The sequence below is a fragment of the Theobroma cacao genome, chromosome 2 (genome assembly GCF_053813885.1).
Source record: "Theobroma cacao isolate CCN51 chromosome 2, ASM5381388v1, whole genome shotgun sequence".
NCBI classification, from domain to species: domain Eukaryota; kingdom Viridiplantae; phylum Streptophyta; class Magnoliopsida; order Malvales; family Malvaceae; genus Theobroma; species Theobroma cacao.
Genome location: NC_142640.1, coordinates 7,787,895 through 8,064,173, shown reverse-complemented (window position 1 = coordinate 8,064,173; position 276,279 = coordinate 7,787,895). Strand labels below are relative to the sequence as shown.

Here is a 276,279-nt window from a genome sequence, read left to right as displayed (position 1 = left end):
TGAATTCTCTTCCTCATTTGAGACTATTAAACCTTTGTTTCTTTCATGATTCTCACGCTAATTGGATGAATACGTTTATCTGTTTCTTTTTAACTTTATTTTCAGAACTTCCACTTTATCTGTTGCTGGGTATACTTTGTGGCTTGGTTTCATTGACATTTTCCAAATTGACATCTTACCTGTTGGGTGTTGTGGACAATCTTAACAAGGATGTTGGGATACCAAAGCCCGTATTTCCTGTAGTAGGGGGACTAACTGTGGGTGTAATAGCGTTGGCATATCCTGAAATTCTATACTGGGGTTTTGAGAATGTGGACATTTTGTTAGAATCTCGGCCATTTGTTAAAGGTCTTTCAGGTGATCTCTTGTTTCAGCTGGTGGCAGTCAAGATTATTGCAACCTCTGTGTGCCGAGCCTCTGGGTTAGTAGGAGGGTATTATGCCCCATCCCTTTTTATTGGTGCAGCAACTGGAATGGCATATGGAAAATTCATTAGTTTTGCAATTGCTCAGTCTAATCCAGCTATTCACCTTTCCATCTTGGAAGTGGCATCACCACAAGCATATGGCCTGGTAATTTTCTGTAAAGATTGGTTGACGTATTTCTATTTGTAAATGCATTTATTATATTGAAATTCAAAGGTTGTTTGTTGAATGCGGAAATTATTCAGTTGTAAGTTGATTTTTTGTTATTCATTTGAATTTGAGTTCATACATGCTTGCGTTAGGGGTGCTTTAATTTTTCAAAAAGAAGTTTACTAAGAAATTTTCCTATTGCTCAGACTGAAAAAGTAAAAAATAGTACCAAAGGCCATAATTATGAAGATAACTGATAGATGATGGTTTTATGCGTCTTTGGTTGCAAACTATGAGTTTCACATGCTGTGGAAGTTCTCAAAATGATTTTATTTTTAAACTATAGCGCGGTTGATCATTATGGATCTCCTTGTGTAGGTTGGCATGGCTGCTACCCTTGCAGGGGTCTGTCAGGTACCTCTTACGGCGGTTCTGCTTCTTTTTGAACTGACGCAAGATTATCGGATTGTTTTACCTTTACTAGGAGCTGTTGGATTCTCTTCATGGATTACATCTGGAAGGATGAGAAGAAAGGATGTCCAAGGGAAAAAAGCACTCAAAGACGGAAACACTAGTACAAGTCAACAGCCCAAAGCATCAGACAGTGCTACTGGTCTATCTTCTATGGATGCACCACCTGAGACAGAACCTTATTTGAGAAACCTTTGTGAAGTTGAAAGTTCACTCTGCATTGATGATTCCAGTATTAGGACCAAGGAGTTAGATAAGAGAATTTTTGTTTCAGAAGCCATGAGGACAAGATATGTGACAGTTATGATGAGTACTTTGCTTACAGAAGCTGTGACTCTTATGCTTGTGGAGAAGCAATCTTGTGCAATCATTGTTGATGATGACAACCTTCTAATGGGTTTATTGACGCTTACAGATATTCATGAGTTCGGCAAATTTGTGAAAGACAAATGCTTAGAATCCAAGGTATGTTATAGATAGCTGGTTCAACTTTTCATGAATCAAATGCTTTAACAACTTATTGTCGGGGCATGTTGTCCATTATGCAAGGGGAAAGAAGGAAAAAAAAATCATAAAGATTTATTCAGTTCCTAGGATCTCATGGAAAATAAGGGTCGAGGAAAAGATGAAAAGCGAGAAAGTTGTCTCTTATCACGAAAATACTAAACAAGTGCCCCATTGCCATTTAAAATAGATTAATATTAACTTCAGTGTAGGATTTTATCTTTACAGTCATTTTTTCTTGGGATACAATAGTGAAGTTCTAAGGGTACATCTCTACCTCCGACTACTAGCCATTCCAACTGCTTCAGTTAATCCTGAGGACAATCTTTACAGTCGGCATTGTGAGATACATCTGAAGCTACATGCTTCACTATGTTTAGAAATCACCATGTTAGGTGTAGATTTATACCAAAGATATGTGTGTTGAAGGCACATTATTTCTGTATTTTGTAAGCCAGATGGCTTCCAGTTCATCTTTATGGTTCTTACACCACCAAGTGACTCCCCCTATTACCCTGCACATAAAGGTGAAACCATGCAATCTTTGACTAATTGGCAAGTCATGCTACAGGAGCTTTTGGTATCGGAAATATGTTCATTGGATAGTGCAAAATGTAAAGTGCCATGGACAGCTACACCAACTATGGATCTTCTATCTGCCGAAATTATCATGACTAAACATGGTTTGAGTCAAGTTCCAGTTATATCCGAGCATGTCAAAGACTGCCGAGGACGGCCAGTTGGCCTTTTGGACAGAGAATGTATCAGTCTAACTTGCAGGTTTGTTCTGATGCGTTTCTTTAACTATTACATGGATTTTAATGCTGTTCTTCTAATGGCAGTCCACTAATTCTTTAATAGGCTAAATCTTAGACATATGGTGAATTAGCATGTATGATCTGCATACCATGTTTTGCATCACATGCATAAGATAACCCTTTCTTTCCTATAATTTGACTTTTGGCAATGATAGAACTATGTTACAAACAAGGTGCAGAGTGGCAGCAGTATGAGAGAATTGCTAGCTTCAAATTTTATATTTAGATGGAATTAGAATCATGTGTAACAAAATCAAACTCTTTAAGGAAAGGAAAGTAGTTAAAGTCGGGGTTTGGAAACCTGTCTGTGTGCTAAAACTGCCAAAAATGATTCAGAGACATTATGCTTCCAATTTCAATTTCTTATATGTACTAACTTGGTTTTCATTTTTGACCGTGTTTATTCCTTTATGGGCTGCTGGCTGGCGGGTGGTTTTATCTTGTTGCAGAGCCTTAGCTACAAGAGAATCTCTTGATTTTGACGTGGTAAAGGGGATTATGGAATGAGGATGAAGCCTGCCATTACACATGATAGAAGACGAGAAAATAATTGACATGACAGATTTTGTACTATGATTTCCATTTTTGGTGACCCTACCCATTTAAGCCCAATCAAATGTAATTTGGCTATGCATGGACCTAGCTCCTTTGTTAAAGAGCCTCATCAGTTGCAGGGAAGCTACATTGCCCCGAAGAACCATTGGGAGCTGAGATTTTTGGTCCCATCTGTGCTGTGCATGGAACAACTGAAGGGCTATTTTATACTTTTTTTCTTTCAAGCAGGGAGAATTCTAGCTTGCATAGCTACCTTAGGATCGTCAGGGCTGCTCAACTGTTCACGGGTGAACGGCCCTGAAGATCGAAGGTTTCGAAAGCTGGTAACACAGACAAGAACAGGAAAAATAGAATTGTTCAAATAGGAGTGTCACACCAGGTGTCATAGTTTTGTTCCAAAGTTTTGATTCTTATATATATCTCTTCACTGGTGATTTCTCTACACTAGCCAGACTTCATAAAGGTAGGTACTTCAACAGGTATACATTTAGTCTTGCTTTTAATATTCTCTCAAGGGACTTACCAAAACTGGGGGGAGATATTCCAACATGATGTTCTATGGCTGTGCAAATTGGAGCAATTTGAGAACTAATCAAGCATTCAATTTTTGGGACAAGTATTGCGGCCATTTTACTGCCTCCAACAGCAGCATTATGAATCACTGTAATGCACGAGACATTCTCCTGTCCAATCCTTTGTACATGGCATTTTAACACGAAATCTAATTCGGTTTTACTATCACATCATCATTGTATTTTTTCCCTTTTTTCGTTTCTATTTTGGATGGATCACATGATCTTTGTTTTAATAGGAAGCAAAACAATTCAACATTTGTTGTATGTCTTATCGATGGTGATTATATAGATTATCCATTGTTACCTTTCTGGTTTGGACAAAGAGTAGAAGGGCAAGATGAGCTTTTCCAAAGTGAACACAAGTACGATTACCATAAATCGTTCAAATGCCATACCTTACAAGCTTTTTAATTTCGATCCACAATATCACCCTATTGGTAACAAGGAAAATGATCCAGCATTCACCATCTTTCTGCCATTGTTCTATAAATGAGAATGCTAGAAAAATTTCTTGGCTATATAAACTGCTACTAATAATCTTACACTGTTTTGAACTTCAAGTTCAAACTTGAAGACGCTACAATGTAAAGCAAAATCGTTCAGGTTTTCATGACTTGTACAAACTTAAACTCAATAAACATAGGGGCCAATAATGTTTGACAAAATGCTAATGCACAATTATAAATCTGAATTCACAGATAAACATCCAGTATCTATTTGAGAGATTGTTGCTTAGGACTTCGGGTACATCGGATCAGCTGCTTTGTTCAATGTTTCTTGCTCAACTTTCATAGTTGGTTCATCAATAGGCATAGGACTGACATCTACAGCCTGCAAGAACCAGCATCAAGACAACTTTTCAGAGCCGTGATATCATTTTGAGTATGGTCACATATGTTATATACAATACAAGAACAACCACTTTTATTTCATCCTGCTGCTTGTGTCTCAAAACTTCACCTTTGTACTTACAGTCTCATCTGTTGCAGTGTCAAAGCCTCTAGCTTGCTCAGCAGTTCCTTTTTGAGCCTCCTGAGAAGAATATAAGCCATAATGAAAATCTAGCACGAGCTTAACAAGAAAAAGAATCATACACAATCACAAAATCTAACATTTATAGCATAAAGCATACCGGATCTTTTGTCTCAGGTTCAACTGCTTCTCTCTTTACTCTGCTTGGGATTGGCTTGCTGCATAAATGTGATGAGTCAATGACAGATGAAAATAGAATGCAATGAAAAACAGTTAGGGGTTTAAAACCCAAAAAATTTCTAAAAATAGAAAAAGATTGAAAGATAAATACCGCTCCTCATCAACCTCCATGTCTGAATCTGGGTCCCATCTCTCATCTCCATCATCCTGATCTTCATCAGCCTGAACATTACAAATCAAAAAGCAACAAGTCTAAGAGTCGAGTAGCAGATATGAGGCTAAATGTAATTCCTAGTAAAATGAGGAAATCTATCAATGCAAACTACCACCAAGTTGCATTAAATTGGCAAAATAAAAGAGTAAAAAAGAGGATAAATCTAAAATAGATATCTTTAATTGCCTATTAGATTATTATTTAACAATCAAGGAACCTTAACACAAGATCTAAACAGTAAATGTGCAATGCCAAACATGGACACAAAAAAAGGACATGCACTCATGGAAAGGATTGAGAACAGAGAGTGAAACATGTGATAAATTTCCACTATTGATACCAGATGCAAAAGGATGCCAGGACAAAATTTCGGCAAATAAAATGAAGTAGCTGCAGAACACACCTCAGGAAGCTCAGTGTCAGGTGGTCTTTCTTGAAATTGGACACTTGGTGCATGCTGAAGCTTTGAGAGATTGTCAAGTAGCTGATTACGTATATCTTCAAGTAATGTCCGTGAATTCTTGTTTTCCATGTTACTAGGGGCAACATGAAGAGTATAGTCTGGACCAAAATATTCATAATACTCATGTTGAGGCATCTTGTCGTCAACTTCCATTCCAAGTGCAACCCCTGTCTGCTCATATAGATATCGCTATTAATAACGTAATCAAACACTAGCAAACTACAAATGGTTCTTCCAAGTTTCAGAGCAAATTATAATATGTACAAAGTAGAAAATAGAATCAACTTAAGTGTTGCGTCATGAAACATACAACACAGAGGCATTACCCAAAAAGAATAATAAGAAGAAGAGCATTTAGTGACACCAAATGCTGTGAAGAGTGTACATGACTTGAGCAGCAGAAAAGACCAATATATATTCAATTAATTTAACACAAGATTCTACACATTCCAATCAAATTACTAGTTCTTGCTTTATCATCTTGATAACCAAAAACTAGAGAGCTATTTTATGGGGATTAAAGATGAAGAAAAACAATTTAGCGCTATGATTTGGACATCTTCCAACATAAACAACATAAAAAGAGAAAGAGGGAAGGGGGAAGGGGAGACAAAAAGTTGACCAGAAAGTCAACTTTACCATATATTAACATTAGATAACAACTGTCAAGCCAATCAGGAAATATTAACCAATTGTAATAGTAATAGGCCAGTTACCTCATAGCACCAACAGCGAGCAACATTCCGAATGGTATAACCACCACCACCCAGTAGCAACAGCGGAACATTGAATGATCTCATAAATTTAACACACTCTGCGTGACCCTTGATTGAAAGATTAAAACATCCCAACCTATCTCCAGATAGGGAGTCAGCACCACATTGAAGGACCACAGCACCAGGCTTAAAAACTTCCATAACTTTACCAATAATTGGCTTAAACAAGTAATGGTAACTCTCATCATCGATACCATCATCCAAAGGAACATTAAGGGAATAATATTTCCCTTTTGAATATCCAATATCACGTACATCCCCTGTACCTGGAAAATAATCTCCAAATTTATGGAATGAAACAGTCATGACCCTGTCAGTTGTATAAAATGCCTCCTCCACACCATCTCCATGGTGGATATCAATATCAACATATAGAACACGCTGCAACAAGGAGAATGCAGAAGCATTATCAATGACAAACTACATAACATAAAGTTGGTACTGGTGCCAAAAGAAAAAATATCTTTACAGCCAAGGAGGAAATGCATGAATTGAAAAATTAAACAAGTCATTCAGGTGAAATAAATCAACATTTATATAATCCATTCATGCCTACTATAACAACCATTGTCAATGATCCATCTAATCTGTATTCAATAAAACATTGTAAGACAAATTGCAAACAAGCCATATCACATATCATTTTGGACCAAATAAGGTGATTATCGGAAGACGCAATTTAGATATAGCACTTGCATGAAGATTTCAGGGCTTCACTCATGCATAAAAACAATTAAATAATGCCCAAATTAGTGGAGAACAAGATAAGGAAAGCGAGATAGAAAGCTTATAAGGAATTAAGATATAAAGAACATACCTGATGCTGCTTAAGTAGTTCCAATATTGCAAGGACAATATCATTGACATAGCAAAACCCCGAAGCCTCACACTTCTTTGCATGATGCAGACCACCAGCCCAATTAATGGCAATGTCACAGAGACCATGATTTAATTTGACAGCACCACCTACAGATCCACCGGCATATGTTTGACAGAAGGAGTAAAGGCCATCAAAGACAGGACAATCTTCACCAACATTGAAGCGCTTGAGCTGCCTGAGCTGATCTTGTTGCGTTTCAGGGGTTATGCTGCGGAGGAAGTTCACGTAGTCATCAGCGTGGAAGCGGCAAAGATCCCTATCTCTGGCAGGGAAGGGCTTGTGAACCTGCATGTGCTGAAGCAACCCATAGTGTGCTAGAAGGGCATGGGTCATTCGAATTCGGTGAGGCTTCATAGGATGGCCTTGCCCATAATAGTAATTCCCCACCTCCGGGTCATAGAAATAGCAAACCTTCCTCTTCACCCCATCAGCCCCTGAAGGTAATGAATTCCCTCCGGTGTCCATTAAATACTAAGCTTAGGATCTCAGTTTCCTCGTTTTCCTGCTTTCATGAACAATTCTAATCAGATTAACTAATACAAGTAACAAAGCGTATTTAATCAACATCCCAAGGACAAGGAATTGAAGAGGAACAAGGCTCATTCCACTCGATGAGAGATTGTCAAAAATATATCATTTCACGCATACAAACATCTAAAGTTCACGGAGTAAGAACCCCTAACAACCCATTTACGAGATTTACCATGAGAAGATAAGAAGGGAACTTATTCACAATATTCTCAACAATAACATATTTACCCAGAAAAAAGCCAGAACTTTAGCCTACTACAATGGCCGTTGATGTGCAAAACAAGTATTCACAAATTGAAGAAAGGCAGGAAATGTGATTCAAAGTTTCCAAAAACCAAAGGTACATCTAATAGGGAAAGCAAACTGGGAAAACGGTTTAAAAAAAAAAAACAGAAATAATTGACAAGCTTTAACTATATAACTTCGAACGAAAGAAATCAAACCTCTTTAAACACAACCCAGAATAGAAACAAAATTATTTTACCCGTAAAAGAGAGCGGAGTAGGCTTTTTCCTTCTTTGCCTCAAAATCAAGTTCGCAATTGCTGAATGTTGTAATAAAAAAAAAAAGAAATGATAAACGAATCAAACGGCCTCGTCTCTTAGGAGTAAGGAGATTTGACAAAGGCAGCAGCGTTTTTAAGTTTAGAAAGTGGTTCCGTCTTTTATTACTACACTAGAATGGTGCCCTGCTTCTTACCCTTCCTTTTTCAAATATTTATAAAAAAAATTAAGGTCAAATAAAAATACGGTAAATAATGATAATAATAGAAGGGAAGAATAATTTTAAATTAAAAAAAATTAATAATAATAATAAATTAAAAATAATTATTTTAAAGTATTGATAATTTAAAAAAGGTAAAATACTTAAAGTATTGATAATTTAAAAAAGATAAAATATTCTTACTTTCTAAGTTTTAATTGAAATTTCAAACGAGTCCATTAATTTTTAAAATAGATACCTCACTCTAAAAACACAAACACAATCAACAAAAATTAAGAAAAGATTAAAATAACTTTTCTTTTTTATTAATTTTAAAATTATTATTATATTTTTTAAAAAAATTTTAAAAAAAGGGAGCACCAATCGATCCTCCCTAACTCCTAAAGAAAGTGGAGCTTCGATGCTCTCTCTGGAGCTTTTTTTTAATTAATAAAAAATTAATAAAATTATATAATATTAATTTTAAAAATTAATTAAAGATTAAATTATCTTTTTACCCTTATCACGTCATCAAATTGATGAAAACACTAATGGTTAACTAATGGCTGGATTTAAGTGTCCAGCGAAAAAATATTTTTTGAAATGAAGTGTTTATTTTGAAAATTAATAGATTTTCGTATAGTTTCGATCAAAACTTAAGAGGTAAGGGTATTTTACCCTTTAAAAAAAGTTTTGGTGTTCCAATTTTATAAACAAATTTTTATATTATATTTAAATTATTATTATTATTTTTATATATAGTGGGAAAATTATAAGAAAAATACTTATTATATCATTTTAGGCCAAGATATGCCTAGAATATTTGCAAATAAAATTGTTCTAATGTTAGCTGGTGGAGAATCGAAAATATGTAACCCTAGGGGTAAATCTTCATGGTAAGTGGCCATCCAATCAACATATTTATTCGCTTCACGATGGATTTAAGATATAGTGCAGTCCCAAGACTGATGCTGTAGCTCCATAATGCCCTTGATTAGCTCTAAGTTTGAATCTAACTGTGAACCTTGATTAAAAATCTTCTGAACTGCTAACAAAGAATTCGATTCCACCTGAACTTTCCTGAAACCTCTATCCTAGCACAATTTTAACCCCAGTATAATGCCCATAGTTCTGCATTAAGAGAAAAGGAATGCCAATTTTATATGTGAATCCTAGCTACCAATTTCCCATTTCATCTCCAATTACCCTGCTTGTTGCCGGCATACCTAGTTGACCTTTAGCTTTTCCATCCACATTGAGCTTGACATAAGAATGTTCTAGTGATTTCCAAGCTACTAAGGTCTCTTTCTTCATCGTGACTTGTTCTCTCTTCAAATTGTCCTAAACTTCTTTTGATTTGGTCCATATTTATTGCCATGCATTATTTGGCCAAACAAAAGAAGCATCAAGGATAAATTCCTCCAATACTATAGCAATCATGTAGGATGCATGAAAATAGTACACACGATATTCCTTCAACTACTTTATCACTCCTTATATTACCTACCACTCAACTTTGTAAATCAAAGGAGAAAAAATTACCCTATATGAGCTCAAGATCTATTTGTAGTCATAGCTTCCTGTTGAGAGAGCAATCCTTCATGGCATGAAACCGCGTTTCCATATGAATTGTACTATGAGAGCATGAAGCTAAGATGTCCACATTTCTCTTAGTTAGCCACTTGGCAGTTGGCAATGATTCATGCATTAATCTCCATAAATGGAACTATAAAATTTCCAGATCTGCTGCCAATAACTAGCTTTTTGGAAAATGTTATTTATTTGTAACTCATATATCGACTTGATAGAGAATATCCCATGGGTTGATGGAAGCCGGAGAGCTTTATCTTTTTCATCATTAGATGGGTTAATCATTACCGCTACTATCACCAACATGATGTTTCTAGGTAACTCTAGCTCAATTTGCTACAAATTTCAATTTCTAAACTCATCACAATAACTAGCTATAGGTAGATTTACTTTTATATCCGACAGGTCCTTGAGAGCATAGTTAAGCAATGGATCACAACTCAACAAGTATCTAACCAGAACTTTGTTCTATGACCGTTTACAATGCTCTTTCCCGAGTCTCTCTCAAGTATTGTTCTACTCTTCAAGATACTTTTCCACACATGTGAATCTGTTGGCTTAGCTGTTACTAACATAAAAACATTATCTCAAAGGTACTTTTCTTTCAAGATCTCAACCCAAAAGTTATATTTTTGTTGCCATATACTCCAACCAAGCTTCGTAAGTAAAGCTAAGTTGAATTTTCTAGTTTCACGAATATGCAATCCTCCTTCTTCTTTTTTCGCACAAAGCTTATCCCAATTAAGTGCATGGATTTTTCTTATATTCCCCATATGACCCCAAATGAAATTTCAATTCAAACAATCTATCTCTATAATAGTTTTTTCTGGTAATAAGAATGTTTACATTAGGTAGGTTGCCATCATACTAGTTATTGATTGAACTAGCGCGATTCTCGCTACCATTGAAAGATTCCTATTACTCCATCTCTCCAATCGTAACTTAATCTTTGAAACCAACTCAGAGTATATTTCTCTCTTGATTTTTCCATGTAACATTGGTGTACCAAGGTATTTCCTAAAGCCTTTGTTAAAGGTATTTCAGCAACCTCGCTTAATCTGTTGGCTCTTGTACTACTAATATTTGAAGAAATAAGGAACTTAGACTTTAAAAGGCTAACTTTTTGTCTTAAAACTTTGTAAAAATGAAGAAGAACCTACATCATTACTCTCACTTGATTTGTTGGGGCAATACCAAATAACATCAGGTCATCCATAAAACATATATGAGATAGCACAAGACTTCTTAACGGCTTTCAATCTCCTATATGTACTGCATTTTCAATTAAATGTGAAAGTTTTTCCCAACAAATAACAAACAAATAAGGTGAAAGAAGGTCACCTTGTTAGATGCCTCTTGTAAGTGATAAAGAATTTATTGTCTTGCCATTCTAAATAATGGAAAATGTGGGCATTTTCACAGTAAACATTATGAGGTTCACCCATTCGAATGGTAAGCCAATTTCTTCTAAAACCTCTTGTAGAAAGCTCCATTTCAGTTTGTTATAAGCTTTGTCAAGGTGAATTTTTATTGCTATTGCTCCTTCATTCCTTCTCATCATCCTCATTGTGTAGATTATTTCTTAAGCTATTATGATGTTATATGTGGCTTGCCTCCCAAGGATAAAGCTACATTGATTCTTGCTATATCAACCAATAAAGGTCTCAAACGGTCAACCAATACTTTATTGATTGTTTTCATCATGACTGAACATAAGCTAATTGGACGAAACTGAGTTATCCTCTTAGGATTGTCCACCTTAGAGATAAGAGTTATTAACATGTGATTCAAAGCAATTGGGAAAAAGCCAGAGTTATACGCAGATTAAAGTATCTTGAATACATTTAAACTTATGGTATCCCAATTTCTTTGAAAGAATGCTGTTAGAAATCCATCAAACCTAGAACTTTTGTTTGGATTTAAATCAAACGTAGCTTTCTTTACTTCTTCGTAAGTAATAAACTTCAATATATTTGCTTTTTTACTATCACATAACCTTCAGTTCAAAATTTTAAGGAGAAAAGCATGATCACCATCATTTTTATATAAGTTATGGTAAACCTATAAGACCAAATTCTCTTTATCTTTTTGGTTGTGGCACTAGTATCATTATCTTTTTTCAGAGTTAAGACCTTATTTCTTCTTTGTTTGCCCTTTTACCACTACGTGATAAAACTTTGTGTTGGCATCCCTATATTTCACCTAATCAAGTCTTGCTTTCTGCTACCACATAATTTCTTCTTGATATAGAATCAAGTTATATTTTTCCACCAATGATAATTCCAGATTTACGAAATTATTATGTTTTATATCAAGTTGGGTCTGGATTTCTTTAAGTCTGGCTAGTACCTTTCTTTTCCATTTATAAATATTGCCATATGTTTCATATTTCCAACTAATGAGTGAAGATGATAAGTCTTTCAAAGTTGCCACAACATCAACTCCTTCAACTCTTTAATTTCCTTTGATGAAATCTTTAAAACCTAGGTAAGACATCCAAGCAAGTTCAAATCCAAAACTTTTATCAAGTTGAGTTTCGTCTAGAAAGTTTTTACACTATACCAAAATTGAATAATAATCTGAGTAAGTCCTCGACAAATTCAGTACATTAGCATGAGAGTAAATATCATACCAGGCTTCATTTGTTAATGCTTTGTTTAATCGAACTATTGTATAATTTAGTTTGTCCCTTTTGTTGCACCAAGTGAACTTCGGACATGATGCTCTTAAGTTAGACAATTTGCAAAAGTTCATACAATCCCGCATTTGTTACATTGATTTACATTCACACTTCTCCTCTTTTTTTTTTCTCTTTTAGATACACTATTTGATTGAAGTCACCCATTACCAACCAAGGTAATTTATGAACTTCATTTGCCAGACTTAATGATTTCCATAAACATCCCCTTTCTTCTGTTACCAAGCTACCATATACTATTGTCAAGAACCAACTCACTTCTGCATTCTTCACCAAAGCATGTACCTGTTACGAAGAGTAGGCCATTACCTCTATATAGATTTTTCTTGCATCCCACAAGATCCAAATACCTCCCAAGAAACCATTTGTTTCTACTTGAAAGAAATTTGGAAACTCGATTTTTTAACATATTTTAGCAGCTTTTCTATCCAATGCTCTCGGCTCCAATATGATAACTATCTGCAACTGGTATAACTTTATCAAGTTTTTGATGTTTCAGACACATCTTCAAGAAACAGCTCTTCTCACATTCCAACTGAGTATGTTGTAATGCATAAGGTCATGAATAAAAGAAATAAAACTCAACTTTAAAAAAACAACCAACCTACTAAACAATTTGCACATTAGCAAGATTAATCTTGCATAATGTCCTCCCAAACTGTCTGCCATTCCATATCCACTAATGTGGTGATCTCACTTGTTCTAGGGATAGTTTTATAGTCCACCATATTGCCCCTTTTTTCCCTTGCAATGCCATTAATTCCAACTCCAATATTAACTACATTAACTCTTTTGGATGGTAGGAAGAGATAAGTAGTAGTCGGGGCTGTTTCTTGTCAAGGCAAGTTTTTCAAATCCATCTTTACTAATTCATGATGATTGCTTTGAGTATCTGGCACACTGTTCACATATGATACCTCATTTTTTCCCTAATCTATATCTCTTTCTTACTCGATATTTCAGGCTCTGATGATGGTATTTTAAGTACCCTTGGAGCTGTTTATTTTCCTTTAACTTTTGCAATGATGAGATCTCTATTCGAAGCACTGGTTGTTGCTTGTAGAGAATCTTTCAATGCTTCCTTATTTTTCCTCACAACAATGTTTTTCCCATGTCTAATATTTGCTCGCTCAAGGACTCCATTTTTCAAGAACAAATTTCTCATCACTAGAATTATATTCTTCATCTACTAAAATGTAAAATTTTGAGCCAGGTTTGGAAACCTTTTTGTAACTCTCTTCTTGTTGTGGAACCTTAAATTTTGGCTTACTCATTCCTTCTACTTTACCTTTAGTATTTTTCCTATAAGTTTTCTTAGTAATCATTCACAGGCCAAAGCGTGAAGATTCATAATCTCTCTCTAAAGTTTTCTTTTCCTCTGCTAGTTTATGCACTTATTCCTTTGAAAACCCCTTTTGTTCTTTTTGTCGGATTGGACATAATTCAACACCATGCCTAAACTTGCTACAATGGAAACATAGCATCCTTAGCCCTCTATTTTCTATCCCCTGCCATTTTTTTCCTATGTGAACCTTGGCCACCAAAGGTTTCGTTAAATCTAGTTCGACACAAATTTGAGCAAACTTCCCTTTTGTAGCATAGGAGGTGGTCCAATATATTTTCAACGTCTTCCTTAATAAGTTTCCAATTCTTGTCAACACTTATCTACTATAAAATTCTAAAGGCATTCTTGGTAACCTAACTAATATAGTGATTAAGTCAATTGGGGCCTCATTAGATCTAAATCCCAAAATCCATCCTCGGATGGTGAGATAATGACTCGTGATGATCCAAGGACCCTCTAACAAAACATAGTTATAATCCGATTTCTTTAAGAACTTAAAGCAATAGTAACCATTATCAAGATCTATTGCTTGAAACTCTCTTTCTAATGACCATAATTGCTTCACTTTATTACATAGATAAATGTAACTTATATCTCTTTCTAACAATTTCTCAATTAGAGTTCGTCTTCAAGGCTTTCTAATCATTTCTTTTTCTTATTTTGTTAGTCTAATATACAAACTTTCTATAACTAGTCCAATCTCGTCATCATCTGATTCAACATCCTGCATAAACTGGCCCTCTTCTTTAAAATCCTCATTTTTTAACATGGTACCTTTATTATCATGCATTAATATGTTTCGATATGATGACTTAGGAATCTCTCCTTGCACTAGTTGACTCTGGTTAATTACCTTATTTGAATCACCACACCTCTCATTGTTTTCTAACCTTATTCTCCCTCTTCTAAAACCTATTCTAATTGTTTCTCGTCCTTGGTTTCCATCCACATTAATTGGGAAGACTCCAAACGAGTCCGCCTCCTTGCGAAGCAACAACTAGGGTTTTCAAGGTTTAATGTAGGATAGCAAAGTTCTGTTAACATTATTTTTTGTTTTTTCATTTTTTATTATTTTGAGATGATTATAATGTTTATTATTATTTTGTTTTATTTTTAATTGTCTCTTCATTTCTTGGGTTTTGGAATTAAACCAATTAAGTCAAGAGAGAAAACAAATCTAAGTCGAATGGGCCTAAAGCTTCAGCGGTCCATTCCTTCCTTTTCTTTTTCTTTTTAACCCAAAACACACTATTTCAACTAAGTATAAACACAACATTTCGAATGGGCCTAAATACATTTTATATAAAAAACCTAGATAGTAAAATACCACAAAAACCCATATTTGAATATGAGAAATGACTTTAATACCCTATTTGACATGGCTAAACCTAAAAATATTTTTGTGCTGTCCTTTTATATATATATATATATATATGCAGCATTATCCAAACCATTTCAAAAAGACAATAATGTAAATTCTAAAAAGTTGATGTGTCGCAATGTAAATATGGAAGGATGATTTAGTTATTTGATTTTTTATTGGTCTCTTTGTTATAAATAGTAGGCATAATACTTAACAAAGTATCTAAACTATTTAAGAAAATTCAAATAAGTTTTTTTTTATTACGTTCAATCAAGCCTCTATATTTTTATTTTAGGTCAAATAAATCTTTATACTTTTATTTTGAGCCAAATTAACTCTTATAATTAATGATTAACTTAATCAAAATATCATTTGATATTTTATACCATGTGGTGCTGACGTGGTATATTTAAATATCATAATTAATGATTACATGACATATTAACATATCATAATCGATAATAACGTGATATATTAATGTGGCATGATGACATAACCATGAGTTCACATTAGTGACACATCAATGGCATAAATATGAAATGATAAGTGACATTTTGATTAATAAAAATTAGTTAACTAGTAGTCATAGGCATATTTAACTCAACATAAAAATACAAAGATTTAATTGAATATAGTAAAAAAATAAAAAATTATTTAAATTTTCTTAATTAATTTAAAAGTTTTTCAAACATTATGTTTATATAATATATATTTCCTTCTTCAGTAGAAAGCAGGCAACACAACAACGTTATTGAGCCAATCTAGTTTTTGGTGGATCCAAACCAAATCGAGTTTATTAGGCCATTGGACCATATTCCTGGTCCAGATAAGAACCGTCCACATTCTGGTCTCCCACTTATAGCAGCTGGTCATCCAAGGACTTGTACATCTAATTCCAAATGTTTACTTTTATCTAAAAAAAAAAAAAAAAACTCCATCCCCCTTAATAATTTAAATACCTTAATGCTTATAAGCTTTTTTTTCTTGTAAAACCATTGTTTACTAAACCTATATCTTATGTTTCTCAATGTTAAACTTGTTTTAAAACAAAAGAAATCAATATGTTGGCATTACATTTGTTTATGTGTCACAAATCCTATATCAGTAAGAGATGGGGTGGGTTTTGAGTATATAAACATGTATCTTCTACTACCTATCAAGTATGTCTGTTAGGTTGGGAACATGGACTCATAATTTATAGGCTTACTTAAACTCTATTTTCAGGGTTAAAGATTACATGAAGTTTGGCCTGTGATATTTGATATCAGAGCAGACTCAGATCTTCACTGATATGAGTCCCCATGAGAGATACCAGGGTCGAGTGTAAGAATCCTTCTCCTCTATGAGTAAAGAGCTAGTGCAACGTGGGTGTTACATAATTAGGTGAGGTAGAATGTCACGGATCTCGCATCAGTAAGAGATAGGGTGAGTCTTAAGTATATAAGCATGAGTCTTCTACTATTATGAAACATGTCTTTTAAGTTGAAAATATGAATTCATGATTTATAGATTTATTTAAGCTCTATTTTCAAAGTTTAAGACCATGTGAGATTGGGTTTAAATTTCAACTCATGACACCATAGGTGAAGCTGAGTTCAAGTCTATGTCTATGTCTATGTTTAATATTTATATGTTTAGGTCATGCTCAACGAAATTGGTTAAAAACTAATATTATCCTCCTTTTGTTTTCCAAAATAATAATAAAAAATGAAAATAATATGAAAAAAAAAAAAGAACTAAGCCTTTTTTTGTCTTTTGGGTGTGAACAAAGAACAACAAGTAGAAGTGGTGACTAATAAGAAGCAAAATGAAGAACTTGCAAAGTTTGAGAATGATATGATCAAAGGGGAAAAGGGACGAAATGGAATTCTTAATTAAGCCATGAAAAAGCAACGCCGTTAAGCCTGGCAAAAAAATAAAAAAATCTACTAAGACAGTTGCCCATATACATTTGACCTAACCTTTTCTTTTTAATTTGGCTATTCAACCATAAAATTAAGAGTAGGTAAGTCAATCAAAATTGTTGAATGCCAAGAATGATGTTCATAGCTCACGAGCATCGAGTGGCTTACCTTCTCCAAGTCTCAACTATTAAGAGAGAACATCCATGATGGGGTGCATTCGTGCATATATAAAAAGCGGGCTCTCCATCAAATTCGAGTATCGAAACTGCCAACTTTATTGAGCAGGAGATGGATCGGGTAAAAGGCAAAGTTTGCGTGACTGGGGCTTCCGGTTTCCTGGCTTCTTGGCTGGTTAAACGCCTTCTCCTGTCTGGTTATCATGTCATTGGAACAGTTAGAGATCCAGGTATGTTTCCATGCATCTTCGACTGATCAATCCCTCATTCATTTGCCTTCATTTTATTTTGTCTAGCTATAAATCGTCTGTGCATGGCGCGGGGCAGGAAATGAGAAGAAATTAGAGCACCTCTGGAGGCTGGAAGGAGCCAAGGAGAGACTCAGATTGGTGAGGGCTGAACTATTGGAAGAGGGCAGCTTTGACGATGCAATCATGGGCTGTCAGGGTGTCTTCCACACTGCTTCTCCCGTAATAAAACCTTCATTTGATCCAAAGGCATGCTCTTCGATTTTTGGCCTATTGAAGTTAGCAACCTGCTATAGTTACAATCAGTGAGACTTGAAGTTAAAAAGACTAGGGAACTAATTTTCCCAGCAGCATTGCTGATTTTTCCTATCCTGGAACTCTCTTGACTTCCACACCAGCAGTAATGTTGCATATATATTTACTACTATCACAGTATTTGCATGGTGTGTTGCTAGCTAGCCATAATTAGTTCTGCTCGCCTTCAAGGACTTATCAACATCAGGGATAGGCTATATTATTTACACGTATATACCGCCACTTCACAATATACATGTACCTAGGCCACTATCTCTAGTTTTCTACTTCACATGAGACGAAGAGAACCAAAGTGAACTAAACAAGCATGGTAGCAAAACAATTCACTATTTATGATCAAATGGCTTAATGGAAATCGAAAATCTTGAAATATTTTTTTTCCTGGATGGGATATTGTTTTCGTTTTCCACATCAGGCAGAAATCCTGGAACCGGCTGTGAAGGGCACAGTGAATGTGCTACGCTCATGTAAGAAGAACCCATCTCTGAGGCGTGTAGTTCTAACATCGTCTTCCGCAGCTGTGAGGGCTAGAAATGATATTGACCCAAAAGTACCCCTTGATGAGTCATCTTGGAGCTCTATCGAACTCTGTGAGATGTTGCAGGTATCATTAATTCATTTAAATTTGCTCAATTCTCAATGTGTAGTTCAATGAGTTTGCCTCAAATTACGAGTGCCTTGGGTCTGCCAGAATCAAATTTTGGTTGATGGCTTGACCGAAGAGCAAAGCAAGCCAATATGCAGCACAAAATTCTGTCCATTGTTTTCTCTATTTCACAGTTTCTGCTAACTTGACTTAAAATACATAAAAAGCTAACAGTTTCTTCCTGAACATGACAATGGGGGTGCATTACAAAAGATTTGGTACGCTCTATCAAAAACCCAAGCTGAGAAAGCTGCATGGGAGTTTTGCAATGAGAACAAGATTGATCTGGTTACCATCCTTCCCAGCTTCGTTCTTGGACCGAGTCTGCCACCTGATTTATGTTCCACTGCATCTGATGTCCTCGCCTTGCTGAAAGGTATTGTAACAAGACCTGGTGCATTTGGACCTTTCTGAAGCCTTACTTCAAAGAACGTTTCCTAATAGAATACAAGGGTTTCTTATAATTTATCTCATAATCATCAAGACTGGTTAACGTATTCATCTATACAAACAGGGGAAACAGAAATTAAGTGGCATGGAAGGATGGGATATGTTCACATTGATGATGTTGCACTTTGCCATATCCTTGTTTACGAGCATGAAGCTGCAAATGGGCGATACCTTTGCAGTTCAACCGTGATCGACAATGACGAATTAGCAGCAATTCTATCAGCGCGTTATCCATCACTCACTGTACCAAAGAGGTTTTGTCTTTCTCAACTCACCATTACCTGCAGAAAGCGACTAAGCATAAATAAATTGGATGTGGCTGAATTTCATCTAAAAACTGTTTTTCTTTTTAATGGAAGCATTTAATTAGTACCATTGGGCATATTTTAACGAGAGAAATATGCCTCAAATAATTAAAAAATGCTAAAAAGACTGGACTTTATTTTACTTGTGTAAGTGATAGAACAACCCCGAGATGATTTAATGTAAGACAAACTATGTATTTGAAAGCAAATTCATGGCCAATCTTATAGGATTTTGTATTTTACAATCTTTTACTACTACTACTACTACCACCTCCACTGCTTAACCTGTTGCTGATTATTCTAGTACTTGTAAAAATTTCAGATTTGAGGACGTAGACAGACCGTACTATGAATTCAATACCTCCAAGATAAGAAGTTTGGGGTTCAATTTCAGGCCCATTGAAGAAATGTTGGATGATTGCATCGAGTCACTGGTGGAGCAGGGCCATCTGTCTCTTCAGTCTGGCTACCAGAGTCCACTTTGTTAATCTCAATTAGCAATCTGCTACCACATGTCTGCCTGGCAGTTTGATGTTGTTCCAAGTCCTATGAAATAAAATGTTAGTGCTAAAGGGAAAAGGTTGGCATTCCACCGATTAAAAAGCCTTTCATTGGTAGAGGAAGAATAAGAGAAGTCCATTTTACTACGAGGAATGACATGAGCACTTTATCACTATATATTTTTTTTATTGGATAAAACTTTTTCACGAACACTCTTAAGTTGGCCAAAACCAAATAGTAGTAGCAGTAGTTGTGGCATTATTATTAACGTGCAAAAGGGAACAGACAAGGGTAGAGCAAGTGACAGCGAGAGGAAGGTTTCCTCTTCAAAAATTGTTGGAATATCACGTGGGCGATCCACAGCCACCACGAGGCCTTGAATACCCCCAAAAACACTTACATAAACGGGGCAACCATCCATGCGGCTTGCAAGTGCTCGTGTGGCTGAAACTTCTGCCACGTGTGCAACACTATTTTGGCTCAATGGAGACCCCATTTTTCTTTGGCTTGGCTTGCTTCTCTCCTGAAAATCACCACCAACACCCCCAAGCATCCTCGTCGTTTCCGTTTTAACATAAAGAAGGAAAGAGAGAGAGAGAAAGATCATAGAAAAGATTGATATATGGGTGATTTTCTTGACATCATAAAGCTGATTTCTTTTCTTTTTTGGCCAAACAACAGTATAAAGTTGGATTCAGGGACACTGAATCCCGCATATCTAATCTGTAATTCCCCTGTTTGTACGATCCCTCGTTCCAAGTCGGCATGATAAATGAAGTTGCAGGGGTACTTGCCCACGAAGTACTTCTAATGTTACTTAACATGCAATACCCTCGAAGTTGCAAGGCTTGTTTTTACCAAGGGTAACATCTACTAGTATATTAGGAATAAATTTAACCACCCAAAAGGAAGATCATCCACGAATCAAATCAAACAGTTTTCAAGAACATGACCCATAGTTGGGAACCGTGACTATGTTCTCATGTCTTACTTATTTCTGCATGTTCTGATGGCTATGGTTCTGGTTCTTTTTCTGTTGTTAGTGCAGGTTTTTTGGGTTCAATTGTATATCGGAAAGAGATCCTCTTATGTTTTTGCAGGACAGGAAGGGGATACTGGTGTTTTTGCTACCAGTTTGTGAAGAGAGGGTCAAAACTGATCTCCCATCAGTCTTCGACTCCCTTTGATTGTGTATGGATTCCCTCTTTGAAGTGAATGGTTCTTAATTAATTTTCCAAAAAAAAAAAAAGAAGAACATGACCCATAACGTAGGTCCTAGGATGGACATGGTTCCCATGTCAATTAGCTGGGAGGAATCTTGTGTGAGAAAATTAAATGGTGAGGGACAGCATTTTTGTGATCCTTGGACCGTTTATGAGTATTTAGATCAAGGAACAAAAGAATGGTTTAGGCTTTGGTGATGGGTTATGTCGCCAACGGTCTATTTGATTTTATGATGATGGGCTATCGAACGTGGATGCTAACAAAACCGTACCAGTTTCCACCATGCTGTGGTCCTTGATCTTGTGATGTGTTCATTTTTGCTGTCACTTCTATACAAAATAATTATATGCTCATATCCTCCTTAGGGGACAGAACAAAATTCTTTAAAAGTGAAAGCGAAATTTATCTTCAAAAATTGCCACATTCGGGACCTTTGCAGCCTCACAAAGCTGATAGTGTTTTCTTGTTTCTGTGACTGAGCTTGATGTTGGTAAATTTTTTCTTCCTGAAGCAATTGTGACGATGCGGAAATGAATTTGGATAAAATAAAAAAAAAGAAAGGATGGACATCAACGACTTTGATGCAACCGTACAAAACAGCATCTGTAAAATCTAAGGTCACGATGGAAATTGGAAAGCTATGGGACCTTTGGGGGTTTTATGTTATCTCATTTGGAACTTGGAAGTCCTATTTACGAAACGTTATCCTGCTATTGACCAGTTTCCTTTTCTTTACACCACATCCAGCAGAAACCGGAGCCAGAAACTTAGAAGGCATGTTTCTTCATGCTGTAATAGATGTATAGAAAAGAAACGTGTTAAAGGGATGACTTTTTATCAGGACCCTGGAAGCTTCTGGGTGCGTTCAATGCCATGGAAGAGAAGTGGCACTGGCCCCATTGCTGTTAAAGTGCTGCAACTTTGAACTCATTTTGATCAGAAACTGTTGGAGATTGCTTTCACCCTAAATTTCTGCTGCGCAGGTCCTTACCACAGTTTGTTTTTCTTCCTTGATTATCATCATCTGTATCTCTTTTTCCTGTTAACCTCAGGAGTTGAACATCTTTGATACCTAGTGCTTACTTTCCATATACTAGAACCTTTCTTGGTACTTACAAGGGTGCAAAGTCTTTTCAATTATTTAAAGTTCATACTGTACTGAATCTTTTTTTTCTATATTTAGATTCTGACAATTTCCGTTCAATCATTTGTTAGATTCGGAACGTGTTTTACTAGAATTCTACCTTCTACTTCTAGAGTTTGATGTTTATTATTGTTAAGTGTCAAAAAGTAGGTCGATTACGGATTGCAGAACACTTCACCAGACTTGATCTTTTCTGCATATCCTGTTAAAGATTTTGAAAGAAGTTCAGCTGCATTTTTCCTAGTAAAGTTTCTGTTTCTAGCTGTTCAAATCATGGTAGCTGTGTAATTCTTCATATGCGGTAGAATTTGTAAGCAAATACAAAAAACCATATAGAGATCATTTTTCAGCTCTGAATTCTAGTTGTGAGAGTCATTTATATTAATTCTCAGTAATATGATGGTAGATACAGAAGTACTTTGACATAAAGACCATTTCTAACTTGGTAATATATGCAGCCTCACCTGCATACACTGGAGAGAAGTTGGAAATGGAGAAACCAAAGGCCGGGGGCTTGCAGGGGTCATCTGCCTCTCATTTTAAATCCTCAACATCATCGGGAAATACTCAATCAACCAGTCGAGAACAACAGAGATCAATCGAGGTTTTTGAATCAGCAGGTACTCAAAATGTTGGACAATCTAATGATACAATTGAGGGTTCTAGTACACAAGCCCATGTGGAAGAGGAAGGATTATCAATGAATGTCACCTCTTCTGCAAGGAAGGAGCCTGTGGACAAGTGGATGGCTTTTGGAGGAGAGGCTGCCAACAATTCTCAGATCATAAGTTTTGATGACTCCATAAAAAACTTGAATGGGGCTAGCGCAGCAGAGAAAGATTCAAATGGACAGTCTTCTCGTAGAATTTTAACTGAAGCTAGCATAGCTAAAAGGACTGCAGAATGGGGTATTGCAGTGAAGTCAGATGTTGGAGAAGGTAGTTTCCAAGTGATTGGTAGAACAATAACACCGTCTGGAGAAGGTTATCATAACAAGAACTCATTAGAGAAATTTGCAATGGACTCCGAAAGGACATCAGGGGAATCATATCATGGATTGGAGGTCTTTCCCAGGGTGTCACAGGAGCTGAAGGATGCTCTGGCAACTCTGCAGCAGACTTTTGTTGTATCTGATGCCACCAGACCAGACTGCCCTATAATGTTTGCCAGCAGCGGATTTTTCAGCATGACTGGTTATTCGTCAAAGGAGGTCATAGGAAGAAACTGGTAAGTTCATGCTTTTAAATATGTAAGGAGGCTGTTGGGAGCCGTTCCTAAGGGACAAACTGCATCATTTTGCAGCCCAAAATCATTGCAATTTTCTATTTCTAGTCACAAGCAACAGCATACGGCCACACACTTGTCTGAATTCAGTTAATAAAAATAAGCCCATGTACATCCATCTCACATCACATGGTATTGTTTTCTTTCCTTTCTTTTTGCCGAAAATCACATGATAATCATCTTAATTGAACATAAAATTGGCATTTTTCCTTACTTTTTCAATACCACCCATGAGAATTAAGAATCCAAAAAGATAGTGAAGAACAATAATACAAGTATCCCATTTGAATTGACAATTGTTGTCTTCATCCAGCTATTTTCCTAGGGCAGTGTCAATGACAAATGATTGATTACAGATCATTTTTACTTTAGTAAAACTATCATCTCAAGTACCATACATCCTTAACTGATAGACATTTAGGTTTTCAATTTTGATGAATCTCTAAAAATTGAGTAATGCAATCATTATCGTCCCCATATTTTGTTTTTGGTTTTGCTGTTTCTTTAGGAAAAATACTAGTAATAAAATCTGAGAGTTGAGGGTGTTGTGCAGCCGCTTTCTACAAGGACCGGAAACAGACAGGACAGAGGTTGCCAAGATTAGAGATGCAGTTAAGAATGGAAAAAGCTATTGCGGCAGGCTCCTCAACTACAAGAAGGATGGAATTCCTTTCTGGAATCTTCTCACTGTCACCCCCATCAAAGATGATCATGGAAATACTATCAAATTCATTGGGTTAGTTTTCCTTTTATTTATTTTTTATTTCTTTTCTTCAAATTATCTTCATGTGGTATACTTAAACTGTATATTCTTTTTCCTAATGCATAGTATCTGAATGCTGTTTCTCCAGAATGCAGGTGGAGGTCAGCAAATACACAGAAGGTTTCAATGAAAAGGCCTTGCGGCCTAATGGACTGCCCAAGTCGTTGATTCGTTATGATGGTAAACTGTACTTAATTTGTTGGGGTATTTTATAGTGTCTTTAAGTTTTGTATGTAATAATTCTACATTTTGGAACAGTTCGTCAGAAGGATCAGGCTCTAGATTCCATCACAGAGGTTGTCCAAACTTTGAAACATCCTCAATCTCACACTCGGACAATAAGTAATGATGCCAGCAACAAGCTTGAAGACAAGTTCAACCTTGATTACCTTCTGCCTAAATCTGCTGAAACTGAAAACGTTAGTACCCCTGGGAGATACACTCCCCAGTCAGACTTCAGTACTGGTACTCCTATACAAGAATTTGGCAAGAAAACTAGAAAATCAGGACGCATTTCTTTAATGGGGTGAGTCTTTTTCACCTTTTTCTGTTTTTAGACTGATGCTAAGTGTACATTTCCAAGGACATTGGCAGTATCACACATAATCAGCATTATGCTGCCCCAATTATTTTTCTGATACATCACATTTTCCTCCAGGCTTAAAGGCAGGTCGTCCAGCTTTGCAGCCAAGCAGGAAACAGAACCAATTATTGAACCAGAGGAGTTAATGACCAGAGACATAGAACGCACCGACAGTTGGGAACGTGCTGAAAGAGACAGGGACATACGCCAAGGGATAGATCTAGCAACTACGTTGGAACGAATTGAAAAGAATTTTGTGATCACAGATCCTAGACTCCCTGATAATCCCATTGTAAGGAACAGTTGTCAGTATTTTTCTTTTATCACCAACTTAATTTTACTTCAGAAGACATAACTCCAGTAGTCTATTTTCATGAAAACCACAGAACATAATTTTTACGTTCCAAAGTCAAAGCTTACTGCCTTTTCTCTTAGAAAAAAAATTCCATGCTGCTCTACTTTTTACGCCAGAGCCTGCATAGCTTGATTGCACTAGCTTACTAGCATGGATTCATTCTGAAAAATTACTATAATGTTCAAATGTATGCAGATATTTGCATCTGATAGCTTTCTTGAACTGACGGAATATACACGAGAGGAAATCTTGGGAAGGAACTGTAGGTATGAACTTTGTACTACTTTTAATTTCAATATCCAACTACTTCAATGAACTTTCCAGTCCTATGGTTTTTTCCATCGGTTTGTCAGATGAATCATATTAAACCAGCATAGAATTTTCTTCACAGGTTTCTTCAAGGACCAGAAACTGATCAAGCAACTGTCTCAGAGATAAGAGATGCTATTAGAGAACAGAGGGAAATCACTGTTCAGTTGATCAACTACACAAAAAGCGGTTCGTTAAATAAATAAAAAAAAAGAAAAAAGAAGTAAAAAAAAAAAAACATGCATGCTTGCAGAAATTTTATATATTTCACTGAATTGTTAAAATTTTATGACTTGCAGGCAAGAAATTCTGGAATTTATTCCACTTGCAACCTATGCGTGACCAAAAGGTGGTTGCAGTACATTTTTCTTTCGATGCAGGAACAGTTACCATTTCAATTTTCAAGTGATTATCCTGCACATACTCTTTTGACCTATTCCTTGTTATTTTACAGGGTGAGCTTCAATACTTCATTGGTGTCCAACTTGATGGAAGTGATCATGTCGAACCCCTACGTAACCGCCTGTCTGAGAAAACAGAGCTAGATAGTGCTAAGTTGGTCTGTAATCATTCTCTTCTTCTAATTATATACAGAGCAAAAATGCAAGTACAGTTGCAATTTTTTAACTTCAGTGGGTTGTTATTTGACGTGTTGACATCTTTTTTATCAGGTAAAAGCCACAGCAGAAAATGTCGATGATGCTGTTCGGGAACTTCCTGATGCCAATTTGGTAAGGTATTCTTTCTTTCTCTTGGAATTATTAATAGCAATGTCTTAACCATTGATGTAAAAGATATTATAACTCAGTTCTTCCCATTGCAATTGAGATATCTATATCTCAATTTTACCTTGATAATGTTGTCTCAAGTTGCATGGACTCCTATAACTTTACACTTGAAATGGAGGAAAAGGATAGATAGAACAAAACATATGCTACTAAAAATACTTGAATATGAAACTAGTTCAGAATTCATTTGTTTTATATAATTCTACCATAAGACTTATCAGTATTTCATGAATGCATATAACAAATAATTATATGATTAAATTTGAAAACAATTAGCTTATGTTATAATAACGGTTATCCAAAATTTGACTTGATTTTTGCATTCTTCTGCTTTAGTTTGAACTCATTGCTATAACCAAAGTATCAAAATTGCCAATTTATAGAAGCCATGTGATGTTAGCTGATGTGACTTTTACATTGCCAAAAAATATTCAGAGACCAGAAGATTTGTGGGCAATCCATTCTCAACCTGTCTTCCCACGGCCTCACAAAAGAGATAGTTCTTCTTGGCTAGCAATACAGAAGGTATCCATCGTGATTAATGCCCTGTAAAACCATTTTCCAAACTGAAATTTTCTAAGTCGCTTAGTTAGACCTACTAGGTATGATACTATCCATTGTAGAGTTTGTTGTCTACCAGGTTCTGATAATGCATGCCTCTCGTTGCTCTCCCTCTTTCCCTGTCCTTTTCTATTTCATCCTTTTGGGTTTCTTATAGATCACTTCTCGTGGCGAAAAAATTGGTCTACATCATTTTAAGCCCATAAAACCCTTGGGCTGTGGTGATACTGGCAGGTACTGCTCTTTCCTAACTTTCTCGATGCTACTGTTAAAGTTGACTGTTCCAACATAGATGTTCTGTCAATATAACCACCATCTTCAGTCAAGTGACACTGAGGAAACAACTCATGCTTACCCCTTGAATTTACTTTTCACAAATGTTTTTCAGCTGCTAATTTATGGCTTCTCTACTGCTTCTGAAACTGTTCACAAATGCTTCCCCTAGCCAGTGCGGATGATGTTAAACCCCTAAACCGTTAATAATATACGATGATATGAATTCATAATTAGTTCTTTTCCATATCAAAATTATGGTGGTAATTCTTGCAGTGTTCATCTGGTGGAACTAAAAGACACAGGAGAATTATTTGCTATGAAGGCAATGGAGAAGTCAGTGATGTTGAATCGTAACAAGGTCTGCTTATTGCTTAAAATTGTTATGCTCGAAATGCATTTTCTATTTGATGTGATTTTATTTGACCCATGAATTGCTATATGCCTGCCTGAAGAAGTTGTGCTTCTCTTCTGTTTACCTTATGGATTATGTATCTGAATGTTCATATAAGCATTTGCATTTGTGATGGATTATTGTCTGATATAAACAACTCTTTTGTGACCAATAAGCGTTTTTCGAAATTTTGAAATTATAAGTAAACAGTTGAGTGGGTGCCTCACTTTGTTCCCTTTACAGGTTCATCGAGCATGCGTTGAAAGAGAAATCATCTCACTTCTGGATCATCCTTTCCTTCCCTCATTATACTCTTCTTTTCAGGTTTTCTCATTTTCATTCCTTGTTCCTCCAACTATTTCACAAGATTTCTGGATACTTAAGTGGGTATATAGAGGTGTTCATCTTATGTACAATTGATTGATGTGCGACTGCTATCACATTAAAGTTGCCATCCATAATTAGTAATCGTAATTATATATTCCTATTTCCCATTTTACGACATGTGCAACATGCTATGTTCTTCAACATGCTGTTAATTATGTTCTTCAACATGCTAAATTGATGCTACTACTAAAGATGTTTCTAGTTTGAAACCTTGAGTTAATTTACTAAATAAAATGAAGTGTACTAACCTTTTCTTATCTCCTCAGACTCCCACACATATTTGTTTGATAACAGACTTTTGCCCTGGTGGAGAGTTATTTGCCCTACTTGATAAGCAGCCAATGAAATTTTTCAAAGAAGAATCTGCAAGGTACACCACCAATTCCTTGCCTAAAAATCACAACAAACATAAATTACATTCTTCCTAGTGAACAGACCTGAATCTCTGCTTGCGGATTTTAATTACCACTTAACAGTGAGTATTGTAAAATGAATTTGGATGACTTGGCTGATGGCTATAGAATTTGATCACTTCACATTATACTCAGTATGGGCCTTGGGGCAGGAATTTTTTAATCACTGGGCTATTTTTTGATCCTAGCATCTTTCAAGTGCATGTTTCTTGTTAGTTTTATGACTGAATTACTGACATGTCTAAATGACCAGGATATCTGGACATTTCTTATGTGTGCAGTTCTTACTACTGTTTTATTGTTTTGCTTTTCCAGGTTCTATGCAGCAGAGGTTGTCATTGGTTTGGAATATCTTCATTGTCTAGGTACCTTGATAAACTAAGAACAGATACATTTGTCTGTATTATTTTCATTTCTTTTTTCAATAACAGAGAGAAAGAAACGTTTTTCTTCTTCTTCTTGTAGCATAAAGAGGAGGAAAATAACAGAAAGACAGAGAGAGAGTGTGTGGTTGCTTTCCATAATCTAAGGATTTCCTGCTTATGCCTCTTCGCTTAGATTTAGGCACCAGTGAACTAATTGAATGCAATATGGTTCAGCAAGCTTGAGTGATTTATGAGATTTAATCAAAAAGAGTTGCAAGAAAGATATCTACTGCTTTTCTGCTCACTGTGCTTTCATTTTTCATGGTTTATGACAGGAATAATATACCGAGACCTGAAGCCAGAAAATATTCTACTCCAGAAGGACGGGCACGTTGTATTAACCGACTTTGATTTATCATTTATGACATCCTGTAAACCCCAAGTATGTGAATTTTGATTTTGCTTGATATTTGGTTAGATGATTCATTTGATAACTAACGATTCTTTTGCATGAGATTAAAGTTTATAACGATTTACAGGTTTTAAAGCATCCCTTGCCTAGCAAGAGAAGGAGATCCAGGAGTCTACCACCTCCAACATTTGTTGCAGAACCAGCTGCACAGTCAAATTCATTTGTTGGAACTGAAGAATATATTGCTCCAGTACAGTGACTCTCTATTCATGCTTAATATTCAACTATTTAACTCAATTCATTACAAATATAACAAAAGAATATGTTTCCTTCCTGTATCTATTTAGATACTTACAGTTCACTTTGTTTCAGGAAATTATTATTGGTGCAGGACACAGTAGTGCAATTGACTGGTGGGCTCTTGGTATGTAAATGGTGAAGACATCATATTCTTTCACTTTTTTCTTTGCAAATGCATTTATCTGCCTAACTTTCTTTCACTGATTCTTTCCTAGCCTAGTTAATATTCTGTTAAACATAACATTCATGGATTTATTTTTGGAATTTTTAGGTATTTTGCTGTATGAGATGCTTTATGGCCGTACGCCTTTCAGGGGTAAAAACAGGCAGAAAACATTCTCCAATGTCTTGCACAAAAACCTCACCTTCCCAAGTAGCATTCCGGTATTTTTCTAATCATTGGTTCGAAGGTCAATCATTCTAATTATACGGTCAATTTCATGAGTACTGTATATCACCCAACACAACTGCTCAGCATGAATTTGAGCCATACATAATACATTCTTATGGATATTAAACTACAATCACTAAGGTCTACTTCACGCAACTTAAGTACTTAAATTTCTGTATTATTCTTTTAACAGAATAAAGTAGGCATCTCCGGATGAATCATGTGAAGTATAAGAACCAGCTTGTGCTGATGTAGTCATGCAGATATCCTCATTTATTTTCTAGCTGCTAACCTAAACATGTTTGGTATTGCAGGTTAGTCTTCCAGCGAGACAGTTAATTAACGCATTGTTGAACCGGGACCCTGCCAGCCGTTTGGGGTCAGCTAGCGGTGCCAATGAAATCAAACAACACCCTTTCTTCCGTGGCATAAATTGGCCTCTAATACGCTGCATGGTAATAGAACCTTTCCCCGACTCTCCTAATGGAGGCAGAACATATTCTGGCTCTTTAATTCTTAGAAACAACTTTGTTGCTGCTTACACTGTTACATATTTGGCTGTTGTTTTATATGCAGAGCCCACCGCCATTGGAGGTGCCTCTTCAATTAATCAAGAAAGATACTCACGCCAAAGATGTAAAGTGGGAAGATGATGGAGTGCTCCTTAGTTCTATCGACATGGATATTTTCTAAAGGTTCATACATATAATCTTTCCAGTTTTTAATTTGTGTGGTTATTGTCATGAGTATTGCTTCATAGTAGACTTACCTCACTACTTGCAATCTTTTGTGGACAGGATGATGTATGGATTATAGTCCACTTTTTCAATATTGATGTTCGTCGACTGAGCAGGTATACTCTTAAAATGGAACATATGCAGTGCATCTACAAACAAGATGACTTCCTAGTGCTGTTTGCAATGAAGCTACCTCTGCTTGGTAAGAGCCATAAATTGGTCCCTCGTGGGCATATAGACTACTTAGGCTGGGTTGATAGGGGGGTACAGCCAAATTGGATGAAAACAGTGTTGAGGGGAAGCGTCCTACCTTGAACTAGGTTACTTGGGTCCACTGTGTAACAGTCTATAGTGGAGCTGTAGGCATGAGTTTGACTCGATGTGTTCTAAATAAAAGTGTTATCAGTTTTTGATTAATGAAAAAGAAAAATCGATCAATCTTTGTTCATATGAATTGCAATTTGTCACGTTTCTTCCCCAATCTTACCCTCTTTTTTTCCAGTAAATAAAAAATAAGTATTACCCATACCTGACATGATTGCTTCGACAAGCCATCAAATGTCTCTCTTCAACAAATATGAAAGGAAAGACGATTCTTTGCACGATCACTCAAATATGAGGCACATCCTTCCTGTTTGACTTCCACAAGAAAGGGAAAGAGAAAAACGTATATTTAAGCCTGGTATGGTTAAAAAATATTGTCTACCCATAGTACAGGGCGAAGCGATGAAGACAACAATAAAAATATCAACTTAAAAATGAACAAAATCAATAGGGCCTGTTGCATTTTATCTACAGCCAATAAATCCACGCTTGAAACCCAAATGCATGACCATATACATAATATAACATGTGTGAGATGAAGAATTGTCAATTCTACAATCTCTCAAATCCTATATTCATTACATATAATTCAGTTCTTGAAATGAAATTCAAAGAGAATTTGGTACAGATGATACTCCAAAATCAACCAAGACAAATGACCATGACTCATCAGAATCTACTTCGTGGCCTGTGCAATTATATTGCTAATGGAGCTGGCCTGCTCTTTTGCAGTCTCCACCAGTGAATCCTACAACCAACAGAACAATTCACTCAGAAAATTGCAAATGATGACAACCAAAGACATTCAACAATGAAAAGATCCTACCTGTGCAGCTATTAAACGTGCCACAGTTTTCTTGCTTGGCTCTTGAAGTTCACCAGCAATCAGCAGTTCATCCAATATATAGTAGGCCTTCAACGTTCAACGGAAGCAGAGAGTTAAGCAAAGACCCTATTTTAACATCCATGATCTAGAATCCTTAACAACAATGCTATTTACTTACTAAACACATTTGGAATGACATTTTACGACATAAGTCATCTACAAGAAAAAGGGTAAACTACATAAAACAACACCCTCAAGTTTATATCGAAGTTACACCGTTACCCTCCTATTTTTAAAAACCACATTTTCACCTATAAATTGGATGCAATTAGTTGGATATTGATAATTTTCTAACATGATGATCAGAATTACCAAGCAAATATACCACAAACAATTTGTGGGGAAGAACAAAAAAACCCTCATGCAAGTAATTCTCCATTAGCAATATAATAGATGCCAAAACCAAAAGTATTACTATATTTTTCTAGAAAAAAAAGGAGAAGCCTTCTCTCAAAGATATGAGATATCAGACTCTGCAACACTCCCTAGAAGCAGCAAACCGATAACAATCTCAACTACATATTCCAGTTCTCGGCCACAAGATTAAAAATGCCATCAGCCCTTTTTTGGGATTTATTAGAAGTGGAGGAAAATTCACTGTGCCATACAGGAAAACAGAACACTTAAACCACTCAATTGACAGACATCAATTCAGCGAGGTGTAGTTTAAGAGCTTCTTCAGGATACAGGAGACTGGAGAACATCAAGAAATACTCTGCTATGGGAGCAAGTATGGAGAGTTTATGATTCAAAGAAACAAATGGAAGGAAAGGAGGATAGGGATGGGTATGTTAAGTAATGAGAAGAATGGTGCAGTAATGGAGTGGGAGGGTAAGTGCTGCTAAAGATTACATGGAGTGGGAGGGTAAGTGCTGCTAAAGATTACACGAACGAGAGAGCACAATTTCAACATAAACTCAAGGGGTGATGCATAATTTTCCATGGAAGAAAATCTCTAGAGAATCCCTAATCACAGGTACATGACAAGCATAACAAACATACCTTATGAAAGTTGAAGATCAAGTCCAATTCACAGACCTGCATATAAATTAATTCACAATCAGATGTAAATATAGTGGCGCCATTCACACTCCCGCATAAGGTCAAGATTAAGTTTCACTCACACTGCCAAAGTATCGGTCAAGAATCTCAACATAGTGATGAATAATTTCTAGAATCTCTAATTCATTGTCATCCTGGTCAATGCACATGCAAAAGTAAAGACTAGCATATCTGCATAATTAATATCCCACCTTAGTTGATAATCCTGAAATGGTCAAATAGATTCATAGTAAAAGAGGTCTCACTGTCATATTGTAGTGTTACCTTTTATAAACGACTTTAAATCCTCTCCACTCCACAAAATTACAGAGTTTGGGTCCCCTTGCAAGAATCACTCCACTGAGCTCACGGATAACCTTCTCAAAATGCATTATCATGAAGCATTAATACCATGAAGTGAGATCCAGCTTCAAAAGAGCATCAACAAAGTACTAAAGACAAAAGTTGAAAATGAAAATTGTGCCAGAACCTTGTAACTATTATGACTTCATCCTTTAAGGTGCACACTTTGCAAATAATCAATGAAGTTAATGAAATGTGCTGGTCATACCTTCGTCCTTTCTTTCTGAGAATAAGGTGAATACCATTTTGTCAACCTAACTTTCCCCTGTCGACTAATTAGAAGCACAAAGTGAATCTGAAACACACAAAGATCATAGATTACAGACAGAAGCAGAGTTGAAGCTTAATTTTAAGTTTCCAGCATAATGGAACAATACTAGAAGAAATATACATACATACATACATACATATAAAAGAGTGTGTGTGTGTATGTGTGTATAGATCACTGTGATAATCAGATCCCAAAACGAACGCAAATTTGCTTTTTTGCTAGCACTATGAGAGCCAAGAGTCATTCTATATAACATGTAACTTTTGCAATATTAACATAAAAGCCTTGTAGTCCTCGTCAATCTTTCATGAAGCCCTAAATTCCTGCACCAGATGTAACCTATAAGAATTTCCATTTCCTACACAGCATTTGAATTAATGACATGTGGCTCTGGCCAACCTCTTAGCTTGTGTCTTCATGGCCGGTTTTCTCTATAATTAACAAATACATCACGATGACATGTGATTCATATCTAAAATACCTTCATCCAAAACAATTACTACAAAAATTAAGAGCAAAATGATATCTTCAATATACATAATTAGTTAATGCCTCCCGAAATCATTGGAACAATAAGGCTACAGCAAACAGAAAATTTTCATAGAAATCACTAGAACTAAGTAGTCAACCTCTACTATTCAAAAGTTACCATTGAACTGAAATGTTTAAGTACGATCAGATTTGATTAGAAATCAGAATAAATTTCAAAGACATGAGCAGAAATAACGAAATAAGTGGGATCTAATAATAAATCAGAAGAACAAACAGCAATTGCAGTCAGCTATAGCAATAGATAACTTCCGATCAAAAAACAAACAGTAGAACCAAGTCGCAGATCCAAAGAGAAACGAGAAGGTGCAAAATGTAAACTCAATAACTAAAGCACAGGGGGAATTTTAAGATCACAAAAAAGATGATACACCAAATCATGAATCTAAACAGCGCAAAGAAGCAGCAAAAGCAGATCCATGTTTTGGATGAGAAAATGAAACGAAACACGATTATAATTCACCGAATAATGATAATAACACGATCAAAAATGAAAAGGAGGGGGCGAGGAGTTAGTTACCATCGTTGGCGTTGGCGTTGGCCGGGAAGTCAAAATGAAAATCGTGGCTGTCCTAAAGCTCAGAAACCGGTGTCCCGATTCTGAAGTTCCGCCGCTGCTACGGCTTTATGGTTATTTGAACAATTTAATTTCAAGAGGATCTGACTTGGGCCGTCCTCGCCGACAAAAATATCTACCTACAGGCATAGTTTTATGACCCATCCTACAATGAGAAACAACCGGTGGCCCATTATTTGTCTAGCCCAACTTTCCTTAGCCGCAAGGATAAACTAGTGCTTTCCTTTAGATAAATAGAACATAGAAACAATACTAAATCTATTAAGACATAATATTCGAAAAAAATTTAAATAAACTCCTATATTTTTATTTTGAGTCAAATAAATTTTTATAATTAATTATTAATTTAATTAAAATATTATTTATTATTATATACTACGTGGTACTGATGTTTCGTGTTAACATATGATAATTAATAATGATATGATATGTTTGTATATTATAATTGATGATAAATGTGACATGATAGTTTGATATGATAACATGAGCATGTGCCATTTTATACCATCCACATTAACATCATATTAGTGTTATATAGATATAAAATGATAAGTAATATTTTGATTAATAATAATTAATTAATCATTAATCATAAAGGTTCATTTGATTCAAAATATAAGTACAAAGACTTGATTGAATGTACTAAAAAATTAAAACTTATTTAAATTTTCTTCAATAATTTAAAGACTTATTTAAACATTATGCCATCTCTTAAAATCATTGTTAAGAACAAATCTCAAAATGCATGTTCACATGTGATAATTAGGACAGATAAAATTTAGAATATAATAATTAAATCATATTAAAATTCTTGACACAATGATAAGTTTATGGATTACACGACATTAGTTGAAAAGATTAACTTGTTTAGACATAATAAAGGTAATCATTTAAACACAATTAATTTGTGGAAATACAAATAATAAATTATTTTGTGTACTTTAAATATTAAAGATTTAATAAATTAATTTAAACAAAATATATTGATTAATTTTAATTAATTTATTAACATAATTAATTAAACGTACATCGAGTCAACCTACATCATACACAAATATTTTTGTATCATAAATGAATTGACACAATTATATAAAATTTAAATTCACTGATTCCATGTGACGATCTAATTGTTAGATCTAGAGACATAATTAATTGAGCTCAATACTTATTTTTTAAATATATATTTATATATATAGATATAGATATAATCTCATTATTATTACTGCACATACTTATATTTTGGAAATATGTCACAAATAATTTAGGTTAAATAAATATATCCTTCACAAATTTTTCCTTGATTATTTATAAATCAGCAGCGTTGAAACACTCCCATCATCATCAAATATATAATTCTAGGTCAACATGACCCATTTTGCTGCCCAAGGGACAGAATGTTGTTGGAGGGCAACCATCCCTCAATACACTCTAATATCTAATTTCCCATCTCTTTCTACATAAATAACAATAATAATAATAATAAAAGGAATAAAAAATCTAAGGTCCAACTCATTGCACTCACCTTTCGCTAACCATTCTTTTCATCTCTTCACCCCTCCCCCTCCTCTTGGCATACTTCTAGCTTTCATCAAATGAAATCCACCATCATTGGCGAGAGAATTCCCCAATTAATGCTGCTATATATATTAAGAGATTGGATCAGAAATTCCCATATCCATTGCGTGCTTAAATTTATATTCCAATGCTTTTGTTAATGGAATGAAGACATTAATTCCTGAATCAAAAGCAGGAGGGGTGTGGGAATGATATTGCAACCCTGATAAGACTATATTTGTTGACTTGTGCGTGTAATATAATGCCTACTGGGACGGTCCATAAATTTGGCAAACTGTTGCCATCATGCACCTGCCCATGCTAATTTTGGTTACGGAATAATGGTGAACCCACTCTCCCATGCCGCTCATTTGCTTTGCCCTCAATGAGAAAGAAGCGTCCATGACTAGGTGTTAGTTTAATTATTCGAAGTAAAGAAAGAGCAATGAAGCAGTCATATAGATTTATCAGTTGACATCGGCTGCTAATTGACCCTAGATTTGCAACAGAACTAGTATTTATTTAGTATTATATTGAATTCCTCTCCTTCGTTGACTTCAGATATTTAAAGCTATCATCAGAAGACATCCGTGGCCATAGCCTTTTGCCAAACGAAAATGAACTACAGCTTGGACATCAACACTTACTAGTAACTCTTTCGATTTACAGCAACGGTCTGCATAAAATGTACATATTTACTCTCAGCTATGATGTAAAAATAGTGCCTCCAAAAGGAAATTTAAAATGAAAGCCAGGAAGAAATTAGGTGGGAGGCTGTATGTGGAGTGGTTCCACATTTTGCATGAGAAGAATTTACATTATCAAACAAGAAAGACCGGCAAAGTGGGCAGGTAAACTGATCGTGGTCTAGCCATTTCTCAATGCAGTTCATATGGAAGACATGTCGGCATTTGCGGAGTTGGCTGACAACATCTTCCTTTTCGAACTCCACCAAGCAAATGGAGCACACTTCCTCTACTTCTCCATTGTCTGCTGTTCTTCCTCTGCTGCAGTTTGAAAGTTTCAAATCTTCAAACCTTGCCACCGCAAGGCAGACATTCACCTGGCAGCTCTCCTCTGCTCGATCCCATGGAAGGGCAAAGCCAAGTAACCTGAGAAGAGCTCTCTTGAGCTGAAGAAATGGAATCCATATGCAGGTGTAGAAAATAAGGGCAGCCGTGCATAAACGCGAGTGAGAACACATTAGAGAAATCATTTTCTGGTTTTTTTTTTCCTTTCGCTGTCAGAACTTTCCTACAAGCTTTTTCAAAGAGAAAAGGATGAAAGAAACAAACTCTGCAGTGGGTTTTCTTTCGTTTATCTGGAAGGCTAGTGGTGACTGAAGATGATAGTTTGACATGAAGAATGAGAGGGAGGCAACCCTTTATATAGGAAATGAAGCTCAAAGAGTCAGTGACTTCCTTTATGTTGGAGTGAAAATAACGTGCTAGTGTTCCCCAATACTCCAATTGTAGCAACGATTTGACTTTTTGGGAGGTTCGCTTCATCTTGCAGAGGAATATTAAAGTGTTTGAAAAAAACCTTTTAAAATGGAAGTCGTGTGTTTTTTATTGTATGGGTCGTTATCGAACTCTGAATTCGGCGAGGGTGCAGGGCCGGCGCCGACCCCACATCCCCTCAGTCTCCCCTTTTATTTTGGATAAAAACAATTCATGTTTAGCAGCCACGCTTCCAGCCAAAGCAACAAGCATGCTATTTCAGTGATTAATTATTACGTAAAAGATAAATTAATTCGTTAACCCAAAACTGCCCAAGGCATGAGACCTCTTGTTCTCTTAGACGAGTATCAAGGCTCATTTCCCACTCAAACCTACAATATTAAGCCTAAACTAAAGTTGGTTAGGCTTATAAACAAGACCAAGTTGCTAGAGATCTAATAGGCAGATTCCAGTCGTGTTTAAATAATCATTATAATTTATGAACAGTTGCTCGCATCAAGGTCGTCTTTCCTTTTAATCTACTGCTCAACTTGCAGATAATCGACAATCGGTTTGTCCTATCTTCAATTTGACCCTCCTTGACCCTAGCCGGAGTCAAATTGCTCCAGAATTGGCTCCTTAACTCAGGCTAAACCTGTTTGCATATTTCTTGTTTCCTCTTAAAGTGGTTTACATATGAATGAAAATTGTTAGTTACAAGGATATATGCACCATTAGAAACCAAAATATGCGTTAAAAATTTAATGGTAAACCATGTGTCACATGGCCCTTACTCCTGCAAAAGGTCTGCGTTTTTATCTTATGGGGAACAATGTTTAGATGCTCTTTGATTCTTATACGTAGCTTGGTTTCCCCAGTGTATCAAAAAGGCAACATGTGCAGAGTTATCAAACTCACGCTGGAGGGTTTGCGTATGCTTATCAAAACCACAACATGAATATTATCAATTTAATGGTCAACTTATTATGGGGACAACCAAAACAGGGAACACCCACAGATAAGTTGGTTGTAATCCTCTCCAGCCTAGGTTTGACAATCTTTCTATTACGAGGAAATAAATAAGACCGACCAAATCACAAAGATCTTATAGGGCATTGAGAAAACCTATTGGTGAGTTGCGCTTAGCATTTAACCTTTGGGGTACCTTGTGAATTGATTAAATATGCTATTCTTCTCTTCAAGAGGAGACGTATCTTCTTTCACTTGAAACCCTCTTCAAAATAAACAATGCCTGACCACGTGCTGTGCACAACCAGCGCAGGACATACCGGGGAGTATATATTCGACCATTTTTTCTGTTACTAACCGACTTCTGATGCGATGAGATCCATTTATCTTTGAAGGTTGTCAAACTCTCATCCTGCAACATAGATTTGGATGATGACCTTGCTGATTAAAGCATTCAACCGGCAGTGGTTGCATCTTGGTTCTTGACAGTAGGTGCCATCAAGGCAGGGGGATTTCACAGCAATTAGACCTTCAAGCTGGGGATCTTCCAAGATGCACCGAAATGCTAAGGCTTTTCACTCCTGAGAGATTCCTATTCATTCCAAGGTCAAAATTTTAACATTATCAGGACAGTGATCCCAGTAACATTAGAGGAGTCTCTTTTTATATTTAAGTATTTTCATCTAATAAAGCTAAGAATGATCCTGGAACTTAATTAAGAATATTAACTATATGTACTTGCACGTCCTTGTATCCACCAGATCTAAATTCAACATTTAGATAAGTGCAATGGATAAACCAGCTTGATATCAAATAGCCATTGCTAATTTGTGTCAATTTCAGTTTATATGAAACAGCAAAATTAGAACTTAGAAGTACTAGCATTCATGACAGAGCTACTAACCCCACCGCCACTGATGCCTGCTAATGCTTTAATCAATGCCTCCACTACTTCCTTTGCTTTCTCTACTTGACCGGACCCACTACTGTCACTAATCCACATCAACTTGTTTGACCATCTCCTTTCTTCCAAGGGATTACTTCCACCCCCAGAAAGGCCTTGTCGTGCTCCTCTGTTGAATCTTTACTTCTTATTGTTTAGATTTGCTAATAGCTAAGCCATCATCCCCTGGCCACGGCTACCTCTACCATTGCCCTCGTTTTTGTCATTCTACCCACAAAATCTTTAACATTGTTGTAGACTTGTAGCTATTTGCTATGCAACAACAAAATTGTATGAGAAAATTAGTTTATCTGAAATTAGTCAAGATATCGAATGCTCATTTGAAGTCTAAAGAAACAATATAAATACACATTAAGATACCACTTTACAAAGCCTCACATGAAAAATTGTCTTTAAACATTTTGTTAAAGCAGCAACTTGTGACAATCAACTTTTACACAATTGGATCAACAACACTTGCAAAACAGCAATAGCTGCTTATGCCGGTACAAGTTCTATTGCAAAGGTTTAGAAGCCAAAAGATCAGGATTTTTATTTCTAGTGGCTTGCATTGCTTAAACACAATTTCAAAATGAATGGCCATACTTAGGCATTCTTACCACTGGATCAGCTGATGCGAAGTGCAAGAATGCATGTACGTTTTCAATTGAAGTGAATTTGACAAATTGTGCGATTGCACATTTTGCTTTTCTAGAACTGGAGAGTTGGTTCCATCTTTGTCAACAGTTGTTCTGTACTAAAAGCAAAAGTAGCCAAAAATCAAACAAATTATGATGATTTTCACCTTTCCTCCTTTCCTTTTGTTTCCTTCTTGCATTTTAAGGCATCATTCTGCAATATATTTAATCTGATTTTAGTTTTTAGCCTCAAGGTATTGTGACACAATATACCAGCAAAATGTAGTAAGAGCTCCTGTATAAAAACTGGTATCCTTGCTAATTGGTTGATCAAACATACAGTGATAACAGTTGACAAAACATACCACCAACACATTCAACGGCAGCAAAATGCAAACCTAAGAAATTGAATAGAAAAGAAGAGGTAACTTTCATTCATAAAATCAACCATTTTCCAATATCGTCCCACATATGTGGAAAATAAATAACAGGAAACCAAGAAAAAAGGGCAGGGCAGAGAGACTTACAAAAGTTGTGAGCCTAACAGTAAGGAAAAAAAAGTTTAAAATGTTTTCTGAGAGGGTTTCTTCCCAAATATTGCTTCCCAAACCAAAGGTGAAAAAGGTGCCTTCTTGTCCAGAAATTGTCTAACAGCTTTATCATTAAGGACAAATCCCTTTTGTTTTAAAGTTCCAATAACACTCTGTGCTTCTTCCACACCCTTCTCCTTACACAATCCATCAACCAAGCCCACAAATGTGGTCACATTAGGGGAATGTCCCGCTTCAAGCATCTCCAAGCAAAACTCAATGGCATCATCCAATTTGTTACATCTATACAATCCTTGAATCAATACAATATAACTAAAGGAATTAGGAGTTACACCTTTAGACTGCATCTTCCTGAAAATTCTCTTTGCATCATCAAGCTTATGGGCTTTGCAGAAGCCATCAACAACAGCTGTGTATATAACAACTTCTGGGATTGTACCTTTCTCCCGCATTGATCCGAAAAGCTTCATTGCTTCTTGGATAAGACCATCTTTACAGAGCCCATCAAGCATGGCTACGGCATTGGGGATAAGACCAGTCTCCTTCATTTTCTTGAAGATCTCATCAGCATCCTGTGGCGGGGAAGGCTTTTCTTCTTGCTCTTTTCTACGTAACAGGGCTGCAGCTTCTGAATCTGAGGGCTGTTTTCCTCTCTTGTTGTCAAGCCCAAGCTTGAATTTTTCCAGGAAATTTTCATCAGATTGAGAATCCTCTCTCTTCCTGTTAGGATCAGAAGCAAATTTGGTATTGAAAGATTGAAAAGAGGAACCATTACTATTCAGGGTGGCTCCTTTGGTTTCTCTAAAAGAGGGATTGAAAGGCCTTTGACCTTCTAAGGGTCTGTTGGGAATAGGCTCTGGAGGCTTGTCACCATCTCCATTGCTGTTAAAACTGATAGGGTCGTTGTCTCTGAAGGGTCCTCTCATATCACTGAAAAGGCGCGTTTGCAGAAGAGAAAGTGAAGGCGGTGATCCTAAAATGGGGTGATGCGGCTTCAAAGTTAAAATCTTCATCAGCTTTGTAAAAACCCGAGCTTGCGATGATTCCATATTGTAGCACTAATTTTAGTATCAAAGGCTGTTGTTTCTTCTTCAATCCAAAACACCTGCTTTTGATTTTGACAGTAAGTAAGGGTTTAAGCTGAGGGAAGCTAGGGTTTTGAGGCCAAAAGAGAACAGAGGGAGAGGAAGAGTTAGAGGTAGAGAGAGGAAGGCGAATATTGTTGAGGGGTAAAATCGCCATTTAAGTACGAGCAGGAAGGGTAATAGAGGTAATTTCACGAGTAAAATTGAGCAAATCCCATTTTTCAGCGGTAAACCCAGTAGCGAGAGGACACTGGATATTGGATAAGGCTTTTACAATGCCCGGAAGCTCCACTTTATCCCAGTAGCTTATGCAGCTCTAATGCCCCACAATCCAATCACTTGCCGATAGCGGTCGGGCTTTGCCTTTGGTTTTCTCTAATTCAATTTCAATAGGTAATGTTGCCCCGTTCAATCACCCCAGTAATATTTCACGTGGTTCATCAACATCAATTCAATTGGAAAGAAACAGAATAAATTCTGAAATCTTTGCTTAGGTTTCCCGTTCTCTTTTGTTATAGAATTAATTTTTGTGTTGTGTCTTTTTTTTTTCTTAAAACACTCTCTTCGGAAATCTCTGCTTTGTTTCTTGGCATCATTTACTGATTTACTCTGCTTGGTCTTGAACTTCATCTTGATTAAGTTGTAATTTTCGGTCTTATGTCTTTTTTAGCCCCCTGAATTCGTCTTCTGTTAGTCTTTTTTGTTGGTGATTACTTGTAAGAGTCCACTTGAAGGAGCTTCATTTGCTCATTGCTTAGCTCTTTTGATAATGCCAGTGAAGCTAACAGGACTACATTCTCCCCCCCCCTCCCCCAGTTAAAGTAACTGTATTTGATAACCACTCGAAGTATAAACCTTGATGTGCCTTTCAGTTTCTTGACTATAGTGCCATTGCAACATATTTTACATGGTAGCCTTGACGTCAATGTGAATTTACAATTCTAGCTAGAGATTAAAGTTTTGCTCATCTTTGAAACAGATATGGAGGTTGCCAGCAGTCAAAATGGTAGTAGCATCATGTGGTTCTTCAGAGACAAAGGTTTTGATGATAAAAGTATCAACGAAATGTTCAGAAAGTGCAAGCGCCTTCAGGGTGTCCAGAAGGAAAGAGCCTCTGAAAACTGGGCTTACCTGAAAAGCATTGGTATTCAAGAGAGAAAGCTGCCTTCTGTTGTTTCCAGGTGCCCCAAAATTCTTACCCTTGGTCTAAATGAGAAGCTTGTCCCCATGGTAGAGTGCCTTGCTACCCTGGGAACTAAACGTCATGAAGTTGCTTCTGCGATTGCTAGATTCCCTCACATAATCTCTCACAGTGTGGAAGAGAAGCTTTGCCCACTCTTGGCTTTCTTTCAAGCATTAGGGGTCCCTGAAAAGCAACTGGGCAAAATGATATTGCTAAATCCAAGGCTCATCAGCTATAGCATTGAATCTAAACTCACAGAAATAGTTGATTTCCTTGCCACCCTTGGACTTACTAGAGAAGGGATGATTGGTAAAGTTCTGTCTAAATACCCATTTATAATGGGTTATAGCGTTGACAAAAGGCTACGCCCTACCTCTGAGTTTTTGAAATCAGTAGGTTTGTCTGAGACAGATCTTCAAACACTGGCCATGAACTTTCCTGAAGTGTTGTGTAGAGATGTGAGGAAGATTCTTAGACCTAATTTTGCATATCTAGAAAGATGTGGATTTGGGGATAGAGAGAAAGCAGCTTTGGTGGCTGGCTATCCCCCTATTCTTATCAAGAGCATCAAGAATTCTTTAGAACCTAGGATTAGGTTCTTGGTTGAGGTGATGGGGAGGCAAATTGAGGAAGTAGCTAATTACCCTGACTTTTTTCGGCATGGTTTAAAGAAGAGATTAGAGTTGCGGCACAGACTTTTGAAAGAGAAGGATGTCACTTGTAGTTTAAGTGAAATGCTGGACTGCAATCACAAGAAGTTTCTACTGAAGTTTGGATTGTTTAAAGGGTTTGCCTAAGGTATTAGAGCTACATTCCAATTCTCTTTGATCTATCATTTTTGTACCGTGGCTTGATTGTCACCTTGGTCCATGAAGTGAATTTTTGTATAGGTTTCTAAGCTTATCAATGAGAAATTAAGATCAGCAACTGCAGCTTTTGGCTGAGCATATAGTAATTCTGTATTTCAGTCTGACATAAAGGTTGTCTATGAAGCCTTACGTCCATGTGGTGTTTGCTAAGTAAGTGAGTTGCCATATCTAAGAGGTATCATAACTCATAGTTCAGCACTGACTGATGCAACATCACTTGTGACGTAGTTTAAGAGTCTGTCTGAATGTTGAATTCTAAGATTCGTAAAGATCATTAATGTCCATGTCTGTTGCTTTCAGAAAACAATCTTCTCTGTTAGATTTTCATGGTTTATTCAATCAATAAACAACATTTATCATTTTTGCTAGTTTGATTTTTTAGAACATTTTGACATACTGAAGATTAGTGCTTTTTGTACCAATATGGCTATACCATTACCTGGTAATAGTTTACAGGAATTTTCTGTCTTTGAATGAGGTTATGGTGGTGCGCCTGTATGGCATTGAGTACTTTACTATTACAGCATTAAGTTTAGAACCTCAAATGCAGTAATCATTTCTTAAGAGGTTGTAAATGTGAACAACTAATTCAGAACATCTAAGACAAGAATATCTGCTAGCTTCCATTTTGAACTTCATCTGTGTTTGAGCTATTCACAGTGTGATCAAGGACATTTATACTAGAATAAATGTTAGAAATCTTAATCCAAATTTAACTTTTGGTTCAAGTCATAGCACCCTCATCTTGTATAAAAAATTAATTAGTATTTCAAAATCAACCCACTATAAAGATGTTGCAGTGCGGGACCTTGATGCTGTTACCTCTGCAACGTAAAGCCTTGAGCACCACTGCCCTGAAGCCAAAAACATCAGATTCAGGGGACTGTGTGAGAGCACTTGGGGCAACATAACCCATTGTATCAGGGACTCCAAGTAATCGAAGCTCTGCATGGAGTTGCCTTCAATTTTCCAGGGCTCACCAAAGTCAGTACTTTTAGCCGATCATAGTGGCCTACACATTCTTGAAGCTGCAGAAGTTAAGCCTGGGGATGTGTTGAATTCCTCTGCGATGTTGTTTTTACACTCCGCCGTCCAACAACATCTTGTAAAGAAAATGCCGAGCTGGAAAGCGAATTGTCAATGGAGCTAAGAGGTGTAAGAATACCAGCAGGCCATTGAAAGACAGGCTTGAATGGAGGTACATGAGGGACCGGCAAAGTTCCATTCATAATTTGGAAGATGTCCTGAGTTTGAGGCCTTTCACTGGCAATAGGATGTGAACATGCCAACCCCAGTAGTAACAACCTCTTCGCTTCATCAACCACGAATTCGTTGTTGAGGCGTTCATCCACAGCTTCTACAATTCGCCTTTCACGATGTAACATCCAAACCCAATCAACTAAAGTATAAAGATCTTGCTGGTGTTGGATCTTGATTCCAGGCCTTCTGCCACAAACAACCTCAAGCACCACTGCCCCAAAGCCAAAAACATCAGATTCAGGGGTGGCACTCCCTGTATGAAAGCACTCTGGAGCAACATAACCCATTGTACCAGGGACTCCAGATAATGCTAGCTCAGCATAGGAATGCCCTTCATTTTCCAGTGCTCGGGCAAGGCCGAAGTCACCTAGCCGAGCATTGTAGTCTACATCAAGCAAGATGTTGCTAGCCTTGAGGTCACGATGCACCACCTTTTGATCATACTCGTTGTGGAGGTAATGCAAAGCTGATGCTATGCCGGTTAGTATCTTGTATCGATGGCTCCAATTCAGAGTGCCATGGTTGGAAGCGCCATAGAGGTGGCCGTCCAAGCTGCCGTTTGGCATGAAGTCATACACCAGTAGAAGCTTCCCTTTCTCGTAGCACCAACCTTAATACAGTCCACAATCCAATCCACATAAGATGAATGATTCAGGTTTGAGATGTTACAACTTTGGTTTTTGTGAAACATGGCATTGATATTTTTTGTTGTTGTTGTTTTCCTTTTTTCTTATTTTATTTTAAGCATTTTTCTACTAATCAAGAAGTTGACTTTATTGAATCATAACAAATTATAAAAGAGTACTTATGCCTAATGATCTGAAATCTACAATGTGTGTAAACAATATTAATTTTAAAAATAAAAGATACCATATATGTTATTCTATTGAAATCGTTAAAGATAAAAGTAAGAGATGGATCGGAGATATAGAGGGTGAATGTAAAATAATATCCCATATGTGTTTTTCTTTTTCAACGGACAGATATTGCTTATGGTGTCAGGATGTTAGTTTCTGCTAATGCCGTTTACTTTCTTTTCCATGGGGAGTGGTTGGGTAGAGGGATGAGCACGTAGCATGTATATAGCAGCCATAAGTCTTTGTAAGTGATGATTGCTTCTTGTAATGCTTTCTGAATCTAGCTGCTTAACTTTGATGAAATCAAAATATAGAAACCCAATAATCCAGAAGGGGAAAAAATGAAAAAAATAAATAAAGAAAAGGAAATAAATAGAATGAACGTTGACCATGTAATCTGAAAATGACTATTCCGAATTTGGGTTTTCCTAAAAGCCACATAAATTGGTTCAATTTTATTGCTCCACCACTAACATGATGGAAGCGCCTCCAAGTTGCAATTTTTAAAGCTATCTTCAAATTCCTTTCACATGCACAAAACCGAGATAAGATGGTTTTCCTCTCTGATCATTAGCCAAACATATGGAAACCCTTTTATCTAAAATTTATGCATAAAGTAAAAGAAATTTTAACAAGAACAAAAAGAAGACATTTACCTACTAAGCGGACGAGATTTTTATGGCGAAGACGATGAATGATGGCGAGCTCAGCCAGGAAATCATCCTTGCTTTTGATGCTGTCTCTTGAGAATTTCTTGACAGCCACTTGGTTGGCGTTGTGATTGTTACTGTTGACATGGTCCTTGTCATGGAGATGGACGACGCCTTTGTAGACTATTCCAAACCCACCTTCGCCAAGCTTCATACTCTCGTGAAAATTGTTGGTGGCGTTCTTCAATTCCTTGTACTTGAACTCTCTTGGCATTCCAGGCAGCCATTTCAACTTGCCAAACTGATCAGCAGCCTCATCCGAGCCTTTTCTTCTTCTCCGGTCCACAATAATTGCCCATAGGAGGACCACGAGCAATGTCGCCACTGGAACACCTACCCCAAGACCAATCCTCAACCATTTCCGGTCTTTTCCTCTGGGCAGAATATCTATGTCCAAGCTCCATTTCAAGACACAATTCAACTGGATCTGTGGGTCACCCGTTGAACCAGCAAAACCGAAGTAGGAATCTTGTTTCAGGTGTTCCTTCAGGTTAATGGGGGCGCTGAGAAGGGGTTTTGAGGGCTTATCTTGCCCTTCTTCCACCATGTACACCTCCATCAGCTGGGACGTACCATTGTAGTCAACCCAGACCATGTAATTGGTGCCTACTTCTGGTGATAATATTATATTATCATCATCGAGAGAAGCAAACTTCTCTGATTTGACTGAGTTGATGTCAAGCGCGATATGGTTATCGTCTGGGTCGAAATCTGGCTGCCTTACGGTATCAAATTCGATAGCTACAATTTGGTTGTCGACACTACCATCGGTGGAGGCATTGGTGAGACCAATCCATTGGCCGTAACTATTGGCCGGAACACTTGAAATATTGGGGGCTATGAGAAATGCAAGGCCATGACCAGCAGTCCAGTTTTTATTCCTGAAGATGTTGATAACAAAGGCTGAGCTGAAGGAGGCCAACGTGTCGTCTGACAACCAAAGCCTGAAGGGTTTGTTATACATAATGCGGCCAGACTTGTTGTAGTGGATTGCGATCATGTCGTCGTTGGTGGTGTCAGGAGTTAGCTGAAGAGCTCCACCATGAATGTTGGATGACTCCCTGTTTAACAGGGTGAGTACTGACCGATGACTATCATCGAATCCATCATATGAGAATACTCTTTTCTTCTTAAAAGAAGCTGCTGTCGCTGTGCTTAGTTGCAGAAGGGCGAAAAAGATCACGAAGACTCTGATGGAATTTCCATTTAACATGCTCATCTTATTAAGTGCTACCTATTTCATACAATCAAAGGGTTGTGCGCAAGAAAAGTTGCAGGAAAGGCAGAGGGGAAACAAGTCGAAAAGGTGATAAAATGGACTCTCTCTCTCTCTCTCTCTCTCTCCCTCTCCGATATATATAGATATACACACAAATCTTTGAAAGTGAGAATATGATAAACGAGGATAGTCTTTGACAGGAAAAATTCTCCTTTGTTGACAAAGTCCACCTTACCATATGCCTCACTTTTGTCCATGAACCCAGCCCCGAATTTTCTTATCAAATAAAAAAATTACAATATATACTAATGTCATAGTCCTTTCTTTGTTTTTTTCCCGAGAAAGAAAACGAGATGAAGAGAGAGTTGATGGTGGAACAACCGCTGAAGTCAATCTAAATTTGGGCAGAATAGTCAATCCATTCACGCCCCGACATGAGTTGAATCTTTCATTTGTTATTTTATTCAAAACGTTATACACTGCTACTGATATTGGAAAGAAGATTACGAATCTTCTTAGCAGGAGGATAGCTTAACTAATACATCGTAAATACGCGGAAATAACTTTTTTCAATTTTTTCTAGTTGAAGTTAATTCTGACCATACCATACCATACCATACGAGGACATAATTAAAGAAACGACATCGTATATATTGAATGAATTAGAGATAATTCCGCAGCCTTTTCTTACCTTCAAGCCCCTACGTCTTCTCTATCCTCTTCAGGCCTTTCTTCCACGACTAGTACGGATTGGAAGAATGGAACAATTCAAAGACGTATTAAATTTTGGTTCAAAGTACATCTACGCCCCTTTAATACAGAAAAATCAAGTCATTATCAAATTAACTTTGAAGGAAAAGACAAGTATATATTATTTTTATTCTTTCTTTTCTTTTTTTTTTGTCCAAGGCTTTTTGTTTACATTTACAAAATTGCAAGGTTTAATTAATTATAAATACAGTTGAAAATGTTTAAAGATAAATTACAAAAAAGACACCTTATGATTTGGAACGTGACGTTTAACTACCCTAAAGTTAAATTTGTCAAATCATATACTTATAAGAAAATGCTAATAGTCTTAATAATTTCTAACAAAGTAAAAGCTTAAGATGGTTAATTGTTAATATTTAAATCTCAGGGGCAATCTTTTTTTTAGGGAAGCCACAGGGTATTTTTTTTAATTTACCTAAGAGTTAATTAGTTTTAATGTCAATTGTCTTTAATTACTATCAAATTAAATAATTAAGTTAAATTATAATTCAATTATGCATTAAATATATTGATTTGCATATAATTTAATTAAGAAAAATTATCATCCGTGAGGGATCTTTGAAAATGAACTTACCCCATTAGTTTGAAAAATATTCTTTCATCTCTCTCGAAAAAATAACTAGCGTTAGGATTCCATTGGTCAAACTAATATTTGTTGAAAGATCACTTTAAATTCTAGAAATACCCTCATTTTATATATGTTTTAATTTTTTTTAACTCTTTTTTCATTTCTCTTATTTTTGTTTTAATCAAGAAAACCTTTTTTTTTCCATTAACCCTTAACACACGGATGTTGTTGTAGCTTTACGTTTTAAGATTTTACGGCTATAGTTGACTCATGTAAACAGAAGGGTCTGAGTATTAAAAAGTGACAATGACTCACGCAACAATCACGTATGGTTAATTAATTAGCAGCTAGCAATTTTGTCAAGATATCAAGTTTGGAATATATTAGGACCTGGACCGTTGTGCACGTTACACAAATGGACTTGTAATGGGGAAGAAACACATGAAATAAGAGCTGGACTTTGCCCTTTTTCTCACATTAATAAATGAAAAAGGTTGGGGTGGAGAAGAGAGAGAAGAAGTGGTCATGGTTGGATTTTGGAGTGAGGAAGATGGCCTGTGTGTGGTGAGATTTGAATGAGACAGTTTTTTCAGAAGAAAGATGACTTGTACTACACCTTTCTGATAATAAGTCTGCTTTTGTCGGACGGAGTGGAGACTTTTGTTTTTCTTTTTGCTGCTAGTTCTCTGGTTTATTTTTGTTTAATATCTCATTTCCTGTCAAACCAGAGTCACATGCGTGGCTTCCCATTAAGGACAGGTCCTCGAGGGCTGTTTTCTGTAGTTTGTACATGTGGACATTATTAAGATCGTCAAGAACAGATCATAGGTAAAGGTTCAACATGATATTCCTTCTTGTAGACTGTTCCAATTAAGAACAGACAGGGCAAGAATTCTAGCAAATGTTAATGATGCAGGGACAGTTCAGCTAGGCAATAATTTTATTATCATTAGTAAAAAGTCACACCAATTAAGACCTTATACACATGCATGTATCTGGGCCGAAATATTCATATACTTGAGACAGAATACAGTGACACCCTTTCAAACATATTAGAGCACCATTAATACGAAACTTCTTTCAGACTTAAGCTCATAATTACATGTAAAATAAAGCAATAACACGAGCTGTGTAGATGTAGTAAGCTTACTAGTAATTTCATCTTCTGACCCCTTTATTATTTGGACATAAAACCTGCCACAACTGCAGCAATTATAGCTGTAGGATCGCCAAGAATGGCAGAGACAATAAGACGAACAGCGCCACCAGCCATCTGACAACATTTCTTTATCGTTCCCCCTCTTCCCCCATGATGGTTTTTCAGTGTCCCCTTGAGGCTTGGAATCGTGGTCTGCATCTCTCTGACCTTGTTCTTGTCAGCATTTAAGTACATGGCTTGCCAACTTTCAACTAGCAACTCTTTAACACATGAGACATGAAGATTATAACTCTTGCATTGAGACCTGTAAGACCAACCAGGTCCTTTGCCACCACAGCGATGGCAGGATCTGGAAAGCTTGAGGCAGAGGTAAAGATTATGTTCTCCATCATCCAGGACTTGAGGGAGGTTTGCACAACAAGGATGAAGATCAAAATCGCATCCCTTGCAGTGGTAGACAAAGCCTAGAACATCATTCCTACACGCATCACATATCCTCATCTGTTCCCCTGGGGGTTTATAGTAGAATTGGAACTCACATTTTTTATAAAAGGGATGAGTAATGGTGGGGGATGGCATAGCACATGCCTTGTGCAAATCGAACTCACATTGCTGGCAACTATATTTGAGGCCAATGCCAGCTTCTTTACAGCCATCACAGTTGAATGGTATCTCTGTGTATTCAAGCTTTAGTTTGTGCTTTGGATGGATTGGATGGGGGATTTCTTTGTGGATCTTCATGGGATTTTTGTTTCTTCACTTTAATAAGCTGTGGTGAGACAGGCATTGCTTATATAAGGCGGCAGATAGCTTAATTTGTTTTGTCTTTGAATAGCTAAAAAGGGGTTTTTGAACAGTCTTCTCGATAGATACTTTGCTTAAGTTTCACAAGTTGAGAATAACTTAGTTAAGTTGATGCAATGATTACAATTCCTGATGAGGAGAGTTGAATGAGGAACCAAGAAAGGATTAGGTGGAATCTAGTACCTTTGGTTGAATAATAGTGTAAGCTATTGTCATAAGCATTCCTGTCTCAGAAGTTAAAAACTCAAAATTTGTAGTCATCCCCATCTAAATTAGACCATGCTGTCCTCCTCTTTCATGTCCAATTATTGATGTAAACAAAATCAGATTTCATCTCAATTTGGGAAACTTAAACTTGAAAAAGTTGGTAACAGGGCACACAGCCATAGCAAAACTAATGTAAGATGAAATATAACTCACAAGTTTTGAGGTTTGGGCTGGTATCTGATGTCAAATTTTTTTACAATTCATGAATGAATTCAAGTTTCTAATTTTGGAAAGTGATTCCTTTGATTAAATTCTCCTATACTCTTCTCCTATACTCTTCCGTCAAAACGTACTACAAGAGAATAAAGGAAGCAGTGTTCCAATAATTCAGCTGACCCCAACAACAGGAGTTTTATGAGTCAAATATTGTCCCACTCTCTTCTCTTTAAAGGTTAAAAGGGTATTCAACAAAATAAAAAGAAGCAGCCTGGATTATTCGGATGGCATCACCAGCTAGGGACTGGTCTGATCAGCTCTCTCAAACGCGTATGCCATCTGGCATCGAGTTTTCAGGTAGAATAAAATCCTTTTCTTTTTTTTTTTTTGATTTATTGCAAAAGCCACATCCATCAGTCTGGTTTTAATAATTAAATAGACGTTGTTTTTAGGCATTTTGGCCTTGCCTTGTCTGGTCTGTCCTGTTCGTGGTCTCATTTGCAAGACAATAAGCTACAACAAAAAGTGAGGTCAGTGGCCAATGGTCTAATGTTTAAGCGATGCATGCAGTCATACAATGCAAATGTGATTATCAAACTAGGAATGAAGCAGCATATAGCTAATAAATGGAGATTGAAGAATCAAAGGACGGTTGTCTAGTGTTGGAAATCCTCCTCCGTTCATAGACCTACACAATTTCTATCACACTTCCCTTTAATTTGTTTTCTCTTTTACTTTTCTCTTTTTTCCTTTTGTTTTATTTATTCTTGTTTTCTTTTGACTGTTTAATGATGGAATAAAGCAAAATTTGGTCTTGTAAGAAGGTAGCAACCAACAACCAAAGCATGACTGATCAAACTCCTTCTAGTTGTCTTCATGAGATTACAAAAAAGAAAGATCTTTGCTTTGTTAAAGTGGGTTTGCTTGCAACTTTTATGGTTAGCAAACTGCCATCAACAGCCACAGCAAAGTGACAAATTAGGATAATTTGAAACTAGTTTCTTAACAAGAAAGGCAGCATTAAGTGATAAAGGGATTTTTTTTTTTTTTGATTTAGGAAAGGGATTTGCATCTTGTTCATTAAATAAGAAGATTATGCACCAACCAATAAGCTAAATGCTCAAATACATAAAAAAAATTTGAATTGATGTCTTTTATTTGTTTTTAAGATATATATGATTTAACTAATACTATTAATTATTAATCTTTCGATGAGAATAGTCAAAGATCCACTATAACTTATTATACAAAAGAATTGGATCATATTTAGTTTAATTTTAAAAAAACTTTTATACTTTAATTTCTCAAAAAATGAATTTTGTTAAATAAATAATTGATTCTTCCTTTTTTTTAATGAGGAATATATATTTATTTTTGGAAGAGGTAAATATTTTTTATAAAAAGTTAGAATTGGAAAACTTTGTATTTATGGACAACTAAACTTATTTAAAATATAATATCTAAAAAAGTCTTTAAATTATTTTAAAAATTTTAAATAAACTTTCATATTTTTATTGTATTCAATTAAATCTTTATATTTTTATTTTAGCCAAATAAACCTTTAACTTTTATTTTAAGTTAAATAAACTCTTATGACTAATCAAAATACCATTTGTCTTTTTATGTCACGTAAAGCTAACGTGGTATATTAACATGTTATAATTGATGATAATTAGATATGTTGACATATTATAATTGATGATGATGTGATATGATAACACGACCAAGTGATATTTTTCACCTTTCACAACAATCTCATGTAGATATAAAATAACTAGTGTCATTTTGACTAATAGTAATTAATCAACTATTAGTCATAAGAGTTTATTTGATCCAAAATAAAAATTCAAAGTTTGATTGAACGTAATAAAAGAATAATGACTTATTTGAATTTTGTTGAATAATTTAGGTACTTTTTTTAGTATTATGCCTTATTTAAATACTTGAAAGCAAAATATTAAACTTGTCATAATCACTTGAATTTTCATGTATAATTATAAATTTGAAAAAAAATTAATTCAATGAAATATATTAATTTAGGAATACAATACTATAAACATTTCATAATTTCACTTTTTGTTTTATAAATGCTATATTAAATCAACCCTTTGAGCCATCTATTTATAATAGTGATTAGGAGACGGATTAATCAACAACTTAAAAACACTTAGTATATTTTGACACAAAAGAAAAATAAATATTTGCAATTTATTTAGTGCCTATTTGGTCTTTGAATTTATTTTTCTAGTGGTAAATATTCTGTAAAAGTTTTAGATTTAGTTTTATTTGCATATTTATCTAGATTTATAAATAATCTAGGATTAGTTGGTAATTGAATTTATTACTAACTCAAATATTAGGAATCTAGAGTAAGTTGTGTCAATTTTTTTTTTTTGATGATTTTGATGATTTCCCTATAAATTATAATAACTAATTGTCTTGAATTATTAGCTTTTGAGTAAAAAAGATTTTTGTTGGGATTCATTGTAAATTCTTTTGTTGAGTATCATTGTTAGGATGTGTTTTTCACAATTTTGAACACTTTATCTTTTGCTTTGAATTATTGTGCATATCTAGAAAAGGTTTATTAATATAAAATTTAAATTATGTCATGAATTCTAAAATTTACTTGATTCTCTCTCAAGGCGAAATCCTAAGTAATACTTAGTTAAATACATGATTTAGGCTATCTTAAGACCGTTTAAGCCTAAAAAGCCTACCCTGTTATATATTTATCCCCAGTATACTCCTTTGAGCCTAAGTTTCCTTTTCTTTGTTTAACTACATAATAAAAACCTTAGCTTTAGAATAAAATTTTCAATTTTACAACATTCACTCCTAAACATGTATATTTTTTTAGAAATATATATTGAGCTAAATGCATATGGTAGAAAGGTGATGTTGAAGTGAAAAAAGTTCAAAACACACCCCATTACCTACAATACAAAGAAAGTAAGTTTGGAGGTGTGTAATTGTGAGAAAAAAAAAAAGAGAAAAAAATGTGTTGAACAAAAGAAAAGTTCAAATGTAGAAGAAAATGTGTTCTTGGAGAAGGAAAATAGAGCTTTATATAGGTCCTAAAATAATTATGTGCTTGGGTGATTTGAGCCATATTATTATCATGTATCTTACTTGGATAAGCTTATTAAAGACCTATTGATTCCTAGCTCTGTGTTCATCTATATTAATGGAGAGAGAGATGAAAAGTAAATCTATGAAGTTCGAGTACTAATTTGAAATTTGTGTTGGCATAAACTGATTCGAATGTCATGATATTCTTAATAAAAGATTTCACACACACACATGGAAATCCATTCGAGAATGAGCTTGCATTGGAATTGAAACATGAATTTGAATAATGCCTATATTTTTCCTTAAGTTAATAATTGATAGACATACTTTTAAAGAAATTATAGGAAATCATTAAGTTGGTGCACTTTATCTCTAATAGTAACTATATTTATTTTGTTTCACTATTTGACATTGATTTTCATAAGTTAGTTTATTTTCTATGTTTTGGTCAAGAACTAGCAAAATATTAAGTTTAGAGGTGTGATAACGATATAGAGTTATTTGGATTTAATTTTAATAGTAATTTAGCTTAGTGCTTATGGTAATACATAAAAATTAATAGGTTTTATTTAAATTATTTTAAATTAAATAATTTAGATGAGTCAATCTAATCTTAATTAATTTTATGCTTAATTTGGTGTTAATGTGATTAAGATAAGTTGTTTTTGATTTATTTGTACTTTTGTAGGTGTTTAATGGAGGAAGAATTTTAATGGAAGAATGAGAGCAACTTCAAGGTGCAAACCTTCACTGCATATATTTTGATATTTCGATCATAACTCTCTTCACAAAACTCCAAATGAGATGATTCTTAAACCATTGGAAAGCTGAGACAAAAAGCTACAACTTTCATGTTTATTACTTTACCCATTTCAGCTTGAAAGATAGTCAAACATCTTATTGAAGTTGAAGTACTGTAGTAGTCCTAGAGTAATTACAATTTCTACTAATTAATTGGTCAAAGCCGTAGCTTTGGTGGAGGTAGGCCGTGGCTAATGTAGGCTGATGAGGAAATTCTAGTTGGAATTGAATTCATTCTTCACCTAACTTGGCCTAACTTCAAAGCCCTAAAAATAATCTTTTGGAAGACTTTTAGAGAGGAACGAAACACTAGATTAAAAGTTGAAAATCAAGCCACAAAGTCATTGCCTTATAAAAGCAACCTTTCGAAATTCTTTTAGAGAGGAACGAAACACAAGATTAAAAGCTGAAAATTGAGCCACAAAGTCATTGAAGCTGAGAAGAATTTGAAAGATTTAAGAAAATTTAGAAAATCAAGATTACAATTCTTGGATTCTATTATCTTTTTGTTATTCTTTTATTTTCTTCGTTTGATTTTATTGTTTAAATTTAATTTAATGATGATGTGTGTCACGACCCGGAACTCCCATCGAGCCCGTGACAACCGCCGCGACGTCTCAATTTACATTCATTACCCGGAATGTCAACCGAGACCCCGCAAGGCTTTAATATCAGCTTCTCATTTCCCCTGTGGGTAACTGTTTCCAAATACCACATTTTAAAAGATTTTAAACTGTTTCCAACTTAAACAAATGAAATAATAATTTCCGTCTCACAGGGGTATTTTTGTCATTTATCCCAAAAATCTCAAAAATCATCTAAAAATATAGTATGTAAGTGGAAAACACATATTTCTTAATCAAAAACAATTTTGGATGTCTAAAACATTCGTTTAAAATGAAATTATGACTGTTATAATAAAATAAAAATATTCAATAAAATATTCAATTTTCACATAAAACGATATTTTAAGAACACTGCATAAATAATTTTTATAGCGTAAAAGCAAAATAAATTCTTACATACCGTAATACAGATAACCAAAGTATAGAATTTAATTTACAGTGACACGTGGGCCCACGAATGACCAAAAGTATAAAAAGAAATGAACCTACAGTCTTTGGATGTGGCAAGTTCAACTGTAATCCTTGCCGATATCAGTTATCTACAATCTATTCTGAACCTGAAATGGGTGGAAATGAGGGTGGTGAGATTATAAAATCCCAGTGAGTAAACAAACATCACTCAAAATATCTAAAGTCGAGTAAAAGGAGACTATTAAAACATTTCATCAAACTGTAATTTATCATCTTTCAACTTATTTCAACCAAATGAAATCAATTTATTTAAAGCAAGTAATCAATATGGCTTATGAATTTCTTAAAAAGCTTGGCTCATGCCAAAAATTATTATCATACTCAGTTATTTGGGATACCTTGGCCGAGGGCTATCCCAACTGAGTCCGCCAAGGCTATTAGAAAGTCATGTTTTTATTTTGAAAACATAGCCATTCCTTGACGTTGGCCGAGTTCCCCTTCACGAGGTGGTTTGGCGTGAAGTGAACTCTAAAAGTTATACCTCAGGAGTTACCCTACTCGCCTCTCCAACCGAGGTAAAAATATAACAGGATTCCGTGCCCCTCTAATAGGCTAGTCCACAGAATCCAGCCCACTGCAGCAGGTCAAACCCACCATACAATAAAATTTTGACAGCATGACAGGGCTAATATATTACTACCCAACCTGCAGGGTAAAATAAAGCAATTCATATAATTCATAAAAACACAGCCCAGCCAGTCATGCCAATACAATAACATAAGCCATTAATTCAATTTTAAATTTACAACATATCAGTGGTCTCCAATTACTCTATTTTCAAAATCGTTATTTCGTTTCAAGACAATTTATAAAATATTTTCATTTAAACTCATTTTGTTTACAAAACATAAAAATTTACCATTTGAACTCATTTTCATAAAATTCACCAAAACCGAATAAAAACATACTTTAGATAATTAAAATGATGGTAAGGTTACTCACCGTGTCTAGAGTGAGGATTTTCGAAATACTCAGACTATTGGTCTTCGGGTGCAATTCTCTTGCCTTTATCAGAGGACTCACCACCTTGACACAGTACAAAATCGAGAAATTCACCACATTGGTACTAAATTGAAATTAAACTAATTTAGACTACTAATGCTTGATATGGAATGCAAAAATGTCTAAATTTTTGCCTAAATGCGGTGTTAGCCTATTTCGGTCTTTTACCCGATAAATTGATATACGCGTCCGTTTAAACTCCAAATTAATTTTTTTCAGTTTCTATACCTCAATTGCACCCAAATTGACTTAATGTCCCTCAGTGTGGTGCAAATTATCAGTCCCGATAATAAATTACGAAAATACCCCTAGTGGGTAAAAATTTGTATTTTTTTTGCTCCGAAAATTTCCATTATTTTTCTAGGCTCATAATTCATCATTATTCATCATAATTCCTCAAATAACCATCAAGATCAGCAGCCAATATTCCCCTAGAAAATTCAGCATAATGGGTTTCAATGGGAAAAATTAATATTTCTAGCTTATTTTTGCTATATTTCAATATAACTTAACTAAAATCACTTAATTCAATTAAAATCAACCAAAAATCAAGCTCAAAACTCATCCATGGAGGTTTGGCCAGCATGGGTGTCCATACCCACTTTCTAATTTTGCATGGAAATGAGAAAAAAATGCATGGGTAGTGAAAATCACAAGGAAAATCAATGAAATTTACCTTTTTAATGCTTGATTTCTTGATTTCTCTTGATTTTCTCCAAATTTTTCAGGTAGGATTCTTGTTTTTTTTTTTCCCTTTTCTCCCCTGGTTTGGACAGCTGAAGAAGATGAGAATTCCGGAATTTTTACCTTTTTAAAGGCTAAAATAATATAATATTATTTTATTCATTTTTTTAATGTTTTATTAATTCCTTAAATTCTAGCCATCCATTTGTTTCCAAATTTTCACCATACACTTGTCCCACATATCCATAGCTTAGGTAAAATTCTCAGACTTATCCAAAGTCTTGGTGGAGTAATTTTTGAAATTTACACTTTTACCCCCGTAAAAGTCAAAAATTACATTTTTGCCCCAAAAATTGAAAAATTGCCCATAGACATATTTTTCATCCCTTATACTCATACCATTCTCCAATTTGTCAAATTTGATCTAAATTCTCTCAAAATCTCAAATTTTGTTCGCGGGTGGCAAAATTACGATTTTACCCCTACACTCTAGAAATCACTGGAATTAAACTTTTTCACTGCCAAACCCTCAAATTATACTCCAATACTCAAATCATACTCCAATAAGTCAAATGGGGCTAAAAAATTTCTTTTCTAAAAATTCCCATTGTGTCCTTGGGTGGCAAATGACCATTTTGCCCCTAGATAGTAAAAATTTCGGTTTGACTCCAAATTGATCCTCGAACTCCAAATCACCATATTAAACCATTCTGGCACTTTAATATTCTTAATTTCATTTTAAATTCTCTATTTGATCTAGTTCGAGACTTAAATTAACTTAATTGTACCATTTGGTACATTGTCGTCTTTTAACGATTTTTCTTTCAAGGCTTTCCAAGTATGCAAGCATATTGTCAATCATATGAATGACATGGAAAGTATTTTATAAGGTCGGGCTTGACAACACTACCCCCCTTAAAATAAAATTTTGACCTCAAAATTTCATGTACTGAACTCAGAGAAAATGTGGGGGTATTGTTTTCTCATCTAATGCTCGACTTCTTATGTCCTCCCCTTTAGAGGGAATTTCGATTTGTTCACCTCATTTACCTCCAATTCAACTCAAGTACGTCGCTTATGTCTATTATTATCCTTTAAAATCATATCATAATAACCTTCACAATTATGATCTCTTATATTGAGACATTAAGCATGCTTCTATTACTATCATTAAGCTTGAACCATAACTCCATCTCAATCATACCAATTTCGATCGCATTTTACTCTTATTTAGGTATACCAATCACTATCTTATTACTTCATTCCATATCAAACTTCTCGACTTTCATTCATTCATCCTATCCTCATACACTATTGTGTAGTTTACAACATCATTAACACGCCATACTCATTCCTGTACATATACTCAGCGTTCAGGAAAATTAATGGCTTTAATTATTTCTACTTATTTCATGTTTACTTTGCATTTAGGAAATTTCAATCTTCTTAATCCTATTAATCCATCTCATATGGCTTAATCGTACTATAGATTATATTCCCTTAACTATTTCTCCAAAATTCCTTAGGTCACCATAAATCGTCTTCTGATAAGATTCTTAATCGTTACATTATCTATACAACTCATCAAATATATTGAGTTCAAATCTTGAACCACTAAAACCATTATTCATTTAGTTGGGTACATCACTACTCCACACATACATATACATATACATTCAAATGTCTATATTCCTCATTATGTATACGAGTCTCTGTTTTCAAATGCCTTCAGACTAATTTCTCTTAATTCATTCCCATCCACAATCAAGATTCAATAGAATAAGCTTCATAATTCATACAAATTCTCATCATGCCTGTGTATAGTTCCTCATCATTTATATACTTATATTCTCTTCTTATCGTTTCCAATTATATGCTTAAGTTTCCTTGTACTGTATATCATTGCATCACAATGTCATCTCCATTGAATTATAATCTATTATGCGTGTATGTTTTATAATCCCATTGGTATCTCAAAAATTTATCTTGACTTGATCATTGCATCTTATGCAATACTACAATTCCTAAAAGTCATCCTTATTCCTCGATTATCCTTCATGTCTCCTATATATTGTATCCTTATTGCATTTCGATATTGATTTGTCACTTAAAACTCATATTCATTTGAATAATGTATGCCTCACGCATTTTCGAATTCCAATTCCCATAATATATTAAGAAAGTTTCATTATCTGACTTCATTATCAAGGTTAACTTCTATCATCCTTTATTCCACTCTTTCATATGAATATAACATCATTCTTCCTTAACTAATTTACAAATTGTACTTGAAATTACAAGACTTGAAACTAAATTCTCCTCAATTACTTTTTAATGTTAATACTTATACCACTCTCAGCTTATAGCTTCCTTTTTATAACTACATAACTTAGTGCTTGCTTTCACAAGATCCATGGCAGAACTTCTCTTGAGTATTTCCTTAGGGATATTTATTTTAAATTTATGTCTCACAACATATAATCATTTAACCCGTAACTTAGCCATTTGGCTCCTTAGCAAGTTTCAAAGTCACGCATCTTATGCCCATCATGTATAACTTATAATTCTTTCTCAAGGGCGTGTAAACATTCTTGAAACACTTAATCACTTATTTACTCTTTTATACACCAAGTATATCATTTCCATAAAGGCATGCCCAACTACTCATGCTTCAATTTATCTCCATGGGTTTCTAGCATGTCACCTAGTTTACTTGTGTTGTTACTAATCCTTTCCTTTCAACAAGGTCAAGACAAGATCAGTATATTCTCATAACAATATTCTATATAAACTCATTTGCTATATCATTATTGAAATCTTTATTTACATTTTCCTCACTTGCTATTGACATCTCTTATCAGTATCTCATACATTCATCTAACCTTTCGCTCGCTTCCTCTTTAGTCTTTAACAAGACTTAATCTCTTGTCTTCTTTATTTCTTAAGATTTGACTTCAGTCATCATATTATTCATCTTAACACTCCACATGTTAATTTATTTTTATGTAGCCATCTCAAAAATTCTCTAACTTTTCTTTCTCTTACATGCCAATATATATAAGGCAATAATAAAAAAAAAACTTTGCAATTTCACTCATCATCTTTATCTTAATACCTCCCAATGCACTTAAGACTCCAAACAACAAAGCTTAGCATGAAAACCAATGACCATTCTTCAACTCGTGTGTTTCATCTTCATGCCACTCTCAATTTGCTCTGCTTTCTAGCCATTAGGGGTTCTTAACGTGACAGCGTTTGATAGTCAGTACTGTGGCGTTGCAACGGTTTGAATTCACTTTATCTTAGCAACTCTTCCACCTTTAAAGCTACTACCTCAATTATTCACAATCGTGTGGCTTCCCTTCGAGTCTATACCACAATTAGCAAGACTAACTTTCTATCACAAGTGTGAAATCAAAACATTGATTTAACGTATTTTTTTTTTGCCACTAGCATTCATATATCTTTACCATAACATTTAATACGAGTTTGCTTAAGCAAAGATCTCCAAATTTATTCATAGCTACATGTATCTCAAATTGCTCATCACTTATCATCAGTCAATAAATCCTACTCGAAAATACCCTTTCCATATTGTATAGTGATTTCACCATATAGCATCACTGCACGGTGTTCCTCCATTATACTATCATGGATACTCCATAGAAATTAATTAAAAGATTTACGTACCCTAACTAATGCTAATTCCATTTAATCATATCTTAAATACTTCAAACTTGTAAATTACAACTCCAAATGTATGTCCATATATTGATAATCTTCATACATTTCATGATCATGAAAACTACAACTTACAAACTAGCTTTCTATCATACGTACTTTATTAGAGCACTAATTTCAACTTATTTAATCTACCCTTGGTGGTATGTCAAAATCATCCCTGTCTCGGTTGCAATCCAGAGGAATCTCTCCTCTATATATCCGTATGAGCTGGTGGAGATGGAGCAGCTACCGTAGCCCGTCCTAACTGTGGACAATCTCTCCTAATGTGACCCAGTTGATCACAATGAAAACATCGTGCAGGCCCTCTGCACGGCCCAACATGATAATTCTCACAATTTCTGCATCTACGTGAACTTCCTGAAACAGAGGAGTTTTTGCCCCTGTTTGGTGGCTGACTAGAAGATACACTTAGACTTCTCCTTTTTGCTAACTCAGCTCGCAGACTCTTATTTTCATTCGCAAGCTTCTCGGCTCTTAAAGCCATTCGCACCACCTCTTTAGCCACGGTTGCGTCCGACTCACCCATAAAAGAAACACAACTATGTTGCCTAGCCTCTTTAAGCTTCTTAGAATCAGAAACATCCAGCACTGGTGGTGGGACAGGAGGTGGGGATAGTGGTACTGAAGGAGCAGCCAGAGGAACTGTAGGAAGAACTTGACCAGCCTGAGCCTGGCCAGCAATAGCAGTAAAGAAGGCTGCTAATGCTTGAACTGTCTCAAGAGGCATAGCAAGAATACTAGTAAGTGGCAGAGGAGGTGGAGGATGTGGAGGAGTCTCGATTTGTTCAGTAGCAGGTGCTGCCCGAATGGTGGATGCAGTCGATTCCTCCTCTATTGCACCTAACTGACGACGTTGAAAACAACCTCTTCCCCTCCCAGCTAATCTAGTCAAAGGTGGTTGTTTGCGTCGAGGAGACATAATAATCTATAAGAGGGAACAAAGTGAGTTTAGGCAACCTCAGGCTCTATATGCTTATGCATGTATTTTATTCAACCTAACCTAACTTAACTCGGGGCCACACTGACATTGTAAATTTTTTAAAACAGCTTTAAAATAACTTTAAACCCAAAACTCTAATCTTTCAAACCAACAGCTCTGATACCAACTTAATTGTCACGACCCGGAACTCCCATCGAGCCCGTGACAACCGCCGCGACGTCTCAATTTACATTCATTACCCGGAATGTCAACCGAGACCCCGCAAGGCTTTAATATCAGCTTCTCATTTCCCCTGTGGGTAACTGTTTCCAAATACCACATTTTAAAAGATTTTAAACTGTTTCCAACTTAAACAAATGAAATAATAATTTCCGTCTCACAGGGGTATTTTTGTCATTTATCCCAAAAATCTCAAAAATCATCTAAAAATATAGTATGTAAGTGGAAAACACATATTTCTTAATCAAAAATAATTTTGGATGTCTAAAACATTCGTTTAAAATGGAATTATGACTGTTATAATAAAATAAAAATATTCAATAAAATATTCAATTTTCACATAAAACGATATTTTAAGAACACTGCATAAATAATTTTTATAGCGTAAAAGCAAAATAAATTCTTACATACCGTAATACAGATAACCAAAGTATAGAATTTAATTTACAGTGACACGTGGGCCCACGAATGACCAAAAGTATAAAAAAAAATGAACCTACAGTCTTTGGATGTGGCAAGTTCAACTGTAATCCTTGCCGATATCAGTTATCTACAATCTATTCTGAACCTGAAATGGGTGGAAATGAGGGTGGTGAGATTATAAAATCCCAGTGAGTAAACAAACATCACTCAAAATATCTAAAGTCGAGTAAAAGGAGACTATTAAAACATTTCATCAAACTGTAATTTATCATCTTTCAACTTATTTCAACCAAATGAAATCAATTTATTTAAAGCAAGTAATCAATATGGCTTATGAATTTCTTAAAAAGCTTGGCTCATGCCAAAAATTATTATCATACTCAGTTATTTGGGATACCTTGGCCGAGGGCTATCCCAACTGAGTCCGCCAAGGCTATTAGAAAGTCATGTTTTTATTTTGAAAACATAGCCATTCCTTGACGTTGGCCGAGTTCCCCTTCACGAGGTGGTTTGGCGTGAAGTGAACTCTAAAAGTTATACCTCAGGAGTTACCCTACTCGCCTCTCCAACCGAGGTAAAAATATAACAGGATTCCGTGCCCCTCTAATAGGCTAGTCCACAGAATCCAGCCCACTGCAGCAGGTCAAACCCACCATACAATAAAATTTTGACAGCATGACAGGGCTAATATATTACTACCCAACCTGCAGGGTAAAATAAAGCAATTCATATAATTCATAAAAACACAGCCCAGCCAGTCATGCCAATACAATAACATAAGCCATTAATTCAATTTTAAATTTACAACATATCAGTGGTCTCCAATTACTCTATTTTCAAAATCGTTATTTCGTTTCAAGACAATTTATAAAATATTTTCATTTAAACTCATTTTGTTTACAAAACATAAAAATTTACCATTTGAACTCATTTTCATAAAATTCACCAAAACCGAATAAAAACATACTTTAGATAATTAAAATGATGGTAAGGTTACTCACCGTGTCTAGAGTGAGGATTTTCGAAATACTCAGACTATTGGTCTTCGGGTGCAATTCTCTTGCCTTTATCAGAGGACTCACCACCTTGACACAGTACAAAATCGAGAAATTCACCACATTGGTACTAAATTGAAATTAAACTAATTTAGACTACTAATGCTTGATATGGAATGCAAAAATGTCTAAATTTTTGCCTAAATGCGGTGTTAGCCTATTTCGGTCTTTTACCCGATAAATTGATATACGCGTCCGTTTAAACTCCAAATTAATTTTTTTCAGTTTCTATACCTCAATTGCACCCAAATTGACTTAATGTCCCTCAGTGTGGTGCAAATTATCAGTCCCGATAATAAATTACGAAAATACCCCTAGTGGGTAAAAATTTGTATTTTTTTTGCTCCGAAAATTTCCATTATTTTTCTAGGCTCATAATTCATCATTATTCATCATAATTCCTCAAATAACCATCAAGATCAGCAGCCAATATTCCCCTAGAAAATTCAGCATAATGGGTTTCAATGGGAAAAATTAATATTTCTAGCTTATTTTTGCTATATTTCAATATAACTTAACTAAAATCACTTAATTCAATTAAAATCAACCAAAAATCAAGCTCAAAACTCATCCATGGAGGTTTGGCCAGCATGGGTGTCCATACCCACTTTCTAATTTTGCATGGAAATGAGAAAAAAATGCATGGGTAGTGAAAATCACAAGGAAAATCAATGAAATTTACCTTTTTAATGCTTGATTTCTTGATTTCTCTTGATTTTCTCCAAATTTTTCAGGTAGGATTCTTGTTTTTTTTTTTCCCTTTTCTCCCCTGGTTTGGACAGCTGAAGAAGATGAGAATTCCGGAATTTTTACCTTTTTAAAGGCTAAAATAATATAATATTATTTTATTCATTTTTTTAATGTTTTATTAATTCCTTAAATTCTAGCCATCCATTTGTTTCCAAATTTTCACCATACACTTGTCCCACATATCCATAGCTTAGGTAAAATTCTCAGACTTATCCAAAGTCTTGGTGGAGTAATTTTTGAAATTTACACTTTTACCCCCGTAAAAGTCAAAAATTACATTTTTGCCCCAAAAATTGAAAAATTGCCCATAGACATATTTTTCATCCCTTATACTCATACCATTCTCCAATTTGTCAAATTTGATCTAAATTCTCTCAAAATCTCAAATTTTGTTCGCGGGTGGCAAAATTACGATTTTACCCCTACACTCTAGAAATCACTGGAATTAAACTTTTTCACTGCCAAACCCTCAAATTATACTCCAATACTCAAATCATACTCCAATAAGTCAAATGGGGCTAAAAAATTTCTTTTCTAAAAATTCCCATTGTGTCCTTGGGTGGCAAATGACCATTTTGCCCCTAGATAGTAAAAATTTCGGTTTGACTCCAAATTGATCCTCGAACTCCAAATCACCATATTAAACCATTCTGGCACTTTAATATTCTTAATTTCATTTTAAATTCTCTATTTGATCTAGTTCGAAACTTAAATTAACTTAATTGTACCATTTGGTACATTGTCGTCTTTTAACGATTTTTCTTTCAAGGCTTTCCAAGTATGCAAGCATATTGTCAATCATATGAATGACATGGAAAGTATTTTATAAGGTCGGGCTTGACAATGTGTGACTTGATGGGGAATAAAATTAATTGTCTAAGATTATGATTGAACTCAATATGTAGTTTGATTTATTTATCTCTCTTTTGCTTATGTTTGATAGGTTTAAGTTGTTTATTCTATTTTGTTCTTAATGCTTCTAGTTAATTGGTTACCAATTAAATTGAATTGGAAATATAAGATAAACTTTGACGAAAAAGATTTAGGTAGACTTTAAATAGAATAGCGTATAATTGAATGCACTTAGTTGATTAGGTGGTTTGATTTACATATAGGGTAAACATACATCTATAAGCCATACGTAGTTAGGATTAGAGTTTGAACTTAATGAATTTTTCTTCAATTTAATTTACATAAACATATATTAAGTTAATTGGGAGAACTATTTTTATAAGAAAATTGACAAAGACTTATAAATAATTTAGGACTATAGGTTAACAATTTAATCCATTAAACTAAGTTAAGAGAGAAACAATAATTAGATGAAGTATTGAGGGGCATCATAATCTTAAGTCTAAAAGTCAATCAAATCTTAAAAAGTAATTTTGCTGAATAAACTTAGATTAGTTTTAGTTTTTAAGTTTGATTTTATTTTGCTTTTTAATTCAAATTTTAGTATTTGGATAAAATTAAGGTGTATAATTTTAGTAATTAATAGTAAAAATTAATTTAATTCCCTATGGGATCGATACTCTACGCAAGTATACATATCATAAAGATAATATAATGATGGACTGAGTGTCAATCCCAAAGAGAATTGAATTAATTCTTACTATTAATTACTAAAATTACACACCCTAATTTTATCCAAACACTAAAATTTGAATTAAAAAACAAAATAAAATCAAACTTAAAACCTAAAACTAATCTAATTTACTCAACAAAATTACTTCTTTAGATTTGATTGACTTTTAGACCAAAGATTATGATGTCTCTCAATATTTCATCTGATTATTATTTCTCTCTTAACTTAACTTAATGGATTAAGTTGTTAACTTAGAATTCTAAATTATTTTCAAGTCTCTGTCGAGTTTTTTATAAAAATATCTCTTCCAATTAACTTACTATATGTTTATGCAAATTAAATTAAAGAAAATTCATTAAGTTTAGGCTCTAATATTGGCTACATATAGCTTATAAGTGTATGTATACCTTATATGCAAATCAAATCACCTAATCAATTAAGTGCATTCAATCATACTTTATTCTATTCAAGGTTTACCTAAATCTCCTTCGTTAAGGTTTAACTTAGATTTCCAATTCAATCTAATTGGTGGCCAATCAACTAAAAACATTAGGAACAAAATAGAATAAACAACTTAAACCCATCAAACATAAGTAAAAGAGAGATAAATAAGTTAGACTACGTATTGAGTTCAATCATAATCTTATATAATTAATTTAGTTTCCCATCAAATCACACATCATCATTAAATTAAATTTAAATAATAAAATTAAACTAAGAAAATAAAAGAATAATGAAAAGATAATATAAAATTTAAATTATGTCATGAATTCTAAAATTTACTTGATTCTCTCTCAAGGCGAAATCCTAAGTAATACTTAGTTAAATACATGATTTAGGCTATCTTAAGACCGTTTAAGCCTAAAAAGCCTACCCTGTTATATATTTATCCCCAGTATACTCCTTTGAGCCTAAGTTTCCTTTTCTTTGTTTAACTACATAATAAAAACCTTAGCTTTAGAATAAAATTTTCAATTTTACAACATTCACTCCTAAACATGTATATTTTTTTAGAAATATATATTGAGCTAAATGCATATGGTAGAAAGGTGATGTTGAAGTGAAAAAAGTTCAAAACACACCCCATTACCTACAATACAAAGAAAGTAAGTTTGGAGGTGTGTAATTGTGAGAAAAAAAAAAAGAGAAAAAAATGTGTTGAACAAAAGAAAAGTTCAAATGTAGAAGAAAATGTGTTCTTGGAGAAGGAAAATAGAGCTTTATATAGGTCCTAAAATAATTATGTGCTTGGGTGATTTGAGCCATATTATTATCATGTATCTTACTTGGATAAGCTTATTAAAGACCTATTGATTCCTAGCTCTGTGTTCATCTATATTAATGGAGAGAGAGATGAAAAGTAAATCTATGAAGTTCGAGTACTAATTTGAAATTTGTGTTGGCATAAACTGATTCGAATGTCATGATATTCTTAATAAAAGATTTCACACACACACATGGAAATCCATTCGAGAATGAGCTTGCATTGGAATTGAAACATGAATTTGAATAATGCCTATATTTTTCCTTAAGTTAATAATTGATAGACATACTTTTAAAGAAATTATAGGAAATCATTAAGTTGGTGCACTTTATCTCTAATAGTAACTATATTTATTTTGTTTCACTATTTGACATTGATTTTCATAAGTTAGTTTATTTTCTATGTTTTGGTCAAGAACTAGCAAAATATTAAGTTTAGAGGTGTGATAACGATATAGAGTTATTTGGATTTAATTTTAATAGTAATTTAGCTTAGTGCTTATGGTAATACATAAAAATTAATAGGTTTTATTTAAATTATTTTAAATTAAATAATTTAGATGAGTCAATCTAATCTTAATTAATTTTATGCTTAATTTGGTGTTAATGTGATTAAGATAAGTTGTTTTTGATTTATTTGTACTTTTGTAGGTGTTTAATGGAGGAAGAATTTTAATGGAAGAATGAGAGCAACTTCAAGGTGCAAACCTTCACTGCATATATTTTGATATTTCGATCATAACTCTCTTCACAAAACTCCAAATGAGATGATTCTTAAACCATTGGAAAGCTGAGACAAAAAGCTACAACTTTCATGTTTATTACTTTACCCATTTCAGCTTGAAAGATAGTCAAACATCTTATTGAAGTTGAAGTACTGTAGTAGTCCTAGAGTAATTACAATTTCTACTAATTAATTGGTCAAAGCCGTAGCTTTGGTGGAGGTAGGCCGTGGCTAATGTAGGCTGATGAGGAAATTCTAGTTGGAATTGAATTCATTCTTCACCTAACTTGGCCTAACTTCAAAGCCCTAAAAATAATCTTTTGGAAGACTTTTAGAGAGGAACGAAACACTAGATTAAAAGTTGAAAATCAAGCCACAAAGTCATTGCCTTATAAAAGCAACCTTTCGAAATTCTTTTAGAGAGGAACGAAACACAAGATTAAAAGCTGAAAATTGAGCCACAAAGTCATTGAAGCTGAGAAGAATTTGAAAGATTTAAGAAAATTTAGAAAATCAAGATTACAATTCTTGGATTCTATTATCTTTTTGTTATTCTTTTATTTTCTTCGTTTGATTTTATTGTTTAAATTTAATTTAATGATGATGTGTGACTTGATGGGGAATAAAATTAATTGTCTAAGATTATGATTGAACTCAATATGTAGTTTGATTTATTTATCTCTCTTTTGCTTATGTTTGATAGGTTTAAGTTGTTTATTCTATTTTGTTCTTAATGCTTCTAGTTAATTGGTCACCAATTAAATTGAATTGGAAATATAAGATAAACTTTGACGAAAAAGATTTAGGTAGACTTTAAATAGAATAGCGTATAATTGAATGCACTTAGTTGATTAGGTGGTTTGATTTACATATAGGGTAAACATATATCTATAAGCCATACGTAGTTAGGATTAGAGTTTGAACTTAATGAATTTTTCTTCAATTTAATTTACATAAACATATATTAAGTTAATTGGGAGAACTATTTTTATAAGAAAATTGACAAAGACTTATAAATAATTTAGGACTATAGGTTAACAATTTAATCCATTAAACTAAGTTAAGAGAGAAACAATAATTAGATGAAGTATTGAGGGGTATCATAATCTTAAGTCTAAAAGTCAATCAAATCTTAAAAAGTAATTTTGCTGAATAAACTTAGATTAGTTTTAGTTTTTAAGTTTGATTTTATTTTGCTTTTTAATTCAAATTTTAGTATTTGGATAAAATTAAGGTGTATAATTTTAGTAATTAATAGTAAAAATTAATTTAATTCCCTATGGGATCGATACTCTACGCAAGTATACATATCATAAAGATAATATAATGATGGACTGAGTGTCAATCCCAAAGAGAATTGAATTAATTCTTACTATTAATTACTAAAATTACACACCCTAATTTTATCCAAACACTAAAATTTGAATTAAAAAACAAAATAAAATCAAACTTAAAACCTAAAACTAATCTAATTTACTCAACAAAATTACTTCTTTAGATTTGATTGACTTTTAGACCAAAGATTATGATGTCTCTCAATATTTCATCTGATTATTATTTCTCTCTTAACTTAACTTAATGGATTAAGTTGTTAACTTAGAATTCTAAATTATTTTCAAGTCTCTGTCGAGTTTTTTATAAAAATATCTCTTCCAATTAACTTACTATATGTTTATGCAAATTAAATTGAAGAAAATTCATTAAGTTTAGGCTCTAATATTGGCTACATATAGCTTATAAGTGTATGTATACCTTATATGCAAATCAAATCACCTAATCAATTAAGTGCATTCAATCATACTTTATTCTATTTAAGGTTTACCTAAATCTCCTTCGTTAAGGTTTAACTTAGATTTCCAATTCAATCTAATTGGTGGCCAATCAACTAAAAACATTAGGAACAAAATAGAATAAACAACTTAAACCCATCAAACATAAGTAAAAGAGAGATAAATAAGTTAGACTACGTATTGAGTTCAATCATAATCTTATATAATTAATTTAGTTTCCCATCAAATCACACATCATCATTAAATTAAATTTAAATAATAAAATTAAACTAAGAAAATAAAAGAATAATGAAAAGATAATAGAACCCAATAACTGTAATCTTGATCTTCTAAATCTTCTTAAATCCTTCAAATTCTACTCAACTTTAATGACTTTGTGGCTTGTTTTTTAGCTTTTAATATGATATTTCGTTCTTCTCTAAAAGTCTTCCGAAAGGTTATTTTCATAGAACTTTAAAGTTAGGCCAAGTTGGGTGAAGAAAGAATTCAGTTTCAACTAGGATTTCTTCATCAGCCTATGTGACCTGCGGCCTACTTCCACCAAAGCTACGGCTTCGACCAATTAATTAGCAGAAATCGTAATTACTTTAAGACTGTTGTAGTGTTTCAACTTCGATAAGATTTTGACTATCTTTTAGGCCAAACTAGGTGAAGTGATAAACATGAAAGTTGTAGCTTTTTCTCTTAGCTTTTCAATGGTATTAAAATCATCTCATTTAGAGTTTTGTAAAAAAAGTTATGATTGAAATATTGAAACATATAAAGTGGAGGTCTACACCTTAAAATTGCTTTCCTTCTTTCATTAAACACGTACAAAAGCACGAATAAATCAATAACAATCTGTCTTAATCACATTAACACAAAATTAAGTAAAAAATTAACTAAGATTAGATTGACTCACCTAAATTAATTAATTTAAAATAATTTAAATAAAATTTACTAATTTCTATGTATTATCACAAGAATTAAGCTAAATTACTATCAAAATTAAACCCAAATAACTCTATATCGTAGAGTTATCAGTCTCATTTTTTTTCAGCTTATTTAGCTATTAAAAACAGAAGTCGGATCAAATAAGATTTTGAGAAGCTCTTAAAATCTTTAAAAAATAACACTTTTTTAAAGAACAAAATCTAAAAAAAAAACTTCAAAAAAAGATTTAAAGAGGAACTTTCTCTTCTCTTCTTTTAAAAACACGTTAACTTTTCAGAAAAATTTTTCTTCTTGCTTCAAAATTGTTTTCATCTATTAAAATAATCCTAAAATTACCCTCTCAAGAAATACCCATTCTCTTTCTCAATTGATCCCTCTCTCCTTTTCCTCTCTTTGCAAATCACCTATCTCTAATGCAATTAGCAATCTTCCTTTCTTCTAGCTTTCTCTACAAAGACTACTAAAAAAAAAAAAAAAAAAGCAAAGACCCAACACTGATAAATAATAGAAATCGATGATTTATGAATTATTTATGACTTATTTGTGAAATTATTTTCTATGATTTATTATTAATTATAAATTTTATGTTATACAAAATACTTTTTATATTTCTAAAAATTTGTTTTAAATAAAAAAATAAATTAACTTTATCCCATTGTGAATAAAGAAATTTGTAATTAATAGAAAGTCATTTATTAAATATCTTTTTATGATAATTTTAACTAAAATTAGAGCTTATATAAGTTATTTTGTCAAACAGATTATTTATAAAAAAATGCTTATAAAAGTAAATTTATTAAATAATTTTAACTTAATTTTAAAAGTTATTATTTTTAATAAAAATTTCATAGTAACTTTTAGGTTAAAAAAAAATCAAACATGCTCTTATTTTCATTCTCAATTTTAAATTTTGAAATTTAAAATGTAAATTAATTATAAGACACATGTAAGAAAAAGTTGTACTTTTATTTTTTATATACATTATTACTCTTAAATTACATATATTATTTATTAATTGACTTATATAAAAAGGAATTTTCACCAAAGCATTCACAACTTTAATTGTTACTTATGTCAAACAATTATCCAAAATGATATATATATATATATATATATATATATATATATATGTATATATATCATTTTATTCTGAGTATTTTATATTTGTATATTTGAAATAGTATATTTTCCTTTTCTCGTTATGAGTTTATCTTTAATATAGTTACATATTTATAAAATAACACTAATGATTTATATAGTAATGTACATCAAATATAAACTCTTTCATTATATATTTATTTATTTTTTGTAAAATAGATTCAAAAAAAATAAATACACTTCCAATCTTTCATAATCCAAAGCCTAATAAAAGAACCCAAACCATAAAAACTCTTTGGGCAGAGGGGCCTGGATTCAAGAGGCCTCAAGAAAATAATGGAGACGGGCGAAAAACCGTAAATGGATAAAAAGTAAAGGACAGGACAAAACTGGACAGCCGTGAGTGTGAGTTAACAGTTTTTGCGAAGTCGAGTTGTTGAAGAACAATAGCTGTAAAAAGTGTGGGCAAATCCCAACTGTCGTCTGAATCTGCCCGAACTGTGAACAGAAGAAGAAAGTAAATCTTGCCCATCTTGAAACTTCGGTTCAAGCTCATCAAGAACAAGTCAAATCCTTGCCTTCCAGTGAACATCCGAGATAATTTTCAGTTTTTATCTGAAGTGGGGGGGGTTCAAGGTCAGTTTCTCTTCTTCCCTTCTCATCATTTATCATTTTGTTATCTGGGTTCTTTTGATTTCTGTTCTTTTGCTATCTATGAATTGATATTTTTTTCCCAATTCATTCCATGCTCATAATTTGCAGTTACGCTGCTAAAGTTGCAGATATTTGGAGTATATTTTAGGTTCTGGATTAGGAAGATTTTATGTTTTGGGGCAAGGAACTTGTTTTTGTTGTTGTAGTAGAGTCTTTACATGAAATCCTTTATGTCCAAGCCAAGCCTGCCATTGTTTTGCAATGTCGTTATCCAAAAAAGAAAAGGAAAATTTAGAAATTGTTTCATGAAAGTAAAAGCTTGCTTCATTCTATTGCCTGTTGACAGCATTCTATCAAATCTATGTAGAAGTGGGGTACAGATTTTGCTAATTCTGAAAACTCTTATGTTCGTTTTTGATAAAATAAAGACAACTTATAGAATATTAGCGCTAGCAGACCGGAATTTATGGAGTTGACACCAGTGATGACCATATTAAATGGACCCCTTTGTTACATTGTAAAACTTTTCCAATAATTAGCACCAAGCGATACTTATAGGTCATGCCATCGTAACAAACAATATTTTGATGACATTTTAAAATAATCCACATTAGGCCATCGTAACAAACAATATTTTGATGACATTTTAAAATAATCCACATTACTATTTCTTCGTTCAGCGCGAAGAGTGGAAAACCTAAACCTTTCGGTAGGTGAGGACAGTGAACCACTGCTTAAGTCTATTGAAATGTGTGTTTATTTTTCTGTTCAGTCTGTTACCAAAGAACTTTAGTGAGGAATTGATCTCATTCCTTCTTTTTGCTTGCTACAATGGGATTTCAGAGATAGATGAGTGCCAGCAGACAAAGGACCCTAGGGGGTGGGGGTCAGCATGTATTGGACTATCTGAGACGAATGCAAGCAGAGAATCCTTCATTCTTTTATGCAATTCAAGGTGATAGTGACCACACTGGTGGAAGCATATTTTGGGCAGATGCAACATCAAGGATGAATTATACTTACTTTGGGGATACTGTTATTTTTGACACAACATATAGGACAAATCGCTATAGGGTGCCATTTGCCTCATTCACAGGACTAAACCACCATGGGCAGCCAGTGTTGTTTGGATGTGCTTTAATTCTCAATGAGTCCGAGTCCTCGTTTGTATGGCTATTACAAAGTTGGCTTCATGCAATGTCTGACCACCATCCTATCTCTATAACAACTGACCCTGATCGTCTCATACAGATGGCTGTTGCGCAAATTCTTCCAGAAACACGCCTTCGTTTCAATAAATCGAGCATTTTCAAAGAAACCCAAGAGAAACTAGCTCAACTATACCAATCACATCCTACTTTTGAAACAGAATTTGGGAAATGTATTAATGAGACTGAGACGATTCATGAGTTTGAATCATCCTGGGTATTGCTGCTGGAAAGGTACTTTGTCATGGATAATGAATGGCTTCAGTCAATGCACAATGCTCGGCAACAGTGGGTCCCTGTTTATATGCGAGATACCTTCTTTGGGGAGCTATCTGTAAGTGAGGGAAGTGGAGTTTTAAACTCATTCTTTGAAGGGTTTGTGAATCCATCAACCACCATACAGATGTTGATTAAACAGTATGAGAAAGCTGTAGCAACTTGGCATGAGAAAGAATTAAAGGCAGATTATGACACCTCTAACACTACACCAGTTCTTAAGACACCATCACCCATGGAAAAACAAGCAGCTAACCTCTTTACAAGAAGAATATTCATGAAGTTCCAAGAGGAGTTGGTAGAGACCCTTGCTAATCCTGCGACTAAAATTGATGACTCAGGAACTGTCACAACATATCGGGTGGCCAAATTTGGGGAAGACCACAAAGCGCACACTGTTAGCTTCAATTCTCTTGAGATGAAAGCTTGTTGCAGCTGCCAAATGTTTGAAAATTCTGGAATAATATGCAGGCATATATTAGCAGTTTTCAGAGCAAAAAATGTTCTTACACTTCCTTCGCAATATGTACTAAAACGATGGACAAGAAATGCCAAAAGTGGAGCTGTGTTGGAGGAACGTGCATCTGAATTGCCAAATAATTCTCGGGAGTCCTTAACAGTTCGGTATAACAGTCTACGCCAAGAAGCTATTAAGTATGTTGAAGAAGGGGCAAAATCTATTCACATTTACACTGTGGCAATGGATGCTTTACAAGAGGCAGTGAAAAAGGTTGCTGCTGCAAAAAACCAAAGCCCTGCAGCCGCAGAAGATGGAGCATTGAGCAATGGAGATAATCAAGAGTTGCATGCAGCTGGAGATACTCAGGCAGTGGCATGTCAATCTGCGGTTAGTGTCTCCTACCTCAGGACATTATCTAACTTGCTAAAGTCCCCTTGTTATTAAACTTCTAAATTGAATATATTGCAAATTCATTTCATTATTTGATGATTATTTATGCCTCTTTCGAGGGCCAACCAAGAATAGGAATCTGTGCGGTTTAAAGCTAATCTTGAAGCCACTAAATGTAGGCTTTAACCATTTAGAAACATGATTACTTATCTTTCCTATAGAGGTTCTGAATATTTTGTCTATTTTTTCCTAACAGTTTGTTTAATCAACAAATTAGGTAATTGCATTTAGGTGTATCAGCGCAAATAATACTATAAAAACCTCCCCTTTGGTCAGTCAATAGGCATGCATTGATTTGATCCTGTTCTTTTGTTGGTACATTCATCAAGTCATAACAACAATATTCATATGACAATAAAAGTGATACTTTCAAATGGTCTCTCACCAACCTTTATTACTCTGTTATTCTTTTCTTTTTCTTTCATTTATAGTTCATCATTGGAGTAAAATTTACTTAACACACAGATATAACTCTCATTGGTAGTAACTTTTTCACACAACTGCCACAATGATTCCAGTTAGCTTCATAACAGTTCAGTTTACCACTCTTTTGTTCTCTTTTTTTTAAGGTCTTTATTTAAAGAGGAAAAAAAGAATCCTTGGATGACCTTCTCCACTGATTGGGCCCCTTACCATCTAATGCTTATGTCCAAACCAAGGTCTTTTCCTTCCCACAAGGGTTTGAATATGTCCATTAATGCAGTGAGTCATTTAATGAGCTCTATAAGAAACTCTTGATCTTGAGACTGGTTTAACTGTCCTGTGTATCAATAAATAGAAGCTACTTTTTTTATGAATCATGCCTTCAACTGATATTGTGGCATACTGAGGGTCCTTTATTTCAACTTTTAATTAGAATTTTCTAGAGAGAGAGAGAGAAGAAAATCTAGGTTGATAGTCTCTGGGCATAACTTGAAATACACACATAAATCTATAAAAACTTTTCGCACTCTCTTTGCGGAGAGGGATACAAGATGCATACTTCCTGGAAATTTGCAATGAATTCATTAATTTTTTATTTTGATCCTTTCGAGCAGCACGCTTCAATAGGTTGACACATATACATTTAATGAATAAAAAAGAGGTTCTTGCATATCATTAATACTTTCTTCTGATCCTTTCAAGCATCACACTTCAATAAGTTGACCCATACCAATGTAATGAAGAAAAAGGAAGTTCCTGCATACTTTCTTCTTCACAAATTCTTCTATGCCCCATGTTGGATTAGAATATTCTCCTCCCAATACAAGGATAGATATGATCATATATAAGATGGTATATGACCCTTGTGTTCATTTAACTCAAACAATGTAATGTAAGATAAATAGTTTCATAAGGATCTCTCTTGACACATTTATTAATTCTTTTTTTTTGTGACACGTGTTAATTGTGCTTCTGTGTTATCATCATCATTTTATTATTAAGATCTCTGTTATTTTTCCTATCACTCAGGATGAGAAGGAAAAGAAAATTCGTGAATTGACTATGGAGTTGGAGAGCACAAACCAGCGATGTGAAGTGTATAGAGCCAATCTGCTGGCTGTTTTGAGGGATATGGAAGAACAGAAGTTAAAGCTGTCTGTTAAAGTTCAAAACGCAAGGCTTAGTTTGAAAGAGTGAAGGTAATCTGTAAAGAAATGTTAGCAGAATGAGTCTTTCCCATACTGGTAGTTATTATTATAGCTTCTCAGAGGATTCGGCAAGAATTGATCATGACTGGTGGGGTTAATTTGCCATAAATACAATGTTAGTTTAGATTGTATGAAAAAAAAATGATAGGTTCTTCAGATGGTGAGAGCAGCATTCTAGTTTCTACCTTCCCTTTCGGCAAAGAGACAGACGGACAGTTGACATGATCATATGAACCATGTGCATCAAGAACCTGAGACCTTTTCTCTGAGAGTGAACCTGAGACTTAATAAAGCAACTGGATAATCATAAAACTCTTATCAAATAATCATTATATGTTGCATACCAGGCGCAAGCCATCTCATCTCATGGAATAGGTAATACTATCTAACACTGTCTGCAAATATAGCTGCTTCAAGCACTGAAATAAATGGCAAGCCTTCTCTTAAGCTTTGCAAAACGAACGATAGTGATGGTGGCCTAACATAATTGGCTAATGATGCGTAAACAAAAGCTATATCCCTTACAGGAAGATGTAATAAAATACTGAAAAACCCTTAACGAAAAAGGATCTGCACCAATTAATCTGTGATGCACCTACCGTGTGCAATATAGACAAAAATCGACTAGTTGAAAGGCATAGAGCAACAGACCGTGCCTACCAGCAACTTTACTTTTGGAGTTTATAGAAGATTCTAGACCCGCAAAGACACTTGCTTCGAAGAAAACTAAAATATGTAGAAAAAAGTTTAAGCGTTTTAGACCCAACTAGAATAATTGAAAGTGTTCTTCAGACTAGATGATTGACACAGGGCCACCAATCTCCATAGATTTCTTTTTTCTTTTCTTTTTCCTTAAATAATCTCAATAGAGTTCACTAAAAGAAACTAATCACTCAAATTGATAAATTATGCACCTAAATGACATCAATTATACTATACATGGCAACAAACTGATGCCTTCCTAATTTCTCTACAGCATTCAAAGGTGAAGCAAAGCCTAGCCCAATTAGTAGGGTAGGGTAGAAGACAGATTTGAAATACAAGATCAGATGAGATAAATCAATATTACATGGTAGAAACGTATTTGCAACATCAGAGGCCATCCTTCATACTGATCTTTATATTTTGCACTTTAATCGACAACTGTAGCTTATGGTCTTCGATGTCTTTTAAAACAGAAAGCAAGTTAGCCCTGTAAACTTCACACTTTCGATTTGCAAACTCCAGCTCATTGGTAAGTTCTCGGATTTTCTTGTCCATATCATCCTGAAAACAATGAAGCACCAGAGTCATTTTCTTTTTCCATTTTTTTCTCATATGTGCATATTTAATGTCATTATTATTTAACCGTGTCAAGCAAAACGACAGTGATAATGTGATATATGTCAAAACCAGCTTGTTTACATCCTAAGAATCATTGAACAGAATCCTGAACACAGTCCACATCATATGTCTCAAAATCTATATGGTTATACGACAACATAGAAGAAAGCAGCATATTCAATTCACCATTCCGTAATGCTTTGCAAAATCATGGAGCAGAACACTTTTACCAAATGAAAGATACCATGCTTAGACCCAACCTTGTAACCAGATTGTTGGTGAACAAGAATAGAGAAACCAGCAGAATATACAATGCAAGCAGCATTTCACAATCATTTGAGCAAAAGCATAATGAATCATGAAACCAGGTATGTCAAAACCAAAAAAACATCCAACAGATTTCAATCTGAATGTCCTTGCTACCAAATTTTTTGAGAGAGAAGAATTATCAATAAACAATTCAGAAGAATAACTAATAATAATAATCAATGAGTGAAGAAGATGAATCTAGCTCTCCATAGGTATCAAGGTTATAAACTGTAAGCTTTCATCACGGAAGTTTAAATGGAGAGAAACTTAGTGATGAACATAGTTAACTTACAACTTATTGCAGATAATGCATTTCACTTCAAACAAACAAGGCATCTTAACAATAAAATGAAGAGCAAAGACATAATTGTCAAAAAGAAAGTAGCAGATGCACTAAACCTAGGGCACTTGCTACAAAAAGGATTGCTGAGAACATGTATTTTAGTCTCAAGCCCTGCCCACGGAGGTAAGTCAATCCCTTTCCTATTTCCATTGAAACTAGAACTTGGGTGCTCCCCTTGAAGTTGAACATGCAATCAAAGAACTTACAACTGCATTTCGTAGAGCTAAAGACAATATGTTCAATGACATATCCATGGAATATAGCAAGTTTCAACAGAAATAATCTCTCAGTGATAAGGTTTACTACAATAATGACCAATTCAAATACAATCTGCAAGGCAGGTACTTTAGAAAATGAGAAAACGAAACATTTACAGCAAAGTTCAACAAGAACCTTAAAACAAATTCACAAATGTAGCACCCGAGCATTTGGCTCATTGGTTGGTGCATTGTCCCCTGCCTAAAGAGCAAGGTTCAAATCCCCCTCCCCCAATTAAATATATATATATATATTCTCGTATGTAGAATTTTCATTCAGTAGGTTATATGTAGAACAAGCATCACAAATAATTGAGTAATCATTCTGACCTCAGACAAAGGTTGACTGGGCACTCTGTGATTAATGCTATTTGCCCGATCACGTGCAGAGTCCCTCATGACACGCCCATTGACCATCCTAGTCCTCCCCTCATTCTTTGCTGCAAGTGCAACTCTTTTTACAGCCTCTTGGAGAGCACCTAGTGCCACATTGTAAGTGTTTAAAGACTTTGATCCTTCCTCAACAAACTTGAAGGCCTCATGACGTAGGGTATTATACCGAACAGTATGAGATTCTAGATAATTAGTATATACATCACTAGCACGTTCTTCTAATATAACACTACTCTTGGCATTTCTCGTCCATCGTTTCAAAATATAATGAGATGGGAGAGTAAGGACATTTGTTACTCTGAAAACTGCCAATACATGTCTACAAAGAAGACCAGAGAACTCAAACATCTGGCAGCTACAAGTGGCTTTCATTTCTAAAACATTGAACTTAACATAGTAAGCTTTATGATCCTCCCCAAACTTTGCCACCTGATATGTTATGATGTCACCATCATCATCTGATTTAGATGCCATGAATGTCAGAGTCCCAACTAGCTCCTCTTGAAATCTCGCAAACAGTTTTCTGGTATAAAGTTCTGATGCCTGTTTCTCCATTGGAGATGGGGTCTTCAGAGCAGGGGAAGTGTTCATTGTACCATAATCCGCTTTTACTTCTTTCTCATTACGACTCTCCAGAGCTTTCTCGTACAGCTTAAAGAACTGATTCAGATTGGTTGAAGCATTCACAAAACCATCAAAGTATGAGTTCATGCTATCACTTCGTTGGGTTATAGACATTTCGGCAAAAAAAGTGTCCCGCAGATATACAGGGACCCACTGCCTCCGGTCATTGTATATTATCTGAAGCCATTCATGATCCCTGAGTTCATATCGATCTACAAGTGACAACCAACAAGACTCAAATTCCTCAATCGATTCAGGCAAGTTAACACACTTATGGAAATCCGCTTCAAAAGTTGGATGCTTGAGGAACACTTGGGACAACTTCTCTTGGCATTTCTTGAAGATATGCCATTTGCAGAAGCGGTGCCGAGTCTCAGGGAAAACCTGCATAACTGCTGACCGAATAACGGCATCATGATCAGTGGTGATGGACACCGGAGGGCGACCAGACATCGCGATAAGCCAAGTCTTAAACAGCCAAATAAATGATGCTTCAGATTCATTTATTAAGAATGCACAGCCAAACAAAACTGGTTGTCCATGGTGGTTTACTCCGGTGAAAGGTGCAAAAGGCAGCCGATATCTGTTTGACCTATATGTAGTATCAAAGGTAACAGTATCCCCAAAGTAAGTATAATTCATCCTAGACTTTGGATCAGCCCAAAACACATTACTCATCAAAGCCTGATCCTCATCACCCTGCACAGCATAAAAGAAATTTGGGTTCTCAGCTTGCATTTGCCTCAAATAATCCAAAAGCAATTGAATATCTCCTTCTAAGCTCCTCTGCCGATTATTCCTCATATAATTCCTACAATCCACTTCTGTAAATCCAACCTTACTAATTCCACCATATTCTTTTATTAAAGCAGACATAATCCTACGAGGGCCCATTCCAGCAGCCTGCAGCGTATCAATCAAAGTCTTAGCAGGCCCAGATATTTGCCTATGAGACCGAAGACAATGAACCTGATCAGGCGGAACAAGCTCGTGATTATGCTCCCTAACAAATCCAGACACAACCCATTTCCCAGAATCCTGCATCTTAACCGACAAAGAAGCCTTACATCCTACTCTAGTAATAGTACGAGGACGCTTGATCTCCCTATCTTTTGTTCTTTTCTCATTCAAATTCCTAAACCCTTCTTTAGCACAAACAAATTGTCTCTGAATAATTGCTCCATCGCGCCTGGAACGACGAGAAGAACTTACACGTGTACTAAAACCAACACGGCGAGCGTAGGAATTGTAAAAGGCCTTGGCGGCTTCTTCAGACTCAAATTCCATACCTTCATATGGCTCAAGATCCATTTGGTCCCCTTCTGGAAGGTATATTTCACTGCCACCGCCGCCAAAGCCACCGCCATTGCTATTAGAAGCAAGGATTGAAGGGGCAGGGCTATCCGCCATGTCCTCGTCCACGTCTAACCCTATGTTGGCATCATCATCGCCGTCGCGGGCGCTGCTACCTCCTCCGCCTAAGCCTATATCGAATTCGAGAACCTCGGGGTCCATGCAATTGAATTTTTTGAAAAGGATGAAAAATTTAATGTCCTGAAAGTGGGATTGAAGTGGTAAAAAAAGAAGTCAGCTTCACCGTGGAAGACATGAACAAAACGACGGACGGGCTAGGGTTTGTGGAGAGCAATGAAGAAAGGAGAGAAACCCTACAATTGAGATTAAAAAGGGGATTTTATTAAGAAAGGGAGATTGAAATTATGAATAAATATAGGTAAAAAAAATGAAGAAAAAAGTGAAAGAAAGACTGGAAGTTGAGAGGCAAAAAGTCTGCAAATTGCGAAAGGGTTGAGAGAGAGAAAATGGTGAATTTGGAATTTCGGATTACGGAATACGGAGTTGGGGTGGTTGTGTTTTGCTGCGGCTTCAGTTTGGCTCTACCACTCGCTGCATCTCTTATCACCGTCCGATTAGAATAACATGCTGGCCAAAAATATGATTTTTTTTAGGTATAATATCTAAAAACCTTAGAAATTATTTAAGAAAATATAAATAATTTTTTTATTTTTTCTCATGTTCAATGAAACTCTTATCTTTTTATTTTAAGTCAAATAAATTAATATGACTTACGTTAATTAATTATTATTAATCAAAATATTATATATTATTTTATATCATATCACGTTAATGTAACATACTGACATATTATAATGGATTATAAGTAACATATTAATGTAATATAATGACGTGATTATATAACATTTTCACCTTCCATGTCAATGTCACGTAGATATAAAATAATAAATAATATTGTAAATATCTTTTGACTAATAGTAATTAGCCAATGATATATATAGTTTAAAATAAAAGTATAAGGTTTCATTAAATATGATAAAAGAATTAAAATTTATTTGAATTTTCTTAAATAGTTTAACTTGTCATTTTTTTATTTGGAATGAAGATTTTAATTTGAATCAAATGTTCAAATAAAATGTTTAGGTGTTTGTAATTTTTTTTAAAAAAAATATGATTAATTTTTAAAAATTTTAAAAAATAATGTCATTCTCATATAATTCAAAGGCTAAACGTTCAATTTTGATAAAAAAAAAATTGCATTGTTACAATGGGTGGGCAAAGTAACTAATTTATTTACTAAATTAAAAGAGATAATGTCATTTTCCTATCGTCCAAGGCCAAAGTTGACTTATTCTAGGATAACTAATATGAATATTTTCAAAAAAAAAAAAGAAAATGTGTCTCAATTTTGATGAAGAAAGATATATAAATAATGAGCGGAAAATGTTGCTGGCTTATTTACTATATTAGAAGAGATAATACTTAGTTCTTCATAGACGAAATGTGACACAATTCCACTAAGAAAATCATAAACCAAGCATCCTAGAATAATTCATACACTCATGAACACAAATCACTATCCTAGAATATTTTAAAATATATATTAGAATTATATTATTTATATTAATATTATATATACGTGGTTTTATAAAAAAATATTTTTCCAAAATCCAATAAGAATTAAAATTATAAATTGGTATTATATGGGTTAGATGTGACAATAGATATTATTCATCCATAAAGCTCATGGAGAGTATGGTATGGTGAAATAACTATTTAGTAAAACTTATTGATAATTCTTTTCTTCGCAAGAGTCAATCGCAATGCTTTGATGGACATTATTACAATTAATGAATAAATAAAGTTATTTAATTAATTCAAAAAACCAAATAAAAATATTAAATTAAATAAAATTTTAAATAAAATATTAATTATGATATGACATGAATTTGGGCTCATAGCTACAAAGAGGGAAAATCCTACACATACTCGTCTTTTAAGTTTTATATATAAGTTGGGTTAAACTATAAATTAAGTATATTTATAGAAGCAAGGGTTACTACTTCCTTGGCTATCAGAATTAATTAGCTAACAATTTTTCAGACAAAAAAAAAGAAACAAAACTTCAAGGAAAAACGAAACCCCCAGAAGAAGCATATATTCATGCGAGGCACTTGAATCGCTGTTAAGGTATTTTTATCTTTATCAATAATTTTTTGTGGTAAATTATTAATTTTTATATTAAATAACAATAGTTATTATTGTATAGAACATAAAAATTTCGCATTTGTAGGGAAACTAGACTAAAGATCTTATGATTTTTTGGAGATGATTATGTTGATGATGGTTACTTCTTATCTCCTTAATTATTGATATCTTGAATTGTTAATAGTCAAAAAGGGAAAAAAAAAATTCTAATTACGTAAGAAACTTATCCTAATTCTACTATCGATCTTGTATGTTATTGGTGATGGGTTTTCTCCCTTATTTAATTTCTATTTCATTGAATGAGAAACAAGTGTTGCTAGCTACTATTGTTTTGACCGAATTGCAGTTGGACTATTATTTCTATGCACATAGTTAAAGATTAAATTCATTATAGTCTTTAATTAGATTCGATTTAAGTACATACGTATAGCATGTGATATAACTATAATTTTTATATATTTCAGTAATATAGTTTTTATTTAATCTTGTTATGAAATGATATGATAGAATTACATCAAGTTAATATATATTTGTGGGTTAGTAAGAGTTTACGTCTATTTGATTTGATACACAATTAATAAAATCCCAAAATAAAATATTAAGTGCTAAATAGAATTATTTTTTTTGAAATAATATTTATGGTCTCTTTTAATTAATTAGGTTGCAATGAAGCCAAAAGGATAAGTTAGATTTTGATTAATTAGTTTGTTTGATCTATTTCTTGAGAAGATAGGTGTATGTATGACTTAATTGGGTAGGATAAGTTGGATTTTGATTTGTTTTGGAGAAGATAGGTGTATGTATGACTCAATTGAGCGTTGACTAAAATGAAGGTATAATCTTTTGAGTACATATAATACACTTGGACAATCGTTACACTTAACCATCACCATGTTAAATTTGGAAGTTGAAAATATCAAGAATTACAATAAAAAAATGAATAAAAATTGTGACAAGTAAGAGTTACTTGTGCATTAAGTCTATATGCAATTATTAGACTAATGATTTAATTGTGTATATACAAGAATGTGGTTCTTGACACCTACTAAGAATTTTGAATATAATTGTTACATTTGAGTTTGGAAATTATTGATTTTCTGAGAGATCTACCATTGTAGATTTTATATCCGAATCTGATGGATATATATAAATGTGAGATTGCTTTACATGCAGACGTGAAGTTTTTTTTGGCACTATTTTGCAGATCTAAAATGGCCAACTTTAATCCCTTGTCTAAAATTTTGGATGACAATCGATTGTCGGGTCCTTATTATATAGATTGGAAAAGAAATTTGACCATTGTTCTTACTGTTGAAAAGATAGCCTATGTGCTAACCACAGATCCACCTGAACTTCCTAAAACTAATGCCACAGATGAACAAAAAAATGCATTTAGCAAGTGGCATGATGCAGATGAGTTAGCTAAATGCTACATATTGGCTTCAATGACCAACGTGTTGCAAATGCAACATCAAGGCTTAGCTACGGCGAGGGATATGATTTATAACTTGCAAGAGATGTTTGGAGAACAAAATCGTAGTGCGCGACAAGCAGCTTTGAAAGGCCTAATGTCCACTAAAATGGTGGAAGGTAGTCCAGTTTGCGAACATGTGTTGAAGATGATTTCATTCATTAATGAATTGGAGATGCTTGGTGCGAAGATGGATGCAGAAACTAAGGTTGATGTTATCTTGTCTTCTTTACCAGAATCCTTTAATCAGTTTGTTTGGAAACTATAACGTGAATAAGATGGTGGTGACACTATCTGAACTGCTCAACATGTTACGAGTAACGGAGGATTTGATAAAAAATGATAAGCCTGTTATCGTGTTGACTGAAAAGGCAAGTGACTCTAGGTTCAAGCCCAAAAGTAAGAACAAGAATAACAGGTTTAATGGTTCTAAGTTCTCTAAGAAGAATAAGGGTGGAAACTTGAATAAGGCTATTGAGAAAAAGAAAAGTAAAGGAAATTGTTTCCATTGTGGCAAGCTTGGTCATTGGAAGAGGAATTGTCATCATTAGTTGGAAACTTTGACAAATGACAAACTTTCATAAGGTAGGTCAATTAGGCGTATTATTCAAACTAATCTAGCTATTGATTCTTTTAATGCTTGATGTGTGGATTCTGGCACAACCTCACACATTTGCAATACGCTACAGGGGTTCAAGGAAACCTAGAGGTTAAATGAAGGAGAGGTGATCTTCAAGTTGGGAAACAATTGCAGCAGTTTCTATAGGAACTTATGTTTTGAAATTATCTAGGACTATTGTTTTAGAAAAATGTTATTATGTCCCAGATATTTATTGAAATTTTATTTCAATTTCAAAACTTGGACCTGCTGGTTATTCTTTAAATTTTATTAACAAACTTGTGGTTAAATTTAATGATAAATTTGTGATTTCTGGTTTTCTAATGAATAGTCTTTGCTTTATTAGTCCTACTATAATTTCATAAACAATATTGAGAATGATGCTAGTTTCGTTGTGTTGTCCTTAAAGAGGAAAAGGGATGTGAACCCATCTTATATGTGGCATTTAAGACTTGATCATATTAATATTGATACATAAACAAACTAGTTAAGAATGGATCCTTAAATTTCTTACAAGTTGAATTTTATCCAATTTATGAATCGTGCCTACAAGATGAAATGACTAGGCTTCCTTCTAGTGAAAAAAGAATAAGAGTCACTGAGATTTTAGAGTTGATACACAGTGATGTAGGTGATCCTTTGACCTACGTGACAAGGGGTACGAAAGCATTTGCTTTTAGTATTAGAGGACTCACACAGGCCGTCGTTCCCTCAACTTCTGCCAGTACCTCAGCTCAGCATTCTACTGCTACCTTACTTGCTGTCAATCCAGTCTCTACCTCTGTCTCATCCAGCATGCAGTCCATCTCTTAGCATAACACAAAGTCCACAAGCTAACAATGTCAAGCAGTCACCATCTCAACCTCAAACAGCAGCTAGCAGCGTCAATTCTGATGAATCACATTTAGACATCAGTCATGCGATTCAGTCAGGAAGATCACGAGCTGCCATTACCTCTACCACTGCCAATAATTCTCAACTTGGTACAAATCCCCAGTCAAGCCGAGAGCGAGACCATTTGACAAAACCAAATATTCAGAACTTGAGAAGATCAAGCAATCTTATCCACTGATTCAAGATCAGATGGAAAAGTTCTTTGGTCCTGCTCCTTTGTACTCAAAGCTATAAACTAATCATAATCTGTACACAAAATTTGTCCTATAAACATACCTGCAATGCAATGGAAGTGAGAAGATATTTTTATAGCATCATTTAGAATAAGACTAATAAGCTCAAATAATAAAAAGAAAAATAAAGAACAATGGAGAAACAGGGGAAAGAAAAACAGAGAATAGAAAGGCTTAAAGTCATGAGTGCAATTCTCCTTTTTATTATAATAATGAGGCATTTAAATGATACTAATAAACAACAAATTTCAATTTAAAATGTAAGATTACCAAAATATAAGATTTAAATCACTGATTTTATTAGATTGATGAACTCATTTAAAAGAAGTTCAGTATTTATGAAAGTGACTTAAGTACAAATACTTAATTTCGATACACTAAAGCTATAAATAAATAATTCCTTTCAATGTATATCTTGTAAAGATTGCCTTGATCGGAGAAGGGCAAGTAGAACAAGTGTCTTGGTGGGATGAATATATACCTTATTTCCAATCAAATCAGCCATAATTGTTGTACCCCCATTTTCTAGATCAAGGTGGCAATAAGATCATAACAAGGACTCATGTTGCTGATGAAGATCTATGATGTTAATTCTCGAATTGGGTACTTACTGATTATTGATTATTATGATTGAAACATTCGATATTTAATTTTAAAAATGCTCAAACGTTTACTCCTAGTACGAGCATTTAACCTTGAAAGTGTTGATCACATGGAATCTATGCACGCCACAGCAAATAAAATCCTGTATGTTATGACTAGGCCAGGTGCCTAGAGGGGCCAAACAAGACCAGACACAAGGATTACGCCAACGTGGCATCTCTACCAGGGCCATTTACCCCAATGGGACAAAATCTAGATATCTTGGCAGGAGTCCAATGACCAAGGAAATAGACACCACCAATTTAAGGTGAGTGATCTCATCTCTCCTTCCTTCTCTCTCTTCTCTTACTTGGATATCAGACTACCCTGCGCAGAGAAGGAACCACAAAAAAACCTTGGAATTGGATGCCACTGTTTCTTGCACATTCAGCCTGATTTGAGATCTCTATCGGGCCCAATTGTAGTCTAATCCTTCAAAGCACCTTACCAAGCAAAGATCAGAGGGATCGGGCTCAAACCCATTAAGAGTTTCAAGGGGAAGTGAACACGTGCGGAGAGAAGGAATCAGAAACGCCTAGGCCCTTGAAATGGTCATTGGATGGTGCTGTAAAAAAGGGTTTTTTGGTAGAATTTTACACGCGTGAGTGAGAGGCTCTGACTCTCACAAAAACAGACTGCCATATCACCTCAATAGTAGTTCCTACTCCAACTATCCCCTCCTGTCTTGCTTGGTTTTGTTTTTTCAAATTCAAAACCCAGGGCCAGACCAGGCCAAGCACCTGCCGAAGGGTTCACTTGTAACTGGGTCTTAAGTTAATCCCTCAACAAAAACAGACAGTAAAGTAAGTTCTTTTTGTTCGTTTAGGGTTCATTAATGCCGTAGCCCACCAGGGTTCATGTCTTAGAAGTTTCATGTTTCTTCCTGCAGGGGCTCAAAGGAAACGCCCTTTTTTTTCTTAATTTTGTGGCTAACCCAGAAAGCAGGGGATGGATGTGAGTATGCACAAACTTTTTTCTCTCAGGTTGTAATATAAATGGAAAAAAGGGAGTCATTTTGTTGTAATACTTAGCTTGTGATTTTCTTTTTTATTATTATTGTTGTGCATTTTCATTGTTTAGTCTTTTAAGAAATGAGTTTGGCTTTATGGTTATTGTTTTTTTTTCCCACTGTTTTCTCCTTTTTGGATTTTAGGAACCAGAGAAGATGACTGTTAGTGGTAGTGAGGCTCAGATGGATGATTCCAAACCAGTTATGGAAGCAGCTGAAGCTGAAGCTCAAGCCCCAATGGACACGGAAACAGAAGCTGCTGAAGTGAAAGACCAAGTTCAAGTTGAAGAACCTACCAAACTTGAAGAGGATGGGAAATTGCAGGCTCAGCCGGTTGGTGACAACCCAGATTCAGTGGAAGAACAAGCCATTGCCGACCAAACCCATGAAGACACTATCAAAACTCCCAATGTTGTTGATGCTGATGGTCAAAATGAGGAAAATTTGAAATCTGAAGAGAATGATGATGCTGAATTTAAGGATGTTGAGGACAAAGCTTTGGCTGAAGCTGTTAACAAAATGGAAGTTGTTGAAGATGATGATGCCCCCATTCATTCACATGACAACGGACTTTGCGGAAGCCCCAACTCTGACATAAAAATCCAAGATGATGACAATGACGTTGACAATGGGGAGCAATTGAAGGATTTGACTACAGAAAGGGAGATTAAGAAGCAAGTGGTAATACCAGAACTTGGTGAAAAAAACCCTAACCTATGCTTTGACAACTCAGGGTCAGACACGGAAGAGGAGCAAGCAGCTTTTGTGAAGGAGGTTGAAGCTTTTTACAAGGAGAAGAACCTTGAATTCAAGCACCCTAAGTTTTACAAAGAGGATTTAAATTTGCTCAAGTAAGCCTTTTCAAGTTCTCATGTTTGTGGAAACAGTTTTCTTCTTGAAAAGAAAAACCTTCATGGTAATTAATCTGCCCTTTGTCATCTTACTAAAGGTTATGGAGAGCTGTAATCAAATTGGGGGGCTATGAACAGGTTTGTCTTGAATTCTTGAACTTTCATTTCCTTATAGGTTTCCACTATATCACACCTAAAGTCTCTGTCTCTCTCTGCCTTATATTTTCTCCAATTCCATAACATGCTTGTGCATTACATCAAAAGATGACTAATTTAATTGAAAGTATAAAACTAAAATTGAATAGTATATCTATGTTTTAATTTTTTTGGTAATATATGGTTTTCTGAGTGCCAAGGAGATGGCTGTATATGCAATATCTGCATGTACAAACTGATTGTTGTCCTTGACATTGGATTGTTATGTCAATTGGTATGACTGAACTGGAAAAATACGGTTAATTTAGTTTTTGTGTTTATTTATAGTATTCTAGAAAATCATTTGTTTGGTTCTTATGGTTAAGAATAAGACAGAGTTATACACTTGCTTTTTTACCATGCTGTGGACTTGTAGGTGACCTCATGCAAATTGTGGAGGCAAGTGGGTGAATCATTTAATCCTCCAAAGTAAGTAAGGATAACCTCTACTTCCTTGATGATGTCTATCTTCTAGCTTAGTGAGCAATTTCCATAGCTTAAGTACAGAAAGCCTGCATATTCCTCCTATTTAAATTAACTTGTTCTCTAGCATCATGTTTTCCTAACATTTGTGAGTTTCCTAGGCTTTGTTCTTTTTTAGCGAAGCCTACAATATAGTTGTGGTTGATGGCTTCTTTGGACAATTGTTAAGGTTCTCTGTTCCTCATTTACCATCTATGCCATGAGAGTCTTTGGCAATCCAAGCTTAAGACTCAAAATGGCATTGTGGTGAGGTGATTAATAAAAATACCTTTCAAAAAAAAAAACCTTGTTCAATTGTGGGTGATTTTTGGACTTTTTCTTATGTATGGGAAAATCTTTTGTGTTAAAAAATTTTATATCTGTTAGCTCATGTTTTTTTGTTGTTATGGGTAAATTTTGTTAACGAGGCATCCTCTTGTCCTTTTCCCACAATGATGGCAAATTTTTTTGCAGTAATCATATTATATAGTTTATTTATTTATTTATTTATTTGGCGTAGGACCTGCACTACTGTATCGTGGACTTTCCGTATCTTTTATGAGAAGGTTTTGCTCTAATTGCTAATTTCTGTTGATTAAAAGAACACAAACATACCATGTGAATTAAGGCCCCAACCCCCGTCCTTCCTATGTCACCTCTAACTTTTATTTTCATTATTTGTTTTTTTGACATGTGGTTCCGTCAATTTACTCAGGCACTACTTGAGTATGAAAAGCATAAGATACACGGTGGCGAGCTCTCTCATCCTGATGCTTCCTTTATAGAGCCTAATGGGGTTGAAAGTCAGGTCAACTCTAAATAATTTTAACGCTTGCTTATCAGCTTGGCATGGCATTTCTGTTTCATTGTCGACATGAATGCTTTTGTTGTAGCCATATTTTACTTCAAAATAAGTTATGTTTATCACATTTTCTTTCATGTAATACCTCTTTTTTGGGATGAACAAGCGAGATTTTTACTGTTGCATATCCAAAAGTCGTTTTGTATTAAGAGGATGTGCATCTGGTAATCAAAATGCTGTATTGAAAGTAACTGTTGGTGCCTAAGTTGGTAAGAAAGATCAGAGTGGAAATTATGGAGGTATATCATCCCTAAAAGGCATGCTTTAAAGTTGGGCCTGGGAAGCTGTTCATCCTCTCCCACTGCTTTAAAACAAAAAGTTAATCATTTTCTCTGTGACACATATGATATTTATTGGGAATTGAGGTTTTTAAGGAAAAGTGAATAGAAGATGGAGGAGCTTTCACAATTCCTGGAAAAACTCCGTAGATATTGTTCAGAGTACAAAGGGTATTACAATATGTAATTATACTGGCATATTAGTTGTTTTGACAGCTAGACTGCCTCATCCAATGATATGATAGATAAGTCCAGTTTCACACAAAATGACAAAATTGATGTTCGTAGTGGTCAATATTGTGATAGTGTTGACTTACATGCTGTGTCCTTAGCCGTGATCATATTTATTGTGGTATGATTGGAATTGTATTTAACACATTGTCCACATTAACTAACTTATCAAATCATCTGCATGCGAAGCATAAACATGGTAACTCTCTTCTTGTCAAGTTTTTGGTTGACTGATATATGAATTTGTTTCAATAAATCTTTATCAGTATCACATATATATGATTGAATGATTTCTGTGAATTTTGTGTGTAGGCTGGTAGTAATCAAGCTCCTGGGTCAGGTAGGGCAAAAAGGGATGCTGCTACTCGGGCCATGCGGAGCTGGCATTCTCAGCGTGTTCTCGATAACGGTGAGGTCTGTCATCCAATAATCAAGGTTTGTGGAGAACTTCTAAGTGATACGCATTTACTATTTTGTTTAGTCTTTTCTCTTATCCCCTTACATTTTCCCTGATGTCACGGTTTTTCTGCGATGTTTTTAAATTTTCTAGGACAAGAGCTCTAGTCCTGCAGCCAAAAGTGACAGACAACTTAAAAATTTTGGTATGACTAATACGCTGGCCTAGCATATTCAGCTACCACAATTTCCAAAATCGTTGTCATTCTGAGACTTGGCTCATTTCCTCAGGTTTATTAAAGCGTAAAAAGCCATCCAGTCTAGAGCACAGTGTCCGAGTTGCTCCACTTAAGGGAACAAAACCACAGTTACGATTGCTGGTTTTTTATTCCTAAACCTTTTCCATTTTGTATGATATATGAAACAGTATCTTGACTTCTAGAGGTGCCATAACTACGCATTTTTTTGGCAGGTTGGATTCAATGGTTATCGATATTGGACCCCCAGCTGATTGGGTGAAGATTAATGTGCATAAAACTGTAAGTCTTTCTCATGTTATCTTTATGACAGTGTGCTGCATCGCTATTATCAATGAATCTCTCTCTCTCTCTCTCTCTCTTACAGATTGATTGCTATGAGGTATATGCTTTGGTTCCTGGGCTTCTGCGTGAGGAGGTTAGTGTATCTCTGGATGATTCTCCTTTTCTGATTTTATTTTTATTAGTTGTATTTTTGCTTTTAAAAATTACATGATTTTTGAGAGGTAAAGCGTACATAGAAGAGGGATTTCAGTCTAGCAGAATGGATAAGTGTTACAGATGGAATAGTTATTTTTCTACACTTTATTAGGAAATTTGTTTGGGCGCTTAATTGACTTACTTCCTTAGGTCCATGACCAGGATGTAAGTCAAGGTAAGCCAACAATGGAAGAATAGATATATCTAGGTCTTTGTTGGGAATCTGTAGGGACTCATTTTAAGCTTGGGTCAGACTGAATTTGATCAGTAGCCTGACCAATATATCATTTTAGGTGCTACCATTTAGGATGTTTATAGTGTTCTTATGTGCTAACTGTGTTTACTCTAGCCATTATAAATGCTATGGGATCTTTTTGGTGAATTTCCTAGTGAGATTGATTGCAACTAGCTAAGTAGATTAATCTTGACATCTATTTTTTGGGTAAAGTTTTTAATTTAGTCCAGAAGAGCAGCCTACTAAGATTTGCATCAATTGCGGAATCCATTTTCTTCCTTAAACTTCTGCCTTTAGATTGTATTTGATTATGGTTGACGAATTGCCATATGTTTTAAATGAATCAGGTGCATGTTCAGTCTGATCCAGCTGGACGCTTGGTTATATCTGGTCAACCAAAGCAACTGGATAATCCTTGGGGTGTTACACCATTTAAAAAGGTTTGTCTGAGTTGATGAAATTTCAGTGTACAGTAGGATGCATGATCTGTTACATGATTGCAGCGTGATTAGGTGACTCTGAAAGTCACTCATGCCTTGGAATGCCACAGAAATTCATGCAAATGGTAATATGAAACAGTGTCAAATAAAAATGAAATTTGTACTGGTATACCTCTTATTTATGTACTTTTCCCCATATTATTGAAATAGTTGCAGCTTTATTTAGGATGTACACCACAATCAACTAAAATGTGTCACTGGAATCATATTCATAGTTCTGTAATAGTTTTTAATGCATGCATTATTGATATGTGCTTGTCTCCAGGTTGTCAGCCTGCCTTCTAGAATTGATCCGCATCAGACTTCTGCTGTGGTTACCCTGCATGGTCAGTTGTTTGTGCGTGTCCCATTTGAGCTGCCTGATGTATAGGTTGTAATTTTTACCTTTTCATATATAGAGATTTCTCTAGTTTGTTTCAAGAACATGGAAAAAAAAAAGAAATCAATCTGACATAATTCTGCAATGCACATAGTTCTTGATTAGTTTATGATCACAGCTAATGCACAAGCCAATCTCCAGTATTTTGCATTGTTTAGCGGCAGGAAGAGGATGATTTATCAGGTTTGAGAACTGAATGACCTTCAATTGGCTGAATTAATCTGGAAAAGAAAGTGAAGTATTGAATTATGTATAAATGACTGGAGATTGGATTGTGTTTGTTGCATGACCAGATGGACAATAACAATGGCAAGGGAAATGGCGTCATTCATGATCTTTAAAATGTTCTGTATAGGTTCATTTGATTTAACATTGAAAATTTGACGTTGGATATTTATGTATTCGGACAAGACTTTCCTTGATTCCTTAAACTTACTAGCCCAACATATTCTATTAATGAAAATGTTCACTGTTTCTGTTTAAAAGAATATAATAATTACAATTTAACAGTTCTATGAACTTCTGCCTTTGCCGGGGAAATCAGCTGGTTATTCCCCAAATCATCCAGCAGAAACTCTATTCTAACATCATCTGTTGTTTTTGTCAAAAAGAAAAGAAAAGGAAAACCTTGTTCGTTTTACCTTCCTAATGTACATCATTCGAAAGTTATGGAATCCTAGCAGTGAAATCTTCATCATCTCCCTGAGTTTCTCAAGAATTTTAGTCGCATCAGCAGAGATTGTTAGTTCCTATATTATATAGTCTTTGATTCAAGAAACAAAAATCACCAAAACTAGACCTTTCTGCTCAAGGGAATTCAAAAGTACTGCCTCCCAGACCGTCAGCTTGGGCTGCGCCTGTTGGCGGGTTGATGGCAATCCAGAGCAAGGAAAGTGTGATTGCAATGAGACCGGACCAAACGAAGACAATTGTGGGTGTCTTCCTTCTCCTGCCCATCAAACCCTTGGCAAAAGGATACAAATGAGCCAACACCCAGAAGCTAAAGAAAGCTCCTCCCATGAACTTACTCCATTGTGGTACTGAACTGTAAACCGTTCTTGAAAATGCAATCGCAAGGGCGATGATGTTTATCATGGCGATCACAATCGGTGGGATCATCAATGAAGTCCACTTCACGAGGTACAAGTCGGCATAGATGTCGTCACTGTCTTCTCCTGCTGACTTTGAAGTCAATGTGAAAGAGATCTCAATGCCTGCAATCACTTTAAGAAGACCTTGTATGCATGCAGCTAAGTGAGAACTGGTACCAGAAATGAGCCAAAACTGTTCATTCCTCCACCACTCTTCCAATCCAATGCCGGACCATTTCACCTCTAGGATTGCCAGCGTGATGAGGCAAATGGTTATGATTAATAGGTAGACCAAAAACGTAACGTTTAGTGTTTTCACGATGAACTGTCCGGATATAAGTGAAAGCGCAGGGAGGAAGCAATAGACAATGAGGAAAATGGACGTAAAGGGATAGATGCCGACATTAAGATAAGCCAGGCGCTGAAGTATCTTGAGACGCCTAGAAGCAAGGAACGCGTTGTTTCTTGAGAAGAAAATTTCAACTGATCCCGTGGCCCACCGCAGCACCTGGTGAAGTCGATCAGTGAGGTTAATAGGAGCTGACCCCCGAAAGGCATCGCGCTTGGTGATACAATAGATAGAGCGCCAGCCGCGATTGTGCATGCGGTAGCCTGTCACAACATCTTCCGTGACTGAACCGTAAATCCAACCTACGCGGTCACCCCATTCAGTCTTGTCCTCGTACCTGTTGGGAAAATATGGTTTCATCATTTCACTTGTGGGGATATTTGTTTTCTCATGTTATTAGGTCTCTGTTTGTCAAATAGTTTTTTTTTTCTTTCTTTTCTTTTTAAGGTTTTATGGTGCAATGTTAATACATTTTGTGAGGATAGTCAGTGTTGTTTAAAAGAAGCACATACCAGCAAGAAATGACGGAGACAGCTTCAGCAACAGTAGCGGCATCAAGTGGTTCTCGTGGGATCCTAAGAACACCGGGAGGCCGTCCAAATTTGATGGCAGGATGATCTGCAATAGGGCGGCCCTGGAACTCAGCGATTGGAATAGACTCCGCCAGCAGCGTAGAATTTCCAAATCGCTTGGGCAATAGATTCACATCAAGATCAGGATCAAAGTCACCGGTCGTTAATGGTTGTGTTTCGCTCTCTTTCACCTGAGTCATTTTCTCCGGATTTGGAGGATCGAACCCATATAATGCAAACCGCCTGAACATGCAGCCAGTTCCCACATAAACAGGGCCCTGCAGAGGTCATGTTTAATTCTTAGGCAATTTCGGAGTTTAAGATTCCTTGAAATAGTGCTTATAGCTTATCCTGAATGAAAGAGAAGAATACCTGCACACCATCAAGGGCACGCATGTTACCGTCAAAAAACACGGTGTTGTGATTAGCATAACGATCAGAAGGATCAATGCCTTCAAATCTCTGAGGGAACTGAATGTAGCAGATATCTTCGCCACCTCGATCCATCATAAAGCACATTCCTTCACGAATAGCTTTGCAGTTGTATATATAGTGATCGCAATCAAGGTTAAGAATGAATGGGCCGTTGGATAATACGGCTGATGCTCGCACCAAAGCATTCATTGCACCGGCTTTCTTGTTATGATCATAACCTGGACGCTTCTCCCGTGATACATAAACAAACATTGGGAGCCGTATGTCTATATCAGTGAAGTCTAAGAGCTTATCTTCACTATTTCCCATAAGTGGATCATGACTAGGCGGCTTTAACATCACCTATTCATTTTTGGCCATCGCAAAAAAGAGTTCATGCTTCATCTAATTAGTAATTAGGCAGGAAACTGAAACGAAGGACTGAAATAAAAGCATTTTGTATGTATAAAAACGTTTTGGCATGGTGCAGATGCGTACCTGGAGAATTCCAGCATGGTCCCCCTTGGAATGTTCACTGGAAGGAACAGACCAAGTTCCAGGCCAGTGGGTGCCATCAGCCATCCATGTGGCCTTTAGGACCTTTGGTTTCTCCAAAGGGTCAGCCCCGGTCTCCCTAAGGTGTTTCAGCATCTTCATTTCCTCCCTCGCATTGAATGCCTCCGATCTCCTTCTGATTGAGTCAGGAAGCCCGTTGATCCTCACCTTGAACTCATCATACTCCCTCTTCATCCTCCGCCTATCCTTCACAAAGTCAGACCTGCTCTTGTTCTTAGTTGGGTCAACTTTTAAGCTGAAGTAGGTTTCAGGATTCCTAGGCTCGATATCATGTTTTCGACAAAATGGAACCCATAAATCAGCAAAACTCGCAGCCTCTGCCATTGCCTCAAAGGTGAGGAGGGCGCCTCCATCATCAGAGATGTAACAAGAAACCTTTTCTACAGGATAATCAGCTGCTAAAATAGAAAGGATTGTATTTGCAGTGACGAGAGGTGGCTCCTTCTCCGGATCAGCAGTGGATACAAACAGGTCCACTCCAGGGAGGTCGGAGCGGCCTGTCGGATTGGATGGTGATGGCATGTCAAACTTTTCACGGAGGACCTCAAGATCCGTGGAACGGTTGATTGGACAGAGTTTAGGAATCTGATCAAGGATCCAGGAGAAAGCAAACCATATTTCACACACAATTGACATGAGCCACAACCATATTGCATCGTCATTTGGATGCACCACTCTCCAGTGTAAGAAGAAGCACACCACCACCAATCGAGTTGCAATCAACAACCTATGTAAAAATGATCAATAAGCGGTTAATACCACCTCAAATTGTATTTCCCTGAATTCATTTTCGTTCTCTATTGAGATTAATTCTACTGCCACTAGCCCACACCAACACTAGCCGATAGTTATTTTCATCTTTAGTATACTAATCTAACACCTTCCCCACTCCTTTTTGCTCCTTCTCAATTTCTTTCTTTAAATGCCACGGTATTTCTGAATATATTTTTCTTTTATTTATTTATTTATTTCTTACTGATGAGTTACTTTCTTTATTTCTTCGTCCCAAATAAGTTTCTTTTTGAAAATAAGTACAATAAGCCACCAAAAAGTTAAAAGATCAGGATATACAAGATAAGAACCAACCCACACCAAGCATCAACCTTATGAAACTCACCTAGATCCCCCAACCACAGCCAAATAACAAGTAAAAGAGCAGCCCAGAAGAAACTAAGACTGACATGATACACTGGCATTGGCGTAACGCCATGGAAAATAAACTTGAACAAGGACAGAACAGGGAGAACACGTCCAGAAAACTGAGAATATAAACTGAATTTACAGTGTACCTGTAAGGGCTAAGGACGCCTGCAGGGATTGGAATCCTCCGACTTAAGGGTTTCCAAGGCTTATCATTGTTCTCCATCAACTCCCCATGGAGCCTATCATCTTCATCATCTCCATATATGTCATCGTGAGGCCGGAAAGCATTACCATAGCCGTAAGTACCACTTGTCTCAAACAACCACCTGTTGTGATCGAAGTCTCCTCCTTGATTCCTTTTCATCATAGACATATTATTAGGATCCCTTTTACCATCCGGAGCAGGCAATTTTAATGTTCCATTGGAATATTCTGGGCCGTCATCGTCATAGTCTCCGACTCTGTATGGTTCCTTGCAACCTGGACATAGGCCTGTTTCTTTCTGAGCATCCATGTAGCAATCTCTGCAGATTTTGAACCTGGAAGGTACAGTAGAGTTATTTACACGTGACCGACATGATATATATTCCATGCTCTCATTGCGTCCTTAAACACACTGAAATATGCATAGACAATTAGAAATTTTGTGAAAAGCAACTGCCTCTCTCTTCTTCTTCCTTCTTCATTTTAATACTCCCGCCAAGGATAGAGGATAGAATAGTCAGTATAAACTCGCGTTGATTGAATAAGCATGCAGGAGTTCGAGCCAATTCCACCTGCTTAGGCGGTTTTGGTTTTGGTTTATAACAGATAAAAATAAAGTGACTTTGTTGCAGAGCATACCTGCATTCGCAAGGCGTTACATCATTTCCTCTCTCATCCTTCATGACCTTGCCATCACAAGCAGGCATTGAGCATGAGGCCCCCTTAGCTCCAGCCATCTGAGGATGACTCACCTCCGAATCAATCACCTTGTCCATCAGATGGGCTCGTGTTACACTATTGAAACCCCCAGTGAAAAGAGAATTCGAAACGTATTGCTCCTCAGCCTTTGCAGCTACAGAATTATCCATCGGCTGATTGTCTGGCGTGGGAGGAATGTGCACAGTGTAGTTCATGTAATCTCCCGATAGTTCCCCTGATATGTCAATGTCTTCTCTTGATAGACTAACATACCGGCCACTTGAAGTTCGTCTTGCAAATTTTACAGTCTGTCCACTGGAATTACGTGAACCAGCCTGAGAGTCGCCAGAACCACCAGGGCTACGCATTCCTTTCTTAGATGGTTGGGAAGATAGGGATGCCATTGTTGTTTAAATAAAAAATTCCTTTCCCTATCAATTCTTCATGCCTTGGCCTAATTGATTGCGGAGTTTATGACATTTGCATTAAAACTGATTTCTGCACCTATGCATTTCCAGAATGGTGGAAACACTTCACTTGTTCTAGCCTTGAAAGTAAGGCAAGTTCAATTGGGTGCCTGAAAAATTTTTTGTTCGAAGATGTCAGGAAAAAGGTAAGGGTATAAGGGCGAAATGTGCCTATTCCAAAATGGTTCAGCATGAAAAGATAGAGGGAGGACGAAGCAATTGTGACCTTTGATAATTTCCTATTTTTTCCACTAATTTTGGACCAAATTGGAAGCACATTGGAGTTTGGTTTGAGAGAAAGAGGTGAGAAATGAAATGTGAAAGAAAGATGATTGATGGTGGAAGACCAAGTCCAAGGTAAGGGGTGTTCCTGATGGTCCGTTTTACGGGTTTCAAGGAGAGTTTTTTGGTGGAGGAAGCGCTCTGTGTTGTGAAGATTTTGTTCCATGTTTCATGTTCGTGTTGGGCTATTAGTTACCCATCATGACTCTGAGTAATTTGGTCAGTTAGGGTCAAGTCAGTTGGATTCCTCGAGTCTACATTCAGGGCATTTAGAAAACACTGGCTCCTAGCCTCCTATATTTTCTAACTCCTATAAGTAAGTGGTCTATACGCCTCCAACATTTTCTAAAAGAATTGTGTTCTAACTGGTGTTGTGTCCCGTTTCTAGCCCAAAAACAAAAAGCACAAAAACCATTACACACATATATGTCGATTGCCCTTTCACTTTTATTTGTAAATTAATATATAGGATATTTTCGAGCATTTATTCAATAATTATTTATCAAAATGAAGCAATCGTTTGTAAAGTCCTGAATATAGCATCCCTCGACCAATCAAATTAAAGAAGTAAAATACGTAGTTTATGCATTTCGAATATTAATTATAAAAAGAAAGCAAATTTTAAAAATATGTCTCTTAAAATATTATTATATAAATCATTCATATAACGACAATCCTATAACTACTAAATGAAAAGTTCTACATCAATTGACCATGGCATGTCACATTTTCTCCAACTTAGGTTACCCTAATCCAGATCAACTTTGAGAAAAAGGTTAGGGTTCAGTGCAACTTCTCTCTTGCTTTTTTCCCTTTTCTTCCCACATTTGACGTATGACCTTAGGCAGGGATGGATTTAAAATTTTTTTTGATATTATAATTAAAATAATAATAATAATTAAAAAAATTAATAGATTCATTAGCATCATTAATTATATAAAACTTTAAAATAAGTAGTACAGTTAATAGAAATTTTTGACATTTCAGTGATATCATGTACGCCACTTGGATCAAAATGGGTCCACCTTTGCTTAGGGGTAGGGTTCAATTATTCTTCTTTTCTTGCTTTTTCCACTCTCTCTAAAGAGTTATGCAAGTATTTAATTATTCTTCTTTTACCTCACTTGATCAGGAGATGAAAACATTTGAATTTAACTCTTTGAACAGAAAAAGACATGCATTAATCATTGACTCAAATTATTTGGACGTAAAATATACTCCATTATTCATTTAAAATAAAAACAGGAATCAATATGCCAACTATTTTTTTTATGTTATTTTCCAGATTTTTAATTGATTTGAAAGAAAGAAAAAAAACCAACCATTTTGCACATTTCCAGGATCTTACCATATAGAACAAGTAATTAAGTTTGCAGCCTGGAATTTTCAATCCATTTTTTTGTTTTTCACATTCTATATTTAATTACAAGTTTCTCTATATGTAGGTTAATTGTTTAATCTATAGTCAAATGAAGCTGAGTCACTAATGTAACAATAAATTAAATTTGTTATTCCATTTTTATATATGGCTCTACCTACTTGTGTGTCTTTTTCTCATTTATTTAAAACATAAATTCCACGAACTCAAGAAACCCATCATTCATCTCAACAAAAGTTGACAAGCTAATCAACGACGACAGCATTATATATAAATGCCATATCATAGCATATGACGATGATTAAATATACTAAAAAAACATTATTAATGTTTCTGTCCAATATATATTGAAATAAAAACATTAGACCTAGTCAAAAATCTAGTCGACAAGGTCTTTGTATTCGTTCATAAAGAATAAAAGAAAAGAAAATGGACAACCTTGTACGTTGATTTGGTTGTTAAATCTTGCCACTTCTGTTTGTTCAACAATTATTGGAGTATTACTTTATTCTAAAAGAAATGAATAAATCAACCAGCTAAATATTGCTAATAGTATATGAATTATGAACCAAAGCCAATATATAAAACCAATAGATATTATTGTATCAAAAGAAAACAAAAGGAGCTAAAGTTCCAAAGAACACTACCATGCACCCATATCTACTTCTCCATTTTCAATGGTGTAAAGTCCCAAAACACTAGCTAGATGCGCATTTTTCCCACTTTTGGCAATTAGGGTTTTTCTTCTTTTTTCCTGCCCACATGCCATAGCCGGGGCTTTATATATATACATCTATCTACTTGTCTATATGTAACCGGGGGTGAAAGACATGTTAATTCAAGTTTGCTTTTGAGAAGGATATGGAAAACCTTTTCCGTTCCCTTCTCATTCAAGAGACTACATTTATAGTAACTGACAAAAGAGCCTTCCTAGCTATGCTTAAAGCAAAATCAGAAAGGAGGGGGTGAAGGGAGCTTTGCATGTTTACCAATTGTAAGGACAGAAGCTACTGTCTGTGCTTTTTAGAAGGCGGTGGATCATCCAAAAAAAACACAAAAGAGAGAAAGAAATTAAAAGAATCTCTTTTAAATATTCAACACGAAAATGCAGACATGCACGCAAAGAATGATGAATGGAAATTCAGATATGCAGAAGTAATGGTTTCTTCCCCATTTTCTAGGCAGTTTTAACATTACTCCCGGTTCATGTAGCTTCAATTTGGATGGAATTAATTTGGATTTTGAAGAGAACCCTAGAAATACATATCCATTAGCATTAATTTCTTTCATAAAATTTCTACTGTTCATATATAAACCAAGTTAGAAAAGCGAAAAGAAAGACAAAAGGAAATGCTGTCAGAATGTTTTTTACGCGAATCTAGACTTACTGAACAATCATTCTTCTTCAAGCTTCAAGCGAGATTCATCGTTTTGCAGCAATTTTTCCCATCGATTTCGCTTCTTGATGATCTTTCCTGATGGAATACAATTCCCGTTCATAATGAAACTAATTACAGAAGTCATTCTTGAATAGCAATACCATGGATACCACGCATAGTTTCTTTTTCTTCTTCTTCTTCTTCCTCAACTTGAAAAGAGGGCCCAAATTGAGATAGCCCGCATGACTTGTCTTCATCACATCAATAACCCAATGATGAAAAACTAATCCAAAACTTATAAACATTGCAGAATATTCTTGATTCTAGAAATTATAAGATGTACTACATAATGATTGACTAGAAGGAAGGCCTAGTTGCACTACCACTCCAACCGAATACATCACCTGGAAAAGGATAACTTCCCATGTTGGCTCCCAAATTATAGAAAGGAACACCTCCACCACCAGTTCCACTAGCGCCACCATTGTTTCCGCCACTGCCTCCATCACCCAACTGCCCTCCACCACTCCCAGTCACTCCAGACGACTGTGAAGCTGCTGGTTGCACCTGCACTGGTGGTTCTTCCTCCTCAACAGGTAACCTATCATAGACAGCATTAGCAAATGATGCAGCCATTAGTACAACTGGACCTGAAGCCATCAATGGACCCGCCACGCTCCCTCCGACTACTTGACCCTGACCACCGGCTAGATAAATAGTCAAGCCCCCAGCTCCAGGAGGCGCTGGTGGCGGAAGAGAAGTCCCAGTTAAAGATAGAATTTCAAACCGCCCATGTAGTGTTACTACGCTTCCAGCTGGAGCAGCTGGTTGCCGCAATGTAACATTTGTAACGGCCCCAGTCCCACTGAGTACACAAACACCACGCCCACGGCGCCTTGCATAGTTTGATACTGAATCAACTATGTCCGAACCAGAAGTAATTTCAAGTACATGGGATCTCAGCGCATTTGGACTATCGCGAGTAATGATTATTGGTGGCTTGGGCTTGTTCTTTGAGCCTGCTGGACGTCCTCGAGGCCTGCGCCCTGGAGTGGTTCCGCCTGAGCTGGTGGTGGCTGCATCGGCGTCAGTTCCTTCTTCTGTCTCTGGTGACTGTTTGGAATCCGTGAGTTGAGATACGTTGAGATGGGGTTGGGATGATCTCTGGAGCTGCAGTTCTGGTCCGAGTAGTTGATGGACATAGCGAGAACCTGAACCTGATTCCAAGCCAGACATAGCCAAATCCACCTGCCAGCTCTAATATCTAACTTCGATCTGATCTCTTTTTAAAGTGGGAATTAAAGAGAAGAAATGGTACAGAGAAGTGGAAAAAAGGGAAAGGTAAGCAAAAAAATGAAAAAGTTTCCAAATTACGCAGCTACAATTTCTTCCGACGTGTAGAAGGCTAGGTTTTCTTCCATGATAAGGTGAAATAGTTTCCTTCACAATTAACTAACTGGTATGGAACTATATGTAGTAGTAGTAGTACTAGTACTAGTAGCAGTACTATTTGCTTCTGACAGTACTGATTAAATATTCTCCTTCTTCGTGCTAGCTGCTAACCCAGGCTTTAGGTTTCTGCAGGAATTCAACCAAAAACCAAGTGATCAAATTAACAACGATGAAATTAAACTCTATCAAGATCAAACTTATTGGAAGCTAATACGCGTTAGAAATTGCGTCAAAAGCTTAAAATAGATGTATTCAGGCTGCCTTCCTACCCAGATCCAGATCTTTGCAAGGAAGAAAAGGATATGCGTATAAGAAAAACTAATTAAGGGAAAGAGATAACTCGAATGACAATGTAAATATATGATATAAAACTAAATCCATGAAATTTTTTATTGAAAGACTGTGTGTTATTTTATACTGCTACAATTATTTTATATTCATTACCTCAAAATCTACGGGTTTGAATGTCTGAAAACCAAGCTTTGAATAGAATGGGATTCAAGGAGACTTGAGTTTTTTAGGAGAAAAGTAGAAAGCACAGAGAGAGAGAGAGAGAGAGGGAGGGCAATTTCATTAATGGTAAAGCTAAAGATAAGAAGGATGCTTTTTTGACAAGCAAGGCATGAAACTTCTATGCATTTTGGGGAGCCACCTTCTCAAATATATATTAATTTAGGCAAGTTTAATCCATAGCCGACCACAATATATTATAATATGATATAAAACTTCAAAATTCCCATATATATATATATATATATAATATCTACAAAGAATATTCTTTCTTCTAATTTTTAGTATAGTAAATTTTTTAGTTAGGAATAAAGGATCCAAAATTAACTAAAAGCTCTTTTTTGGTTACTTCTTTAATAATAACAAAAATAGTTAAATAATTATAACTTTATTATCATATTAGATTAAATTGATACAGGACTAAATATAATTTTTTTGACATAATACTTAAAAAAATTTTCTAAACTATGTTGAAAAATTTAAATAAGATTTTATTCTTTTATTATATCCAATCAAGTTCTTATATTTTTATTTTTAATTAAATATATCTTTGTAATTTATGTTTTAACTAGTTGTGTTAGGTAAAACGTAGTCATTTTATATCATATGATATTGACGTAATATGTTAACATGTCATATTGAATAATGACATGATATATTGATGTGATATAATCATATGATTACATAATTTTTTTCACCTTCTACATTAATGTCATGTGAACTTATTTGAGTATAAAAATAATAAGTGATATTTTAAAAATTAACAATTAATCAACCATTAGTGATAATAACTTATTTAATCAAAAATAAAAATATAAAAAATTAATTGAATATAATAAAAAAATAAAATTTATTTTTTAAAAATATTTCAAAAAATTATATTTAAAAAAAAATCAAGCTTCACTTCCTTTTTGTTTCTATCATCTTACACTTGATTATTGACATACAGGATAATAATGCATAAAAAACATAATGAGTTAGACAATTACTTACGTGTAGAAGTACACCTCCATTGACAAGTATAAATCCATTTTATGGCAAAATAAACAAGAAACAAAAGACTTAAAAATGAAATTGTTTAATTAAACACACCTACCTTAAAATTATCTAACCAATTAAAAGTATTCATTCGATTTGCTAGCCTTTAACCAAACGAACGGTGGCAGGAGAGACTGAGGCTGAGTGGAATGGTTTTCTGGTTCATGACACCCAAGAGTCAAATGCAGCATGGACGAGACGTCTGGCCAAACGTGTCAGACACGTGACAAGTGTCGGGAACATTGGAACTTGCCTACCTAGCTATTTTTATCCTTTTCTGTGTGTTTTTTTTATATATTATATACTAATAATAATAATTAAAGTGAAGTATTAAAATATTTTTAATTTTTAATTATAATTACATACCGATTCATTTATTTTTAAAACGAAGATTTTGCTTCAAATGTTTAAATGGTGTTAATGTTTAAACATGAAATGTCTAAAATTTTTTTTTCTTTCTTTTTTCTCAAATCGCTGATGAACACCAACTGACGATTCTGCAATCGAAGATCTAACCGAACTCTGAAAAGAGCACCAGATCATGCTCCCCTAGTGCTCCCTCCTTACGCTTGGGAGAACCAGATCAGCTCCTCTGCCTTAGTGCTCCCTTGGCTTGGGGAGCACTCGGCTCCCCTGGGTCGAGGAGTACCAGATCCTTGGGAGCACTCGGCTCCCCTAGCTTGAAGAGCACCATCGAGTGCTCCCTTGGCTTGGAGAGCACCACCAAGTGTGCCCCAGGCCAAAGATATAGCCGGTTAGCGATGGGAGTATTGCCGGTCGACCATTTAAGATAAAAAAATACAAGTGAAATTTTTAAAATAAAATTTATAATTTATACATATGTAGTTTTCAAAATTAATAAAAAGTAAAATTATTCAAAAAAATATTACCATATCAACAAATTAACGAAATTATTAACAAAACCCTAACAGCTGAATTTGTGTCTAGCGAAAAATAAATTTAAGAACAAATTGGTTATTTTTCATTTTAATAGATCCATTTGAAATTTTGATTAAAACTTAAATAAATGAGAATATTTTACCCAAATAATTATGAATGGAAATGACTTAGGTATACTCACCGTGATATCATTCATAATTCCATAATTCTTAAAGATATTCTTTTGGTGTTTTCAGCTTCTCCGAATTGTGTTTTCTTCACCCATTGAGTAAATTAAAAGACAATTTGTTGAAAATTAAATCAAGATTTAGCCTCAATGTTCATTTTAAGATACAACTTTATCAATTTTTCATTTTTGAATTTAATCTATTAGTTTTTTAACTAAGTAGAATGCAATATTTACGATTTTATCCATTTAAAGAAAAACAATGATAAAATCATTAGCAAATTTTCATTAATAGAATTAAAATATTTAAATATATACCTGTTAAGAATTACCTTTACGTAATAACTATATTTATTAATTTCTGTTATCAATTTCCTTCAATGAACAAAATCCAAAAGATGGTTTTAATATTGAGGTAAAAAAATTTGATGACAAACATTAGATCCTAAAATGAGCATAAGTTGTCCTTATCGATGGGTCTCTTAGGGTTATGGAGGTTTTTTAGGATTTGAGTGAGACTTTGTATAGCTTTGTCTTTGGCTATAAGTGTGGCTCAACAGAATGCATTTAGAGCCCACTTTGGGTGAATAAAAAATTGTGATTGATTGGTAGCATCTGTTAAAGTTATGGACTGAATTTATCAGTTGAATTAATAAAATTATTTTATGTGGTGTTTTTGATTGGTTAAATATTCTTGCTTTCACTACATGATCAGAAAGAATCACTTTTTAATTTTGACATTAATTGCAGCACAACATAATTAATAGAATAATAGTTATAGTACATGCAGATTTAATTAATTGTTCTACCAGATCATAAGGGAATGGCGGATGGCCCCATAATTATAGTCTCCACCATGTCCAAGAGGCAGAAGCCAGAAGGTCAGGCTTTTTGCGATAAAAAGGCATCCCTTTTTCCTAACACCTCACCATCTTCCATCGTCCATTTTTGGTCACACATGGATGTATCAAGCCTTGTTTTCTTAGTTAGATCTAAAAGTGGTGGGAGAATTGAATCATGAATTTGCAATTCTTTCACCGCTCTAGAGGTGAATATACACTTGAACTATCTTTGACATCAAAGTTTACATTAATTTATAAAATATTATCTCATTTTTTATATATAATCGATATGAGATTCACGATTTTTTTATGAAATCGTAACGCTTGACTTATGACATGCGACAATACAAATTCTAGTATACATCATCAACTTATGACAACTTGCCCTATCAATTTTTGAAGAGTTCAATGTGAAGAGGTTTTCTGTATAATGAATCTTGTGGGATTGAATCGCTTAATTCCAATGTTCCTAATTAAAAGCTGTGGGTTATTAATTTGATTAGGAAAGCAATTCAAGAGTTAAAGGGTGATTAAATGCCGCATTTGGGAATAGAAAGGGTTAAGCAACTTGAGATAATTTTAGTAAATAGACCGGTCCAACAAGGTAGTGGAATTGTGTGACCAAGCCCACAAGCTTTAAGGCTGGCTCAGACGTGAAAGGCTGCTTTGGTAGTTACCAACCCAGGCACAATTTTAAACAGACAAGACACGGTTTTACGAAACAGGTAGCTAATATCAATCAAACGAGACTTGAGTTTTTTTTTAAAGCTATGATTTCATTTCATGCGGAAGAAGGTCTCCCTTTAGCAGATGAGATTATATGTTTATAAGTTTTTAAGTGAAATGATTTCATTTCTTGCCAACGCAGGAAACCATGGACCATCACAAGATCGTCCCCATGCCCTGAACAAAAACTGGCAGACCTCCTTTGCAAACGAGACTTGATTATACTAAAGAATCCATCTGTACAATGTTTTCCTTTAATTATCTAATACTATAAAGTCCAATGTTGCTTCCATATTGGACTACAAAGCTACAAATGCAATGCCCCGAGAGTTTCATTTTTCTTACTTTGGCCATTAATTTTCATGTTGATAGAAACATTACCCATTCATATATGGTAATGTTTGGCCAAAAACCATTTTACCATCATAGTATTTGATATGCTTCTTCTTCTACACAATTACCATATTTCCAAATTTAGTTATAATTGCTAACTGGTCTTATCCCGTATACAAACCATCATCATGAATGTGCTTCTCAAAACTAATAATCTGATAACCTAACCTTTTGAGAAGTGATGTTTGGTAAAATAAAAAACCCTATTCCGGTTTGGTGGGATTCTAAAGAAGAAAATCACATGGTCTGCAATATGGATAGGTTGCCTCGGATAGATTTAACAATTAAATTATTGTATAGAATTACCTTTCTTGAGCCAACAAAAAGTTGTATAGCATGACTTAAGTACTATTAGTTTAATTTCAAGCTTTAATTAGTCCTTTGTTAATTAGTGGAGACATTTTTTCACATGCTTTTGGGCCACAGTTATCACCAAGGCATCCATTATCTATCAGTATGATCTAAACTTTCAAAGTAGGCTAAAATACAAAATAAGGTCTCTAAAACTATTTCAAATTTTTCAGATTTATATTTTCATGATAGCCAAATAAGGCTTCATTTTAATGATTTTACCAAATAAACCCATATGTTAATAGAAAAATGTCACGTGACATGTGTGACATCAACGGTTCTTAAACTCATGACCAATTGACATGGCTTTTGTTAATGTGGGTTACCTGTAACGTTCACTTTTGGAGAAGATACAACGGGTTTATCGACCGTTACCTGTAAAGTCATGTGATATATAAGACATATTTTTGTCAAACTAAGAATCTATCTAAGTATAAATCATAAGATATGAGTTTGTCTGGAAATAATTAAAAAATAAAAAATTATTTAAAAATATATAAAAAGTAAAAGACATATTTAATATTTTAACCTTAGAAATATAATCATAACTTCTATTTATGCACTCCAACATTTATTTAAGTAGTTGATACATAATCCTTTTGTTCAAAAAATAAAATTGGAACCCTCCTTTCCCAAAATAAAAAGAAAATTTGCATTTTTATGTTAATTTTATTCACCCACTTTTCTTTTCTTCTTTTCACCATTTTTTGTCCTTCCAAAATAAAGTATTGGCAAGCCATGAGTTAAAAAGCAAAAAATAAAAAATATTGATGAAGGTTTTGAATTCTTGATATAGAAATATATCCATCACTTTAGTCATGTTAGAACATCAAATCGGATAGATAATTTGTTTCATGTAATTAATTAGCTTATTTATTCATTGCTTGGCGAATTGGGGATTCATATTTTTGTTTTTATAATGTCCATAATTAAAATTCACATTAATTATTATAAAGTGGAGCCTTGAAGGGGATATCCTCGTTAGTCATGTCCTACAAAATCCTAGGTTACAAACTTGAAACCATTTTTCTTTTTTCCCTTGCTCCCTTTCTTACTTTATAATAATAATCATGAAAACTTCGAGCTAGAGAATCTTCAAAATCGCATCATAATTTCGGGCCCAGACAGCAACTTTAAAGAGAGCAACTTGCTTGAATTAAATAATGTAAAGTTGACAACCATCTTCATTAACATTACTAATCTATTTTAAAAGCAGGATTCAATTGCATAACTTTTTGCAAACTTTTAATAATATATAAAAATAATAATTTAATTTGTGGGTACACTATCACCATAAACAAATTAAGTCCATGTGATAACATCCATTGTCTTTTTCCCAACTCTTCTCTTCTTTTCTTTTCTTTTTTTTTTTTTTGTCCTCTTTTTCATATATATTATCTCTGTTTGCCAGACCATGCCCAAAACTATATGAAACTAATTAATTTGTTACTCTTAGTTCAAGCCCCAAATTTGATTATGGTCGGTGCTTGAAGTTTAAGTAGGTAGAAGCTGACAAAGCTGTGAATGCTATTAATTGATTTAGGTTTTTCTTAAATAGCCCTCTACATTTTAATTGCCACCATATGATCGATTCTGGCCCTGTTTGGGATTCGAAACCGATAACATTAAATTTTTTTAATTAATTAATGATATAAAATACTTAATTTATAAATTAACGTGCAATTTCATGCATTGACTAAAAAATCTACTTAATGACATATCTTAATTAAGAATTTATATTTGATATATTATCGGTGTATAGTATAGATACTATTCACTGATAGTATATCAATTATAAATCTCTTAATTAATTGATGTTGTACCTTAACTTATAAAATTAACGAATTCTTTTTTGATTTGTTCTAATAATTCTTTATCTCAATTTTTTCTTATTATTTTTTTTAAAAAAAAATTGGAATATATGATGATCTTTCACCTTAAGTATATAGCCTAAGTTCATGTGCAATTTAATTCTGTGAACTACAATTATAAGGTACATAGCATAACCCCCACAATTCTCCTAAATCCCCTTTCCCCCCTCACGACACATGCTTTTAAAGTTAAGAGCCTTATTGGGCCTTATTGGGCTGTTGTAAGTCTAACAAATGGAAGCATTAGCTTTGAGTTTTTGAATGGGAAAAACATGGTTTAGTTGTAGCGTTAATCATGAAAAAAGTAACATAATTATCATAAAGTTAGTGCCCATTTAGTCACAAGCTTTTCATAAAAAATCATTAGGTGGTCACATTGAAAGACCAAACCCATGGAAAACTCGCTGGGATTAATTGCATCAGTTTCACAAAGAAAAGGCACTAACAAAAATGATGACAAGCCAGACTATGAACAACACAGCACCACACCCTTTGGATAGAACTTGAAAGCTGATCTGAGACGTTGGGCCAGTTAGTGTGAAGCCGAAAAAATCACATATGAGAAAAAGGGTTACATTTAGAAGACAAAAAGCAGGAGACTTTTGCCAGGATGCATTGGTTTCACGTAGAAAAGATCACACTAGTAAAGTAGACGACTAGCCAGACTATTAACAGTCGAAATTGCCAAAGTAGTTCCACATTTTCTACATAGACAAGTGCTAGTATAATAATTCTTGTTATTGGTGCTGATCCACTCATTGATATGGTCGACTAGTCAAGCTGCAAAATTCCTTGGCAGCATTTTCAACAGAACAAAAGTTGCTTTCAGATTCTTTGCGCCCATTGTAGTTTACCAAAATCTGTTGAAATTTTCCTGTAGCTTTTCTGGCAGCGCAACTCAAAGGTGTATATAATTGACTTAGTTCTCTGAATTATCGACAGAAAAATACAGAGAACAATAGAAAACTCAGTTGGAATTAGCCCTTCTTCTGCTTTAATAACCTCATGAAAACAGACGCTTTCGGAGACTTGAGCTTAAGGGGAATTTTTCAACTGCTAATAATCTGGAAATAGCAGGGAATGTTCATAATGTAAATGCTGTTGCTGTCACTAACAACAACAACGACGACAAAATGATGTTGCTGTCAAATCACTGTTCATTTGGGGGGGTAACTAGTATAGACATTCATGAAAATACAATGCGAAACTGTAATCAGATTATGCTAATATCAGATGGAGGGAAATGGTCAATGGTCTTTTGATGATACAAGCCAAGGGAAGATTTTTTATATATGGTGGTTTCGGATCAGCAACCCCTCTTTTGATCTAGTCCACTTCTTTGCCAGCAGCCAACATTGATATTTGCCCAGCAAAAATTGCAATGCATGATTGATTTTACCCTCTTTATTTTATTAATTTTTCTATGGCTCCATTTTACTTTCTTTGATCCTGCCCATTATTTTCCAGCTTCGCACGGGAAAAATTCATGCCAGGTTCCAAAACTTTCACTAGTGGTGTTTTGATACATTGCATTATTCTCCATTTGTTCTTTCTACATTTCTGCAACGACTGACCAGGATCTATCTGACCAGGTAATGATGATAAGAATTAACAACGTTTTACACATATCAGATTATAAGTTAATTAATGGTCAAAAGTATAAACCTCACCAGTGCTTTCTTCGAAGCTTTAGACCGCATATGGTGCTAAGAATTTATAGGACAATCTGAATTCAATTGAAAAACTCGGTTCAAATGTGGACTCGGCAAGCAACTTGAAGATAGTGTTCATTTTGGTAAATTCATATGTTCCACAAGAACTTGTATCCAAAATACAACTCCGGAATATCTCAACAGTTTTTGCCTGCTGCAGCCCGCCAGCCACCCCAAGTGTCTGATTTCAAAAATAATAAGATAGACATTCAATATAAGACAGAGAAAAAAGTATAAATCTTCATGGATTACGTCTTTTAATGAAATAGAAGTAGGAATTGGATGAGTTATGTTGGATTTGTATTCGCGTCATTTTTTTTATTAGATCACTTTTAATTTGATTGTTTGAGTTATTTCGAGTTGTCTTCGAGTTTAATCATAAAATAATTGGATTCATATTCGAACCATTTTCCAATCAGATATTTGAAATTGATTGTTTGGGATTTGAGTGGGTTCAAGTTTAATTCATTTTATGGTTGAATTCATATATATTTGAGTCAATTTCAGATCACATATTTTAGATTTCATATTGAATTTAATCATAAAATAATCAGATTCATACTCAAGCCATTTTCTGATATGGTATTTTGGATTTGGTTGTTTGGATTTTGAGTGGTCTCAAGTTTAATTCATTTTATGGTTAAATTGATATTCAAGTCATTTTCTAATCACATATTTTGAATATGATTATTTAGATGCTCTTGAATTGAGATCATTTCAAATTGGAAGGAAGTTTAATTCAATTTGTATTCCATCAGAACTTCAAATGACAGCTATTTGTCACGTCTAATAGTAATGTTTTTGTAATTTTGAGCTAAAATCTAATAGTACTGTGTTTTTTCTAATTTTGAGGTAAAAATCATGTAATGTTAATTTTACGTACAAGACTAATCTATTTATTATCCATGGTAATGTTGGACGAACGCGTTGAGGATATTTCTTTCGTTTGATTGTCACTTGATTACGGTAATCCGCTGGTTTCTACTTCCTCTTTTAGGACACGACTATTTCCACGCCAATGTCTTCTCCATCAACCAGTTATACATTGCTCTGCGGTCTGAAGATATGAGCATGTGTAGACGAAATCAGCTGCTGCAAAATCTATTAAGAGATATGTATATCCGACATATTAAGGAGCAGCAAAGTGCAAGCTATGTGAATTTTAATTAATTGAACATATAGAAAACAGACACTTTGATGGGAAGTCAGACACAGACTGGAAGTTGATGGCTTCCTTTAAAAAGAGGCTGCTGAAAATTGAAGAAGCAGCCATGAGAGGAGGATGAGACGCCCCAACAGGCCAACCTTAGCTTAATCCTTGACTCCCCTAGAAATGCTGCGTGCAAGCTTCACTACTTTCAACAAATGAGATTGATTGTGTGGAGGTGTCATTCTCATCTATCACTGCTAAAATTTAAAGCATCTCTTGGAATTTTGTTTGAAAAAGTCATAATTCATTCCCAAATATATGAGCAATCTCTATGGAAGAGGAGACCATAATATATAGAATCTTTGAGGAGAAAAAAATATATATATATGTGACTTAACATTTCTGGCATTTTACACAATTCTCAGAGTACATGGCTTGGTTGGTTTGTATTTTTTTTAATATAAAAAAATAAGAAAGAAAAGAACAAAACGCAAAAATAAATAAAAGAAAATTACAAAGAGACCTTAGCTTATTACAAAGAGATGATGTCTCCTTGGCTTGGCTACATTTATACCACGAGATTTGCATCTTTACACCAAATTCAGGCTTGACAAAGCCTCATCATTATGCATTCTCTCAGGAAGACGCCTTGGAGACATCCTTGCTCGACCTATTATATTTCATATGACTCCTAACAAGTTGTCCAGCTGCAAGGGCTGACATGAGTGATAATTCCCCGGCCAGGACAGCACCAGCTACAATGGATGCAAGCACCCTAGAGTTTGCTCCAGGTGACTCTTTGCTTGCACCCTTGACCCCAAGCAGGTTCAAGCAGGCTGACTGAGATGCAAGCTGAGTTCCACCACCAACAGTGCCAACCTAAAAGATAATTAAGACGGTAACAGAGATAATTAGGCACCTACATAAATACTCAGGAATTATGTTTACTCTGCCAGATAATTTTGACAGTGAAAATCCTTGTGTTTGAATAATCAGAAAGCAAAACAATCAATTACCTCAATGGAAGGCATTGTGACAGAGACGTGAAGGTCCTTGCCATCATTAATAGCTTCCATCATCGTGATGCAATGAGAGCTCTCGACATTTTGAGCTGGATCTTGGCCAGTGGCTATGTAAACTGCAGTAACAATGTTACTCGCATGAGCATTAAATCCACCCAGAGCTCCAGCCATAGCAGAACCAGTAAGGTTCTTAAGCATGTTAAGCTCCACGAGAGATTCTACACTAGTCTTCAAGACCTTCCTCACCAAATCACCCTTGATGATAGCCTCGCAGACAACAGACTTGCCTCGTCCTTCAATCCAATTTACCGCAGCTGGCTTTTTGTCGGAACAGTAGTTTCCTATCCATCATAAATCCATAAAGTTTAGTGATCCAGCTCAAGCAATAAAAAGGAGAGAGAGAATATAGTTATAAATCTATGCAAACGAAACTCACCAGAGATGCCAATGACATCCATGTCCGGAAAATCAGTTTGAAGGAAATCCAAAACGTTTTGAACTCCCTTGGAAACCATGTTCATCCCCATAGCATCACCTGTGCTGCAGGAGAATCTCAAATACAAATTCTTCCCAGCAATTGCACATTTGATACCTTGAAGCCTGGCAAATCGACTTGATCTGCAACCATCCCAAAAAACCAAAACATTCCATAAACCAGAACCAATATTGGCTTGAATTAAAATCATTCAATCCAGGATTTGAAAAATATCCAAACAAACCTGTTAAAAACAACGGCCAAGGTCTCGGAATTGTCAGGATCCTCCAAATACAACTTCAAATCAGCTGCCCTTTTCGCGGTACCAAACCTTACTACAGGAGCTCTAGTCATCCCATCTTTCAACAAAACACTCGTGGCACCACCAGACAAATGAATAGCCTTACAACCCCTATTAGCGCTAGCCACCAAGCACCCCTCCGTTGTTGCCATGGGAACAGAGTACTCTTTTCCATTAAGCAACAAGGGCCCAGCAATTCCCACTGGAATCTGCACGTACCCAACCGGCATCTCGCAACACTGCCCTAAAATCGACTCGTAATCAAATCCATCCAAAGGCAATCCTGACAACGACTTTCCCGTTAATCTCTGCAGCGCCTCACGCCTGATCGCAGCCGCTCTCTTGCAATCACCCAATTTCGATTCCAAAGAATATGAAGGAGTTGTTCCAGCCACTACGGATTTAATTATTTCTTCATCTTCCTCGGTTGTAACGGTCACATGCTTTTCATCGAACACTTTCTGGGCATTTACAATTGGTGCCGAAGGAGGCAGGGGGGGAAGGGAGCAGTCAAGAGCTTGGCCGCAAGGTACTTTACGTGCATCTTCTTTACGAAGCAAAACTTCATTTTCCTCTTCATCATCCTCGGAATTCCAAACGTCAGCTGATGGTCGGAGAATCAAGGATTGAACAAAGTCAATCCCGAAGAATCCCAAGAGATAAATAAACGAGGCAACTAAAGCGAAAATCGCGGCGATCTCAGAAAAGTTGACGACATGGAGAGGCGTCGAGGTTCGGATCTTTTCACGCCAACGGGAAAGAAGAAAGTAAACCACCGAGAAGAAGAGCGTGAAGAACACCGCATTCGTTATGTACAAAGGAAGAGGTAATGCGTCGGAGGCTTTGGCGTGATCTTCTAAAGGAATTGTTTTTGTTGGCTTGAGAGATTGAATGGGTTTAGTCGACGATCGCCGGCGGGCCTCCATTTCAGATGATGGTGGTGGTGGTGGAGATGGTGGCGGCGGCGGAAGCCGGCGGCGACTCGAGCGCTGAGAGAAATGAAACGAGAGAGAGAGGGAGACGATCCGGGTTAGTTTTGAGAGGACAAAACGGTTTTGGGTGGGGTTGAGTGGAGAAGCGGGAGTTTAGGGACGGTTCTATTTATAGGGTTGTGGGGAGGACACTTGGTGCAATTGAGTGGGAGCGCGTTAGATTGAAAGAGAGAGAAAGGGAGCGTGAATGAGGAGACAGGGTCAGGCACGTGTTACAGCTTCACAACTGAAACACGAGATGAGTCAAAAGGTTAGGTTGTTTTGGAACTTTGCCAGTGCATGGTTGAGGGGTTTTGGTTGTGGAAGGCAATGGGCAATTGGGCAGTGCAGGTTCCAACGTTGTCTGTTTCCTTGCTCTTTCCTTTTCTGATTTAGTCTTGCTCCTCCTCAATCCTCGTGTCCTGCTGTTTTCTGTCCTTTTTTTCTCTTTTTTCTCTCACTTTCATGTTCCTCCGGCAATTACCAGCTTTTCCCTATATTTTATTTGAGCTTAATATTCCACTATTTTTTCTTTTTTGAATTTGAATCGTTATTCTCAAAATTCAAAATTAAAAATTAGGGTTGAATTATAATCTCTTTGAATTTTGAACTTGCCTAAAGTTTCAAGTTACGGAATTGGGGTTTGGGTTGTTTAATGACTATTTATTAAAATAATTTAACATCAAATGTAGTCGTAGCAATAGTTAATAGATAATGTAATAATTTTCAGTACATTGAACAAGAATATAAATGAGTATAATATTTAAAAAAAATTTTGAACTATTTAAAAAATTCAATATAAACTTTTATTTTTTTATTACCTTCAATCAAACATTTATATTTTTTTAGATCAAATAGACTTTTATAGTTAACGATTGATTAATTATAGTTAATCAAAATATCACATGTTATTTTATATCACGTGTGGCATGTTGATATGTCATAGAGGATGATAACGTGAAATATTAATATAGCATGATTACATGGTCACGTGACATTTTTTACCTTCCATCTCATGTCATGTTAGCATAAAAATGGCAAATGATATTTTAAACAATTAGTCAACTGTTAACAATAATAATTATTCTATCAAATATATATATATTTTAAAAAATTCGAATCTAACTCTTTTCATTAAACAAAAATACAATAAAATCTTGATAAATTAATAACTTTGAATTAATAATATTTTTAACTAGTCCCGACTTAGGACCAACGTAGTAAATTAATAATTTACTAAATTTATAAGATAATATATTAATAAAACCACATAAGTTCCACTTAATATATAAATTAATAATCTCCTTTTACATCAAAATTATATATATACATGACTCAATTACGAGGCTTTTGTAAAACATGATTCCAATGTTACTTATTTCTTCTTGAAATTGATGTTCCTTTAAACCTTATCTCTAACTTTTCTTAGTGTATTAAGAAACTTTGGTCTAATGTTCTTGTATTATAAAAAAAATTATATAATGTAATTGTTGTTTTTAGGTGTAATTTGAATTTTTTTTGTTGTATTAAATGCTTTACGTATTTCATTCGTATGGTTAATTTATTTATACCTTTTAGATGAAAAGCCATTATATGTAATTTTATCATTTGTGATATTGTATATTCTTTATATGGATATTTTTGCTTGACTTAATATTCATGAACTATATTAATTAAGCATACATAGAATGTAATTTTAGTTTGTTGCAAAAATGGATAGATTCATTATTTCTATTTAATAAGATTAATTACATTAATAAACTTGTTTTGGTTAAACAAATGCATAGAATAATGATAATTCGTAATTCACTAATTGGATAATATTCGTAGAGCCACAATACACAATACATGTATTACATTCAATGATGTTTTGAAAAAAAAATATATATGTTCTTTAACTAGATGCTTAAAGACACTAATGATGGTGACCTCAATCAATGCCAAGCACAACCCTTGTAATTTTTCAAGAAAAAATCTTCTGTTTTGATTATCAATTGAATTTGTCCCACCGTTTTATCTCTCTTATTTGTTTTTTTTTTTGTTCTTCCTTTCGTCAACAACCTAAATAAAGTATCCTATTTTTCATTGTCATGGAAATTTTTACATTACTTATTTACGACTAAAAGATAATGATCTAAATACATCCAACATATGATTGGAAGAAGACTACGTAATGTAAAGATCAAAATAACCATTCACTAGGATAAGACAAGTAAAGAAAGTAGCACTAGGACGTTGGTTCAATAATTAATGGAAGGATTAGATAAAGAGGTTTGGGTAAAGACTTTTAATTATTTCTTTGATATGTACTTTTCTCCCCACATTAAAACAACCAAAGAGAAAAGGTTAATTAACGCAAAAGCTAACTAATTTCCAATTCTGAAATCATTTTAGCATAGGAAATCAGAATCAAACTGAGGAGTATATATGACTCTCTCTCTCTCTCTCTCTCTCAAGCGATTACAAGTAAAATTATCCATAGAATGTTTAATTTAAGTGGGAATTAAGAAAAGTAAACCCAAAAATCTTGACCCTTGATGAAAAAAAATGTAAAGCTTTTATCATGAACAGAAACGGTTACTATCATCTATCAAATAATACAATACGGTATAACAAGACGAAAGTTTAAAAAACAAAAATTAGGTAGCTCATCAATCTCATTTTTGTTCGTATTTTGTGATTCATTTTTCACACGTTTATAGCAAATATCATGCTGCTTGGCAAACGAAACGTGGAAGGAAGCATATATAGGACCAATCAATTTCATCCTTGTTTCTGTGGTTCAAAACAATTTAACTTCTTTGGTCCTAAGGCGACCACCATATATCTTAATTTCTCCATCACAGCATGATATATATTACGTAGTATTTGTTGTTACGTGCTTTGTATCTCAAATTTACGTTTTTAATTCAAAAGATATATCTATTAGGTAAAAGAAAATTTTTATTTATAAACCCAGTACTCACCATATCTCTTACTAATGATGTGAGATCAGTAATATTCTACTCCACTCAATTGTGTAACATTGGCTCTTTACTCATAGAGGAGAGAAACCATATACATTACACTAGTTCTAAATAATTACACTGGCTCTTTACCAATAGAAGAGAGGTTTCTTTATATTAGTCTAGGTCTACCTCAACCCCGATATCTCACATAGGGATTCTATATTAGTAAAGATTTAGGTTTGTTATGATATCACTTGTCACGAGTCTACGTTTTCAATCTAAAATACTTGTCTATTAAATGGATGAAAGCTCTTATTTATAAACTCAAACTTATCCCATCTCTCACCGATATGAAATCCATGATACTCTACATATAAATACTTTTTTCATTTATTTTTTAAACAATATTTGTATAAAACATAAATATTTCTAAGATAACAAATGAATTCTCTATAATAATTAAAAAATATTTAAAACAACAATTTAGAAATGTAGTAAACCCATATGACCATTTTAGTCAGTAAAAAATTTTTCTAATATCCCTACTTTGATATACAATATATATATATATATATATATTGCATGCTTATAGAAACAAAACTTTGTTTTGGACATTCAAAAAAAAGGAACATGAAACTCAAATATAGGGAAGAACTCAGTTGCAAATGTTTAGAGAGTCTTACAATTTTATTAAGGATATTAAATGGATTAAGAGTTAAATTCTGCATGCATAAATCATGCAGGTTGAACAAATTTAAGTCAACTGAAATTTCTCCTGCTATATAAATTAATAATACTTGACAATCATTTCAATAGTGAAAATGATATGTATGTAGGTTCAAAGGATGGTTTCATCTTTTTCAAATTAAAGAATATTGACTTATTTGATAGGATGGGTTATCAATTTGCTATCCCTTTGAACATATTTTCATATTTAATAAAAAGATTGGATTTCAATTTAAGAGGAAAAAAAAAAGTCAATTAGTTTTACATAATTGATTAACACAAATGGTGCATTCTTAACAAACAAGAAAAAGATAATACGTCCATCCTATTTTGTTTAATTAGCCAATATTCACTAAATATCTTATCTCAATTTAGACCAATTGTTTTGATTGAGAAATCCTCCATCTTCAAACTCCAACAAAGCGCATGGACAGAGACACACAAAATTAAGTGTTCACTATCTAAAAACAGTTGGGAGAGAAAGGTCATTTCCAAGACAGGTAGAAATGCAATAAATTATATATATATATATATATATATATATGCATGGGATCATAAGGGGAGACGTCAATTCAGTTTAGGTTTTATAGCATGAAAGAATTAATTAATACTCGAAATTCCTTTTTATACTAAGAGTTTGTTTGATTTAGTTTTTTTTTTAGTTTAAAAGTTATTATGAAGCTATTATGAAAAGTAATAAATTTTAAAATTACGTTAAAGCTGTTTGGTAACTTGTTTTGCAAAATAAATTATACAAATTTTAATTTTGATTAAAATTATCATAAAAAGTATTATGCCATCTTCAATCACCTAATAAATTAAAACGAGATAAGTCTCCTTTGAACTTATATACGATATCAAGCCTTCTTTGAGCATATATACGATTTCAGATATTAAAATTTAAAAAATTCATTCAAAATCAGAACAGCCTTCAAACTTTGTACAGTAATAATAATATTATATTTTTATTGATCTAGTAAGCAATCAAACCATGATTCTTCAATTTTCAAGAAAAAAAAAAAAAAGAGAAAACGATATATTTGATATTAAAATCCTTTTTGATGAAGAAGAGAGAAAATGTTCAAATAATACCTTAATATAATTTTGAATTTTAGGTTTTTTTTTCTCTTAATCTTTGTAAGAAGAATAAAATCTCAAATTTTACTGTTCTATTGCTATGTCTTTTGTTTTTTTTTTTAATAGTTTTTGTAGAGATAGAGGTAGAGGATAACGAGATCGATTGAGAGAGAAGGCTATTTTCAAAAAAAGTTAGCATTTTTTTAAAAGAAGAAAAAAGAAAGCTCTTATCTGGAGCTTTTTTCTAAAAAAAATTAATTTTTAAAAGTGTTTCAAAATTTTGTTTGGTTTGATTTTTATTTTTAAGGGTTGGATAAGCTGAAAAAAAAAAAACCAGACTAAATAGACACTAAACTAAATAAGTATTATAGAAACCAAGAGAGAAGTAAAGATGCTTATGGATCGGAAAAGATGTCTAACCAAATTCAGCTATTTCGATCTTCTTTGCTGACTACATATTTAGATGGTAAATTGTAGGTACAACAGTACTTGCAAGCTCTTATTCAAGTTGTTTTCAAGTAAACGAGCTCTTAAAAGATTGCTTTCTCTCGCTCATTAATTAACTTCAAGTCCTCTTAGCAGCCCATATATAGAAAATAAGATCAAACCATTCACCAGCGGACTATATCCCTTAATTAGCCTCTCTATCAGGGGACCTCTTCACCCTCGTGTACCGAGCAATTTAATTACAAGGTAATTAGAAACGACTTTGTTGTTAATTCTTTAATGAACAAAATAACTGTCTCTCATGACCCCAATATACATAATCAACAAATTTATGTTTTTCTTTTTTTTTTTTTTGCAAGGCTGTTAAAATTTACATGTGAATGAATGGTGACGTGTTGTATTTTTTATTTCTCAAAAATTAAGTATATTTTCGTATCTTTTATTTCTGTAAACATGTCAAATAAAAAATCAACTTATAGATCGTGATTTTCATTCATTTATAAAAAAAAGTTTAAATTATAAACCCATGTCTAATATAAAAAAATTTCAAACCGCCGTAAATATTGACGTATGATAAGTTAATCTTTATGATATTTTGAATCTTGATTTGTCAAGTTTACAATTGATACGGTGGAAATTAAGATTTATTCAACCACTTTTTTTATGTTTTATCTCAAAGTTTTTCATATTTTTCTTTGACTTCTCCATTTTAAAAAAAATATATATATATTTCAAGTACAAAAACGCATGGGCTAACGAATTAAGAGAGTGATAGTCTACGTTAGGGTAGTTACTCCTTAACTCCATTCGGAAATTTAAGCCGATACTAGCTGTGAGTACAACTTTGGTAAATGCCCCTTACATTAGGCGTGCTGCATGTCAAACAAATTAAACTCTCTCTCAATATATATAAGAATATATATATAATATTGATTATGTATTCGTCTAGCAAATTCCATGTGCTCTAAAATTTCAACGTAAGCAATCTGTACGAGATCATTACTGAAAGATTAGGAAGTTGACAAAATGACTAGTGGGACAAATTGATACCCAGAGGAAGGAAGAAAGCAGTGGATTAACAACTAATAACGCCATCTGCTTGCTTGTTCCTAAACTTTAGTCTCAGCTGGCTGCCGCTAGCCATATTTTCTTTTAGTTAGACTTGGAAAATTATTACTACTCGCTCGCTGCTCGCTACTGGTACATCTCTTAGTCTAACATTTATTGTACTTCGATGCATATAAGACAGAGAAAGGTGACAAAGATGGACGGGAGACTTTGCTCATAGTCAACTGCTTACTCGGGGGAACTAAGTAACCACTGCAAGGCACTCTGCTTCCTTTCTTTTTCTTTTTGTTTGGGTTTGGACCTGACTTTGATTTTCAGAGCAGCGTTGGGACATGGCTTGAGCTTGTCAAATTAAGCATGCCAGCTGAATGTTAGACTTTGGGATTGGAGGATCAGGACCGTTGTTGTTTCATGAGTTACAATCTTTGTGATTGTGGGGGCCAGTTTTTGGTGGTGAAAAATCTGTTCAATTCGTTTTTGGTACAAATGATTCAACGTTTCCACGGAAAGGAATATGGTGAAAAATCTTTGCATTCATATTCGCACACAGAAGTTAACGTATAGAAAATATATTTGTATTAATTAATTAAAAACATATAATATGTATATAATAGACAGATCGATAGATAGATATATAATATGTACTTTTCTGTATGAAAAAAAAGATTTGTTTTAATGCCGACGTTGTTGATGTTGAAGAAAATTTGCTAACCGTCGACGAAATCTAAACCATAAATCTCCCCTTATCTTCTTTGTATTACATGCTTAGTTCTCTGATATTTTCTCCCAAATCTATGGCTTATATATATATATATGAGAAAATCTAGTCATGGCTTCCAATATAATTAATAATCCTCTACTTGCTTTGATGTCACGTTCTAATTGCTTTCTCTATATTTCGTGATAACATTGCAATTCTTTGCATGGATGCCATATCCAACAATAATATCTCTATAATATATTCTTTTCTCTTCTGGTTTCTTCGGCTTGGAGCAATTCCTAGGTTGCTAATTAAAATTTATATATAAACTAAACTTTTAGGTAGAGTTCAACCAAGCAATGAGATCAGATATTTAATAAGTCAGAACAGGATTAGCATCACCCCAACTTAATTAATTGAAGAGTTGTATATGTTTTTTTATTTTCTGAATCAAATTAAATCCTAATTACCTACTACTGCATGAACTCAAAAAGTTGAATAGATAACTTTTGAATTATTACTTTGACCGTTTCACTTGTAGACTTCTTCAATGGAAACGATTATTTTATGCATTAGTCTTTGGAAACCTTACACATGAATTTGGTTAAACCCTAAAATATATATATAATAAATATAATTTGGATCGGCATGCAGAGCTTAAGTGGATGCAAACCCTACAAAGTTGAACCAGAAAAAATCCATTCATAAAAGTACAGGTGTTGGTGAAGAAACAGTCATTGGATGAGTCAAATCTGAATCCCAATTTCTTAATGTTAGTGAAGCTGACTGTATCTTCTCCTTATATGAAAAACAAATATGTTAAGATTTTTGACCAATACTATACGGTTCCTTAATTCACAGACCAAATGTTTGATCCAACGCATCGTTCCCTTCTATCTCATATTGTTCAACTTTTCGGGGTTATAGCTATACATATATACACGTATCTTCTCCTTAATGTTAGTAAGGCTGACTGTATCTTCTCCTTTTATATATACGTATCTCAAATATTAGGTAAAGAGGACACATAGGATAAAACAAGAGGGAGAACATCAATGGGTGAGTTTTGGATGAAAGCCACGTGTCATCCAAAACTTTACACATAGTGCCTAACACCTTTTGCTTCTTGGATTAATGGAATTAAGTGGAAACTAATAGTTTTTGGTTTGGTTTGGTTTGTGAAGTAAAATTATAATTTTAAATTTTTTATTTCTTGGTTTATAATTTACATTGAATAACAAATGAAATAAGCAGTAACTAAAAATAACTTTACATGACACCCAAATGCTTGGTTCATTAATTAATACAATGAATATGAGTTTGAATCCTCTTCTTTCAAATAAAAAGAAAAAACTTTAAATGAATTATCGGAAATTGCAAACCTAATCACTGCTAATGACTCATAAATGGACTATTGGGTGTGGGGGCCATATTCAACATCAAATATTAAAAGAAGTCTATGTAGACTTGAGCGGTATCGGTGTATGCAAAGGACACGAGTTAGGCTTCACCAAAACTATAATTAAAGGCGACAAGAACATGTAGCACCGTAGGTGACTCAATTTGGAAAATAATGCCGATGACAAAAACCATATCTTGTTTGCAGACAAATGAGAAATCAAGGTTGAAAATTAGAGAGCAAAATTGTCAAACAAAAACTTTTGGAATTATTGCTTGCCCAATTTGGAGGAAAAAAAAAAAAGATTCTGGTGGTAGAACGTTTCCCATCTCATGTACATACGCTTTGATGAGAGAGAATTGCAACCAAATATTTGTTCCAGGAGAAAAAAGCCAACAAAATGGCCTGCTAATGACTCTTCAAATAAAGGCAGATTCCTTTGAAATTGCACTTTTTGACTTGGATACCGTAGAGGGGGCTCAAAGACTCAAAAATCTGGTTGAGCTTTTGAGTTCACATTTTGTACTTCACCTTTTAATCAAGATTCGTTTGCAGGTCAAAAGCCAACAATTGGCTGAGTAGTAATAAAGGAAGTGGGCTTTTTCAGGAATCTGTTACTAGTAATTTGTTTGGTATAGGAAAGGTAAAAGACGAAATAGAAAAGATGAGAAAAAGAATTGTGGGGCAGCAACTGGGCAAGTCCACATGCTCTCCCCTCACCTACTAAAGCTTTGTTTTTAACTCAATGCGTTTGCTGCTAGTGCTGGACTGCCCCCATCAAAGATGAGAATACTCAAATAGTAGTTCATCCAGTAACAGGAATTAAATATGACCATACAAGATCATGCACTAACAACCAAAAACAGGACCTTACAAATAAAGATAAGAGGATCATGTTAATTCCAGAGAGGCATTACTTCAAATTAGAAGAATTCTTCAATTTATACCATCACGAATGTTCACATTTACACTCTCGTTTGGAGGTGGAGAAAAATGCAGAGACAAGAAAAGAGAAGAAAAAACTCGGAATATGCTACAAAAAAATCATAATATCGATGATGTCTTTGGCTCCTCATCGTGCCAACTATAAAGATCAAAACTGTGATATGCTAATGACATATAAGTATGCAATATTGTATAAAATAATAACTTACTGCATTATTATTGGACCTATACATGAGGAGAATATGTTGCTTAGAACAAGTTGAACTTCTCCCGAGCTATGCTCACTCCTTACAAGATCTACCAACAGATGAAAAAAACTTGACGTGTACTTTCTAAAAGAATCCCCCTCCAAACCACTTAATACCTTCAATGCTGACACAAGTAAAGGAGTTCTAGCTGCCAGTTCTTCCCTTTTGGCTGAACCCAATGGAAGAATCCAATGGGTCACTGGCATGTCAGCAGATTTCTGCTGCACATAGTGGTAATCAGTACAGTTGAGGTATATCTGCAATATTTTTTCACACACTGCCACAAGTAGTGATTCTAGATTCATCCCCTCAGAGACAGATGGATTATTTTTCACCAAATCTTGGAGGAAGTTGAGGAAATTTTGATAAGCCTCATTTTCAAAGTGAACCATAGGAGGATCAGAGAGCTCCAAGATTGAGCACGCTTTCTGTATTTTCTTTTGCAGGATGGTCTCAGAGTTCAATTGCTGAGCATGTGATGCAACGGAAGAAAATATCTCAACAATAATATTGATGTTGGCAGCTGACAAGAATTGTACATGCGTTTTGTACATATCACTTATAACCTGAAATGATGAAATCACAACAAATATGATTATTACATCAAGTGTTTCTATGATAAAAGTAAAGAGTCATTACTAGCATGCAAAAAAAATCTCGTGCAAAGGAAGAACCTGTATAATGAGCAGCTGGACTGCAATATGACTCTTCATTCTTGAAACCACATAAGCCACAGTTTGCAGATTATCATCCTCAAGATCTTCATTGGTCAATCCATGATCAGAACAGGTTTCAGTATTAGTGTAGGATTCAGAATTGTCAGGCACCTTGATGTCATCCATGGTTCTCAAAAGCTTCATAAACCCTGGCAATGTTGATGTGGCTGCTTCTTTTAAAGCCAGAAAGATTTCTCGCCATTCATCTTCTGAAAGTCTGCTTCCCAACTCTCCCGTCAAACGAAACATTGCCGCAACCCCAGTGCTTGCAGGACCCTGTACAGAACTTCTCAAGTATCCTGTCAGTATAGATACCACATTTGATAGCTGGGGCCTTAATACATTGTAAAAACTGATAAATAGATCTACTAGACACTGTGCTGCCACGGCGGAAGTTTCAGTGTCCCACATACTTCCATCAGGATGTGGAGATTTCGAAGTTGGTGAAACCTGCTCATCTTTTATATGCATGTCTCTCTTTTCACATACACCATTGAATATGGGGAGAACAACAGAGCTAAAAACACCAATCCAGAATGTTCGGGAGAAAAGATGACCATGATCCTTGAGGATGTTGAAAAGCACTTCCAATGAACTTTTTCGAATAGCTAATCTTGAGTCGGATGTTAGTTTTGATAAACCTGAAACAAAATATCAAAATTCTAAAACTGAGAAACAGAAAAGGCACTTAATTTTTGCAACATTGAAAACTACGAGTGATAACAATCATGTTGCCTTTCAGAGAGACACAGTTTTCACAAAGCAAGTTGGGATTATTTTTGACATTCAACATAGACAATAGTAGTCTAACCTAAATTGGGTCTAGGTTGATGGATTGATAAACATACTTCAATTGTGAGGAGTAACATTTAAGGCCTTAATATATAATGAATTGCTTATAGAGACCCCCAACAGTGGGGTGTAAGCAAGGGCAATCATGAAAGCAGATCCTGTGCAATGATTTAAACAACTAATTGGAATCTCTACCATTGGACTTAAGCAGAGAGACCTGATGGGGCAAAAAAGCAAAGCACAACAAGTGAAAATGTGACATCTACATTTTGAACTAAGGGTACATTTGGTTTGCAGAATGGAATAGAAGAGAAATAGAATCGTTATTCCGGAAGGAATAACTATTATATAGTTTAGTTCATGAGAATGGAATAGGATAAGAATTATTATTATGATTTATTCCAATGATTGGTTGACAAGTATAGTTTTAGGAATAATTAAGGAATAAATGGAAAATGATAACAAAATCTTTTATTAAAATTAAAGAATTTACTTTGTTAAAAGATAAATATATTCTAAGTAATAAAATCAAAATACCTTTTACTATAATTAAATAATATTTTCACCAAAATACATACATATTTTTATTATAATTTAATAATATTTTGTATTAGAAGATAATGAAACCTTTTATTATAATTAAATAATATTTAATATTAAAAGATGAAATATATTCTTCATTAAATTTAAATAATACTGAATAATATTCTTTATTACATTTATTATATTCAAATAATAATATTAAATAATTTTTTATAATATTTATTATTCTTAAATAATATTATTAAATAATTTTTTATAATATTTATTATTCTTAAATAATAATAATATATTAAATAATATTTAAATAATTTTATTTCTTTTTTTTTGAAAATGAAGTAAAAAATTTCGTGTCTTCTCTGCTTTAGAGAGAGGAGTGAGGAAGAGAGAAAAAATAGATTTAGTATTATTTTATACAGAAATTTTTTAAATTATAAAAGGGTATTTTTGTCTAATCAACTTCTTTTCTTATTCACAATAATTTGGAATAGCCATTACCAAGGTCCTTTGGTATGGCTATTCAGGCTCCTCTAGGAATGGCTATTTCGAGGAATAGCCATTCCATTGAACCAAATGCAACTTTATCTCATGAATGAAAATAAGGGAAGAATGGCTATTCCATTCCCCACAACCAAGCACGCCCTATAATATGGTATCCATCAATCAAACATGCTAAGTGAACCATATAATCAGCTTAGTTCAATTGCTAAGGAGCCGGTCACACAAATAGCCTATGATGCCATCCATATTGCATAACAGTGTCAACAAGGTTTTAGGATTTGTAAGCAACTAAACCAGCAGATTACCTGTTAGCAAAGGAACCCAATAGGATCCATGATCATCAATATCAGTGAAACTTTGTACATCTGAATCATCCTTATTTGCAATTGAAATGGACGAACTATCATCCCAGCTCTTATCAGTGCAAACAAGTCCTCCTTCAGCAAGTTTGACAGCACAGAACCGGAGAAATGCAATAGCATTGAGGCTAACATCACTGTTAAACCGGCTATTTGTGAACGTGATGAGGCATCTTACACAATCAGTAAAGGTGGTAGTCTCTGTCTCAGTTATATGAGGAAAGTATTCTCGCACTATTTTTTCCATTGTCTCAAAAGCCAACAAGACAATATTCTTCCGCTCATCTGCAGCAGCCGCCGTGAACACCTGAGAAAAGGACAGAATTGTGTAAAAAGAAAGGCTATCGGAGCTGCATGGCAATAGAAACCTTTATATGAGCCTTTAGCATACCATAAAAACACTTTTCCATCCAGATTTCACATTACTAACACGACTGAGTACCATCTGAGAAATGCATCGAACTATTAATTCCCTTATTTCTGCAGAGTTGCTTTTCTCCATAACAATCACAAATGGTCTCAAAAATTCATTCTGGAAATTGTAATTTGCAAGCTCCTCACGCTCTAAGAATTTCATAGCAAGCTGCCGCAATGAATCCATCACGAAAATTGCTACAGATAAATTCTCTGACAATCCAACTGAAACAAAGAAATCAGAGAGAACATTCCACATGCGGGACCAAACTAATCTGATGCGGTTCATATTGTAATGCCTGCAATAGAACATTGTTGAATAAGAAACTCCATAGGCACACAAAGGTGAGGGGAGATTGAGATAAAATTGGAGAGAGGTAGGGGACAAGGCATTATAGGAACATTTCTAAAAGAAAAATATAAGAATCTTACGCAATTTCAACTAGTTTTGTAAGGCTAAAAACTCGAGGATCTGTTGGAGACTGCAATTCTGATATAGCAACTTTGCAAAGGGCTTTCACAAATGCCACTATTGCTTCACTGTTTAACCTTTGGCTATGAGCAAAAACATGGTTCAACTCAAAATTTCCTATCTGATCCAGTAAATTCAAGTTTGCAATGAAGTTATTAATCTGATCTGGAGTTACAAGTCCTGAATTATTGACTCCAACAGTGGTGCTATCATATGAACCCCCTCGAACAACTGCCATTACAGCTGGATTCTGGAGGGTTCCTTTTTTCTTCAGAGATTGAAGACCAGCAGATTTTGGTGTCTTTTCATCTGTTTCAGTGTTAGATACAGATAAAAAGGATGCATCAGTTGGTGCACCTTCTCCCAACAGTTGCAGATGCTCAATTCTGGACAGACATGTCAATATATGCTCCCAGGCTTCCTGAAGATGGTTACCATCTTCAATGGCAATAGATATTATTGCCTGTATAAAGTAAACGTTTCAACAAGAGAGATATATAAAGAACATATCACAGAAAGAAACTTTTACTATACACATGCTACATGCATTAGTAACAAAATTTGAAACATTTTCACACCTACTTTACTTACAAGTAATAGGAAAACTTTTACTTATTCAACCATCACAGTTTAGGCTAATTGGTTCTGCTTCTACCTACTATATTATCAATGTTTCATAACCAAGCAATGCCAAGAAATAGGAACAAAAAAGAATAAAAGTACAATGCATAAGAAACAAATTTTATGGTATCTGCGCTGGGAGGCTGTACGGGCTAATGTTCAAATGCAAGCAATTCTAACTCTTCCTTTGATGTAACAAATGATAAAACCAGTGGGAAGATTCATTCTTTCTTCTTATGTGCAAACAAATACTTACCTTTACAGCATCAACATTCTTTTGTTTCATGTCAGCAGCACAATGGAGAAAAGTGAACTTTGCCACAGAAGTGACAAAGGCATCTCTCTGGGTCTGCATGCCCATTACTGCAGTGACATGCACAGCATGTCGAAAGCCCTGTAAGCATTGAGTAGTAGCAAGCCTATCATCACTCTGGTCAAGAGTGACACTAAATGCTGCCAGCATAGGTCCCCAGCAGACCTCCACCATAAACCTCAAGATTGCTACATCAGTAACAGCATGATAAACAGACCTGCAACAGCAAAAGAAAAAAAGGCTACTGTTAACAAACATTATGTAGGTATTCTATGAAAAAATTGGGATGATAAAAGAGCAAAGATCAATTTAAAACAGAAGCAGGATGGAGAGAATATATAGAGGAAAGTACAAGAATTGAATCCCCTTTGTTTAATGATGCATGTTGTTCTTTTATCAGACATTTATAACAATTCTAATCATATATAAAAATGAGAAGAATCATCTGAAGCATCGTCACAGATAAATGGTAAGAAGGAAGAATACAATGTCAAACTATCAAATTGAAACTACAGTTCAAGACATAACCAACATATGACCTAAACTAGAGCCAACCTTCTATTCCTTGCCCTGCCAATCATCTTGGAAGGAGCAAACCTTGAAAATGTATCAAATTAAAAACTTACTCTGATTTTCCTGACTTCGCCTTAAACTGCTCTTGGATATGTCTTATATGAAGCCCATTTGCACCCAATGGCTTTTCTTCTGTTTGCTTCCAACTGACCAGATTGAGTATACCATCCAAACCCAGTAACTTATTTAAGCTGTTTGCCTGCTTGCTTTGAGGAACAGAAGAATCAGCATTCATTTTAATTTCATTTTTCACAATCTGATCATAAAGAGCACCAAGATACTCCTCAGGTAAATCCTTGCCATCATCTATACCTCGGTTGTTTCGGATGAAATCAGACTTGGTCATCTGAATACAGAAGGCACATATAGCAGAAATTAGAACAGAATCAAACGTATTGTAAGTTTAGCTATGTACAATTAAAAACATAATTCGCAGGAGTACAAAGAAAATTCCATAACATTGACAGGAAGAATTTAAAGCACTAGAATTACTTACAAGCCCCAAAATAGATCAAAAAGATTCTACATAAGCACAAGTGCATACGTAAGCAAGCAAGCAAGAATGCGTGTACATCTATATGTTCTTTCGAATTTATCAAAATCAGCTTCTGAGCTTAGCTCAAATACTATGAAATAAATAAAAACTCCCACAAGTAAAGCAAAAGCTCACAATTTAGTGATGTGCTGAAGACAAAAACAGGTTCAACAAACAAACCTTATCTTTGACCATGCTATTATGGGCATCAGTGTTGAGCAATATGACAGAGTATGCCAGCACATAGGCAGTATCTGCACTAGTAAATGAGTTTGGATTGCATTTACAATAGCGTTCAGCAAACTTTTCCATGATGCGGTCAATTTTCTGCGCCTCTCCTGGTAACCTGAAGCCACGTAGGAAGAACCTTATCGCTGCTCCAAAATCCATAGATTTGAAATTAAAGGAATCCACATAAGCATGCATGACTCTCAAAGAGAATTCCTCCCTTTCACCCAAATAATCACCAATCATGGTTTCATTTAGTCCAGTAGTGTTATTCTTCAGAAAAGAAGCCACTTCCTCTGGAGCGTCACCAACTTTTTTGGTGTTTATAAGAAACTCGATGCCCTTGGAAGGCTTCCTGTTAAACAATGAGACACCTTTCTGCATGTAACCCAGTAAAGCTGTCAGTAAAACTAAGCTTTTGAAGAAAAGTAGAAAACTAAATATATCCTTAAGCAACAAAAATATACATGACATGATAGAAGCTGATGGTAATATGGAAAATTATCGTGATACATCAAGGCAGCCCTCCATGACAATTTGCGTACTAAATAAGTATGTGCTAAATGAAGATTCAGTCACGCTCTATCCCCACTTAAAGCAATAACTAACCTGGAGTTCAATCTTGTAAGCCCGGCGTTGCTCAAGCGTAGCAGCATCTGACAATTCAGGATTCATTTCTGGATGCAACTCACAATCAGGGACAGTTCCATCTTCTGCAGTTGGGGTTGAATGGCTCTCTGCTGAAGTGTCACTCTCGAAGCTCTTTGGCAAGTCAGAATCACCTATCTTCAGTTGTTGGTCCATCCAAGCTCCCATTGACTTAATGATGCCAACCAAGCACTTCACTGATTCATGCCGGAAAGTAATATCCTGGACTGCAGATAAAGTCGTGGTCGAACCAGGTGGAGGCCCTAGAGCAGTTTTCAGAAGGCCATTGACAATCCTGCAAATATCTGATGGAATTATAAGAGTTTTAATACATTTTACTAAAGTACGACACTTTAAGAAATTAAAAAAAAGAATGAGAAATTAAAAAATTACAATAGAAAAGAAGCTAAAGCAAACTCTTAAAACATCACCCTATAACCGGTGCTTGAGCTAATTCCTGTGTTGACCTACATTCTTTTTGCAAAATTGGAGAAAAAGGTTTCAAATTCATATATGATTTCACATACAATTTCATTATAAGAGTTTTAAAAAATGTTACTAAAGTGCGACACATTAAAAAAATATGAAAAAAAAAGAGAAAAGAAATTAAAATAATTGCATTCGAAAATAAGCTAAAGCAAGCTCTGAGAACATCACCCAATTACTGGTGCTTGAGTTAATTCCTATGTTGACCTACCTTCTTCTTGCAAAATATGAGAACAGGTTTCAAATTCATATACAATTTCACATATGATCTGTTTGATACTTCTATTGAAAATTTGACATGGTGAACATTTGAGGACATGAAAGCAGCACTCATTTCAAACAATTGTACAAAAGCAATTATAAGGGAAAAAAATACCTTTCAAATATGTTTGGCGAATCCACATCGCAGTCATAGTTCACAAATATGTCAATGATAACCTGTGAATCCCCAGCAATCTTTTCCAACAAATTAAGGACAGTCATTTTCTGTAGAAAACTTGGCTGGAGAACATTCTCTAGAACTCGGAGGATAAGCATGGGAAAGAATATTCCAATTTCAGCTTTCAACCCTGATCTAAATTTTGTTAACAAGCTCGTAAAAATAGAACACTGGAGCTGGAAAATTGACATCACCGACAATGCACTGTTTTTTAACAATGATAAGCAGAGATACTGCTTAATTGCATTAAGAAACCTGCACCATGTATCACAGAATATAAGAAAACTAGAATAAATTTTAACTGAAGAAGGCACAAAAACACGTAAGTTATTCATCAACAATTCTACAAGAGTTGCAAGATAAACTATAAATTTTTTTCAAAAAGGAAAGAACTGATAATGGTTTTGGAGCATTTTTCTTTTAATTTGATTCTTCTAACAACTAGCTATAGAGATGAATCTTCAGAAAATTCATGAAAATCCCACTACCCAGTACCATCTATATAAGCACTTGAAAAGAAGGGACTATTTCAGAGTTTTGTTGCCAGGTCTGAGTATAGGAAATTGCTGTGTCTGAGACAAGTGCATTCAGGTTTTTCTTGAGTTTCCCCTATAATTGGAGAATCAAACCCCATACTTGTGTCCACATAGAGGTGCTGGATATATTTCTGACATAGTTTGGGAATATGAAAACTAAATACTTTTTTTTTACTCGATTATATAATACCGACATCTTGATAACATAAGCAAACATCTAAAGTCTAAATATTCATTAACATTTTCTAGTTCTTAACACGACAATCATATTACTAGGAGCCCAACAACTACCTGAAAATATCAAATAACTATAGAATATAAAGCCCAAAGTAAATGGCAACATATCAACAACCACAACAACTAATTATATTAAATAATAAGTGCATACTTCAAGGAAATCAAAGATCAGAATCCTCCATGAACATAGTATAGAATGACTTGCCTCTCATTTGAGCGCCAAACTGAACCCCCATTATCCATAATAACCTTGAGGAGTTCCAAAGACACCGTCTTCCCTCTCAAAAGGATTTGATCATCCGGATTCTCCTGTGATGAAAACTTCATGGACAACTTACACAAATTCTTAAAAACAAGAAACCCATCCTCCCGAATTTTACTACTAATCCCACTGGAACCCGATTCCACTCCTTCCTTCGTCTCTTCCTCCCCAACTTCTTCCTTCTCTTCCCCTTTCGACACTCTAGACTCACCATTTTGTAACTCCTGAACCGGACCAGGCTGCGAAAGCTTTAAATCTGGAACCCCTTCACTAGCACTCATAATCTCGCTAACAAAATTCTGACAATAATAAATTGAACTTCCTTCATTTAAATTCTTATCAGTAAACTCTAAAAGCTCATTAACCGACACTGTTTTGAGGGAAACATCAATAGAATCTTCTTCCGCTCTGGTAAATACAATGAGCATAATCTGAGCTAGAACGGACTTAGCACAGATCTGATTGGTCCCGTTTAAACCGCCTAAATAGACGTTATAACAAGTTCTAACGACGTGAAGCAAGCAATCGCCACGGATCAAAACACAGGGGCATCGAACGGCAGAGAGTAAAACTCGGAGCACCGCAAGCTCGACCGATTCCTCGCCAATGCCGCCGACTTTGCAAACACTTTCGACAATTTTGTATAGGATGGAATTGGAGCTGTTGCTGTCGATCTCGCCGAGAATAAGGCCGAGAGAGAATAATTTGATGGTGCATTCGAGGGCGGGCTCGGCGACTTTGGCGTAATTGGAGTCGAGGGCTAGGAGGATAGGGTTGAGGATGAATTCGGCGTCCGAAGAGGAAAGGCCGAGTAGCGGAGAAGTCGGATCGGATAAGGCGGAGTCGGAGAGAGTCTCGAGCTTGTCGAGAGTGGATTTGCATGAGGAAACGAGGTGAGAGTGTTTTCGCCAAGCGGCGTTTTTGATGATCTTGTCGAGCGACGGGCCCAGCACGCGGCCGCACCGCGATGGGCCGCCGAGTGTTTGGGAAGCCGACATCACTTTTTTTCTTCTTCTTTTTTTTTTCTGTTCAGATCTGCGAAATCTGATCCGAGTGTTTGTTGAAATACAAATTCATTAGTTTGAAACTGAAATGAATGAGAGATAGAATCCAGATAGAAGAGGGAAGGAGCCTTTTAATTTGGAAACTGACTAATTCTACGGGGCGGAAATGGAATGGGAGGAGCCGAGCCGACAGATGCGTGCTTGATCGCTATATTACTACTACATGCCATGGGGCTTTACGGCTAATTAACGCACGCTCTCTCCCACTCGATCTTGCGTTTGGTTAGAATTACACTTCCTATTTTCTTTTGGTCTGTCGTTTGCTGTGTGATTGTCACGTGAACATTAAGAAACAGTCGCATCCAATCCAAGTCTCCAACGACTGAGTATTAATGGTTTTTTTTTTTTGGTTTTAGTTGTTTAGTCCCTTTCTCATTGTCCCTTACACTTTCATCCGTTTCATTGTCCCAAACTCGACCCCAAAATTTACAGAAAAAACTTGTTTTCCTTGTTTAACTCTTGAATTCCTTGCTAAAATTCTGACCACTGAATCAGTTCGACTGCTTGTCTTCTTGACTTGTAGCCTAATATGTTTCAAGCTCTCTGAATTTTCTTTGTAAACCTTTCAAACTTGAACGCTTGAGTCAAAAGCAGCGGCATTTAAGCTAAATTTGTGTTGCCCTGGTTAACTCTGATTGCGAACAGGCATTGCTTTGTGGTTGCAATGATTGAATTTCAGAGCCCGTCAACACTGCTTTTCAATTGTTAGGCTGAGAAGCCAAATCAATTACCGACACTATTCCACGGCGCATTCTTCCTATGGTTAGCGTCGCGTATAGACAATTACCGCAGTGTCCCAAAAGACTGTTAATCTGCTTCCGGATCTGCAGATAACCTTTTGTCCGCCAAGGTCGAAACATTTCACAGTGCAGTAGAAAACCTTCCACATGATTCAGAAATATCCTAGTTAACACTGCATACATGCTTATCACATTCGTAGACATCATAAGATTATAGTAATATCAAACTACATCATCTCATCAATGGCTTTGAAAGTGGAAAAAAGAATCTAAACCCAAAATTGCAAACAAGTGATTAGATTGCAAAAACTTGAACAAAACTTCAATTTCTAATTTGATACGGTGGCGGCAGACTCCAAAGCAGGCTGATCCTGGTTGAGTGCTTCCCAGTCAAGTTGCCTCAACATTTCGAACCTTTCTCTCAATGGCACGAACCCAGCTTTAGGAGCAACAACACCATAGTTTCCAGCTTTATGGATTAGGACTACACTGGATCCCATATCAGGTCCATGGAGTTTTCCTGTTAATAACACTCTCAGGGGCATGAAAAGTGATTTCCCCTGCCATGAGAGTTGTAGCAAGGCAATTCTAAGTTCAGCACCATGCATGGTATTATCATTTCAAGAAGGCCAAAATGGAAAAATCAGGAACAAATAACTGCAATCTATAAATCAAACCCCACCTTGCGCTTCAGAGTTTTGCCAAAGCCCTTTACCCATTTCTGCCAGCCAGCATGGCCTTCTTCCAACGCACCAAGGAGTTCACCACTATCATAGGCAGCTAGGAGGCTGGCAGAAACCTCAGAAAGTTTATCTTCTACAACAGGTTTACCTTCAGGACTGCAAAAGACACAAAGCCAAACAACATAACGATAGAATTTGTTGACATAACCAAACTCCTGCACATGCTTTTGGCATCTTGAAAGCTATTGTAACAACTCAAGAACAAATTTTGCACCAGTAAGTCTGATGATATTATGGTGCTTTTCAGACTCTAAACATCCAAAAATCCCCAAAATTTCTGATAAAATATTCATTTGTTAGCACAAACTCACTAAGACCAACAAACCCAAAAAATGGAGAATGCATAATGTTTCAAAGCTGTGTTCTCAGTTTCTGATGGTCTATGTAATATTTCAAACATTTTCAGTATTTGGATCCAAAAATTAGAACTTTAGTAATGCCTATACTAAAGGCTTTAACCCTGACATTATGAGACTGGGAAGACTGCACGACCACAACCAAAATTTCCATCAAGACAAGTACCAATCCAGAATATAATACCAAATAATGTTGTAAAGACCAAAAGTTTTAAGGGCAAGAATTTGATAATCACCTTGTCAAGGTAGCATGCACAGGATAAGACAGTAAGTTTGAGAGTGCTGTATCGGAATCCGTTACCAAGTCAATCCCATCCTTAAGTAGCAGAACTGCCTCCTGTTTTGGACATATTCACATGAAATTATTATCATAATCTTGTTGTACATGATGTTGCTCAAATACAGAATACTTTAAAAATATGTGTTAGAAAGAAAGTTACATCTATAAATGGCCCTTCCGACTCTGTAAGAAGACCAGTACTCTTCCAGTGCTCACCAATAAGCTTGGTCAACTCCTCAAATGGAAGTGCTCTTAAGTGCTGACCATTCATCCACCTTTAGTTTCATAGGAAGAAATAAATTAGTAAAGTATATTACCATAGCAATATTTAGCAGACAAGAAACAGATATATTTCAGTCTTAGTTCTTCTCTAGTGCTGCAAGACAAATTGCAAAATCCATGGTAGTTCTTGACAATTATCCCCTGTGAATCACTTGATCAAGCTTGGAACTTGCATATATCGTACAATTTAAGAAAACACAGATCATGATAATATGAGCAAATATAGGAACACGTAAGACAGCCATGCAACTAGAAGATCTTTGGTCTATATCCCACAGCATGTTATATAAATACCCTGGGAATAGTTGCCAAATGTAAGAAAGGATGGAACTTAAAAGCATTGAGAAGTTACCTTAACTTGGTAGAGTCAAAAACAGCACCACTTTTGTTAACACGACCAATTGTGAATTTTTCAACTGTGAATTGCATGAAAACAATATTCAAGTGAGAAATAGGTCAAATTAAATCATCCAGATAATATCTCCTAAGCTGATCATGATTTTCCTTTCCTCATTCTATTTCTCTCCCTCTCTCTTTTTCATAGAGAGGGGAGGAGAGAGGGCAGGCTGTTTAGGACTTAAGAGTAGAGAAGCATTTACATCAGAGCAAGTTGAAGGAAAAACTAACCAAGTTGCTCAATTGTGAAAAATTCATTTTCAGTTCCATCACCCCAACCTAAAAGTGCCAAGTAATTCACCATTGCCTGAGGCAGATATCCCATCTCTCTGAACTGGAACAGTGTAATTGTTACACATGGAGAATTTAATCCTCAATCTAAAACATACTCCAGTAAAACCCAAGAAAATCAGAGTAACATGCTTATTTCCCAACATTTGCCACAAAACAAAGTAGACTGAAGATAGCTACCTGACCAACTGAAGTTGCACCATGGCGTTTTGACAATTTACTTCTATCAGGTGCAAGAATCAAAGAAACATGGGCAAAGAAAGGCATTGGGAATCCAAGAGCCTGTGGCAAAATATTTTTTAAATTCCAAGATTTGCATCCTCATATTGTTGAAAGAAAACAGAAACTCCAAGAGCCACCAAACATCTCAAAAACAACTGATGCTTTTTAAGATTACCTTGTATATTAAGGCTTGCCTTAGAGTATTCGGTAAATGCTCTTCCGCTCTGGAATGCCAGCATACGGAGAGTGTGAGGACAAAGGACCAAAACAATCGCAAAGAAAACAGATATCGGATGTAGAAAAATGGTCAAATAATTAGACTTCTCTAATTACCTTATAACATGTGAAATAGCCATGGTAGCATCATCAACTGTAACACAAAAGTTGTAAACAGGTTGTCCATTGCTCCTCATTATAACAAAATCTCCAAGTGTGTCCAATTTCCAGCTAACCTTCATGACACTATCCAACAAAGTTAGTGCCTATATAACTAAATTACAGTTAAGTGTTATACATTCTGTTGTTAAGGGACTCCTGAAGCTTAAACATAATGATGCCACTGAGTTAAAAATCCTTAGATTACATACAAAAAATTGCGGTTTGCTGGTCACAAGGCTATTAAGGGAGAAATAGCTCAATCAATTGGACTTACTTCACCTCGAATAAGGTCATTAATTTTCAAGCTCCCTTCCTGCGGAACACGAAATCGATATGTATATGGGGTTCCCTTTGCTAGCTCATCCTGTACTTCTTCATCTGTTGCAGTGGCCCACTTACCCGTATACACTGGAGGAAGCTTCTTTAGCTCTGCAATTTCCTTCATTTTTTCAAGTTCCTATAAAAGATTAAAAAAGCACCTATGAGTTGAGTGCTAAAAAGTGATCATAATTCATAGATACAGAATCACGCTATTAATAGTTCAAGTGGATCATAGGCTATGTCTTTTGAGACAGGAGATTCACATTTAATATCCAAAGAAATAGTTTTCTTCCGATTTCTAGAGGCAATCAACTGAAAACGAAAGCAATTCAAATCTCTTCTCATTTGTAATGTTTTACTAACTTAGGGCCAAATGTTATGTAATGTGACCTTTATAGAGCAATTACCTCATTGGAACAAAAACAACGATAAACATGATCAGATTCTAAGAGCTTCTCAGCATATTGCTTGTACATAGCATTTCTTTCAGATTGTCGATAAGGACCGCAGTCCCCACCCACGCCAGGGCCTACATAGAAACAGAGAAATCTATTAATGCTAAAAGTGATGAACAGAATGCTAGTACATGTAGAATTGCAGTAACACATTTCAAACCAAATTAACTGAAACAAAAACACAATGATAAAAGCAGATAAACAGTACCTTCATCCCAGTCAAGACCAAGCCAAGCTAAATCTCGAAGCACGGCCTTCTCTGATTCCCGCGTCGACCTCTCCAAGTCAGTATCCTCGATTCTCAGCACAAATTTACCCCCTTTCGATCTAAAATTCCAGAAGAACAAATAAAAAATCATAATTGACTAAGTTCGACATGGAAAATAAGAATTAATGTACAAGAAGAATAGAAGTAGTAGCAAAAAACCTAGCAAACAAGTAATTGAAAAGAGCAGTTCGGGCACCGCCGACGTGGAGATTGCCGGTTGGCGAAGGAGCGAAACGCACTCTGACCGGAACATCACTATCAATTGATGCGCGCACGGAGAGATTTCTACGAAAACGGCGGCGAAAAAGAAACGGAGGGCCGAGTTCAGGGAACACTCTGATTCTCATCCATGGCGTCCCTGCAACGAGAGTCGCCATTTCTGAAACAAAACGGGAGATGAAGAGAAACTCGAAAAAGGATAGGAGACTGATACAGCAACGTTTCAGGGACTTGCAGCGGTGCGTTAAGTCTATTTGATGTGAAAGGAACGGCTGTGATGAAGCCAGGGGTGAATATTTAACACTGTCGAAATTTTCAATTTAAACAGCAACCTTAAGGAAATAAAAGGGGCCGTGAGGGTGACCATGCACCCATAGGCCATACTTACCGTCCACGCAACCCAGCCTAGGCTTCGACAGATCTTTGTTATTTATTTAAGTACAACGGCAAGTCCAATTGATACTCAAAGGAAAAAATAAATTTGGATTTAATATAATTTTGACATTATTAGTTTTGAGAAATAAATCATTTTATTCTTGAAAAGGAAATGTTCTTGAGCTCTAACATTTTTTTTAAGAATTCAAAATTTCGAAAGTGAAAAAAATATTTTCATTACTAAGCTAAAAGAAAATCCAAAGAATTTTACTTTGTAAATATTTATTTATTTTTGGATTCAAAATTAAGTGAAAAATATTTTTTTCAAAAGTTTCTTAATTTATGTCTTCGTTTTTTTTTTTTTACTTTAAATTGACTTTCAAATGATTAATTTTTAAATTTACAAAAAGGTGATTAAAGGAAAGGAAATAAGAAAGAGTGTGTAGGATTTGAAAACAAGGAAAAGGGGATTGATATCCTCATTCATTGGATCGATCCCATGAGTTTAGGATTTTGGATGAGAAATAATTAAAAAATAATTATATTATATTACATTAAATTTTATATTTATAATAATTATAATAAATTAAAATTTGAGGGATGGCAGGTGGCTCCGCCTCTATCTCTAGAGCAATTTTACTTCCAAGGATAGATCCCTTGTCTTAGTGTATCGATCATTTAAAGGGTTTTAGCCTTGCAATAGTCATTTTTCTCATAAAATAATGGTTAATTTTTATCCTAAAGCAACCCTAACGACTATAAGTTTAATCCAATTATAGAAAGGGCACTGCAACACATCTGAATAAAGAGGGAATAATCTTGAAGATCATTTATATAACCTCCTCAAGCATTTAAAAAATAATCATGTACTTTTAGTTTTAAAGTTTTATTCTTGTATTTAAATCTTGGTAAATCATTTCCCCCATACTTATCTAGCAAACATTCAACCTTTTAGAGATTATTCTAAAAACTTAGATCTTATTTGAGATCAAGGAGTGAGGTATCCTTAAGAAAACTTAGTGAATCCGATTTCTTGGCAGGGGAAGTAAAAGGAGAGGACATAGGTATCTCGAGAAAGGACCAAACCTCTCTAAATCATTATATTTAAATTCCCTACACTGCCCTCTCTATTTAATTTCAAGTTAACTTGTGATTAAATCTCTATATATGGCTCAAGTGAATATGTTTAGAGAAGGCTATTCCATCACCACACCTCCAATGCTTGACAATTTTAACTTTACTTAATGTAAGGCAAGAATGAAAGTCTTTTATCTTTCAATGAGATTTAAGGATGAGGTATTCTCTTAACTTTATTTATGAGCTTTTGTACAAATAAGTGTTTGAGTTTTTAGAAGTTTCTAAACTTTTGTTTATATATTTGGAAGAAAAATGATTCAAACTCTATTCTTTTTGAAAGAAATATCATACATCAACAAATGCGATAAACGCTCAAGTGCCTTTTTATCTTAATTTTGAAAAGGAGAAAATTATTAAAAGTCATTTCTTAGTCTTAAAAGATAATAACATAAAGGCTATTCTTTAAACTTTTAAAAGATGTGATTGATTTGAATTTCACGATTATAGCAAAGTTGCATGATTTATTTTGACCTATTTAAATTGATTCGAAAGTTAATGATCGAAACTTAAATCGAATGATTATAAAAATTTTCCTTTTCTATATTTGAGAAAATCTTAAAAAAGAAAAGACTTATAGCATGTTTGGTTGGGGGAATGACTTATTCCCAAGAAAATTTGGTTTCTTTGTTTGGGTGAAAAATGGTCAAAGGAATAGTAATTCCATAAGAATGGCTATTCTCCAAAATCCTTTAAAACCAAGGAATAGCTAATATCATCCTCCTTATGCTATTAGCTATTCCATGATTGAGGAATAAATTAAAAAATTAATAAAGATAAAAATACCCCTTACAAGTTTGAAAATTTACAACTTCATTTGTAATTTTTATTATTTTCTCTCTCTCCTCTTTTTGTCACTTGATTTCAACTTTTAATAAAATATTAATATTTTAAAATATTAATATTAAATTATAAATAAAATATTAATATTTAAATTATCATTTATTAATAAAATAAATTATAAATTATTCTTATTTAAAAACAAAATAAATTAAAAATAAATAAACATAATATCATTTAAATTATATAAACAATATTAATAATTAAATCATCAATTATTAATATTTTAAATAAATTACCAATTATTAATATTTAAAAAATAAAATAAAATAAAATAAAAATTAATCATAATAATATTTAAATAAAATAAAATATTAATATTTAAATTATCTATTATTAATATTTTAAATAAATAATCAATTATTAATTTTTAAAAATAAAATAAAATAAAATAATTGATCATAATAATATTTAAATTAAATAAAATATAAATATTTTAAAATATAAATAATTAAATTATAAATAAATATTAATATTGAAATGATCAATTATTAATATTTTAAATAAATTATCAATTATTAATTTTCAAAAATAAAATAAAATAAAAATTAATCATAATAATTTTCAAATTAAATAAAATATTAATGTTTAAATTATTAATTATTAATATTTTAATTAAATTCTATATTATTAATATTTAAAAAATCTAATAAAAATAAAATGTCATATAAATAATAAAAAGTGTTTTTGTCTTTTTATTTTCTATTCATTTTTTATTTCAAAATTATTGTTACCAACCAAATACTACAATAAGTCATAATAATTATTTTTATTTTATTCCCTTTGTCATATCAAACTAAGCAATAATTATTTTATTCTATTCCCACCTCATTCTATTCTAACATAATAACTATTTTATTTCATTCTTGTCTATTCCGTTAACCAAACATACTATTAAGTTTTTTTATCTTAATTAACTCATAAAGAGAGATAACAACAATTAAACCAAATCTCAATTGTTATCTTAAAAATAATATTATATATATAAATTTCAAATGATTAATTTAAACCCATCAACTTGTTATTTTTAAATTAGAGATATCTACAAAAAAAGGCTTAAGATAGTCCCAAAAAGATTCATCTATGGAAAATCAAATCCGATTAAACTCGACTCACCCATTTTCATAAATACTTGTTTTTATTTATTTTTAACTAGCAATTCTATGTAAAATAAAAATATTTTTAAAGTGAAAAGTTGTTATTTATAAATAAAAGACAATTACAATCGAAAAATAATTATATAAAAAGATAATTGACGTTTCAATTATACATTATTAAAATTTTATTATTTTAATTTATAAATTATTCAATATTAAACATTTTAAGGAAAATCATTCCATTTGGATAAATTTTTCTTTACAAATTGGATAAATTTTATTAATGTTTATACTAAAAAATATTTTAATGAAAATCATTAGATACAATTAGAATTATTATATTTAATAGATAAATCTTGTTAACATTAATAAAAAATTTTAAAAAATAACAATTGAAGATTATAATGAATAAATATGACCATAAAAATAATTTAAAATAATAATATAAAAATATAATAAAAAAATATGATAGTTTTGTCAATCAAAAATTTTTTTAACACCCGTATTTATATATATATATGTTATAGATAATGTTTAAATATTTGAGCAAGAAAAATATTAGAATAAAATTTTTAAAAAATTAAATAAAAATACGTTGTTTGTTTATATATCACGTGGACGTGGGCTCAAGTTTAATCATAAAACCCGAACTCGACCCGGGGTGGATTGGATCTACGGGCTTGACCCTTGGACACTTTTGTTTGAAAGAAAATCTAGGGGGTGTCAATGTTGCAGTGTATGGTGGGGTTTGTCTGGAAGCCGTTATTTTATCGCGTTTGGTCCTGAAGGCTGAAGCCCACCACAAGAAGCTCCTGCAGTAGCCGAAAATATAGAATGAAGGAATGAATCAAACGATTGCAGCGCCAACTCCTTCAGCTTGCTTCTTTACTGATAGAGGCAGTACCTCTCTGCAATTCAGATTGAACCATAAAGCCGTGGTGATTACCATGAAAGACAGAAGCAAGAACCGCAAGCCGCTGCAGAGAGGCAGGAATCTCAGCATCGAAGCAATTCAAGCCGTGCAGGCCTTGAAGCGAGCCAACCGCAACACTTATAATAATCCCTTGCCGGAACTGGAGCGCGTCTTTGACTTCAAGTTCCGGCGCTTATTGAAGTTCGATATGATGGCTGTTCTCCGGGAACTCCTCCGGCAAAACGAATGCCTTTTGGCTCTCAAGGTTCGTTTTCTTTCTTCGTCCTCTTTTTTTTTTTTTCATTTTATTTTATTTTCATTATAATTCGCAATCCAATTTCTTGAAAAATATGAAATGGAAGTGAAAATATTGCATTAATTAATCTTAGTTTGGAGAATAATGTCTTAACTGGTTAATCCTTTTTTGTTTGTTATGATTAATTTCTGGAATTCATGTTTACGTTTCCTCTTTGAAGCGCCAATTTTGATTTTATTTAATCCGAAAGAGTAATGGATTTAATCAATTATTATACTCCATTACCACTAGACTTACTTATTTGTTTTTCGTTTGTGCTAATCAGAAACTGAACAACTGATATCAGTATAAATTTTGGTTATTTGATCTAGGTTTTCGACGAAATTCGAAAGGAGGTCTGGTACAAGCCTCAGGTCTTGTTATATGCTGATTTGATTGCAGTGTTTGCCAGCAATGGGTTGTTTAAAGAGGCTGAGCTTCTTTACTCGTATTTGAAAACAGAAAGCAAATTAGATCAAAACATCGAGGGTTTCAATGCTCTATTCAATGCATTGATAAATTTTAAGCTCACTCAACTCGTGATGGATTGCTATGGGTTGATGAAAGCTATAGGGTGTGAACCAGATAGATCATCATTTAGAATACTCATAAACGGTCTAGAATCGAAAGGCGAAACAGGATCTTCAGCACTTTTAAGACAGGATGCTCAGAAATATTATGGTGAATCTTTGGAGTTCCTTAAGGAGGAAGAAGAGGTTACAGCTAGCTATTAACTTATTTGGTAGGACAACTGATTAATCACTGTTTGTAAGTGGTCTGGAGCCAGCTTTCAGAGAACCTTTTATAAAACTAGAGATCGCTTTCTGGTATTACCTATAGTATTTTGGCAGAGCCAACTTATTTCTAGTGGTAATAAGATGCCAATTCCTAGTATTTTACTTTCTCTGATGTAATACTACCAGTCGTGCAGGTCCTGTATTTTGGCTGTTTATCAGTTTATTCTTTAGATTGTTATCTCAGCTGCCCAGACTTAAGGATCAACGACTTTTGCTTTGTGCCATTAGAGCCTTTAGGGGGTGGGTGCCCTTTTGTGGGCATTCTGCCGAGCTGATTTCCATATTTCGCAGCTATTAGCTTTACTCTTCATGTGGAAGCAAAATATTTTGCGGGCGCAGCATCTGGAAATACACTCAAAAGCAAAACCAGAGAATGCAAGGTGAGATTTATATATAACGTTGCTTTTAAATAATCATACATTGCATAGAAAATTATGCTCTCTAGCAACAATATTAAAAAAGTGACAAAACTGGGACCTTCTATTCCTGTTTCTTCAACCTTTTTCTACACTTTTTCTTCTCTTTTGACTATTATGCCGCTTCAATGGCAAATCTGGAGATGTTCTCACTTTCACACTATCTCGTTAGTGCGAACTTGTACACCTCTTCAGTATAGATCTTAAAGTTTCCAGCAATGGCTGAGAGGTGAAATTATCTATGCCATCTTTCCCTATATAAAAATCTCAGAGATCGTTTCGTTACTTGAATTGTTTTCCTTCATACGTCTGACCAAACTGCCAATTTGCTGGAGCAACACTGTAAGATGCAAGTGTCCGGCCGCTACTGGCAGTTACCTCAAAAGAAAGTGGCTGTCCTATAAGGTTGATATTGCACTGCCAGTTTTGTCCCCAGTTTCTCGCCATAGGTATCCACCCTGTTTTGGGGCCCTTCACTTTCACTCCTACTACTTCACCATCCAATCCCACATTGGTAATCAGGACCTGACAGAAGTGAGAGCTCCCACTCATTGTGAATCTTATCCCACCCCTTCTTTCACACTTTACCCTACACAATGTTTGCACAAACTATGATTCCTTTGATACAAATATATGAAAATTTTATTAAAACTTGCCAAACGTATATAGTTTGATATGTCATACCTCTTATACTGAACCGGCACAATGTCTGCTTTTCTCTCTGCAATTTCAGCAAACGCTGCCTCAGACATCTCAAAGTGTTCCTTGGGAAAATTGCACCAGCCACCGTAATCTGCTGAAAGCCCATAATTCGGTGGACAGAAATCTGTGGCAGTGAGGATGACAGAGGGGCTCCCTTGGAGACACCACAAGATATGGTCAACACATCTGAGCTCAAAGCAACCTCCACAGGTACTCCCTTTGTTGAATAACTTGGTACTAAGTCCAGCACTGTACTTCCCATAGGTCGCCTTGTGAATATCCCCATAACCACAAGCTCCTCCTGCCAGATTAGGCCAGTACTGTTAGCTTAAATTAATTTTAGTTTTCTGTACCAATTTGAAATACTTGTTAATATAAAAGAGCATTCTGTGGTTGAAACTCTAAATCGAAAGTTGCAATAGAAAGTACCTCTGATGATTGATCCGTCTGTCTCTTTGGTATATGTTGCAGTAGCTGACTTCCATTCTTCTTCCTTGGAAATGACCTTGGTTGTTAGCAGTAGAATCAAATAGAGAACTGTAACTTCAAGGGCACCCATTTGAGGCCTCTGAGAACTTTGAGTAGTGATTAATGATTATATGTGATTCTTTTTCTTCTTTCCTCTTTATGGGGATTGTTGTGAGAGGAAGGGTTAAAAAAGCCCCTTTCCCTGGGGAAAGGACCTCAAACTCCTTGTTGAGGTGAAACTAAGCTAGGTCTGTCCTTAACTTGTAATCTAGGTGGAAACCGCATTCAGAGTACAAAGTTTGAACTTAGGCCAAAAGACAAATAGGGCTCCTTGGCTCATATTTGTGGGGTCACTCGACGAGAGCCTGATGAAGGGTATCTTTGTCTATAACGGAAAAGAAGGAATGCTTTCTTTTTTTTCATTTCTTCTTTCTAGTTGGTAATGAGACTGAAAAAGAGTGTGCTGCCTGCATTTGGCTACATAATTACGAGAGCAAGGCCAGAAGGGTCTAAGGCTTTGTAATGGTGGCAGACAGGAAAAGCGAAAGTCTGAGAAAAAGATAAACTAGGACTATTAAGAATCCTAAAACAATTATGAAGGGTTTTAGATTTGTTTATAGCAACTAGCAAAGTACTTAAAGAAGTCAAGATACATCCATTGGCTCTTCTTTTTAGGAGAGAAAGATAATGATGGGAGGGACTTCACAGGGAAAAAGGCTTTGACTGTTGGGAGGCGCTCACTAGCAGACATTATACTCAACACAATCCTAAACCAAACAAGGGAGAAAAATTATAGATGGGAATAGAGCGAAATAGCTTAGTTATTTCTTATACCAAACGCGCTGTGCTAGTGTTTTGCATGAGATGTCACCAGGTGAGAGAGAGAAAGGGCGCAAAATTTTGGCGGGATAAATCGAAGGAGAAATTAGCTCAAGTGGGCCACCATGAGGCGTGAGCCCACTGACGCTGTTGCCGGAATTGGCTGCGACATGCTATAAATGTAGTTTAACTTCAATCCATGATCTGGACAGCAAGTTATTAACAGCATTGCGGGTAATTTGGTAATTTTGGACATGATATAAAAATAAATGGTTTAGGTTTTTTATAACTGTACTCATTCGTCTATTATTTTATATTTTATGCGAATTGACACATTTAATCTGTATATAACATATTTATTTACCTGTACTTATATTATATTAACAAATTGACTCATATTATTTAATATATCTAACACGTTTAAACTCATTTATTGAATTGTTAATATTTAAAATACATAAATGAACTTATTATTCATGTTTAAATGAATTAATCATTTTTAAATAAGTTAACCGTAGCCTTTAAATGAGTTAATTGTTTTATGCCTTGTAACCTGTATAATAAACATATTGTGTTTTATGACAAAATAACTTTATCAATTATTCTCTTACATTTACACAACACAATTACAATCCGTCATCTCAAATTACCAATCTTATTAGCCTTAATTTTGGGATTCTTTTGTTGAAAAAACTGATAAAGACCAAAAAAAGAGATAATGAAAAGAGGGTCTAAAGTCTAGAGGGACTTCTAAAGCAGATATGTTCCTTCAATTTTGGGACGTTTGGCACCATAGCAGACAATAGCAAGTTGTTGCTTGTATCTTTTATGCTCTGCTGCAACGAACCTGGCCCAACCCAGAGAAAGGTACAAACAAGGGTCCAGCAGAACCCTGAGGCGTGTGAGCAACAGAGCCACACACAGATGTCGCCATGTGAGCAGCAGAGCCGACCTTGTCAGTTCCATGCAAAATCCTGGGGGTCCAATCGAACTCGGCTACACCGAATATAAAGCTACCGCCCACGGGTTATCAAGGAAGCACTCTACTTCTTTCCACTTTCCAGTTCTTAAAATCTCTCTTGTTTTCCTTCTTTCTTAATGATGATCAAAGCCATCTATGTCGTTCTAACACGATATTATTCTTTGTGATTAACCATACAATCATTGTTTCAAAATCTTGAAGAAAACAGCTGTGGATAATATCAATACTATGACAAAAATGTGAGCCTTACCGGCAAGAGAGAATCCCAAATATTCTGTAAAAAGTTTTAAGACAAAGTGAAGATTTATGTATATAGGTGTTTATGCTTAAGTTCCCTTCCCTAGCATCTTTCTAGCCACACTATAATATCCTTCAATGGGACAATGCAGCTAACCGGGATGGTGTTCCCTTTGTCACGAATGACTATGGAACTGTGGCCGTTGCAACTGGAGTTTGGCTTGTTGAAGTGATACAAGTTATATGTTGTTTGTTCCAGTGTTCCTTCCCTGTAGACAAAGACACTATCATCTTCTTCCATGCATCGCCACTTCCTGTTTCGGTCATGAATCCGATGAAGAGGCATCCCCCTGAAGGAAAAAACAAGTGGAACCAGTATAGACTATTAGTAAAAGAAATCAAGTCATCGAGCTTGGAAAAAAAACATTACTTAATTAATTTAATATCCATGATTCTGCACGTATTTGTCAGTGAAGATGCTTCAATAAGGCCTGCTAAACTTATTTTTATATCTGCAAAGATTAAAGATATTTACCAGGGGCACACATGCACTCCCTCTATCAGAATAAATTATACAACACAGATCAACTTTGCATTTATTTAACATACTTGAACAAAATATTTGAATAAGGTTGAATCCTTCTCAAATTTCTCATGATGAAACATATTAGCAAAAGGTAAGAAGAAAAGGGGGAAAATGTTCTAACAAGCATTTTATAGGGAGATATGGTGGGATAGTTAAGCATTCCTGCTAGATCAACAATCATAGCTATAATTTGGACCATTCAAAACTCACCAATCCAATCTAAACAAGGCTAGCACCTGGACGGGAATGAGCTACAAAGTATATAATGTTACAGATAGTTGTTACCAAACAAAACTCAAGTACTCATTAGAAAAAACAATAGTAATAAAAGCAAAAAAGGCAAATAATTTAACCCAGTTTCTTGAATTGTCCAAAGGTCTGAACGTCAGTTAGTATGAAAGTGGTTCTCTCAATGGGCAGGTAGCAAGCAGTATCACACAAATCAAATGGCATATGAAACTACGATTGTCTTGTTTTCGGGGTTAACTCATCAAAGAATTGTACAGTAAAGTGGAATAACAATGAATGAATGAATGATAAGAGAGAGTAGTTGGGCACAATAAATTACCGGTTTCAATACAAGCAATAAATGTGGAACAAGTAATTTACTTTTGCAACGAACAGACTTTAAGACAGTAACTCCAATAAAACTAAAAGGTTAGAGTAAAAGAAAACGAGAAAAGAAATTGCTTGGGGGGAAGAGAATAAAGAAAAACGATCCGTACCTAATGTGGAAGAGTTCAGAGATATCGCACATCTCGAGATAGAAGTTAACGGCGTCAATGAAGGCGCGGTAGGTGTAAATGTGGAGCCCATCGATCCTGGGGTATGGCAGCCTCGGTCTGGGCGGCGGCGTCGTCGTAGGTGATTCACCTGCCGTGGAGCCCAAGCAATACGAAGACTTGGAGCGCCAGGAAAGCCCCGGGGACGCCGTGTGGACGTACTCCTTCCAGGCGACCGCGGAAGTTCCCTGGACGGGCGGGAGGCCGACGAAGCCCATGGTAGCCATGATGGGCTCGAGCTCGTCGTGCGTCATGAGGGGTTTGAACGTTTTGGTGAACCAAAGCGCTAGCTTTCTCATGCAGACCCTCATGCAATCCTCCATTTGTCGTCTTATTATTTTTTGTAAAGGATTGGGATTTAGGATTCCCCCTGGAAAAAGGAGAGGTTTATTTGTTTGGTTTTTGAGGGGAGCTTGATTGTAGGGATCCTAGAGCGTGGATTTTTGGAGGGTGGAGTTTGAAAGGTTTTCTCTTTTTGACACCCAAGTTGCTACCTATTTACTCCCATTACCAATCATTTCAGTATCAACCATGGAAGCTTCAAAATTTCCATAAATCAATGCTCAAAACCGATCTTAAAGTTTTCCCCTGTTCTTTGCCCTACAGATGTAAAGCTATCCAATTTGCCCTTTTCCCCTGCGTTTATCTACATTATTATGTACTAATTTCTCTCAATTAGATGGCTTGGTGCCCAAGAAAGTTTTTTTTTTCTTTTAAAAAAATAATAATATATCTATATTAGCAATTAATCAAGTAAAGCTCTAAAATAATATGCAAGTTTAAGATAAATATATAAATTTATATTTTGTTTCAAATTAAAGTTAAGCATAAAATTACTCCTATCACTTTCGTAACTAATTATTTAAAAAAAACACTTATTGTTTGTTTTTAAATTTAAAATAATTATTTTTTTTGTATATTTAAAAAGCTTACTTTTTGCTTGAATAATTTTTTTTAACTCATAAAATGAGTACCACAAGATCTAGTCATAATCTATATCAATTATTAATATCAATTCTTAAATTTTAGATCGTGAGTAGGGAAATTACTTAAAATTCAAAAAAGATTATAATTACAAATATAAAATTACGGAAGAACATATCTTTTCATTTTTTTATGAAAATTAATTTTTTTTTCACATGTAAAAAAAGGGAAAAAGTTATCATTTTTTCTTTTTTACGTAAATTTATTTTCCCTCAAAATACAAAAAATTTAAAATATAATTAATATTGTTTTTTTAATTAAAATGGAAGGAGAAGGAATAAAAAAGAAAGACAAAGACCACACTGCAGCTCTTCCCTGTAAATAGACAACTACTAATCAGAATCACTGCGCCTACAGCTGAGAGCCAGACTGAAGAAGCGAGTGAATCAATGGAAAAACCTTGTAACTTCAATCTTCATTTTCTCCTTCTTCATCTACTATTCCTTTCTTTACTTCTAGGCCTCACGAATTCAACGACAGCGCCGAACCAAGATGAGCAATCCAGGATCATATCAAGATTCCAAGAATACCTCCAAATCAACACAGCCCAACCATCCCCAGACTATCAAAAATCAACCCACTTCATCCTATCCCAAGCTAATTCCATCTCCTTAGAGTCCCAAGTCATAGAATTCGTCAAAGGCAAACCAGTTGTTCTCCTCAAGTGGCCCGGCTCCGACCCTTCACTTCCCTCTGTACTTCTTAACTCTCACACCGATGTCGTCCCCTCTGAATATTCAAAGTGGGTCCATCCTCCTCTTGGGGCCCACATCGATGGAGAAGGCAATATCTTTGCCAGAGGCACCCAGGATATGAAGTGCGTTGGCATGCAGTATCTGGAGGCTATTCGCAGGTTGAAGTCTTCTGGGTTTCACCCAAAACGGTCTCTTTATTTGTCGTTTGTTCCTGATGAGGAGATTGGTGGCCATGATGGTGCTGAGAAGCTAGCTTACTCTGATATCTTCAAGGATTTGAATGTTGATGTAGTGCTTGATGAAGGTAACGGGATTTAAGTAATTTTTGAAATTTATGTGTCTTAAAAACATGCAGTACCATGTTGAAAAAGGCTGATAATGAGGCCTGATTGAAGTCAGATATGAAAATGTCATACTTAATAACTCTTCGAATTCTCGAAACCTCTCCCTCGCTAATTAGTATTGCATGGAATGCTTCTTGTTCCTTCTTTAGCTTACACGTGAGGGCCTATTATACTTTATATATAATAGTTGGCTATTTTGAGCTTTAGACTTTTGGATAATTGGTCTTCCAGCTCTCTCTTTTGTGATGATAATATCTGTTTTGAGAAACAGGGTTGGCTTCGCCCGATGAGAATTATAGATTATTCTATGGGGAGAGGACTCCATGGTGGCTGGTGATAAAGGCTACTGGAGCTCCTGGACATGGAGCGAAGCTTTACGACAATAGTGCAATGGAGAACCTTTTCAAGAGCATTGAGAGTATCAGGAGGTTCCGGGCTTCGCAGTTTGATTTGGTCAAGGCAGGTTTGAAGGCTGAAGGAGAAGTCATTTCGGTTAACATGGCCTTTCTGAAGGCTGGCATACCTTCTCCCACTGTAAGTCTTTAGAAATTTAGATGCATTATTCTGAAGGCTGAAACCTTTTGCTTGTTTTGTTCACTGTAGTTAATTTACATGCATTATTCTTTCAGTTAGATATTGCTGAACTGTTCCCAAGCTAAATTTGTTTTCTGTTAACAGTTTAGCTCCAGATTTTTATCATAAAAGCACAGAACACTTAGCCCATGTTGCATCTGTCAAGGATTGTCTAGTATTGCATATGTGTTATGCGGTATCTATACAGATAGATTTACTGACTTTTGCTTGGCCAGTTTCGCTTTACTGACTTGAGCTGGTTTTGGTGCATCAAAACCTTATTCCAATTGCCAAAAGTCGTAATGAGTTTCTTCTAATTTAGTTCAACAATTTCTTTCCTCAAACACTTGGGAAATATTACACAAATGGATAATCTAAATGTTTTTTAAAAAATTATTAGCGTATGAATCTTTAAAAGAAGACATAATATGCAGACTCTGTGGAACCTAATATAAGGCATCCTGGTAGGCTTGGCTGGACCGAGGATGTATGTCGTGAGCGTTGTTTGAACATAAATAAATTCTGAGCAATTGAAAAATTGATTTTCATGTATCAATTTGAAGTCTTTAGGGTTGATAAGTAGTTGTTAGATATGTTACCTGTCAATTTGCAAAGCTGTAGCATGCTTGCATTGTTTCATTGAAGACGGCAAACAATGTGCATTAATCTTATAGCATAGTCAACTTAAGCACTGGAGTTGCCTAAGAGATTAAACCTCCTATATTAAAAATGCTCAATCATTTAATGCATGGTCAGTTAGGCCTTTCAGCCCATCTTTCTCCTTCCCATTATGATCATTCCGTTCACATCTATGTCGAATCCACACATATATTGTTTATATTAATAAAAAAAAAATTAGTGATATCTTGATTTTAGTCTCTAACTCATCCATGTTGAATCCATACATATACTGTTTATATTAATAGAAAAAATTAGTGATATCTTGATTTTAGTCTCTGACTTGCACGTGTTCTTTGTTGTTTGTTTGCCAGGGTTTTGTCATGAATTTGCAGCCATCAGAAGCAGAAGCTGGTTTTGATATTCGAATACCACCAACTGCTAATGCAGAATCATTGGAGAAACGGATAGTTGAGGAATGGGCTCCTGCTTCACGAAACATGACATTTGAGGTAGACACATTGACTCATTTCTCTCTCAGAAAAATGTTGGTCTTTGGTAATATGATAAAAGAGTGGTGTAGTATGTTTTGGAAACTTTTACCATCACATTTCGTGAAGTCCTGCAATGCTGAAATTAATATGATTACATCTTACAGTTAATTCAGTTTTCCCCCCTGCTTGTTCCATTGAAATATGACATTAAACAACTCCCCCCTGGCCCCCCCTTCCCCCACCCTTTTTTTTTTTTTATTAAGAGAGAGAGGGGGGCATGTATATCAGCTTGAGATCATATGAGTTAAAAAGGTAATTAAATGAGGAAAAGAAATGGATTGTAACAGCTACCCACTTGTAGGAGTTTCGCATGGTACTTGGCCATTTGCATGCCACAAATTCTATTCATAAATCTAAGTAGTTTTCCATTGCCTTGTGGACTGATTATTTTTTTGGCAGTTTAAGCAAAAGGGAACTCTACATGATAACCTGGGAAGACCACTACAAACTGCAATTGACAAGTCTAATCCATGGTGGACTCTGTTGGAAGAAGCTATCAAGAAAGCTAATGGAAAGATTGGGAAGCCTGAGATATTTCCTGCCTCAACAGATGCTCGCTATTTTCGGCAACTGGGCCTGCCAGCTATTGGTTTTTCACCTATGGCTAACACTCCTCTTCTGCTTCATGATCATAATGAGGTACATCTTGTATCATTATTGTCCTATGTTGACCATTGTTCTTCCTACCCAAGAATCTGATGCATGTTTTTTTCTTTAATATATTTTGGGGGGATTAGAGGGGTTTATGATGGATAATTTGCAGGATGATACTTTTTTATATGATGCACGTAGTACGGTTGCAAATAGCTTGAACCAAAGTACTGTTAACCACAAGGGATTTTTCATTGAGTATTTGTAAGACAATATCTACTCATGTTCATTTTTGAATTCTGCTGCAAGCAGTACCTAATGGGAAGTGAACTGCAAGCGTATAATTTTAACCTTTTCCTAATATGAATAGTATAAAAAGAATTCCAATTTCTGAATGAGTTAGACCAAGGTGATCTCCTATGTTATGCATGTGGATGATGAAGAACCTTGGGCCCCCTTCAGTTGTCATTCACTGCTGAGGTTTTTTGACCATGGCAGCAGTTCATGAATCAACTGGATTTGTATCATTGGAATCTTAAAGACCAGGTTTCATTCTTTTCTTCTGTTTTTTTTTATTGGTGTGCGGCTCTGCGCAGAGCCAATCAATAGAGATGGTTGCCCTCTTAAATCATTTTCCTTAGTACCCTAAGTGTAAATGACAATAGATAGCCTATCATTGCTGCCATTTGTTATTCTGATCGGTGGAGGATTGTCCTTGATATAAAGCCTTGTCATTGTGTTGCTTTTTCTTGTTCTGGTTCCATTTGAAAATTTCAAGCAGTTACTGACCAATTACTGCCAGGCAAACCTCCCTTGTTCTTTGCTAGATTATTGTCTTTTAACTTTGTTGTTCTGTCTTGCCTTAACAATATTTATAACCATGCAATGCCAAGTAGCTTTAAAATCTGACACTAAAACAACTAATGAACTTGATGAATACGTTTTGGGCTGTACGCATAGCATATTAGGGTGCTAGGAACTATCAGCATGTGATCTGACTGTTGTGTTTTCTATCTTATTGCAGTTTCTAAACCAAGCCGAGTACTTGAGAGGAATTGATGTGTATGAGTCTATAATTAAAGCTTATACATCATATATCCCACCTGGAAGAGATGCAGTTTCAAGGGACGAGTTGTAAGGGACCAGCAAAGCACATCTTCATGCTCAAGGGATAGTTTCTCTCTCTGCCTCGTTGTACCATAAGAGGAGTGAACGTTTGGGTATCTCCTAATAATGTATCAAACTCCTATTTATGCTGAAGATAGCTGGTTCATCATGTAACTTCCTGGATGATGTTAACAATAAGTCTACGATGGAATGACCCATTTAATGGATAGTTCAACGATTATCCTAGTAGAGCATCTGATGTTTGACCACAATCACCTCCTTACAGTTTTCCGTCTTTGAGCTCAATGGCTATTCAAGATCGACAGTATTATCAGCAATGATCGTTACTATCAATTTATTAACCTGTTAATAAACGTCAGATCACAAATAATAAAGAATGCTACTACTTTTTGAGAGTGCCAAGCTATATATTTCACTCTTCTGGATTCTCTTCGCCTCCCTCCTTTTTCTTTTTTCAGTTTTTATTTTCGAGAGCCTCTATACATGCACGAAAGCTATCTTGCAGTTGGACCAAGAGTCTTGCTTCAAAGGAACTTGTTGCGTCATTTGTAATTTGAATGAAAGTCAAACTCGTTACTCTATAAAATTGACTAGCAAGGGTCAGTGAACCACATCATCATTTGCTACCAATAGTCACCACAGGAGCATACTCCATTCTGAAAATGGTGGTAACGAATAGGATCTCTGATGACGATAAGTCGACACTCCATCTTTGCTACAAACTTTGCGAAGTTATGACAGTCTCCACAGATCCTAAGGTTTTTCCTGATCCTAATAGCAGTTCCGGCTGACAAACTCATCAAACCAAATACAATTGCCACCTTCTCACTGTGATAGCGAAGTGAGTCGTCTCTCTGTTCCCCCTCAAGATCTTGCAGGACAAAATCTGTGTCTGGAACATAGCCCATTCCCATTAATTTGTGAATTAACTGATTTAGCCGCCTGTTGATTTCATTGATTTTTGGATGTGCCGTATCCCCTAAAATAAAAGCATGAATTTGCTTGTTCACTTCAATCCAGCTGCAGCCTGGCTCCTTTGTGATGCCCCTGTGTCTCATTGCCCTCCTGATTTCAGAGACATCCTCCCATCTCTGAGAATTTGCATAAATATTGGACAACAGTACATATGTCCCTGAATCTTCAGGATCTAGTTTTAGAACTTGTTTAGCAGCATATATAGCTAGATCCACATTACGGTGAACCCTGCATGCACCAAGCAAAGTTCTCCATGTCACCGCATCTGGTTCACATTTCATTTCGTGAATCAACTTGACTGCCTCATCAAGCTTGCCAGCCCTTCCAAGAAGATCAATAATGCAACCATAGTGTTCCCTTCCTGGATCAATACCATAAAGTCTCTTCATTGATTGAAAATAATACCGCCCATCATCCACAAGTCCGGCATGGCTGCAAGCAAACAGAACCCCAAGGATAGTAATATAATTTGGTTTCACACCTGAAGCTTTCATTAAATCGAAGAACTTTAATGCCTCTCGGCTGTAACCATTTTGAGCTAACCCTGCAATCATAGTACTCCATGAAATCACATCTCTATCTACCATCCGCTCGAAAACAGACTTTGCATCCTCCAAACTGCCACACTTACAATACATATCCAAAAGTGCATTGTTAAGTATCAAATCTACATTAAACTTTAACACATGTACATGGACTTGCCTCCCTACCTCTAGCAGAGCTAACCCGGTACAAGCTCTTAAAACACTTGTTAAGGTCGATTGATCAGCTGAAAAGCCAGCTCTTTTCATCCTCTTAAACTGATTTAAAGCTTCATCACCATCACTATTCTGTGCCAACCCTCCAATAATTGAATTCCAAACAACATAGTCCCTAGTTTGCATTTCATTAAAAACGCAAACTGCATCTTTCAACTTATCCAATTTTGAATAAACATCAATAAGAGCACTCCTAACAAAAACATCAGATTCTAACCCCACCTTAATTATACCGCAATGAAGCTGCCTAAGATTGACTAGCCCATCACACGCTCTCAAAACCGAAGAAAAAGTATACATATTAGGCAACACGCCTTCTCTAAGCATTAAAACAAGAAACTCCAAGGCCTTGACACTTAACTTGGCATTAGCATAGGCAGATATCATGGTCGTCCAAGTAACAACATTCCTCTCAGGCATTTGGTCGAACAAAGCCCGCGCTTGTTCTAATAAGTTAAACTTAACATACATATTGATGAGAATGTTAACAAGAAACGTTTTTGGTTGATGCCCATTTGAGAAAACGTGCTTGTGAACGAGTTTGCCTTGTTCAACAGCGTTGCGGGCTAAGCAGCTCTTGATCAACTCAGAGTAGGTGACAGAATCGGCATAAATTCCGTGCCTTTCCATGACAGCCATGGCTTTCATAGCCCTGGAAAGGTCCCTTTGGTAACAGAAGTTTACGAATTCATCTAGCAGAGTTGATGATGACGAGTTTTTGGGTTTAGCATGGGAGGCAAGAGGAGTAAGAGAATAAGACCGCGATACTGAAGAAGGTGAAGTTCTTAGGTATTTTAGCTTTCCTGAAACGGCTTTCATGTCTTTCGTTTTACCAGATTTTAATTTCCTTTTTCAAGAATTTCAACAGTGAATAGTATTCGAAGTTGAAATTCTTCGGTGCTCGCCATGTTGCTTCTTGCAAAATGCGAAGAATGAAAGCAATAGAAAGAGAACGCAGCGTTTTAAAGGAATCAACGGTGGGTTAGGATGAGACGAGAAGCCAACGTGGGCCTGGTCCATAAATGAAACAAAAGGTTGGGAATCAGTTGCTATCCCTGTTCACGCATATTAGAGTATTTTTAATTGAAAAAAATTCTTTCTTTATTTGATTGAAAAAGAAAAAAGAAAAATTCTTTTTCTGCGATTTATCGATAGTTTTCCTTGATGCGGTGAAATACCTTCCGTTCTTCCTTTCTCTTGTTTCCTTTAGTGGTGGCTCTCTCGATTCATTCTTTACAACAAAAATGGAATGTTTCCGCTGAAAAAACGGGGCCAAACGGCTCTTCTCCGATGTTCGATCCACTCCACTGAAGGAGATTGGCAGTAAGTAATAGTTCTGGTTCGTTAGAGAGAAAAGAGAAGAGAATAGAAAAAGGGTTGAGTGGGAGTTGAGGAAGGAGGAAGAGTAGAAAGAGATGTCGCTGAGAATAAAGGCGGTGGTGGATAAGTTCGTGGAAGAGCTGAAAGAGGCGTTGGAAGCCGACATACAAGACAGAATAATGAAGGAGAGAGAGATGCAAAGTTACATCGAGGAACGCGAGCGAGAAGTCGCCGAGCGTGAAGCCGCCTGGAAGGCCGAGCTCTCTCGCCGCGAGGTCCGCTTTTTTGCACTTTTCTTTTCTTTGCTGATTAAAAGTGTGAAGTTTTAACTTTTTAGTTGATTATGGATTTGAGAATTTCATCGTTAATTGGCACCAAAGTTAGCTGCTTCCTGCTTACGCTGCTGCCTTTCAAGTTGTTTGTATTGATATTGAAGACAGTCTTTGATGGTTGAACGTTGTTGAGATAAATCTTGAATTGGTTGCTTTCCTTTCTTTTTGGGTTGGAGCTGCAATTTCTCATATATAGACAAATGATAAATCTTTATGATTATTATGCGTTAGTTCTTTATGAGTGGCTAACTTGCTTAAATTCTTGCCTTATGTTAGTAAATTTCTGGTATCTTTGGGTGATGATGTTCTTTTTTGAGTGTAGGAATCTCCATATATGCTTTTGAAGTAATGGGCTTTAGAAATAGGTTCATTCATTCATCTGTTGGTATTGGTCCTCACTAATGATGATAAGAAATGCATGAGTGCCTCCTGGCTTACGGCTGTTAGCTTGCTTGCCTCACTTCTTGAACCATTTCCTCCTTTACCAGGGCCTGCTTCTGATTGCTAAATTCCTCACTGAAATTATTGTTGTTAGTCTTGTTGTACTTCGTTATCTGCTACATTTGTTGAATGTCTTGGAACCTCTTGTCCTTTGCTTAGGTTTTGACATGCATTTATTTTATTACAACTCAAATCGAAGTGATTGTTCTTATATGAATTGAATTTGATTAGTTCGTGTTTTTGGCACAGTAAAGGGATTTCTAAATCCTAACTCGTCATGGTCTAACCATCTGTACATGTATTGATTGGTGTTAGTTTCTCTTATATATGTTAAGTATGCACATAAATGACTTAGAGCATTGTGATTGAGTTAGCATAATAGCAGGATATATCTGAAGCACATCATATTGCTTGCATAAGTGTGTACTTGTGCTGTTACTTGACTATGTTGTGGTATTCTGGAATGTTCTTTTAATCTTCCAGGCAGAGATTGCACGACAAGAGGCAAGGCTGAAGATGGAAAAAGAAAACCTTGAAAAAGAGAAAAGTGTCCTAATGGGAACAGCGTCGAATCAAGATAACCAAGATGGAGCACTGGAAATCACTGTAAGTGGTGAAAAATATAGATGCCTCAGGTTCGCAAAGGCAAAGAAATGAGGTTCTATGTAAAGAAGGTGAAGAAAACAAATGCAGGGATTATTTGAGTGATGTCTTTTCTCAAATTTGCTATAGCCAGTTTGCTATTTTAGAATTTTTGTTCATTCTAGATGCATTGATTATGTACATGTAGGTTTGCTTTCAGTACAACCTATTGATGGTGTCCTGTGTATGATTACATTTCAATGAAGAAAAGAAGAAAAAGGTGTTGGGGATTAACCAGACAAATTAAACAGGTTACCATCCTTTTTAACATTTATTCATTGATGATACTTATGATTGAGCAATTTAGCATGGTTGAGACTTTACATGGGTTCTTGCTTTCAAAGGCAATATGTCAAATCCTTGCTTTGCCCAAGGGAAAGCTCTTGGTTTGTTAAATGAAGCCATGGATACAATAATTGGAACCAAAATGCCGTTTTCTATTTTTGGGCTTTTCCAGTGAGATGAGTTGCTTTCACTTGAGAGTTGAAACTGGAAAGGATGCTATTGTCTATCCTTTATTTAATTGATTGGGACTCTAAAGAAACTAATAAAACCTACTTGCATTCACTTCATTGTCCTTCCACTCGCCGGGGCCAGCTGAAAAAGCTTTTGCTCTTGTCGTGATTTATAGCCATCACGTTTCCATGATTCATTTCTAGAAAATATTTGATGTATTGGCATTGTATTGTTTTTATATATTATCATACTATCCAATTCTAACATCTCATTAATGAGATATTATTTTGAAGAAAATAATATTAAAATTTGATGTCGAACCGTATAAAAATATTATTTCTTTCAAAACAATACTTCATTAATTAGATGTAAAGATTCAGTAACTTAATGGTATATAAAAATTATATACTGTCAGTGCATTAAATATCATTGACCATTAGCATTCATCGAAAATCGGTGCATGCCCATCATTTTAATCATTTTAATACAATTAGCTATGAGGTAAATACTACCAATTAAAATCCCAACAAACAAAATCACTAAAACAAGTTCATAGCATGCAAAGGAATGCATTTGAACGAAATGGAAGGTAGCAAGTGTCAATTTTTCTTAAGCTTATTTGTTTTTACCAAATATGGTATATAACAAGTTTAATGGAATGATCTTAAGATATATTGAAACTGCACTTTGTATTAGTCCCAAAATGTATTTGCTAAAGATTTTTAATGGTTTTTTTTTTTTTTGTCCAGTATAGTAAACTACCAGAGATTTGCTAAAGGATGAGAAGAGCTAGAATATTGATGGAAAGAAAACAAGTCATCTCTTTTGACTACTATAACCTCTCTTTGAACGAGGCGGTTAATAACCAAGTTAAGGAGTAGTGGGAGGGAGTTAACGGCAGTTATGGTAACTCCAGAAGCCCGCCCTTTGTTGAAAATTCAAACCATTCCCAGTTGGGCGGGTACGGGTGTGGGTGTGGCACTGTTTTCTTTTGCTGATCGCAGTACTCTATCTCAAGTCTACGAGAGAGAGAATACTGTCATAATAAGTGCGAGGTTGAACAGCAAGGAGATATAACACATTGTAGGAACATGAGCCTTGATACTCACACCAAGTTGCTATTGGTGCTTTCATTGTTTTGTTTCAATGTTGTTTTTGCTGGGGAAAGTGGAGCAAGAAGTGCAGATTTAGGAATGGAAGGCTTTGAACAACATGGAAGGGGGCTTGGGTTATCACATTACAAGGGAAGGAGCTCTCATTTATTCAATGTCAAGAGCTTTGGTGCTCGGGCCGATGGACTGACTGATGACAGCAAAGTTTGTTTCCTACTCTTTCTTTCTCCATTGAATTACTAGGCAAAAAGTAATAATAGCTGCATAGTTTGAATTTGTGGGAGTAACAAACAAGATAGAATCACGAGAGTTCCATCATATGTTTATGTTATTTCTTATTTTTGCCAAAATAAAGTTTTGTTAACTTGCTATTTCAAGTTGCCAGGCCTTCAGAGCAGCATGGAAGAAAGCATGTCAGGCTACAGGTGAGGTAGACCTTGTGATTCCAAGAGGGACATACTTGGTTGGCCCTGTCAAATTCGCAGGCCCCTGCACAAATGTGTCTAAAATAACAGTTCGTGTGAAGGTACCTTCTGCTTACTCTCCTGGCTTATTTTCTTCTATGCCATTTGCATTTCCCCACATAATTTTGACCATGATTGAGGAAGAAACTTTCAGGGTTATCTGAAGGCAACAACAAACTTGTCTCAATATGGATATAGTGCTGGTTGGGTTGAATTCAAATGGGTGGAGGGGCTAATTTTGACTGGAGGAGGGACTTTTGATGGGCAGGGTGCCAAAGCATGGCCTTACAATAGGTGCCCCACTGACTTTAACTGCAAACTTCTTCCAACTGTACGTTCCTTAACCTTGAACATTTTACTCTTTTAGCTCTGATCAACTGTATTTGTAAATTGTCCGTAGTTTTGCGTCTTGCATTGCTCCCAAACGCTTCTAGTTGGGCCCCGGGCTTAAACGTAGAATAGGGAGGTTTGCCTTTATGCACCCTGTATGAAGCGTTTTAAGTGCTTTTACATGTCATATTAGGTTGCAGCCAAGAATAAAGATCAGATCTAATGAGGAAAAACTGTCTTTTTTGTTGCAGAATGTCAAATTTGTGGGGACGAATAGGACGGTTGTAAGAAGCATAACTTCAGTAAATAGCAAGTTCTTTCATATGGCTCTTGTCGAATGCAAGAACTTCAAGGGCAGTAAAATCAAGATTTCAGCCCCAGCAGATAGCCCTAACACAGATGGGATCCATATCGAACGAAGCTCTAGCGTACACTTTTCACGATCACTTATAGGTACAGGTGATGACTGCATATCTATTGGACAAGGAAATTCTCAGGTCACCATCACAAGCATCAGCTGCGGGCCAGGTCATGGCATCAGGTACTCTTTTAACTTCCTCATTACCTGCTGCTGCACCCTATTCCTGTTATCTCTCACAATTGTATCCTTTATTCTCTAATTTGAGCTACTAAATTTAAAAAAAAAAAAAAAAACTTATTACGGCCATTGCCTGTTATAGCGTTGGAAGTCTGGGAAGATATAGGAATGAAGGTGATGTAAGTGGATTAGTGGTTAGAGACTGCACAATTACAGGGACCACGAATGGGATTAGGATCAAGACATGGGCTAACTCTCCAGACAGAAGTGCTGCCACCAATATGACATTCGAAAACATCAACATGAACAATGTGACCAATCCGATTATAATCGATCAGGCATATTGTCCATTCACATCTTGCACCCCAATGGTAAGTCCAGATGACAATATCTATACGATTTCTGCTATAGTTATCCGGATAGATACTGACCAACAAATATGCCACAAATGTTTGAGTGCAGGGAACATCTCAAGTGAAACTAAGTGACATATATTTCAAGAAAATAAAGGGAACATCATCATCTGCAGTGGCGGTAACACTAGAATGTAGCAAAGGGATCCCATGCCAGGATATTTACCTTGAAGATGTTCACTTGGACCTGGCATCAGGGGAGAAACAAGCGACTTCCACTTGTAAAAATGTCAGGGCTAAATACATTGGCACCCAAATCCCACCACCATGTGCTTAGCATAAAGCAGAATTTTGATCTTTCAAGTAACCCTGCAATATTTATGCAGTTTGTATACTTGTGTGTTTGTGCTGGCTATCCCCGGATTATTTTGTTAGTCTAAAAGTTTTTGCGGTTCTCATAGCTGTAAACAGATTTCAATAACATGCATAGGCAGGAAATACTGCCATTAAAGAAAACAGAAGAAAACAGATAAGGAAGAAGAAGGAAGAAAAAACAGAGAGCTTGAACTGATAAACTTCTTACATTAAACGCTATCTGATACAAGTACTTCAACTTAAATTTGAAAATGCAAAGTTACAAAGCTTTCATCACCTAACCATAAACGTGTACAAAGCAAAATATCACATCCAAGCATGCATAGGTTACTTGTTTCATCAAGGACTGCTCAGCATGCAGTCAGTTCTTAAACAAAAACTAATATCTTAAGCTACCACACGTGACACAAGCTTCAAAAAGAACTTCATGCAAATTTTAAGTTCAATACTACTTCAAATTTGATTTGAAGACTCCAAGCTTAAATCTCAGGTCATCGAGCCTCTGCTTTCTCTGAAGCTTGAGCAGCCTTGTTTTAAGGATTGGGTTTTTTCTTGCAAACTATTTCTACATGGCCAAATTGGTTGCAGGATCTACACTTAACATTAGGCCTGAACCAGCAATTAGATTCTGCATGGTTTCTTTTCTTGCAATGGGGACATGACTGATACTTACTTTTCCTGTTTTGAGCTTTACCAAACTGACCTTGTTTCCTGTCCTTCCTCTTTTGCATGCAGGGCATTTTCAGTGATTTCATCAAGCCTTATGGCTCTTCTATACTCTGAGGCTTGGAGAGCATCAACCACCTCTGTGAGAGTGAGCTTAGAAAGGTCCTTAGACCACCCCAAGAAAGAAATAATGGACTCGAACCTCTCTGGAATACTGACGAGTACTTTTTCTATCAGTCTTTTTTCTGGCATATCTCCACCCAGTAGCCTCACCTGATTAACAATTAGAACGAGTTTGTCAATATATTCCTTGACAGGCTCATTATCCTTCATCTTTAAGACTTCGAACTCCCTCATTAGATTAAGGATTTGTCTTTGCCTTGTCCTTTCCGACCCCTGGAACTCCTCCTTCAGCTTGTCCCATGCTTCTTTAGGAGTCTCACAAGTCATTATTCTAGTAAATATAGCGTCTGTCACTGCTGAATGTATGTAGGACAGTGCTTTGTAGGGTTTAGCCACTTCCTCATTGTGCTGATTAATTTGCGCGATGGTGGGGTTGGCTGGCAAGGCAGGTGGCTCTCCACCAGTCTCCACCACATCCCAAAGACCAAAAGCCCCGAGGTATGCTTTCATTTTCACGAACCAAATGAGATAATTATCACCATCGAAGATTGGTGGTGCCTGAAGCATGAAGCTGCTAGATGCCATGTACTTGTGAGGTTTTCTGGGTAAATTCAGAGCTTGTTTTGAAGAATTGTTGGTGGTTTTAAAGGCTATTCAAGTCCCTCAAGAACAGGATGGGAGCTCTGATACCATTTCAACAGATTTCAATAACATGCATAGGCAGTAAATACTGCCATTAAAGAACACAGAAGAAAGCAGACAAGGAAAAAGGAGGAAGAAAAAACACAGAGAGCTATCTGATGCAAGCACTTGGAACTTAAATTTGAAACTGCAAAGTAACAAAGCTTTCGTCACCAAACCATAGACGTGTCTACAAAGAAAAACATCACATCCAAGCATGCATAGGTTACATGTTTCATCAAGGACTGCTCAACATGTAGTCAGTTGTTAAACAAAAACTAATTTCTTAAGCTGCCACACAAGCTTCCGAAATATTCCATGCAAAATCTAAATTCAACATAGCCTACCGTCTAAACCTATGTAACGTTTAGGAAACTTTAACTAAGGTAAAAAACTGAAATAAAGTAACTCAAATCTTTAATTTATAGTTTTTTTGAAAATCTTAAATTTATAGTATTTGCTTCACTTGACTAAACCGAATGAAATAAGTGAATAAGTCGTGTAACATGTTTCACTACTTTTGCCATGTTCCAATGCACAGAGAAAATAATACCACTGTATAAAAGAAAAAGACATTGGTTTGATTGCCATATTCCAATTCGAGGAAGAAACGATCGACTTTCAGAAACACCACAATCTAAATGAGCCTAAGAAGATAATAATAAGAAGAAGAGGAGGAGAAGGAGGTTTAAATTTCGTGTTTGTTTTTACTTTTACTTTGAAGAAGAGAAAAAACACAGAAAACACCCAAAACGTGCATAATAGTAAGAGTATATATCTTGCCGAGGGTGGGTTTTTCTTCTTTGTGTTTCCCTCCATTCTCTTTCCCATTCTGTGCCCACAAAAGAAAGAAAGAAAGGCGAAGGAAAGATGGAGAGCGATTCAGAGATGGTGGCATTTCCATTGCTGACGACGCCAATCGAATCCAACTACAGGGCATGTACGATCCCCTACAGATTCCCATCCGATAATCCTCGAAAGGCTACCCCTACCGAAATTGCCTGGATCGACCTCTTCCGCAATTCCATTCCCTCCTTCAAGTACCCCTTTTCTTTTTCTTTCTTGTTTCCTTCTTTTTTTTTTTCCTAAAAAAAGTTGGGTACTTCGAGTTTCTCTGATTAAGTTCATCTGCTCTACTGATTGCTTTCTTTAGTTGTATGCGATTATTTGATGGATTTTACGGTTTTTTTATTGTCAATTAGATTCCTTTGCTGTCATGATGAACTAAAGGCATGAAATTTTGCATTTTTTTATTAAAAGAATATGCTTTAGTACCCGTGTTTTCCGGAGAGTTTTGCTCATTACTTCAATCTGTTGCAGGAAACGAGCTGAGAGCGATACTACTGTGGCTGATGCTCCAACTAAAGCTGAGAAATTTGCTCAAAGGTATTGGCTTTTCTACCCCCTAAATTTCTTGTGCTTTCTCTATACTTTCTATTGCTTTACAAATGATCCCATCGTTGCAAAAGGAGATATGATTTTATCTATGAACATTTTTCTTTAGGAAAACTTAAATGATCGTTCCCTCTCTATAAAAACATGTCTAATTGGTTGCTGATAAGCATCTGCAATTGTCAGTGTTTCTTCTCATGTGTGTGTTTTTGCTTAATTTTGTGAAGGTATGGAGAGATACTTAACGACTTGAAGAAAGATCCTGAAAGCCATGGCGGGCCACCTGATTGTATAGTAAGTTAGATTTCTTGAAACTAGTCTATATTACTTTATGGATTTCGGACTGGTTTTTCTTGAAGATATGTGTGCAGTCCTCATGGTATTTTTGGGTCTTGTAGCTTCTCTGCAGACTTCGTGAACAAGTTCTTAGAGAGTTGGGATTTAGAGATATATTCAAGAAAGTCAAAGTAAGTATACAGCTTGTTTTATTGCTAAAAACTGTAGTTTTACATGCAAGCAGTCAGAAAGCCAATTTATAATTATCTAACTTGGATGATTGAATTTTATATCATCGTGCACAAACAATACCGGTAATTTAATTTCCTTTTCAGTAAGCTGGTATATTTTCAAGGAAAAACAACCAAAATCAACATTGTGGGTGGTTGGAGGATCATCTGCATGTACTTGTTATAAATCTGAGAATCATCTACTATTTCTATTGTTGAACTTGCAATATGAGAAAAGAAGGAAATGGAGGGGCAGCGGAGTCAGATGTTAATATAGTTGCCTGTGTTTTATGCTTTTCCCGTTTTATTAAAGGCATTCTTCTACTTGTTTGGAAAATTTGCAATAGGATGAAGAGAATGCAAAGGCTATCTCCCTATTTCCGGAAGTAGTTTGTCTTAATGATAATATTGAAGATGGAGGGAAGCGTCTGGAGAATCTGGTTAGAGGAATATTTGCTGGAAACATATTTGATCTTGGTTCTGCACAGGTAGTTCAATCATTATGTGACATTCAGCTCATCATTATTGTCAAAAAGTATTTACACTCACCATTAGTGGCATATCATATTAGTCAGTTTAGTCACAACTTACCATGTTTAGCAGTGATCTCCATAAGGCATTGAATTCCAACTATCTGAGATAGGCAACACGATTTTAATAATTTTTTAGCTCTCTATGTTATTTGTTAAAATAGAAATTGTCATGTATTTCTTGTGCTCCCAAAAGCAATTTGTCTTTGTAACATTTTCTACTTGGATCTTCAATCGGGGTCTTTCTTTATTGTTGCCATGATCATCTTGGCCCATGGATGAACTATCATTGATAAATGAAAATCTTCTCATGTGTCCAGCCTATGCTATAACATGTCTAATGCATTCTGGTTGGGAAGATTTTTTGGTATTGATACTCATTTTAATTTAGAAGTATATCATAATAGGGATAAATTTTGCAGTGGTACTTACGTTTTCCCTTCCTTTTTGAAGCTTGCTGAGGTTTTCTCAAGGGACGGAATGTCCTTTTTGGCTAGTTGTCAAAATCTTGTTCCTCGACCTTGGGTCATTGATGACTTGGACACTTTTAAAGCAAAATGGGGCAAGAAATCTTGGAAAAAGGCAAGTCCATACACAATGAATTTAACATGACATCTTTTCTCTTTTCACTACTCACTTTTTCAAAATAGTAAATTGAAAGAAGTTGATGCTGTTATACATGTGTCATCTCCTAACCAATTATCCTTTTTGTTTGCAATGGCAGGCTGTCATTTTTGTTGATAACTCTGGTGCAGATATAATCTTGGGTATTTTGTCATTTGCAAGAGAATTGCTCCGACGTGGGACCCAGGTTTGCATTCAAAACCCCAAAAATTTTTTGTGTATGTTTTCAATGACATATATGTTATATGTGCAGAAATAAGTGTGTTTTTTAAGTTTCTCGACTTTTGACTTTTGAATTCTGCAAAACAATAAAAAAGAAACAAAGTTTCTAAATTTGTCATATGTATTTTAATGGTTTCAACCATCTTATCGTCTGTCTCAGTGATATATTTGCAGAGTGTCATAGAGCTGCATGACTGTATTACTTTAATAGTGCTATGTATCTGCACAAAAGGACGCTTATACTAGATTAAACTATCAAGGCCAAATAATAGTATTCTGAGTTAGTCAGTATTCTTTTCTCGCAGTGTTTGGTTTCTTGTTAATGACAAGGTCAAATTACTTAATAGATTTTACTTTATTGTGTCATTTGGTAGTCCTTAAAAATTCATTTCCCTGTTTCCTATTGTATGACCAATCTTAAGTGTGTTTCAAGATCACAAAATATCATCTTCTCTAATGCTAGATATTCATTAGAAAAATCAGCTAGAATTATGTTTGTCTTTTTTTCCTCTTTGCACAGGTTGTGTTGGCAGCTAATGACTTGCCTTCCATCAATGATGTAACTTATCCTGAACTGGTTGAGATTATATCAAAGGTGATGGAGACAAAAACGTTTTAGAATTATGATCATTTTGTTTTTTCTTTTGAGATTGACTCTGATATATTAATTGCTAATTTACCAGTTGAAGGATAAAAATGGCAAGCTTGTTGGTGTTGATACCTCAAATCTTTTGATTGCCAATTCTGGTAATGATTTGCCGGTAAGATATAGTTGTGCTATTTGCCTAATGCATCCCAACTTAATAAACAATGTGTATGTTGGTTATTGAAGTAAGAGCCTCTTCTGTTTTTGCAGGTTATTGATCTTACAAGAGTATCACAAGAGCTTGCCTACCTGGCCAGTGATGCAGACTTAGTTATTTTGGAAGGCATGGTAGGTTTTCTATAGTCCACTACATTAGTGAAGTTATGACCAACAGATTTCTGGTTGGGAATTTTTCATCATTGGTTTCTGTTAAATGTTTATGACTTTAAGAACGTGATGAGCCAAACTTGAACCCTGGCTATTCAAATCGTATTATGTATAGTCTTAAGTCTAAATAGGTCAACTGTTGGTTGATTATACTTCATTCTTTAGAGATTGAGTCAGTGATTAACATGCTCAGTGATAAAAATCTTTTAATCTTGTATTGGTTGAATAGGTCAAAAAGGTTGCTGTTTATGGTTTAGGTTCGGTCATCATTATTCTATGCAAGTGCAGTTGTTTGTTCTATGCTTCGGTTGTATCCTTGTGGATAGGCCGTATGCAACTAAGGTATCGGTATCCATGTGTTGATTGCTTTGGCTTGTGCACATGCGCAGGGTCGTGGAATAGAGACTAATCTTTATGCTCAGTTTAAGTGCGATTCACTGAAGATTGGAATGGTAATAGTATCACCTCCCGATGCTCAGTTAGTGAGGACTTGGTGTTATTTTGCGGAGTTTCCATTAAAGTTTATCTTCTTCTGCCATTTCTCACAGGTGAAGCATCAAGAAGTTGCCCAGTTTCTCGGGGGACGGCTGTACGATTGTGTCTTCAAATACAATGAAGTTTTGGGTTGATAATCTGATTCTTTGCTTGCACTTCTAAATCCAATTTCTTAATTATTCAATGCATATAATAGAGTTAGGTCGTAGGGCCTACAAACTTAATAATGAAATCTGAAAACTATTTGCATGCGCTTGAATTTTTCTTGTACGCATGTAATCTTGAACTCTCAATATTTCTTAATATGAATTATTAGCAGAAAAATATCAATCCAGAGGCTTTAGGCCTGGCCGTCTCCTGACTCTGTTAAATTAAATTAGTATATTGTTAATTACATGTGAAAATGTTCTATTTGAGTAAATTTTTTTTTAAATTAAAGCCTACAATTAAATTGGTAAATAGAATGTACTATTATATTGATTTAATTCTTCAAGGTAAAAAAAAATACATAAATATATATCTACAAAATGTCAAGATTACCCTTAAAAGCTGAGCAAAGTCCTTCAATGTCCTTCTATGGACATTTAGTGACCACCACATTCCACTTATAGCTAACACAAAACCGAAGGATAGATATTGTGTGCCAACAGAGTCCGTTGTATGTGGATCAGCGCCTCCACACCGTTAGTCTGGTTGCGGAGTTAGGGGGTAAGGGCCTGGGCAGTTCTCAATACGGCCTCGAATGTAGGCTCCAGGCAATTCGTGTGAGAAGCAAATATTGTTATTTTGAAGTATAGTCTATAATTTACATATATATAATCCAATTGAGGAAAGAGGTTTTTCGTTTATTTTTTATTTTATTATCCTCTTCTTATGGTGAACCCAGACCCCAAGCCCATTGGGTGGGTTGGTCTCGTTCCCAGTGTGACAAAAGAAGAAAAGATTGTTCCGATTAATGTGTTCAATTTTCACAAGAGAATGGCATGAATGCCTGCAAATATTTCCATGTACTGTTGATTCCAAGGTTATTTCTCGAAATGGGTAGGAATCTGCCAATCTGGCATCCCCGAGTTTGCGTTCTTATTTAAGAGATCATGCCAAGTTTTTCAAACGAAATTCTTAGCCATTTTTATTAACGAAGGAACATGGCAAAAGTAGGCCAACAAATTGGGTCAACACAAGGAAGGAACTATGGAAATAGGCTTAAACGCAGAAAACGAAGTTTTTCTTGACAAGCGAAACCTACATCTTTCACGTCACTTCTTCACTTCTTGGTAGGGTATGAGGCCATCTTGTTGATACCACAGAGCCCTTCAGGTTTTCCTGTGTTTCTCTTCATCCTTATGTACCCTTTTTCTCCCCATTTCGGTCCCCAGGAGTTCTTCACGATGATGTAATCTGACTCTTTTGAGGTTCCATAGCCAACTGCTGCTACTCCGTGATCCAGTTCAGTTCCACATGGCCCGTTGAATACACCCTGTAACAACACCCCACAGCATTGCGTAAATCAAGATTGCGAGAAAACTTGTAAGCTGAATGAAATGATTACAGATTATGTAAAGCTAACAAGCTTACCCCACTGTAGAATTGGAAATCTCTTCCGGAAGCCTCAATGGCTACACTGAGAGGTTGGTGAGCCAGAGCTTTCAAGAGGCTTTGCTCGTCATTTTCTGGTACATCGTGGTAACCACTGATTGTCACGACCTCCGTTTCCTCCTGAAGAGAACAACAAACATGGTTAATCAAATAAGCCATTGCTTACATAACAGTGTAACTTTCGTGAAATGTTATGAATGTTGTATCTGCCTTCTTTTCTTCACAGGTGCCTTTCTCCATGAGGTAAGGGTAGTCTTCCTCTTTGTGAAGTCCACCATTGGCGACGATGAACTCAAATGCATAATCCATAAGACCTCCATTGCAGCCATTGTTGAAAGATGTATCGCAGTCAATCAGCTGTTGCTCAGACAAGGAAGTCAAGTTTCCTGTTACGATCTTGTTTATGCCCTCAACAGCTGCTACCGTTGAAAATGCCCAGCAGCTACCTGCATTCATGTTTACCAATGTTGTCATAAAAATTGCTCTGCATTGATCCGTAGAAGACCAGGAATGTATCCAGAGAGCGAGGATGCTTACCGCAAGAACCTTGATTCTTGACTGGGGCAACAGCTCCTTTCTTTCTCCAATCAACAGACTTTGGCAAGTTAGCCACATCTCTGTAAGTGAAGTCTTCAGGTGATTGGTTCTTCCTGAGAACCTCTGATTTGAGTCCTAAATACTTGTTCTTGAACTCTTCATGGCTCAAGTCAGCAAACTCATTCAACCCAAGCCAATAGCTGCTGATTTCCTTATTCCTCTTGTCAATGTGCTTCAAGTTATCCTTGAAAACCTCAAACCTCAGTAGCTTCTCTTCAATGGATTCATAAATTTTCCCATGCTTCGATATCCATGATTCAAAGAGCTCAATAAGTTTAGCCGTGGAAGTCAGATGCTCTGGTGAATAACCCAGTATGGAGAAATCATGAGCCAGAGCAGAAAATATGAAAAAGGATGCAATGAATGCTAGAATGGAGAATTTGGAAAGTACGGAGAGAGGCATTTTTCTTTTGTTTGTAACTCTGAGATGTTGAGAAGAATCGATGAGTGGATTGAGGAGGGAATTGGGGTGGCTATTTATTAGCTTTAGCTTTATATGTTGCTTTCAAGTAAAGTTGGAGAAAATGGTTCTAGAATACCGAGTCTTTACGATTGGTTCATTTGACAGGCTTTTGTCCCAAGCATGCTCATCAGGTTTAGGTTTCGTCAAAGATTGGATCCTACATGTTTTGATTAGAAATAATAGGTATAGTGCTTCCATGACAAGAGTCTTACAAAGAAGCATTATTGCGTGTACAGACTAACAAGACCCACTCTCCATGCCAATTCCAGCAGATATTTTAATTTCATTACAGAGACAAAACGATGCCCTGTATCACGTTTTCAAATTGATTACTTGACGGGAGCAAGCTTGATTTGCAGGGCTAGGAAATTCGCATAATTGCAGCCTTTAAGATGAGGATACAGCCCCAGGCTTCGCATGGTCACTCGGGTACATGTAGCATTTTCAGCTTAGCTTGGCCAGATATTAGATTGTGTGTTCGTTATATTATTTCCAGACATGTGTCAGAATCTTTACGATAACGATCTTTGCACCAGACAACCTACATTCACGTTTGGGCATTGAAGAGAGTAGGAATTAAACTACCTTTTAGTGTTTTGATTGCCTCCCAGGCTTATGTTAACGTGTCAAAGATGGCAATCATACCAGTTTCTGTATTTACAAGTTCATGATGATTGCCCTTGTTCTAAAATTTTTTATTTTTAAAAATAAAATTCGCAAAAAAGAAATATCATGTGCCCAACACCACTGACCCAAATATTTAGATGCTAATCACCCATGGTTTTTAATTAATGAGTTGTTGCAATTTCATGAATACTGCCCTCTTCTAATTGTTTCTTGACCAATGATAAACTGCCGAGGAACCTACTCCTGATTATAGACAGAAAACGTACAACTTAATTGTGTTTAAGAGCATATTCCTAATCGGTGTATTAACTTAAGAAAGTCCTTATATACAGATGGCAGGCTTCGGTTTTTTTTTTTTTGCTTAATTTGATTCCCCTGCTCTATATATTCTGGGACACATGGCCAGGCACCATGCTTTTTGTGCTGAGACTGACCGGTATTGATTGCTTTATATCTTTGGCTTCCAAATTAAAGGTCTCACAAGCACCCATTCCTTTGAACACCACAATTATCAGCATTGGATTTCCACTGGGTAACTCAATAATACACATTTTGCAAAAGACAGGAAGCATAAAGAAATTTGTCAGCTCAAATTACTCAATATGTCAGTGATTTTACAAATACAAGTTTTAATCTCTTCTTAAACCCTTCAACTACGTATTTAACTACTGAAAAAAGTTAAACAAAGAATTGGAAACTGGTAACTTACCCAGCTTAACAATATTGAACTAAGTAAAACATAGTTATATCTTATGTACGACTAATTTCACCTTAACTTAATTCTTTGACATTGGAAAATATAAAATCAAAAGATTATATGATAATAGAGGAAAGGGGGAACAAATGTAAATTGAAAACAAAAACCTCAGTACACAAGACTTTACAATGTCAGGGCAACGCAGCACAGGAAAGTCACTATCTTTGCAGCTTCCCTGCAGAGTGTAGGTATACCGAGACTGACACAACACTGCAATAACAAGAGAATTAGAGGAAATAAATATAATTGCTATGCATTTTGATCTGAAAGAAATGATTCACTCCCTACATGCGTGAGAATCATGGTCTATGTGCAGGACCTTCTACCATGCGGTGACATTGTGGATTACGACACATGCCACAATTGAAGTTTGCAGAGCATAAGGGACTCTATTAACTGTATGGATATTAAAATGTGGCCAGAGATAACTTACGTAGCACCAAGGAAGAAAGCAAGGGTAAGCTGAAAGCCAAACAGAAACACAGAGACAACTGCTGTGAGAAGCATTGCCACCGAAGTAGAATACACCTGCACAACATAGGGAAGCTAAGTAAGCATTGAAACTAAAATTAAAAGACTCAAAATGGGTACCATGCATTATGCATCATAGACACATTCCTTGAACAGTTTGAGCCCTTTTATTACTTTCCCAAAATAGACTGATAATTTTGTTGCTAAAAAAATTCATTTTCATAAATATTTTTAATTTGCAGTGTGGATAAATAATTTATTGGATGCTTAGTGTATCTCATTATGAAGCCACAAACTCATCCTTTGCTTTGATTTCTCCCGAGCAGGCTTCAATATTCAGCTATTTAAGATTCTTAAATTTTTATTAAACCTCAAACCACTTTTTTGGGATCTGTAAATAGTATTATCAACAGAGACAGAAAAAGAAGCTCTCGCTCATTTTAGATAAGGCACCTTATTAACAGGTTCCAGCATAAAGAAAACTGGCAGTTACATATAATGTAATAAACAAGTAATCCAATCATCTTGAGAAAGATCCAGCAATTTCCTTCACTGTTGATCAAGTCCATGTAAATGCATGAACATTTCTATGTACAAACAACCATGACATGCTTAATCTGCAAGATCCTAACAAATCAGAGAGGTGCAAGTAAAACCAGACAATGAATGTTTTACTACATGTAAAAATGCATTTTCTGTCTTACCTTCACAATATTGTCAGCATATTTCATTACCATTGATACAGCAATGCCACTGCAAATAGAACAAATACATAAGCATATTTCATGAAAGCACAACAGGCAAATTAACAGGTCCATTCTTAAACAGTACTTCACCAGGAAAAGAAAAACGATCATCACAGATCTAGGCTCTAAATGCAAAAAGAAGATATATTTAGGCAGACATCAAAGATTCTTGTTAGTTCTGGCTGTAGTACAGCTACAGCAGTGCCAACTGAACTGCAGAATACGTTTGTCAAACTTCAGATCAAGGGTTATTCAATTTCTTAAACTATTGAAGGGAGCAGGTAAGGAAGCAAAGGCCAAGTGGCCCTTGAATAGTGGTTGTATAGCTCATTGCACTTTAAAAATGCTATTCTGACTGTTATAAAATGTCTGACATTTTTTTCAACATTTCATAATATTCTCCAATAACAAACAAACTTTAATTCCACATAACTATAAGAAAAAATTTCAAGATCTTCTTTAATACAATGCCTATTGCAAAACAATAAATGGAGTCAGCAAACTAGCTGCTGGCAAACTTGATCAAGCCAGAAAGGAGAGTGTAAATACCTGAGTGCATGGTTAAGGATCATGAGAGTGGTAATTACTGAGTATCCATGGAAGAAACCCCTGAACAAACAAAGCAAATTTCCAAATATAAATAATTGAACTATCTAGTTATGAAGTTATTAAAATAGAACTCTACTTAAACTGCTAAACAGAGCATTCTTCATTTTCTAAGACATAGATGCATCTACAAGTAATGAGTCACATACACACACACACACACATGATGCACAGAGTTGATAACACTATTTCTAAAATAGGTGCCAGCAACAGGTTAAAAAGCTCAATTTACTTGTCCACAACAGCATCAAAATCTTGGATTAGTATTGCTCCAGCATTGAAGGCCATTCCAAAGATATACAACCAGAAGTTCTGCACATTTATATTCCTTGATGGACGCTTCTTAATTATAGCCTGCCATCAGAAAAAGTAAATTACCAACATGAATTTCTTTGACACAGTCAAGAACTTTGCTAGTTGCACTCAGCAGAAGCTCTGTATGCTTTAAATTGAATCAAGACATTCTCATTGTTCGAGAAGAATCATAAACCAAATAAATTCAACCAGAATCAGATCAGGCAACATTCACTAAACATCTGAACACAAAATAATCTTCTAAATACAAGTTGCAGATAAAAAAGAAGTGCAAGAAGTATCTCAAAAAGTTCACCTCAGTGTACACTCCTGCAAATCCACTCAAAAGAGCCATTACCTGCAAAGGAAATAAAGATCCCAATGATAACAAATTTTGACTCTGAAGCAATAAATCAATTTCACTTTTCTCATTCATTGGACTAAAGGCCTCAAAAACCTATTGTCAACTTACAATGGCCATTATCCAACCTTGCAGAGGTGTTTGAAGTACATGATCAGAACTGCAAAAAATAATGCCATTTACTAAGGCATAGCCAAACAATAAATTTCACATAAATATTAAATATTTCAAACTGAAAATGGCATGCAAGGGTGGATCTACATTGGCGCAGTGGGAGGCAGCTGCCCCAACTGAGATCCTAGGTCCCCTTAGGTACACTATAAAAGTGTTACAAAATTTTAGTTCTTTTACATTTTTTCACAACTGAAGTTGAAAGAGACAAAATATATATGAGACCTTTTGAAATATCAAAGAAAAAGGTATAATTGCAATAAAAAGCAACTACTTTGCAAAATAATTAAGTATAATTAGTCAAAAACATAAAACAAGAACTATAAAATGGATTTTTCATTTATATGGGACCAACCACCTATTGAGCTTTGAATAAAAACAAAAAAGTTAAGTTATTTAAAAGGTAAAATTGTTTTTTTACCCCCACACGTCACGTTCCTTTCCCAATCTATTAAAATAAAACAAATGAAAGAACCAAAAAAGAGAAGAGAAGAACAAGTGATTTAGAAAATCAAACGAGATAAAGGAAATGGACCACTTCCTTCGTCCAAAGCTTCAACATATGTAAGTGAGTAATTACTCTTTTCATTTTACATTATGTTGATAATTTGTAATAGAGTATTTGTTTAGTATTATTTAGAATTTTTTTTATTGATAAAATAATTTAGTATATGTAAGGAGATAACTGAAAAATTTTTCATTTAGTGAAAACATTACCAATTTTGAAGTTGGAAAAAAGAAAAAGTAGAAACAATGAATATGTAATATTACATGAACACAAGAAAAGTACTTACATGATTTGTATATTATATTATGTGTGTGCATACAAAAAAGAATAAAAAAACCCTTAAATTGTTGTTTGAGGTCTCATGATGAGTTTAAAAGCTTGAAAAAGTATTAATGATCTCTCGATAAAACATGTTGAGATAAATAAACATACTGTGTACCTATTGGTTTCCTTGTATAATTAGTTTTGGTATTAGTGGTTGAAAAAACTTTTTCTACTACGAACATTGTGAAGAACCATTTGTACAATTGAATAAGGAATTTTAATATGAATGATTGTTTGGTTATATATATATATATATACAATGAAAAGATTTTACAATGCTACCAAGCTATAAAAAACAATAGAAAATAATTGTAAAATGTTATCTTTACATAGAAAACAAAACAATCTTTGTGATACTTGTCTTAATTAGTATTTATGCTTTTTATATATTCGATACTGTATATCTTTTAGTTTGCCCCCACTGAGCATAAACTCTTGAATCCATCCCTAGGAATGCCCCATCCTCGCTGACCATAAATGGCTAGTAATTGAGATATTGATTTCCATTTCAAATTCTCTACTTATAACCATATAAAACATACAAGTTGAAATTCTTCAATCCTTATCTGTCTTCAAACATCTATCACAGATTACAATAGACACATCCATCACTTAAAACATTGTATAACAGCACCAAGACAATCTCCAAGGTTAATAAGTTTCCATCAAAGTAACAAGCATAAGCTCAGAGATGAACAGTGGACCCATCCAATCAATGGAACAATTCAAATGGTTTAATCACTCTTACCGAGAGTTTAGTTGCGCTGTGGTACAGCCAGCACAGAGAAGAATGAAAGCTGCCCATTGAATCTCACTTAATCTGAAACCAGAATATCAATTAGAGCAAAACAGGTTAAATCAGAAAAGTTGAAAAGTCATGTTTATTTTGGTGTATCTTCCACTTGAATGTATATTAGATTTTTCTTTCATAAAACTTAGCATAACTGTGAATTTCCATTGCCATCCTATGCTATACTGAATGGTCAGCAGACGTCATCCATCAATTCTTTTCAATGGGTTTTTGCAAATTGTTCCAATAATTGGAAAACACCCAACATGCATGGATTAAGGAGCTTACTTTTTCTTAAGGATAATACGATACAAAACACCAGTACTGATAATATTCAGGTTCTTCAGTATCTGATAACCAGGAGCATCAACATAGGCAAAGATGTAATACTGCAACATAAAATTGAAAAGCACACACAATTACATTCTGAAAATAAGACAAAAATATTTACTCACAAAACAAAAAACAATCAGAATTCACCTGTAGCAAATTCTTTACAAGATAAAGTACAGCAGGAATGGGATAAACAATAACTTCATCAAGGGTTGTCCTCAACCTGGTTCAATGACAGATAGAAGTAGAAAACATGTTACTCATTTCCATTATTAACAAAAGGATGTAGTTCAGTGATCACAAGTAAAATTTACCTGTTATCTTCTGTAACACCTTCAGTTTTCCATATTCTTGCCAAGGCGGCAAGTGATAATGCACATTTCAAAGTCTCCACCTATTTCCCAAAAAATAGAAGGTCAATCCAGTGGGCATCATGTCAAGTCAAACACAGGACAACCATTCCACTCACCAAAAAGTTTGCCGTTGTAACACTATACTCGTACTTCCCAGCCCTCTTCGACCAGACAATAAGTATTGCTTGTGAACTCGTAAGAAAAGTCAATGCAAGTGTAACAACTGTCCTACTCAAGAGAAAAAAAAAAGAACAAAAAAAAAACATGAAAATGTATCTTTTCTGTTTATTTTTTTCTTATTTGAAACTAATTGTACTATAAAATCAGATTATAAAAGCTTCTTACTTGCGTTTCCACTTGGACTGTTCCCTTACAGGCACATTACTTACAGAAGCTGCATATCAACCGCAATTATAACAGAAATGAGAAAACAAAACCAGGATTATATTGTGCAATGGAAATTGCATGACATTCAAATATAATCTTTAACCAAAACCTACCACCCGAAAACCCTTTGCCTCGCAGATTCTCAATGTCATCGCTTACTGTTCCTCCATCATTATCCTACAAATCACAATTCATTCAAACACAGATGACAAGATCCGATCAAAAGCCTTAAAAAGACAATTTCAATCAATGTGAACAGCTTTACAGCTCCGTAAGTAGATAGTATTTCTTCAATTTACACAATAAAGAGTTAATCACATTCTTAAACTAAATTCACTTAATCTGAATACCTATAATTCACTGTCCTTTGCTCCAGTATATAATAAACAAATGACAATTACATCAAAATTTTAAGGAATTTAAGAAGAAACTAGCCATCAGATTCACAGGATCAAATAAATGAATAAATTAAAGAGTATAGAACGAGTTAAAGCCAAATAAGACGCTAATGCCGTTGCCTAAATCAGAAATCCTAACCAAAATCAACTTAAAAATATAAGTGACGATGGATTTCATTTAGCGTGCGAATCTGATAATGAAGAGAGTTGCGACGATTAGAGTGAAGAGAAACGATAAAGAAAGTTATACCTCATCTTTGATTTTGCGATACTCCATTTTCGAAGCAGCGGCTAGCAGATCTCAGTGCCCTGCTATACTACTATTGCCTCAACTTTTTCTTCGTAGAGAAAAAAAGAAAATTTGAAGCAAAAATTGGAGAGAGTAAAGAACATGGACCGATTCGAACCTTACTGTTGATTAGGCTTCTGAGATTGTAGGCCAGTGATTGATATTCACGAGATATATGAGGCCCCTCTTTTCCTAATAAAAACGAAATTGCCGTTTCCATTTTGGGTTACTCAATAGCTGGGCTTCTGTGGCCCAAAACACAAGTGGATTTCCATATCAGCTTATTTAAGGTTTTATATATCTCTATTTTGTTATTTATTTATTTTTATAAGATACCATTCAAGTATATTATATTTAAAGTACAAATAATAATATTATCAATATGACAATGTCTTTCAAAATCATGTCATAATTCATATTTTCCAAAATCATTCCAAATTTTAGGATATGCATCAAGTAATAATGTTAGCGATGTGAAATAAATGTATATTATCATCTCAACTAATCTATAATATATATATATATAAGTACAAATGTTGATGAGACTTTTTTATTGATGAAAATAGACACATATTTATTTATTAAAATTTTAATTATTATTTTAAATATTTTTATTATAAATTTAATAAAATTTACTAAATTTGTAAATAATAATTCTAATTATATTGAAGGACTTTTATTAATAATATGTTTTTTATATAATTTAGATTTTTTTTGAAACAAGGGTAAATGAAGCAAGCTCAAAGCACTCATAATTACAATGTCAAAAATTTTAAATTCTTAAAAGAGCCTTTTAAAAAAGGTCATTTAATATAATTAAATTTTTTTATTTACACATTGAATAAATTTTATTAATATTTACAATACAAATATTTAAAATGATCATTTAAAAATACAACAAATAAATTTGTGCCTATTTTCATCAATAAAAAAGTTTTATTAACATTTGTACTTTTTTTTAGAGTAAACTCTTTATTCTCTTATTAACCGAAGGAGACAAATCCCTAACATGTCATACATCATAAAATCACTTGATCTTGTAAAAGGAGAATGAAAAATAGAATAAATGCCTATAATCGAAAAACCTAAGTTCACCATAAAATCAGCCAAGCGATTGCCTTCTCTATAGATATGCTTTGTGACAACCTCTCATTCCTGTTCCATTAAGTTACGTATTGTATTGATCAGATCAAAATTTCGACATGGGTGTGATTAGAAGAAGTAATTACTCGAACTAATAACAAACTGTCTACTTGTATAATAATTCTTTTAAAACCCAACTCCCATGCAAGCAGTAAACCTTTATATACTACCCACAACTCAGCTCTGTATGATGTACAAGCCCCTAATTGCATTGAAAAACCACCAAGCCAGCGATTTGAGGCATTACGCAAGGCCCCACCAGCAGTGGCTTGTCCCAAAGATATTCTATAAGCTCCATCTGAATTTAACACAATCTAGTTATCACTTGGAAGGGACCCACTTATATGAATTTCCTGACGTTTGATAGCAGTAAAAGAAGTGCTTCCCCAATTAACCATGTTGGCATTATGAATAATAGAGGCAAAACTCATAATCAAATTCAATCGACTAGCCGCAGCAAGCATTTTACCTTTAAACACTAATGCATTCCTCCATTTCCACAAAAACCTACAGGTAGTTCCAAACACAATGTTCCATGGAATTTGATTAAAATTGCATTTTACTATTGCTAAAGTCTGTAAGTAACAGATAGAAATCAAGCAAATCAAGCTAGCTGTAGTCAACAGTCAATTAGTCTTCCTTGATATTTTCATCACCATTCATTACTGTACATTGACATTTTCTTTTCTTGATAATATCACCCTATATAAATATGTGTAATCATTCCTTTGAAATGTACAACCGATTCAACAATTCTTTACTCAATCTTTATATGGTATCAGAGCCTCTCTAGCTTCAACGAGTCTTGTTCAATCCTATCCCTTGACTTTTTTCTTTTTCAAAACAAAAAAAAAAAATCATGTTAGAAGCCAGCTCCAACCTCACAAACCATGTCCCAACACTAAACTCTTCACTCTTAGACGGCTTGATAACTATCAATGCCTCATTACTACCAAAAAAGCTTTCACATACCAACTACCCTTCTTGAAAATCCCAATTCGATGCCTTGCTTCTAGGATATAATCTTTTTGGTTTTGTAGATGGGACAAATACATGTCCTCCTAAGGAAAAGACTGTTAATGGTAAAATAGTCCCAAATCCTAACCACCTTCTTTGGCACCGTCAAGATCAACTCCTTAAAATAGGAATCATGACCTCTCTCACTGAGCATATCATTCCAATAATAAGTTCTGCTAAAACATCCAAAGACATTTGGGATCGTCTCTCTACTGCACTAGCAAGTGCATCAACCTCTCCCATCATGGGCTTCACGGATTATTTAGCCAACATCACCAAAAGAAACCATGACAGTTTTATAATATATTGAAAAAATTCACTCAATATCTGATGAGCTAGCCCTTGCTGGATCCGTTGTTCCCAACACTAACTTGATTCTTCATGTTTTAAATGGAATGGGATCTGAATACAAAGAAATAGCTGTTGCTGTTCGAGCTCACGACACACCAATTAGTCTTGAGGAACTTCATGATAAACTCATTGAATATGAGTCATTTCTTGCAAGAGAAGTGGCTAAACATACAAATGGTTTCACTGCAAATACTGCTCAGTTTAATCGCAACAAGTCCTCTCATTCTGATACAGCAATCGGTCCAATGATCAACACTCACACTTTCAATTCAACCAATATTCAGACCAACAATCAAATAGAAATCCTAAGCAAAGCGGTGGCTACACAAGTAACAACAACGGTTCCAAACGAAACTTCTTTTGCCAATACTGCGACAAAAAAGGCCATGTTGCCAAAGATTGCCATATCTTTAAGCGCTTACTAGGTATTCCTGTTCCTCATAAGGTCAATCTGACTACCATCAACCACAACACTAGCAAATCCTCAAAATGGCTTCTTAATATGGGGCCTCTCATCATGTTACTTCCTACGTGAACAATCTCTCTAATCATCAACCTTATGAAGGTCCTGATGACATCATCATTGGAGACTGTTCAGGTTTGCATATCACACATACTGGGCATACCACACTTCCATCTACATCTCATTCTTTCAATTTGTCAAATGTTTTGTGTGTGCCTACTATGAAACAAAACCTTATCTCTATTTGTCAATTTTGTAAGACAAATAATGCCTCTATTGAATTTGACCCTACCTTTTTTTGTGTGAAGGATTTAGTCACGAAGACGCCTTTCGTTAGAGGAGTGAGCAAGAATAATGTCTATGAGTGAACTACTATAAAAGACTATCAGCCTCAAACAAAGCAAGCATGCTATGGTGTTGCTACCACGGTTAGTCAATGGCATGATTGATGGGTCATCCATCTCTGAAAGTCCTCAATCACATTATATCATCTCAAAAATTACCTATTCAATCTAGGTCTTCCTTTTTTTCCTTTTGTGACTCGTGTCAATGCAATAAAAGTCATAAGCTCTCGTTTGGCACTTCTAGTTTGCAAAGTCAAAATCCCTTATATGTGCTCTACACCGATGTTTGGGGACCATCTCCAATCTGATCTATTGATGGTTTCTCTTATTATATACTTTTTTAGATCACTTCACCAAATACTCTTGGTTGTTCACCATGTCTCACAAATCCGATGTGCAAACTATCTTTCCTAAATTTAAAATCATGGTTGAAAAGTTTTTTAATACTTCTATCAATACCATATACATCGATGGAGGTACCGAGTATCAAGGGCTACGCACTATCTTTGCCAACCATGGTATCCAACATCTTGTCTCCCCTCCACACACTCCCCAACATATTGTGTTTGTTGAACGTCGTCATCGTCACATCATTGAAATTGGGCTCACTCTTATGCATCATGCATCTTTGCCTCTCTCCCTTTGGACATACGCCTTTCATACAGTTGTCTACCTCATTAATCAAATGCCAACACCTATTTTCGACAACAAATCACCTTTTGAATGCTTATTGCACAAAGTGCCAAATTATTCCAAACTTCACACCTTTGGGTGTTTGTGCTATCCCTGGCTTCGCCCATATAACAAACACAAATTGGAACCTCGATCTCAACCATGTTTATTTCTTGGTTATTCTAATATTCACAATGCCTATACATGTTATGAACCTACATCTCACAAATTCTTTTACTCTAGTCATGTCCAGTTTGTTAAAGACCAATTTCCATCCTTGCCCTCCCAAACCAAAGATACGTCTGTCACTTCCCACACTCTACCTATCTGGTCTATTCTTTCTCCATCTCTTCACTCTTTTGCCAACTCCAATGCTCCTGTCACAAATATATCAAGTTCCTTGCCATCGTCTGTTGCCACAAACTTTCTAGCCACTGACCAGTCAGATTCTACCTCATTACAAAATCACAGGACCATTAGCAGTGCACACTCTCCGCAAACTTCACCTCCATCATCGTCTTCTAAGACAACTTCTCACTCTTCCCCAAATTCCTTTGTGGTTTCCCCTAACCCAATACCCACTAACTGCATTTTTGAGGCTGATTAGACCTTAGATAGTATCCAATCAAGATATTGTAACTTCTTCTTCTCTTGCAGGTGAGCCTTCTTGTGCACCTTCCTTACCCTCTAATCTCATTTCTTCCATTCACAAGCCTCCCAACCAAGACAATACCCATCTTATGATCACTCGCTCCAAAAACCAAGTTTTCAAACTAACCTAAAAAATAAGCTTCGTCGCCACTACTGATCCTCTTCCACCATCTCTCGAACCCACCAACATATTTCATGCCCTCTAAAGTCGTGAATGGTATCACGCTATGTGTGAAGAGATCAATGTTCTATGTCAGAACAAAACCTGGGAGTTGGTTCCCCGAACGAGTAACCAGAATGTCGTCAGATGCAAATGGGTTTATAGAGTTAAACATCACCCTGATGGTAGCGTGGCTCGTTACAAGGCACGTCTTGTAGCTAAAGGCTTTCACCAGCGGCTTGGAATTGACTATTTTGAGACATTCAGTCCTGTCATCAAACCAAACACCATCCGGGTTATGCTTACACTAGCTCTATCGCAGGGTTGGCCTATTCATCAACTCGACGTCAACAATGCTTTTCTTCATGGCCATCTCTCTGAGGAAGTATTCATGTCTCAACCGCCTGGTTTTGTTGACACCACTTATCCTAAGCATGTGTGTCGACTTCATCGATCAATCTACGATCTCAAGCAAGCATCGCGCGCTTGGTTCGAGGAACTAAAACGCTTCGTTCTTTCTTTTGGATTCACTAATGCCATCAGTGACACCTCCTTATTTGTTTATACTCATGGTGACTCTATCATGTATTTTTTGGTTTATGTTGATGATCTTTTTATTACTGGCAGCTCCTCTGTTCTTGTTCGAAAATTCATTGACACTCTCTCTGGTCAGTTCTCAGTCAAAGATCTTGGTTACCTTCATCATTTCCTTGGTGTCAAGGTTCTTCCCACAACTCATGGCTTGTTTCTCTCTCAACATCATTACATTCGAGAATTGCTCACTCGATTTAATATGGTTGGGGTTAAAAGTCGGCTACACCTCTTAGCTCATCTTCGTCTCTTGTTCTTAAAGATGGAACCTCGACCACCGATGCTACTCAACACCGTAAGCTTATTGGAAGTATGCAGTACTTGTCCATCTCTCAGCCTGACATTGCATATGCTGTAAACAAACTCGCTCAATTCATGCACAAGCCTACCTAATCTCATTGGTCGGCTACTAAGAGGCTCTTGTTCTACTTAAAGCACTCCATCTCTCATGGCTTATTCTTGAATCATTCTTCTTCGAACCACTTCACTGCTTATTGTGATGTTGATTGGGCTGGCAATCGAGATGACTTCACATCCACCTCTGCTTTTATCATCTTTCTTGGCTCTAATCCCGTGTCCTGGTGCTCCAAGAAACAACGGACCGTTGCTCGTTCCTCCACCAAAGCTGAATATCGTTCGATTGCTTCAACGACGACAGAAATTATGTGGCTTCGTAACCTTCTGCACGAACTTCAAGTCTCTCTCTTTCGTCCTCCCCAATTACTGTGTGATAACTTGGGTGCCACATATCTTTGTGCCAATCCCGTGTTTCACTCTCGAATGAAACACATTGCTCTCAATTACCACTTTGTACGTGAGCAAGTCTCCACTGGTCAGCTTCAAGTTGCTCATGTCTCAACTATTCATCAACTTGCTGTTCTACTAACCAAACCACTCCACAAAACTCGCTTCCAGCTTCTTCGTAACAAGATTGGTGTCTCTGACGACACCACCATCTTGCAGGGGCATAATAGATAGAAATCAAGCAAATCAAGCTAACTGTAGTCAACAGTCAATTAGTCTTCCTTGATTTTTTCTATCAAGCAAATCAAGCTAGCAGTAGTCAACAGTCAATTAGTCTTTCTTGATTTTTTCATCACCATTCATTGCACCGTCAATTAGTCTTCCTTGATTTTTCATCACCATTCATTGTTGTACATTGACCTTTCCTTTTCTTGATAATATCACCCTATATAAATATGTGTAATCATTCTTTTGAAATGTATAACCGATTCAACAATTCTTTACTCAATCTTTATAGTAAGGTCTTCTGAGCATCACACCATTCTCCATTATTCAACCTTTATCTAAAGATTTTCATTTTATTCCTACAGTGTGTCATTCTAATGTGGAAATAACAAGTGTTACAATCCCCCAGTTTCAAGCATTTCGCCTTGGATTTCTGCAACTAGTAAATTTCCTCCTGTTGTAGGACAGTTTCATATTCCAACCGTAGATTACATTCCAATTCTCTAAGCCATGCCGATGAACAAACCTCGAGAGCTTTTTCAATACCGTTCAAACTAGCTAATAATATTTTCTTTCTGTAAAAAATATTACCAAGCACTGCCTTATTCCACTGATTCGCTAGAGTAGCAAAATTCGAAAGAGCTTTATCGATACCCAGGGACTCATCCCGGGCACAAGATTGCCAAAATCATTATGTGTAATCCATGCACCTTGGAAGCGAAACCCAACATTCCTATTCAATGATTTTCTCTCACAGGTCTTAATTAGTAATGGCCTATGATCTAATCGAACTCTTGGAAAGTGATGTACAACTGCTTCGGAATATTATAATCTTCAAGAGGTATTGCAAATCGCCTTATCTAATCTTTCCGATACCACGCCACGCTTCCGTGTGAACCGAGGGCCTAGAAATCCAAGATCAAGTAATTGGTAGTCATTAACAAATTCCTGAAAGAACGTACATGGCCTGCTACCCTTCAAAGATCCTCTTGCCTTCTCATGTGTGAAAAAAAAAAGCATTAAAATCCCCAGTTAGCAGCCACGCTCTATCTACTGAAGCTGAAAATTTAGATAATTCTGTCCATAGTCCACGTCTTAGCAAAGCGTTAGGATGTCCGTAAATAGTTGAAAAAAATCAAATAAATCCAGATGGCACCCCAACTGATACGTGTAGGCACTGATTATAATTACCACTCTCATTAACTTGAATATCATCCTTCCAAAGTATCCAGATGCCACCAGACAGTCCTCCTGTTTCAACCCCGATGAGATTTACTATATCTCAATTTATTGATCACACGCTTCGCCTGTATACCACTGATGCGGGTATCCACTAAAACTAGCACTGAAACATTATATTGTCTCCCAAGATCATTTAACGTTCGTACCAGATTGCCGCTGCTGGCCCCTTGACAATTCCAAACTAATATATGAAAATCCATTAAATGAAAATACTTAAATAAAGAGAGGCTTACTGGGAGATCCTCTTTTCATATACTGACATGAAGTTATCCTCCTCACCAACACTCTTAGGGAGATTCCCCATGTTTAAATCCACCTGACTTGAACTATGATTCACTTGTAGGTCTTCCTTAACTAACAAATGAGAAGTAGGTGGCATATGATCCATCAATGCTGATGGTTTCATTCTAACCTTGTCCTTTTAAGGAATTTCTATTAATTTTAACTACTCCTTTTTTATCTGGAGGTTTATCCTCTTCGCCATGTATCAATGCACCACCATGTCTATCCATCCCTGTTTTCACTGATCATGCCTTCATGGGAATTTTGAGTGAATTATTAACATCTTTTACCACCTGTACTGTTGAATGTTTGGAGCTGTCCAGTGTCACCGTTTGAGCAAGAATTCTCTCAATCTGTATATTTATCTTGGAAGAAACCTTGGTGTTAATTATCCCATCATCTGTTCCATCCATAGGGATATCACCCTTTTCTTCAATTGCAGCAACATTTTCACCTCTCAACAACACCTCCATACTCTGTTTCGGTGGCCTCCTCTAACTTCAAACCAACCACCTCATCCACATCCTTTGTTAGTAAACTAAACTTTTCATCACTTTTGTTAAATCTAACCAGTTTGTTGTCTGATCTCGACTTTCTATTTGGACTCAAAGATTGCCCATTACGACTTGAGTGAATGTCCACAGCCCTTGTATTCTTTCCATCCTTACCCGAACGCTCTCCAATAAAAGATTTTCGAAATTTACTCTCCTCCCTATCTGGCATATTATCCATCTTTGTATTAGAATCATTTAATTCAGCAAAATAGGAACCAGTATTAGTCAGTTATTCTTCGTATTGCGAACTCTATTTCTCCTATGGGAGAGGATCATCCAGGGACCAAATTGAGAACTTTCTGTTTGCAACTCATCCGCATTCTCACCACTCTCTTTACCATTTTCAAACAGTAGTGACATTTTTGCTACAAACGTCTTTAGTATGTCCATAAATTCCACAAGTGAAACACACCCGTGGGAGTCCCTCATACTCAACTGCCTGTATTCTACCATTGGTGAGTGTGTTTGGTATCAAAGGTTTAGAAAGGTTTACTTCAATAGAACAAACTTCCCCCTCTTCTCTGTATCCGTATTATAATCTATTTTAAGCAATCGACCCTACATTTGTACTTTCATACGTATTATCTCCATTCTCTTCGATCACAAATTTTACCAACATTAGTATTTTTATATATGCCAATGGTCATTATCACACGCCTTGCACGTGAATACTTATTTTTGTTTTTATTTTTATTTTTAAATAATAATAAATATACAAATATTTCTTAAATATAAAATTTGAGGTGCAAATAATTTAAATTTTATAATATTAATTTATTAATTATTGAGTACTATTAGAATTTTTAAAAAAATTAATAAAAATCATTCAATAGGATTAGAATTTCTATTTACAAAATAAATAAACCTTATTAATATTTATAAGAAAAAGGTTTAAACCAACAATTTAAAATATAAGAAACAAATACATTTATTTTCATCAATAAAAAATTTTATTAACATCCATCTATATATATATATATATATATATATATATATATATATATATATATATTCCGTTATATCGATTATAGATATATAGTTATTATTTAACATTAACTAAAAAAATTCAAAAGCAACATATATAACAACAAAAACAAATACCAATTAATTTTAAGGTATAAAGTTATTGACTCATTGGTTTTTTACGATTTCCCAATTCTCTGAATCTAATGCTAATCTTCTTTGCCTAATTCACTTCAAAACCAAGTCTCCATGCAATCGAGTTGAACAATTTGTATATACAAATCATTCATACGACGGCCATGCACAGTTGTGATTTCTCAGATATATTGCTTCATTCTTGTTCTACTGCTACTACTTTTTATTCACAGGCTTTCAAAATTACGTGAGTCGTAATTAAACGAAGACGAAGACCTTGCAACCGACACCCCAGCATGGTCCCTACCGTCACAAGCCACCTCATTTTTTGGCCGCTAAATGCCGTTTGTTTCTGGCCCCCATTTCATTTCCACCTGCTTTCTTACCTGTGTCCACTTTATCGCCGTACCCTATGTTGTGTTTATATACGCCTTGTGCCTCTCCTACTTTGCCCTTTAGACATTATTACTGGCATTTATTTTGGGCTAAGTTGTGAAGAATTTATACCATTATTGAAGTTGAAGAATGAACAAGATGGGAACACAGTAGCAGTACATAGTTTTTATATGCAACGTTACGTTGGCATTGTCCAATGTCCATACTTTATTGCCTTTGCTTTTTTATTTTAATGTATGATAGAAAATGAATAGACAATGGATCTACCTTGACTAATGATTAATCAACACCTAATTTGAGAACTCAAGTCACCACAACAAAATAGAAAGATTAAAAAAATATTTACTCTTCAATGTTGAATACCATCGTGGACCCCACTTTCATCATCCATCCTCCCTTCAAAAAGAGAATAAAACAGCCTGTGATAGAGCTGTGAACACTACATTTCACCCCCCTCTCTCTCTCTCTCTTTCCCATCTCCCTGTTTTTCTTCTCTGTCTCTACTCTTCTTCTCTTAGCAAGAACGCCACCCTATCAACCATTCTCACTCGTTTTGGCGTTTCTTGTTCTTGTTAGAGAGCCACCATGAGCTCCATTATTCAAAGCTTTCAAAAGAGCCATGCACTCCCCGTCTCTCAAACCGAATCAAAAGAGCAACTGCCAGGGCTACGTAGAAGGCTTTCCTCTCTGTCTCTCAATATAAAGCCTATCTCTTCGCCAGCGACATCATGGGCATTTCACAGATCAAAGTCTTTGTCGTCCATGGGAGAGTATGCTGGTAGTTCCATCAGGAAATGGTGGGACTGGGGCTGGTCTTGGGTTCTCTCCAGAAAACCCATGTTTGCTAAAGACCTTGAAATGAACGAAGAAGAAACTAGGATTCTAGGCTGCCACAACAAAGGCAGCTGGAGACATGTTTTTTACAAGGTTAGGTCTGAGGTCAAAAAACTGGTGGGATCTGACAAAGTTGGCCTCCCGCAAACTTACAGGTACAATTCTTTAGATTACTCCAAGAATTTTGATGATGGACAGAAAATCTATGGTTGAGACTGGAGAGAGAACACGTCATCGGTTGATTTTGGAATGCATGAATGGAAGAAGTACTGTTGAAAGAAAGCTCCGAAGGGAAATTAATAAGCTTCAAGATTCAGATCAGACAGACTGTAGAATTCTATCTTTTCGCATGGCTCTTGCTTTTTCTTTTCTGGGTTTCGGCTTTAATTTCTTTGTTACTATAATGCATGTTCATTCGTGAAAACAAACAAATGGCCTGTGATTATATTGTTAATGTTGTGTTAGTATATAATGTGATGTTGCTTGGAGAGGGGAAGAGGGAAAACTTCAACTACTTGTTGGTTGAGCTGAATCCACCTCACACTTTACTAATCGCGCTCTTCTCTGCCTCTCCAACCACATCTACAAAGTCTACATTGTTCATGAATTCAAGTTAATGGCCTTATGGCTATGGGGGTACCATGCATTGCACAAAAAGGAAGTTGCCGCAAAGGTGGATTCACTGTATTAGACACCATCTGTTAGCTAAAAAAACAAATTGTTATTGTTATTTTTTTTATTTCATTATTTATTTTTGCAGGTTCAATTTTTACAAGTTTTATATTTATTTATGTAATGTAATATTAAAGCTTTTTGTGCAAGAGATACTGTTGTATTCTTTTAAAAACTATATTAAAAATGCAATTAAAAAGAGTAAAGACCTCCCAATCTCCACTATAAATATTGCAACGCATTTGCAATTAAATATAGGGAAAATCATTTCCATTCACATTCATAGATCTAGTGGTTTTGCAAGAGACTGGATTTTCTAGTATTTTCGTGGCATCTTCATAGTTAAAGTTCTACTAATAATTAATTGAGGGGATGATAGCTTTAGAAATGAGGTAATTAGTATATACTAATTAAGAAGGGTAATTTTATATAGTTATACAAAAATATTGGGTTGCTTTCTCCACAAACGTCGGTGCCAAAGACTAAGGTGCAATTCCAATCATTGCCAGCAAAGATAGAATGATGACATGAGCTTGGGTAGTGAGCCATGTGATCTTATGCGATCCTCCAAGCCGGCAAGCTACCATGATTCACAAGACCAAACCAAACCAAGCCAAAGCTTCCCCGCCACTGCTACAGAGTAAAAGACTTTCTGCTGCCAGTTTGCCTACGAGTTACTTAGATTGAAGCGCCATTGAAAGTGTAAAGTGTCCCAAGTATCCTCCTAGAGAGGATTGCGAAGTGGGGTTAGCACTTAGCATCACCTCGATCATGCAGAAAAAACTGTCGGTGTATAAATTTGTTCTTATATAAGTATATATAAACTAGGAGTATATATAAAGATACATCGTAATTCTGATTTGACCAAAGCTTATATAGTCACATGGAGCCCTCGTATGAGCGATGTATGGACAAAATACTATTTTTTTAGTAGGGAGTGGAGAGATAATATCTGCCGTCGGTGATGTGGGGGTGGGGGGTTGAAATGTCAACTTTGTGTGGGAGTGTACCACCGCAAGAAGAAGCAAATTTGGGGTTAGGGAATAATATACTTGTTGGTTTGGTTGGCAGGACATGGGTTGGTCCCTTTGCTTCTCGAAAGTGTCAAGTGCTTGCTGTCCATAAATATTTTGGTGGTAATGAAGCTGTGCATGTGCTACATGTGTCTTCTAGTTCATCTCCCCAGTTTGCCAACGAACAACAGCTTTTAGTTGGATCAGACAAACAGAAACAACTAAAATGTTGATCAGTGACAATAGGAGCTTCCCAGCTTCTAAAAAGAATTAAAAAAAAAAAAGAAGCTTATTTTTTAATAATTTTAATCGGCTTATTTCTTTTAACAAGGGTTCAGTATATGAAGGACAGCGATTCAACGAAACAATTTCCTTAATTGAGTGTTTTGATTCGAGTCTTTGTTGTATTTGTGTCTCTTATAGTGGTGACGGAAAGAGTACCATTAATCCAAGGAGTTACTATTGGCTGTATGACCATATAGATTGGCTATGTCTGCATCCAGGACAATCATGTGTTTTCTTTTTCTTTCTTTCTTTTTTTAATCTGGCTAATATGTGTGCTACTTACACTAAGGAATGAAAGTGTGAAGTTTTAAGTTATCAAATCAAGTGGAAAAGCATTGCAAAATAAATAAAAATCTGCAATTTTAGGTCACATCCTTGTAGAAAATTGCACAAGAAGTGCCTTTGATGTGCCAACAGTTTGGGCAACAAATGCATGAATCATGTTATGAGTATAGAATTCATGTAGCACAAACATCAACATCTCTATCCATTTTTCACAGTAATATATGTCCAAACAAAAAGAGAGAATATTTTACTAATAATAATGCGACATTTTACATGATAAGAAATTTTTAAAAATCATTTAATTTGATGGTATTTTTTTTTATTTCAAAAACACTCAACTATTAAATTTAAGTTTTTGTTTGCAAATATAAGCGAGGATCACATTTGGAGAAGTTAATCTGATGAGTTATCATTTTAATAAAAAAAGCATAATGTTTTAAAAAATTCTTGAATTATTTTAAAAAAATTCATATAAATTTTTATTGTTGTATTGTTTTCAATCAAACTTTGTATTCTTTATTTCTAACCAAATACGTTAGACATATATGATTAATAGTTAATTAATTATTATTTCATATTTTCTTGATATTGATGTGTATTGTAAAAATATCATATGATTATGATATTATATCACATTAATATGTTACGTCATAATTTAATATGACATATTAACGTCACATGATATAAAAAATGTTTTAATTAATAACATTTAATCAATTGTTAGTCATAAGTTACTTATTTGATAAAAAATAAAAATATAAAGATTTGACTGAAGATAATAAAACAATAAAAATTTATTTAAAATTTTAAAATAATTTAAAAGTTGTTTTAGGTATTATGTCAAATATATAAAAAAATCAGGAAAATTAAAAAGGAAGGATGGTTGGGCTGCTTTACTATTGGGCTAACATAATGCACAGAAATGGCCGTCAAAACTGACCTGAATACAACATCAGCCTAAAATTTTCAGTTTTAGCCCAGCAGCAAATAATTGCATTGTCACTTTGGCGGTTGCTTCTTTTAACTTCTCCTTGGAAACCATTGATGCTCTGAGACCAAAGCCAGGATAAGTTTTTTTTTTTAAATAAAAAGAAAAGAAAAGAAGGGACAGCAGAAAAGCATCATCAAGGATTGAAAATGGTATTAGCAGCAAGCAGTGTAATATCACATAACAGAACCATTAACTCCCTGGCTTTCCCTTTGCCAAAGCGTAGAAATATAGCAGTAAATCATCATCAACATCATTCTAAAGTCTATCTTCATTCGTTTCCACGCCTTCATGACGTTTATCAATGCAGCAATAGTAAAACTTTCAACCCATCTTGCCTAGCCAAGACTGCTGTTTCTGATGTTCAGCTTCACAACCCCAATCCCACTACTGCTACTGCTGCTGCTGCTAATGGTAGGTTGCTGTTTACTTGTTTACTTCTTCCTTCATGCTAATTTTGATTCTTCTCTGTGCTTAATTTAAAGTATAAATGACCATATCCTGCGTAAACAAAACCCTCACCCTCCTTAGAAACTTTGCCTTCTTTTGCCCCCTTTTGCTTTCGTAGAATTTGATTATTTGAGTTACTATTTTAGGTATTAGTTGAAAGAAACAACGAATGTAATGTTAGTGTTGTAAATTCTAATTGTAACCGTAATATCTGATGTTGTCTTCTTTTACTTGTCAAGCTTGGTCAGAATTTGCAAGGAATGTGTCAGGTGAATGGGATGGGTTTGGAGCAGACTTCTCAATTGAAGGGAGTCCAATTGAACTTCCTGAGTCTGTCGTACCTGAAGCTTACAGGGATTGGGAGGTTAAGGTATATGATTGGCAGACCCAGTGCCCTACACTTGCTGAACCAGGGGAGAAGGTTATGACTTACAAAACTATAAAACTACTTCCAACTGTTGGATGTGAAGCAGATGCTGCAACACGTTATAGCATGGATGAGAGGAATATCGTTGGTGTAGATAACAAAGTTTCTGCTTTTGCATATCAAGCTAGTGGATGTTACACTGCTATCTGGCCGGTTGCAGACAATGGTACACATGAACTGTGGGAGTTGGAGCATTGCTTGATCAATCCTCGGGATAAAGAGTCCCGTGTGAGGATAATTCAGGTTGTTCGAGTGGATGGTACAAAGTTGGTGTTACAAAATATTAGAGTCTTCTGCGAACAGTGGTATGGTCCATTTAGAAACGGTGACCAGCTTGGTGGATGTGCTATTCGTGATTCTGCATTTGCTCCAACAGCTACCACAAAAGCTTCTGATATCATTGGTGAATGGCAGGGGCCTAATGCTGTCGCCACTTTTGATGGTTCTGGTGATGTGAGTGTAAAATTCTCCTTCATTTGCTAAGCCTTTTTTTCTTGATGGCTTAAATCCTCTGCCCGTTTGCTTGGCATTCTCCCTCTTTAAACTTTCAAATATAAAACACTGGTTTTTATGCTATTAAGTTTCAACTTGAACTTTAGTAATGATGAGTGAACACCAATAGGTTATTTAGCAGCAATGTAGCTGATCCAATCGAGATCCGCTACTATAGACTATTAGTTGAGCTTCCGAACTTTTTTATTCCTTTCCATGCATTGTTATATTTTATACTAAATTGGAAGTTTGAAGAATTCCTTAGACATTGTTACTCTAGTTTCTTGCTCTATGCCTAGTAATGTAATCCTTCTTAAGTGTCAAATATGTCACCAACTTTATTTAGTTGTGTATCACTCGGTCCATTAGCAGGCAATTAGGCATAATCTTGATGAACAGAATGTTGTTCTATAGTCTGATCACTGTTTATTGTGAACTTATTTTAAAAACTCCAGATCTTTCTTCAAGAGCTCAAAGATAATGGGTCACTGAAGTCAATAAGAGATGAAAGCAATCTCATATTGCTTCCCAAGCAATTATGGTGTGCTATAAAAGAAAGCGGAGGTGAAACTTGCAGTGAAGTGGGGTGGCTGTTTGATCAGGGATGTGCTATTACATCAAGATGCAGCTTCTCAAGTGAGGGGAAGTTGAAGGCAAGTTTTCTTTTACATGTTTTTATATATAGCATTTTACTGGTTTTTCAACTTGCATTCTTGTTTACTGGCTTTCGTTTATCTGTGTTGGTACAATAGGCTGAAACACCAAGGTTTTATGGCCATTCTCTAGAAAATGGAAATCATTTCATGCTTTCATTGACGATACTCTGTTTATTTTTGCAGGAAGTCTCAGTAGCGCGCGAAACTACCGTTTCAGAGGATGTATACCACCAGATGATTTAAATCAGCATTGATTATATTATTTATATCTTGGTGGTAGTTTAGTGGCACATTACTTGCAGTTGAAGTCAAATCAAACCACAAAAATAGGAATATCTGTAGATAAATTGCAAAATTTTGCTTTTTCTACAATCTTAATACATATGCAGCATCTGCTGGCTGTTGAAAGGTGGATTATCCTTTGGGATGATGACCTTCAACTGTTCAATATCTTGATTCTTCAGCATTGCTTGTTTGTTGAACATATATAAATTCATGAATTTCTGATTCAACTATGAACTCATGGCAAAATTTATTGGACGATTAGAGAGGTCTTCCGGTTTAGACTTGATCCCTACATCTAGAAAGAGAAATCTCACCCATATTTTTTATTTTTGAGTTGACTGCCACAGAATATCAGTTCATATTCAGGATACACTGGATAACAAATTGCAAAGGAAATCGACCCAGTGAACGTTAGCAGTCACAGAAACCTCTTTTTAGGCTTATGGGGGATGAGTTCATCTCATGTTGAAGAAGGGTACATTATCCATCAGTTAAACTTTCACTTCGGCAGGGCATTTTTCTGCTTCACCATCTTTAGCATCTGCAATGTTATAATAACGATCCTGGTTTTACTACAGATGCAAGTTAAGCTATGCTCTTGCTATATTCTCCATTTACTTTGTTTTTTATTTCACCATTTAACCTTCTATCGATACAAATAGGCTCATCTATTTCCTCAGTCAAGCTTAAAAAAGGGGTTCGCATACATGAAGACGAAGAAGAAAGGCAAAAAAACCAGTTTTAAAGCACAATATCTGCAAATCCTTTCCTTCAAAAATCAACATAAAGCCTCAATTAAAGACATCGCTAATAACCTAGCAATTTGAATAACTGTAACAATTCACACTCCTGAAGTTTACAAAGCTTGTGATTAGTCATATAGCATTATAAACCAATAGCTTCTGAGTAAATGCTCAAACAAAGAACCGTCCATAATCAATTCTTCAGCTACAAAGTACTGGAGCACGGGAGGAGCCAAAACTGTTTCCTTGAAGCTTTATCAGGGATCATCTTCTTCTGCCTTTGCTTTACAATCTGCCAATTAGCAACTGTAAGTATTCTTGATTAAGAACAGAGAGAACAGCCAGGTATCATATAATTGGCAGAAGGTTAAAAGGTCCTGCAAAAGGAAGACATGGACCTGGTTTTTTTGAGAGAAATTGACAAATTTCATTTGTGGATTCTAGTTGCCAGTATGACATATCTTAAAACACAGCTGCAGATGTCTATCTTAGCAATCCTTTAACTATAATGCAACACCAATACAACAACATTGGAGTTTTTCAATTCATTATCATTCCATACAAATCACATGCACAATCAGAGAAGGTTCATGGATTGTGCATCAAAATCATCAAGTTTTCTAATGTGTTCTTGATTCTTGGCCATAACTTCTAAAGTATCACAACTGTTCTAAGCTACTTGAATGAGTGGTGAAGCTAGCCTTGAAGCTTCACCAACCAGTGTAAGAGTCTTTACATTTACAACATTGCAGACCATTTCAATTTTCAGGTTAGAAGTGAGTAGGAATGACCATATAATTTAGTTTATCTAATCTAAACAGGCTAAACTGCAAGTCGCTTTATTTTGCTTGTGCTTCAACTATCCCAAAACAAAAAATATATGATGCCTTTCTAAGAAGCTAGCCTGGGACTGGGTAGAAGATATTAGAAACTGGAAAGAGGATATAAACAGACAGCTCAAAAATTTACCTGTACATGATGTGCACGGCTGGAAATTATTAAGCGCCTGGTGCATCTCTCATGCTCATATTCAGACTGTTTCGCATGGTTCGCCTACCAATTCCTGCATTGCCTTTTTGCATCATGGCAACAAATTCACCATAATCGATTCTTCCATCCTGAACAAAGCAGAAGCAGCAGAAGTGCAGAACATTGAAGCTTAATCAGCAAATGGAGGAAAAAAGAAGACCTATTCTAACTGAGAAAACAGTACAAGTAGGACCCCTTGCCCAAACTCCACTGCTTTGTCTAATGTAAATTAACATGGTATCATTGATTGCAAGTCATTGACAAAATGACCCATCTATAACATTTTATGCTTTTCTTAAAGAACGTACATACATGAAAGCCAACACATCCAGTAATCTTTCTAGATTTTTCCTCCCTCCTTCCCTTGCTCTCGGCATTCCTAGACAGAAGACAACCTTCTAATAACCTTTCTACCTCACCCAATTTAGAACTCAGTGAAGACGTACTTTAACATTCTACATTGTTGTTATCAGCACTATGCTCAACCATATAAATAAATAAATAACTGCAAAGATTAATGAAATAATTTGGCTAGATTGAGAATATTGTAACCACCCACTCATCATGGTGAGATGACTTACATTATCTTGATCAACTTCTCTGATTATATCCTCAAGCAAAACATCTGTCATGTTATGCTCAGCACAAGCTTGCTGAAGCTCATCAACTGTAATATAGCCACTTCCATCCTTATCAAAGTATTGGAATGCTGCTACGAGATGCTCCTCACGCTCTAGTTTATTAAGGTGAACTGTTGCAGCAATAAATTCCCCATAATCAATGGTCCCACTATTGTCAACATCAGCCTGAGAACAAATAAAATAGCTCAGATGATTGGGTTGCAAGAAACATATGAAACATAAAAAGCACAGTAACCATGTAAGTCAACATCACTGTAGTACAAAAATTTCATTCACAAACACAAGTAAAGACAAGCATTCTCAATCATAAGAGATTTTTCCTCTATCCCAAGCTATCTATGATGAAAGGAAGCCCTTGTTCCTCAAAAAAGCATCCGTAAGGATAGATGCAAATATAGGTATTCTCCAATTGGTTTAAAATAGATTCCCTGTTAGAGAGAGACCCTCAAGTCAGGACTCCAAATCACATAGCTAAAGCTATTCTTCAGTTGGTTTAAGGGCCACTTATAGCTCATAAAGAAGCATTATTCACATTACAATTGGACCCATATCTCAACCACTACTTCCAATAAGGCATTGCAACTTTGACCTTTTAACCCCATGCTTCTCTGTTAAAATTGCCTTCTTACTAAATTAAGAAAAGAATATCAAGATGGGACCAAATGCTGCATGCCTCACAAATTCATGAACACATATAAACTGACATTTAGACCAAAAGGCAAGAAGCAGTAAGAAGAATTATTAAGCAAGAAGAACAAAAATAAATATACAGAAGATTCCAAAATGAGCAGGAAGAAGAAAAAGAAGATAAAAAGAAAATGAAACATATATTTAGATAGCTGCTTCAAAACAAACTTACTGCATCCATAAGGTCCCGTATCTCTGTATCCTTCAAGGTAGAACCATATCTTCGCAGACCAGCTTTGAGTTCATCAAATGTGATTGCACCACTGTTATCAGTATCCATAGTTGTGAACATCTCTCTCAAACCAGCAATCTCCTCCTCAGAGAGACTTTCAGCTATTACCTGATTGTAAAAAAAGGGCAGAGCTCTTTCCGTCAGAATGAGTTTGACTAAACAATAAAAAGAAGAATGTTTAAAGCCATCATTAAGTTCCATTGTGCTTAAGACTAAACTCTAAACAGTGAAAAGTGCTGCCAGACTGAGGCATAGAAATATTTTAGAAAAAGATGGTGCATTCTATGTTTAATGAGAAAAACAGCTTGCTTCTGCTGCATCAATTGGGCATTACCTCTTCATGATCGGAAGAAAACACTGCCCAATTTATTAAACATGATCCTAGTTTTATATATACATCAAGACCCTCAATTTCTCCCTGTTTCCTCTCACACAATGCCAGACAGTGGTACAGAGATGCAGACTCAGACACACACATTTTGAGAATCTTACCCGTAAAGCCATCTTCTTTAATTTATTCATTGCAGAGAACTGTTTGAGACGAGAAAGCACAGCTGGATCTAGCGCCCTATCTGGGGCAACCCCATTTTCACAAATCCAAGGATGACCTAAAGAAATCAAACGGCAAAAGATACCACAATTGACCTTTATTTCATTTCACTAAAGAAAATAATAAATGCACTAAGGATGTAACAAACTATACCGACCAACAGGATGGATTCTAACTCATAACAAAGAAGAATCTTTCTGATTCCAAATTTGCTAAAATTAGCAAGACTCTTCAGAAAGAACTGCATTTAATTATTAAAATTACCATGGGCAGAAAGGCAGAGGGTGCAAAAGTTTAACAAATTAATACATGTACTTATTGCTTTGTATCAATATGCAGTGTTGGTTTTGGGATACACTGTCCGACAACAATAATATCACTGAATTTGTAAACATGCTTAAATATTTAGATCAACCAGAAAAACATATTGAGCATCCCACATTGCAACTTTATACAAGTCTACATGATCATACTACTACTATCCAACATTTTATAAAAAAGATAATACTACTACACCAATTCACCTATGCAGTAATAATAACATAAAAAACAAGTATCAAATGTTAGAGAGCAGCTTCCTTTATTTCACCATTTTTATTGGTCAAAACATTCATTAGCATCAAGTAGATTATAATAGAGAGGTGATATATATTACATACATAATACTTCATGAGCAGTCAGCCGCTCTGAAGGCCGAGAGCATAACATCTTGCGGATTAGGTCCTTTGCACTATCAGATATTAGGGGCCATGGGTCTGAATCAAAGTCAATATGTCCCTTTAACACTGCATCAAATATTCCTTGCTGTGTTTCTGATGAACAGACAAAAGAAAGTTGTAAGCATTTTACACATATAATTACTTGCAAAATATGATACAGAACCATAAAACATCATAAATACCTGCCCAAAATGGTGGCACACCACTTAGCAATATATAGAGTATAACTCCTGCAGTCCATACATCTGCTTCTGGTCCATAATGTTTGAGGAGTACTTCAGGAGCAACATAATATGGACTTCCAACCACATCGGTAAAAACTTGACCTGAAGGAGCGAACCACACATTATGTGAATCAAGTTGATTCAAGAAGACATTGGTTCCATAATGGTAACTAAAGGAGCTCAAACTACTTTGTGACTCAATAAAGAAAAAAAATTTGGCTCTTCAATTATTGCATTTGTGTTCTTCCCTGTCACCATTCAATAGGCATTCACAACATAAACCCGTTAAGGTTGTATGCATTACATTTAAATGTTAAAGGTTAAGAATTAGGTTTTAACAAGACCAAGTAATTGACCTACTAAAAGAAGAATAAGTAGTCGATCAAATGTGCCATAAAAACAATTCTCGATCAATTACTAGGTGCATGTTCCAGCTCCTTAAGTTGCTTCCAAATTAATAAAAATTAAAAAAACAAAATTGCAAAAAATTAAGGAAAAGCATTTCATTCCTTACCTGGTTTAAAGAAGACAGAGAGTCCAAAATCAATGGCCTTGAGAGAGAAATCATCATCCTTGTTAACTAACAAGAAATTCTCAGGCTTTAAATCTCTATGCATAACCCCAAGTGAATGGCATGCCTCAACAACCCCAACAATAATCTTAGTCAATTCAGCCGCCTTCCTCTCACTGTAATGCCCCCTCTGGATGATACGGTCAAACAATTCACCTCCAGAGCAAAGCTCCATCACAATATGCACATATAAGGAATCCTCATATGCACCTTTAATTGTCACAATATTCTTGTGACCAGCCAAATGGTGCATTATCTGAATCTCCCTCCTAACATCCTCCACATCCTCCTTGGAAATCAACTTCCTTTTGGATATAGACTTACAGGCATATTCAATGCCTGTAGAAATCTCAATGCATAAGTAAGTAGTCCCAAACTGTCCTTGTCCTAACTTACGGCCTAAAGTGTAAAGGTCACGGATGTTAGGAGTCTTATGACCCAACACATAATAAGCCTGGTTATCAATTCCACGTCTCATGATGTTATCTTTCTTGGTGGGGCTAATGAGAGCCAAATGGGTATCTTTTTTGGTGGTTTCTTTGGAGAATTCTTGGGCAATAAGTTGTTGAGCGTTTAAACTAGTAGGGGAATAATCAGAATTGGAACGGTCAGAAGAAGTATTGTTGCGCTTGGAAGAATGATCCTCGGGCTGGCTGTAGCCCTGATAAAGTTTCCCCTTGAAAGATCCACGGCATGTGTTGCCCATGAAACAATCAATATTTCCCCCAGAACAGTGTTTTCCTCATCCAATGATATCTCATCAATTACACTGAAAAAAAATATAGAAAAAATTTCAACTTTCAATGATCCCAGAATTGGAAACTTTAAACTTTACAAAATTTTCATGCAGAAACCACAAATCTTAGCATCAAAAGAATCCCGTAACAGATCAGAGTATCAGACATAAAAAAAAGCTCCATTCCATTTTCTAAAGAGAAAAAAAAGTAAAGAGAACAGTTATTCCTTTTCACTAATTTCCAAGAAAACAAAAATGAAAAATAAAGAAAGTCACCATCTTTCTACATGGATATAGCATGTACCGTGACACAAGATTAACATCCCCTCAAAGACAAATCACAGCTATCAAAGAAATTAGGCCAAGCCCAAAAATCAATCAAAAAGAATAAACCTTCACACACACCCAACAAAAATTGAGATCAACTCACAAAGATGTAAGCAACTAAACATACATAACAATCAAGATAACAAGAAAAAGGAAAGAAACCAAGAGAAGTAAAACAGGAAACGGAGAGATAGATCAAGTACCAGTTTGGAGTAAAAATGAAGAAAGGAAAAAAAGGAATGGGATTGATAGAAGGAGAGACAAAGAAGGAAATGGCTAAAGTGGATGAATATAATTGATCCTAAACACATCCATAAGAACAGCTGTTGGTGGGTTTTTTAATGTTTGAATTTTGAGTCTGTTTTTGTTGTTATTTTTGGAGTGCTGTTGCTAAGAAACATCGGATACAAAGAGTGCTGACCAGCTAACTCTCCTCCCCCTCCCCTTTTTCTTTCTTTCCTTTTTTCTTCTTTTTTTTTTTCCTTTCAAACACACATGCATTGCAATGATTTTTTATTATTCCATAATAATAAAAACAAACAACCCAATTTTGTTTTTCTTGGTGTTTAATTAAATTTTGTCTTAAATTGAAATTTATTGTTATTGTTCTTTAGTTTGCACGGTTTCTAGGAAGCGCAGAGAAGGGTAAAAGCGGTAACAAACCCAGATCAGTAAATCACTGATTCACGGTTGACCTTTCTCAAGGTTGGAGAATCACGACAACGTTAGAGTTTGTAGCTAGTTGATTGGTGCGTGCTGTTCACGCCGAGTGAAAGGTCAGTGGGTCTATGACATGTCTTAAGGTTGTTTTGGTCAAAATCTTCCAGCTAATTTTGTGGAGAAGAATCCAAAGGCTAAACTTAGGCAGTCTTTTAAAAACTTACAAAGCAGCTCTGTTTTGAATGGTCTTTCATCTTCTTTGGTTATGGCTGGCCTTCGTCTGGCTTCGAATGATGAAGTTTCCCATTGCAATTCACTCAAACGTGTTATGGCTACCAACTTTGGTTTGACTATTTTGCCTTCTTCAGTCTATTCATTGACTTGCTGTATCCCAATCCAGAATCACACAAAGAAGACCGGAGACCAAATTACGATTTTCTATTCTCAACATCACAATCCAGTTTCCTTAAGAATACCCACAAAGTCTACGGCTGAACAGAGAACACACACTTCTTTTTATGACATTATTTTAAATTTCTTTAGCAGCCAGGAAGATCCTAGCCCTTTCTTTTAGGGCCATTTGGCTTGGTAGCAATGGATATATGGGATCAAAAGCTAAGATCTGATTCAGAACATGCACTTGACAGAATCTAACAGTGGAATGGAATGATGAGATGCACGTGATGATCCATTGAATATTGGGTAATTTTCTGAAAAAGGGTATTTGGTGCCTGTAAGGCAACCATCAAAGATGTGTTCCCAGTCCACTATTACAGTCAGTGAAAGGATCACAAATTTACAACCCCAAAGATTGTACTAAAGATAATGGTCCAAGCATTTTTACCACCATTAATTTGGGTTTTTTCTTCCTAGTGCTTAGGCTCTATAATCCTTAACCAATAACACTTTTAATCAGGCTCGTGAGATGATGTTGACAATTTTTTTATTTTAACAAAATTGAATGATATTTCATGAGACCAAGTCAAGTACCTCCAACCAACTTAGCATAGCGAGAGCACACACACAAAAAACCTTTTGCAATTTTGTAAATCTTTTTTAAGTTTCTTAATGACTAAGTCTTCAATTGTCTCTTTCATCAAAAAGGACAAAAGAAAAAAAATACTAGTAGTAGTATTCCTTTTATAGTATTGGGTTTTGCTAAGCTAATGGTATTCACTTAAAATTTATTTTAGTTGGCAAGATGGAACAGAGTTATGCAGAACGAATTACCATAATTTCTATAAATATAATATATATGTGTGTGTGTGTGCGTGTAATAATTTGATTGTTTCTTTACCATTTTTATTGAAAGGAAAAAGTGAAGTAGCATGATGAGATGGGGCCATGGGTGAGCTCCAGCTTGTCCTTTGGAAACTCTGCTTGCTCTTAAAAATGTTTTGATGTTAGCGGAAAAGAAGTACCATGATGATTTTTTTTTTGGTACATAATACCATGATGACTTCTTTTTTGGTACATAATAGCATGATGAGTTGAATCATGAAATGCAACTCTCTTCTAGATTTTCCTTTGATATGGTTTTCCCTCTTGGGTTTAACGATAGGAAATCTAGAAGGGAAAAATTTGATATGAATATATAGGAAGGCAAGCAAGTTGACCACGTCATCCCTAGGCAAAGGCAAAGGAAAAAGAATTATCTGGTGAAAAAAAGTATGGCAGATATGTGCCCACAACTCCCGCATTAAGTTATTAAGACTATATTCTGTTAATAAGAAAAACGTTATTGATATTTATTGGTTGACTGAACATCCATAAACGTATTTACGTAGCAGCAGCCCTCTGCTCTAACACGTGGCGATCCAAAAAATGAGCCATCTGTTATGGCTTGTGAGAAACAAAAAAGATTATGGTAGCCAGTTAGCAACTGCTTTGATAGTAACAGATCAACTGCATCTGGATTTTGCACGAATGGTTTGGTTTTGCATATGGCATGGCTACATTGCCATTGCTTGTCAGATCAGGACTCAACTTGGACGTGGAAAGCGGAAGTTTCCAAACCTGATAACATGTGCCGCTGCAGCTGTTTCCATAACCCTACGGCAAACCTGGTTCCTACGGATTCTACCATCCCATTCAATACTCAAAATCTCTTTTACTGCTCCTTTTTCATTTGACAAAACAAAGTACCCTTTTTTTTCCTTTGACATAAAGCATCGACTTTGTGCCTTTTGGGTTGTCTTTTAATTGTCATCTCCCCTTAGCAAGTGGGCTGCCGACGTTGTTATTCAAGGGCAATGAGTTCCACCTTCCCCTGAATTTTCCTAGGTTTAAGTAAGGTTATTAAAGTATGGTAATGATAGCATTGGCCAAGTGAAATTATGGTCTGATTAGATTCACCATTTTGAAGAATATATATATACACACACACACACACAAAAGTAACAAAACCACTACCAAATCAAAAACCCTATTGAGATGGCAGAGAAATGGATCAAGCACTTTAAAACTATGACTTGGTCAGAGGCTCAAACCTAAGAGTATTAGATACACTGACATCCAAGCTGCGTTTGCCTTCCATTTCGTAGGCTGGTTTATGTTCTAAGCAGCCTCTCGAGTCAAGCCCACTATACAGATGTGAGCATTGCAATTAGCAGAGTCAATTCATCTATGAAACAGCAATTAGTAAAGAACAAAAAACAAGATGAGAGATGATAGCAAACCAATGTGCTAAAATAAGCTGGCAACTAGGATCATAAAATGTTAACTACTATTAAATATGCTGTCATACAACTAGTCGAGAGTCACTAGAACCCTTAATCGCAGCCATGACTTCGTGTGTATGTGGTATGGAAGTGTGACAAGCATTCTCTCCTGACAAAACAAAGTATGACACCCCTCCAAATAAAAAAAGGAGGGGAAAGAGAATGGAAAGAACGATTTTATGACATGTTGAAACTTTTATAATAGATGGTACACATTAAGATGGGCGTAAATAAACTTCTGACATCTCTAAAATCAGCACGTATAATATGCCCACACTGCAGGGATCATTAACTTTTTATGTTTGTAGAACTTGGCCTGATGGAACTGCAGATTTTCCTCCAACGAGCTTAAGATGATACATTGGCTTCTCGTAGTGGTCTGTTAAGTCCTCCACTAGTAGGCCTAAGATATTCACATTGTTAGAAGAATAGCTATAATTATTAATAGAAAGAGATCATTGCACTAAACATTGACTCCACCACTGCACAGTGCTAAGGTGAGATCCAAAACCACAGTACATTTTTATTGCAAACTATTTAAAAGAAAAGACAAACAAACAAGTCCCTTCAATCCTGTGATAAGAATTTATAAATTCGTGAAGCAGAAAACCAAAATTATTACGTCTAAAATTGCATGCAGCCTAATACTAGTATTTCTTCTAATGACTTCTAAATTGGAGCTTTCAAAAACACTTACAGTCCACACAGCACTTTGATGGTGTCATAAAAGAACCATTGCAGAGTAACAACAGGTCCCACAAGTGTTATGCGAACAGGAAGACTTCTTGTAAAAAGATTAAAAAGCCCAATATTTTTAACAGCCTGAAAGTTATGACATCAAATAACACAATTAATCATTTTAATATGTTGTATTTAAAAATAAGCCAAAAAAAAATTACTCATAGGTGTTACCTGCAAAACATTTTCAGCCTTTTTGTTGTAAAGAGAAGAAACTATGACATCAGCTGGGTTAGAGACTACAGTACCAACTGCTCCAGCTGCATACCCTGCTAAGCATGTGACACCAAGTTGTTGAGCTCTGGAACAATCTTCTTTTCTCTTTTGAATGATACTTCTATAAATAAAGTCCACTGACTGCTCAAATGTTGAGAACATTATCATAGAGACTGCCAATAGAAATATCATATCAAGACACAGGGTTAGAAATAAAATGCACTATGACTTGATAATCCCATTGCATATCAAAACAGACATATATATGTAAGCAGGTAATCTGGTCAAGAATAAAGTCTCAGATGTGCTTGTAGCTACTTGCTTGATAACAAATAACGAGTTTGCATTAATCTAAGCATCCTAGCTTGGCTTTAAATTTCATTCTGGAGGGTAAAGTGTCAAAGTCCATGTGCTTACGCTAATAGATTTTCAGAAGACATTAATATAATAATGCACCCAATGGAAGACATAAACATCACAAAGAATCTAACTGCATGATCAGAAAAAGAGACACTGGTGAATTAAGAGTATCGTCAAAAAACAGGTGACTGGCAGAATGCAATGTCACTATTGTTATCTTTATACCATTTAGCCAAACTGCATCATGGTCTCAACTTCAAATGGATTGAAAGCATTGGCAAGGTGTGCATTAGTAAGGTATTACTAATCTAATAATGAGAGAATACAGAACCCAAAAATGATTAGCATAACATTTGCAACTCAGAATTTGTTGACATAAGCTTACAAACTACTAGAGGGAATATCAACATAGACTAGAAGGCTTGCCAGTGCAAAAACCGCCAGTAAACACATCTTAAATTCATTACTAGGAACATCTAAATGAAAACTTTTAAAGCGCAGTGGAGTATTAACATTACATGGAACATTGCGGCCCCAAAGTGGACAAAGTCCCTTGTAGAAGCTGCAATCAAATTGAAATGGAACGTATAAACATTACTGATGAAACAAAAGCAGAAAAGGTTCCTGGCATTAGTATAACTTACCCAGCAAACCCTTCAGTTCTATAAAGTTTTGGAAATCCATCAACCAAACCCTTGGCAAAATTGGGCTGCGTCTGAACACGAACTTTTATGGCTTCAAAAGGACAGAGAGCCACATCAGCAAATACTTGTGCTGATGCACTACTGAGAAAGAATATGAAAGTCCTGTTTTGATCTACCAAAACATTTGAGTAAAGCCCCTTAAAGTATTCATAAAGTCCAAATTTGCAGCCGCCTTGAACACCATATCCAAAGAACTTGCCAGACCAACCTCTCCAAAGAGAAGATGGCCCCTGTTCTCTCCAAAGTGCGGAGAATCCCGATGAAATGCTGCTATACTTGATCGGATTCACCTAAAGAAAACAAATCAAATAGTTACATGAGCATTGACCAGCCTTAAAAGAATTGAGGGGAGCTCAGGAGATCAAGAAGTGCAATGAAATATGGAACAGCTAAAACACACATGGCCTTTCTATTTTTTATGCCTATCAATCTACCATAAAGGTTAAACATCCAAAGATGGGATCAAGAACATATAAGAGTTTTATTTCTCAGCCACTGTATGAACTGATTCTACCATATCAAGCAAACTAGCTGCAGAACTCTTTCCTTGATGGACATTCCAAGACATCCCCTCCTTAAAAACTGCTATTCCGCACATCCTTCTCTTGCTCTCTCAAATTCGGGAAGAATTTCCATCTTCCTAATTGCACCTAGAGCGGTAATGTTTTTCCAAGTAGCATTTAAAGAAAACAATTTGGCAGTCTGATTCTCTTCGCACGAGGTGCTAACCCACACAATATGTCAAAAATGTGTAGCCAAAAGGGAAAACTTAGCACTTTAGCCTTATTTTCTGAGTATTGTGAGTACCCAATTAATAAAAAACAAGAGCGAGTAGCAGCCGCGTACAACAAAAATATGAACAGTGGTTGACACACATACAAATATAAGCATAAGTAAAGACCAAGTCAGCCACCGTTACTCCAACCCTCAAGACATCCTCAGAAAACCAAGCAGCATATAAATCTATTTTCGTAGCATCCTATATCATCGAGTTTAAAAGTTCCAAAGAAAGGCAAAAAAAAAAAAAAAAAGAATCATAGTGATCCCACCTGCATATTTACTTTCAAGACATCAAGAGGTGTAACAGCAAGATGAGTAGTCCCAGCACTAAGCATTCCTCCAACAGTACAAATCCCATAATACCCAGGTGAAAACTCTTCACAGAACCTTCTTTCTTTCATCGTTTCCTCTTTTACAACTACCTCTCACTTCCAAACTGCTCTGTTTTTATTCAGGAGAAAGAGAAAAACCCACATTTGTCTCAGCTTTTTTTATAAGCAAAAATGCCCTGACATTGAGGGAACTGCGTTTATAGTACGTTTACTGGGGGTTTGAAAGAATATTAGGCTGCCATGAAACTTCTATTCAGAGTGTGTTTTCCCCTTCTCTTTTCTTGCTCAGGACACTTCCACGTTCACAGTTCCAAAATACAAGGTCCAAACCTCAGTTTGAGACGCTTTCTGGTTTACCAAAAAGCGAATCTTGGAATTAATGAGGCAGCCCAGGAAGCCCTAACAGAATCTGTTGTACGGAAACTTACCAGGTTACCCTAACTAGTATAGCAGCGCTGGGCTAGTTGGCTTTGATCCTAAGTGTAGGCCCATTGTTCTTGAGCTTGGTGATGTCTCTCAGTTGGGCTTTGCCAAACTTTTGTTCTTAAAGTTCAGGGCTTGTCCTTCTTAGCCCAACCAATGTTTTAAATGCATTCTTAAGAATGTTTTTATACTCCAAATCATTTGTGCAGTTGTGCTTCATGACCACGACAAATATGGAAGTGTCAAATTTAATCAATTAGGAAGAACATACAAAAAAAATAACAAATACTTACTAGTTAACAACAAAAAAAATAAGAAAGAGTTTTGAATGTGAAAATCAATTCGAGGTACACTATGGAAGGTGTTGATTTTAGAGGAGTTTCATTGCTACCTCAATGCAAATAGCGATCAATGACGTCCTATTCTTAAGATACGACGAACCACTCAAGAATATTCTAATGTGCACCTAAATAAAAAATTAGAGAAATTCGTAAATTTCTCGACTACACTTGAAGGAATTTTAAAATGAAGAAGAATATAGTTTTCAAAAATATGGAATGCTTTGAATGAATTTTTCAGAAAGTGGGGTTGGCTATTTATAGATAGTGACACTGTCTTAGAAATAGCCCACAAGAACTCCATCAATAGTTTTAGGACTCAGTTTCTTCCTTTTAATTTCTAAAATTTTACTTTTGGCAAGCACACCTCACATTCTTAAATAATTTAAATTGGGTTTTCTCTCTTTCCATAATTCATATGGAGTTTTGTCTATTTTATTTTGAGGAACTCTATTTAGAATGTGACATGTAGATAAGAGTGTTTCATTCCTTAAGTTTTTTGGGAGTTCAGAACTTGAGAGTGTCGTAACGTGCGGGTCCGAGAATCCAACCGTCAGACGCAAGTGAAAACTCACTAAAAACTAGGAGTAGCCACTAATTTTTTTTACTAGGTGTAATTGGCCACCTATTGACTCGATTCTAATCGACAGAGTCTTAAATTAATTTTAAGTCAGCTGAAGAGAACCTTAAACTGGTCTACGATTTTCTAGATATAGGTTCGGGAGTACGGTTACGTCCGGGGAAGGATTAGCACCCCCGGGACGCTCGTTCCATGAACGGTACCATTTTTAGATTATCCTATTAGGCTTTAATTTTTTTGAGTTCATTTTGTTTCCTTAGCTATTATTCATTTATTATATCTCCTATTCAACCTAGAGTGAAATGCAAATGAGAGACATGATGAAATGCATGGCGTGAGATAGAAATGTCAGACGAATAATCTTTTATCGAGGATATTTTCTCGGATCTGCCCATCATACTGGTGGGATTCGGGGTATTCTCTCACCTAGGAAATTATCCGAGAAATTCACCTTCGTAAATTCAACGAATAATTTTCATCATCGGGGCTATCGTACGTTTTTATTTAAAAATAATGTTTTCGTGAATATGAACTTATTACGAGCGAAAGCTTTTTTATTAAAGATGTTCCTCGAGCCCTCCCATCATACTGGCGGGACTCGGGGACATCTTTTCACCTAGAGAACTTTTCGAGAAATACTCGCCTTCACAAAGTCCTCGGAAGATCCCATCATCGGGGCTTAAATTCGAAAACAAAAATATTTATATGCAATGATATGCATGATGTAATATATGCTACGCTAATGCCATTGTCTATTTTTTTATCATTTTTTATTATTTTATTATTATTATTATTTTATTTTATTTTTTATTGTTATATTTTTTATTTTATTTCTTATTATTATTTTTTCATACTTTACATTTTTTATTCTATTGTTATTTATTTATTATTTTTATTGAGTGATTTTTGTATAGTCAAATTCTTTATTTATTAAAATTTTGGGATCATAAAATCGAGGCCCTCCCATCGTACTGATGGAGCCTTGATTCGGATTTCGAACCTAGGGAACATGGGCCCGAGATTGCGACTTCTCCCGTCCCGACCGATCATCCCATCACCGGCATTATACTTGTAGTTAATATCATGGTATTTTATTATTGTTTATTTATTATTTTATTTTATTTATTATTATTATTATTTATTTATTTATAGTAAATATTTTCCTAAGCTTCAATTATTTGTATAACTAAACATTCTCTAAATATATATATATATATATATTTTTTAATATATTTTTATATTTTTTTATGATTTTCTTTCCTAATATATTTTAAAATTCATTCTGCAACATTAATATACTTTACTTCTACTATTTTACCATCATTAACATAAAGCTATATTAAGAATATTTTCTAACTAAAAAAACAATCAATGTAAATACCACATAATAACCAATAAATTAAGAATTTAAATCTTACCCAAGGTTTAGGCCCAACCTAGTCCAATATGCATCAGACTGGCGGAAAGCCCACGAGCTTGCCCCAAATGCTCAGCTTCTCTGAGTCAAAACGGTGTCGTTTTGAATGCCTTAGAGCTGCTCAATCTTATCCCCAAAACAGCACCATTTTAGCCTAGATCCAAGTATAAAAACCCTCTTTTTTTATTCTCTCTTCATTTTTTCCCTTTTGTCTCTGTCTCTAAAGCCTAAACTCTCTCCCTTCTCTCTACCAAGCTGCCGGCCAGCCTTTCTCCTCTCTTCCCTGCGTCGGCAACTCCTTTGCTCCCTTATCTACTGTCACGACCCGGTACTCCCTTCGAGCCCGTGACAACCGCCGCGGTATCCCGGTAGACACTTATTGCCCGGAATGTCAACCCGAAACCCCGCAAGGCTTTACTATCAGTTTCTCTGTTCCCTTGTGAGCAACCATTGTCAAATATCGTGTTCTAAAATATTTTAAGCTGTTTTCAACTTTAAACAAATAAAATATTAATTTTTCGTCTCACAAGGGTATTTTGGTCATTTTTCTCAAAAATTTTAAAACTGGCTAAAACGTAATATACAAGTACAAAACACACAATTCATATTCAAAATGAGTTTAAAAGTCTAAAATCTTCATTTAAAACGAAGTTATGGTTATTTGAATATAATAAGAAAATAAAAGAAATATTAATAAAATATTCTATTTTCTTATAAAACAATATTTATAGAGTTATACGTGAATAATTTTTATAACGTAAAAGTTAAAAAAATTTATACATACTTAAATACAGTAAGCCAAAATATTTAATTTAATTTACAATAACAAGAGTGCCCCCGAATAAACAAAAGTAAAGAGGGCTGTGAACCTACGGTTTGGAAAATGCAGATCCCACTGTAGTCCTCGATGAGATCAGCTATCTACAGTCTATACTGAACCTGAAATGGGTGGAAAGGAGGGTGGTGAGATTATAAAATCCCAATGAGTAAACAAACATCATCATAAACATCTAGAGTTGAGTACATGGAGACAATAAAGTAAATCATCATAAACTGGGTTATAGCATTAGAACACATTTTGTTCAAAACACGTAAAGAGGCTTATGAATCTCATAAAAATCTAGGCTTGTGCCATAAATCCATTCTCGGGGACACCTTGGCCGAGGCATCCTACCGAGACCGCCAAGGCTATTAAAATTCACATTTCACATAAATCATGTTTTTGTTTTGAAAACATAGCCGTTCCTTGGCGTTGGCTGAGTTCTCCCTCACGTGGTGGTTTAGCGTGAAGTGAACCCTAAACTTTACCCCAGGAGATACCCTACGCGCCTCTCCGTTCGAGGTAAGAATATAATGGGGTTTACCGTGCCCCTCTAAAAGGCTGGTCCACAGAAACCCCCTACTGCAATGATTAATTAATATATAATCCACCATATAATAAAACTCAATAACATGATATGACAATTTTGTAATTCGTAGTTTTTCAAGGTAACCAAACAATTCGCATTTCAATACAATTGCCAACTAGCCAATCATGTTCGATTTATCATAAGCCAGTTAATTTAAACAATCAAATTGCCACAATTAACAGTCTCCGTGTACTCTATTTTTCAAAATCACTATTAATTTCAAAACAATTTATAATTTAATTTCATTAAAACTCATTTATTCATAAAACATGAAAATTTATCTTTTTAAATTCCTTTTTCCATAGAATTCATGAAAGCATTTAAAAACCACCCTAGATAATTAAAATGACAGTAAGTTTACTCACAATGTCTAGAATGCAGACTTTCGAAGCACTCTGTCTACTGGTCCTCGGATGCAATTTTCTTGCCTTTATCGGAGGACTCACCACCTTGACACAATACAAAATCGAGAGTTTCACCAAGTTGGTACTAAATCAAAATTAAACTAATTTAGATTACCAATGCATGATATGGAATGCAAAAATGCACTGGTAACTATTTAAACCCGGTATTGGCCTAATTCGTCTTATCACCCGATTAAATTCCTAACGGGTCCGTTTAAACTCCAATTTAATTCTTTTCAGTTTCTATACCTCAATTGCACCCAAATTAACTTAATGTCCCTCAGTGTGGTGCAAATTATCAGTCTCAATAGCAAATTACGAAAATACCCCTAGTGGGTAAAAATTCATATTTTTGCTCCGAAAATTCCCATTATTTTTCTAGGCTCATAATTCATCATTCCTTAACCAATTCTCCTAGAATAAAATCAAACTCATCCTCACTCACTACATGGTAAATTCAGCCATTAATGGTTGGGGAAGAAAATAAATTATTTTCTTGTTGTTTTGTTTCTAAATATGCTAAACTAACTAAAAACACTAACATAAATTAAAATCAAATAAATCCAACAACTTTCTCTCTCCTAACCCATTTTTTCAGAATTGAATTCATCATGAAAACATGTAATTTAATCATGGAAAATAAAGAGAAATGCTTGGGAATAAGAAAACTCAAGCTTAATAGAAAAAACTCACCTTTTTCACTTAATTTCCTTGAAAATTCACACTTTTTTTTTATTTTCTCTCTCTAGGGTTTTGTTTTTGTTTTCTCTCTCTTCTTGCTGGTTTGGCCGGCCATGGGGTGAAAGATGGGCTGATTTTGTGCCTTTTAAAAAGGAAAATAATAAATTAATAAAGGCATGACACATGGCATCATGTCATTGGCCCGTTTTTAAAATTTTAAAAATTTAAACATTTTATCTCCACCACATGTTTAGTCAAGGGTCAAAGATGAAGACAAAGGAAGACCATGTGCTGGAAAAAATATCCTGGTCCCCCTGAGGTGGCAAAATTACCATTTTACCCCTATACTCCAAATTATACCGAAATTAAAATTTTTCACTTCTAAACCTCAAATCATACTTCAATAAGTCAAATTATACTCTAATAAGTCAAATGGGGTCAAAAAAATCTTTTCTAAAATTCTCATTTTGTCCCCAGGTGGCAAATGACCATTTTGCCCATAGTTAGTGAAAATTTTGATTTGACTCCAAATTGATCCTCAAACTCCAAATTACCATTTTAAGTCATCCATGAACTGTGAAACTCTTAATCTCACCTTAAAATTCCTATTTGATCTAGTTCGAGGATTAAATAAACTTTGTTGTACCTCTAGGTACAATACCGACTTTTGTAAATTTTTCGGGACTCTCCTAGCATGCAATCATGCTATCATCACATGTATGTCATGAATAGTATTTTATAAGGTCGGGCTTTACATCTACTTTCCAACCGTCGGCCACTCCTTCTCTTCCCTCTCTTTCCAGCCACCGGCCTACTTTCCTCTCACCTTTCTCTCTCACCCTCACGTCGGAACTCTTTCACTCTCCCTAACCGGAAACTTCCTCTCTCGAACGATCGATTCTCCCCCAACCGACAGCCCCCTCTCTTCCCTACGTCGGATCTGGTGGCACGACGGTCGGGCTTCCTCTCTACAGTCGATCAAGTATCTCCCCTCTCTTCCCTACGCCGGATCTAGTGGAGCGATGGTCGGGCTTCCTCTTCTGCCGATGCAAAACCTCTCCTGCCGGCGCAAACCCTCTCCTACCGACGCAAACCCTTTCCTGCCGGAGCAAACTTCTCCCCCAAAACTCTCTCAATCACTCCCTCCTTTGGGCGGCCACAATAAGATCCCTTTTCCTTTTTTTGATTTTTTTTTTGTGGATCCTTCTGATTGCTAGTGAATATAAGGTATATATATATATATATTTACAGATTTTTCGCTCCCCTTTGGCTTCCCGATTGTCCATCTTTTGAAGCCAAGTTGTCCAAAAATTTGGACAACCCGGTAATGGGGTTCTGGCACCAAGGAGTTGATAGTCAGAACCCTCATCATTCAGGGTGGTTGGGGGGAGGGATGGCTGGGCGTACGCCCAGCCATTCCTCTTTTTTTTTAATTATTTTATTTTATATTTATTTATTTTATTTCTTTGATTTTTTTATTTTTTGGTGTCTACAAAGAGCATACAATTTACCATATCCAATAAAGTTTGATTTTTTTTCTCTGCCACACAGTTTTGATTAGAGTGTGTAATGGGACATACCTAATGGATAATTCCATTCTCATTATAAAAGTTTGAAAACTATATAGAATCATATTCTTCTTCCTTATCTGAACGTAGAATTTTGATTCTTTTTTCTTTCTGATTTTCAACTTCATTTTTATTTATAGTAAACATAACAAAAGTCTTATCTTTTGTTTGTATTGGAAAGACATAACAATATTTTAAAAAATCATCTATGAAAGTAATAACGTATCTTTTACTATTCTTAAAGTACAGTTGAATATCACAAACATTGTTATGTATTAACTCTAATAGCATGTTTGGTTAGCCATTCCCCCTTTATTCCCAAGGAATTTTGATTCCTTAGTTTGGTTGAAAAATGATCTAAAGAATAGTCATTCCTATGGAATGGCTATTCTCCAAAATCTTTTAAAATCAAAGAATAGCTAATACCACCCTCCCCTATGGTATTAGCTATTCCATGATTGAGGAATAAATTTAAAAATTAATAAAAACAAAAATATCTTTTACAAGTTTGAAAAATTACAACTTTGTTTATATAAAATATTATTTTTCTCTCTCTCCTCTTTCTCTCACTTGATTCCAACTTTTAATAAAATATTAATATTTAAAATATTAATATTAAATTATAAATAAATATTAATATTTAAATTATCAATTATTAATAAAATAAATTATAAATTATTCCTATTTAAAAACAAAATAAATTAAAAATAAATAATCATAATATCATTTTAATTATATAAACAATATTAATAATTAAATCATCAATTATTAATATTTTAAGTAAAGCACCCACATGAAATTTTCTACACATTTCAATTTTTCCATTGGTTCAATTCACGAATAAGAACTTGAAAAAGGTATGCTTGTTCCACAATAGGTTTATTTTTAGTCATTTTGAAGTTCATATATTTTCCTATAATTTAGCTGTAAAAACCTTAATCTTCTTTATCATATTTCTTTTCTAATGCTTTTCACAATTCAAGTACTATTTTTGTAATGCAAAAGATATCATAAATATTACTAGACAAAGTAGACAAAGCACAACCATGACAAATATAATCCTTATCTAATTGTGTTTGTATGCTTGTGATCTCAAATAAGTAAAAACTAGAGTTTTGATTTGAAAGTGCAATATGATTAGGATTTTCATTTGAAGAATCAATAAGATTGGAGATGACAGAAAAAAATTTTAAGGGTGTTAACCAACAACGCATTTGATTTTACCATATACAAAAGTTTTGCCCAAAGAATTTTTCTGACTTTGTAGAAATTTGTTCTTCAATAGAAACCATTTTTTTTAAAAAAATGCAAAACCAAATCTACTCTAAGATTGTTAGAATCTAACTCAAAAAGATAAATAAAAACATATGAAAAAAAGAAAACAGCAAAAACTTAGCAGTTAACAACAAAAGAAATAAGAAAGTGTTTTGAATGCGAAAACAAGTTCGAGGCACGCTATGGAAGGCATTGACTTTAGAGTAGATTTTCGTCGCTACTACGGTACAAATAGCAATCGATGACGTTCTACTCCCAATATACAACAAACCACTCAAAGATATTCTAATGTGCACTCAAATAGAAAATCTTAAAAACTTGTAAATCTCGTGATTGCTCTTAAAGAAATTTTAGAATGAAAAAGAATAAAGTTTTCAGAAAAATTGAATGCTTTGAATGAATTTTTCAAAAAGAAGGGTTGGCTATTCATAGATAGTGAACCATTACTAATGTGCCTTTTCATTTAGATATATCTATTCAAAAGTGAAAAAATGTGTCTTTCTATAGGTACATCTCTTTCTACAATTAAAAAGTCATATCTCTCCAACAGACACAATAAATTTTAAATTACCAAAAATAAAACAAAAATGCCAACATTAAGCAACAAAGGCAAGATGTCAAAGGCATCCCCTTAGGTAATCCATCATATAAGTGCATTTATCCACTAGATACCCTTTTTTTTTTCTTTCATTTTAAGATTTGAATTCGAGATTTTCAAAATGAAATCTCATTTTAAGGTCACGAGAAAACAAAAAAACAATCACACGTTACTTGAGGTTGTATGAAAAATTAATAAGAAAGAAGCAAGAAGCATCCAATAGAGTTGATTTTGTGGGATGAACAAATCTCCTGAAAGCATGGGTTAGAGCAGATGCCCTCATATGAACATTTCCATGCCCCCAGACAGCCACTAAGTAGACAGTTTGATTCTTCTCTCAATGTGTTAGCATCTTCCTAAAATAAACAGTCTGGCCACATGGCGCCAGGTTTAGAGTTTTGGCTTTTTATTATTTTAGATTAGCTTGAATAATTGTAATGGCCATAAGCATCTCTTATTTCCTCTATCCACCTATCTACTTCTTTTTTTTTATTTTTTTATTTGGAGTATTTTAGTATCATATGTTTCAAATCTACTTCCCTAGCTCCAATTCTGATATTAATTTTGATCTCCTCTTTACCTATTTTTTTCTTCCTTTTTCATTTGATTAAAGTATAAAGACTACTTTGGAAGTAACAATAAAGTAATAAAGCTTCTTTTTTGTCAAAATTAATTACATAAAAAAAAGCTACTACCTTTTCTTTTAAGCATTGTTTATCGCCTTTGGCTTGTAAATATAATTTCTTCAACTCCCACTACCCCACTGGCCACTACAAACTTCTCCTGTCTATAGTTACAAATCAATGTGAAAGCCCAATAGACATACCAACACCTGGAGCATACTTTTAAGCTGTTGTTTACTGATAAAAGGAAAAGTAGAAATTTACCCAGATATTATACATGATTACGTAATTAAATTAAGGAAAGAAAGATAAGTAATCTGCCATGATTGAATCACAGGATTGAAATTGACTTGGTAGTATTCGAATTCTTCTTAGCATGAGCATAAGCAGGGGAGGACAGACCCACCAAGGAAAGTACGTTTAGTGGATGCAATCATCATTGGTACTGTTATTGTTCTTTTATAATCCCTGTATTTGGAGGTTGGGATGCAATCATCATTCGCAACTTTCAACCAAACTTAAAAACTTGTAAAAATCATCATGATAATTATTTAGACTACAGTGATCAACTCTCATGACTACAGATTCAACCAATTAATTATAAATTAAAATCTCAAATTTTAGTTATGGGATTGATTTTTTGAGGCATGAATTAGTTTTTATTTCACTTGAATTGAACAGGTAAAAATTTGGAAGAAATAATCCTTGTTTCTCGCAGTGAAAGATTCCATTCAAAGGGAACTTTCAAAGCCATTGAAAAAGCACTGAAAAGAAAGAACAAAAGAAACTCCCCACCTTGCTGTTTTTCTACTCTCAAAAAACAGAAAAATCCCATCTGGAAGAACCTTGAGAAATTAAAAGAAATTAAAAAAAGGGGAACTTTCAAACTCCCACCACCTCACTGATTTTCTACTGTTTGTCGTTTTCGTAATTAATACATCATACATGCAGGCAACACACCAGATTCATCGTTTTGCATGGCAATTCAAAACCAGAAATTAGTCAGTAATACATTTTGAAACCTTGGATCTATCTTTGTCTATTTGTTTTCTGGTATATTCTTTTTTAATATGTTGTCATTGTTGTTAAATAAGTGAAAAACCAGAAGATTCCGATCTGTAAAGTACATAATGGTGTTTTTTGACTAATCCCAATCAATACCCATTATTCTTCGAGGTCACTTCTTCATTATCAAGCAATTCTCTTTTCCTTACGTGGGATAAAAACAGTTTTCCCATTAATTTTCCAATCAAAAGTTTTCTTTTTTCATATATATTTCATACTACTATTCTTCTCCAAAACTGCTTTTGCTTTAAACAAGCAAGAAACTTGAAAAGACAGGAGAGCCAATCATGCTTTATTGATGGGAGCGTTTTTATTTTATTTATTTGTTTATATTTTGATGAGACCGAAGGAAAGTGAGTGAAGTGATACCCAGATTATAACAGAGCGACAAATAACTGCAAGCCAATACGTGCAGTTTAGAGAGAGGTATAAGGGGCAGGTGGCACGGTTGTAAAAGGCAAACCCTCTGTTTCACTTTTGGCTTTTATTTTCCTCGACCTTTCTCGCTGGTTGATGAGGTCACTTCCCCTTCTTCTTTTCTATTTGGCATTTCATTTTCCTAGTTATTTTTTTTTTAAAAATCATCAACCAACAACAAATACCACTTTTTATTTGACGCCAAAGTGATGGCAATTTGCAGGGAACTTTGTTATGGCCTTTTCTATATCTGATGATACCTGAAACTCTTATCGAAAGCTTTCTGATTCTACTTCTGCCATATCTGCCTTTGCTGCCCTAGGTAAAGTTAATCACCTTTTTTTTTTTATTGGATTCATATCGGATTTGGACATCTGGGTTTTACCTTTGTTTTTGTGCTTTTTGTTTGGTTCCATTTTGGTTTTTCTTTCTTGTAATACGCAGACAAGATTTTGTTTTCATGGTATGGTCCGTATGGAATCTGTAATCTGTTACCTCTTCGGAGGTTATCAGGAACTGGTTCGATCACTCTGATCCATGATCTGGATTGTCTTGTTTCACTTTCAGGGTACTTAGTTTAGTGCACACCGTTGAGAGGATTGGGATTTGGGTTTTTCTGTGAATATGAGTGGAGCTGTGCTTGTAGCTGTTGCAGCAGCTATTGGTAACTTATTGCAAGGATGGGATAATGCCACTATTGCAGGTAATTTACTCCTTTTTAATTCGTCATTAGTTTCAGGAATTGCTATACAAATGTAGTTCAACATTGAAAATTCAGTTTTTTGGACTAAAATGGTCCCTTTTATGTGTCAAAGATCTATGGTAAATTTGAGTGGATAATCTAATTGGCTTGATGGAGTTTTTCTTTCCTTAATGATTAACATGTACAGTTTTTCTTTGCTTCAATATAAAGCGTTTGTGGTTATATCTTCAGATTCATGAAAGATTTTTCCTTTTTGTGTTTCATGCTGCAGGCGCTGTTTTGTACATAAAGAAAGAGTTTAAATTGGAAAGTGATCCAACTATGGAAGGCCTGATTGTAGCCATGTCTCTTATTGGAGCCACCTGCATTACTACATGCTCAGGAGGCATATCAGACTGGCTAGGCCGCCGCCCCATGCTAATAATCTCATCCGTCCTTTATATTATTAGTGGTCTTGTAATGTTGTGGTCTCCTAATGTTTATATCTTACTTTTGGCAAGACTATTGGATGGCTTTGGAGTTGGTTTGGCTGTAACTCTGGTCCCAGTTTATATATCTGAGACCGCACCACCGGAAATAAGGGGGTTGTTGAATACCCTTCCCCAATTTACTGGTTCCATTGGAATGTTTCTCTCATATTGCATGGTTTTTGGAATGTCATTAATGACTTTACCAAATTGGAGATTGATGCTTGGAGTTCTTTTTATTCCCTCCTTTATCTACTTTGCATTAACTGTATTCTTCTTGCCCGAGTCACCAAGATGGCTAGTAAGTAAAGGGCGGATGAGTGAGGCGAAAAAGGTTTTGCAGAGGCTACGTGGCAGGGAAGATGTTGCTGGTTAGTTCTTCTGCAGTCCCTCTTTTAAAACTGCATTGTTTTGTTACTACCACTATGCACTTTGTACTTGCCACCCAAATTTGTGTTTGCATAGGTGCTCCTGTTCATGTGTGTGTGTCAGATCCCACAAAGTAGGTTCTTCTCAAAGGTTATTAATCTTTGCTTCCCTTAACAAAGAGGGAATAGAATATCATCTATGTTAAATTGATTTATCTGACAATAAAATCAGTCAAATGTTGTGATTGCATGTGTTATTTTGAAGTTGATCCCTCTTGGTAACTGAACGTACTTTTAACTTCTGAGACTGCTTTTCCTTTTTCTAGACAGAAGTTTTAAAATAGCAATCACTGCCCACCATGGGCTGCAATATGATGAATGATGATGCATCTTGTGGATGGTACTGATATTATTTAGATGAACAGGTGAGATGGCTTTGCTAGTTGAGGGCCTTGGTGTTGGAGGTGAAACATCCATAGAGGAGTATATAATTGGCCCAGCCAATGAGGACGCTGAAGACCATGATGTATCCGCTGATAAAGATCGTATCAAGTTATATGGACCGGAAGAAGGTCTTTCGTGGGTGGCCAGACCTGTCACTGGACAGAGCACTCTTGGTCTTGTGTCTCGGCATGGAAGCATAGCTAACCAGAGTACACTTGGTCTTGTGGATCCTCTTGTCACCCTCTTTGGAAGTGTTCATGAGAAGCTCCCTGAAACAGGAAGTATGCGAAGCACACTTTTTCCACACTTTGGAAGCATGTTCAGCGTGGGAGGTAATCAAGCTAGAAATGAAGAGTGGGATGAGGAAAGTGTTGTCAGAGAGGGTGAGGACTACCAATCTGATGGTGCTGGTGGTGATTCTGATGACAATTTGCAGAGTCCTCTGATCTCACGGCAGACAACCAGTATGGAGAAGGACATGGTTCCAACTGCCCATGGAAGCCTTACAAGCATGAGACAGGGTAGTCTAATGCAAGCAAATGCTGGAGAACCAGGTAGCATGGGGATTGGTGGTGGTTGGCAGCTGGCATGGAAATGGTCTGAAAAAGAAGGCCAAGATGGAAAAAAGGAAGGGGGATTTAAAAGAATCTATTTGCACCAAGAAGGCTTCCCTGGATCTAGGCGTGGGTCACTAGTTTCTCTGCCCGGTGCTGATGCCCCTGCAGAAAGTGAGTATGTCCAGGCTGCTGCTTTGGTGAGTCAGCCAGCTCTTTATTCCAAGGAGCTTTTGAAGCAGCATCCGGTTGGACCAGCTATGGTTCATCCAGCTGAAACTGCAAAGGGACTAAGTTGGAGTGATCTCTTTGAACCAGGAGTCAAGCATGCTTTAATTGTAGGGGTTGGAATTCAAATACTTCAGCAGGTAATGTGGAGAACCTAACTACAATCTTGTCCTGACCTGCTTGTTCTCTTTCCAAAAAACAGCTCAAATAACCCTTCTAGCTTGTTAATGCAGAATTATCAAGTATTTTCTGTTATCCTTGTTTCTCATCCAAAAATTGTTTTCTCATGGCTGCATTATAGCCTGCTTTACTGTTCTAGGAATATTGAATCTGTCACAGGTTAGATACAGCTTACAGAAACAGATATCCAAAGTTTTTAAATCAGAATCTTGTTTAAACCTTCAGATATGACATTCATGGAATAGAACACATGGCACTGCCGTTTGCTTTTCAAATGATACAGTATGAGATTGAAGATGGCTGCTACAAACGGCCATTTGTGTTGCTTTAATTGCACTGTATTGTTTATATTTCTGCACAGCATTCTTTGAACAGAACACCTGCCTCCTCTTTTTACCCTTTTGAGGAGTACAAGCTTAAGATGCACTAATATTAGTGGGGTATAGTACTGTTGCAAAATTATGTTCCACCGTCGCATCACTTGTGTATTAAGGATGCTTATTTTCTCTTACTTTTTAAATGCAGTTCTCTGGTATAAATGGTGTTCTGTACTACACTCCCCAAATTCTTGAGCAGGCAGGAGTTGGAGTTCTTCTTTCTAACCTGGGCCTCAGTTCATCTTCTACATCGCTGCTTATTAGTGGCATTACAACTTTGTTGATGCTTCCAAGTATCGCTGTTGCCATGCGGCTTATGGATATTGCTGGTAGAAGGTAAGTTTATTCCTTTTTTGAGTTCCCTTGGAATGATAACAAGTCTCACCTGAAAGCACAAGATATATATTGCTTTGAAATATGAAAATTTTGGTGGCGTGGAAATTGCTTAACCTTTATTCTTATACCTTCCTGTTGGTATAATTGTAGTTTTTTATTTGAAAGGTTGGTATAATTGTAGTTATTGTCTCAAATGTGCCAATAATATGATGGTGGGTTTTGTTAATTACTTGTCCCTATTTGATAGGTTAGGAAAGAAGTGGTTAACTTTGTAACCGCTATTTTACAATTTCATTAGAACCTGCCACGCTTACAATTTAAGTGTACTCATAAGTCAGGTTTGGTTGGATGGCTTATGTTCAATCTGGTTTCCTTGAAAACCACCAAAGTTAGAAAATTATCTTCTATTAAATGCCTAGTCTATAAGCTATCTTAACAGAGATCTACAAAAAGAACTGAAAAATCCCGAATGGAAGTTTGGTTTTAGTGCAGCATTAAAGCTCATATCCAATGTTAAGTCTCTGCTTTTATCTTCTATTTATGCTCCGTTTAATATGCGAGTGCTCGTAATATTGTCAAATTAACCAGGTCTTTGCTTGTTTTACCAATTCAAAATGAAAACCGTGTTTAGCCTTGGCAGCATTAAGTGCTTAGGAGGAAACTCTAATTCTCCCCTACGGCCCTACCCCACGTTGGTCCATTTTCGACTTGTTTGGGTCAGTGATGTTGCTCATGGTGGTTGGTAGCATTCAGGTCCGTGGTCATTGTGATTGTTGCCCTGTGGGTCTGTGGTGTAACCAGGCTAACAATAAGTCCAGTCAAAGAAGAATATCATAGAAGCTCTTTTAATTCAAAGTTGCTAAGGGATTTGACATTGACATTCTGATTAACTCTTCTTTCCTCTGTGTTGTTACTTGATCTGTTGTCATCTGTCAAAATCATTGTTCCCCTCTTCCTTTGTTGCAGGAGTTTGCTGCTCACCACAATCCCAGTCCTGATAATCTCTCTTCTCATCTTGGTCATCGGAAGTGTTGTGAAAATGGGGAACGTTGTGCATGCAGCAATCTCAACAGTCAGTGTGGTGCTCTATTTCTGTTTCTTTGTCATGGGATTTGGGCCCATTCCCAACATACTATGTGCCGAGATCTTCCCAACACGGGTTCGTGGCATCTGCATTGCTATATGCGCCCTCACATTCTGGATTTGTGACATCATCGTCACATATTCACTCCCAGTGCTGCTCAAATCCGTTGGTCTCGCTGGTGTCTTTGGCATGTACGCAGTGGTTTGTGTTATATCATGGGTATTTGTCTTCCTGAAAGTTCCAGAAACTAAAGGCATGCCTCTAGAAGTCATTACAGAATTCTTCTCCGTGGGTGCAAGACAGGTTGCAGCTGCCAAGAACAACTGAGCTGGTTAATGGTGGATATTGAAAGTTTTGACGGGTGTTCAAATTTTCTTTTTCTTTCCCTTTGATTTTATTAGAGGTGCTGGCAAGTAGGCAGTTTGATTTATGTAGAAAAAGAATAACATATAAATTTGTTTCTCTATTTGTTATAATTTCTAAATGACATTTAATTTTCTTATTCAAATGTTACATTATGATATATCATGGTTGCCAAGAACGGAAAGTTAAAAAGACAAAAGGTAAAGACCCGGAAGATGTCTCTTTATTTCGGGAAAGGTGAATGGATTGGGTAGCCATGAAGAAAGTTGAAGCTTTTATTCACCAAAGCTCATGGTATAAGCAACAAAGTAATTTGTTGCAATTGGGCTACAACTCTCAAACTCAAAACCACATGTTCATATCTTATAACTTGATTCAAAGCTATTCCTCACTTAATTTGATCATCATCTGGGAAAACTGTCGACAAGCCTAGCACCAACTCTATCGAGTCTTTTAACCATAGACACCGACCTCAAATTCCCTTCTTTTAAAAACGCCTCCACCATCTTTTCCCCGATCACCTTCCCTTTGTCTTCATTATCAATCACAGCCACAGCCGTCGGCCCCGCCCCACTAATCGTACACCCAAAAGCACCGGTTTCGATCGCAGCCTTCTTGACCCCTTCCATCCCCGGAATCAACGGCGCACGTTTCGGTTCCACGATCTTGTCCGACGACAACGCCTTCCCCAACCCCGCCACGTCACCCTCCAACACCGAAGCCACCAATGCACCCGCTTGGCTACAATTCCACACGTGTTGCGGCATCCCGATTTCCGCGGGCAGAGCCGCCCGCATTTTCTTGGTGGGGGCCTCGAATTCCGGGCTAACTAATATGAAAAACAGTTCCTGATTATTGGGGAAAATTAAGGGTTTTAATTCTAGAGGTTCGTAGCTTTTGATTAGAACGAAACCTCCCATGACTGCCGGAGCGATATTATCGGCGTGATAACCGGACACTTTTGCTTCGGATTCTAATCCGGCGAGAATCAGCTGGTCAGCTCCGAGTTTGGCGCCGAAAAGTTCGTTGACCGCCACGGCGGCTGCAGCGGCGGAAGCTGCGCTGGAACCAAGGCCGCTTCCTAAAGGTAAGCCTTTTTCGAGTTTGAGGGAAATGCCGAAGGAGCGAATATTGAGCATTTTCATGGCGGCGATGGCCGCGATGCCTGCGCAGTTGAAGAGAGGATTGGAGGAGAGTTTAGAAGAACCGGAGATTTCCGAGATCGACACATGACCTGGACGGACAGAGGTGTCGAGGCTAACGGAGACGAAGTCGCCAAGGCCGTCGACGGCGGCGCCGAGGAAGTCGAAGCCTGGGCCGAGATTGGCGACCGTGGCCGGGGCGAAGGACTTCACGGAGGTGAAGACGGGCTCGGGCTCTGTGGTGATGGTGGTGGAAAAAGAGGCTTTGCATCTAAAGATGGGGGCTTTTTTGGTTGATGATGGAGGGATGTTGATGGGTTTTAGAGGGGATTGAAATTGAAAGCAGATTGCCATCCTGAAATGATGAAAATTTGGGAATTTTTTATTTATTTTTTTTTTTTTAGGGTTTAAGTGAGAGAGTAATGAGGGAGGGGAATACTGGGAATGGTGGTGGTGGGTGCTGGAATTCTGTCCTTTTAGATTGAAAGGGACACTCAGCCAAACACCGCTAACCTTCTTCTAATACTAAATATTAAATTAATATATATCGAATTTTGTAATTCACGTAAAGACAGTTTGCAAATTGCGTTTGATTCTTGAAGACAACCTTTGATTTGATACAAGGTTTAGCATAATTTACAAGCCGAGTGAAGTTAGGCCTTTGGCTACTAAACAAACTGAACAAGAGCATTGTGTAGGATCTCATTTATTTATTGTGGTATGGAGCTGATTGAAAACGTTTCCTTACTCCCAACAATAACTCCTAAGACCAAACAGCACCTGAAACTTTTGTCTTGATAGCAGGAATAATATACAGCACCTGAACCCAAACAGCCTACGAGCCTAAACTTGGTACCCGTTCCAGCAGCTATCAATTCAGTTGTGCTGAAGGTTCCAGCATTTTCCTTTATAGTGCTTGATTCCCCCACGGAAATGGCCAGCACAGAGTAGCCAAAGGGGCAACAAGCTCGGTAGCAATCCTATGATTTTTCTTGAAAGAAAAGGGTAAGGGTGTCGCATTCACTAAGATCTGAACAAGGAACTGCAGTGATCAATTCCATATGCTGTGAAGTGTTATACTTGAGAAACATTACTTTTACACTGTTTCTTATAGATCATAATCATATAACTAATATGTTACATTTTTAAGTTAATGCCTCTATAGATGATTGAATCAGCTGAAACCCCAGGAGGACCACTGGAGCAGAGAATGGGGTAAACAATCTCTACCTAAAACTTCAAAGCCGATCCTTCTAAACTGGAGGATGAAGTGATCCGTGAGAGTAGTAGTATTCAATTGCAACTGACCATATTATTTAACAAGCCACGAGCCACCACTCTGCCTTTCATGGGAAATGTCCCTCTCAATCCTTCCCGATCTAAAAGTCGATTCCTCCCCTTTATGATAACCATTTCCTGAAATACTCTCACGTTTTCTTTTTGAGCTGCTTTTGGGTTTCTCTACCTTCCCATCAGCGAATGATAGAAATGTTTGAAGACGTGCAGAACGGGAGCTTACAGGGCTGGTAGAATCAGGTTCCTCAGGACAGTGCCGGCTGAACTGGCGAAACATCAACGAAAAGTACATGAGGAGAGCAAGAACACATGCAATTCCACATATAAGGAATAGCCCCCAGAAGCTTTGTAAGTCAAGCTGTTCGGATTCAGCCTCAGAACTATCAGAACTACAAGCCTTTCTTGACAGCCATCTGTCATGAATCTTCTGAAGCTCACCATTCTCAGATAGAGCAAGAATGGCAGTAGACATGTCAATGGCTAATGGAGAGTCTTTAGGAAATGCCTGAAAAAGGGAAAGAACTTATAGTGGAAATCATTCACCGTGCATAATAGAATGGACGTAGGTGTTGAAGATTGAGACATTATAATTAGTTGAATCGTGCATTTTTATAGCTCAAGGATGACTTGCTGAATCTTATGCAAGATGCAACTTGAACAAACTTTTATATTTTGTTGAATGTTGTGTCACAGCATTATGGTTCATTGAGGAACTTCAATTAACTCGATTTACTGGAATATGCAGAGAAAAAAAAAAGATGAATTAGCCTCATGTGAGATAACTTACAAATCCCCATCCACTTTTAGTAAACTCCTGGCCTCTGATTGAGAATTTGCAGTGGTCTGAGAGGAAGAGGTCCACATATGGTCGCTCATCAATTATTGCAGCTACCCTTCTACTCTGCAGGGCATGGGCATATTCTTCTGGTGAGCCAAGAGAAACAAGTCTTGATTTTGGAATATTCAGTTCCTCTATCAGATAGTTTTCAGCAAAAGACCCTACTTGGAAGCCTATTGGTTCATTGCTACTAATTAAGGTATCAATTCCTTTGATGGGTGATGATAACTGTTGCACCGTGAGGATTGATGTCAGGCTTGCAATGTAGCTTGAGTTGATTATCAGAACTACAAAAAGCCAGATAATCAGTATAAGGCGTCCCAGCGAGCTCACTGTATTTTCTCCTGAAAATTTCAAAAACTCCGGAGTTGTTATATTGGGTATGGGTAATTCTGAGTTCTAACTTCTTGGTTGAAATAAGTGAAATTGTCAAAATGGAAACAACTTACTATGGGCAAAAAACATTGTAGAGAAGCTGAACCTGCAACAGGATAAAAGGACCAAGTCAGATCAGGAGTCAGAAAGACAACAAACAAGTCACAGGTCAAATGGAAATAGATGCAAAACAGAGTTGTTTTTTAATTGTATATTTCAAATATGCAGATATGATTTCTCACAATCAGGATGAATGCTTAGATATATTGTACATGTGCTACATGTTGAATGTAGTAAAAAGAAAATCCAACATTTCACAGGTGATGAAAACATTCACAACAAATGGAACATAAAACACATCAACACACTAAGAGGCAAGAGAGAAAGAGAGAAGCTGACATATTTCTCCTGTAATATTGTGGTAGTTATATGTTTTCATCACTGCAGCTAAAGAAAACATCAAGAAGATAAGAAATCTCTCCTTGGAGAGATTCTTCTTTTAGACAGAGGATATGCATGTGAGTAAAGAGGCACTGGTGGTTGTAATTAAAAGGGAGGAGGAAGAGATGGTTTACAATGGTATGCTTCCTAACAATTGCTCAAATCATGCTTGATTATCTTCTCGCATTCAGAAGGACCCTCCATCATAAACTTTAATTTCACTCATCTGTAGTTAAATTTTTGGGTTTTGTAACATTCAGCAAAAGTTAAATTTTGTGTTTTCTATTCATTTATGAACACCATATGCTAATGCATCCAAACAAAGATGAATTCACATAATTATATACTCACCACAAAATTGTGACAATTTGCTGCTTAGGAGGGCCCCGGAATTCATCATTTATTCTATGTTCAAGGATCCACACAACTGCTCCCACAATGACAAAAAACGCTGCTGTGACTGCCCACATTAATGGAGTAAATGGCCGCGAGAAGGACCAAGGACTCGAACTTATCTTGTTGACTGGAGCTACCACAACCAGCCCTGATTCTATATATGGCTGAGTGAAGTCTACCATTTTTGTTCGGTTTGTCACAATGGCAATGTCACCTACCACACCATCAAAGACCTACAGAAACAGAATATCAGAACTGGTAGAAATCATAATTATACATTTTATCATTTAGGAAAATGGTTGCCCTTTCATTTTAGTCTACTCACACCGGCACTAACTTTATTGACAAGCTCATAATAGCTTGGGTTCTTATGGCCATCTCCAAATGGAATGAACCTGTATGGAACAGCATATGGAAGCAATCTAATTGCAGCAAGGAATACGTCTATGCAATATCCTTTCACATTATCCGTGCCATTGACTAGCAACACAAAGTCTCGGTAGCTAACTCGCTTTGGAATTCCAATTCTTAGTTCTCTTCCATTGTTCGGAAAAACCCATCCACGAGGCTTTGTTGTTTCTCCTCCAGGCCATACCACACTGTCTAACTGTTGGTTTGAACTAGAACGGTTAGGCTTTTTACTATAAAGTGTCTCTGGTGGCACAATCGAAAGACCGGAGTAGTTAGACCAGTATCCAATATGTTGATACCCAGTTTCAATTGCATTAATAATGTCATATGAAGGATTTATCAGGGATCTCTCTTGATTAAACAGAATAGGGCCTGTCAGACCTGTCATATTTGTCTCCAATATGTTATCAAGTAACTGCTTCCCACCATCAAATGTATTTAATGCAGAAAGGTTAAGAGTCCTCCCAACAAAAGCATTTAATCTTGAATCATTGGAAAATGAAATGGTGCCGCCCTGATCTAGTAACAACTTTACTGCACGAGCAATCATCCAAACAGTATCATAGGCATATAGACCATAAGGGTTAAACCCAATAGAACCATTACTCAGCTGGTTCCAACGAGACATAAAATTCCTTTTCCTTTTCGAATCAGGTGTATGAGGACGAAGTGTTAGTGCTCCTCGGATTGAGTTTGCCGTCTCTGATTTAAGTGGAGAAGTTGAATCTAGAACAGTGGACAGCCAACTAGAAGCTATCCAAACATATCCTTTCCCCATCATTCCAAGGCTCTTGGCCACTTCAAAGACCAAGAGACCTGTTTTTGAGAAAGTGTGAAGAACAATTACTCGAGATTCCATCATTTGAATCTTAGCTAATTCTCTAGAAACTTCACTTCGCGTTGCTGTTAGGTCTGGTGAAAGTGCACCTTTATAAGAAATTCTGCAACGTCTCTCTGAAAGTTTATCACCTAATGTGATTATACCATTTCGGCTCTGATCATCATCACTAAAAAGAGCAATTACATCAGTCCAACCAAAATAACTAACCATCTCAGCAATGGCAATCATCTGGAATAGGTCATTTGGGGCTGTTTGAACAAAGAAAGGATACTGGAGAGGTGACAGGCTGGGATCTAGGGCCGTGAATGACAATAGTGGAACATGGAGTTCATTTACAAGATGTGATAGGACGTGGGCCATCACAGAACTTTGTGGACCAATTATTGCTACTTTATCACTCTCCATAAACTGCAATGCTGCAAATAGCAAAGAAAGACAAATCATGAGTATTGTTATTTCCCCATGAAAAAACTCCTGAAAAATGAGGTATAATAACTGTATTCATCTGACAAGCAATGACTCATAATAAATACTGTTACTTATCCTAGGAAACACTCGTTTTAAACATAGAGATCTAGTGACATGATATGAATGAAACTAACTGAAGATATATATAATCAAAAGTTTGGAACAAGAGGAGATTGAAGAGACTTAAGGAAGGAATACCTCCAATAATGCCAAGAAATGAGCTGTAGTTAGAATCATGCAGGCTTATAGTCAATTTCCTACCACCAAGAACACTTGGATCAGAGTTAATATCATTCTCAGCAGCCTTCATTGCAACCTTTGCAACTTTCCCATTGATAGTACCAAATGTGAAGATAGCTCCAACATTCACAACATCAGGTTTCGAAGCCTCTTCTGAAAACACTCCAATACAGAGAATGGAAGTTGAAAGTAGCAAAACCAGGTTCATGGTGATACTGAATGACATTCTGACCACTGACCATCTATCTTCAAGCATATGACAGAAGATGAATAAACGGAATCCTCCAATTTGTCTATGAATTAATGGTCACACTGAACGAATATTAGAATCAGATCAAAATTAACCAGAAATCCGTATTATCCACGGAAAGTAAAGGGAATCATTCAGTTACAAGGCAAGTAGCAACACTAACAAGCCCAGAAGGCAAAGAGACCAAAAAGAATTTTTAAAAAATTTAGCTTATTGAAGTAAGTCTCAAAAAAGAACAAGACAAACCCATTTCAAGTTCTGGCATGGAAAACTAAAGACTAAATTAATTAAGCAACAGCATAATGCTTTATTGATAAAAGAAAAAAAATACAAAAACCAACAAGCAAAGTAAAGAAAGCACAAAGTTTTGTACTTTGTAGACAGCAAACTGGATAAAGCAACAAATATCCCACCAACACCAAGCAAGGCAGCAAAAGTAAAAGTTCAGGTGGTTTCTGGATATTCACGAGGGAACCAACACTCACCACAAGCTCAAGAAGAAACGTATGGCGACCGAATTCAGAACAAGTGACTATAGACAGACCACCAATCTTCCGAAAAGGAAGGCTAGAACCATTAATACAAAGAGCTCAAAAAGGACATATCAAATGGAAACAATAAAGTAAGTAGCTAATGGGAAAGAGAAATGTCCACAAAGAAAAAAGCTTTGGGGTGCTACAAGAAAGAAAAAGAAGCCATTTTCCCTATTATTTTAGTATTAGATAGGAATAGGAATACTTTCAAGATAAAGAAAACGGAGCAACTTGGGTTTCTATGTTGGTTCCCCTGAGGTGTTACTGTTTCTCTTTCTGCTCTGTCAGTCACTTGTCAGCAGCAAATGGAACAGCCGAAAATTCCATAAACAATACATTTACAACAAATTGCCCTAATTTATTAGGACAAAGACTTTTAAGGAAAGAATATATACCATCGAGATAGAGTGATCGCCCGGCAATTTGAAAACAACGGTAGTGGCTGTAAAACTGTGGTGGTGATCTTAATTGGAATGTAATTTCCATGCCACAAATCATAATGGGGTTTCTGGTTTTAAACTTTTGATCATATTTTAATTGATCATGGATCAAACTAATGATTAAGATGATTGTAGAAGTGGGTTTTCTTCCCCTTTTCTTTTCTTTTTTTTTTTGGTACGGTGTCGATCTTTGATTATCTCTTTGGTGAAAAGAACAAATCAAGGTGCTTGAAAAAGATCATTCCACTTTAGGCTCAGATGGGAGAAACGAATAGGGAAATGAAGAATGCTTAGACTTGTAGAAAGCAGTACCATATTATAAGTGACTTGCTTTCTTCTCCCTTGATGATACTTCATATTTGTCTGCATTTCATTAGAGCTTATGTTCGTGCACTATAATGATAGGTCCTCCTCTTTCGCCATTGCTCAGTGCCATGAGCTGACTTAAATGGATGGAAACTAATGCTTCCGTGATGTAGGCCCATACAGCTTAAGCATTTCGGTAATGCCTTCAACATATTATGATTTATTATAAATAATTTTAGAATAACAATGAATAGATGATAAAAAAATAAAAATATTTTTTATCATAATATATAATTATTTATTTTTATTTTAAAATATTAATCATTATAATTTATTTAGAATATTAATAATTAATAATTTAAATATTAATATTTTATTTATAATTTAAATATTATTATGATTAAAATGTTAATAATTTTAATTAATTTTCAAATTTAAAATATTAATTTTTTATAATATATAATTAAAAATTTAGACTTTTAATTATAATAAGATTTATTTTTCAAAAAAACAAAAATACCCTTTATATAATTTAGTAAAATTTATACCAAATGACAAAAATAAGTAAATTTTTTCTTTTTTAATTATTTAATTTTTGTTTGCATAAAATTTTTAAAAATTTATTATTAAAATATTAGTATAATTTTTTATTTTTTATCTACTTTCATTTTTAATTTATATTTTAATTAAATATTTAAAATATGAATAATTTCAAAAGTTAAACGTGAATATTTTTTTAATATTAATATTTTATTTATAATAAATACTATAGTGATTAAAATGTTAATAATTTTAAAATTTTTAATAAAAAGCATTTTACACTTCTCAATTTTAGAAGCTATTATCCTAATCATGAAATAGTAAATACCGTGAGAGATTGGAATTAGTTAAATCTTATTTTTGATGGATTTTGAAGATTAATTAGTACAAGAGAATTGCTATTTCTTGAACAATTCGCCAACCAAACAATCAAACAACGGAAGAAATAATACATACGAATAAAGTTATTCCTCATACCAAATATGCTACTAGAGTTGAGATTTTCTTTTCGTAAGTGACAGATGATTTACTATAGTTTTTTTTTGTTGTTGTCTATCTCTATAATTTAGAGATAGATAATAATTTTTTTTTGGATTCGGGAAAGAATATTCGAATCTTACTTTTTAAGTAAAGATCATACACCAATTAATAAATCAAAATCTCGAGTGTAGAGATAAATAATAATTTTTTTAATTTTTAAAAAATATATTAATTAATTAAATCAAATATAGGTTTAAAAACAAGGAAAAACATATGTTAAACATTTAGAATGAAACAGGAAAAGAAGATTTGATAGGACATATAGCAAGCAACGTACTTAGAATTTACCCAGATGCGAAGATGTTTCAGTCTCATTGACATCCAAGCAACGAATTTTCAGTGTCCCTCCGAGTTGGGCAGAAGATATCTGGACCACCGGAGGTTGCTAGAAAAGTGCGATTGGACCACTGACGGTGGTCCACAAAAAATGGTCAGCCCTAGAGTTAAAATGTGCCTTTTGAAAAGAAATTTGTAGAACCTCCACTAGCGGCCGGTGCTCCACATGGTTAAAGCTTTACAAAACATATGAAACATATTGTGGCATATCTCACTGTAATTTCCTTCAAACTTGCACATTAAATCAATTCAAGGAGCCCAGAGTTTGTATGTGGTGGAAGTTTATTTCCGTACTCATTGGGTGGTTCAAGTAGTGGCTTTGTCTCGATTTATACAAGAATGACAAAGTGCCTGCCAATAAATCAAACACATGCTCTAAAGTATTAAGCATCAGAAAACAAATAAGGGGTTAAAAAATAATCTAAAATGTTATTTAGTATTACAAACTTGCTTTCACTACCACTGTATAAAATGTGTAACAATTTACAAGTATTTAATAAATTTAAAGCTTTCTAATGAAAAAAAATTCATGAAACTTACTATAATTTAAAAATGTCTTTAGTTTCCGTTGATCTTTATATTTTTCATTGAATAATTAAATTTCTCTCGTTGATTTTATTTTCAGTAATATTTATCACTTAAATTAAAAAGTCACAAGATCATTATCAAGTTTTTCAAGATTTTCTTAATTACCCAATTCGATGACACCTTTATCATCGTTAACTACCTACATAAGCTCCGTTCTAATATTAATTTATCACGAAATTATTACTTTTTTATAAAAAAAAAAGATTAACTTGTTAAAGTATACAACATCCATACTTGTAAACTTTTTCAAAATCTCTTAAATTGAGATATCTTATCTATTTCTTTTGAAGGGTTTGACGTGACAAAAGTATTGCTATCAAATAAATTTTGCTTTTATTACCATAACAATCTTATTAATTGGCGATGTTGGTTTTAATTTCAATACAATTTATTAGTTAGGTATCAAAAAAGTAGTATTAATTAGGAATAATTAGAGCCTGTTTGACCTGACTTTTTTTTAACTAAAAACTATTATGAAGCTCTTATGAAAAATAATATCTTTTAAAATTAAATTAAAATTATTTAATAAATTTTTTTTTATAAGTTATAATTTTTATTAAAATTATCATAAAATGTATTTTTTTAGAAGGTAATATTGTAATTATTTTTAATAAATGAGGATTTTTTGAAATAAAAATAAAAATTCTCTTATATTTAAAAAAAAAAAGAGAAAAAAAAAGCTCTTCCTTAGAGTTTTTTTTTAAGCTCTTTTTTTTAAAATTTTGTTCTTAAAAAAAATTACTTTTTTTTTTAATTTTTTTTAAAAAATCATGTTTGACCTGACTTTTGCTTTTAAAAGGTGGATAAATTGAAAAAAAGCTAAGTTAAACATGCACTTAGTGCATGCAAAGTTCGTCCCCATATCAAACTTTGGTAGTTACATAATAGGAACAATAATAAAATATAAAGTGAAACACTCATTCAATTTCAAAGGGGCCAAATTAAAAACTTTTCTAGTTACAGAGTACTAGCAAGAAGATTGCAGGATCTCAGGGCAACAGGGTCTGGCCCCTGTTTACATGTAAATCAGTCAATGCATGTAACAAAAGTGTCATCGTTCCATGTGGAAAAAATAAACCTGCATTAACAATCAAAAAATGATTTTCTAAATCTGCTACTGCTACTGCACTGTGCTGATTTCTTTTGACCTTCTATGGTCTTGTGAATTTCAATATATCCTTCCCAGGTGGGGTTTACATGCATTAAAATATCAGATTAATCACCATGATAGATTTGCATATGAAACCCTTGACCAGATGACTGTACCAATCAAAAGTACAAGTGTACGTGGCTTATTTCAGTCAAAAATCCTCTCCCCTGTTGAGAATAGCAAGAATATGAAAGAACTGAATATGCACAGCAAGCCAGGAATGAAAAAGACTGCTCTCCAGCTCTCTGGACTAGAAAGATCTGAATACACAGCTTTGGCAGCTTCAAGAAGCTGTCCAGTCATATCAACCCCAATAATCCCAGCTAGAGTACCAGCTGTATTAGATACGCCCATAACAATTCCTGCATATCTGGGTGCAATATCCATATGATTCACTGCAAACCCAGCCCTCCCAAGCGCCAAGAAACCAAGAGCCACAGAAGAACAGAAAATAGCTCCACCAGAAGTTCTGAAGATTGGAAGTGCCATCAATGCAAGAGAAGCAATTATGAACCCTATAGTGTTCAAGAACTTCCTAGTTTTAGTCACAGACATTATTCTTTTAGTAATCAAGTGGTCAGCAAGAACCCCACCGATATTTGAGAATATGAACATGTTAAAATAAGGCATCATCTTAGAAGAACCCATTTCCTGAAGACTGAGCTGGAGACCCTGCTCAAAGTATGTTGGCAGCCAGTTCATCAATACATACAGAGCATAATGGAATGTGAAATTATTTACCACAATTGCCCAAACTGGCCCGCTTACTAAAATTCTCTTCCATGGGATTTGGGCAGTTCTGACAGTACTTCCTCCATTCTCCACTTTTATCTTCTGACTTCCTTTGGTTGGCAACAAAGATTCTCCAAAACCAGCTGCAGTGGCTTTAGGATGCTCAGATCGAGGGGGGTCAGTTGCATACCCAAACCAAAGCAAAGACCACACAACACCTAATGCTGCTTCTGCAATGAATACAGACTGCGGACCTTTGAACTTCACCAGGCTTGGAAGGACAAGCATTCCCATAGCTGCACCTAGGTACATCCCGGAAGTTGTAAGTGAAACAGATCTTGATCTCTCATGGGGTGGAACCCACTGTGCTAGGACAGTGTGGATGGAAGGGAAGATGAAACCTTGTGCCACACCAACAAGCAAACGAGCAACAACCAAGACTGTGACCCTATTGGGATCTAGAGGAACCAAAAAACAAGTTGATGACCATAATACAAATGAGAGAAGAAGAACCTTCCTTCCCCCAATTTTTTGAGCTGCCCATCCTCCAGGCACCTGAGAACAAGCATAACCATAATAAAATGTGGAAAGTATTGTGCCTTTGCTTGATTGGTTGATCCCAGCAGCATCAGCTGCAACTGTGTATGCTATAGAGAAGCCGACCCGTTCTATATAACAAACGCATGTGCTGACAAAGGTTAAAATGACAATTAAGTATCGCTTTGGGAAGTTCGTTCGGTTCATAATTCACTTAACCTCAGATATAGGAATCTTTATGTTGGCAACTGTCTTTATATGAATCCACTGTTAAACAGCTTGGTTTTTCAATCCCTAGTAGCAAGCAGTTCAGCATAAGATGGCAGTTTCTTCGTCATTGTTCCAGGCCTTCAAGATATTAGTGAAATCTGGAAAGATAAGATTATTCAAATGTTACAAATGCAGGACAAAGTACCATCACATCAACTTGAAAAATCTAAATGTTAACAACACATCAGTAAGGAACCCACGCTCAATTAGCTTCATTAATGCAATTTTAGTGAAAACCTTACAGCAATTGCTTGATTCTATCAATATGATTCACCGACTTTTTATGGATGGACAACACATGGAAAATGTTTGGAGATAACAGATAAAAAGAGATTGTTATGACCGCTAAAAATATTTCCCCATCTACCAAAATCATGTGTGAACAGCAACATTATTAGCAGACTTTTCCTAGCACATCTCACCAATTATTGAACCCACAAATGGCAAAAGGGATAGAAATGAGTCATCCTTTCGCAGACATACAAAGATCTAGGAGCTGCACTATTTGCAGAACCCAATCATGAAAACAGTGGTTAATTAGATTGTAGCATCACAACAAAAAAAATTTGAAGATAGATTGTGGGCATGAGCATGAAGGTAAACTCTGGGATCTAGCTTTCACAGCATGCAGATGACAACCACTAACTAGGATTGGCAGAATGATGTCGTTAACGTGCAATGCCATCCATGGAAATTCTATCCAGACTATAAATGAGAAGTTTCAAACTAATGAAAGCATTATCAGAAGTAAAGATGACATTTTCACAGGTACAACATCTAGCGAATTGAACTACAATTCAAGACATATGCATACTCGTATTTCCTTTAATGAATTTTGAACATAGGATGAGAGCCAGCATTTGCAATTCCATGATACCATGATATGTTATCTTTCAAATGAGGTTGGCATTGTAATCAAGATCTTGTAATGTGCGCCGATTCAGTATGTTAACAGTTTTATCAAATAGCTACCAGATGAATGAACTGATCCAAGTGCTAACAAATTAAAAAAGAGAAGAAAAGATTGTTAGGAAAGAAACAAGGCAATAACATAATTCAAGTCAAGAATGTACTATTCAAGCCAAGTCCAAATACTAGAAGAAATAATCATTTCCGATCTCATCATATGAAATGGGATCAGAGAGCTAAATTACAGTTAAAGTTCGGTTTCTCTCCCCAGAAATCTACCCGCCGGTCAACTTTAACGGAAGACATAAAAAAGAAAAAAAAAAAGAAAGAAACCAAGAATGTAAACTATAAATCCCGCATTTCTAATGAAAAATAGAATCAAGAAATGGGATTAATTAGGAAAATTCAACAAAGAAAGAGGAAGCAAAATCAACAAAGAAGAAAACAAAAAGAGAGAAGAAAAGATTGACCAAATTGAAACAAGAAAGAAATACCCAGAAAGCAGAAACATGGTAAAAACATACCTTGAAAATGTTGGGGACATTGGAAAGAAGCTAATCCAAAGAAGAATAGCGTCCCAATGGGGATGCAGGCAGGGCAAATGTCAGTGTCAAAAATGTTAGCGCATTGATCGAGAGAAAAACCCTAGGAAAGAGAGAGAGAGAGAGGAGAAAAGCGGAAGAAATGGGCGAAGTCAACGTGGTGAAGGGGCTTGTCTTACTGAAAACAACTCCCAACTTCACGTGTTCGTTAGCTTCACCCTCGCTGAATCAGATGCCTCTCTGTCTACACTATTCTAGTCTAGTAGTAATCCTATAAGTCCTTTTTCGCCTCCTGCGTTGGAGAATCAAGGTCTAACATTAATGCACCCACTCTGTCCTTCGGATAGAACAAAAATTTGTATTTACTAATTTACTGAGACCAAACTTAGGAAGTTGAAACCGAAGCAGCTCTGCTCTCATTTTTTAGTGTTCGTTCAATCGATTCGTAAGGTGATCTGGGTTTGCTTTGCTGTCATCAAATCATTTAATAATTGCTTTTGTGGTTGGTTTCACTTTCCCTGCATTCAGTGCTCTTAAACGCTGTCGTTTCAGTAAAAGGACAAAAACCTTATTCTACGATCGATAACGATTACTCGTAACGGAGCAAACGCTTTGCAATGGCCCCTTTGTACCGACAAATTATTGAAAAACACTTGCATTTTAAAGGTAAGATTTTCTTTCCCAGTGTTGTTATATCATATTCTTGAATTAAAACAAACTCATTGTGACAAGTATATTAGGTGAGCAAATTTCTTCTCTCTCTTTCCAGGCAAGTCCGAGAAAGGAAAACGGACATGCGGCTGACGTTGGAATTACTCATTCAAAATAGCTTAATATCGCAAGAGTCAGATACATTTACCGGGTAATAAACCGGCATTTACCGGGTCAAAATTTTCTCCAACTTTTGTCGAACATTTTTTTTTCAATTAATTTATTAATTCTTCCTCACGGAAATAAATTCATGAATCATGAGCATTCTATCCGCTGTCGTTTTGTAGCAACATCATTTTCTTTGGATGAATTTTCCATACTCTGCTCCTCTCTTCCAGTGTCATTTTCCTTGCCATCTTCATATTTGAACGTCCAACCAGAAAATTCGGACTCAGAGAACAAAGAGGTGGGAGTTGCTTTGTAAAACTCCAAAGGAACCTGCTTTACCCGACGTCGAATCTGCAACTTAAAACGTATATATTAAAAAATGAAAGTGCATACCAGAACCATTCCCCTATTTTATAAGCAACAACAATAAAGTCAACTATATGGCAGCCTTTCCTAATAATATGAAACGCCATTCCTAAATTGAAGAACTTCTAAATTTGCAGGCCGCTTCTTTAAATAACAAAAATACTGGTCAGGAAGGCACCATGTAGCTTATTCTGAAATGTCTCCTTGATAAGGATAAAGATTATAGTACCTCGTCTCCAAATATTGTTGCATATGAACCAGAACTAAAATCTTTGATGTCCATTTCAGTGGTCTTGGATCTAACTGTCAAATCATTCTCCAGTGACAAAACAAACCTGAAAGAACAAGGAAACAGGAAAACATCAACAATCATATGCATCTGGTGTTGGAAATGATAATGCACAGTGTGCTTACCTTGAAACAGGCGGGCAGTAATGGTGACGGAGGCTGTCTATTTCCCAAAGTGAACTCCCTGTTTAAAGAAACATTGACTTAATAAAATCTCATCAAAGAAAGGTAAGTCCACCACTCAAAATTAGATGGCATACATGCCTGCACAACCACAAATGATATATGCTAAGGTTCAAGCTGACAGTTTACCAGTGTACATTCACGACTTGTTTAATATGCAAGCCTACTCAGTTCTCAGGCAGCTTGGATGTTTTCTTTAGATTATTAAACAACACCCAATTTGCATTAAGAATGAAAGATGGAAAGTACCAGAATTTCCCAAGTTAACCAGCTTAGTCAAACAGGCACAAAACTCAAATAAGACTCCTTTACATTTATTTTGACAAGGCAAACCAATACGGCGGCAACAAGAAATTTATCTCTTGCAGCCATGCCCTCAACTACAAATAATCAGTGGCTAAGGAGTTAATTGCAAACTATCAATGTTGAACCCTTGACTAAAGGATCCAAAATCAATAAGTAATTAACACCACAGTTAAAACAAAACTTCCATTTTCCCATATAATGCACAATAGTTATCAGGCTATATCCTTTATGCTGAATATACATCCATCCAGTCTACAGTGGCTAAATGATTCATAAATTCAATCATCATAGTAGCCTGGGATTAGCCTCAGCCACTAGAGTGCAAATGGGATTAATTTGCTGTGAATGAGATATATTGAAAAGAATACTTACTCATGGCATTAGATTTTATAGGATTGCTCTCCTCATTGTTGAAATGATCAATACCAGGTCTATTGCGAGAAATATCCGTGCCCAACCCAGAATCTTCTGCCTTGTTGACTATATCCTCTTGAGTTTCAAAACCATCTTCCTGCACAATGCCAAAAATAAAAGAAAATTCATTTCCCTTGGAGAAACACTTCAAGTACCCCAATTGGTGAACACTGTTGTGCAATAATTATGGAAGGGAGTAACTAGATTAACTACATTTGTTTCCCAAATATTACAATAATAAGATTGTACCGATACCTGGTGCACCAAACAGTTAATTGATGGATGTCTACGTAAAAGGTTGTGAATCAAAGCTATGATAACCAATGCTCCAGAAGGAGGGACAGAAATTGCCAGTCTACTTAATTTTTTAGCAAAAGCAGCAGCCAAATATGCTGGAAGAAGTGGTGACTTCAGGCAAGAGTCAAGAAGCTGCAAAACAAATAAACAGATTAATTAGAAGATAGTAACCTGCAGCCAACAGAACTTCCAAGTTGATTTTGAAATCCTACAGTATAGATTAGGGACAGACAACCACGGTACAGACCTCAACGCTTACAGCAAGAAACATTTTATGTACCTTGTTCTTTTAACATCAGAAAGTATTCAATTAAGCACAACTGAAAAGAAAGAAATTTACACCAATAGAAACAAAAACTAATCCTAATAACACTAAAAATTTGGACATTTGAAGTATGAAAATGTTAACTATGAATGACAAGGTTGCTGGTCAACATTGATGTCAGCCTCTTAACATTCAATGAAGAAAATACATTTAAATCTAGCGATGGCCTAAAATAAGTAGGTAGACTTCAATGTATCTCAATAGTTTGATACAGTCTCATCAATTACATTATTAAAAAGTGGAAGTATCAACTTATGACGAAACAATGAGCAAGTCAGCACTTTGCATTACCTGAAAAAATTTGGCTCTGTGTTTTGCCATGAAGATAGAAGGCGCCAAAAGTGCATAAAGCTTTTCATAGAAGTTGGGGTATTCTAGACCATGTTGTGTCATTAGGATGAAAAGGCTGCTAAGAGCCATGACACTAACAACACCACCAATATCATATGATCTTGTTAAAAAGTCACTGCACATTATAGTTAATAAATCAGATTAGTACGATGATGCATACATAATAGCTAAAAGTGTTGGTGTTAGATTAACTTACCATAAAATGATAGGATTAGACAAATGAGGGATGACCGCCTGATGAAGAGTGGCGAGAACCTGAGAAATAGCAGGCAGTAGGACTGAATAAGAATAAGCATAACAAATCCATATAGAAAATTAACAGGAAAAGATATGCATAACAAAATCAATGTGAGCATTAACCCAGCCTACCACCAATGCTAAAGCAAAGGGGCAAACACTTAATATCAGTGCCAGAGAGTAAGAAAGCAGTAGTGTTTACCTCCTTGTATATGTCAATAGGGAGTGGCAGTCTAAGAAATGAAATCCACGCCTTGGTAAACTTCAATTTCATCTTCCTGGCAATAGTGGATGGAGACAACACCTGGAAATAAGCAGAAAACCACATAAAAAGGAAGAACTTAATATTGCAGTGTCAATTCAAATAAGCAGAAAAGGCAGACTGTCCACTAAATGCCCAACTAAATTTAAATGGAAATGATGGCAATAAAACATCAGCATCACTGAATTACATCACTGTTTTGCTTATCAGCCTTGAGCTGTTTATCTTCTGATTTTCGAAGCTTAGAAATTTCTTTTTGATCATGTTCTTCTTTAGATGAAAATCCTGTTAAATACAGAAAAAAAAAAGATTAAATTTTGTTTGACAGATAAAGAAGCAAGTTTACTATGCAATTTAAAAGTAAGGGAAGTTTGCCTCAAAATGTCAACAACTTGCTAACATCAGTCACACTACTCATCAAGCACAGTGAATCAAAAGAAGATTAAAATCAGAAAATTTTCCATATTAATATTTTCATCCAGGCAGAAAAAAATAAATGAATCATAATCCCAAAGTCAAGGCTCTAGATTATGATCAACAGAAGCAAATTTACTAAGCAATTTACAAGTAAGGGAAGTTTGCCTCAAAATGTCAACAACTTGCTAATATCACTCACACCACTCACCAAGCTAAGAGAATCAAAAGAAGATTCAAATCAGAAAATTTTCCATATTATTATTGTCATCCAGGCAGAAGGAAAGAAATGAATCATAATATTCTCAGAGTCAAGGCTTTAGATGGTGATCAACAGAATTATTCTTCTAAAATTAAATCCATTACAAAAGAGCTAAAGAATAATCTCTAAATATAGAAAACAACAAGAATCACCTGATCCACTCCACATCTCATACTCAGATTTTCCATCAATGCCTTCCAGAGGGGGAATGTGAGATATAATATAATGTATCTTGTGAATAGAAAGCTCCATGCTGCAACAAAACAGAGCAACAAGTCAGAAACCTTCTGTTCTGTTACTTAAATTATAACAACCATCCAGCATGGAAAAAATGACACAGGTGAATAAAAATTTTTTATGTTATTTAGTAAAGAAATAGGTGGCAAACTAGCAGTAACTTGCAAAATACATCATGGAAAGAAAGAGAGCATAACTGAATAAGTAATTGGCTACAATGGAAGTCTGAATTCATTGAAGTCATTCAGTACAAAATAGAGTTTTAAGTAGATTTATTTTGCAGCACCGCATCACAAGAGTATAGAAAAAGGAATACTTTGCAAAGATACGGACAATATGCTGGCCAAATCTAACCTGTCTCTTGACTGACTCCTGCTGTCACCATCCTCACCCATAGTTTTGTCATCTAAACCAGGTAAAATAAGGCAAATAAATCATATAAAGATTTATAAAAGAAATATTGAAGAGATATATTTTGGAATAGAGACTATGATTAAAAGGTACCAGAGATATCTTTTGCGTCCAAAGTTTTAGCAAGTTTTTCCATGCTAATGAAGCTAAAAAACCTGTGAGAGACAAAAGCCAAAGCACCATTTAACAAGAAGCAAGAAATGACTCTTCTCCAAGACAGTAAGAAATGTAACAAAAATCTCAGAAACTACAAATTTGTGCTGTCAAAGGGAAGCACTATTTGCCTCGAATGCACTATTGCCTGTTCCATCAATAACAATGACCGGTAATGTAGTATCACATCCAAAACCAACAAGAAAGGAATTGGAAGACAGACAGGATGTAACCATTTCTAAAATAATGAAACTTCAAGACGACATGGTTGATTACGCATTTACAATAGACCACACAAAGTTTGAATCATACCGGACATCAATATACTTAAAATACTTTGATGCAAGCAACTCTGATAAAGTATCAACAGCTGTTGCTGAGTGAACCTGAAATAAGGATAACCAATTAGAAACAGAAATAGAAATAACGACAAAAAATCACAGAACATATTAAGTAATTCAAAGTAAACGAAACTTACAATACTGCGCAGTAATTTGTGGTAAATAGCAGAGTAAAACCTTCCCCCATTTCCTAGCTTCACGAATTCCATGAACGAATCCAACACAATTTCCTAAAAAATAGAAAAGCAATAAAAATACTGCTGTCAAGTTCAAATTTAAAAAACAAAACGAACAGAGAAAAAAAAGAAAACACAACAAAAAGAAATTGTTACTCTCAAAGCTTCTTCGGTGTCCGGTGAAACCAAAACTTCAATCAACAATGTAACGAACTCATCGAACTTTGACCTCAGCCACGTCCTGTAAATAAACTCAGGATCCTCCTTGGCTGAATCGTCGAGACGGCGCCGTTTTGTTGAAGATGAAGAGGGAGGGAGGTCGGGGAGCACCGCGGTGAAGAAGGACTGTAGCGAGAGGAGCGATTCTAGAACGTGCTGAGGCGGCGACAATGGGGATATGAAGGTGAGGAGGAGTGGAAGATTGTTGATGTGAGCTCGTGAAGAGAGCAGCTGCTGACCTAGGGCTTTCAACTCTTTTAATTTGGTCTTTTTTGGTTTTTGTGTGAGAATGGACGCCATTGTTTAGAGAGCTTCGAGCTTGTTTCAAGTTGGAGGGAACGAGAGAGAGGGTAAAAAAAGAATGATGAAGCAGTTTCATTAGGTTTCCCTTGAAGAAGGAGTTTAGCTTTTTTCAGCCTGTTTGGTCACGCGGGTTTTATTATTCTCAATAGTAATTGGTTGGTTCGACCCGTGAGAGGCGGTCGTAGCCGGGAGTGCGTGGAGAAGAGGATGGTTTAATGGAGTAGGCTGTTGGGTTCACTTCTCGGTTGCTCAATGAAATGCCGGCACACCGAAAAGGCCAACAAGCCCGTTTCATGAATTTCTGGCTTGCAAAAGGCCCACAAGTGGCGGGTTTGGTCATGCTCCAAAGGTCCTCATCCAAAAGGAATTGTAATCTGAAATTTTTCGAATTAATCTCTATTCTATCCTTTTATTTATCCAAATAATACCTATTTTGACGAAAAAACTATCACGTAACGACTGTAACTTTCATACTCATTATAGAAATTGATTACATGACTTTTCATTAAATCAATTTCATCATATCAAAAAATTCATGTAAACATCCGTAAATGCAGATGATGCAGTGGACCTAACGGCCATTTCGACCACGTGATCCGTCAACACAATAGTCCACATAAGATCAGAGCTTGACTGAACACAACAGAAAATAAAAACTTATTTTAAAGAAATGAAAAAGTTCATAAACTTATTTAGTATTTTAACCTTTCAAAATAATTTGAAAATGTTGAATGTACTCAAAGAAAGAAAAATAAAATGTTTTCAAACAATTGTCTGATTATAACTTGGAACTCTTGGGTATAATTCATTTTTAAATTGAAGTTTCGACAATAACTAGAACTAACATAATCAATACACCAGAAACAGCTTGTGGGATTCATCATACTTTTACATACACACTGTAGAACTATCAACTATCAAGTTAAATAGAATAATAGAAGATGGAGTCATAAACCTACAAAAATCAAGGCCTCCGTGCCCATATCTGCGCATGCCTGCGCAAGTGTGGATGTATTAATGTCAAATTATGGAGGTTGTAAAGTCAAGAACGGTTGGATATGAGAAGCGTAAGCCAGCTCTTTAGATTTAAAACAGTATTTATCTCCATCCTATTTCAAGCCTTGCTGCTTCGAAAACAAAATTTGTCTGCCAGAACCTACCTGCCATTCGATTTTGAAATATTTCATCAGGGACACTGATCACACAAAACCAAAGATAACAATGCTAATTATTTTCAGTAAAAACTTTCAACTTCAAAACTATAACAAATTGAAACTACGTGTTGGAACTAATTCCTCCTAAAATTGTGCTAAACCAACTTTAGTGACAGCTAATCTAAAGAATAAAAGGAAATAATTAAAATCAGACATGGTTATTAACCTTTCAGTTTTCAAGCATTTTCAATTCCAAGCTGCCGTAGAGAGTCAGGACCAACAAGAAACACACGTCTTGGTGGTTGGTATCGGAAAACCACTACTCCTTTATATGCTGTCCTCGGTACACCATCCTAGAAAACAAAAGCAATCGAAGTTTTTGAAAAGAATGGAACTAATCAATCTTAGATATGAGAAAACAGTTAGGGGTTTATTTGTACTGCAACAACAAAAGTAGAACAACAGCACGAGTTCTTTAAATCAAGGTCATTTTTTTTTCGATTGTGCATCAGGTGAAAGTGCCTGTATGCTTTATTTTATTCTACACGCTTATAGGGCACATGTAAATGAGAGAGAGGTCATTTCAACAGTATCAAAGGTCATACATGGTGTTCCATTATTTTGAAATGGACCAGCTAAAAGTGAATATAGAATATTGCAGCAAAAATTACATGCAATTGATCATAAATGAGTTTACAGTTAAACCTAATATCCACCAATCCTTTGAAGAGGTTCCAAATAAGACTTTCGAAAATCAAGTATCAGCTGCATAAACCAGATATAATACAATGCAGGACTCTCTCTTGTATCATCACCAAAAACTCCAAGCACTTTCACAACAAAAAAAGAAAAGAAAATTTCCCAAATATCACATGAATAATTTACCTTCCATTCTTTAAAAACTCCAAATTGGTGTGCAATGCGTTCAAAGTCTGATTGGTCTTTATAATGAATACGCACATCACCTTTTATATTAGATGCCATAAGAACAGCATCTGCTCCAGGGACAGGTTTTGCTTTTTTCACCATATTGGCAAAATATTTTATATATTTGTCCTAGAAAGAAAAAAAAAAACAATTATACATTACAAATGTAAAAAATAGAACAGAGGGAAAAGCGGTTTCCAGTTTCACCAATTTTACCTCCATTAGGTAGCTCAAATCCTGTGACTTCCAGTCCACCTTTCATAAAGAAAAGCAACACATTATGATGATGATGAAAGGAATATACAAAATTTTAAAATTCTAAGGAGAATTATAGAAACTTTTAAAGCCAACCTTAACGTCATTCATCTTAATAGGCTCAAGATATTGCTGGAAAAACTGTCCCATACTAGAACCCTGATTGAAATCACAAGATTGAATAGAGGAAATGAACCATGGTTGTAAAAGGGAGATGTAAAGATCCTAGCAAAAAGCAAAATGATAACGACCTTTTCTGGTGGAAATTTAAACTTACTGAACCTGCCTATAGCGAGTTAATGATGGGTGAAACACCCGCCTAAATTTGCAGGTATTTTAATTTTATTTAAGTAAGAAAACAAGTTGTTTCAAAACTTGAAGAGAATTCTTTAATTAAAAAAAAAGATAAAAAAAAGACTGAAGCCATAGAGGTATTATATTCATCTAAGTGTATTGTACATTCTTGCAGAAGCAATGCAACAGAATCACAGAACATGACTTTCAACAGAAAACACATTGACTATATGCCTCATTGTTCCATCTAGTTCATGACAGATGCAAAACCAAGACATGCGTACTGCAGGATAAACTACCAAACAAATATTCTCATCCAAGCTAACACATTAAAAAAATTTGTCATCACAGCAATTTTAAACAAGAAATCTTCTCACCAACAAGGTAGCATACGTACATGCTCACCAAAATTATAGGTTCTGCACACTTCAGGGTGAAGGAATTGTCGACCTTTGTGATTCTCTTTTAATCTCAACCAGTCATCCCAGTAAGTGAACTTTTGTAAAGGAAAATTAGTTGATAAAACTACATCACTATGCATTAGTCTAAAGTACAAATTACAATATACTTAACCAAAAAGGATATGCTTTTGGCCACTTTGGTGATAGCTCATTCCATGTAGATATAGTAAGCATCCACCCAAGACCAGGAAAGAAATCTGAGCGATAAAGTGCATCTATACGAAACGATTAAAGCATATTAAGAAATAGAAAGCACCAAAATTCTCCATTTCAAGAAATTTTTAAAACTTGTTCAAAGATGAGCAGGCAAAATCAAGAGTGCAAGAGTCATCCAGAAGTTGATTGCAAAATGACAGAACTTCAGCTATATATTGCACATGAAGAGAGAGATATGGATGTCTAGAAAACAAGCAAACATCCAAATGAGGATGCTCTGATGAGTATGCTAGCACTAGAATAAAATTAAAATATAAAGCTATCTCACAGTCTGCCCCAATTTTTCGGATAAGCACCGCATGGACGGATCAAGAGATAGCATGGAACATCAAAAGCCACTGAGGCTAACATAAGCAATATTTTTGTAAAAGAAGCCAAATCTTAAATATAGACATGCATTAAGCTTGATTCCTCTCCTGGAAAAAATGCCACTTGGAGAAAAGACTTACATGGGTCATGCACAAACTGCTTTTGCCCATTGTCATTCCATGAGGAAACAGCCATAATTGACCTATCATGGTTTAATAACAAGAAGGTGAAAAGGGCGGAAAAGATCGCATCTCATTTTTAGTACTCTGAAACACCCCAAAAGAAAACAGAGAGATCTTTATTTCATTCATGACATACTTATCCTTTTCAAGAAGGGCTGCAGCAGCCTCAAAGTAATCAAAAAAATCAGGGGCAATCTCCATATCATCTGTCTTCAAAAGTGATTCTCAGTCAGTTCAATTTTCCTTTTCCATAAGAAAATTCAAAATAATAATCCACAAAAGAAGACAACTTCACCTTCAAGTATGATTACTCGGTCAAAATTGTGCTTGTAGAACAACTCATCCAATGCCCATTTGTAGTGACCTTAAGAAACCAAATATTTAAGTGCTGGAATTTGTAGAAGCCATGTGAACAAGAAAAAAAAATGATAAAACAATCCTTACGAGCAATCTTGTAGTACGCAATCAATTCCCCAGGCCTTTCTGTATGCACTGGATCAAAATCCAAGTGCTGAAAGAAACTGGAGTAAGCATTTACTGGATTGGTTTGATAAATAAGGATATGAAAACCATGTGAGAGAAGGAAAAAGGAAGAGGATTCATCCAAATCAAAATTCCAACATGGAGAGAGAGAGGGGGAGAGAGAAAAACACAATCTACCTGCATATAAGTTAACTGATTGTAACTCAAAGCTTTACTTCTAACATTTGGATCTGATCCATCCTGAGAGGAAACTATCACAGTTAGAAGCCTTGCTTTTTATTATTGAAAGCAATAGAATAATCATGTGTTTGTTGTGCATGAAGTGTAATAGCGTCCATCTAGTCCGATAGACAAAGAAAACCTTTTATTGCAAATAAAGTATAAGACTATAAATATAAATACCTGTGATACAAAAAGTGGATATTTTGAAGCAACAGAGCTCTGATACCTGCAAAGATTTAAGCCAAAGTAAGTCAGCATAAAATTACCTACTATTTGGTCAAACAGGCTATGCTATCAGACTAAACTCATCAACATACTTTAAGATAGAAGCAATAGTCCTTTCCAGATAATCTGCACGATTGCATGCCATGATGACAACTGCTGCCACTGGTACCTAAAACATTCAACCCATAGATAAGATGATTGCAAAGAATACAGGTAGTGATATGTGGAGATAAATGCTCGTATCTCACGAACCTGCGCTTTGTCAATTATTCTTTGAAGGCCTTTCTCTGAAACAACCAAAAAGAAAGAATACTAAGTGTGTAAAAAGCATTCCAAGTGCCAAATCAAAGAAAATGACTTCATTGAAGGAATAATACAAAAAGAATAGTAGATACTGACATGAAAAACCAAAAATAAATAAATAAATAACATTTTACAACAATTTAAAGATGCTTAGCAAAAATAATTAGAGAAAAGAAGGAAACAAATGCCAAACTACATTGATGAAGGAGCAGAATAGCCTTCATCAGATGCAATGACATAGATAACAACCTTATAAATGGTGATGAAGTTTATTTGCATTTAAAGACCCTTATAAACAGCAAATCAGTAACATAAATTAACTATAATAATTATGTATACGACAATTTCAAAAAGATCATATGAACTGAACATCACTTAATGTCTGCCTAGAAACCATAGAAAGGATTTTCTACTCATTCGAAGTATATAATAGTAGTAATGATGCAACAAGTAGAACAGAACAAGAAACAAACAGTTCATTTCTGATAGGGAAGTACTTTCAAGATCTTGAACAAGTGCCTTCAGTTGTGCACACTCCTGCTCCTTTCGCTTCTTCCCCTCTGAAATTGCAACATGGTCAGAGTGAATGCATTGAATATAAACCATTTTTATGGGTTTTACCAAGCTAAGAAAAACCATAACAATTTCGACATTGTCTGAAGAGAACCATGTATAAAGGGGTAAATTCACACCTTCAAGTGCAACAATTTGTTCTTGTTGCATGCTTATTTGATCAATAAGCAGTCGTATTTGACTTGTACAATGGTGCTCTGCATCAAGCTGTCAAATACAATAGCACCCCATTATAATAATCATTAAAAAGCCTCCCTATCATTAAAAATTCAAGGATGAAGAAGATGGCATGTTCAACACATAAATTGTTCATATTCCTTGGGTTTTATTCAGTTAAAACAATGCTGAAGCTTTGGAGAGCTAAAACATGCAATAAACTGAAACAAACTAACCGCTTCAGCTATTCGATCGGCGTATTCCGATTGCGTGGCGAAAAGCCGCATCTACGAAGAAAACAATTCGAAATAAGCATATCATTTCAATATCTAAATTAGAAATTTGAATTTCGATAGTAAGAAGAAAAAGGAAAAGAGAAAGGGTTTTCAACTCTTTACCTGGATGTAAATGAAAACCAAAGCAGCGGGGATGAGAAGGAACCGGAAGTCGCAGCTTAGCTTAGCCATTTATACTTGTTCTCCGGCTGACTCAGAACCACGGAGACTTCCGATTTCTATCTGATTTTTGCCAATTTGATTTGATTTTTTGTTATTCAAATCTTCATTTCTTGAATTGTATTGATTTGCAGAAACAATGAAGGGAAAATTAGATGGGTTTAAGACTTTTAAAAGGGCTTTTCGTTTTTGATCTACGTTTTTACTTGACTTGGGCGTTGAGTCCAATTTACGCAGACTTGGCTAACGTGCGCCTTCTACTCTTGGAATTATCTCATACTTAAGAGGTATATAATGCAGTTACATATCCACCAAAAAACTAAAATAATTAGTAGATATTTTATATAATATTGTAAAAAAAATTATGGTAATTGAATAACAATAATATTAACTTTTTGACAAAACGAAGTGAAATTGCTATGAATATCTTTTAGAAACTTCAACGGCTTAAAACACTTTTTACTTAAATAATTATTAACTAGAATAAAACTTGCGTCACGTAATTGATATGTAAATTTTAATAAATTACTGTATAAAAAATTTAATGAAAAAGTTAAAATTAGTGAGTGATAATCTTTAATATCTTAATTTTTGTAGATTGTTTAAAGAAAAAAATCAAAGTTATTTGTTTATAAAGAAGTTATTATTCAATCTACAAAAATGAAGTCATTTGTAATAATTTAGAAAAACGGAATCTATTTTATTTTTCATAGCATGACAAAAATAATATTAACATGTGTAAAATTATTAAATATTTATGTATTTTACCTTTATTTTTAATGAATTAGTTAACTTTTAAAGAATTAAATTAGTTAATTTAATTAACTAATTAATTGGCTCATTAATTTAAAATAATTAATCAATTAATTTTAATCACACATTTATATAACCAATTATCCTTTCTAATTAATTCATATGCTCTTTATTTTAAAATTTATATATAATTTATCAATTATACATTTAATTATTTTTTATTTTATTCAACAAAACAAATTAATTTTTTTACACATAGAACACCACTTTGCTTTCTTTCTTTCTTTCTTTTTTCCTTCTTCTTCTTTATCTTTCTTTTCTTCTTTTTTTCTCACCTTTCTCCTTGCATCTATCTTTTCTAGCAAACATTAGCGTAAAGAAAAGTAAGAGATATATGACCTCATGTATAAGAGATATATGACCTCATGTATCATGTCGACCCTTGTATAAGGTAAGAACCAAAATAGAGCCTGTCAAGGCAAAGTTCTACTGTATACATGAACAAAATTTGTTGCACAGACGAGTACCCATGGAAGATCTTATCAATTTCTGGATCTTCCAGTAATCATGAAGACTTGTCATCAAAATAAAATAAAATAAAAAAGCAATTTATTAGAAAACTCAATATCTTCCATCTTTCATCCTTTTTTCCAAAATCCAAAATCAAGAAAAATAGCAATTAATAAATAAAAGAGAAATTGGACGAAAAAACGAGAGAAAAAGATGATGCAAACAGTGAGGGAAATCTTGGAAGAAAAAGAGGAAAAAATAGAAGAGAGGGTCGGGCAACGGGTAAGACATTTGGGGAAAGTTACTTTTGTTTCGGTGAGAGAAAGGAAAGACATTCCTATGTCACATTGTAATAACTTTGCAATGTGAAGACTTTCCCATGTCTAAATTGTAAACCAAACACTATAAAGACATTACAATCAATTAAATTGTGCGGAAAATAAGGAACTTACATCGTATCAAACGCTATCTAATACTAAATAACCCAAGTCAAAAAATGCTCATCAAAAAGGTTTTAGTCATTTTCACTACTTTCAAATTAGCAAGCTTTTTTAGAGTTATTACAGAAAGCAACACCTTAAATGCGGTTAAATGAATTCAAAATCCTTGTTGTTCCATAGAAAATGTGAAAAGCCATCCTTCATAAAGAAAACCTCAAGGCTTAAGTAGGGTTTGCTGGTGCATTAGTTTATATTTCTAGATTAGTTATAATGATATGATGAACAATTTGGTAAAGGTGGGGAATAGCATGCACATAAATTATTTGTTGGATATATAGTGATATCTTATAAGATTTATATCCCACATTACCTAAATACAAAAGATGTTAATGTTTTATATAAGCAAACTCATTACAAGTTTGTTGAAAGCCTAAAAAGAAAGTGGTCTCGCATGTAGATAAGATTGGGTTAAGCCTTGAGAAAATGTGAATTTTCCCCTTGCACGCAAATATACATGAGGGCTAGACATAAGTGATATTTTTGTACTTTAGTAGTTATTGTTATGAAATAAATCTTAAAAGAATAAATAAAGATAACTTGAAAGAATAATTAAAGAGAAGGAAGAAAGTGTTAAATATACATGAGGGCTAGACATAAGTGATATTTTTGTACTTTAGTAGTTATTGTTATGAAATAAATCTTAAAAGAATAAATAAAGATAACTTGAAAGAATAATTAAAGAGAAGGAAGAAAGTGTTTGGGGGAAAAAAAGAGATCTTATTGAATTATATATTTACAAATGAAGTGAAGGAATCTATTTATAAGCTAACAACCCCTTGAATCATAGTCCTAATCTAATTCTATCTAAGAGTTCAAATCATATTACATTTCTTGTATCTTGCCTTTTAGGCTGTTTGACTTGGTCTGCACTTCTTGAGTCATAATATAATGGACATTCACATATTTATTCATAACATTCCCCCTTGAATGTCTATTGTATTAAGAATATGCCTCGTTAAAACCTTACAAAGAAAAAACCTCATGGAAAAAAATCTGAGTGAAGGAAAAATAGTACATAATTCTTTTCAAGAATACGCTTTTGAATTACTGCCTCATTAAAAACCTTATCAAGAAAAATCCAGTGAGAAAAACCTTGATGAAGGAAAAGAGTATAATACATATTTTACTCCCCCTGATGACTGCATCATAGAGATCTTTAAAATAATGCATTCCAACTTTTCAAATGTTGCAATAAGAAAGGCTTTGGTGAACAAATCTACTAGATTGTCACTTGACTGAATTTGTTGAATACTAATTTCATCATTTTCTTGGAGATCATGAGTGAAGAAGAATTTTTTACGAAATATATTTTGTTCGATCGCCTTTAATGTATCCTTCCTTTAATTGTGCTATGTAAGTAGTATTATCCTCATATAACGTTGTTAGAATTTTCTTCTTGGTTGACATGCCACACATTTCTCGAATATGTTAAGTTATAGATCTTAACCAGACACATTCATGACTTGCTCATTAATTGCTAAAATTTCTGCATGGCTAGAAGAAGTAGCAAATATAGTTTGCTTTATAAAATGCCATAAAATAGTCATACCTCCATATGTGAACAAATAACCTATCTGGGATTGAGTTTTATGTGGATCTGATAAATATCATGCATCTGCATAACCAATTAAATTTTATTTTGATGCATTTGAATTATATAAGCCATATCCATTGTTCCTCGGAGATATCAAAGTATATGTTTAATTCCATTCCAATGTCTTCGAGCTAGAAAAGAACTATATCTTGCTAATAAATTTATAGTAATTGATATATCAAGTCATGCATTACTAGCAAGATACATTAATACTCCAATTTCAATAAGAGATGGTACTTCAAGACCATGAAGCTCTTTATTATCCTCACGAGGTTGAAAAATATCTTTTTTTCATATCTCATAACCTTACAACCATTGGTAAACTCAATGGATATGTTTTCTCCATATAAAATCGTTTTAGCATTTTGTGATATAATTTGATTGATGGATAAAATTCTATTTGTCAAGTATTCAATCTAAAAACTCATACAAAACTTTATTTTTTCAAGGTCTTTCATCTCAAATTCTTTTTTTAAGTAATTCACGGCTTTTGATAACTCTTTAAAAGTTTCAATAATGTTTAGATCATCAACATAAACAACAATTATCACAAATTCATATCTGAATCTTTTTATAAAAACACATGGGCATATTGGATCATTTTTATAGCCTTTTTTCGATAAATATTCACTTAGGCTATTATACCACATGTGTCTGAATTGCTATAATCCATATAAAAATTTATTTAATTTAACCGAATAAATCTCTTGGGATTTCAAATTTTGTGCTTCAAGCAACTTAAATCCTTCAGGGATTTTCATATTGATATCATTGTCAAGTAAGCCGTATAAATAAGCTGTAACTACATCCATCAAACGCATTTCAAGCTTTTCATGTATTGTCAGACTAATTAAATATCAAAATGTAATTGCATCCACCACATGAGAATATGTTTTTTCATAATCAATACCAGGCTTTTGGGTAAAACCTTGTGCGACAAGCCGTCTTTTATATCTCACAATCTTATTTTTCTCATTTCGTATTCGCACAAATACCCATTTATATCTCATTAGTTTTACATCATTTGATGTACGGACTACAGGTAAAAAAACTTCACATTTTGTAATTAAATTCAATTCCACTTTGATTGCGTATTTCCACATTGGCCAATCATTCATATAAGTTCAAGATTCTCATTTTTCTTTCATAATAGTGAGCTCTATATTATATACAAAATATCGTCGACGTTTATTTACCGGTTCCATCTTTTCCCATCATGACATAATTGATTGAGATCTCTTCATTTTCAATGATTTCAAGTACCTGAATTTCTTCTGAAATTTTTCTCAATTATGTTAGGGGTCTCTTCTAGAGTTTCTACTTCCTCTTTCTGACCATTTTAAATATTTGCTCATTTTCTTTTTCGAGGATTTATCTTTGGAACCGATTGATTTTCATGCTTCTAGCGTGCCTTGTCCTACAGGGACATCCATGCTAATAGGAGCATTCGCAACTGGTATATAAGATATAGTTATTCCCTTTAGGTCAATAAATACGTCTGGCAACTGATTTACTATATTTTGCAAAGTAATTATCTTTTGAACTTTAAATTCATATTGCTTTGTGCGATGATCAAAACTAGATAATGATAATGTATTTCAAGATATTTCCTTTTCCAGCTGCTTATTTTCTCCCCTCTAATGTTGGAAAAATTGTTTCATCAAAATAACAATCAGCAAACCTTGCAATGAATAAATCTCCTGTTGAGGGTTATAGATATTTAATTATAAATGGAAATTCATATCCAACATATATTCCTAACCTCCTTTGAGGACCCATCTTTGTGCGTTGTGGTGGAGCGATTGAAACATATACCGCACATCAAAAAAAATTTTAGATGAAAAATATTTGGTTATTGACCGTAAACCAATTGTATAGGGAGAATTTATAATAACTTGTTTGGCTTGATGCATACAAATGTTGTTACATCCAAAATGGCATGCCCCCAAGTCAACATTGAGAGTTTGACTTTCATAATTAATGGCCTTACAATCAGTTGGAAGTGCTTAATAAATAATTCTGTTAGACCATTTTGTGTATAAGTATAAGCAACAGGTTGTTCAATAGTTATTCCAACTAATATGAAATATTAAAGGCTTGAGATGTAAATCCACCAGCATTATCAAGACAAATAATCTTGATTACATAACTAGTAATGTGCTTGTAAACGAATAGTTGTAAATGTCAAATTGCAAGCTGATAATAAACACACATGTGACCATCTAGTCGATGCATTGAATAAAACTGTAAAATATCTAAATGGTTCATATGGTGGATATATGAATCCACATATAACCTTGAACATTATTCAAAAACGTAGAAAATTGAATCCCAACTTTAGCTGGTGATAGCTTTATAATTTATTTACCTTCAAAGCAAGCAGCACATAAAATTTATTAGATTGAAAAAAATCTTCTGGTTTTTCAATGAATGATCATATAAATTTTTAATCATTTTCTTTTACATCATTATTGATGGGGGATGGTCCAACCGGTCATGCCAAACATCAAAATCATTAGTAAATTTCTGGTTTACTATGAGTTTCAATTATTCTAATATTTGTATAGTTTAATTCTAAGAACAGAGCGAGTAATTTTTTTTTCAACACACACTTTCTACTTGAGATAATATATGTAATATAGAGATATTAAGTGTCTATTTCATTCATTGTCTCAATATGACATCTATTCAGACGAATATCTTTAAAACTTAATAAACGTCTTTGAGACTTAATAGAAAATAATACATCCTCTATTACTTTATTCCTCAAGGTAGTAAAATATTAGTTCTTCTGGAGCCTTCAATTAATCTTGTACTACCAGATATTGAATTGACATTTTTTTTGTCAAGTAGGAAAAAAAACTCCTTGTCTTTAAATATAGTGTTTGTTATAACAATGTCTGCTAGACATATATTTACATCATAGACCTTAGATCCAACAATATGAATATCCATAAATATATACAATAAGAAACTTACAAGTTAACATAAAAGAATATTAAATATAGAATTAAAACATATAATAAGAACATATCATTTAAACATAGTAAAGCATCTTCATAATATAGTTATACTAAATATATCAATTACTATTAAGTTCATTCTCAGATATTTCTATTACCAATCGAATGATCAATTCCTTTTTTCAAGACAAGAAAATCAATAATAGATATTTTATTACCAATCAGGTAATCAATTCTTCTTTCAGGATGGGCAAATATCTTGACGTGCTATATCAACTTGACCATAATTAAAATCATCACAAGATATTTTAATTTTCAGTGATACTTGATAAAATTTAAGACGTACGACAGGTACGTGACCAATGATCTTTCATGCCACATCAATGACAATATGTTTTCTATATTCCTCCCTTTTTTTTCTTCTATTTTTGTATTTTCATTATTCATCCACTTTTGGTGGGTTAAAAGTATTCATCCACTTCTAGTGGGTTGAAAGTATTCATCCACATCTTGTGGGTTGAAATTATCCATCCACTTCTTGTGGATTGAAATTATCCATCCACTTCTGATGGTAAAATTATTCTTAGATTCTGATGGTAAAATTATTATCCACTTCTTCCATATCCATGATCATAATTATTAAATGATGTGGCATTCACTTCAGAAAATAGATGGATTCATGAAGATAAATTCATGACCATGACCATAATTATTAAATGATATCGCATTCACTTCAGGAAATGGATAAATTTATAATTTTTTTTATTAGTAGCTCGTTTGTCACATTCACTTCAGGGAATGGACATTATGATTTTTCATTAATAGCTATATAATAGTAAATTCACTTTCCAATCAAGGGACAAAATTTAATATACACTATATGATAGTAAAATTTATATTAAAGTTGATTTTTAGAGAATGAAAATATTAAAGAGATATCAAGTCACTTACTTGATTTATTACAACCAAAACAATTAAAGATCAACCATTGAAATTCTTTCAAAGCTTGGAGATGATGAAAACAAAATAATAGTAGCACTTACTTGATTTGCTAAAACTATAAATCAAAACCGAATCGTTGAAATCCTTTTGAAGCTTGAAGATGATGCAAACAAAATAATTTCAAAACTTAATAAATCAGAGAATCGTGCTGATAACGTGTTATGAAATAAATCTTAAAAGAACAAATAAAGATAACTTGAAAGAATAATTAAAGAGAAGAAAGAAAGTGTTTAGAGGGAGAAAAGAGATCTTATTGAATTGTATATTTACAAATGAAGTAAAGGGGTCTATTAATAAGCTAACAACCCTTTGAATCATAGTCCTAATCTAATTCTATCTAAGAGTTCAAATCATATTACATTTATTGTATCTTACCTTTTAGGCTATTTGACTTGGTTTGCACTTCTTGAGTCATAATATAATGGACATTCTCATATTTATTTATAACAGTTATATGTTTTTTATTTTCAACTTTTTCAACTTATGGAATTAGTCTTTGATTTTGGTAGTTAAGATATTTTAAATATATTCTGTCAATATCTTCTTTTTAAATCTAATTTTAAACTATTATAGAATCAAATTTTAAACGTTTATTTTCTAATTTTTTGTTAATTCTCTATCCTCAAATATTTCACCAAACAGCCATTCTTTCCCTATAAATACAATGCTCCACGTTCATTCTCAACATACCAAAAATTAATTTTCTCTTCTCCCTCTTCTCTACTTAATTGACCTCTTCGATTTGTTGGTTTCTTACTTCTTTAATTTTTTGTTGCTCTTGCATTTTTTACAATTTGTGCAAACTATTCAGGATATATTTCCTAATTTTTGGTTAATTCTCTATTCTCAAATATATCACCAAACAACCATTCCTTCCCTATAAATACCATGCTCCATGTTCATTCCCAACATATCGAAAATTAATTTTCTCTTCTCCCTCTTCTTGACTTAATTGATCTCTTCGATTTGCTGGGCTCTTACTTCTTTAATTTTCTAATGCTCCTATATTTTTGATAATTTGTGCAAACTATTAAGGAAGAGTTTGTTGAATCTTGGGAGATAACTGCTTTAATCTTTTTGCATTAAAAAAAACACCAAAGCATACAAATTTTGAATGAAGTCCCAAGACTTGTTTTCTAGTGTATTGATATTTACCCCCTATTTTCAATAAAAATGATTCTTTTTCATATGATTTGAGACATAATGAGCTTGGTTTCTAGAATATGATTATATCAATGTTTAATAAATAAAGAATGATAGATTTTAAGTACGTGCATTCATAGTTTTATGTTTTTAAACAAAATTGCATGGTTTCAAACTAAAATAGCATGGTTTGTTAAATACTCTTCCGTTAATACTTGTTTCCTTCCTTATCCCTCACTAAGTATTATTTACTCGCCCTTTTTAAAACCTTGTGTTTTTATTTTTAGATCCCCAGTTAGATAGAGCTTAGCCTTGAGGTGGATCCTCTTTCACAAACCTTGGTAAGTACTTAAAGGCATTCACTAACTACACCAACACCATACCAAATGGGCTCCATTGGCTTGTTTTGGTTTGTCTAGTTGCAATGTCTTCTTTTGTTGTTTACACATATAGGCACCAATATGTTTAGATGTGATGAAAAGTTATTAAGTTACAATGTGATTATGTGGAATATTAGTGTGATACTTGGTTATAATGAATGGAATATAAAACATGTGTTTAAGATATGAATGTTGAATTTGTACAAATGAGTGGACATGAATTTCATATGAAATAAATACAGGTTTGTAGGCTTGTGAAGGTCTTGTGGGCTATGTCCATTGGGCCTTCACGTTGGTCATGGTCCAATAATGGGGTGTGATGGTAAAGAACAAGGAAATAAACTTCTTTTGGTAATAAATTTTACATTTATCTTGTAGATAATGATCTTTTAACTTGTACTGATGTAATTTTTTCTAAAAAAATCCATTTTGGAAAAAAGTTATAAAAAATTAGATTGATTTTATTTTACAAAAATCAGATTGATTTTATTTTACAAAAATCAACATGAAAATTAGTTGATTTACCGCCCGAAGCTAAACTAATTGGCTGTAAATGGATTTTTAAAAGAAAGTTTAATCCTAGTTATATTATTGATAAATACAAAGCTAAATTAATTGCTAAGGGTTTTACTAAAAAACGATATTGACTTTTGCTCCAGTAATAAGAATTTCATCTATTCATATTTTAATTGCCTTAACTTCTATTTATAAACTTATTGTTCAACAAATGGATGTTAAAATAGCTTTTCTAAATGGTGATTTAGAAACTTGAGGGATGTGTTCTTCTTGGTTAAGAAAACAAAGTTTGTAAATTGATTAAATCTTTATATGGCTTAAAACAAGTACCAAAACAATAGTATGAAAAATTTGATCAATTTCTTATTAGTAATGGATTTTCTACTTTTGGAGTTGATAAATGTGTGTACACAAAATTATTGATAGTGAATGTGTGATTATAAGTTTTTATATTGATGATATGCTTATTTTTGTACATGCATTGATATTGTCAATAAAACAAAATATTTTTTAACTTTTAAATTTGATATGAAAGATTTGGAAAATGCCAATGTTATTTTGAGTGTTAAACTCATAATATGTGATAATGACATAATGCTAACACAAGAACATTATGTTGAGAGGCTATTTAAAAAGTTTAAATATTTTAATGTCACACTTATGAGTACTCCTTATGATGATAATACCCAATTTAAAAAAAAATAAAGGTTATAGTGTAGCTCAGTTTGAGTATGCTCATATTACTGAGAGTTTAATGCATTTGATGAATTATACTCGATCTTATATAGCTTATGTTGTGTGTAGAGTAAGTAAAAATACACAAAATCCCAATCGAGATCATTGGATTACCTTGAGCAGTGTAATGAAAAATTGAAGAGATACCATAAACTATGATATTTTATATAATTGATTTCCTACTGTATTAAAAGGATATAATGATGCTAATTAGATATCAGATTTAGACAAGACAAAATCCACAAGTGGATATGTGTTCACTCTTAGTGGGGGTGTTGTAACTTGAAAATTAACCAAATAAACAATAATTGCTAAATCTATGATAGAATTAAAATTTATAGCTTTGGAGTTGGTTGGCAATGAGGTTGAGTGGTTAAGAAACCTCTTATTAGATATTTCATTGAGAATGAAAACAACACTTTCTTCATCTATATATTATGATTGCCAAGCAGTAATAGTCATTGTAAAGAATAAAACTTTCAATGGTAAGAATAGACACATTTATTTAAGACATGATGTGGTAAAGCAGCTGCTTAGAGATGTGATTATATCAATTAATTATGTGAAGTCAGAATTGAATTTGGCCAATCTTCTAACTAAACTCTTGAGAAGAAAATTAATTAATAATACATTGAGGGGAATGAGACTTAAACCAATTGAGAAAAATTAACAATAATGGCAACCCAACCTATGTGAGTGGTGAGCTCATGAATTAGGTTTAAATGGTAATAACAAGTTATTCATTTATAAATTGATACACTATTAAAATTGTTGTCCCTCATGTGGTGTGTAAATAGTGCAAAATTGTAATGAAAGAAAGATTGAGTTAAACTCTTAGGGCATGCTTGGTTGGAGGAAATGGAATAGCCATTCCTCCTCTATTCTCATTCTTAAGATAAAGTTTCATTTGATTCAATAGAATAGCTATTCTTCGGAATAGCCATTCCAAGAGAAGCCTAAATAACCATTACTAAGGCCTCCTTATAAGAAAAAAATTATTAGACAAATATATCCTTTTACAATTTAAAAAATTACCTTATAAAAAAATACTAAACCTATTTTTTCTCTCTTCCTCACTCCTCTCTCTAAAGCGCAGAAGACACAAAATTTTTACTTCATTTTCAAAAAAAAAGAAAGAAAAATATTTAAATATTATTTAATATATTAATATTATTTAACTATAATAAATATTATAAAGAATATTATTTAATATTATTATTTGAATATAATAAATGTAATAAATAATATTAGTTAGTATTATTTAAATTTAATGAAGAATATATTTGGTCTTTTAATATTAAATATTATTTAATTATAATGAAAGGTTTAATTATCTTTTAATACAAAATATTATTAAATTATAATAAAAATATTTTTGTATTTTGATGAAAATATTATTTAATTTTAGTAAAAGTTATTTTGATTTTATTACTTAGAATATTTTATCTTTTAACAAAATAAATTCTTTAATTTTAATAAAGAGTATTTTTTTCTCATCATAATACTTTTGTTTTTTAATTAAAAAATCTTTAAATTTTAATAAAATGTATTTTTATCATTTACCCATTATTCCTTAACTACTCTTAAAATTATTCCTACCAACCAAATAATGGAATAAGTAATAATAGCAATTTCTATCCCATTTCATTCCTATGAACTAATCTACATAATAGTTATTCTTCTCCTATTTTATTTTCTTGAAATGACTATTCTATTCTCATTCTATTTCTTCCAGTAAACCAAACATACTATTAATGAATTTCATATTCTTTATGGGTAGTGTATTAAATTATGATATACACTTGATAGAATCATCTATATAAATGTGGAGTAGGGTCGCTCTTAAGAGAATTATGGCAAAATCTCTAAAGTACTATGGTCATGTTTGGTTGGAGGATGGCTAAGCCATTCCCCTTCTATTCTTTACAAAATTTTATCTCCTTGTTTGGTTTGCTATTGGGGAAGAAATAGTCATTCCGAAAGGAATGGCTATTCTTTAAAATTGGACAAAAGCTTAGAATAGCTAATACCACATTCGCCCATGGTATTAGCTATTCTACACCTATGAGAATAAAATTTAAATATTTTGGATTAAAATGTCCTTATTTATTTTTGAAAAATTACAAATTTAAACTTATAAAATTAATATTTTAAATTTAAATTAAAAAATATTAATATTTTCATATTTTTAAATTATAAATAAAAATTAATATTTTAAAATATTAATTTTTAAATTATTAAGTGAAATTTAAATTAAAAAATGAAAAATGCAAAGAGAGAAAAATAAATCTTATTATAATAAAAAGGTTAATTTATTAATTATATATTATAAAATATTTTGAATTTAAAAATTAATTAAAGTATTAATATTTTAATCATAATAATATTTAAATTATAAATTAAATTACCAATTATTAATATTTTCAATCAATTATAAATTATTAATATTTAAAAAATAAAATAAAAACAAATAATCATAATAACATTTAAATTATAAATAAAATAGTAGTATTTTATAATATTAATGATTAAATTATAAATAAAATATTAATACTTAAATAATCAACTATTAATATTTAAAAAAATATAAATTATTAATATTTAAAAAATAAAATTAAATAAAAATAAATAATATTTAAATTATAAATAAAATATTTATATTTAAAAAATTAATCATTCCTTTATAATAAAATATTAATATTTAAATGATATATTATTAATATTATAAATAAAATATAAAATATTAATATTTAAAAAATAAAATAAAATAAAAATAAATAATTATAACAACATTTAATATTAATGATTAAAGCATAAATAAAATATTAATATCATTAATATCAATTTTTAATATTTTAAATAAATTATACATCATTAATGTTTAAAAATAAAATAATTTAAAAATAAATAATCATAATAATATTTAAATTATAAATAAAATATTAGTATTTTATAATGTTAAAGATTAGATTATAAATAAAATAGTAATATTTAAAAAATAAAATAAAATAAAATAATCATATATATAATAAAGGATATTTTTATTTTTTTATTTTTATTTATTTTTTATTTCAAAGTTATTGTTATCAACCAAATACTGCAATAAGTCATAATAATCATTTATGCTCTATTCCATTCGTCATACCAAACTACGTAATACCTATCCTATCTTATTATATTCTCATCACATTCTATTTTTATGTAATAGCTATTCTATTCCATTCCCGTCTATTTCGCGAACCAAACGTGCTATATGAATAACCAGACACGCATATAACCCATTTGCACAAAATCATATAGCCTATTCAAATAAAGAATTTTTGATTCATATAAGTTATAAACTTCACTAAAATTATGTGACTTACATATCATTTTTTATAAGCATAATTCATAACTTAAAAGGTACTAATTTCGATGTATTATATTCGAGTGAGATTAGACCCACCAAAAAGTTTTTATTATAAAATCTTTTAACATATGTGAAGATTGTAAAATATATAGTAATATTTCATAAAGTTTTTATCTCACGTTACTTAAGCACAAAAGATTCTAGTGCTCTATTTAAGTAAATTCATTATGGGCTTATTGAAAGTCAGAAAAAAAAGTGATTTCGCACGCACACGAGTCGGATCAAGCTTTGAAAAAATACGGATTTCCGCACAAGCTGTCTTTTGTACGTTTGCATCAGAATGAAATTTTAAACTCTAACACACCAAAAGGTTTGTAGGGGATTTTCTGATGTCTGTGTAAATTGTGATTTTACTGGGTGTGGATGTAAAGCGAAGGTTTGTTTCTATTGGAAAATCTCTGCTTCATTGACTGACGATACAGATATTGTGCTCAGGTCAAGCCGTGTTGACGAGAAAGCTTTCTTTGATCCCTAACCATGTCCCGGGCTTTCTTCCGCTCTTGATAGCTATGGTATGTTGCAATCTGGTTGTTGGGGTCATGGGGTTGTGCTGACCTCTTTGGGTATGACTGGTGTTCTTGTATGGAGTAAGGAAGGGCTGTTTTTATGTAAAGAAAAGATGACAGTAAAAAGAAGGGAGGGACTTTCAGACATCATCAATGAAGCCCACGGTTACAATTATTGTTCCCCGAAGGTACCTGTCTGGCTGGGTGTCCGTGGCCTCGTGTTATTAAACGAGCTACAGCCTATCCACATGGTCAGGCTCAGGAACCGGGAGGCCAACACTGCTGCCATTCCTGGGAGACGTAAGAGTTTCCAACGTATCCTTTAAAAAAAAATCCAAAAACGTTACTTTCGGATCGAATCAAGTCCTCGGATTTTTCAGTTCCCAGCTTCTAGAAGATCGATTCTGTTATAAATCTTGTCTGGTCGGGCCAAACAGAGATTTCCATTTGGCGGGTTCACCGGACCCGTTAATTTGGTAACCATGGCTCATTCCAGCACGTGGGTTGCTGTTGAGCATTGACACCTCGCCAAAACGCTGACCCGTCACGGAACCGCCATTGCTTTGATACGCGGTGTCTGGTCAACTCAAAAAATTTACAGCGCAGTTTATTGTACTAATCTTCTCTAAATATCTGTTAGTTCAGTGGTTGGCTTTTCTATTTTCTCCTTAATCTGTTTTTTCCCTTCCCTTCCATTCCCTTCTTTGGAGCTAAAAACATAATTAGTAATTAAAACTGCACTAATTATCAATCTGCTAATAATAACAAACAACCTCTCCATTTTTCTAATAACCACACTGTCACCGTCTCTTTGTCCCTCCATCAAAATCCTTTTGTCTTTTAAATCTTTAAATAAACAACCCCAACTACAATTTTTGCATTTATTAGTCAGATAACAAAATTTTTCATCTGCAGAAAAAAAGTCTCAAACTCATAAACTCTTTAGCGAGAATCAGCCATGGGTTTTGAGAAGGAAGCGATCTCATCCTCATCTTCAAAAAAGTTAAGGTCTCCTCTACCGAGAGAAGACACGCCTCTTATAAGCAAGGACAAGCCGCTGTCGTCACAGCCCAAGACGTTTGCTAATGTTTTCATAGCCGTAGTTGGTGCTGGCGTTTTGGGTTTGCCGTACGCCTTCAAGAGAACCGGATGGATCATGGGCCTGCTCATGCTTTTCTTCGTTGCTGCCTTGACCACCTACTGTATGATGCTTTTGGTTTACACCCGCCGGAAGCTCGAGTCTTTTGACAACGGGTTCGCCAAAATTGCGTCTTTTGGCGATCTGGGTTTCGCTGTTTGTGGCACCGTTGGCAGGTTTGTTGTTGTTTTTGTTACGTTTTGAATTCTATCTTAACTTGGATTTTGTATTGGGTTGTCTTGTTTTTTGTTTGTTGATGCTTTTTGGGATGGAAACACGAAATTGCAAATTAAATGGTTACTTTCTATTTTTAACAGATTAAAAAAAATCCATGACTTGGGCGATTAAAGTTAGGTACTAAAAGTATGATTTTCTGTTGAGTGTCTTTGGTTGTTATTTATTGAGTATGTTCTTTGATGCATTACTAGATTTTCTGCTTATTATTCTTGCTTGAACTGGATTTTGTATTGGGTATGTTATGGAAATTGCTACTAATTTGGCTAATCTTATAAATTATGAAACAGAAAAGATGCTCATTAATGTGGCATTTGATTTAGGCTTATATATTTTGTCATGTTCTTTATTAAAATTCTTATTATTGTATAACATGCTTGGTTTTGGTTGTGTAACTTGTATTGATTTCCCATACTTGACTCCTTTTTCAACAATGAACTAAGAAGGCACCAGTAAGTTTCGGTTGAATTTATTTTGTTCACTTTGGGAGGTTCAATACTGATGCTTGTTTATACTATTGCAAGCTGCACCTTATACCTGTTGATGATTTTATGGCTATTTTTTTCCAATGAGGAAACATCCTAATTTGACTGTTTTATCACCTCATTGCTACTACTTTGCCAAATGTTTTGATAATTCCATTTGCAGGTGCGTTGTCGATGTACTTATTATTCTCTCTCAAGCTGGATTTTGTGTTGGGTATCTTATATTTATTGCCAACACTATGGCCAATCTTTTTAACAATGAAATCTCCATGAATTCAAGCTTAAGTTTGGGGATGTCCAGTTTTACAGCAAAGAGTTTGTATATAGGGGGATGTTTTCCATTTCAATTGGGGTTGAATTCAATTGCAACATTAACCCATTTGGCTCCGTTGAGTATTTTTGCTGATGTGGTCGATCTTGGGGCAATGGGGGTGGTGTTGGTTGAGGATTTGTCTCTTATCTTGAAGCAAAGGCACGAGGTTATGGCTTTCGGGGGTCTCTCTGTGTTCTTTTATGGCATGGGTGTGGCTGTTTATGCATTCGAAGGGATTGGTATGGTTTTGCCTATAGAATCTGAGATGAAGGACACTGCTAAGTGTGGCAAAATATTGGCACTGAGCATGGGTTTGATTTCTTTGATGTATGGAGCATTTGGTGCACTTGGTTATTTCGCTTTTGGTGCAGAAACCAAAGATATTATTACTGCTAATTTGGGGGCAGGCTGGATCAGCACTTTGGTTCAACTAGGTCTTTGCATTAACTTGTTTTTCACATTCCCATTGATGATGAATCCGGTTTATGAGATCGTAGAGAGGCGATTTTGGGGAGGGAATTATTGTCTGTGGCTGAGATGGCTTCTGGTTTTGATCGTAAGTTTGGTAGCTTTGTTCGTGCCAAATTTCGCTGATTTCTTGTCCTTAGTGGGAAGCAGTGTGTGCTGTGGTTTGGGGTTTGTATTGCCAGCATTTTTTCATCTATTGGTATTCAAGGAAGAGCTGGGGTGGAAGGGATGGACTTTGGATGTCGGAATTGTGGCCTTGGGGCTTGTTCTTGGAATTTCTGGAACTTGGTATTCTTTGATGGAGATTTTTTCGGTGAAGGTATAGATGTAGAGTGTTGCAATGAAGGTGAAGTTGTGAACTGCGCCTGGATATACTTTTGTTTGTATTTTTGGAATATCATTTGTAAAAACCCGATTGTTATCTTTAGTTAAGAAATTACCTTGTCAATCATAACGTTGAGAAGGAGGTATGATATTTTCCTCAACATAAGTGGTGAATTGTTGATAGTCTAGTGTGAGATATTAGTTTGTGCTAGCATTAGTAACTCTTCTCCATTCAAAAACATTGTGAATGATATTACAATATTAAAGTTATTTTCAAGGATTATTTTGATTTAAACCTTATTTTACCTGTACGTCACTTTCCTTGTCTTTTTCATCATGTAATTTCTTATCCAAGGAAGATAGTGGAGTGATTCTTCAGTTTAGATCATTTTCTGATGATGCGTGTTTGTGAGTCAATCCACTATGATGGTGAAATAAAGGGTCGCGTTAATATAACTATATTAGCATTCCTGTGTGCACCCTACTTGATTGATACGGGAAATTGCAATCATGCCTTGAAAAGTTGAATGAGGATCCTCTCGGTCTTGTTGGATCTTCTGATAATGAACTGCAGATGAGGGAAGGTACTTTCTTCATTTTTATGTATTTATTTGAATAGCCACCTGTCGTTATTAAATGTAATAATAGTCATACTATTTAGGCACCTACCCATCAGTGAAGAAGTTTTCTTAAACCAAACCATTCATCATAACTCATAATTGATGTTCAAGTTATAGAATGCCACTGCCGGGGAGTAAGCTTAAAGCCTTAAGCAAATGCATATCTATCTGCCAGGGAGCAAAAGCTAGGCCAAGGTTTTAGACCTTGATAGCTTGGTCACTCTCCTACTCTGATAATTTTGCTTATCTGGTCTTGTGTTTTCAAGCCACATGCCTTACAAATTGGAGCACTTCTCAAGTTTTTGCTTTAAATTTGCCTTTCATATTTCAAAGTATTTTGGGTTCACATTGGCAATTTTCCAGGCCCTGCCCACTGCTTTGGCCCATCGGCATAGAACTATCATATTCGAGAACATTTAACACCCTATTTTTTTATTTCTTAGAGAATAAATAAAATGTAAATAATAAAAGATAGCAAAGAATAAAAAATAAAAATTCAATCAAGAGAGGCCTTAGTAAATTATGAAAATGCAATCTGCTAATTTATAACAATACATTTTTTTTTCAATTTGATGTAATAATTGAGATTAAAACTTCAAAAGAGAAACAAAAATGATCTCCCACACCGTTTTAGATATAAAGATTTCACCAACTCAAAGGACGTCAATAATCATGAACTTGAGAATTTTTTGACATGAGCTTAACATACATAGATAAGTGAGGAATGGCTCACAATAAAGATGTAATGAGTTGTGTTTTGCACAGATTTGTTTGCTTAATTTGGGTTAATTTTCCTGGCAGAAAAAGATGGCAACCCAGACAAGAAAATTATTGATTTCTAACTTTTTGTGGAACACGGTTTTGAGGATTGATGGTTGCCAAAGTCAGCAGCATCAACAGTTTTTCATGTGTTGATTAAAGAAGGGGCCTTGCAAAGGAATAGGAGTGCACCTGTGTCAACCAACAAAGGGTGAGATTGAATGACGAAAAAGGATGAGCAAGTTAGGTGAGGTGATCCCATCAACTTTTGAAATTTGGGACTCCTAAATGACCCTGACGACTTCCAACATATGAAAATGGGCGAATAGCTAGCTTTTCCCACCCCCCACGTCCACCGTCTAATCATCCTATTTGATTTTGCCTTTGCCTATATATTACTTTATATAAACTACAATCACTGCACGCAAAGATACGAAAATGAAAGCCACTTTCGCTCTGTTCCGAAAGTAGATTGTTTTGACAATTTTCTCCTCCTCCTTTGTTATTTCTCTCCGACTTTGTTGAAATACCATCACTCATGTTTCGTTTCAAGTGGTTTGTCACGTTTCTAAGGTAAATATATTACTCAAATTTATACAAAAAAAGTTATTAAAGAACCATCATGTCATTATTCATAGGTGTAGTACTTGAACAATATTTTAAACTATTTAAATAAATTTTTATTTTTTTATTACTTTCAACTAAATTCGTAAGCTTTTAATTTGAGTAAAATATATCGTTATGACTAATTAAGTAAAATATTCATTATCATTTTATACTTATATGATTTCAATGTGAAAAGTGAAGATGTCGTAGAATCTTGTTAAAATACTGCATCAATATGTCACGTTATTATTCATTATGATATATCAACATATCACATTAATATTATATAATATAAAAAATAATATTTTAATTAATAAAAGTTAATCAATTAGTAATAAAAAACTTATTTAACTCCTAAAAATATATAAATACTTAATTGAATTCAATTGAACATAACAACTTATTTGAATGGTTTTGTTAGGTATTATATTTTAAAAATCAGATATCGTTTATTATCAATATAAACTGAATATATCAATTAAATCAATTCATCGTTAATTAATTAAATTTTTTTAAGTAATAAAATGTGAACATTTCATTTAATGATATTAAATTCATTACATTTTTATATGTTAATCCACAAGAACATCCTATATTATTGCATGCCAATCCAAATGATAACGAAGCAAAGCGTTGGAAGGATTGGCCGTTTTTGGGGGTGAACTGGCCGGAAAGTGACGAAATGGACAAGAAACAGGGACAGCTCGCGGGGGTCAACTTCGTCTTGTTTTCGAGTGTGCAATCAAAATGCGACACATTGGCGGCATGCGGTTCCACGAAAGACACGTGGACTTCTTTATGCCAACTGCCAAGTGGCTTGTATAATTTTAGGCTCGCATAAATGCCATGGCTGGATCCGTTGCTTTGGCCAGTCAGTCCAGGAAAGCGAAGGCAGACAAAAACATTATGACGAAGATGGCCAGAAAAAAACAAAATAGCACATGTGTCTAATTGCCTGTGACTTTGAATTATTTGCGTACATTGCAAACATGCATTTACGGGCGTCGGTTTTTCAGCAGCCGCCGTGACTGCTACGCTTCCACGTACCAAGTACCCTGCTGATCGCTGGGCATGCTTCTTCCAAACCAACAGATCAATGGCTTTGGGCCTCTGGCTGTATTTTTACTTTCTGTGAGTGTACTGTGAAGACCGCATTCTGGTTATTATTTTTATGATTAATGAAATCCATCCTCTATGGTGGCAGATACCCCATAGGAAGCCAACAAGCTGACTTCAAGCAAATGCGTATTTGCCACCTGTCCTATAATATCGTTTATTTTGCTTGATTGACAGAGGAGGGGGTCTAGGCCCCACTGTTGGGCCTGGCAATAGACTTGCCCCAGGTCTAAATGGAGGTCCACATTCATTCAGAAAGTTTGAGATGGAATGCAATTAGGGTTCAGCATCAGCTTCCTCCATTTTGTACTCTTTGTAAGCAGGTAAGTGTAATTAATTTAACAATGTCAACTGCCCTCGTTCATACATGTTCCATGTGAGGACTATAAAAAGAGCTTGAAGGAATTAATATTTTCATGCATTTAATGAAAGGTTAGAAGATTATATATATATATTTCTTTTTGCCATTTGATTTGCTGTCTTGGAATGTTTCTATTTAGATATTGTAAGCGGTACCTTTTCCTTATCTTTCTCTATGGCAACTACATTGAGCTTGAATCACAAAAAATAAAAAAGTAATTTTCTTTTATTTTACAAAATTCACAATTCTTTTCGAGATTCGGATCCGAAACCTTTAGGCAGAGAATTTTCTATCCATTCCACAACTTCAACTTCAATTGATGTGAAATGCATTGCATTGTTCTTATGCATGAAAAAAGAAAAAAAGAAGAAGCACAAACTGATACTGTGGTGGGGGGGTTGCAATAAGGTCCTTGAATTTTAATTCAATTCAGAAGTCAAATAGATTGACACTTTAATTAGCTCAAAGGATATTGAATTTTAATGAATGATTGCAAATGGTTTTCAACACAACATTTTCCAGCTCAACTGGGAAAAGTATTTCATCTCAAGCTTCTTCTGATGAGCCTCAAAGTCCTCATTCCTCAAACAACAATAATGGACAATCAACAGTAAAGCCATTTGCCTGCTAATATTCCAATACCCACTAGACAGCAAAACTCCATAATTACCTCAAGCTGGCATGTTGACTACAATCACCACAGTTGCTTCCACACACCCTTTTTTCTTTTTTTCTTTTTTGGGTCTTCTAGATTGAAATTTCTTGATTTTCCAAAGGTAAGTTTTTTTAGCACCACCCAAGACAAGAAAAAGAAAAAAAATGGATGGGGAGGGAGAGGGGGAGGGGAAGGGGAAGGGGAAGGGCAACATGGCCTAAGGTTTAAGCTAATAGGAGCCATAGTTCCAGCTTGGATTTCAGGTAGTAATGAATTCCTCCAACCTTAGTTGTTTGCACAAAATTGGGGATGCTTTGTTCATTCATAGCTTTTATTTCTTTCACGCGTCATAGTAATTTCCGGAGTTAATACTTCGCAACAAATCTTGACTTCTTTCATATTTGCATTTATTGGGTATATGCTGCACACTTACATAGTTTTCTCAATAGAGAAGCTATAAATTTCCTTGATTCCTCAATTCAAAATGTTGTAATGCCTTCATAGATCCCTTTCACATTGGGTAGATTTGAATGTATCCTATAAAATTTAATAAAGGTGTATAAAAAAATATCAAATATCATTATTAATATAAGCAATTAGATTAAGTACACATTTGATATCCAAATTATAGTAAAATTATCGATTTGATATTGGAGAAAAAATTTCACAATTGAGTACTCCAAATTGTATCCTAGATTAATTATGTTAACGGAAAATCTGATGTGATTTAAACAACAAATGCTGATTTGCCATTTTTCTTAGAAATGTCGAGTCAGATTACATGTCATTGTTATATTATTTTACTCCTACTTTTTATTTTTTAAATTAAAAAAATTAAACATCATACAAAAAAAAAAAAAAGGAAAAAGAGGAGGAGAAAGAAAAAGGAGGGAGACAGAAGTAGAGGTAAGTAAAAATGGACCAAATCAATAGACTAATTAAATCGAATGGAATTTGAATAAAATAATTCAACTCGATTGGTCTGTCAGTTCAAGAATTTCAATCTTATTTGTCAAAGAAATGTTAAGTCAGATTACATGTCATTTATCACATCATTTTATTTTTATTTCTTATTTTTTCACATTAAAAAAATCATTGAAACACAAAAATGTGAAGAGGAAAAGAGAGAGAAAGGTGGGGAAAAGTAAGAGTGAGTAAAAATAGACCGAATTAAATGAAATTTGAATAAAATAATTTGATCCAATTGATCTATCGGTTCAAAAATTTTGATTCTATTAGTTTATTCGGTCAATTCTCGATCCTACAAATTTTTGGACCAAATTGACCAAAAAACAAACTTAATATTATATATATTTATATAAAATTTATATATTTTTTATATTTACTTCTTGGACTTTGTTAATAAATGTTAGATTTTATAACTTTTTGCATAATTTTTCATTTTTTTATCTTCTTTTACTTTGTTATTAAAATTTTATACTAATTATATTTTTTATATAAGTGAATGTAAAGAGTCATGGAAGAAATTCAAGTTGATAATGTGCGATTGTTGATTATATTGTGTTGGATGTTCTCGATGATGAAATGGTTGAATCATGAATATGAAAAGATTAAAATATTTTTTTATTAATTTAAAAATTATTATATAATTTTTTTTAAAATAAAAAAAATAATTTATGGAGTATCGATCTTAAAGAGTATTGATGAGTGCTCCCCTAAATTTTTAAAAATTAATAAAAAATTAACAAAAATTAATAAGAATTATATAATAATAATTTTTAAAATTAATAAAATAGGTAAAATTATATTTTCAATATTGTCATGTGATCAAACTAATGGAAACATTAATGGTTGGACCTATGTATCTAACTAAAGATATTTTTTTGGAACGGAGTATCCATTTCGAAAATTAATGGACTTGTTTAGAATTTCGATTAAAACTTAGAAGGGTGAAGGTATTTACCCTAATGTTATGATTTATATATGTTTAATTAGTATTTTTATTTTTTTAGTTTGTATTAATTCATTTATGTTTAAATTATTTATATATTTTATAATTATAGATGAAATTTATAAATTTCAATATTGTAATTTGCAAAAATAAAAGTGATAAAATTTCAATTCTATTAGTCTATAACTGAACTAAATGAACTAATTCGATCTTTGATCGGTTGGGTCAATTTTCTAAAAAAATTTGATCCATTAATTCCTCAATTATGACAAACTGAATCAACTAATTACCCACTCCTAAATAGAAAGAGATAGTGAAAGG

General features: G+C 34.9%; 40 protein-coding genes, 1 long non-coding RNA gene and 1 pseudogene across 58 annotated transcripts in view; 17 read left to right on the top strand and 25 right to left on the bottom strand.

The window, feature by feature from the left end:
* Positions 1–3,664, top strand: part of CLC-E (chloride channel E) — a 4,734-nt gene extending 1,070 nt beyond the window's left edge. Inside the window, exons 3-6 of one of the 2 annotated variants that reach the window (XM_007043075.3) lie at positions 106–572; positions 954–1,511; positions 2,122–2,330; positions 2,818–3,664. In XM_007043075.3, the coding sequence (XP_007043137.2) occupies positions 106–572; positions 954–1,511; positions 2,122–2,330; positions 2,818–2,875 (1,292 nt within the window). In that variant the 3' untranslated portion in view covers positions 2,876–3,664. The other variant, XM_018115750.2, reaches the window with a different exon arrangement.
* Positions 3,665–3,841: 177 nt separating this feature from the next.
* Positions 3,842–8,195, bottom strand: HD1 (histone deacetylase 1). Of its 2 annotated transcripts, none has more exons than XM_007043069.3 (8): positions 7,999–8,195; positions 6,921–7,485; positions 6,044–6,484; positions 5,268–5,498; positions 4,802–4,872; positions 4,631–4,688; positions 4,459–4,530; positions 3,842–4,329 (listed from the first exon to the last, which is right to left on the bottom strand). In XM_007043069.3, the coding sequence occupies exons 2-8, from the start codon at positions 7,446–7,448 to the stop codon at positions 4,231–4,233; spliced, it is 1,500 nt and encodes a 499-aa protein (XP_007043131.1). In that variant the 5' UTR covers positions 7,449–7,485; positions 7,999–8,195; the 3' UTR covers positions 3,842–4,230. The 2 variants fall into 2 exon arrangements, with proteins under 2 accessions (XP_007043131.1, XP_007043132.1); XM_007043070.3 differs by having other exon boundaries at positions 4,471–4,530.
* Positions 8,196–17,404: 9,209 nt separating this feature from the next.
* LOC18608403 (dihydroflavonol 4-reductase-like1) lies at positions 17,405–19,888 on the top strand. Its single transcript, XM_018115166.2, has 6 exons — positions 17,405–17,522; positions 17,620–17,789; positions 18,271–18,459; positions 18,715–18,877; positions 19,016–19,205; positions 19,579–19,888. The coding sequence occupies exons 1-6, from the start codon at positions 17,405–17,407 to the stop codon at positions 19,742–19,744; spliced, it is 996 nt and encodes a 331-aa protein (XP_017970655.2). The 3' UTR covers positions 19,745–19,888.
* A 1,751-nt stretch (positions 19,889–21,639) lies between these two features.
* PHOT2 (phototropin 2) lies at positions 21,640–30,888 on the top strand. Of its 3 annotated transcripts, none has more exons than XM_007043065.3 (24): positions 21,648–21,964; positions 22,584–23,352; positions 23,963–24,145; positions 24,261–24,352; positions 24,431–24,698; positions 24,831–25,047; positions 25,306–25,376; positions 25,502–25,608; positions 25,719–25,768; positions 25,874–25,978; positions 26,091–26,150; positions 26,643–26,732; positions 26,926–27,002; positions 27,318–27,402; positions 27,679–27,759; positions 28,089–28,192; positions 28,551–28,600; positions 28,936–29,042; positions 29,140–29,262; positions 29,385–29,436; positions 29,584–29,696; positions 30,018–30,158; positions 30,280–30,398; positions 30,501–30,888. In XM_007043065.3, exons 2-23 carry the CDS (start codon positions 22,616–22,618, stop codon positions 30,394–30,396), a joined length of 3,030 nt encoding a protein of 1,009 aa, XP_007043127.3. In that variant the 5' UTR covers positions 21,648–21,964; positions 22,584–22,615; the 3' UTR covers positions 30,397–30,398; positions 30,501–30,888. The 3 variants fall into 3 exon arrangements, with proteins under 3 accessions (XP_017971484.2, XP_007043127.3, XP_017971483.2); XM_018115994.2 differs by having other exon boundaries at positions 21,648–21,976; XM_018115995.2 differs by lacking the exons at positions 30,018–30,158; positions 30,280–30,398; positions 30,501–30,888 and having other exon boundaries at positions 21,640–21,964; positions 29,385–29,447.
* A 311-nt stretch (positions 30,889–31,199) lies between these two features.
* Positions 31,200–34,552, bottom strand: LOC18608401 (Clathrin adaptor complex small chain family protein). The gene is made up of 7 exons (XM_007043063.3): positions 34,395–34,552; positions 33,263–33,349; positions 32,977–33,068; positions 32,775–32,883; positions 32,653–32,688; positions 31,591–31,677; positions 31,200–31,512 (listed from the first exon to the last, which is right to left on the bottom strand). The coding sequence occupies exons 1-7, from the start codon at positions 34,395–34,397 to the stop codon at positions 31,441–31,443; spliced, it is 486 nt and encodes a 161-aa protein (XP_007043125.1). The 5' UTR covers positions 34,398–34,552; the 3' UTR covers positions 31,200–31,440.
* Positions 34,553–36,577: 2,025 nt separating this feature from the next.
* On the bottom strand, positions 36,578–37,350 carry LOC18608400 (RING/U-box superfamily protein). Its single transcript, XM_007043062.3, has one exon. The coding sequence runs from the start codon at positions 37,219–37,221 to the stop codon at positions 36,745–36,747; it is 477 nt and encodes a 158-aa protein (XP_007043124.2). The 5' UTR covers positions 37,222–37,350; the 3' UTR covers positions 36,578–36,744.
* Positions 37,351–38,382: 1,032 nt separating this feature from the next.
* LOC18608399 (Pentatricopeptide repeat (PPR) superfamily protein) lies at positions 38,383–41,750 on the bottom strand. Of its 4 annotated transcripts, XM_088803361.1 has the most exons (5): positions 40,522–41,750; positions 40,162–40,208; positions 39,977–40,073; positions 39,318–39,629; positions 38,383–39,005 (listed from the first exon to the last, which is right to left on the bottom strand). In XM_088803361.1, exon 1 carries the CDS (start codon positions 41,592–41,594, stop codon positions 40,557–40,559), a length of 1,038 nt encoding a protein of 345 aa, XP_088659487.1. In that variant the 5' UTR covers positions 41,595–41,750; the 3' UTR covers positions 38,383–39,005; positions 39,318–39,629; positions 39,977–40,073; positions 40,162–40,208; positions 40,522–40,556. The 4 variants fall into 4 exon arrangements, with proteins under 4 accessions (XP_088659487.1, XP_088659485.1, XP_088659488.1 ...); XM_088803359.1 differs by having other exon boundaries at positions 39,977–40,208; XM_088803362.1 differs by lacking the exon at positions 39,977–40,073.
* A 114-nt stretch (positions 41,751–41,864) lies between these two features.
* PDE191 (Mitochondrial transcription termination factor family protein) lies at positions 41,865–43,745 on the top strand. The gene is made up of 2 exons (XM_007043060.3): positions 41,865–42,023; positions 42,610–43,745. The coding sequence occupies exon 2, from the start codon at positions 42,612–42,614 to the stop codon at positions 43,608–43,610; it is 999 nt and encodes a 332-aa protein (XP_007043122.2). The 5' UTR covers positions 41,865–42,023; positions 42,610–42,611; the 3' UTR covers positions 43,611–43,745.
* A 536-nt stretch (positions 43,746–44,281) lies between these two features.
* Positions 44,282–47,871, bottom strand: LOC18608397 (putative L-type lectin-domain containing receptor kinase S.5). Its single transcript, XM_018115689.2, has 2 exons — positions 46,456–47,871; positions 44,282–45,552 (listed from the first exon to the last, which is right to left on the bottom strand). The coding sequence occupies exons 1-2, from the start codon at positions 47,726–47,728 to the stop codon at positions 44,720–44,722; spliced, it is 2,106 nt and encodes a 701-aa protein (XP_017971178.2). The 5' UTR covers positions 47,729–47,871; the 3' UTR covers positions 44,282–44,719.
* Positions 47,872–48,336: 465 nt separating this feature from the next.
* Positions 48,337–51,002, bottom strand: LOC18608396 (protein VACUOLELESS GAMETOPHYTES-like). The gene is made up of 2 exons (XM_007043058.3): positions 50,218–51,002; positions 48,337–48,538 (listed from the first exon to the last, which is right to left on the bottom strand). The coding sequence occupies exon 1, from the start codon at positions 50,965–50,967 to the stop codon at positions 50,245–50,247; it is 723 nt and encodes a 240-aa protein (XP_007043120.1). The 5' UTR covers positions 50,968–51,002; the 3' UTR covers positions 48,337–48,538; positions 50,218–50,244.
* Positions 51,003–72,952: 21,950 nt separating this feature from the next.
* FRS9 (FAR1-related sequence 9) lies at positions 72,953–77,624 on the top strand. The gene is made up of 3 exons (XM_007043057.3): positions 72,953–73,269; positions 74,131–75,618; positions 77,134–77,624. Exons 2-3 carry the CDS (start codon positions 74,137–74,139, stop codon positions 77,299–77,301), a joined length of 1,650 nt encoding a protein of 549 aa, XP_007043119.2. The 5' UTR covers positions 72,953–73,269; positions 74,131–74,136; the 3' UTR covers positions 77,302–77,624.
* Positions 77,625–78,188: 564 nt separating this feature from the next.
* Positions 78,189–82,423, bottom strand: FRS5 (FAR1-related sequence 5). Its single transcript, XM_007043056.3, has 2 exons — positions 79,875–82,423; positions 78,189–78,578 (listed from the first exon to the last, which is right to left on the bottom strand). The coding sequence occupies exons 1-2, from the start codon at positions 82,074–82,076 to the stop codon at positions 78,405–78,407; spliced, it is 2,376 nt and encodes a 791-aa protein (XP_007043118.2). The 5' UTR covers positions 82,077–82,423; the 3' UTR covers positions 78,189–78,404.
* Positions 82,424–85,294: 2,871 nt separating this feature from the next.
* LOC148763975 (uncharacterized) lies at positions 85,295–85,822 on the top strand. Its single transcript, XM_088803518.1, has one exon. The coding sequence runs from the start codon at positions 85,295–85,297 to the stop codon at positions 85,820–85,822; it is 528 nt and encodes a 175-aa protein (XP_088659644.1).
* Positions 85,823–88,194: 2,372 nt separating this feature from the next.
* On the top strand, positions 88,195–94,162 carry LOC18608392 (AT-rich interactive domain-containing protein 6-like). 2 transcript variants are annotated; one of them, XM_007043054.3, is made up of 14 exons: positions 88,195–88,745; positions 88,832–88,896; positions 89,096–89,802; positions 89,901–89,940; positions 90,374–90,426; positions 90,980–91,025; positions 91,175–91,267; positions 92,143–92,244; positions 92,381–92,432; positions 92,518–92,593; positions 92,699–92,765; positions 92,851–92,901; positions 93,546–93,638; positions 93,964–94,162. In XM_007043054.3, the coding sequence occupies exons 2-14, from the start codon at positions 88,891–88,893 to the stop codon at positions 94,066–94,068; spliced, it is 1,491 nt and encodes a 496-aa protein (XP_007043116.3). In that variant the 5' UTR covers positions 88,195–88,745; positions 88,832–88,890; the 3' UTR covers positions 94,069–94,162. The 2 variants fall into 2 exon arrangements, with proteins under 2 accessions (XP_007043116.3, XP_007043113.3); XM_007043051.3 differs by having other exon boundaries at positions 92,143–92,265.
* Positions 94,163–94,549: 387 nt separating this feature from the next.
* CSLD4 (cellulose synthase like D4) lies at positions 94,550–99,529 on the bottom strand. Its single transcript, XM_007043050.3, has 6 exons — positions 99,066–99,529; positions 98,369–98,761; positions 97,002–97,806; positions 96,462–96,866; positions 96,030–96,367; positions 94,550–95,854 (listed from the first exon to the last, which is right to left on the bottom strand). The coding sequence occupies exons 1-6, from the start codon at positions 99,527–99,529 to the stop codon at positions 94,885–94,887; spliced, it is 3,375 nt and encodes a 1,124-aa protein (XP_007043112.2). The 3' UTR covers positions 94,550–94,884.
* A 2,869-nt stretch (positions 99,530–102,398) lies between these two features.
* LOC18608390 (AT-hook motif nuclear-localized protein 25-like) lies at positions 102,399–104,687 on the bottom strand. The gene is made up of 2 exons (XM_007043049.3): positions 104,528–104,687; positions 102,399–104,209 (listed from the first exon to the last, which is right to left on the bottom strand). Exon 2 carries the CDS (start codon positions 103,865–103,867, stop codon positions 102,989–102,991), a length of 879 nt encoding a protein of 292 aa, XP_007043111.2. The 5' UTR covers positions 103,868–104,209; positions 104,528–104,687; the 3' UTR covers positions 102,399–102,988.
* A 9,416-nt stretch (positions 104,688–114,103) lies between these two features.
* Positions 114,104–116,622, bottom strand: LOC18608389 (3-hydroxy-3-methylglutaryl-coenzyme A reductase 1). Its single transcript, XM_007043046.3, has 4 exons — positions 115,484–116,622; positions 115,201–115,382; positions 114,759–115,105; positions 114,104–114,621 (listed from the first exon to the last, which is right to left on the bottom strand). Exons 1-4 carry the CDS (start codon positions 116,464–116,466, stop codon positions 114,379–114,381), a joined length of 1,755 nt encoding a protein of 584 aa, XP_007043108.1. The 5' UTR covers positions 116,467–116,622; the 3' UTR covers positions 114,104–114,378.
* A 9,177-nt stretch (positions 116,623–125,799) lies between these two features.
* On the bottom strand, positions 125,800–136,037 carry LOC18608388 (SEC7-like guanine nucleotide exchange family protein). Of its 2 annotated transcripts, XM_018115504.2 has the most exons (11): positions 134,685–136,037; positions 133,644–133,961; positions 132,743–133,076; positions 132,086–132,511; positions 131,424–131,716; positions 130,741–131,014; positions 129,824–130,326; positions 129,369–129,690; positions 128,924–129,284; positions 126,744–127,426; positions 125,800–126,635 (listed from the first exon to the last, which is right to left on the bottom strand). In XM_018115504.2, the coding sequence occupies exons 1-11, from the start codon at positions 135,737–135,739 to the stop codon at positions 126,027–126,029; spliced, it is 5,178 nt and encodes a 1,725-aa protein (XP_017970993.1). In that variant the 5' UTR covers positions 135,740–136,037; the 3' UTR covers positions 125,800–126,026. The 2 variants fall into 2 exon arrangements, with proteins under 2 accessions (XP_017970993.1, XP_017970994.1); XM_018115505.2 differs by lacking the exon at positions 134,685–136,037 and having other exon boundaries at positions 132,743–133,086; positions 133,644–133,823.
* Positions 136,038–136,693: 656 nt separating this feature from the next.
* Positions 136,694–141,043, bottom strand: ERS (glutamate tRNA synthetase). Its single transcript, XM_018115506.2, has 13 exons — positions 140,697–141,043; positions 140,478–140,596; positions 140,222–140,343; positions 139,768–139,950; positions 139,449–139,567; positions 139,291–139,339; positions 139,074–139,175; positions 138,834–138,936; positions 138,559–138,622; positions 138,085–138,199; positions 137,881–137,981; positions 137,228–137,384; positions 136,694–137,105 (listed from the first exon to the last, which is right to left on the bottom strand). The coding sequence occupies exons 1-13, from the start codon at positions 140,912–140,914 to the stop codon at positions 136,875–136,877; spliced, it is 1,683 nt and encodes a 560-aa protein (XP_017970995.1). The 5' UTR covers positions 140,915–141,043; the 3' UTR covers positions 136,694–136,874.
* Positions 141,044–144,935: 3,892 nt separating this feature from the next.
* On the top strand, positions 144,936–147,773 carry LOC18608386 (pentatricopeptide repeat-containing protein At1g62350-like; annotated as a pseudogene). The gene is made up of 3 exons (XR_016024597.1): positions 144,936–145,380; positions 145,743–146,587; positions 147,357–147,773. The product of XR_016024597.1 is annotated as a pentatricopeptide repeat-containing protein At1g62350-like (transcript).
* Positions 146,571–147,889, bottom strand: EXPA20 (expansin A20). The gene is made up of 3 exons (XM_007043042.3): positions 147,755–147,889; positions 147,308–147,626; positions 146,571–147,212 (listed from the first exon to the last, which is right to left on the bottom strand). Exons 1-3 carry the CDS (start codon positions 147,882–147,884, stop codon positions 146,906–146,908), a joined length of 756 nt encoding a protein of 251 aa, XP_007043104.1. The 5' UTR covers positions 147,885–147,889; the 3' UTR covers positions 146,571–146,905.
* Positions 147,890–149,789: 1,900 nt separating this feature from the next.
* LOC18608384 (tubulin-tyrosine ligase) lies at positions 149,790–151,808 on the bottom strand. Its single transcript, XM_018115355.2, has 2 exons — positions 151,143–151,808; positions 149,790–150,181 (listed from the first exon to the last, which is right to left on the bottom strand). The coding sequence occupies exons 1-2, from the start codon at positions 151,520–151,522 to the stop codon at positions 149,935–149,937; spliced, it is 627 nt and encodes a 208-aa protein (XP_017970844.1). The 5' UTR covers positions 151,523–151,808; the 3' UTR covers positions 149,790–149,934.
* A 672-nt stretch (positions 151,809–152,480) lies between these two features.
* Positions 152,481–156,911, top strand: AQI (Peptidase M20/M25/M40 family protein). 2 transcript variants are annotated; one of them, XM_088803475.1, is made up of 5 exons: positions 152,481–153,182; positions 153,494–153,756; positions 154,788–154,925; positions 155,373–155,606; positions 156,583–156,911. In XM_088803475.1, exons 1-5 carry the CDS (start codon positions 152,573–152,575, stop codon positions 156,694–156,696), a joined length of 1,359 nt encoding a protein of 452 aa, XP_088659601.1. In that variant the 5' UTR covers positions 152,481–152,572; the 3' UTR covers positions 156,697–156,911. The 2 variants fall into 2 exon arrangements, with proteins under 2 accessions (XP_088659601.1, XP_007043100.2); XM_007043038.3 differs by having other exon boundaries at positions 152,483–153,182; positions 155,367–155,606.
* Positions 156,912–156,993: 82 nt separating this feature from the next.
* REME1 (Pentatricopeptide repeat (PPR) superfamily protein) lies at positions 156,994–159,432 on the bottom strand. The gene has a single exon (XM_007043037.3). The coding sequence runs from the start codon at positions 159,236–159,238 to the stop codon at positions 157,310–157,312; it is 1,929 nt and encodes a 642-aa protein (XP_007043099.2). The 5' UTR covers positions 159,239–159,432; the 3' UTR covers positions 156,994–157,309.
* A 47-nt stretch (positions 159,433–159,479) lies between these two features.
* Positions 159,480–161,409, top strand: LOC18608381 (beta-mannosyltransferase-like protein). Its single transcript, XM_018115356.2, has 2 exons — positions 159,480–160,014; positions 160,996–161,409. The coding sequence occupies exons 1-2, from the start codon at positions 159,835–159,837 to the stop codon at positions 161,167–161,169; spliced, it is 354 nt and encodes a 117-aa protein (XP_017970845.1). The 5' UTR covers positions 159,480–159,834; the 3' UTR covers positions 161,170–161,409.
* LOC18608380 (Pectin lyase-like superfamily protein) lies at positions 161,266–164,799 on the top strand. 3 transcript variants are annotated; one of them, XM_007043033.3, is made up of 7 exons: positions 161,266–161,405; positions 162,365–162,926; positions 163,108–163,248; positions 163,341–163,517; positions 163,768–164,057; positions 164,197–164,425; positions 164,517–164,799. In XM_007043033.3, exons 2-7 carry the CDS (start codon positions 162,702–162,704, stop codon positions 164,742–164,744), a joined length of 1,290 nt encoding a protein of 429 aa, XP_007043095.1. In that variant the 5' UTR covers positions 161,266–161,405; positions 162,365–162,701; the 3' UTR covers positions 164,745–164,799. The 3 variants fall into 3 exon arrangements, with proteins under 3 accessions (XP_007043095.1, XP_017970842.1, XP_017970843.1); XM_018115353.2 differs by having other exon boundaries at positions 162,360–162,926; XM_018115354.2 differs by lacking the exon at positions 161,266–161,405 and having other exon boundaries at positions 162,783–162,926; positions 163,101–163,248.
* Positions 164,800–164,893: 94 nt separating this feature from the next.
* LOC18608379 (uncharacterized) lies at positions 164,894–166,371 on the bottom strand. The gene has a single exon (XM_018114872.2). It carries the CDS (start codon positions 166,154–166,156, stop codon positions 165,473–165,475), a length of 684 nt encoding a protein of 227 aa, XP_017970361.1. The 5' UTR covers positions 166,157–166,371; the 3' UTR covers positions 164,894–165,472.
* A 605-nt stretch (positions 166,372–166,976) lies between these two features.
* On the top strand, positions 166,977–171,324 carry LOC18608378 (damage-control phosphatase At2g17340). The gene is made up of 12 exons (XM_007043031.3): positions 166,977–167,292; positions 167,573–167,638; positions 167,872–167,938; positions 168,043–168,111; positions 168,498–168,638; positions 169,134–169,262; positions 169,405–169,491; positions 170,047–170,121; positions 170,210–170,287; positions 170,383–170,460; positions 170,889–170,951; positions 171,048–171,324. The coding sequence occupies exons 1-12, from the start codon at positions 167,123–167,125 to the stop codon at positions 171,126–171,128; spliced, it is 1,104 nt and encodes a 367-aa protein (XP_007043093.2). The 5' UTR covers positions 166,977–167,122; the 3' UTR covers positions 171,129–171,324.
* A 772-nt stretch (positions 171,325–172,096) lies between these two features.
* On the bottom strand, positions 172,097–173,645 carry LOC18608377 (cysteine protease XCP1). The gene is made up of 4 exons (XM_007043030.3): positions 173,128–173,645; positions 172,801–173,036; positions 172,570–172,710; positions 172,097–172,471 (listed from the first exon to the last, which is right to left on the bottom strand). The coding sequence occupies exons 1-4, from the start codon at positions 173,588–173,590 to the stop codon at positions 172,259–172,261; spliced, it is 1,053 nt and encodes a 350-aa protein (XP_007043092.2). The 5' UTR covers positions 173,591–173,645; the 3' UTR covers positions 172,097–172,258.
* A 1,203-nt stretch (positions 173,646–174,848) lies between these two features.
* LOC18608376 (CMP-sialic acid transporter 4) lies at positions 174,849–181,210 on the bottom strand. The gene is made up of 15 exons (XM_007043028.3): positions 181,027–181,210; positions 180,492–180,555; positions 180,337–180,385; positions 180,108–180,219; positions 179,953–180,032; positions 179,786–179,861; positions 179,594–179,694; positions 179,264–179,335; positions 177,624–177,672; positions 177,468–177,509; positions 177,090–177,211; positions 176,801–176,860; positions 176,210–176,258; positions 175,468–175,562; positions 174,849–175,244 (listed from the first exon to the last, which is right to left on the bottom strand). Exons 1-15 carry the CDS (start codon positions 181,051–181,053, stop codon positions 175,193–175,195), a joined length of 1,050 nt encoding a protein of 349 aa, XP_007043090.2. The 5' UTR covers positions 181,054–181,210; the 3' UTR covers positions 174,849–175,192.
* Positions 181,211–191,434: 10,224 nt separating this feature from the next.
* LOC18608374 (uncharacterized) lies at positions 191,435–192,617 on the top strand. The gene has a single exon (XM_007043026.3). It carries the CDS (start codon positions 191,584–191,586, stop codon positions 192,043–192,045), a length of 462 nt encoding a protein of 153 aa, XP_007043088.2. The 5' UTR covers positions 191,435–191,583; the 3' UTR covers positions 192,046–192,617.
* A 2,466-nt stretch (positions 192,618–195,083) lies between these two features.
* On the top strand, positions 195,084–197,612 carry LOC18608373 (glycerol kinase). Of its 2 annotated transcripts, none has more exons than XM_088803645.1 (4): positions 195,084–195,489; positions 195,765–196,405; positions 196,900–197,101; positions 197,288–197,612. In XM_088803645.1, the coding sequence occupies exons 1-4, from the start codon at positions 195,225–195,227 to the stop codon at positions 197,341–197,343; spliced, it is 1,164 nt and encodes a 387-aa protein (XP_088659771.1). In that variant the 5' UTR covers positions 195,084–195,224; the 3' UTR covers positions 197,344–197,612. The 2 variants fall into 2 exon arrangements, with proteins under 2 accessions (XP_088659771.1, XP_007043085.2); XM_007043023.3 differs by having other exon boundaries at positions 195,087–195,489; positions 196,900–197,097; positions 197,284–197,612.
* Positions 197,613–198,124: 512 nt separating this feature from the next.
* LOC18608372 (calcium-dependent protein kinase 26) lies at positions 198,125–204,357 on the bottom strand. 2 transcript variants are annotated; one of them, XM_018115605.2, is made up of 9 exons: positions 204,048–204,357; positions 202,725–203,550; positions 202,169–202,312; positions 201,927–202,079; positions 201,210–201,325; positions 200,658–200,825; positions 199,739–199,963; positions 199,098–199,246; positions 198,125–198,505 (listed from the first exon to the last, which is right to left on the bottom strand). In XM_018115605.2, exons 2-8 carry the CDS (start codon positions 203,485–203,487, stop codon positions 199,127–199,129), a joined length of 1,689 nt encoding a protein of 562 aa, XP_017971094.1. In that variant the 5' UTR covers positions 203,488–203,550; positions 204,048–204,357; the 3' UTR covers positions 198,125–198,505; positions 199,098–199,126. The 2 variants fall into 2 exon arrangements, with proteins under 2 accessions (XP_017971094.1, XP_007043083.1); XM_007043021.3 differs by having other exon boundaries at positions 198,125–198,420; positions 204,048–204,354.
* A 2,855-nt stretch (positions 204,358–207,212) lies between these two features.
* On the bottom strand, positions 207,213–210,670 carry PHT3;3 (phosphate transporter 3;3). 2 transcript variants are annotated; one of them, XM_007043018.3, is made up of 6 exons: positions 210,292–210,670; positions 209,183–209,532; positions 209,057–209,100; positions 208,137–208,351; positions 207,922–208,046; positions 207,213–207,627 (listed from the first exon to the last, which is right to left on the bottom strand). In XM_007043018.3, exons 1-6 carry the CDS (start codon positions 210,421–210,423, stop codon positions 207,573–207,575), a joined length of 921 nt encoding a protein of 306 aa, XP_007043080.2. In that variant the 5' UTR covers positions 210,424–210,670; the 3' UTR covers positions 207,213–207,572. The 2 variants fall into 2 exon arrangements, with proteins under 2 accessions (XP_007043080.2, XP_007043081.2); XM_007043019.3 differs by lacking the exon at positions 210,292–210,670 and adding an exon at positions 209,757–210,211.
* A 10,304-nt stretch (positions 210,671–220,974) lies between these two features.
* TMT2 (tonoplast monosaccharide transporter2) lies at positions 220,975–226,401 on the top strand. The gene is made up of 7 exons (XM_007043017.3): positions 220,975–221,253; positions 221,376–221,474; positions 221,720–221,855; positions 222,127–222,693; positions 223,116–224,056; positions 224,622–224,809; positions 225,776–226,401. The coding sequence occupies exons 3-7, from the start codon at positions 221,777–221,779 to the stop codon at positions 226,218–226,220; spliced, it is 2,220 nt and encodes a 739-aa protein (XP_007043079.2). The 5' UTR covers positions 220,975–221,253; positions 221,376–221,474; positions 221,720–221,776; the 3' UTR covers positions 226,221–226,401.
* LOC148763974 (uncharacterized) lies at positions 224,828–225,638 on the top strand. The gene is made up of 2 exons (XR_016024717.1): positions 224,828–224,943; positions 224,975–225,638. It is a non-coding gene; the product is annotated as an uncharacterized LOC148763974 (long non-coding RNA).
* Positions 226,402–226,507: 106 nt separating the features above from the next.
* Positions 226,508–227,926, bottom strand: HSK (homoserine kinase). Its single transcript, XM_007043016.3, has one exon. It carries the CDS (start codon positions 227,750–227,752, stop codon positions 226,661–226,663), a length of 1,092 nt encoding a protein of 363 aa, XP_007043078.1. The 5' UTR covers positions 227,753–227,926; the 3' UTR covers positions 226,508–226,660.
* Positions 227,927–228,441: 515 nt separating this feature from the next.
* GLR2 (glutamate receptor 2) lies at positions 228,442–233,821 on the bottom strand. Of its 2 annotated transcripts, none has more exons than XM_018115378.2 (7): positions 233,440–233,821; positions 232,663–233,016; positions 231,082–232,412; positions 230,700–230,977; positions 229,982–230,013; positions 229,482–229,876; positions 228,442–229,199 (listed from the first exon to the last, which is right to left on the bottom strand). In XM_018115378.2, exons 2-7 carry the CDS (start codon positions 232,958–232,960, stop codon positions 228,711–228,713), a joined length of 2,823 nt encoding a protein of 940 aa, XP_017970867.1. In that variant the 5' UTR covers positions 232,961–233,016; positions 233,440–233,821; the 3' UTR covers positions 228,442–228,710. The 2 variants fall into 2 exon arrangements, with proteins under 2 accessions (XP_017970867.1, XP_017970866.1); XM_018115377.2 differs by having other exon boundaries at positions 231,070–232,412; positions 233,440–233,820.
* Positions 233,822–237,141: 3,320 nt separating this feature from the next.
* PHT4;6 (phosphate transporter 4;6) lies at positions 237,142–240,699 on the bottom strand. The gene is made up of 2 exons (XM_007043012.3): positions 240,360–240,699; positions 237,142–239,024 (listed from the first exon to the last, which is right to left on the bottom strand). The coding sequence occupies exon 2, from the start codon at positions 238,861–238,863 to the stop codon at positions 237,535–237,537; it is 1,329 nt and encodes a 442-aa protein (XP_007043074.1). The 5' UTR covers positions 238,864–239,024; positions 240,360–240,699; the 3' UTR covers positions 237,142–237,534.
* A 479-nt stretch (positions 240,700–241,178) lies between these two features.
* EMB2762 (CCAAT-binding factor) lies at positions 241,179–246,919 on the bottom strand. The gene is made up of 15 exons (XM_018116606.2): positions 246,376–246,919; positions 246,181–246,273; positions 246,015–246,088; positions 245,643–245,704; positions 245,493–245,544; positions 245,054–245,154; positions 244,416–244,510; positions 244,166–244,267; positions 243,923–243,981; positions 243,667–243,841; positions 243,009–243,182; positions 242,712–242,850; positions 241,977–242,034; positions 241,792–241,897; positions 241,179–241,547 (listed from the first exon to the last, which is right to left on the bottom strand). The coding sequence occupies exons 1-15, from the start codon at positions 246,736–246,738 to the stop codon at positions 241,344–241,346; spliced, it is 1,857 nt and encodes a 618-aa protein (XP_017972095.1). The 5' UTR covers positions 246,739–246,919; the 3' UTR covers positions 241,179–241,343.
* A 653-nt stretch (positions 246,920–247,572) lies between these two features.
* Positions 247,573–253,147, bottom strand: CGL1 (alpha-1,3-mannosyl-glycoprotein beta-1,2-N-acetylglucosaminyltransferase). The gene is made up of 19 exons (XM_088804070.1): positions 252,900–253,147; positions 252,738–252,788; positions 252,465–252,552; positions 252,270–252,332; positions 251,722–251,756; positions 251,562–251,638; positions 251,425–251,470; positions 251,200–251,262; positions 250,984–251,050; positions 250,835–250,903; positions 250,676–250,745; positions 250,498–250,559; positions 249,958–250,047; positions 249,769–249,863; positions 249,174–249,236; positions 249,039–249,077; positions 248,781–248,951; positions 248,122–248,248; positions 247,573–247,901 (listed from the first exon to the last, which is right to left on the bottom strand). Exons 1-18 carry the CDS (start codon positions 252,966–252,968, stop codon positions 248,132–248,134), a joined length of 1,335 nt encoding a protein of 444 aa, XP_088660196.1. The 5' UTR covers positions 252,969–253,147; the 3' UTR covers positions 247,573–247,901; positions 248,122–248,131.
* A 14,650-nt stretch (positions 253,148–267,797) lies between these two features.
* On the top strand, positions 267,798–270,212 carry LOC18608362 (Transmembrane amino acid transporter family protein). The gene is made up of 2 exons (XM_007043005.3): positions 267,798–268,281; positions 268,988–270,212. The coding sequence occupies exons 1-2, from the start codon at positions 267,926–267,928 to the stop codon at positions 269,928–269,930; spliced, it is 1,299 nt and encodes a 432-aa protein (XP_007043067.2). The 5' UTR covers positions 267,798–267,925; the 3' UTR covers positions 269,931–270,212.
* The last annotated feature ends 6,067 nt before the right edge of the window (positions 270,213–276,279 follow it).

Bases quoted from the DNA above. Each gene is read 5' to 3' on its own strand.
- LOC18608399 (XM_088803359.1), bottom strand. From the start codon at position 41,594: ATGGAATCATCGCAAGCTCGGGTTTTTACAAAGCTGATGAAGATTTTA.
- PDE191 (XM_007043060.3), top strand. From the start codon at position 42,612: ATGGAGGTTGCCAGCAGTCAAAATGGTAGTAGCATCATGTGGTTCTTC.
- LOC18608400 (XM_007043062.3), bottom strand. From the start codon at position 37,221: ATGATTTCTCTAATGTGTTCTCACTCGCGTTTATGCACGGCTGCCCTT.
- LOC18608378 (XM_007043031.3), top strand. From the start codon at position 167,123: ATGGAGAGCGATTCAGAGATGGTGGCATTTCCATTGCTGACGACGCCA. The intron at 168,639-169,133 runs GTAGTTCAATCA...TCCTTTTTGAAG, and splicing joins TTGATCTTGGTTCTGCACAG to CTTGCTGAGGTTTTCTCAAG. The intron at 170,288-170,382 runs GTAAGATATAGT...CTGTTTTTGCAG, and splicing joins ATTCTGGTAATGATTTGCCG to GTTATTGATCTTACAAGAGT.
- LOC18608362 (XM_007043005.3), top strand. From the start codon at position 267,926: ATGGGTTTTGAGAAGGAAGCGATCTCATCCTCATCTTCAAAAAAGTTA. The intron at 268,282-268,987 runs GTTTGTTGTTGT...TTCCATTTGCAG, and splicing joins GTTTGTGGCACCGTTGGCAG to GTGCGTTGTCGATGTACTTA.
- TMT2 (XM_007043017.3), top strand. From the start codon at position 221,777: ATGAGTGGAGCTGTGCTTGTAGCTGTTGCAGCAGCTATTGGTAACTTA. The intron at 224,057-224,621 runs GTAATGTGGAGA...TTTTAAATGCAG, and splicing joins GAATTCAAATACTTCAGCAG to TTCTCTGGTATAAATGGTGT. The intron at 224,810-225,775 runs GTAAGTTTATTC...CCTTTGTTGCAG, and splicing joins ATGGATATTGCTGGTAGAAG to GAGTTTGCTGCTCACCACAA.
- LOC18608403 (XM_018115166.2), top strand. From the start codon at position 17,405: ATGGATCGGGTAAAAGGCAAAGTTTGCGTGACTGGGGCTTCCGGTTTC. The intron at 17,790-18,270 runs GCATGCTCTTCG...TTTCCACATCAG, and splicing joins AACCTTCATTTGATCCAAAG to GCAGAAATCCTGGAACCGGC. The intron at 18,460-18,714 runs GTATCATTAATT...GCATTACAAAAG, and splicing joins AACTCTGTGAGATGTTGCAG to ATTTGGTACGCTCTATCAAA.
- LOC18608374 (XM_007043026.3), top strand. From the start codon at position 191,584: ATGAGCTCCATTATTCAAAGCTTTCAAAAGAGCCATGCACTCCCCGTC.
- LOC18608377 (XM_007043030.3), bottom strand. From the start codon at position 173,590: ATGCCTCTCTCCGTACTTTCCAAATTCTCCATTCTAGCATTCATTGCA. The intron at 172,711-172,800 runs GCAGATACAACA...TGTTCTCTTCAG, and splicing joins GCACCTGTGAAGAAAAGAAG to GAGGAAACGGAGGTCGTGAC. The intron at 172,472-172,569 runs GTAAGCTTGTTA...GTGTTGTTACAG, and splicing joins ATTTCCAATTCTACAGTGGG to GGTGTATTCAACGGGCCATG.
- FRS9 (XM_007043057.3), top strand. From the start codon at position 74,137: ATGAGTGCCAGCAGACAAAGGACCCTAGGGGGTGGGGGTCAGCATGTA. The intron at 75,619-77,133 runs GTTAGTGTCTCC...CCTATCACTCAG, and splicing joins CAGTGGCATGTCAATCTGCG to GATGAGAAGGAAAAGAAAAT.
- GLR2 (XM_018115377.2), bottom strand. From the start codon at position 232,960: ATGCTTGAAGATAGATGGTCAGTGGTCAGAATGTCATTCAGTATCACC. The intron at 230,978-231,069 runs GTGAGTAGACTA...CTGTTTCTGTAG, and splicing joins TCAATAAAGTTAGTGCCGGT to GTCTTTGATGGTGTGGTAGG. The intron at 229,877-229,981 runs GTAAGTTGTTTC...TGAAATTTTCAG, and splicing joins TACAATGTTTTTTGCCCATA to GAGAAAATACAGTGAGCTCG.
- LOC18608389 (XM_007043046.3), bottom strand. From the start codon at position 116,466: ATGGAGGCCCGCCGGCGATCGTCGACTAAACCCATTCAATCTCTCAAG. The intron at 115,383-115,483 runs GTTTGTTTGGAT...GGATGGTTGCAG, and splicing joins TTGGCCGTTGTTTTTAACAG to ATCAAGTCGATTTGCCAGGC. The intron at 114,622-114,758 runs GTAATTGATTGT...ATTATCTTTTAG, and splicing joins TCACAATGCCTTCCATTGAG to GTTGGCACTGTTGGTGGTGG.
- PHOT2 (XM_007043065.3), top strand. From the start codon at position 22,616: ATGGAGAAACCAAAGGCCGGGGGCTTGCAGGGGTCATCTGCCTCTCAT. The intron at 24,353-24,430 runs GTAAACTGTACT...ATTTTGGAACAG, and splicing joins GTCGTTGATTCGTTATGATG to TTCGTCAGAAGGATCAGGCT. The intron at 25,048-25,305 runs GTAAGGAACAGT...AAATGTATGCAG, and splicing joins GACTCCCTGATAATCCCATT to ATATTTGCATCTGATAGCTT.
- FRS5 (XM_007043056.3), bottom strand. From the start codon at position 82,076: ATGGACCCCGAGGTTCTCGAATTCGATATAGGCTTAGGCGGAGGAGGT. The intron at 78,579-79,874 runs GTCAGAATGATT...CATTGTTTTCAG, and splicing joins CCAGTCAACCTTTGTCTGAG to GATGATATGGACAAGAAAAT.
- LOC18608381 (XM_018115356.2), top strand. From the start codon at position 159,835: ATGTCGCTGAGAATAAAGGCGGTGGTGGATAAGTTCGTGGAAGAGCTG. The intron at 160,015-160,995 runs GTCCGCTTTTTT...TTAATCTTCCAG, and splicing joins CCGAGCTCTCTCGCCGCGAG to GCAGAGATTGCACGACAAGA.
- LOC148763975 (XM_088803518.1), top strand. From the start codon at position 85,295: ATGGCCAACTTTAATCCCTTGTCTAAAATTTTGGATGACAATCGATTG.
- LOC18608397 (XM_018115689.2), bottom strand. From the start codon at position 47,728: ATGAGCATGTTAAATGGAAATTCCATCAGAGTCTTCGTGATCTTTTTC. The intron at 45,553-46,455 runs GTAAATGTCTTC...GACTGTATTAAG, and splicing joins AAATCTCGTCCGCTTAGTAG to GTTGGTGCTACGAGAAAGGG.
- EMB2762 (XM_018116606.2), bottom strand. From the start codon at position 246,738: ATGGCGTCCATTCTCACACAAAAACCAAAAAAGACCAAATTAAAAGAG. The intron at 245,545-245,642 runs GTACCTTTTAAT...TACCTGGTTTAG, and splicing joins GGACGCAAAAGATATCTCTG to ATGACAAAACTATGGGTGAG. The intron at 244,268-244,415 runs GTAATTCAGTGA...GCTTATTTCCAG, and splicing joins CTGATAAGCAAAACAGTGAT to GTGTTGTCTCCATCCACTAT.
- CSLD4 (XM_007043050.3), bottom strand. From the start codon at position 99,529: ATGGCATCCCTATCTTCCCAACCATCTAAGAAAGGAATGCGTAGCCCT. The intron at 97,807-98,368 runs GTACACTGTAAA...ATTTTTACATAG, and splicing joins GGCGTCCTTAGCCCTTACAG to GTTGTTGATTGCAACTCGAT. The intron at 96,867-97,001 runs GTACGCATCTGC...AAAAATGAATAG, and splicing joins ACCATGCTGGAATTCTCCAG to GTGATGTTAAAGCCGCCTAG.
- ERS (XM_018115506.2), bottom strand. From the start codon at position 140,914: ATGGCGACTCTCGTTGCAGGGACGCCATGGATGAGAATCAGAGTGTTC. The intron at 139,176-139,290 runs GTAATCTTAAAA...ATTTTGCCACAG, and splicing joins GGCAAGCCTTAATATACAAG to GCTCTTGGATTCCCAATGCC. The intron at 137,106-137,227 runs GTGGGGTTTGAT...CTCTCATGGCAG, and splicing joins GCAAAACTCTGAAGCGCAAG to GGGAAATCACTTTTCATGCC.
- EXPA20 (XM_007043042.3), bottom strand. From the start codon at position 147,884: ATGGGTGCCCTTGAAGTTACAGTTCTCTATTTGATTCTACTGCTAACA. The intron at 147,627-147,754 runs GTACTTTCTATT...CTAATCTGGCAG, and splicing joins AGACGGATCAATCATCAGAG to GAGGAGCTTGTGGTTATGGG. The intron at 147,213-147,307 runs GTATGACATATC...AACATTGTGTAG, and splicing joins GTGCCGGTTCAGTATAAGAG to GGTAAAGTGTGAAAGAAGGG.
- LOC18608396 (XM_007043058.3), bottom strand. From the start codon at position 50,967: ATGAAGATCCACAAAGAAATCCCCCATCCAATCCATCCAAAGCACAAA.
- LOC18608384 (XM_018115355.2), bottom strand. From the start codon at position 151,522: ATGGAGGATTGCATGAGGGTCTGCATGAGAAAGCTAGCGCTTTGGTTC. The intron at 150,182-151,142 runs GTACGGATCGTT...TTTTTCCTTCAG, and splicing joins TCTGAACTCTTCCACATTAG to GGGGATGCCTCTTCATCGGA.
- LOC18608376 (XM_007043028.3), bottom strand. From the start codon at position 181,053: ATGGAGTATCGCAAAATCAAAGATGAG. The intron at 177,673-179,263 runs GTAAGAGTGATT...TATTTTTTGCAG, and splicing joins ACAGCGCAACTAAACTCTCG to TTCTGATCATGTACTTCAAA. The intron at 177,510-177,623 runs GTAAGTTGACAA...TTTCCTTTGCAG, and splicing joins AAGGTTGGATAATGGCCATT to GTAATGGCTCTTTTGAGTGG.
- LOC18608392 (XM_007043051.3), top strand. The intron at 89,803-89,900 runs GTAAGCCTTTTC...ATCTTACTAAAG, and splicing joins GAGGATTTAAATTTGCTCAA to GTTATGGAGAGCTGTAATCA. The intron at 92,594-92,698 runs GTTACGATTGCT...TTTTTTTGGCAG, and splicing joins CTTAAGGGAACAAAACCACA to GTTGGATTCAATGGTTATCG.
- HD1 (XM_007043069.3), bottom strand. From the start codon at position 7,448: ATGGACACCGGAGGGAATTCATTACCTTCAGGGGCTGATGGGGTGAAG. The intron at 6,485-6,920 runs GTATGTTCTTTA...TCCTTGTTGCAG, and splicing joins AACTACTTAAGCAGCATCAG to CGTGTTCTATATGTTGATAT. The intron at 4,330-4,458 runs GTGAAGTTTTGA...TGGTTCTTGCAG, and splicing joins ATGAGACTGTAAGTACAAAG to GCTGTAGATGTCAGTCCTAT.
- REME1 (XM_007043037.3), bottom strand. From the start codon at position 159,238: ATGAAAGCCGTTTCAGGAAAGCTAAAATACCTAAGAACTTCACCTTCT.
- LOC18608401 (XM_007043063.3), bottom strand. The intron at 33,069-33,262 runs GTATGACCAGCA...CATTTTGAGAAG, and splicing joins CTCAGAAAGAAAGGACGAAG to GTTATCCGTGAGCTCAGTGG. The intron at 31,678-32,652 runs GTATGTTTGTTA...TGAACGTTGAAG, and splicing joins TGATCTTCAACTTTCATAAG to GCCTACTATATATTGGATGA.
- LOC18608380 (XM_007043033.3), top strand. From the start codon at position 162,702: ATGAGCCTTGATACTCACACCAAGTTGCTATTGGTGCTTTCATTGTTT. The intron at 162,927-163,107 runs GTTTGTTTCCTA...TCAAGTTGCCAG, and splicing joins GACTGACTGATGACAGCAAA to GCCTTCAGAGCAGCATGGAA. The intron at 163,518-163,767 runs GTACGTTCCTTA...TTTTTGTTGCAG, and splicing joins ACTGCAAACTTCTTCCAACT to AATGTCAAATTTGTGGGGAC.
- LOC18608372 (XM_018115605.2), bottom strand. From the start codon at position 203,487: ATGGGCAACACATGCCGTGGATCTTTCAAGGGGAAACTTTATCAGGGC. The intron at 202,080-202,168 runs GTATTTATGATG...TCTGTTCATCAG, and splicing joins TGTGCCACCATTTTGGGCAG to AAACACAGCAAGGAATATTT. The intron at 201,326-201,926 runs GTATGTAATATA...TGATTTCTTTAG, and splicing joins GACTGCTCATGAAGTATTAT to GTCATCCTTGGATTTGTGAA.
- LOC18608388 (XM_018115504.2), bottom strand. From the start codon at position 135,739: ATGTCGGCTTCCCAAACACTCGGCGGCCCATCGCGGTGCGGCCGCGTG. The intron at 129,285-129,368 runs GTATGCTAAAGG...TCCTTTTCTCAG, and splicing joins GATGGAAAAGTGTTTTTATG to GTGTTCACGGCGGCTGCTGC. The intron at 126,636-126,743 runs GTTCTTCCTTTG...TCATCATTTCAG, and splicing joins TCCAGCTGCTCATTATACAG to GTTATAAGTGATATGTACAA.
- HSK (XM_007043016.3), bottom strand. From the start codon at position 227,752: ATGGCAATCTGCTTTCAATTTCAATCCCCTCTAAAACCCATCAACATC.
- AQI (XM_007043038.3), top strand. From the start codon at position 152,573: ATGGAAAAACCTTGTAACTTCAATCTTCATTTTCTCCTTCTTCATCTA. The intron at 153,757-154,787 runs GTAAGTCTTTAG...TTTGTTTGCCAG, and splicing joins CTGGCATACCTTCTCCCACT to GGTTTTGTCATGAATTTGCA. The intron at 155,607-156,582 runs GTACATCTTGTA...ATCTTATTGCAG, and splicing joins TGCTTCATGATCATAATGAG to TTTCTAAACCAAGCCGAGTA.
- CGL1 (XM_088804070.1), bottom strand. From the start codon at position 252,968: ATGGCTAAGCTAAGCTGCGACTTCCGGTTCCTTCTCATCCCCGCTGCT. The intron at 252,553-252,737 runs GTTAGTTTGTTT...TGTATTTGACAG, and splicing joins CCGATCGAATAGCTGAAGCG to CTTGATGCAGAGCACCATTG. The intron at 250,560-250,675 runs GTATGTCATGAA...AAACCATGATAG, and splicing joins GCCCTTCTTGAAAAGGATAA to GTCAATTATGGCTGTTTCCT.
- LOC18608379 (XM_018114872.2), bottom strand. From the start codon at position 166,156: ATGGCATCTAGCAGCTTCATGCTTCAGGCACCACCAATCTTCGATGGT.
- LOC18608390 (XM_007043049.3), bottom strand. From the start codon at position 103,867: ATGTCTGGCTTGGAATCAGGTTCAGGTTCTCGCTATGTCCATCAACTA.
- LOC18608373 (XM_088803645.1), top strand. From the start codon at position 195,225: ATGGTATTAGCAGCAAGCAGTGTAATATCACATAACAGAACCATTAAC. The intron at 195,490-195,764 runs GTAGGTTGCTGT...TTACTTGTCAAG, and splicing joins TACTGCTGCTGCTGCTAATG to CTTGGTCAGAATTTGCAAGG. The intron at 196,406-196,899 runs GTGAGTGTAAAA...TAAAAACTCCAG, and splicing joins CTTTTGATGGTTCTGGTGAT to ATCTTTCTTCAAGAGCTCAA.